The sequence below is a fragment of the Asterias rubens genome, chromosome 1 (genome assembly GCF_902459465.1).
Source record: "Asterias rubens chromosome 1, eAstRub1.3, whole genome shotgun sequence".
In the NCBI taxonomy this organism is placed as follows: Eukaryota; Metazoa; Echinodermata; class Asteroidea; order Forcipulatida; family Asteriidae; genus Asterias; species Asterias rubens.
This window is the reverse complement of record NC_047062.1, coordinates 17,337,527-17,552,680: the sequence shown is the minus strand read 5'-3', so window position 1 is coordinate 17,552,680 and position 215,154 is coordinate 17,337,527. Positions and strand designations below refer to the sequence as shown.

The 215,154-nt window shown below is 37.9% G+C and overlaps 8 protein-coding genes and 2 long non-coding RNA genes across 19 annotated transcripts; 3 read left to right on the top strand and 7 right to left on the bottom strand.

Annotated features, from left to right (window-relative positions):
* Positions 1-5,976: 5,976 nt before the first annotated feature.
* On the bottom strand, positions 5,977-13,824 carry LOC117289941. 3 transcript variants are annotated; one of them, XR_004519004.1, is made up of 4 exons: positions 11,935-13,824; positions 10,676-11,457; positions 10,192-10,275; positions 5,977-9,686 (listed from the first exon to the last, which is right to left on the bottom strand). It is a non-coding gene; the product is annotated as an uncharacterized LOC117289941 (long non-coding RNA). The 3 variants fall into 3 exon arrangements; XR_004519005.1 differs by lacking the exon at positions 11,935-13,824 and having other exon boundaries at positions 10,676-10,784; positions 11,374-11,526; XR_004519003.1 differs by lacking the exon at positions 11,935-13,824 and having other exon boundaries at positions 10,676-11,526.
* A 9-nt stretch (positions 13,825-13,833) lies between these two features.
* On the bottom strand, positions 13,834-17,187 carry LOC117289952. The gene is made up of 3 exons (XR_004519006.1): positions 16,663-17,187; positions 15,282-15,376; positions 13,834-14,189 (listed from the first exon to the last, which is right to left on the bottom strand). It is a non-coding gene; the product is annotated as an uncharacterized LOC117289952 (long non-coding RNA).
* A 2,240-nt stretch (positions 17,188-19,427) lies between these two features.
* On the top strand, positions 19,428-28,599 carry LOC117289932 (kanadaptin-like). Its single transcript, XM_033771136.1, has 12 exons — positions 19,428-20,445; positions 20,855-21,023; positions 21,790-21,915; positions 22,157-22,226; positions 22,668-22,810; positions 23,360-23,520; positions 23,795-23,864; positions 24,382-24,568; positions 25,048-25,141; positions 25,503-25,700; positions 26,670-27,138; positions 27,740-28,599. The coding sequence occupies exons 1-12, from the start codon at positions 19,432-19,434 to the stop codon at positions 27,787-27,789; spliced, it is 2,751 nt and encodes a 916-aa protein (XP_033627027.1). The 5' UTR covers positions 19,428-19,431; the 3' UTR covers positions 27,790-28,599.
* A 1,522-nt stretch (positions 28,600-30,121) lies between these two features.
* Positions 30,122-88,009, bottom strand: LOC117298970 (serine/threonine-protein phosphatase 2A 56 kDa regulatory subunit epsilon isoform-like). 2 transcript variants are annotated; one of them, XM_033782405.1, is made up of 13 exons: positions 87,435-88,009; positions 64,788-64,984; positions 58,836-58,937; positions 53,960-54,052; positions 51,280-51,410; positions 50,427-50,486; positions 48,491-48,599; positions 42,790-42,843; positions 41,899-41,949; positions 38,433-38,552; positions 37,604-37,731; positions 36,201-36,302; positions 30,122-35,819 (listed from the first exon to the last, which is right to left on the bottom strand). In XM_033782405.1, exons 1-13 carry the CDS (start codon positions 87,574-87,576, stop codon positions 35,723-35,725), a joined length of 1,386 nt encoding a protein of 461 aa, XP_033638296.1. In that variant the 5' UTR covers positions 87,577-88,009; the 3' UTR covers positions 30,122-35,722. The 2 variants fall into 2 exon arrangements, with proteins under 2 accessions (XP_033638296.1, XP_033638362.1); XM_033782471.1 differs by lacking the exon at positions 87,435-88,009 and adding an exon at positions 73,813-74,279 and having other exon boundaries at positions 35,723-35,819.
* A 6,433-nt stretch (positions 88,010-94,442) lies between these two features.
* Positions 94,443-99,868, bottom strand: LOC117300144 (mitochondrial import receptor subunit TOM20 homolog). Its single transcript, XM_033783868.1, has 5 exons — positions 99,639-99,868; positions 98,146-98,210; positions 97,274-97,355; positions 96,070-96,212; positions 94,443-95,562 (listed from the first exon to the last, which is right to left on the bottom strand). Exons 1-5 carry the CDS (start codon positions 99,760-99,762, stop codon positions 95,476-95,478), a joined length of 501 nt encoding a protein of 166 aa, XP_033639759.1. The 5' UTR covers positions 99,763-99,868; the 3' UTR covers positions 94,443-95,475.
* Positions 99,869-99,920: 52 nt separating this feature from the next.
* On the top strand, positions 99,921-118,397 carry LOC117300133. Of its 2 annotated transcripts, none has more exons than XM_033783857.1 (19): positions 99,921-100,131; positions 100,902-101,150; positions 101,808-101,996; positions 102,795-102,991; positions 103,638-103,752; positions 104,958-105,134; positions 105,873-106,076; positions 106,633-106,743; positions 107,191-107,388; positions 107,873-108,022; positions 108,878-109,083; positions 109,335-109,458; positions 110,284-110,487; positions 111,099-111,299; positions 112,063-112,179; positions 112,844-112,991; positions 113,811-114,070; positions 115,907-116,043; positions 116,394-118,397. In XM_033783857.1, the coding sequence occupies exons 2-19, from the start codon at positions 100,982-100,984 to the stop codon at positions 116,673-116,675; spliced, it is 3,189 nt and encodes a 1,062-aa protein (XP_033639748.1). In that variant the 5' UTR covers positions 99,921-100,131; positions 100,902-100,981; the 3' UTR covers positions 116,676-118,397. The 2 variants fall into 2 exon arrangements, with proteins under 2 accessions (XP_033639748.1, XP_033639739.1); XM_033783848.1 differs by having other exon boundaries at positions 100,899-101,150.
* A 716-nt stretch (positions 118,398-119,113) lies between these two features.
* LOC117300120 (reticulon-1-A-like) lies at positions 119,114-151,701 on the bottom strand. Of its 2 annotated transcripts, XM_033783827.1 has the most exons (8): positions 151,097-151,701; positions 147,071-147,106; positions 129,904-130,111; positions 128,228-128,366; positions 127,085-127,154; positions 126,192-126,238; positions 124,536-124,594; positions 119,114-123,794 (listed from the first exon to the last, which is right to left on the bottom strand). In XM_033783827.1, exons 1-8 carry the CDS (start codon positions 151,521-151,523, stop codon positions 123,752-123,754), a joined length of 1,029 nt encoding a protein of 342 aa, XP_033639718.1. In that variant the 5' UTR covers positions 151,524-151,701; the 3' UTR covers positions 119,114-123,751. The 2 variants fall into 2 exon arrangements, with proteins under 2 accessions (XP_033639718.1, XP_033639727.1); XM_033783836.1 differs by lacking the exon at positions 147,071-147,106.
* A 2,505-nt stretch (positions 151,702-154,206) lies between these two features.
* LOC117300114 (serine palmitoyltransferase 2-like) lies at positions 154,207-181,967 on the bottom strand. The gene is made up of 12 exons (XM_033783814.1): positions 181,321-181,967; positions 175,673-175,843; positions 171,765-171,919; positions 168,546-168,691; positions 165,825-165,949; positions 164,152-164,245; positions 161,644-161,749; positions 160,534-160,753; positions 159,648-159,774; positions 159,066-159,201; positions 158,300-158,429; positions 154,207-157,328 (listed from the first exon to the last, which is right to left on the bottom strand). The coding sequence occupies exons 1-12, from the start codon at positions 181,576-181,578 to the stop codon at positions 157,212-157,214; spliced, it is 1,785 nt and encodes a 594-aa protein (XP_033639705.1). The 5' UTR covers positions 181,579-181,967; the 3' UTR covers positions 154,207-157,211.
* A 117-nt stretch (positions 181,968-182,084) lies between these two features.
* LOC117290217 (HHIP-like protein 2) lies at positions 182,085-194,420 on the top strand. Of its 3 annotated transcripts, none has more exons than XM_033771479.1 (9): positions 182,085-182,180; positions 183,034-184,121; positions 184,737-185,068; positions 185,925-186,054; positions 186,935-187,077; positions 187,712-187,793; positions 188,183-188,271; positions 190,871-190,957; positions 191,408-194,420. In XM_033771479.1, the coding sequence occupies exons 2-9, from the start codon at positions 183,046-183,048 to the stop codon at positions 191,731-191,733; spliced, it is 2,265 nt and encodes a 754-aa protein (XP_033627370.1). In that variant the 5' UTR covers positions 182,085-182,180; positions 183,034-183,045; the 3' UTR covers positions 191,734-194,420. The 3 variants fall into 3 exon arrangements, with proteins under 3 accessions (XP_033627370.1, XP_033627388.1, XP_033627379.1); XM_033771497.1 differs by having other exon boundaries at positions 190,743-190,957; positions 191,408-191,565; XM_033771488.1 differs by having other exon boundaries at positions 190,674-190,957; positions 191,408-191,565.
* Positions 194,421-195,005: 585 nt separating this feature from the next.
* Positions 195,006-211,100, bottom strand: LOC117299418 (amine oxidase [flavin-containing] B-like). 3 transcript variants are annotated; one of them, XM_033782965.1, is made up of 17 exons: positions 211,064-211,100; positions 210,220-210,318; positions 209,042-209,136; positions 208,325-208,462; positions 206,769-206,870; positions 206,080-206,275; positions 205,265-205,302; positions 204,827-204,890; positions 202,994-203,169; positions 202,259-202,334; positions 201,856-201,943; positions 201,327-201,380; positions 200,296-200,353; positions 199,631-199,728; positions 198,472-198,583; positions 196,980-197,042; positions 195,006-196,143 (listed from the first exon to the last, which is right to left on the bottom strand). In XM_033782965.1, the coding sequence occupies exons 2-17, from the start codon at positions 210,263-210,265 to the stop codon at positions 195,979-195,981; spliced, it is 1,569 nt and encodes a 522-aa protein (XP_033638856.1). In that variant the 5' UTR covers positions 210,266-210,318; positions 211,064-211,100; the 3' UTR covers positions 195,006-195,978. The 3 variants fall into 3 exon arrangements, with proteins under 3 accessions (XP_033638856.1, XP_033638849.1, XP_033638863.1); XM_033782958.1 differs by having other exon boundaries at positions 211,060-211,097; XM_033782972.1 differs by lacking the exon at positions 211,064-211,100 and adding an exon at positions 210,800-210,820.
* Positions 211,101-215,154: the final 4,054 nt, after the last annotated feature.

The following is a 215,154-nucleotide window of genomic DNA, read 5'->3' as shown; positions in this document are numbered from 1 at the left end:
TGTGAATTTATAAATTGATTCCAGATTGTTAAATAACTTTTCAAGACAGGGTCATAGATTGGTAAATACTCAAAACAATGATGATAGTAACAACTTACATTGTTAGAAACACTGCAGCTTTGAATTGTATAAACTATTTTAAAGGCAGTGGACACTATTGGTAATTACTCAAAATAGTTATTAGCATAAAACCTTACTTGGTGACGAGTAATGGGGAGAGGTTGATAGTATAAAACATTGTGAGAAACGGCTCCCTCTGAAGTAACGTAGTTTTCGAGAAAGAAGTAATTTTCCACCAATTTGATTTTGAGCCCTCAAAATTAAATTTTGAGGTCTCGAAATCGAGCATCTTTAAAAAGCACACAACCTCGTGTGACAAGAGTGGGTTTTTTTTCTCACCATTATCTCGCAACTTTGCCGACCATTTGAGCTCAAATTTTCACAGGTGTTATTTCATGCATATGTTGAGATACACCAAGTGAGAAGACTGGTCTTTGACAATTACCAATCATGTCCAGTGTCTTTAAGAAAGGATTCTCTTCAAAGTAATATGGATGGATGATTTGTCACCCCAAAACATTAAAATTGTGTTGGTGGCCATTAGTGATTGCTGTAACCAGAGATGCAGCTGGTATCCGCTGTCACCTCGCTGAGTATGATAGACACTTGTGAAAATACTGTCTTGTGACAGTTTTTCCTGTTTTCTCTGAAAGTAGACTCTGTATTCAGGCGACGCTTTCACTCATGACTTGTTTAGTATCTTTCTTAATAATTATGCCTATAAATCAGCATAATGTTGACGAAAACCAATCTATGACCCTACCTTTAAAGTAATGTTTACATCGTGAGCGACTGTTATTTTCAGACAATCACTTCAGTTTGAATATTGTAAATTTGTGTACTTGGTACATGTATCAGTCAAACCAAAAATGAAACCTTAAATTAAGTGTATTAATTTTAATTTTAATTTTAATTAAGCAGTAGTGATTCTCTCCTTTGAAAAAAAAAAAGCATGACTAAAATTGTACACAAAATTAAGTTTGAATTCTACCCAATAATAAATTTCGAGCTAAATGTTCTTATCACCTGTTTTGGGAGGAGCTTTTTATACACGTAAATAAAAGTATTATAGGTTCCTTCAGGTGCCCAATTTCATAAGGCTGTTAAGCAGAAAATACTGCTTAGCAAATTTCTTTGTTAAGCAAACAATTAGTGGGGCACCAATTGTAACAATGCAAACTTTATGGAGTTTTTGGCTGGTAACCAGTTTCTGTTAACCAATATTTGTCTGTGCTTAGCAAGTTTTTATGAAATTAGGCCCATACGGTAATACTAAAAAAAAACGGTCCAAAATGGGAGTACATGTAGCCAAGTACACCTAACCCTATAAATCTGAGTTTTTTACTTAAGGTTGGTTCCGTTTCTAATTTTGTCTTAAACTAATTTCAAGTAAATGTTTGGAACTTGCATTATACCAATGAATTTATTAACAATTATTTGAAAATGGCAAATGATTCTTTTGTAACTATACATTAAAATATTGATAATATTTAAGTTAATTCCCAAAGCATGTTTCAGTTTAGTTTTCATACATTCCTGATTTATGTTTACCCTTTTTTATTTTTTGGCAATTTAATGGCGTTTTAATTTGTAAAATGCAACCTTTTTTCAAAATTATGTTGATACAAAGCTTTGAAGTTTAAATAATGTTTTTGTTTATCTGTCTTCCTCAAATGTTTGAAAATAAAACATGAGTAATCCTGCATTGTATATATTTGTGTAGATTGAAACCAATTGATGTACATTGGTGTTCTGTGAAGGATTTCAAAGCTATGGGCCCAATATCATAGAGCTGCTTTTGCTTATCAAAAGTTGCTAAACACACCAAAATCTGCTTACCAGAATTAGGTTACCAGCTGAGATACCATTTCACATGTTAAAGGAAATGGGTATCCTGGTTAGATTTGCATAGCAGAAAAATGTTAAGCTGTATTTTTCTGCTTTAAAAGCAGTTCTTTGAAATTGGGCCCAGCGTCTTAGTTGTCATCTTAAAGAAATAATTTATGTGCAGCTGGTAGCTTTCATAGGGGTGTTACACTCCTCAAGCAAAACAACAACAGACAGGGACTGTAAACAAACAAAATAAGCCTAGAAAACTCCTTATTTAAATTTACCTGTTGATCCCAAACTAGTGATCAGCCATACATAGATGGTTAGTTTGAACATGTAACATTCCCTGTGTTAATTAGCCCGGGTTCATACTTCCCTGCAAATGCGAATTCATAGCTAATTTGATGTGAATTTGTCGTCACAATTATCCTTTTGCAGCAATATTTGCAAGTGAGTTGCACAGAGCTGAACTGCTGCGAAATTTGTTGTGAATTTTGTGATGTCAACAGTCGCTTCGCATTCGCATTCGCAGGAAGTATGAACCGGGCTTTAATGTTCAGACCTGCATTTTACAAAACTTTCATCTCCGTTGTGTGTGGTTGGGTCTTACGTTTTTGTTGGTGTGCAGGTTTTGTTTTCTGTTTTTTTTTATGAGGGGGGGGGGGGTGACACTTTAGTTAATTTCTACAGCTATAGTATCAGTACCCAATTCAGACTCTAGTTCAGACAGGTTTGAAATTTCAGCCCCAGTTTTAAGTTTATTTTAATTAAAAAGGGGTAGTGTTGTAATCTCATGTATAACCGAGCTGGCTTGCAAAAACATGTGAGCTTTGAGAAACTAAGTTTCATAATTTTTACAGCATATCACCCGAGATCAAAAGTTCACGAAACATCAGCCAATTGCACTGAACACCTTAGTCATGTTGGACGGTATAGAATGTCACCAATCAACTAATTTTCCTCTTGAATGAGCAGCCATTACTAGTGTCGTTTAAAGATGCATTTACCTTGCGATAATTTTCTGGAAAATAGAGTGTCCATTGTTATCGCTTAGCATTTTCTTTAAAGATGACGTACTGAGCACCAACAACTACAGGAGATGTTTTTGTACAAACAGTGTCACTTTTAAGAAAATTGTGTTCAAAGCTGCTCTGTGTCAAAGGTTAAAGAGTAGTACCAGACTAGACATTTCAGTTAAAATGAAACAGTTATGTGCGTTAGCTTGGCTTATTGCAAAAAAAACATATCAAGTGTAATTTGATGACAAAACTAGCAAACAACAATCCAAAGGTGTACAGAGAAAGACCGAATACTAACCCAGAGTTCACCATTTTCCTACAAGTTATTTTCAGTGGGGTTTTTACCATAATTTTGATAAAGGTCTCTTTGAGGCGAGTCACCAAGAATAATTGAATCCTTTGAGAAACATTCTGCAGGTATCGACACTGCTTTTGAGGGGAAAACACTCAAAAATTATATTAACAATGGTTTATTGATTTAAAGGCAGTGGACAGTAATTGCCTTCACAGTTGGTGTATCTCAACATATGCATAAAATAACTAACCTGTGAAAATTTGAGCTCAATCGGTATTCAAAGTTGCGAGATAATAATGAAAGAAGAAAACACCCTAGTCACACGAAGTCGTGTGCGTTTAGATGGTTGATTTCGAGACATCAAGTTCTCAACTTGAGGTCTCGAAATCAAATTTGTGGAAAATTACTTCTATCTCGAAAACTACTCCACTTCAGAGGGAGCCGTTTCTCACAATGTGTTTTACCATCAACCTCTCCCCATTACTCTTTACCAAGTGAGGTTTAATGCTAATAATTATTTTGAGTAATTACCAATAGTGTCCACTGCCTTTAAAGAATCTTTAAACGGTACAAGAGGGGTATCGATGGCTAAGAAATAAGAGCACATTAAGCTTTGGTTCAATGCTTTCCTGGGTTGCCTGCAACAGATATCTTTGCTGGTCGACAAGCAACTCTTGCCCTATAGTAACCAAATTATTTGAAAGTTTTGTTCGCAGTGGTTATCAACTCATATGTTATAGAGCAGTGTTTCATCGTTGTTTAGACCACAATGTAGCTTTCAAAGTTTTGACTACATTGAACAATTTTTGTCAGCCCAACACAAGTTTGAGCCTATTTTGGGGGTAAAAAACAGTTGTTTGTAGGCCTACTGCATCTGAACCTGCCAGTCGAAACATCAAGTATTTACATCAGTTGAATAATCAGTAACTTATTATCGCATTTTGTGGAATCTGTGTTACCCATGAAACATGATTGAGAAACCTAATGTGTATTCTAATCGAGTACAGAAAGCAATCCGTATAAATGAGTCAGAGTCCGCACGACTCAGAGAAAAACTAAACATTCTTGAGGCACAACGCAGACTCCAGGTCCTGCGCACCGAGAACCGACAGCGAATGCTTCGCTGGATGCTCCACTCTGTCCGCCAATCTACCGGTACGATGTTCCCCGATGAACCCGACCCCCGAAACCACGCAGGAACGTCATTATTCTTGTATGGAGCACCTGTCGACAGGAGAAAGAGGACCTACCAGAGAGAAAACTCCCGGCAAAGTTTACTGAGCGGCCACCAAGCTTCATGTCCCTGCCGTAAAATGTCGCAGGACACAAGTTCCAGGGGGTCATGTTCATGTCGTTGCCAGCCCTTGAGGCTCCCAGATCTTCCCCGAACCCAGCCAGGATTCAGTCTGTACTTCTCCGAGATGTCAGTTGCAAGTTCCTCACCGACTCCTTCTGAGAACTAGAAAAGGACATCACTTGACTTATAACAGACCTAGATGGCAGATCATCTTGAGTTCACACGAATCTGGGCAATAACTTGCCCTGTCTCAAATGACCACAGCTTCAACGCGAACCTACTGTAAAAGATTAGCTAAAAATGTTACAGTCTGTCAGTTTTACTAAAAAGTAGCTGTAAGTCCGGTAGATAAAAAAAGAAAGGTAGTGTTAGCACTTATAAGGCAGTGGACACTAGTGGTTATTACTCAAAATAATGATTAGCATAAAATGTTACTTTGTAAAGAGTAATGGGGAGCTGTTGATACCATAAAACATTGTGAGAAAGTTCCCTCTGAAGTAGCGTAGTTTCGAGAAAGAAGTCATTTTCCACAAACTTGATTTCGAGACCTCAGAATTAGGTTCAATTGTTCTCAAATTTGCACAAGTTTGTTATTTTATGCGCGAGTTGAGATACACCAATTGAGAAGACTGGTCTGTGACAATTACCGATAGTGTCCAGTGTCTGTAAAGACTAACTTATTACATAAAAAATGCATGAGCTTTCGTAGCAACAACTACATCTGATACGAAATTCATGCAGTTTTTATTTTTTAGGCTTTAAGTGCAACCACTCCCTTCCTAGTTTGAAACTTTATCACAAGGTTATCAATTAATACCAGTTTTGTAAACTAATGTTTTTTGATAAACAAATCGCTATAGATTTTACTAGCCATTTTCAGTGAAAAAAAAACACACACCAAAAAACAACTCATGAATTTAACCAGTGCAAAATCAGCATGCAATATGGCAAAGTAGGCGCATTTACAGATTTTTGGCTATTGTTAGATCGCTGTAATTTATTCACAGATTTGTGTGAATTGTACAGCAAACTTTGTCAAAGATCATCAACCATTTTTTAGCTATTTTAAAATTTAAAGAGAGATCAAGTCTATTATAGATCAAAAAGATTGCTGCAAATGCTTGCCCCCAAAACGAACATGAACACTACTGCCTGCTGCGAAAAAGCTGCTGCAAATTTGAATGTCTTTCAAGTGAACTGTTGTTGTTGAATTATCTTGTTTAAATATAACTCAAAAGAACATGACTGAGGACCTTTTAATTGTGTGCAAAAACAACAACATTGTGTTCTGTGAATTGGCAACCTATTTGTTGACAGGGAAACTTACAAATAATTAGCAACTGTTTTGTTGAGGGGGGAGGGTGATCTACAACATTTTTTTCCCTCTAGTCTAATCAGCCACTAAATAGGAACTTCATTTTCAGTAGGTTTTTTTTATTGAAACATATTTTATTGTTTTGCATATTTGCCAATCGTCAAAGTTGGTCTTCAAGCAAAAACAAACAAAAACACTTCTTCTGAAGATTATCACTATCAGTATGATATCTTATTAATATTCTAAATAACAAAGAATGGGCTACTGGGCCCAATTTCATGGCTCTGCTTACCGCACTTTGGTCACCGTTCTCTGCTCATGTGCAAGCACTGAATTTATGTGATAGCTATGTAAGCGTAGAATGCCTAGTAACATGGAGTTTGCACACCACTAACCCATGAAGTATGCTTGACGCTAGCACAGAGTTCCCTGCTTCTGCAAGTGCTGAATTTCAGAGCCATGAAATTGAGCCCTGGCTAAGGGCAAATTAGTCCTATTGAGCCCAGTGAAACCAAATTGAGGTTCACTAAACTAAGTACGTTTTGGTCTAATCACTTTTTAAGTGTACAAAGCGCACTTCACAAAGGTAGCTATGTGTTCCTCATTCTTTTTGCATGTAATTTAAGTCAGCTTTATTTTAATATTTTTAAAACAAAATAACATGTATTTGATACACAAGTTGCACAATTTAGGCTATTATAGGCCGCTTCAACAAGGAGCAAGTTCGAGTGTGCACCATGGTTGAATAAACAATGACTATTTCGACTCAAACCCAGGATGGTCGACCACTGGTCATCGGTGATAGCTTGTCAATGCTTACATGTGTAAAGTGCAGCAGAACCACTGACACTATAGCGAAAACGTGGAGGGCAACGGAGTGTTGAAAACCATGGTACCGATAGTTGACGGCTTCCAAACAAGTCTTTTAAGTGAGTGCGTCACTGCGCCTGTATGTTGTGCAGTATTCAACTAAACGTGCACACTTGAACTTGCTCATAGCACAAACAAAATACTACACCCATTTCAGACAGGCGCACAAGAGTCGCACCAAACCAACTAGATTAGGAGCCACTCTTGGTCGACCCAAATACATTTTGGTTTCAGACAAGCGAACTTAACACAACATTAACATTGGCTTGGCTCATGAAAAGATTGACGTCTGATACCAAGGCGTTCCAGAGTTGTTCCGAATGACTGCAACGGTCGATCTTTCGACTTCTAGTGTGCCAGCCGCTCCTAACTTTTTGGCACGTCTCCCTTTTCATGTACTTAAGTCCGAATTTGGTTTAGCGCAACTCTTGAGCACCTGTCTGAAACGGGTGTTACTTATTAGAATAAGGTTACCAGCTTAATACCAAGTTACATCTACCATCTTTGACTATCCAATTTTCTATTTAATTTTGCTAAGTAGAATATTGTTAAGTAAAATGGTTCCCTAGCTAAAAATAAGGTTAATAAACGTTACAACTTTTTACAAGTCAAAACTACATTCTGTAGTACACATTTTATTGTTATCACAAATCTAAACCTTGACCATAATTACGGACATAGCTTGAAATGTTTTTATAATTAGGTAGCCATTTTGTTTTGTCTTTTACACCAATGTAAGACTGTCTGAATCAAGCGACTTCGGCTAAGGCTGTTATTGGTTGTTTAGGAATGAACGTCTTTAATCATTCCCACGACAGCCACTGCTGAAGTCGTCAATTCGGACAAACTAACAGAGACTATGTAATTTTACCCAAAATTAGAGCCCTGCATTTAAAATATATCATTTGCATCTAGTCAGTGTGAATTATGTGAAACAAGGTGTTGCATGCCTGCAGAACACATGTCTGACAACATTTAAGAATGTTCGCTACATTCAAAGGAAACCTAGACTTGACTGTAAACAGACAATAGTTAAAATTTTATTTTAAAAATGCAGTAACATTTCTTCAAATAAACAGTAAACATTACAGTAAACATTCACTTAAAAATTGTTTACAATTATCTATTTAAATTCAAGTTGTTTTTTGAGCATGCCAATAGACAAAATGCATGTTTTATAAAATGGCCGTTTAATTTTTTTTTTCTAATCAATGCGCAGATTAAATAGTGGTCAGTGCCGAGGGTGAGGTGTTAGTAATGAAATGTTAAGAGTGAAATTTTTATGGTTTTAGTGCAAGGGTTAGGTTAAAGTGTTAAGTTTTAGTTAAGTGTTAGGGTGATAAGGACTGGGCTTGGTTTCACAAAACACTAAGATTCATCTTAAGATGTGTTATCAATAAATAATAATTACCGTAGTAAATTGTATTGTAAAATGTGACATCACACTTTGCTTAATAGCAATTAACATTTACATGATCAATCTTAGCTCTTTGTGAAACCTATCCCTGGTGTTGTGATAGTGGGCATGGTTTGTGCTCGCATTGCAACAGAGTCCTATACTCATGCTTTTTGCTAAAACATGCCTTCCGTCTATTTTGCACTCAAATATTCACATCTTTGAACTATTTTTATCAAACTATGTGTAGAGCTTGCGTCACAAGTTAATATGAAGGGCCTTCAACAATTCAGATTGATTTACTCTTACAAAAAGAAGTTTATTACACCAAACTATTAAGTTGTGAACAATAACATTATTTTGGCAACAGATTGTCCCATTTACTACCTTCATCAATTTATCAAAATGACTAAACCTGAGCTTTTCTTGCCATCTTTTCAAACTTGCTTGAGAACAATTTGGCGACTTTGTCCGAATGCCAGCAATTATTAGTAATTGTTTACATTTTCTTTCTTTTTAAGTCAAAAGTTGTAAAGTAAAAAAACTCTTCATAATTTGGTATTTTAGGTAACCCAATATGGTTGTTTGCTTCTCTAAACAAAATCTGTTACCAACTTCAGATTTGTAAAGCTACTTCTGACACAATCAAAATCCAAAGGGTATTGTACTTTAATTTAGTTAATTGAATTTTCCATGTAACCAACAATGCTTGGCATGAGGCAAGGCGTGCCAATTTTATAAAAATAGTACTGAGCTACGCTGTTCAAGATGGTATTGGAGTTTGATAGCTTCAAGAATTTTTCTTAGTTTAAAACAAGAAACTAATTACTGGCAAGTATCTTAATTACTGGCTAAGGATTTGGCTTGATCATCTCGTAACATGCATTAAAGCATTTGACCCATAGCAACCGGTGCAGCCATAGCCAAAGTCGCAAAGTTCAGATGCCCTAAGATAGTCCACTCCTTGAGTGTCTTGATGGATTAAGGCGTAGTCTGGGTGCTTCAGTTCAAAATGTGAAGAATCATCTGGCTAGACTTGACCCAGTCTTCAGCGAGTTGCGAGTTGGCGAGTCCAAAAAAGTGTTACCGTTCGTTACAAAATGTTGCATCAACATCCCTGTGTAACGCGAATGGTTGAACTTCTGGCGAAAAGTTATGTAGCTCAAGTTTTGTCAGTCCGTCAGTTGGTGGCACACGGTCCAAAAAGCACAAATTCGGCCCAATGTCACTGCAACAGTAGAACTTTCCAGACCAATAGTTGAACTTGTAATTAGGGAGAGTCATTTAGCCAAACATAGTTCTTCAGCTTGTGACACACGGTCCAAAAAGTGTTAGTTGGCGTCCAAAATCCATAACAGTTGAACTTGTGATGCAGTGGAGAGTCAGCAAGGCTATAGTCTTGACAAAGTCTTTCAGCTGTGGCACATGGTCCAAAGAGAGTTGGTTATAAACCTCAACATTCCTATGTCAGTTGAATGGTTGGGCTTGTAGCTTAGATTCTTCTAGCATGGCACAATCCGTCTTCAGCTGGTTGCACACAGTCCAAAAAGTGTTGATCAACCTCAGGATTGAATGTATGTCATCTCCAAGGATATCGTCTCAATCTGTGGTACAAAATGATATTCAAAGATTAATTTAAAAAAAATCTTGATGTACAAATCACTTGTTCGGAGAAATAGTAAAGTCTGAAATGATTCTGCAAGAAAGTTCTCCTCCAGCTCAACTCGCATCAACACAAAACATGTAGCAACATTCCAGGTTTTATTTTTATTTTTGTTTTGTTTTTAAGACCTTTTCTGAAGAAAAAAATTGACCTCTAACTTTGAAGAATTTTTTTCGCCAGTTGGTTTTATTGTTTTTATTTCAAACTAAAGGATGGGAATGGATGTATTCTTTCAATTTGACGGTTCAAAACCTTCAAAGGTGCAAACTCTGAAACAATAACTCCTTTTTGCTCACTAAACTCCAACAATTTGTTTTGGAATTGTTTACACAATTTTTATTAAAGTTTAGTGTCTAGGTTGTGACCGCTAAATGATGATGATCTTTAAATTGTCCAAAATCTCTGGATGTATTTCAAATAAACAGTTTTCTTAAAACTAAACTTACCTGTTGAAAACATCCTTGAATCTTGATGATGGCAAGCCATTCTTCTTTTGGAGACTTCATCTGTCAATGGCATCCGTCTTTAGCCTAAATGAGAACAAAATATAAATATTGTTTTAAATAAAAGCATAATTCATACTCTGGGGTTTGCAAAAATAGCATAATCAAAGAGTTGACCCATGTTTGCCTTTTTCTTGACGACTGTAAATGTATATTTTGAGTGGGGGATTTTGTGCCGGTTTCACTATTTTTGGGGTGAATCTCCCATGTACTAATACTATGGTGCAGGTTGCGTCTCCATAACGTTTCACCATAACGATTCAACTGCACTGTATCACTATTGTCAGAAAGTGATGATTCCGCTCGGTCAAAATGTTTTAAGAAAAATTGTGATTGAACTATGTTTTAAAGCTCAGTAGTGTAGTGGTAGAGGACATCTGCTCTGAATGAAGAAAACTGGGATAGATTTATAAACTGTTCCCTTTACCTTTTATAGAAGAGAAGAGCCGCTCGTTCACCAAAAACATTGTAGATTTTCTGAAGCAACTTCAGGTTTCAGACGACTACATAAGTAGATATGGAGTTGACAACCCTCGCTGTATCATGCAAGTAAAGAAAATAACAATGATTTACTTCAATAGCGAGGTTCACGGTGTGTAAATCTCTTTCGAGTACTTTTGGTTCTGAAACCCGTGGTTGACATATCAACTGGTTTAAGAGTTGTCAACAACCGTTTTTTTTTTCCCAGAACCAAAAATTTACACATTGTGCTACCGCAAAGTAATTCCTGCTTATGGGCTTGCATCCATGCAAGCTTTCAAAACTTGCTCTTAACTTGTTAAACATCGATGGTTGTCTGGTCGTTCACGCTTGCTGTTGTAGAACCTCAAATTGTACCAGGTATTTGACTGCTGGTTACAAACTGTACTACTTGTACTACAAGTGTTTTGGAGATGCACGTTTCGAGTTTCTTTCTATTGATAAACTGATGTTCGGATTTGTTCATAGTCCTCCACATTTCTCAATTGAGTTGATGTTCCATTTAGTAGGTAGTTTCTTCACAAGCAAGTTGACATACTCATAACTCGGAGGTCGTTGGTTCAAGTTCTGCTCTAGTCAATTTTTTCTTTGTTCAAACCAACTATTTTCAAACTTCCAAACCTTATTCATAACTTGATACATTACCAAATCTTTCGCACACAGTCTAGCCTGCTGGTACGCACCACCTCAGCTCACTTACATCCACTTACAGGAACAACAGGGTGCACACTGTGAAAAAAAGAAAAAAAAAAAGGTGAAACACAGGCCCAGATTCATAGAGCTGCTAAGCACGTTGCTAAACATGAAATTTCTTCCTTGATAAAAACAGGATTACCAACCAAATTTGCATGTGATTTTCAAGATAAGCAAACAACAGCTGAATATCATCAAACAATATGCAACAAACAGAAATTTGGTTGGTAATGCTATTTTTATCAAGGAAAAGATTTTATGCTTAGCAAAATTTTGTGCTCAGCAGCTCTATGAGATTGTGTCTTGTTGATAGAAAAGTTAGTCACAGCTGGAAAAAGGACAGTTCTGGTGGGAAAGATTGTTTTCTTTCACACTACCCTCCTACTTTTCCTAATACTTGACCTATAATACTTCACCTGATGCTTGACCTGGGGGTCGATTTCACAAAGAGTTAGGACTAGTCAAGATGAGACTAGTCTTCACTCTTTGTGAAATCCACCCCCGATACTTAACCTTTTCTGCAAACGCCTGACCTCATTGACCCCACTGACCTCAGGTCACGAGTCAAGACATCAAGGGAATGTTCCGTGTCTCATGCAAAGTCTGTGGAAAAAGAAGAAAAAAATGGAGCCTAAGTAAGGATGCCAAGGTGATGGATACAGAGAAAACGTTGGTTAATGCTGCGGAGAAAAACGTTGGTTAAGGAGAAAACGTTGGTTAAGGAGAAAACGTTGGTTAAGGAGAAAACGGTGGTTAAGGAGAAAACGGTGGTTAAGGCTGCGGGGGAAAACGAGTGTTAGTTTTCTTTTCCCCACCCTAATACTTCTACCTGATACTTATAACCTGGGTGAAGTACTTGTATCAAGCTGAAAATATATTAGTCAAAACAACACTAATTAGTCATATGAGACATAATTTTGACTAACTTGCATCATATGAGCTAAGTAGTGTTGTTTTGACACCAGGCACACCTTACCAGTGGCCAGACTTATCTCTAGCTAGGCCTACACTATATAACTCTAGGCCTTTACTATCTTACCACCATACAAACCTAGGCATCACTGACATCTTTCCCTCAAGGTTGAGCAGCTCCGTTTCCCCTGGCTCCTTTGTACTCTTCCGCCATCTTTATTCTTTTTCTTCTACTGCATTCTTCATTTGACTTCTTTTTTTTTCGCAGCGCTTGCTGATAAATGCTTATGGGAATTTATTTGAATGGACCCTATTATTTTTACTCTAAGAAAATTACATTTCGGTTTGTTACAAGCTCCCCTATTTATTTTTATTTTAACTGTGATCTCAGGTAAATGAGATACTGTTATAGCTATGTTGTTTATTTATTGTTTTCTTATTTAACACTTTTCTAAGACTAACATGTTCCTTACACTCATTCAGAAGTGATGTCATGCTGATATTAGGAATAATTAAATATCTATTTAGTTGGTCTAAATCATCTATTTAATACTACTCCTTAATCAAACATTAATCATCAAATGAATGGTGATTGGACTGGAATATATTTTTTGACAGCATGATTGCTTCTAAAACAATTTGTTTCTTTAAAAACTAGTCTTGTTCATGGAAGAACTTAGGAAAAAGGTTTATGAATTATGACTTAGATGGATTTTGTACTCTTAGATCTAAAAGTTATGACAATTATAAGTAAACATGACAACTGATGACTTGAAGTATCAACCCAACAGAAATTACCAGTAAGACTAGTCTACTAACTAACAAGCATCACTGGCTTCGACCAATATGCAAATCAAGAAATGCCATTAGGACAGTGTGAAGTCACCTTGAAAGCTGCATAAGTAAGGACAACATCAACAAGATTGCAGATTGGGGCAAGGGGCATTACAAGGGGTTGGACCCTGCAAGAGAACGGGTTAGATCTTCCTTTACCGTTTGAAGTCTTCGTCTTGTCTTGATCTTGATCTTGAATGTCAACCCGCGTAATCCGACCTCCACTACTGGGCTCTAATCAAGTTTTTCTTTTTCTTTTTTAGAAAGGGCAATATTTATTCGCTTTTTGTAATAAATGTATTTAGTACATACTTGGTTTGGGGTAACACCTGCTGTTCTTAAGAGAACTGTCTATACATTCTACTACCGCGGAGCAGACTTTCGGATATTCAGGAGACTTCTTAGTTCTGAAAAGAACTGTCCTGCTTTTCAACTACTATGGAAAGTAGAAAATCAGCTGGGACTACTATTTTAGCTAATAGAGGATTGTTATTAACTTCACTACCGCGGAGTGAGTTATTAATTGGTCTCAATGTTTTGACTAGTGGACTCTAGTCATCATCGAGAGACTGAAGTAGAATTTCAGATTTTCGGGAGACTTCTTAGTTCTAAAAAGAACTGTCCTGCTTTTTAACTACTACGGAAGGTAGAAAATCGGCTGGGACTACTACTTTAGCTTATAGAGGATCGTTATTAACTTCACTACCCCGGAGTGAGTTCTTAATTGGTCTCAATGTTTAAAGTGGGAAGTGGACTTTCGGATTTTCGTGAGATTTCCTATATAGTTCTGAAAAGAACTGTCCTGCTTTTTAACTACCACGGAGGGTAGAAAATTGGCTGGGACTACTACTTTAGCTTATAGAAGGTCATTATTAACTTCAAGTGGAGGTCGGATATACAGCCGAGTTCTCTTTACCTTGGTCCTTTGGTGAACCTCCGTTGTACGTCCACAAACCACATATCCATAGACAATATACGTCCACAACACATATCCATAGACAACTTCCATCTGGTCACAGCCACTAAAGGGACAGGGGGAAACAATGAAAAGGTAAATAATCACAGTAATAATTTATTGGTTTGATATTGCGCTCTCTCCAGGACCAGCCTGTTCGAGGGCCGTAACAGTAAAAATGGCAAAAGATTTAGAAAATTACATACATTAAGTGAACAGTTTTTAAAAAAAGGACACCAGTAAAAATATAAGCAAAATATCTTTTAAAATTTTACAGGCAAAAAAGATGCATGAACACCATAAATAATGAAGGCAGTAAAAACAATGTAACTTTGGTACAAGAAAGCATTTTAAAAGTTTACACACAAATATAAACTATAACATTAAAAACCAACAGATACAAAACTCACTACACATTACCAAAGGCTTTCTTAAAAGAAAAGTTTTAAGTTGTGTTTTAGAAAGACTTTGGTGAATGCAGTTTACGAATGTTTGCTGGCAAGTTGTTCCATAGATTCGGTGCTGCTGAATAAAAAGCACAATTTCCTAAAGTAGTAAACATTTTGCCCTTTGGATATTCTGATGACACCTTTGACATCCGACAGTAATTATTTCATTTAAATAAGAACGATCAAGGTCATGTAAACATTTAAAAACCATTAGTAAAATCTTGAATTCAACCCTAAACTTTACAGGAAGCCAGTGTAAGCTGGTCAGAATGGGAGTTATGTGACTCCACCTGCAATGCTCAAAATAACGTCATTCTCAGGAAAGAATATGTCATGTTCCGGAAATCTTTATTCCCCTCGAAATGCTAATTCTTTCATTCACTCAAATTCTTATGACTTCAACACTAGTCGTGACTAAATTGCAATTACCAAGATACATTGCCTATAATATGGTAATTGTGGTGCTGAAAGGATTGAAAGATTGTGTACTGATGTCCGATTGTAGTAGTAGTAGTGGCAGCACAATTAATTGAGTAGTTAAATAACAGTATAGTCAGTTTAGTCCCAACTTTTATGCTAGTTGCTTATCCCTCCAAAAAATATTTTGTTCTCTTGAAACATAAATAAAACACTATTTTGTTGAAGCAAAATAGTATTTAGAGGGAATTAATTGTTTTAAGTGACAAAATAACTTGATTTTTGTGTTTTACCTGGAGGCTCTGTTCTTTAGAGGTGACGCTTCGCTGAACTAGAGATCACTTCTGGTTCTCGGCTGTCTCATGTTGTTCCATCTTGTCAGTGCTTCCTGTTGAGAAAACAGCCATAAAACCCTTCAATGTTACAGTCCAAAGGAGTAATTTAGCAGACATTTTAAAGCTTAGGACTAGTTATTTATGCTTGTTACCTAGCAACCTCTAGTAATAAGAAAGCCGTACACTCATCAAGCATTGTCAGCCTAAATTCTGTAAGTTACTCAAGATGGATATTTTTTCCATTTCTCAGTTAACTGTATTGAAAAGTATGTTGACATAATTGTGGCTGTGAAAAGTTTCCGTCATCAGCCAATAGGCTCTACAACAGAAGAGTTTTTCAAAGTCATTCATAAACAGACACGATAAAACTAAAGGGGAGGGGACCAAATCAAAAGTCTTGTGGAACACCACAAGATAATTATATACACCAACTATATTGGGAGCACAAATTACGAGTTGTCAATTTTCAAGAAAACATTTATACGGCCTCAATATTTTTAATTTCAATAATTGCAGTGTTCTTGTAATTCTCTACAAATTGTCTCTATAAAAGGTTCAACTTATTACCAACTTGATCCCAATATATTAGTATTTTGTTCAATGTTGTTGCAAAAATTAAGAAGTTCATCATTACTTCACAAGGCGGTGTCATAATTTTATTGGTTTTATGCTAGCACTAAACTTTCTAAACGTGTGAAATATAAGGGGCTAAACTATGGAGTTCGGATGAATCTCCCAGTCCATCTCTCTTTAAACGTATAGGGAAATGGGGGAAACTGGTGTTTAACATTAACAAAATAACTGAACTAGTCTCGTGGGGTATTGCTATCATCACCCAGCAGGTCATGTGGTTCTACACTAAAGGCCATCCGAGCTACACCTTAAAACGCTACAAAAATGCATCTTTTACTTGGGTATAACATGACTGAATAAAACAAAATCCAAAGAACGTTTCCTCTACATACCCGACAAACTTTGTTTTCTGCAGGGGCTGCATCCATATCAAATGTATTTACTGGTTAAATATTACCAAGTGTATCAGTTATTTCATTTTCACCCCTTCGTGTGAAGAAAATAAATCGAAGTTAACTAAGCACATAACAAGGTACCTCAACAAGAACCTTGTTCGGCTGTCGAGTTTTTTACTGCACTTTTGTCTCTTTCACTTATGTTTTGACTGAAAAGAAATATTTTTCTTCTAAATCTATCCTGTAATAATTAGTCCTCTAAATACTAGACAAGCTTTGTTTTCTAGTTTAACCATTTGCAAATATTTCAGTTATTTCGTTTTTCTCCCACCTTGTGAAGAAAATAAAGCGAAAAAGAATAAAACACTTACCGCGACAAAAACCTTGTTCTGCTTTCAAGTCGTGGAGTTTTTCACTGCAGTCAGTGGCGGTTTCAAACGCCCACTCCAGCGACTCACAAGGTGAACACCGATGTTCAAATTTGCTTTTAAAAGTCTATAGTCGGTTCAGAGAACTTCGTGAAAGTCATAATAAAGGGTTCAACAACTCTTCAATATACTGCAGTTTTCGTAACTTTTTTGCCAGTATGCCAGTAACGAAATTGTCTGGTCATGCCGACAGAGTGCGTTAATCTCCGGTCATTTTTTGAAGACTGCACTCCAAAGAAAGATGAAGAATGTACAAGTTTCACATCTTCTTGCACTTCAAATAGTGGCCCAAAAAGGCCTCAGAAATAGAGAATATCAGTGCAACAGTTATTGTCGCAATAGTTCTGAATGCACATGATTTTCCATGGTAAAATTTGTGATTAAGTTATTGGTAAAAAGTTCATCAGAAAAGGCGCCGTCAAGATCCCACGTTGAGCCGAGAGGTCCCACGCTGCCACATCCGTCCCGTCCGCGACTCGAGCTGCTTGTATCGTCTGCACATGCGGTTTTGGGCCACGAGGGCTTCGGAAAAAGCCCAAACTCTTTTGCATATAATTAACCCGAAGACATTGCACAGAAACCCCGCCCACCCAGTCGAATGAATGAACTGTGAAATGACTTGTGGAGTAACGGTCTCATTGACTCACTTTTGTCGGCCTATAGCTTAGCCTCATTTATTTCTACCAGGGCGGAAAGTTTGTAAAAAATTACAAATAATAATTTCATAATTATAATAGGGCTGCTATTTTAGGGGGCTATGAATACCAAAGAGCTAACCCGTGTGTGCCTTTTTGTGAATGGAATTCGGGTGATCACCCCTAAGCTGATTCGTAGTTGTTTAGGATTTACACAAAAAAAATATTTTTAACAAAATAACCCCACAAAATGTTTAAATCCCGATCCAATGTTAAGACTCAGTTGTGGTCGAAATGTGAGGCCTTAGTTTATTGTAGGCCTATTTTCCCACATAATATGCAATTTTGGTGGGTATCAGTGCTGGGAAAGCAGTTTACATTAGTAAATAATTATATTCCCCTCCCCTTACCTAAAATATTTCCCCCTTATACAGTGGAATAATTAAATGGACCTGTGCGGGCGGGCGGGGCCTGCAGGCAGCTTGCCGGGGTAGCTTTATGCAAATTAGTACCCTGGGAATTCCAAAACGTCAATCTGCCAGACCACCTGGCCGAAGTTGGCTGGATTGGGCGTGATTGGTCACACATGTTGTTTTCGTTCGAAAATGGACCAATAGAAGACCCCTTTTTGTTCTGGCTTGTGAGAAGACGGAAAGTAATCCCCGCATTGTTGCAACTCGGTCAGGAGCAACATCTTTCACCCATCCACATCACCTGTTCGGCTCATTGTATAGGCTTAGTTTAGATAACAATTGTCTGAGATGACCGTTAGCTGTTCTTGGTCAATTTCAACAATTTAACCAATTAATTAATTTTCGCCAAAACAATGGTTCCTCTTTATTATAGCTAGTAGGCTACTGGTGCATTTAAGTTTGTTTTCGTGCACATTCATGAACATGAACATATCAATCAGATTTGTTTCGTCACAGGCATTGTTGTAGGGCTTGCATTATAATACATGTTGATGACTGGGCCCTATATACATCACGGTGCAGCCATCTTGAATTTCTACTATTACCAAACCGAGGCTGGTATAACAAAATAGTCTGGTTCCTCATTGCAAAATGATTCTTTATTGTTATTCGATACGAGGAACTTGACCAAGATGGAGGCATCTCCTTGTGGCGGCCAAGACTCTACGCAATTCTTATGCTTTGTAAATAAACAACAGCCAAATAAAAGTCAAAGTGATGTATTGCATGGAATTTTTGCCACACCAGTATTATGTGTAAACAAAATAATAAGCAAGCTATTTTCCGGTGCTTATAAGGTAAAATAAACTTTGGCCCAGCTCTTGCTGCTGGCTTTTACGAAGTTGAATGAGCCACAGCGTTTTCACTTTTTGCGAAATAAAACAGTATCTTATTTACTCAATAGCCTGATAGGGAAATATTTCCCCGTGACCCCGGCAAAAAAAGGGGTGGGGGTTATAGCACTCAAAGGTTTTAATAGATGGAAATTTGCATCGGGATAAATAATAATTTGGTTTTACCCAGTACACACCAAATATTTACTCAGTACTCGGTTGGCATTTGCACCGCCTCAATGCCACCTTGAGCACAACTTCTTAGGTAATGTTTATTGCTTAGCATAATTAATGAACGGGGCCCAATTTCATAAAAAGCACACAAACATTGCTCAGTAAGCACTTATAAGCATGTTACAAGCCAAAAACATTAAGTTCGCAATGTTAATGTTGTGGCTGGTGCTTCACTCATTTTTTTGCTTAGCAAGAGAAAGGTATATTTTTTTAATGAAATGGGCCCCATGTGCCCATGAAGTTTATCTTAGCATGTAGGAAGAAATTTCTTCCTCCATGATCTTAGCGTGCCCATGACATCTTAGGACGAAACTGTTTAGCGTAGAACAATTTTTGCTTAGCAAAAATAGGGTTGACAGACAAAATACAAACAGCTATCATTGCTGCGACTGGTCCCCCAGTCATTTCTTGCCTAACAAAGAAACTTGCTAAGCATAAAGTTTTCTTATTATAATTTGTACCCGATTCTAATCTCAGTCTGCAAACCTTACAATCTGTATAGCGCCCTCTGTCATGTCTGTGAAAAACAAAAACAAAATGGCAGCCACCATGGAGGACGACAACAAAACGTCGGCAGCATCAGAAGAAAGTAACTCATCTGCGAGTGCGATTGACCAAATACATCCCGATGATGGCACCTCAGTAATGAGTAACATTAGAAAGGAAACTAGTGATCCTGACACAACCATGGAAACAGAAACCTCATTGGGTGAGAGTCAGACAAATACTGTTGAAGTTGGAGGAGAATCTCATCAAAAAAGTAAAACTCAGATTCAAGAATTTTCAGTTTCTTCATCATCGGTTTCTGATCGCATCAATGAAGGTGGGGAAGGGATTGCTTTTGAAAAACCCATTACGTTCAAACTCCCCCAACTCTTATCAAAGTCCACCTTGCTAGGCAGTGGTAGTGTTAAAAATAAGGATAAAAGTCAAGCAAAATCAAGTAATAAAAAGGAAGAACTGGAATTCAGGACTCCTGACTCCAAAGGGGACTCGGCCGAATTACAACCAAGCGGCAAACAGTTTGCGTTCCCCAAACCCAAATTTTCAACAAGGCCACAACTTCCAAAGAGAGATGCTCCAGCGTCAAATACAAGTGATGGCTCAGCAGAGCCCACTCCTTCACCGATTGTGCACGAAAAGAAACGACAGGAAAAGTCCCCTGCGGAAAAACTTGCAAAAGTACCGCCCCTCCCTTACAAAGAACCTGACTGGAGTGGCACGCCGAGGGAGGACTACCACCTGGAGGTGCTCAAAGGTGGCAGCATCCTATCCAAGATTGAGCTAACTGCCAAGCCATTCCATGTCTTTGGACGGTTGGAGACGTGTGATATTCCGTTGGAGCACCCGTCCTTGTCTCGTTTTCATCTGGTGTTGCAGTATCGCGGAACAGGAGACAGCGATCGTGATCCTGGGTTCTATCTGTATGACCTTGGTAGCACTCATGGGTCATGGGTCAACAAGCAGAAGATGCAGGGAAGGGTTTATTATCGGATACGCGTCGGCCACATGTTCAAGCTGGGCGGGAGCTCACGCATGTACATCCTGCAGGTAGTTCAAAATACTTATCTTACAAAGATTAAAATTAAGAAAATGGCAAGCTGTGGCAAACTGCTTATCAACCAAAGGGACATCGGTATAAATAAATAAAATAGTTAATGGCCTGACGTTTCAACCCTAGCACTGACTGACTTTGCTAGGGTCAAAACATCAGACAGAGCATTTAAGTATTTTTTGAAAAATTTATAATTATTCTTGTTGTTATTAAGTTGTTGAAAATACTGGCAAAATAAACATAAATGAAGAATTTTAATCATTGCATGGTGGAGATGCAACACATGGATACCTCTGTTTGAGTTGTGGTAGTTCTAACAAAAACACCTGTTATGTGCATGTCACAACAATCTATAATTGTTGACTTTGTAAACTTGAAGATGATTTCAATCCATATCCCCATCAGGGCCCTCCAGAAGACCAAGAAGCAGAGTCTGAACTGAGTGTGAAGGAACTGAGAGAGTTAAGACAACATCAACTGGCAGAGCTTGAAGAACGAAAGAGAAAGAAACGGGAGGAAGAGGAGATGGAGATTGTGGAAGAGGAGAAGGATGCAGGCATCAGCTGGGGAATGGGTTGGTACACACAGCTTTTTGGGGGAAATCCACAAGACCGCACGACTTGTAGCTCAGAATCTTTACTGGACCGGGTATTTTATTTACAAGACAAGAATCAAAATTAAAAGAGACTAGAATCAAAATGAGAACACTGTTTCATTTGAACAAAACTCTAAAAGCAGATTTTTCTGCAGGATTTAAAGATATTTTTCTGACTCAAACTCAACATTTGAACATCATAAGCCTTTTTGAGATATGGCTGACACAATGCTACGTATACACCCAAACCAAACAGTACACTCCTACCACATCCGCCATACCTCAAAAAGGCTTATTCTTCTGAGGCCAAAAAATCCTGAGACTACAAAACTTAACCTGTCTTGAGCTAACTGGCCCTACATTGAAATGTCACAGTTGAGCCCTGTAATGTGGTGGATGCACCCACACAGTACAAAGTCAACCCTCCAAATGTCAACAGGGTTTTAAATGGTATGCCAGCATGCAATATGGTATCATTATGTGGTGAATGCATCTGCGCAATACACAGTCGACCCTCCTACTGTATGACCATTCAATATCACCCACTATGGTTTTGATTGATAGATTAACTTAGCCAGCCTGCAGTATGATATTATAGTGAATCCATCAACGCGGTCTGAGTATACTGATGTACATCATTTGTTCTGTGCAACGTTGTGCTGCCAAACACAATTGCACTGTTACCAAGATCAGGAAGGTTAATCAATGTTTTAATATCTGACGTTGATCATCTTATTTATTCTAGAGGAAGATGCCGAGGATGCAGATGCAATGGGAGACAACCCATTTGCCATCATGACACAAGAAGAGAAAGAAGCCAGCTACATCAAGGATCCCAAGAAAGCACTCAGGGGTTACTTTGAGAGAGAAGGTAAAAACGGTTTAAGGAAAGAGTTCTGAGAATTTTGATATGATTGAAATTCCTGTTGCGTGTAAATTCTCATAACATTTCTTTTCTGTATAGACCCCTTGCACAATGCACCTACATTCACCCATCCTGTCCTCCATTTTGGGAGTTAAAATGTACACAAAGGAATTGAATAATGAATAATGTGACTGTCAGACTGTTTTTACAACATAAAATGAAAGTTGCAACTTTGTTTTGACCTCAGGTTATGATCTTGAGTATAATGTTGAAGAAAAGGAGAGTGGCTTCAATAAGCAGTTTGTCTGCAAAGTTGAGTAAGTTACTTAAGGCATTGTCAAATAAGTTTGACCAATTCAAAACCCTTCAGAAAATTAGTTAGTAATCTGAAAAAATAAATGACATATTGTGTGGCCACTTAGTTTGAAATAAAAGATCTTACCGTATTGTCAACACATGTTACTTTACTGTTTTCAACAAAATACTGTTAAAAATTCCTGAATAAAAATAACTTTATTTTACTGTTTTTTAATTATTCAGGCTGTTTAATGTCATATTTAGTTTTTGGAATTTTCCCTCTAAAATCAGTTCTTTTAATTTCCTGTTAGCAAAACATGTTGTAAAAATACTTAATTGTGCACAAAATATTTTTCCTGTCTAGAATCATGACTACAATCCAGCAGACATATTGACGCCCTAATGTTTTCTTATCATTCAACTTCAAACTCGTGACAATTTGTTGGTTTCCAATGTCTCAGGTTACCCATTGATGATTCAAGTGGGAGACCCATCTTCGCTGAGGCAGCCGTATCCGGCAAGAAGAAGGAATCAGTACTCGCCTGTGCATTGGAGGCTTGCCGCATCCTTGATGCGCATGGTGTACTCAGACAAGCAACACATGGTAACAAGAATTGTTATTGGTCATGGATTGTTTCAGATAGACGCTATCTTTACAGGAAACTTTGGTTTTAACTTTGAGGTCCGTCAAGTGTTCTTACATTCCTACCCAGAATAAGATAATTGCAGACTTTTCTTTAGTCCTTTTTCTGTGTCTGCCTGGTGAACAAAAAAAAGTAGCTTTCATTTTTCATTAGATATATAAAGAAAAACAAAAAAGTAAACCACAAGGGAAACTGACTGAGTAAATTTTTAATGATTTTGGGTTGAACAAGAAAATTTACTGGAGTGGGATTTAAACTGCGATTAATGTGCTCAACCAACTGAGTATATGTCGTCTCCCTATTTTGTCAATCTTGTTGTTCAAGGTGCCAATCAAAAGTCATTGACCCTGTACTAACTATGTGTCCAGGGTTTCACATGGGATCACCTTAAGGGGATGCAACATTTTAGTTTTTTCAAATATCAAGCAACAAACCAACAAAACTATCTAACATAAAACATTAATAATAACATTCTAACATTGTCGTCAAATCTCCCTGGATATTAACAGAGAGTAAGAAGAGAAAAGCCAAGGACTGGAAGGGAGATGATTATTACGACAGCGATGACGATACTTTCTTAGATCGGACTGGGGTCATCGAGAAGAAACGACTGGTCCGTATGAAGAAGGCTGGCATGATTAAAGAAGAAGCGCAGACTTATGACTCACTGGTAAGATATACTGATAAGCCATTTAGAATGTTTTAGAAACCAGGGTTTTTTTTCCAGCTGACTTTCTCGTTTTCAGAGCTTAGAAATGTCAAACTTCTAGAGTATCTGAATTCAGATATTTGAAAAATCTGCCTGGTTTAAATTTAAAAACACAAAGTCTTGCTTTCCTTGGCATTTTCCTCCTTTTTTTAGGACAAACTGCAGTTGTTTTAAGTTGTTTTTTTTATCTGTAGTTGTAACCAAACTGTTCCTCTTCCTTTTCTCTCTTCCTCAGAAATCTCAGCTGAGCGATGTCGAAGCTGAGATCAAGAAGACGGAAAATGAAATTGCCGTAACAGACAAGAGTAAGTGTCCAACTCAGAAATATTCCATCTTCAAAAATCTACAATGCTTCTAAAAGATGTATAAACTCCTTGTAAACAGCAATTCAAAATCCTAAAAACATAGATGTGTCAGGTCTTTTGAATAAAAACGAAAAAATTAAGACCTTTAAAGTGTTCTGCAGCCGATTTCACGAAACGCTAGGATCAATCCTATCTCGAGTTAGGACGAGTAACCCGTCCTAACTTAGGATGGGTTCAATGCGTCCTACGTATTTGAATACGGAACTTTACTCGTCCTAAGTCCTAAGATCAATCTTAAGTTCGAAATAATTTGATGAAATCGACGGCTGGACTTAATTTTCGTTAGCAAAAAAATTAGTGGGGCACCAGTTACAAATATGTAAACTTAATGGAATTGTGGCTGGTAACCATGTTTTTCTGAAGCAATTTTTATGCTTACAGACTTTATGAAATTGGGCTCTCGTCATCAAATAATACTATTCAGTAAAATTAGTGTCTGTTACTTTTCTCTTTTCAGAAAGCCCATCTGTCGTTGAAGATGACTCCCTTGATGCCTTCATGGCGGGTATCAAGAGCGGGAAGACAATGGACAAGACGTGGAGAGCTAAACTGAAGTTGCAGCTTATTGAACTGAGGAAGGAACAATCCAGACTGGTCCGATTGGTCAACATTGCAAAACCTACCTCCATGCCGGCACTGAAAAAGTGATTTAACAAATTTCTGAGGTTTCTAACAAAGAACACAACAGAAGTATGGCGACCTCTGATTTATATAGCAAATTTTGAACTTTTATGAAACTTAAAAAAACAACAACTCATGAGGACCTTAAGGCCGTTAAGCAGTTAGTATTGATTTCACAAAATTGCTTTTGCATATTTTGGACCTCCTGGTAAATGGAGTTTATTGATCAAGAGTGGTCTCCAAAGTAATTGTTTGCAGAAAGACACAAAATTTACTTTTGGATTTTGATTTGTTTTACAAACTTTGACTCATATTTAAATTAATGACCTTTTGATTATTACGAGAATGAAATTGCCCTTTTTTGACCTTATAGCACTTAGCCGACGAAGTGTTGCCTCTCTTATTTGCTTTTTATTTACCCAAACATGAACTTTATACATGAATATTTGAAACTTTACAACAAGGATTTATAAGTTTGAAATATTTTTGTTGTTATCTACAGGCCATCCAGCCAGATGAGTTATGCAGCCCTCAGTAAGAAGCTGCCTATGTTTGGATCCATGAAAGGCCGCGCTGGATTAAAGAACAAGACTTCAGTAAGTAGAAATAGTTGGCTAGGGTTTGATCCCTAGTGCTCCAATAATGTAGTCAGACGGGTCAGTACATTAAGGGTGGACACAGTTTTCAAGGTATTATATTGGATTGGTAAGGATAACAAACATCATTGTTTGAGAGCTTACTTATTATGAAGTTCATATTAGAAACCCTGTTTCTGTGAAATTTTTCCCCTCTGAATTGACGTAATGTTCGGGAAAACTGTTTCTGAAGACCTAAAAAATGGCTCTGCGATAGATTTACAGACAATTAGTTGCTTTGAGTATAAAGATTCACCTTAATACAAAAGAGCAATTTATCAACACTATTGTACACAAATTTAATAGTTCTACTGTTTTACAGATGCCATCAGCCAAAGCTGCACCCCAACCTTCCCATTCTTTTCCCCCATCCCTGAGTCAGAGTAACATTGAAGAAGAAGAAGATGAACAAGATGATGATGGCCTAGTCTCTCCTCCAGCCGCCAAACACTCAGCCAGTGAATCAACCGCACAGAACATGAATGAGACAAGCAGAGAAGTGTCTGCTCCTGAAGGCAAGGTGAGTTTACAAGACTACCAGATCCCTGGGACTGTGGAACTCCCTGATGTCATTTGGTTTAAATATTCTCAGGCCTCACTTTTAGTAAAATACTATATAAAACTAAAAACTTCCTCTCTGTGGCATCACACAGGATCTTTACCGAATTGCTTTGATTGAGGGAAGAGGGTGGTTCATCTGTAGAATATTATTCCTGCTTGATTTTTTTTTATTTTGTTTTTTTACCCATACACCGATGTGTGTTAGCTCTGTATACTCAGTACTTTCCCGAGTCTTGTGAACAAATATCACAGGCATGTTACTCGGGTGGGATTCAAACCCACGACCCTTGCAATTCTAGAGCAGTGTCTTACCAACTAGACTACCGAGGTTGCCCGGCAGCTAGAGGCAGTTCAAATCCTATGTTGACATAATAGATGTTAAATTTGCATCGGGGATAAAGAATATTAATTTTGGTTTTTTACGCATACACCGATGTGTGTTAGCACTGTATACTCGATCTGATTTCTGATTTTTGTTAATCAGGAAAATTATGATTGAATAGCCTGAAAATTATATGAAGGTCTGCACCTTGTGTATCGGTACATATAGGTCAGCCTTTTCTACTTTATAAAAAGTTCCTACCGTTTTTCAATGGCCAAGTATCATGCCTGAATATTGTTTAAGAAAATTGTCTACTTCAATTCAACCAGCTCTATGAAATGTTTGCCCTGGGCATCAAGGGTTATGAAAGCCAAAGACCATCTTGAAACTTGCAACACTGATTTAGTCCTTGGTGAGCAATTGCTACTACTATTGCAATGCCCCTAAACACCTTCCTGTAGATGGTATACTGTTTGAAACGTCGAGACAAAACCAGCTCTTTCCAGAACCAACACTCACTTAAACAAGAATTATTACATGGTTGTACCTGCAAGTTTACTATTATTTTATAGTTTATTCTTAACCTTCCTGTATGTCACATTGCAGTCTGATCAAGCACAACACAGGATAAATCCACCCCCAGCTCGAAAACTGGGTCCCTTCATACCAATCAAGATCCGTAAGCTGAATGGCCAGGACCAGGAGGAAAGCATAAATGCAGGAGAACCGACCGCATCATCCGTGACTGAAGAACCGGAGCAGTCAAAGAGGACAGACGAAGAATACAGAGAGAAAGATGTGAGGAGTACTGCGGAAACGGATGAGGGGTCGAGGAAGATGCAACCCTCTGGTAGAATCCCTCGGGGTACAAGTGACGAAGACGATGGAAGGAGTTCTTCAGAGACAATAAAGACAGGGAGAGCCAAGGAGCAACCGAGGAAGATGCCTCTTCCGAAAATCAGCGAAGATGAAGAAGGGATGGGTTCTTTAAATAAAGTTAGAACACTTGGGACAGAGAGGGAGATGGAGGAGAAGGAAGACAAAGAAGATGTGGCTGAATGGTTGCCTCCTGTTGGTAAGCATTGTATGGGTGGGATGTGAACCCTCTTCAGTTTACTCGCACAAAATGCAAAGAGCTGTCCATTGATACAAAACACTGTGGAATTGTATTTTTAAAAAACTGAGGGATATTGTGTTGATGCACCGAAAAGTAACTATAAGTGTGTGTCATCAAGTGACTTTACTTTAATTTTGTGTGAGAATAGACTCTAGAAGGCAGGATAAAGACAAACTCTGGTCTGACAAACCCAATGGTTTCATTGGATAGACATAAACATAAGACCCATAACTACAAACTCTAGGGCATTTTGGCGGTTGTAACCAATTACTGTTTTATTCAAACTTGCCATTGGTTGATCACTGGCCATTGACCAAAACACGTTTTTATGGCTTGCAAGGTCAAAGGTACATCTGGCAGGTAACCAGCAGGTTCTCAATGACAGTATATGTTATTCACAAGCCTTAAAGTGTGATGTCAGATGTTTGGGCTAGGTTTGGAATTGCCTTCAGATATACCGCCCTCTAATCTATTGCATCACCCAATCTCAAAGATCTATGAATTTTTTCCCAATAATTTGACCATTTTTGTTTTTTTTGTGTGTAAAATCTTGTTATAGGTCAAACTGGTGATGGAAAGACACATCTGAATGCAAAGTTTGGTTACTGAGAATGAACTGTGAAAAGTGGTCCGACACCAGGCACACATAGTGCCTTTAAGGATTGAACTACCAGTAGGGCACCAAACTTAGGACTGAACTACCAGTAGGGCACCAGACTTAGGACTGAACTACCAGTGGGGCACCAGACTTAGGACTGAACTACCAGTAGGGCACCAGACTTAGGACTGAACTACCAGTAGGGCACCAGACTTAGGACTGAACTACCAGTAGGGCACCAGACTTAGGACTGAACTACCAGTAGGGCACCAGACTTAGGACTGAACTACCAGTAGGGCACCAGATTAATGCTGTTTCTGAATAAAGTGCTCTGGCTATGGCTATGACTGTTGGCTGCAGCAACAACACCCTGGAAGAATACGACTTATCAGAGTTCACACCACAGCTACTGCAGAAGCCAAGGACTGAACTACCAGTGTTTCACCAGACTAAGGACTGAATTACCAGTAAATGACCGAATCTCACAGTATTTGTTGTGAAACTGGATCAAGGGAAAGGTTGTTGAACTAGAACCCTGACTACATTTATCTTGTAATAAATGAGCAGCACTAGATGAATAACTAACTGAGGGATCAAGCAAATTCTGCTGTGTTTAGTTTTTTACTTGAATCAGATGAGGATTGTCTTATGTAAGAGTACATTGATTCTGAGGACGTCTTGAGTGATGGATCACTTGGTTTCATGACCTTAAGGCCTGAACTCAAACCCTTCTAAGATTTACCTGCTACTCCGTATTTGTGTTTAATTCATGTGTGATTCGTTTTTGTCAAGCACAATAAACTATCATGAAAATAGAAACACACCCAAATATCCCTTGTACATTTATTTTTGACATTTATATTTCACCTAAATGATTTACATATTGAGTAGAAATAACCAGATGACAGTGTGATGTAATAATAATAAGAACAGTGGCTTCTTATGTAGCACACATATCCGTCACTCAGTGACGCCCAAGGCACTTAAAGGCAGTGGACACTATTGGTAATTACTCAAGATAATTTTTAGCATGAAACCTTACATGGGAATGAGTAATGGAGAGAGGTTGATAGTATAAAACATTGTGAGAAACGGCTCCCTCTGAAAAACGTAGTTTTCCGAGAAAGAAGTAATTTTCCACGAATTTGATTTTGAGACCTCAGATTTAGAATTTGAGGTCTCGAAATCAAGTATCTGAAAGCACTTTGTGACAAGGGTGTTTTTGTCTTTCATTATTATCTCGCAACTTTGACGACCAATTAAGCTCAAATTTTCACAGGTTTGTTATTTCATGCATATGTTGAGATCCACCAAGTGAGAGGACTGGTCTTTGACAATTACCAATAGTGTCCAGTGTCTTTAAACATTCAGTAATTTTCTGCAAAGTATGTGGGACTACTTTTGAATTATGAGACCTACTTCTTTTACATACTGTACATGTACATGAAGCACCATGTAATGGCTTTACAAGGTGTTGTGGCGCAATATGCTGCCAATCAAACCTTGAACAGGGAACCCATGCTCTTTTTGATAAGTGCACTGGCTTCTTTAACGTGCATTTCACCAACGGCTTTCATCCCATCCGAAGATAAACTTTCATTATTTTCAAGCTAGTTTACCCTACCAATGCGCACATAGCAGACTCTAGAGGCCGCAGTGTCTGTCCTTGTTTCATTGAGCCAAGAAATGTTTTGTTGAGGTCCCGCCCGACTCTGCAATTAACCAGGTTTCATGGCAAGGTTCAGCTTACAACTTTGACAAAAACAAAGTTGTTGTTGCTTTGAACAAAGAAATTGCAAGCCCAGTGGTCCAGAAAATAGAAAACGTTTTTGTGAAATGTAAATTCAAGCCGCACAGGAGTTGGACATTTCCAGTTTTGTTTACAGGTAATGCATGCCCCTTCGCATGTAAATTATTCGTCTGCCTTGATCAGGCATGCATTATGGCATCAAGGGATTCTTGCAGCGATGTTGAGGCCCAGTTTCAACGGCACTCGTTCACCACATTTCGTTTAAACTTTTGTTAAAATTGAATTTGGGTTTAATTCCCAAAGCAGAGAAAAGAATGAAAACAACTGCAGGCATACAAGGGACATAAGAAAGTATATTCCAATTGCATGACACAAGTCTTGGTGCAAGACGTTATTCAACATCGGTGGAATAGTTGCGATGTGTGTAGTGTTCAGTGCATGTACGTAGGGCCTATGGTTTTCAAACTCAACCAAGACTAGATATATGAGGCCCCCGAGTTTCACCCGTCCATTCTAGAAATAGAGATTATTTACACCTCAAATAGAACACAGCCAAAAAGTACACAACACAAACACAAAATTTTCAAATAGAATTCTTCAACTCGTGGGGATGGAGAGTTAACATCTCCAATTTAATTATTTTATTTTATTTGTTTTTGTATTTAATTCCATAATAACAAGAGGTATTGTACAGAACAGAATATTGACCTTTAAAAAATAAAAATGACCAAAAAAGTAATGAAAATAAAAAAAAAGACAAGCATGCAGCGGAGGACCGTGTGACTAATGTCAAAAGGTTAACCCACGTACACAGCAAGCTCTTATAGAAAGGATGCTACAATATTGTCATCTTAAATCCACACGGAACAATTCCACCCTCATTGTTTGTTTCCCTTGAACAAAAAAGAGACTTATACTTGAATATGTACTAAAATATATTCACATTAAGATTCCTTGATACGAAGGTTTGGTAGTGTATAAAAATCCACTGTTTTTTAAAGCCCGCAGTCTGTGTGGAGTTAAGATGTGATATGACTAAGCCATGACTTTTTTTTTTTTTTATAGGGTGAATGGATGAAGCAATTAGACAGGTCTGCTACGGACAACTCAAAAATCTAACACACTTAACTTACATAATTTATCATTTCTTTTTATATCAACATTATCATTATCAATTTTACAAGTGTTATTTCTTTTTAAGGAGCCAGCCTGTTTAACCAGTTGACAATGACACAATGATAACAATGCAATGATTTCAAAATGGATGAATGCATTTTTTAGGTTTTTTTTTATTTTATTTTATTTTATCGTCTTTCGTTCCAACTAAGAAATATGTGCAACCATTTCAGCTTTTTTTTTTCTCAATAAATTTTTTATCCAATTTTTTTTTCTTCTTCTTCTTCTTACTTAATGCACAAACATTTACACATTTACAGATCTTGTTAAAGAAAACCGTGCTACAATGGCCAATTATTTCAACAACAAAATATACCGATTTTTTAAAAAGCAAAAAAAAAAAAAAAATCAAAATATGATCACAGATGTGCCATGGTATATAAACTTCAACTCCTCTTGTAAATATTTGTTGGTATAAAACATGTATTAAGCCTATGTAGATCTACAGTTCATCTCAATAAAACTATTAGCCGACTGGGGCCCCATACTGTTTATATACTCGGCATTTGTAGTATTTACAAGGATTACATTGCTCTACCTGCAATTGTGAATCTGGTATAAATATTGAGCATGTTGTTGGCATTTATTATACAGAAGACCACTACAAGCCAAAAAAAAAAAAAAAATAAAAAATACAAACCAATAAAACAAAATCAAATAAAGAACACCAAAAGAATTGCAAAGAGCTGAGCTTTGTCAAGGCTTTGTGAAAAAGTGACCACAAGACTGAAATCTTTATGGTCCAAAAACGGAGAGAATGGTTTTCCAGAGACATCCAGCACTTAGGATGCAAAGTATCATTCAAATAATGCTGCAAGCTTCGAATAGTCTTCAGAAGGCCATAATGAAGTCAACTCTATTTGTGAAAAGTCATAGTTTGAACGAGGTCTACCATCCTTATAGTAGGATTAAGTTCCGTAGCCTAGAACTGCCTCGTTTCCTTGATGAGTATTCAACCCAGTGACATTAATGAAAGAAAAAAAAGAAAAGAGCAAATAACACACATACAGTTGGATTATTGTCTCGTTCCCATCATAATGTCAAAGTTAACCTTAATCCATTCCTGGTAAAATGATCTAAAACCTGGAGCTATTTACTGGATGCAATCAAAATGAAATTCCAACAACATGACCACAAATCAACAAGCACTGCTAAAATTTTCTTTTATCAAATTCAATTGCTTATAAGTGGTAGTGCCAATTCATCATCGACAATTCTGTCTGCTCCTAAGGTTTTTACTGTTCCAAACTAGTTTATTTTTGCTTACACTCTTCTACTCTTGAGGGTGGGGGAAAGGGGGGGGGGCTGCAGTGCAGAATATTGTTCACTGGGTATGACATTTACAACGATACAAACTCGGACCCATACCCATTTTCCTAAATTTTATAATCAAGGATTTCTCTGTAACCAGTCAAAACATCATGTGAGGTATAACACTTTGACTGGTTCCCTGCTTTGTAGTTCAACAAACTGAGACTTTCAGTACCTAGAAACAAAACTGTTTAGGAAAGGATACTTGGGTGAACGTTCCAGCTTACATACTTGTAACACAATTAGTTCATCCATTCTTGTGCACAGCTGAACTGTTCTGTATCAAGTATTCAAAAACAAGATCTTAAGGGTCTGGCTGGGAATCTAAACTACAGCTTCAGGATGAGTAAGGCGTACTGCTTGAACCCATATCTGCCCGACTGGTCACAGTACAAACACACAGTCCCTGCCCAAGCCCACCTAGTGCTCATTGCTGCAAAGCAATAAACATTAATTCTTTACTGCCTTACAAATAAACATATCCCCCAACAAACTGTATACCATTGGAAAGTACAAACTCTTTCTCTTTAGAATGTTATATATTTTGTCATGTTTTCCCATCATTAGTTAATGCAAGCGAAAGACACTAACCTATTGCACATCTATAGGTTTCTGTTATAGGCAGGCGTTTACAGTGTTTGTGTGTTTGTAGTTTGGCAGATATGGGTGAAGTATATTACCCTGAATGCTTTCATCCCAAATTTGACATACAACGGATCAACTGAAGCAAGATGTGACCATCAATAGACCCCTTGCGTATGACGTCACAAGACCCAAAACAGTACCATCACTGAGGTCAATGAAGACCAAACATTGGCCAAAAGTTATGCACAACGCGTGCAAGATTCCATTGTTCAACCACAGTGAAGGCAGCCAATGCACAAGAGGTCAACATGTGACCATTCACAACATTCTCAAACACCTAGCTGGCAGATAATTCTGCTAAGCAGGTTTGGAACCAGCTGGATGCTATAACATTTTGTTTACTCCTACCAACATCTCGACCAGCCTTTACAACGGAACTTTACACTGTGCATACGAAGTACCAACCTCATTCATTTCTTTCTCAATCCTTTCATATTCATTCTCACAGCCAGGCATATCCTCTCCAAAGTAGATCAAACACACTGATTGCATGGGGACGTGGGACGGGACACCAAACTTAAATAACAACAAAAAAAGGTCAATTGTGTACAACTCTTTTCAAAACAACAAATAACCCCAACTACACGTACACTTTGCAGTAATCAAACTTATTTGATTAACGTTTCCACATTACAAAACAAAACTGTGTACCTATAATCTGAATTTGTCTTTGTTGTTATTATTTTTTTAACATTATATAAACATGTACACAACAGTTTCATTATATTGCTCCCAAACACTTTTTCATAATTTACATCAATTAAAAACATTCAGAAACCTTGGCTGTACTGTCTAAAATGTTGTAGTATTCCCCTCAAATATTGTTGCTTAACTTAACGCGGCTGCTCGTTTTCTTATCTTGGGTATTCATTTAAAAATGAATACATTCGGTTAGATGCTGACATTCTACAGTCAATGTTTACGTACCAGTGTAGTCAAAAATGTGCATGGAGAATCGCTCACAGGAAAACAAACAAAATGTGCTAACTGTTTAAATTGCTACAGGACAACATTACTGATAGGCATTGTCACTATGACTGAGCTGAACTTGTATGAAGCTTTGATTATTCCTTAATCTCTGTTAAAAAATAAATGACAAAATTACCAAATCAGCAGGTCATCATAAAAGTTCATGGAATTTTGAGAAATGTGAAGTTTGATCACGAAAATGCTGCAGTTGATCTGGCCATGGCTTTGGCTGTATTTGTAGATGCTTTGTTAAATACATGCTATTGTCAACAGGTTTAAACTGGCTGGAACCGGTTCAAGCTGGCTTGAACTGGTTCAAGTCGCTCTATTTTATCTGGTTTCAACTGGTTTTAAGGCTTGATTTGACAATAGAAATCAGCCTCAACTTGCCAGTATTGACTGGTTTGGACTGGTATTAACCGTCAGTGTCAATTGGTGAACAATGGTCAGTTCTGGTAGTGACCATGTCCGGAGACCAATGATAGTGTCTTAAATGGTGGTACCAGGTGCCAGACTTATAAAGCTCATTAAGTATTGATAAGGCCGACACTCAATCTTGCTGTCATATAAAGCACCAGTCTATTAATTTCACCATCATGCAGAGAGGTTTTATAACCAACACAGATTTGGTTAAAAAAGTTAATTAAATGTCCACTTAAAAACTAAAAAATATTTACGAACCAGGCTAGCCATCCCTATAGCAGAATGCAATATCCCACAGGGACTCAAACTTCTTCAATTTTGTTTTAAAACTTCTGCTGCAAACTGGAAGAATTTATTTTCTGTATAACATTGAAACATTCATGAGAGTGGGTTATTCAATACAATCTATACATTAATATAAACATTCGTTTAAAACCGTTGGATACGACACACGCCATTTCTTGTTTACCCCCTTTGGATGAAGAGCAATGTCGCCAGCCACAGCGCTGGCGATCAAAGTCACTTAATCACCGACTTGTTACAATTTAGGAATCAGTTGCTTTAAAAACCTCCCTCAGTATGACATTGTGCTGGGCCCAATTTTTATGGAGCTGCTTCTAAAGCCGAAAAATATTGCTGAACGATTTTCTGCTTAGCAAAAATGAGCAGGAGGCCAGTCACTAATTGTACATGTAACTTGGTTGTTTAGCTGGTAAGCGTAATTTTTATTGTGCTAAGCTACTTTTTGTGCTTAAGCACCTAGATGAAATTGGGCCCGCATACAATAGGCTCATACCATCTGGAAAAACCCACTCTGTGCAACACTCACAATGTCTATCAAATCGGTTGCATGAGAGTTTGTGCAACTCGGCCATAATTATCCCATTTTGAAAATTACCCATTCACTGACCACACTCTCTCACACTCACCTGACACCCAAACGCATACTCACAAACTCAGGTTGACCTTTCACACTCATGCATACATATACAAACATTAACATTTCTATTGCCTCATTCACAATTTAAAAATCATATGCAGTATAAGTTCCCCCTGGCTTACAAATCAAAGCCAGACCCCCACCCCCCCTGCATATCCACTTATTCTGGCCACATTATTTCAAACACATCTAGTATCTCAACAGACATAACTATAAAAACGGATGAAAATCAGTAAGAGAGAAAAAGAAGAGGGGGGGGGGAACTATGGTCTTCTGTTTTTGTTTTTTTATGATGTTTATAATAAAAATCAACAATACATTTGTAGTATCTAATGAATACAAGAACCATGGAGGAAGAAAAGCTGAGGAACTAACTTCTGTCACCGTAAGGTTGCGACACGAACCTCACTAACAGCCCGGCCCCTCAACTCCACAGTAAGACAGAAGAGATTTGTTTTGTTGTCTTTTCCTCTTTTACACTTCGAGGGAATTGCTTCTCCTCAGAAACCTCGTTCCACAAAATGCGAAAAGCTGTGGATATGTTTGTGTCAAATTTATTTTCTATTCCTGGTTTAGATGCAAGCATCACACACAAAACACTTTGGCAGTCAACTGCTAACTATGACATGATTTTTTAAACTTTCTTTGCCTCAGAGGCAAGCCGAAGCCCTAGCTGAGCCGAGCCGAACCAAGCAGGGGAGAGGCTGACCGCTGGAATTGGGGACCGCCGTTACTTGGCCTTACTGTTCTTGTTAGCAGCATTGTTCATCTCTAGTTTACTCAGGCGCTTCCATAGTTCATCTCGTTCCTTCTCCTTTTTCTTCTCTCTGTAAAAAAAAAAAAAAAAAATTGATTCTTTACAACAGAGGAAATCGTAAATTACAAAACACCAGTGGCGTCAAAACAAAACCGAAACAAAATCTAACACAAGTCACGAATTTGGTTTTTAAATATATTTAAAAAAAAAATCAAAAATTCAGATTTATAATTTGATTCTATAAAACAGAGGAAATTGAAGGGGAAAAAACCCCAAAACACCAGTAACCTCAAAACCAAACCCAACACAAATCACAAAATTGGTTTTTAATATATCAAATTGCAATTAAAAAATCTAGATTTTAGGTTTCCAATCTCTTAAATCCAATTTGGTTCTTTGAAACAGAGGCAAACGTTAAAAAGAAAAAAACTCAGTTGCTCTCAATGCTTACTTTTGTCTCTCTACCTTGTAACCAGATGTTAGGTCGTCGAACAATTGGCTATTCATTTCCATAAATGTCTTCAGTACATTATAAACCAGTGCAACTATAGTCCTGTAAAACAAACATATTACAAGAAAAGTTAAGATAAAGAGAGAACAATTGATAGCTTTCAACTTTACCTGGGCCCTTTACTACTACTTTTATTATAATAAATTTTAATCCTCAGTGGTAAAACTCATCAGGTGGCCTGGAAAATTCATCTTTGAGAGGGCAAGGCCATTTTCATTTTGCAAAGGGCACTTCTACTGGAAAAACTTTAACTCTATGGGGGAACACTTTTGGTCGAAACATACATATAATTGAGGTTTCTTTATAAGACCAGATTACATGACATAAAAAAAATGAAGAGTCATAAAATATCCTGTGCTCTTAAATGTATTAAATTCCTTCAAGTTTGAATGACCTAATCCTCAAAAATGAACATGAAACATGCAACATGAAAATTGAAGGATTAAGGGGGGGTTTCTCAAGTTACTCTTATGTAAATGGATAAGTGAATAAAACAGATCGAATCAAAGATAACATGACATCAGCCATCCCATGAAAAGATTAGAAACCCCCTGCATCATTTCAAAGCTAGGTTCAGTTTCAGTATAAATGATTGTGTTACTTCCGGTTACGCATCTATTTATTTCAGTCTTATACATAATTCACAATAGACTGTGCAAGTCTTGCGTGTATTCAAAATTCCTGGACCAAGTTGGTCCCAACCATATTTAGTTTTTATGTCTGCACGATTCTGTTTATGGCTATAAAATTTCTATCAAATTGTTGGTTAAGTGAAATATAGCCATGATCATTACAGAGTTTTGCCCAACTGAGGATCATGCTATCAGTAGACCCGTGTAAGGGTCGCCAAAATTGGGCCATGATAGGCAAATGGGTTTCTAAAAAATAAATATCCTTGTCGGTAACTAGTGTACGTCTATTCCCCCCCCCCCCCAAGGGACTTCGAGTGACCAGAAGAGGGACTATTTCCCGAGGCCAGTCAATATGTGTATAATAGTTAAAATATAAATGTGGTAGAAAGCTTCCCTTGAAATATTACTTGCTGGGGTGCTGTAGTTTTTCAGAAAATGAGTAAAACAATTTCATGAAACTTATTTGCGTTTCAGTGAGACGAACATTGTTTAAGCATTCGGTACAAGGAATCCCTGCGACTCCCCTCAAAACATTGCTCTGTGATTTTCACTTTTTTTCTCCTCTCAAAAACTTGACGACTAATGACACGGACACCTCTACAGGTAAATTATATTACATACATCTTCATTCACAGTGAGTAAGGATTCATGTCAGGGCCGAAAAATAATTGAGCAACAAAAGGTATGAAAACCCTTCCAAGAGTTACTTACTGATTCCAATGTTCCTTTGATATCCTATAGAGACTAGGGAACATGACGGGCATTACAGTTAATGAATTCTCCTCTATCAGACTCAATATATATTCATTATTCCAGAAGTATAGCGCCCTCTCTGCTACCTGAAAAGACACAAATACAGAAAAAAAGAAGAAGAAACGATTAGTTTAGTAAAGCAGTGCTACCACTGAGAGACCCAGCTTAATTTGAAATCAAAACTACATACAATCTGATCTAAATGCATTACAGGGACAAGTGGTTTTGTAAACTGGACAAAAGTTCTGGGCCCAATTTCATAGTTTTGCTAATGGCCGAATTCTGCGCTTGCGATAACCATACTTTACTTATAGGGCAAGCAACGAATTTCTGCGCTAGCTGTGTAAGCAAAGAATGCCTAGTAAAGTAAGAACGGAATTCCCTGCATCCGTAAACTCTGACTTATTGCTTAATACAGTAAGCAGAATCAAGAAATTGGACCATGGTGCTGTCAAAGTTGATCTGACGTGGAAGTTGCATGCCTGATTGGTTTTTTCTTCATCTAGTTTATTGGAAAACCTAGTTCTGTAGCCTGCAGGCTGAATTACAATACAGCATCCTTGGTTCTGCAGCCTGAGCTGCAATACAGTATCCTAGTTCTGTAGCCTGCAGGCTGAACTGCAGAACAGAAACATAGTTCTGCAGCCTACAGGATGGAATACATACAGCCTGCAACACAGACTCATGCACACATACACATGTGAGTGTTCTTTATGATAATTACACCACTAGCAACCAAACAGGGACTCACAGGCCAGGCTAACAAACTTGGATGTTGTTTACTCACCTGAAAGTGTGGACTTGCTACACACCTAGCCAGCTGTTTAAACAAAACCTCCTGAATCTTGACAAACTGTGAAGGCTCTATCACATCTAAGACTTCCTCGATCTCACCCAGGAACATGACCTAGGTCAAAGGATAGAGGTGAATGGTTAGACCCAATGTCAATAAACATACCCTGGCAGAACATTCATGTTTTGTCAGTAGTGCAAATGTTATAGACAGGTGGGACAAAAACAAATTTTAAAAACAAGAATGAATAAAATACATGTAATTTTAAAACATTTTTAAACAATAACATACAGGATGAATTTTAATTTACAAATGTTTAATTAATAATCTATTTAAATTTTTGCTTCTTCACGTCTGGCCTTGGGTCCTGCTAAACCTTGAGTACATGTAAACCCTATGCATATATTCTGAGCTGTGTAATTAAGTTTTTGATTAAAATCAACATCAAACTTCCTTTACAATTACAAACAAAAAGAGTAAGTACTATTTAATACAACATAAAATAGCCCCATTCCTTGCGTCAATGACTTAACAAAAAAAAAAAACTTTTCCCACTTAAAGTGTGAAACTTGAAAAGAGAGGAAAAACATACTACTAGGTCTGAAACCAAAGCTAATTGGATACAAAGTCTACACAATCTCCCCTAGTGCTCGGCCAAATTGTTTTTAATAACAGTCCAGCATTTGGGGGGGGGGGGGGGGGTATGAACAGACTACTCTACGTGGGCAGCATAGAGACATTGTGCAATCCATACATGAGATGGATGGAGAGAGAGGACAGATTGGCAGCTACCTCAAGGTATATGACTGCGTTTCAGATCTGAGAAAGGAACGAGCTTTGGATTGTGTGGGTGCAGATGGGAAGACGATGCCACTCTGCTCGATTCTATTTCAGGCCTTAAGGGGATTTTTGGTTCTTCCCCTCGTTCTTTTCCGATAGACTAAGCTTGTATTCTTGGATTAACTGCAGTTGTCTAATCCACCTTTAACAGTATCTTAAGGTGTCTGTGCTTTATTAGCACAGGATGTCTGGGCTTCATTAACACAGTGCGACCGCCATCTTTGCGTGGGTCCCTGTCATCACTTGCAAATCATGAATACAAATGTTCATAAACAACAAGGGGGACAGACTTCTTTTCATTCAAGGCTTTGTCAATTTGAAATTGAACACCACGTAATAAGTTTATTTTTTTTAAATTTTTATTAAAGGATTTGGGTACCTTTTCAAAATGTCCATAGATTTACATTAAACTTACAGGGTTTGAAGATAATGCTAGTGGAAAGCTTCCCTTCAAATATTACTTACTGAGGTGCTGTAGTTTTTGAGAAATGAGTAAAACAATGTCATGAAAATACATTTGTAAATGCTTAAAATAATTTTCATGACATTGTTTTACTAATTTCCCAAAAACTACAGCACCTCAGCACGTAATATTTTCAGGGAAGCTTTCTACTATCATTATCTTCAAACTGTGTAAGTTTAGTGTAAATCTGTGGACATTGTGTTTTTTGTCCTACAAAAGTTACAAACACACTTTAACAGGAACAAGTCATAAGGTGTCTAGAATATGCAAGAAAAACTGTGTACATGTATGAATGAGAGCATACAATTCTATAATAGAATCCAACTCTGAAGTCATTTAGTACTGCATCCTGTGTGTGGAAAGCATTATTATGCATGCGCTCACTGCAACACGTTTCAAGAATTGACCATTGATGTTTATCAACACAATGTTCCCTGGGGTTAACTTTCAGTTCAGTTTAGTTCATAAAAACATAATATTACAGGGAGACGGCCAACATGGGGCTCGATAGACAGCTTTCACCATGCCTGTTTGTCTGTTTCACTTAAGTAATCTTTTTAATATTGTATTTAACATAATGTACATATATTTTTTATGTAATTTTATTGTAAACCAAATTGTTGAGCACCGGCACGTTAATCCGGAAAGTGGTTGGTTCAAATCCCGCCATAGATATTTTCTTGTAGCTCAACCCCAAATCAATATAACATTCCATCTTTTTAAAAAGTTGCCTTTGCACAACCCTTCACAAAAAAAGAAGAAAAAAATACTAAAACCTGATCGTGGTTGTATACTTCGCTATTTTACCGGAGGATAAATCATAATCCCACGCGCACTCCAGGAGTACGAGCAAATATTCGCACATCTGCTTGCCATATATGCAACTCAGGCCTTGGCCTCCCTGCATATGTGTCACGCAGAAGGACTATTTATTTGTAGACTCTACTTGTGCTTGTGGGATAACTAATAATAATATCTGAAACTGTAGATCTCTACTTAATCAGATTCAATCAGCAGGGACGTGTGGACCAAACTCAGCCGTACCTGAACCATCAACTTTAAAGGCAAAGGTTTTTGGAACCTTGCAATTAGCATGAACTATAAATAATAGTAAACTTGCAGGGTACAACCATGTAATAGTTGGAGTGTTGGCTCTGGAAAGAACCGGTTCGGTCTCGACATTTCAGTCTACTCTGCTCGCCTTCAGGCAGGAAAAAAAAAGGAGAATAAAAAGAAGAAGACGAGCAGAGTATACTGTTCAAAATGATGAATTTCAACATTTTATTTTAATCTATTTAGTTTAAGTTTAGTTGTTTTTGTTCTCTGCATTTGAGTTAATCTTTACTTCCAGATATTTTTATTTGATTTCCACTTTCAATTTGTCAGGGATTGTGTTTACTGTAAAATTTGAAAGTTTTTTCTTATGACTTTTTCAGTTATTCTGTGCATTTTCAACGCTTGTGGTTTTTTTTATGCAATACAAGGTCCCTTGAAAAACAACCTCAGTTGAATGGGCAATCATGTGTAAACATGATTATATAAAATAAATAAAACAAATACATTTTCCTCTCAAAATGAGGTCCATGGATGAAATCGAGTTGAAGAGAAAATGTCATTTAACAAAACATTACTAGGAACTTCTGTACAAATCTTTGGTTTTATTTCTGAAATTGTCAAAATTTTGACTCAAAAAAATGGCCAACCATGTTTCTTTGTGATGTATTAGGAAAACCGTGCAATTTTAATCCATGTTTGTGTGGATCATTATATTCTACTTTTAAATTATCTATCCAACCATTTGCATTTCATTAAAAAAAACGGTTTCAAATGCTTTTCAAAGACCAACCCGACCGATCAAAGGCAACGTGTTCCTTTAAAGAAAAAAACCAAAAACAATGTGCAATTGCTCAAGGAAAATGAAGTAACTATAAATACTAAAGAGTAAACTTGCGAGCACAACCATGTATAAGTATGATATCTCTTTTGAGGGAGTGTTGGGTCTAAAAAGAGCCGGTGTGGTCTCACACAGAATCTTTGAAAGTTAAATATATGAAATGTCCCCTTGAAATCTAGATTGCGCTTTGACTAAATGCATTTTGTTCTTTGTAAACAATCTTGTACTGTGCCCTTTAAAAGAAGGCTTACTGGTCAACTTACCTCTTTCTGACTACAGGTTTTTGGCCAATACTTCAATAAACCTCTAACGACCTGGTGGGAGACACACAATTTTGTAATTAACTTACATTGTTACAAATCATTACTAGAATCCTTTCTTACATTGCAAATTGAAAAATATAATTATTATTTGTTTATTAGAACCCAATTGTTCAGTTAGTTATGGTTGCATGATACATATTTAATTCCAGATTCAGACATTACCTTAAAATATGTATATGCACAATATGAACACTAAGAAAGCTTAAAACTTATCTCAATCAACATTTTCAAAATATTTGTTTACTATTTGTTATAATAACGGTTGTTTTATCTGATTTAATTTTGAAAAAGCATACATTCAACACTTGTTTTCAAGAATCCCATAGGTTTTTTTCTCTCTTCAGATCTTTGTTTGAAAATATTTTTTTTCTTCAAACAAACCACGTACCTTACTTGTGCCGTTACTGAAATAAAATTTCATTTACACTATTCCGAGGTCTAAATTTGGCGCCAAGCTTGCCAAAGCCTCATCACTACATTTGAAAGCACCTGAGACACGGCTTTGCAAAAGGTTAATTGCACAGGGCCAAAGAAATGCATTAGCAGGCTGCTCATGTGACAGAGTTTTATCAATCCAAAACGACAAGTCCAAATCTCTACCTGTAAAAATTAATCCCAGAGATATTCGGTTTCATTAAATTTTCGTGTTGGCTCTCTCCCCCCCCCCCCCCCCCCCACTAAGGTTTCAAACATGTAAGCCAGCGACGCATAGAGAGGATTGCACATAGGTAGGTTGTGCAAGAATCCATTAAAATTCCTGATGTAGATAGACTTGAATCATGAAAGTCATCTTGTGTCGGAGCTCTACTTTGCATTGTGCAGTGTACATACCTGATCAGTAAGCGTTGCATCTTTCTCTAGGAACTGCACTACACAATATGCCAGCTGAAACACAAAGAGAAATGGGCTATTACTAAAGATACATCCAGATACACCATGATACACAGTCAGTGTTGTAGCTACACCAATTTTAGTGGTGGGCTCTAAATCCACTTTAGCCCAACCAAGGGAGAGCGGTTCAACAAAATTATTCATGTTTAGACATGTTAGATATGGGGCCATCATTGCCGAAGTGCAACTGGGGGAAATCTGTGCTGGGCAGCACAGTGTAGGGCAAAATCTTGTAGTTCTCGGGGAAAGCCCGCCAGCGTCGCCCACCTAGGCTACAACACAGAACATTTGAATGACTGATTGCGTATCTGCCTGGGTCAGATTTCAATGCAATACAACATTTTAAAACGTGCCTCGACCCAACTTTGTGAACATGTTGCCAGATTTACCAACTGATCTTGAACAGATTTAGTAACTCAACCCCTGCTTAAATGGAAGACACGACATTCTGGTTGATTAACAGTGCAAATAACCGACCACTAAACAAGGATTGTCACATCTCCAGCCATTTCAATTCAAGCTCTTGTGTATATAAGGTGTACTAAGGCCATGTCTGAATTAGCGGCTACAGCTATGGCTAGATTTCCACGTCATTATGCGTTGAGGTATACACATCCTTAGCAACACCCTTAGCAACAGCCGTAGCCATAGCTGTAACCACCAATTCGGAAATGGCCTTAGGTTTGGTGAATTCCTAAGTATTGATTTTGTTATTTTACACCTTACAGTATACAGTAATTCAAATGGGGGAAAAAAAAATTCATTGTGTGCCTTCCTGTTTATTTGCACCTGATTTGTTTTCTTTATAAATAATAGTCTTCTGACTCGCCCACATAAATAGGTCACTTTGCTGACAGGGCTGGCTTGCTACTGCGACGCCATATTTACAAAATATATTCATGATCAATTCCAGAAGACAGGGACAGGGTCTGCCCAAGGAATGACAAATATGTGTTCTTTCTATTAACATTTCACTCATGATTAATTAAATTTATGTAATGCATGTGATGTCGCTGAAGGAACATAACCATGCCAGCAAGTGACCTATTTATGTGGGCGTCCCTCACGACTATTATTTTCAAAAAAAATAAATCATGTAAAAAATATACATGAAAGCACAAAATTATATTTTCCAACTGAGTTACTCTATAAACTGTACATACAAACCATTTAAGGTAAAAAGAAAATCAATACTTAGTAATTCCCCAACCTTGGAGCATTGTCACATCCCTGCATTTGAATTGATCAAAAACCTGACATAACCTTCGGTAGTTTTACTTACCTACTCACAAAGGCTATAGAATAAAATAACTTCAACCACTTCGTAGTTGATGGATGACATTTATTTCGCGAACTACAGAAACTATTACCCTGTATTATCTGAATGGATGGCAGCAAAGGAATGCTTTATGCTTACTTTAATTAATTACCAAGAAACAACTTGGTTAAAGGGAAGGTACACGTTTGGTAATTACTCAAAACAAATATTAACTTAAAAACTGACTTGGTAACAAGCATTGGAGAGCTGTTGGTAGTACAAAACATTGTGGGAAACGACTCCCTCTGAAGTAACATAGTTTTTGAGAAAGAGGTAACTTCTAACTAAAATAATAAAAGACTTCTAGCTAGAAGTCTCTTATTCCTATCTGAAAGCACACAAATTCGTCCAACAAGGGTGTTTTTTTCTGTCATCATTTTCTCACAACTTCGACGACCGATTGAGCCCAAATTTTCACAGGCTTGTTATTTTATGCTTATGATGGGATACACCAAGTGAGAACACTGGTCTTTGACAATTACCAAACATGTACAATGCCTTCAACAAGTGTAAATACATGTATGACATGTATGCTAGTGAACGAAGGCTGTAAGAGTAGATATCATATTTAACAATTCAATCATTGTCTAGACCATTGCTTTCACGCTTCTCGGGTTACTAGAAACCCTTCCTCTATGCAAGAACAAAAAACTCCCACATACATTAGCTCCCAGCCTTTATAATGTACATACAGTAGCATATCTTGAATAAGGCGTAGGGGTTACATGAGGTAAAAGATCCTAGAGATATAATGCATGGATGATACTGGGAAGGTGAAATGCTCAATGTGTATCTGATTTCAACATCTTAAGCACTGGTTCTTGACATGACCTGGGAGCAATTTCACAGAGCTGCCTATAAGCAGGAAATATAAGCTTCCCTTCAAATATTACTTTACTGAGGTGCTGTAGTTTTTGAGAAATGAGTAAAACAAGTCACGAAATAATTTACGTCTCAGTGAGACAAAAATTATTTTAGCATGTCAAAACATATTAACCAGTTATGGTATTATACCATAACATAGCACAACTGGTTAGTAAGTTTTTACATGCTAAAACCGATACGAAAATTATTTTTGTGACATTGTTTTACTCATTTCTCAAAAACTACAGCACCTCAGCAAGTAACATTTTAAGGGAAGCTTTCTACAATCATCATCTTCAAGTTATAAGTTTAATGTAAATCTGTGGACATTGTGTCTTGTGTTAGAAAGTAGTACTTATACCCTTCAACAAGCTCTTTAAAATTGGGCCAAGATTTCATGGCAATGCTTACTGCAGAATTCTACACTTACAGACTAGCAGATCGCACTTTTAAAGGGCCTTGATAAGTGTGGAATTATGTGGAGAGCAGTGCCGAAAAATACCTACATCAATGTTCCAGTGAACCAACCATATAATAAATGTCTATCTGAAAAACATCAGCTCTTTAACTAAAGTATAAGGATTTCCTAGAAATTTGGCATTCAAACCGACCAAACAGTTATCCATTTGCAAGGATGAAGGACTTTGCATACATAAATGATGTATACGCTACGTTATCCCATTCAATCAAAATGATAATCTAGATTAAATATTATGATAACCATAATCAGAGCGGTAATTATGCTGATAGAAAATCCCTCCTTAGAAGCAGTTAAGTACCCAAGTCGGCCTGGACAGCATGCATAAGGATTGACGGTGTGGTACAACACGCACTAACACACTATGCATACAGATGTTCATATACATTGCAGTCAAGCCCCTCAGGGCACGGCTAAAGAAAATGCTAAATAAATTATGAATTCCCATCAATCAAGACGTCTTCAAGTTCTATGGGCTCCACGGCGAGCCCTTGTGAGACAAGAAATTGGTGGGGGGTTTTTCTTTCACTGAGAAGGCTAATACCCTGTTTAAGTGAGGATTACTTATGAAATGTGTGCATAAGGGGCCGTTCAGAATAATCAATGTTTAAAAATTTCTCCTCTTTTTCCCCAATATTGTGGGAGGTATGGTCAAAAGCAATAACTGAAAATCAAATTGATCGATTACAATATAAAAAAATTTTTTTTTTTTTTTTTTCCCCATACACCGATGTGTGTTAGCACTGATACTCAGTACTTTCCCGAGTCCTGTGAAAAAAAATATCACAGGCATGTTACTATATTATAAAATTATCTATTATAAAATATAAAACAAAATATTTTTGAAGGAGAAATAAATACCCACTGGCCCCTTCCTGTTCATTTGTCATGTCAGTGCTATCCACTGTAATCAGTCCACCTTGTTTCCACCCTAATCGGTCCACCTTGTTTACATCCTAGGCCTGATGGGGATAATATAGCAAAATAAAAATTGCCTCTTCTGTTTCAACTACAAAGTTGCATGCTGGAAGACAGGAACAGCCACTGACGACAGGCATGATATTTGGTCCTTGAAGAAAAGTAGGAAAATCAAATCAAGTTCAAGGCCTGACCTACATTACACAAGGTGTAGGCTCTAATAGACTATTCAGGCCTTATAAATAACGATTTTTCAGAGGGCAAAAAAAATTCGGAAAACAGAATAAAGTAGGAAGAATATCATGCCTGCATTGAAAACTCCTGAGATGGAGAGCGCTCTTGAATGAAAATAACTGCTTCATTTGAGCTATTACTTAGTTCACCAGTGTATAAGGGGATATTTAAACAAATTTTTTGTTTTGGAAATTTGAAAATATCTGCTTTAATCGAAGCATTACTTAGTTCATAAGAGTAGAAAGGGATATTTACAACAAAACATCTTTTTGGGTGGGTGGTCAGAAACAAAATCAAAACAAGATCAAAATTTGTAACTATTAATTTCTCTGAACGGCCCCTAATATAAGACCCTACTGATGAATACAGTAAGCAGTTGAGGATTGAAACACATGACATTATGAGACACACTCCAAACTGAAACACTCCGCGGCACAATCTCAATTTAATTTACTTTCCACAGTTATATTCCACCCGCAGTGCTCTCTGCCCCCGATACTTTATTCCAGTCTCTTTATTCGTCGACAACGTGACGGGGGTCGTTATTTAATCAAAATGTTTCATAAGAGAATAGCATTTGATATAAATGCACACCAGGCAGGGACTAATGCATATTTATTGTTAATTGTATTAAGTGGATGGATGCTACTCTATCTGTATTTGAATTCTTATTTTAAATTTTTTATTTAAAAATTATTTTTTATTTATGTGATTTTTCATGAAAAAGATATATTATGGACTGAAACAAACACACATGTAAATGATAACATATGAAAGGAAATTATCAAAATCCCACATAATTTTAATTTGAGTAAATTTGAGTAAATAATTACAAGTTGGCCAGTCATAAAGTAAAGCGTTTGAATACTAATGGTCTCAATGCTCAATTTATGATGCAATATGTTACGATTTACAACAAAACGAGACGCTGAAAACCACACATCTTATCCCCAGGATTGCTGACAAGATGAAGTGAATGTTGATAGTGTGACAATCCCCCAGAACACCATATGATCGCAGAGATTGTGTGACCATGTGTGCATTCTATTAATTGTTTTCTTGGACAACAAACTTGGATAGATTGGACACAACTGACGTTACACATCAGAAAACTGTGGGTGAGCATAACATACGAAGTGTGGACCTAAGAACAAAAGAGGTCCACATAAAAGCCAGGGTTTTGAAATACTATGTGGACTTACACATGTCCACACAGAGTTTTCACTGTTGTTGGAGAATAGCCTTTTCTCCAGGAGTGTATAGAATAAAGCGATGTCCCAAAAATGACTGAAACACAGAGCTGTTTGTGCGAGCGTGCTGTTGATATTGTATATCATCGTGCAATCTTCACTTGGGGGTAAAAAGTTAATGAAAACAATACTAATATACCCGTTGACACAAAGGACTTTAACAAACGGGATCTTCTGGGTGGTTGGACAGAATGGGGACAATCTTGAATCCATTTTGATGTTGTGTTTTATCGCTACATAAATGTAAGAAGTGTGGACCCAAGAACAAAACAGATCCACATAATATAGAGACTTGAAACACTTTGTGGACTTCTACCCACATTCACACATTATTTTTTTTTTTTACAGTATTGAAGAACATGATTTTCTTAAGTGTACAGAACAAAGGAGTGACTGCAACACAGAGCTGTTTGTTGGTGGTATGGGGGTTAACCCTCCCCAACCCATCAACGCCTTACCCTACTCTCAACCTCCTACTTGACTCAAACTCTTACAGCTCCTCATAACCCCCTAGTCGCTCATAACCCCCTAGTCGCCCACAACCCCCTGGTCGCCCCCTACCTAGTAGTGTTTTCTCACCTGTGCATGATAAAGACTGAGGCATTTGACCTTGTGCAGAGGGATGAGCACCTTGATCAGGAAACTCTTGTGCTCGTTTTTCAGCGGTAGTGCAAATCCATTGATTATACTGTCAGGGTCAAGAACAAACCATAATATTATTACCTCACATGTGTGGGATGAGATCTCTACACTAAAGAAAACAAGAAAAAAAAAAAATCTCATGCAATTTTGAAACCCTAGTTCTGCAATCAGCTGTGTATACACCCACTGCTGGACATAACGCTAGAATGCCACCTTGCAATGGGCTGTGATTGATAAGAATGGCGCACTGCACCGTGAGTATGCCTCAAAAAAGCGCGGTCCAACCAAGGACCAATTTCATAGAGCTGCTTAACGGCAAATTTTGTGCCTACTAAACGTTTTTCATTTCATAGTGCTGCTTACCGTAAGCACACAAAAAGGCATGCTATACTTCCGGTGCTTACTGCATTTTGCTTTACGTTAAGCAGCAACATGAAATCTGTGACGTCGAAATTTGTATCGCATTTGCATTCCGGGAAGTATGAACCGGGCTTAATGTGTCTGAACGACGGCAAAAACAACAGCTGATCAAGTTCCTTGAAAATCCCCCACAGCCTGCGTTGCGCGTTTCCTATTTCATGACCTTCTTGATGTCACATGCTTAATTAGTTGGATTGATATCCGGTGGGGTAGGAGGGTGATAGGAATGCAAACAGACAGAGGAAGAGAGAGAGAAGGGGGGGGGGAAATAGTACATGTACATTCCCAAGCTGATGCTTGTGTCACCCCTGCATGTTAGTGGATCAGACACCATGGACTCCCCTGATATTAAGACCCACTCTCAACTCCCTTAGGGGGGGGGGGTCTCCTCTACCCCACTTCACTTTTTTTTCATTTCACTTCATTTCATTTATTCTGTGAAGCCAAGGACTCTCAGAACGCAACCTTAATCACTGTACTAATCAAGAAACCCAAATGGAGAGAATTCAAGGAAGTTTAAGGTTTAGATGTGGGAGGAAACCCCGATGAATTATCAAAGGAAAAACCCACGCAATCAGGTAGGGACTGAAAGCCCCTTCCCCGTAGCGCCTTGGCGTGATTTGAACCGGGTCCTAGAGATGAAAGGCAAGGAAAGATACCACTAAACCAAACAGTCCAACACCATACTTCTTCTTTAAGATATAAACTTCATTTAAAGCGTTGCAATTTTTGAGAGAGGAACATCAGCTGATTGCGGCCTTATGTCCCACTGGGGACGAAGACAAAATATATGATGCAAATAGAGGTCTCAAATTAATCATGGCACCAACATCTTTTGTTAAGATGCCCTTTAAAAAGTCCTTCACAAATGTACATTTTCCTGCTTTTTTAAGAACATGAGTATTTCTTGAGTGGGGGAAGTTCTCACAGGGACTTACATGTTCTATAAAAAGAAGAGCAGTTACAGCAGTGTACCAATTATGGCATCTCGGGCCACAGCCTTCACAAATAGACACCGAGCATCAATCGTTTCTGGGTGAATGTTTTAGGTTGAACAATTATCCAAACCATATTACTTCAAGGGGAATCCTTTCTCAATCAACAGCTGCAGTGTTTCTCACCATTTAAGTTTTTGTGGTCGTTTACTTTTTGAGAAGTTTAAAGCCCGGTTCATACTTCCTGCGAACGCGAATGCGGTACAGATTTTAAGTTCACAAATTATCAACATATAATTCGCAAGAGTTGAGCTGTGTTCATTTGCGAAACATTTGCTGCGAAAACAGCCATGTGATGCATTCGCTGGAAGTATGAACCCTGATTAACACTGCCATTAATAAATAAGGTTTTCTGATAAAAATCAGACACAGTTTCCAAAGTAATATATTTTTTTTGATCGTTTGTTTTGTTAGCTGGATTATCAGTACCAAGCTCACAAAAAATGTCCACATCTTACCTGCCCAGGATTTCTAGTAATTCTCCTACTCCGTTAAAGTGTTCCGTTTCATAAATAAACCTACAACAAGTCAAAAAGGATAAAGAAAAACACAAAATTGAAGTACCATATAAAACATTTCAAAGAATGTGGGTTAATGAAATGTGCAATCGATCAAACCGTACCTGTATGTGTTGAAAATATTAAAATTCCTCAGCAATGCCCAGGTGACATTTGAAGAGTCTGGGACAAGGAACTCTACTTCCAAGACAAGTGTGATGAAATAAAGTGACATGAACAAAATCTCAAAACTTGAATTGGAATTCTTAAGGGATATTTAACCTTTTAGAGACCCTGCTCGTCTGTATAGTTTTCACTATGAACCCCCAGACAGTGCTGCTCTAAGTAGATTTTGTAATCGGTGAAAATGTCTTGACAATTTTGGTTTCATTTCAGAGATGGCAGATCTAGTGTTGAACATGAGCAACATGGAAACTATGACCTTTACTGTGACCTCTTCTTGACGATGGAGTACGGATAAATATACACTGCGGTAGCAACAGGGTTAATGAATATTCATGACCGGATTACTTTGTCCATCTGACAATGACGTAAGAATATAGGCCAGCTGACTAAAGCCTTAACAGTTGAAACCTACGATTCTTTTCAAAACCACCCCAACACAATTAGAGATTATAATTCCATAGTGTTACTGCAAACCTTACTAGATCACAATTCCACCATGCAAAGTTTAAAATCCGACTTAAGTCTGATCGTAAGATTTGTTTAGTTGGGTTACCATTCAAAGTCACCATTAACAATAACTTAATATTCATAAAAGGATGGAAAATATTCATCTCTAATTATGACGTACCTGAGGAAGATATGGTTGATCTGTTTACGTATGAAGGCGCGTAGGCCCAGGAACTTGCCATAAATGCGGTGAAGCACTGTCTTCAAGAAGTCTCGCTCGCGGGGATCTTCACTGTCAAACAGCTCCAGCAGCTGATGAAGAAGACGGAAGAGAAAGACATAATTATGACAGAATGTGTTGAATAGACAGCTTCTAGGGAAGAGAGGCCGTGCACAGACTGAATGAACATTTAATACTATAGACATTATTCATACAAGTCTGGTTATGGGGGGGAAGTCTCAACAGTCGTCAAATACAAACAGGCTTCATGGAAGCACTGATAAATGCTCATTATTAAAATATTAAATTACTTGTTTGCCCAAACTTGTTCATTTGAAATTCCGAATCACTCAAGTACTTGTGCTTTGTAGGTCTGATGGAGAAAAATAGTATCATGTAAAATCAAATATTGTTTGCGATTTGACTGTTACCATAAAATACTTTGATTTAACATTTTGAATATATTTCAGTGTATTTATTTTTATTAAGTAGGCTTCTAAACTAAATTTAAAAAAAAAAAGATATGTGTTAAAAATTTGCATACAGTTGCCATTAATTATTAGGCCTACACTTTTTTTTTTTTAAGCAAACCCTGTTTCTGCTTCACTGAAACTCTATTTTTATTGAGCTTGTCGACAGTTTACCTGTTTAGTAAAACATACCCCTGAACATATTAATACAGCATTGAGAACATAATATTTTAGAACAGCCATATCTCATTGAAACAAAAACCAGTGAATCTGTAATTTCATTGACTTGATCCCCCTGTGATCCGAGGCAAACCGATACACACACACGCTCGTACAAAATTAGCTTTTGATTATGTGAGTAAAATCAAGAGCCAACACTGCCCAGGGTGAGCTGCAGACATTGATTTGGTTTTTTCTACAGCCGCTGCGTATTCAAGACAGGGGATGTTTCAGGGGTTCGGGAATCTAGTCGCTTCCTGCACGGGAAACCTGCCCGGCAGCGCAAGGATACCAAGATGTAATTTGTGGGGGACTCGGGGTGCTGGAGTGATTAACGGCATAATTAAATGAAATGTTAGTGTATCTTGCGCTCATTTGAACGTGCCCCGGCCAGTAACCGACGGCTTTGAGTTGAGAATTTTCTTCTTTCTTTTTTCCCCCGCTACACTAAGTCAACTTGCAACTTATTTAGTGGGGTGATTTCTTTTTAAACGGACATTGTGAAGGCAGCAGTGCAACAACGCATACTTTACTTTGGAAATAAATACATGTAAGTCTTCCTGTGCCAACGCATTGCTGAGGTTTTAGATTACAGCTTTCACTTAAATATCCTGCTTTATTTCACTGAAGCCCAACGCTGACACATTATACATCCATACACTCAGCGGAATTCCTAAATCAAATGAAAAAACGCTCGCCACCAGAATCTGGAATAACCCACTATAACCTTCTGGGACTAACGAAAACCCCTGGAAATGCTGGGAAACTGAATTAATTACAAGTGGCCACCACCCGTGTCCAAGGAAACACTGTATCGTTGGACGGATGCTTTTTCTCCTCTCACACTGTGTGAAGGAGGAAATGCAAGCAAGCCACATAGACAGCATTGGAATATTATATAGTCCGGGTGTAGGTAAAGTGTACCAGCTAAAGTTGCCATCAATCACTATTGTCATATCAGATGGTAACCGAAGTACAGTTCCCTTGCGACTTTTAATCAACTGGGCATACCGCAACGCATAATTACACAGACAAATATCCATGATGCGAGTCGCCCTTTAATGCCCAAATCCAAACCTGGCATTAATATAAATAAAATAAATATAAAAAAAGCAATAAGTCACACACAATGCAAACCCAGTAAGGGGCCAATGATGTTATAAAATGACTGAATTACAAATAGAGAGAGTAGAAATTCAATCTTTGAGTTGAGAAAAGACGAACGGATCAACAAATCTGAGGTTTCTCACAGAGGCAGAATTTATTTTAATGAGACCTGAGAATCTTGAAATCTTTCCACCTGAAAAAAACCCCAACCACACGTATACTTTATGTACAACTTTAAAGTGCCCTGTTTGACAGTGAAAAATTTTTTCAAATGTGTTTATGAGAACAGACACTAGTCATGAAACGAATCTCATTTTACCCCCTTTTTTCCTCCCACTAAATTCTAAGGACCAATCCAACTTAATAAAGTTAAAGAGACAAAACGGTTTTTCTATGTCTTTGTGAAGAAAACCTTGCGCTGCCAGTGTGCCAGCAATAGCGGCGCTACCAGCAGCACTCGCGCCTACAGGCTAAAAAAGGGTCAGTCTATAATCATTCAAGAGGCTGGAAAGGGGAAAAACCAATTATTTAAATAGCGTAAAAAGAACCAAATAAATAAAGTCACACAGAAAATGAGGGACCTACATGTATGGCTATGACTACAGCTGATGGCAGCAACAAAAGCATGGACAGTAACAAAAGCATAGACAACAACACTTTGGGGCATTCTAGCCAATCCAACATGCCCCAACACGTTTTTTTTTTTAATGTTTCGAAAATGTTGTGTATCAATACATGCGGGCTAGTGAAAAAACCTGCGGGCGATCAAGAGTTTTGGTTGACTCGCCCGGCGGGCGATTGAAAAAAAAAGTTAAGGGAAACCCCTGACAGTACACACAACATACCTGCATAACAAACTTTTGGTCGATGTATTTCTTGGCTATGCTGGGCTGGAACTCCGGTGATTCCAGAAACCGCAAGAAAAATTCGTAGACAATCTGAGGAGAAGATAATGTACAATGACAGTTAATTATTTTTTCTGCACTAATAAGGAGACTGTCTGAATATTTTGCAACCAAAAAGGAAGTACAAAATAACTTATGTAATCCTACAGGCCTGATGCTTCGTTCTTGAAAGGGCAAGAGCATCAAGCTATTTTTCTCCTTTGTAAAAGGCACCTTTATGAGAAGATCGTTAATTGCTGTTGGAATGTTTCATTGGCACCAAGACAATGACCAGGGGGCAAGGAGGCAATTGCCCCAGTGAAGCATCAGGCTTGATGAAACGCCCTCTACCTGGCCAGTGTATCTAACACCACTTAAGAAAAGTTGTCAATTCATAACGACAACTCAGTGCTCACTGATGTGATAGATGACACTATTCAGTTTAATTGCAGCAGGGAGAGAGAGCTGCAATAAAAGGGTTTTACACGTTAGCATGAGATGCACTTTACTGCACATCACCTTCAGGCCACCTTCTAGGGGTAAAATGTTTTTTAGCAGCAGACACTTATGCTTAAGTTAAAATATTAAGCAGAGTTAGTGAACAGTGTGTACATTCTTGGGCAGTCATCCTAGTGTAATTCAGGTGTTAAACATTTTTCTTGACATTGAAACTTTGTGGTGCTTTTAATGCGAAAAAAACAACGTTTGTAGCATTTTAGCAAAACATTTGCATAGACACTCTTCAAAGGTGGGTCGGCCATTAGTAAAGTATGACCCAACCTTTAATACACAAGTACCTACTGCTACAGGTATTATCAGATTTGTTTCGTTTGGCCAAAGTTTCACATTTTACAATGGTAGAGTACACATGTATCAAAACAGAAAGTAATCTGGGGTTCTGTTAAGAACGTGTGATGTCATATGTCACACAAGATCACACCGTATGCACAAGATAAACACTTCACCCCTATGATCATACATGTATGCAGGACTTGAACGACTGTACTTCGGTCTTTGAAAAACATGTGCATGCATACATTATGTACATGTACATTCAAAGACACTTGGTACATGGTGCTGATATTAAACCACAACTGCCATCTTTAAAATGTCTTTTTTTTTTTAACCCATGTACAAATGACTACATAAATAACAGGTATAAGAGCGGCAAAGGTTCACAGGGAAAACACAAACAATTTGTCTCCCTTCCTTTTCCTGGAAAAGTATTGTTTCTTGAGTAGGTGTTGGCATTCCAAATCCCTCCAAAAGGTTGCCTGAACTTAATTACATCCCATCATGATGTTTTTTTTATGGCCATCTAAAACAGACCCACACCCACTCTAGATTTGTTTCCCCCTGACTGCCTTAAGGAGGATCATCAAGCCCAGTATTCAGGTAGTCATATATAGACTATTTCAGGCTCCTTTCTCTCTCCCCGAATCCCAACCACCTCCATACAAAAAGTTCATTCCCATTCTAATGAAAGTCCTCCTCAACGGAAGCTTCTAATTCAACCGGGATGACGTCTGGTCACGCACCGTGCGCTGACGGACGAGCCCAGAAAGAGAAAAAGTGCTCAGACTGTACACGGCAGCCCCCTCCACATGATGAAATGTAGAAGTCTATGACGACTTAAGATGGCACCCGGGGGCTATATATATACACACATACAGCAGGCTCTTACTCTGAGAAACCTGTCCTATTAACTCGCCCCCCAACACTAATAATTTGGCTTCGAGTCTTAACATGTAACTTTACTTGAACAGCTAATTTTAGGCATTTACGTGCCTCTACACCGTTATGTGTACATAAATCATTGACACAGAGTGGAAAATTTATTAAAATGTTGGCTTTTTGTTATAATTCAGTTAGGGGGTAGCGTATACGTGCATGGCTAGTGGGTCTTATCCCCGGGAAGGTATAGTGTGTTGAGATTAGATGGCCACTTTATTATATCATTCGTGCTGTAAAGGGCTTCTAAAACAAGTATTGAAATGCAATATTGTAAGCACTATTTGCAACCAATTGTGATACTGATAACTGTTGACTAGAAAAACACATTATTTGTTATTTTTATTTTTCAAGCTTGAAATTTCAACTGAAGCAATTAATAACAATTAATGGCGTGTTGAGACGTAGCGTAAAAATTTCCAATATTTGATATTTGAGAAGTAATGTCAGAATGGCTGCGAAACAATTAATAAAAATGTTTAAAAAACTCCATCATGCAAGCTACATGTAAAAGCAATCAGGAGTTTTCAATACAAGCCCTCATGACAAATTCTACAATCTAAAATAAAGATAAATTTCACGTGGATATTAAATTTCTGCTGTGAAATTAAAGGAGCACCTTCAGTTTCACTGCAGCAATCCTAGATTGTTCTTTAATCAATCTACAGCTTCCGTGACTTTGTCCTCAACTCTACCACCATGACCTAGGGGCATGGGAAGCTGAGGCCCCATCATTCATAATAAGGATGATCTGACTTCAGTTTCTGAAAATCTACGTTAATTCTAGAAAATTACCCTGTCATGGAAAACAGGAACTAAGGTTGTACATTTTGTACACCTTCAAATATTTTTTTTAATGCATGTCACATAGATCTGCATTAGAAATTGCAAAATATTTTACACTTCCTCACCAAAAAAACCTTGGTTTTCCCCAATTCCATATTTAAACATTCAAAATCTCTGAAATATCCTGAACTGAAAGTGAAGATGCACGCCGCTGACAGAAAAGCCTGCAATAAGGATTATCTTTCAGCCTCGGAGACTATACACGCACCGCACATGAACCTCCAATCTCGGACGCATAATAAATGAAGCCATATCCATCTGTCAGTTGATATTACGCCCATTCGCCAGGATCTCCCTTGTCCTACATTCGTTCAGTTCGCTTAGCACGACCTCAAGCGCGTGGCACTGGTGTTAGTCTACTAGGATGTACATGTTTTAATGATACTCATGTAAGTTAAGACTAAAATGACAACACATGGACTTGACATTTGGGCCAGAATAAACCGCCTGTCATCCCCAGACATTGAACAGAACCACATTGGGGGAACTCAAGTATTTCAGAGATGAACCCTGCTGTTAAAGGCTCTGTTTGTGTACGATCATTCGAAGCTACCTTTACAATGTTGTATACACAGAAAACTGACTTGGTATTGAACCCTACCCCCTCCCCCCCTTTTAATGTTGTGAAAAAAAATCAATAAATCTTGTTTTTGACCCCTACATCGATGTGTATTAAACTCTGTATACTCGGTACTCTAACAGAATCTGCAAGCAAATCTCTTCTCTGCGATTCAAACAACTTTTAGTTTTAAATTGCTTTATATATGAATAGTAAATAAACAAATAAATGTTCTTCAAGTACTGGTTTATAATCAGTGTCTCAGAAAGAAGAGTACGATGATGGAGGTCACAGGTTTAATGTCCCTCTGAGCTCTGTTTATTTCTTTGTTTTATTTAGTCAGAGTCTTCTCTTAGCACAGTAGGCCAAAACATACGCAGTCTGTAAAAAGTGAATGAACATGTTTTTGCTAATTGTTCCCTGTTTACTCATCCATTGCAATTAATCTGTAATATTTTAGTCTCACATAAAATTGTCATTTACAAAATAAATGGCTAATTATTAATAGTAACTCTTTCAAAAAACTGAATCATTAACAGTCACTTGAACATCTATGGAATTTGGACGGCCACATAAAGATCTCTGCCATTTCATTCATCACTGTATCCTCAACTACTCTACTAGTGGCTCTTCAGATTTCCTGTAAGATTTACAAACTGTTACATATTATTAATGAGACCCAACCAAAGGATCTACTGCCAACTTATCTCATGAATTATGAGAGATAATGGAGTAGGAGTGATTAGGGCAGGGGCCATCATTTAGAGCTGCAGACAGTGTACATGTAGTAGTGTGGTTACAGGGAGATGGGAACCATTCATAGGAGATTAGAAATCAAGGATACCACAAAGGATTTAGGAATTAACCCCAAGGATTAACTCTTCATGAGGATGTAAGTAATAGGCTCAGAATTCCTTGGAGATGCCCTGCCACAAGATTTGTTCCTGAGGTGCTCCGGCTTCAGCCGAATTCCCTCTATTAACAACTGTTTTAGTTGTTTATTTATAAGTTTAAGAATCCAGGAATAATTTCCTGCGACAGTTTCCTGAAAATTAACATTAAACTTGCATGGAAACTGTCACTCTCACTTAAAGGCACTGGACATTGTAATCACTTTAAAATATTTATTAGCGTAAAAACTTAATTGGTAACGAGCAACAAAGAGTTGCTGACAGTATAAAACATTGTGAGAAACGACTCCCTCTGAAGTAACGTTGGTTTTTGCGGTAAAAAAGGTAATTTCTCACTAAAATATTTGAATCTGAGAAAGACTTCAGGACTGAACCCATTCTCAAGCAACTGAAAGCGCACAAGTTTGAGCACCAAGGGTGTTTTTCCTTTCATTATTTTCTTGCAACTTCGGTGACCAACTCAGCCCAAATTTTTTGTTATTTTATACATATGTTGGGATACACCAATTGGGTGAGAATACTGGTCTTTGACAATTACCAATAGGTGTCCAGTGCCCATAAAGCGTGTCCAGCTGTCGGTTTCACCAAACTCTTCCTTACTTAGGATTAATCTTAGGACGAGTTAAGTTCCGTAACCATAGACATTATAGATGCATTGATCTCATCCCAAGTTAAGACGAGTTACTCGTCCTACCTCGAGATAGGATTAATCCTAGCGTTTCATGAAATCAGCTGCTATGCCTTTAAAGACGACTTCAAGTATAATGTAGTCTGGGTTTGGTTTTTTTACCTGCAAGTGTGGCCATGATGCTTCTAATGTAGGGTCGTCTTCCTCAGGATCGAAATCTGGATTTTCACTAGGTGGCAGTGTGCGGAAGATATTACATATTATCTGTAACGAGAGAGGGAGAGAAAATGACAGATTATGAATTGAGTGTGGGATTTCAAGCTTGCGATTAGCATTTAATTTTGGCAGGTAAGCCGTGAGCGGGGGAACCGGTACATGTCGACGGAGTACGAGGGAGGATCATAAAGTGACACCTGGTTGAGTCAGGTTTCTTAGCGATGGGGATGAAGCGAGGGAAAAGGCAGTTGCTTTGGAAATTGTATACATCAGTCATTCGGCGTAGGGGGGGGGGGGGACAATGGACATCATTGTGAATAAACACGTAGTTCCTTACTTCAGAGGATACAATGACAAGTCCAATAAAGTCAAAACCAAGAACATGCATTCCTGTTTCATTCATTACTCAATGGTCCGTGAAAACAGTTAACAGTATTTGTTGGAGTTTCTTTTTCTCTCTCCAAAAGACTGTCTTATTCTACATGTAATTGACTGTCTTACACTAGCTGGCAGTGGCCTTATCCTTAATACAATTTCGTTCCCGCACACCTGTAGTACATGTACAGCGTGTATTTAAAATTAGAAGATTTAGAAATGTCTGCAATTGCATTTTAAAGCGAGTTTAAACTGCATTGACATCGCATTTAATTAAATGCCACACTTCATTATCTACAAGTTGTGCACAATATTCTTAAAAACACTTAGCACTCTACATCCATTTAATCCATCGCCGTATCTCTGGGCAATTGACGAGAGTAATTTGTGTTAATACTTGTATCGGTCCTTCACGTCGCACCATTAATGTATGATTTATTTTTTCATTAAACAAAGTAAACAGATTGATCCAAAGTAAAACACCAGTTGCCAAGCACCGTACAATGGCCTAAACGACATAGAATGAGCAACTGACACATGTATAGGAATGTCACTAAATGGCGGTTTAGATTGAAACCTTGAATAATTAACTAACTAGCCCTGCGGGGCGATTAACACTCAATATGGTGTAATTAAATTATTTTGTAATGACTATAATACTACTCTCTATCTGTCACCATTTAAGTAGATCTCTATACCTGAGACATAAAGTTTAAAAAACGATGATGCATAAAGCCCGGTTCATACTTCCTGCTAATGCGCAGCAAATTTTTATGTCAAATGTTTTGCAGGAGCTGAACACAGCTCAACTCCCAGGTCAAAATTCCAGTTGAACCTAGTTAACTGGGGTCAACTGGTTCAACTGGATAGTGATCAAACTCGTCCATTTTCCATATTAACCAACTGGTTTGGACTAGGTTTAACTGTGTTCAACTAGGTGGAAATTATAAACCAGTTGGTTTCTGTCCATTTTCCATATTAAACCAACTGGTTTTAACTGTGTTTAACTAGTTTATCAACTGGTTTCAACTAGTTCCAGTTAAACCCAGTTTAACTAGGTTCAACTGGAATTTTGACCTGGGCTGTTGTGAATTATTCATTTCAAATTTATGACATCAAAATTCTTTATCGCATTCGCAGAAGGTATGAAGCGGGCTTAATGAGATGCTTCAGAGGCTAATAATAATAAACCCACGTCTGTTTATCGAGGAGAAGTTTTGCAAGGTACATGTATGCATACATATGTACTTAATAATTAAGTCTTATAAAGTACACAAATCCACCCAAAGAAAGAGAGGGGGAAAAAGGGAAAGGACCGACATAAAATTCAGCTAAGAGGAACTAATCTTTTGGCATGAGGTTGTGTTTTGAAAGACCTTTTACATTGAGTGAATATTATTTGAGGTTTTAATATGAAGAGGATATATACAACATGTAGCTGATACCAGAGATGTGTTGCTGTAACGGAATCTTGTTGTCACCCCAGGTGTGTTGAGATTTTACTTTTTGTAGAAGCTATTTATTTCCAGATCGAAGGTTTGCAAGATGGTTTATGTTGAGCATGTCCAGGATGTACGTTGGTGCTTGCCTATTGAATGCTTTGATACACTGTGCAGTACATGTACGCACACTGCACTGTACAGTACATGTACGCACACTACACTGTACAGTACATACACGCACACTACACTGTACAGTACATACAACGTACATGTGTACATACATGTACCATAAACTACAGTTGGAAACAGAACATTCCAAAAATACTTGTCAAACAGGGAAAGATGTTACACTTACATGGAACAATTTTTTCGCTTTCTCCCCTGGGTACATGAGGATGGCAACCCTTATATTTATAGTCACCTATCTCCGTTTGACCTTGATCATAATACAACTGTCACCTTCATGTACAGGCAGACTTGGGTCATCTAAGGCACAGCTGTGTCAACGGCTACAGATTACATCTTGGGATATTTTGCAATTAACTCCTCCAAGGCCTCTTCATTTTTTTTTTTACTTGTTCATTACCGCCGAAGGAAAATCACCTGAACCGCTTTCGGATTTAGGATATGCTCGTTTTGGCAATTGTTTATTTTTGCATTATGAAACCATAGCGACGCGGAAAGTTTCTCACTGGATTGGCTTTTTTTTTTCTTTCTTTTCTTTCTTCCGAATCTTGAACGGCACCTTGAGTCTTTTTCCGGGAACTCTCGGCTCTAAACTGGCTGCCGGGCATTAATTACTTTTTGATTTGCTGCTTAAAATAGCCATGGTTACCAAATACAAGCAGGCATGTTGTTTTCACACGTAATTCAAGTGATGTACATAATGTACACAGTGATTTCTTGTGCTGATTAAATTAGAAACGTTTTTCAGATTTCCTAATAAACCTTTAGAACGAGTGATTTGAATTAACTTTCTTAATTAATTACTTTTTGGTTGTATAACTTAACACACTATTTATTACAAGGAACTGAATTCCTTACATCTGTGTTGCTTAACAATACTTTACTCAACGCAAATGAGCAGGATACCAGTCATCTGGTAAATGAGACATGGTATTTTAGCTGGTAACTTTATTCTGGTAAACCTATATCTGTTGTGTTTAGCCACTATTTGTGCTTTAAAGACATCTCTATGAAATTAGGCCCTTATGGCTGATTTACTTCTTTTACGACAATTTCAAGACTCTAAGTAATTATAAAAACATGAAAAACTACTGAGGAGAAATCACAATGCCCAAGAGGAATATTTCTGATTAATGGCATTAGGGCATCCATCTTTGATTCTTAGCCTCTATAGCCTAGACCCAAGGATTCCTGATTGTTTATGACTGACAGGGCAGAGCTGAAAATGAAAGCAGACGAGTCTCCGCAGACAGGGACATGTCCACCAATTCCATTCATTCCACCAGCTTCATTTCGATACCTGGCTTGTCTGAAATTCATTCCTACTGTGCGCCTTTCATCCTATCGACTGTTCTATATTTTCCCTTGCAGTGAAATATTCTACTCAGACGTCATTGTCGTGCTGCATTTAAATGTACATAGATCATTTTGGGAATGATAGGCTGGTGATGATTGTTAGCTTTCTTCAGCTTGGTCGCTGCACACGTGTAGCTGATGATATTTTTTTTATGCATCACTGCATGTGCAGTGTGCTCGGACGATCAACTGCACTGGCTCCTTGATGGCACAGGTTTAAAGGAATTGTACAAGATGGTGTTTTGGGGAAGACATAAAGATTCATTCAATTCATCTTAGATTAGAGAAATGAATCACAAAATATTTAATTTGTTTTTGTTAAACTCTTATATTTTTGCAATTTGTTTCTACATGTGACGGATGATAATATGCTGCTGTACTGACTGTACTTTATAGTTAATTATGGATTAAATCTGTTATTACCTTTCACATAATAAATCAAAGTGTTCGGACACCATCTTTCAGCAATGATTGTGTTTGCATTCAATGAGTTCTTAGAAAGTCACGTCACTGTAAAAGTGAATAAAGACAAATCTATGAGAGTGGAATTTGAACCTGCGACCTCCAGGTTTATGTGCCAGTGCTCCATCAACTGAGCTATCTTGCCCTTTGATCGTGGTCTTCCTATTTTGTCTTGTTCGGGTTAGGCCTGTGCGAATAATTTGAATATCCGGTTAATGGCGAATAGTTTTTCCTAACCATAACCACGAATACTGTTTTTGACCTAACCAGCAGAATACCGGTCACAGATTGTACCTAATAAATGGCTTTTTGGTGGGTAACCATATCTTGTTTGTTAGCATTATTTTGTTGTACTTAGCTACTTTTGTTAAGCAGCTCTAAGAAATTTGGCCCGATGTGATCTGTGATATTAACCAAGAACTGATTTACGTAAATGTAAATCATTCACACATTTATAAGGAGCCTTCATGGAACTAAATTAATTGTTCTTTGACACAAAACTCTCCCACACCCACGTATGGCCAAAGGTGTAAACATCTGCAATCAGGGACTACCTATTGTCCTTGTTTCATTTGTACTTTAACTTTCTGGCAACAGCTCCACTTGCTTCTGTACACCTTTCCAACCGGTTTGAGTGTAAACCTACCCACGCACACGCGCAATTTGGCTGTAAAAATGTAGCTGAATAATGTAAGCTGTGCACACAAATCATGACCTTGAACATAGTAAGTAAACACATAGCAAGGGTCCCCTCCCTCCATTCCAACCTTTACCGTGACAACCAAAAATCAAACACCACTCTACCCGAACATTCAAAACGGTTGACAAGTTCGTCCATTAAAAAAAAAAAAAAAAAAACTTGACTGTAATATGACCTGAACAGTTTTTATTGTCTGGTGCAGGCATGATACTTTGAACATCACCTGGGCATTTTATATGATAATGATGAAGATCATGGGTCAGACTAATCTCGTTTTATCGCATTTCATATCGTTAATTTTGAAAAACAGATTCTGATTTATAGGGGCAATTCATTTCAAGGCACAGATTGTCTGTGATTTGTTGCACAAAACGAAACTAAAGTGCAGATTATAACAGTTGATGATGAACATACTGTAGTGTACAGTTGTAAGCATTTAAATTGTGCTAACCAAGTTCAATGTACATCTACATGTACATGAACCAATGTACATACCTACATTCCATATTGCGTAAGCCTAGGCCTGCATGCTTTGTTTCTGAAAGGGCAAGGGCACCAAGGCATTTTCTCTTTGGTAAAGGGCATCCTGTGAGGAAATTGTAAATTTCTACTGGAGCATTTCAAGGGCACCAAGGCAATGACCAGGGGGCACGGTGGCAATCGCCTTTGTTGCCTTCCTGAAGTTTTAGGTCTGCTGAGGCCTCGAACTAACTGGTGCACTGTGCTTTTGCTGTGGTGCCCTTTGGAGAGTTCCAATGGAAGACTTTTGGACAGTCCTTTTTAACAATCCTCACCATCGCCAGTAGTGCGCATGTCGAGACCTACATTGGTCGTGTACAATATAGAGCATGTGTGCGCACGCTCAGAGCTGCAAAAAAGGACCGTTAGATGTCTGCCGCCAGCGTCTCAAAAGTCTCCCATTGCTGTGCTTCTTCAAGAACGAAATTCAAGGCCTGTTAAACAATGTGTACATCAGTGCTGCCTTTTTGGGAACACCTTCCTACAATTGACTGCATTTTTGACCGAATGAGGGCACTTTCAACAGTGAAACTTTCTTACAGGGAGAGTATACCTTTGGTCATTACTCCAAAAATGACTGACCATAAAAACTTACTTGGTAAGAATACTTGGTAAGAAGCACTGCAGCTGGTGGTGTGCATAACATTTTGAGAACCAGTTCCCTTCAATGGAAGGTGGTTTTAGAAACAGGGATTAAAGACAATTAATTCTGAGAAAAGTTAGAACTGCATGAAACGTTTTGCCAATATCTCAAAAACACTACCACCTCTTAAAATGAAATTTTCATAGGTTAGCTTTATTGCATCTCGGTTTATGGTTAAAACAATAACATGTAAACGCCTCTTTAAAAACACTTACCATGTGGATGACTTCTGGATAAATTTCCTCTGATAGCACACCCCTCTCTGTCGTTATATAGTCCACCAGCTCATTTAGACTAGCCCTCTTGATCTCCTTGCCCTTCAGGTCGGACACTGCATCCATGAAGTCAAACACGCAGCTACACTGGCCTAGCTTCTTCACCACTAGGTCGTGCTTCTCCGTCTGGGGTGTGTCTGCGAAAGGGAGCAAAGGGAAGGTGGTTAGCATCTCGTACGGCAGGAGCATGTGGCTCAGCGGTTTTATCACCATCGGATCAAGGAGGCTATCCACGATCAGGGACATTTTGGCCCTCAGACGACAACAGGCAATTGAGTATAAATCAACAATTACTTTTAAGACGTTAGAACTAATTGTAAGTCACAGGCTTCAGAATAATTTCACCTTAGGAGTACAAAGTACAGAGTCTATGTGATGCATACTGAGTGGCTGTTATCATATTCAAAACTTAAGCAGTTATGGCTGCCTTTGATATGAGTTAGAAAAAAAAAACACACACACAAAAACTGGCCTAGTTGAGGATATGTCCGATATTAACCAGGCAAACTGCCAAGGCTGATTATGAGAGCTAAGAATGGCATGGGACTGAGGGTTTCAGACACACACTCTGTATGCTCCTAAAGGATATGACATGAGGCTACTTAATCCATGCCCAAAATAGAGCAGCCATATTTAGGTCTTGATAAACAGGGAAAAAAAGTTTCCTATGGATCGCTAATCAGAGTTGGCTGTGCCTGTATGCTGAAAGGTTAAGTCTTTATATTCAGACGGGATTAGAAAGCTAATTAAAGATGCCAAGTCACACATAAATGTAGATAATGTATGTATTTTTAATCTCGGTCTTACGGATTTAAATCAAAGTAGGGCCTATAAGATTGTACATACAGAACAGTCAGGATCATTAGAAAATAAATTATAAAGATCTGACGTACAGCTTGAAGACCTCCTAGAGACAATAATCCTTTGGTTTCCTTCGCACAGTGTATAATACTAGAACAGAGACAGAAAGCTTAAAAACCTCTGTAATCCCAAATCCTTCTACATCCAGTTACCAAAGTGAAGGATTCAGGACTCGGACCAGCAGGTCCAATCGACAAGTGTTTATCACATCACAGGGTCAGGCAGTCCAATATTAAGCCCCTTTTCACAAGACGGACACAAACCAAAACAATCCTGGCGAAATATTCTCAATGTTTGTGAAATATTACAAAATGAGCTTTATGTGAACGGACAGTAATTTTTCAAATTATACATGTATGTACTACATTCATGAAAAAAAAAAATATTCTCGAAAATTGTGAAATTTTGTAAATATTAATATTTTCATCGCTTGGAATGTTGGTCAGTTCATTACCCGATATTGTGTGAAAACTTGCGAAAGCTCTAAAGCCCCAGATAAGATGTAAACAATCCCTGCTCGTAAAATTAATCTGTCGCAAGAAATCTAGGTTTTGGGGGGGGATCATGTGGAAAGGGCTTCATCCAAGTCCATAACAATTTGGTGTGGAGTGACATATGTTGGAGAAGAGGATGTATGGGTCTTTCCATAAAGTAGGGGGCCAAAGCAGGACATGGTGTTATTTCTCAAAATGTAATGTACTTTCTATATTCTTTGCATGTTTATATGGTGGGGATAGCTCATACGTTTAATGTATAAACTTCAATTTCTCGAATCAGATGTTTTGTTTTCATATACGATCCAAAAGTATCCATCACACTGTAACGGAGACACCGGTGTCTCAGTTACTGTGTGAAGTGTGAAATTTGTGACTTGTTTTGCCATAAATTAGTAGGTTTTCATCGAAAATTTAAATTTCAAAGGGTAATATGTAAACATCATTGGTATATATTGTAATTCAGCTATTAAGACGCTAACCAGACTGCATCTAGAGTCTCTAGCAGGGTTTTTAGTACATGAAAATCTAGTACATTGTGTACACAGTAATGTACACACAATGTGAAGTTCTCGTGATCCAAGTGCGTGTTGAACAATATTTATTACAATAGTACATTTATACTTATATGTTTGTAGAGCAATGATTCTTATGTTGAAATAATGTACATTACATGGGTAAACACATTCTGTTTACACACGGTCCACAGTCGTGTGAGCCTGTAATACGTGTACTTAATTGTTCAAAATAAGTCAAACACTATTAACATGTATTTAGCATGATTAAAAATGTACTATGCACATGTTCAATTGTGTGATGTACATACGTGTACAATAGACATGATGGCCATTGTAATGCTTCAAACTATAGCAGAAAAGTGGAAACAACACATGCAAATAAAAAACTTACTTTTAATTCAATCTTATGATTGAGGGCTTTGTGAAGACCCCCTTCTGGTGACAAGAAAAATGATCCTTGATGGTTGACTGTATCCCCCCCATCAAGACATGTGTACTTGTAGAATGCAGTTTGTGTCACGTGCCATGTTCATGTAAACTACATCATGACGCATACGTGGATCATACATGAACTGGTGCCCGACGATTGCTATTGTTCACACCTTCAAACAGTTGGTATGCCCTGTTGCGGGATACTGTATGAATACCATCATGAACAGATTTGTTTTCTCTATTATTCCAATCGTACACATATGCAGTCATGACTAGAATACTAAACTTGGACCACACAATTACCTATTTTTTAGACAAGTGTGAAAACCATGGACACTGCAGATGACAATGCCAACCTCTATTTTGTCAACAAATACAATTAAATGATTTTGTGAGAATGATAGTGTAAACACTTTTGTGTGAACACTTGGAGGCAACTCAATTGAGAAGTTATTGAAACAAGTCTCAGGCAAAAAAAATTTTAAAAATTTATAAAGGGTCTACAATGTAGTACTGTTTGTAGGAAAAAAAAACAATGTCCACAGATTTACACTCAACTTACACAGTTTGAAGATAATGATAGTAGAAAGCTTCGCTTCAAATATTATGTGCTGAGGTGCTGTAGTTTTTGAGAAATTAGTAAAACAATGTCATGAATTATTTTAGCATGTAAAAACGTATTTTCATAACACTCTTGTACTCATTTCTCAAAAGCTACAGCACCTCAGCAACTAATATTTTAAGGTACGCTCCCTACTACCATTATCTTCAAACGGTGTAAGTTTAATGTTCATCTCTCTGTGGACATTGTGTATTGTGTTTAAAAATATACCCAAATCCTTTACGAACAAACTTAAAAAGGACCTACATATTAGTGCTTAAGGGTCTGGTCATGACCAAGCAATTGGGATTCCATATTGGAAGATGGGAGAATATTAAATCAGAAGAGCCCAACAACACGGATCAATAACACAAAAAGGTCACTTTTCAACGGGGGCAACCTGAAATATTATGGCAACAAAAAAAGTGCCATCATCTGGGGGGGCTCTTAGCTGACTTCTAATCTGAGTCAAGAGTCCTCTAGTGAGCTACCCTATTAACAACCAGTAGCATCCCTAAACAGGTCTTAACACCCGAGTGGAGATGCACGTGTTCTTTACAAATTGAAACCCTATAGTTACCAGCACTTTTTTATGTAGGTTGTACATGTACCGTGCGCAATGAAGACACGCAGGGGCCACAGTCCCACCGAGGAATGTCTCACGCAGTGATTCAGGGTTTTTAAGAGTTTGTTGTGTAGCTCTAGCAAAAGGTGCACATTTTCACTCAGCCTTAGTTCTGCAATTTGAATATAATTGTGTACGAACTCTGCATTTTTCATTGCTTTACCGACTGTACTTGAATTCAAATTTAACCACAACTATGGACAATTTTGTAGCCATGAAGCGACTGGAGCCGGAGACCGCTTGCTTGTGTGGTCTCCTATACAAGTAATTTTGCGGTTTCGCGGCTCTGAAGCTGTTCAAGCCCCGAAGGCCTTGACAAAAGGCTAATTTATTTGCAAATTTAAGTACACACAGACATGTGTAGACACAAAAGGTATAAATTACAATGTATATTTTCAAGTTCTAACATAAAATTGTGTGGTGTTTTTTGTTTTTTTTTAAATTCAAGCTGCATCCATGTTGGTGTTCCTTAGAAAACAAAAACAAGTGATTCCCAATCAATGCATCAACATAAGGTAGAGTATAAAGTAACAATTCAGTCACTTCCAAACAAATGAGCAATCAATAAAAATAACTCAAGGCTGTATATAATATCGTCTGCATCTTTGGTAAGCCTTCCTTACAATGCATACAACTAGCAAGTTATAATGCACACAAAGGGAACATTATTGACCCTAAATGACTCCCTATTCAATGTTCGTTTTGGCGGTATGGATTCGTCCACTGCTTTATGAATAAGAAAAGTGAGTGGCAGGTTTACAGTGTCTACTAGTAAAAGGTCCTTCACTCCCTAAAAGAAAAAAAAGGGTAAAACAAAGGTTACTTCCTCTAGTTACATTCCAGTAGAAGCACTTACATGTACCAATGATTGGACATGTACCATAAAAAGTGTATACAAAATAATACATGTATACCCTGTTTCAAGCCAAATACATTGTAGGCCCCTAAAAGCTCCTCACAAAATATTTTGTTTGTCCCATTTTATTTTGCCCCTAATTTCCTTACACCATCCCAACTCCTTAGGACTATGCTGCACCGGCAGCCAAATGTGTACACATGTTGCTAATAGTTCACTTCAACAATTTCTACCTTTTCAAGTTCCTATTAAGATACTCCTGGGGTCGATTTCACAAAGAGTTAGGACTAGTCCTAACTTAGGACTAGTCCTAAGAGATATCAAAAATGTACAGCTAGTCCTAAGTTAGGACGGATAACTTGTCCTAACTCAAGATAAGACTAGTCTCAACTCTTTGTGAAATCCACCCCTGGGTGATCAGACCCAAGTACAATATAAATGTACATTATCTACCTAACTCATTAAGTTAGTTAGTTTCAATAAGTGAGGGTTTCTTTTTCACCAGAGCTGGTTTCTCGGGAGGAAACATCTAACACTACAATGTTCGTAAAATCCAGTTCAAACTGAACAACGTTTACGTGTTAAGCAAAGGCAAAATGGTAAAATTCAAAGGTCATCCCCCATGTTAAGTTAATCAAGCGGGGCAGCGTGTAAATGAAGTAAACTTTCACTTAATTAAATCCAAGCAGCATATCTAACAGTGTACATACACGATTTATTAGTGACATTCCAGAGGGTGTTACTATGTACACCACACCTCTAAAAAATAAAGGTGCAATATTACTTGTAGCTTGTTGAAGAAATCCAACTCTGCAGTATTTTTTCCAACTGTGTGATTGGTTTAGAACCCAGTGCAGTTTAATCATGCGTTACATGCACTCGCCAGTAAAACTACATGGCCATGTATTGCTACGGTGAAACTAAATATATGTACAGGTATGTCCATTGTTTACAAATTGTAGGCAGGCACCATGCTTAGATACTAGATACGAGCATGTGTGTGCGTGTATATTTTACCATACAGCTCTGTGGTTCTACTTGGTTGATATCTATTTTCTTCCTCCATGGTTGATCCATGCAGGAAGAGTGTAGTGGCTAGATACACATCTATACTTAAAACTTAAATTCATCAAGAAGGATATGAAAATTATCCCCATTATGGTCAATTACATCCATCCCCCCATAGGATTCAATAACCAGCACTCAAAAGTGTCCTCCGAAACGTCTTCAAATTTGAGTGCTCTTTGAGTACAGGGGAGAAATCCAGAGGAGAAAGTCTCTGTGCACAATGTACATTAATCGTAAATAATGTCCAACAATGGAACATCTTCTGGGGCTGTCTGTATTCTATTATAAATCGTCGTGTTGATGACAAGTCTTCATGACAATCCAGTGACGTAAATGTAGCACCGTATCCTTGGATTCAGATGCTGTTAATTTGATAACGGTTACTAACTGAAACTGCATTGTACAGGCCTTGAACAGCGTTCTTGCTGAAGGGCCACAGCAATTTTCCTACTGGTAATGGGCACTTTGCAGAGGGGCACCACAGCAGAAGCACTGGGCACCAGGGCAAATGCTGTGGGTACCATGGGTTAATTTGAGGCCTGATCAGACATACTGTACAAACTCATCACATACTATTTCACGTTTTAAAAACATGGCATGTATGTACTTTATACATGTATACAGTCATAACATACCCTTGAGTGAATACTCAAGAAATGAAAAATAAGTTGAAATATTGTCCTTTTTGTTTATATGTTCCTTTGAATATTTTATCAAATAAGGTATTTTAGTCATGGGATACTGTTTTGCAGCATTCCAAAGCATCTGCGTTTTTTTTCTAATGAAATTAGACAGTCTTGTTTCTATTACAGTAACGTATCAATATTATTGTATGTATTATGTAAAATTATAAGCATAACATACATTGTTTGTACAACTATGTAACTTGTTTTAGTTGTAATCTTTACGAGCACTATGCTGCATAATAAACATGTTTTATGTGCAGCTCAGACCACAATGTAACCCATGCAGTTTCATCATTGTTAGTAGAATCTAAAAAAAGCTTTTTACACCGGGTAGTAGTTAACATACCAATCCATTGCAACCCCAAAAATTTCAACGACATACAAGAAAAGAAAAGAAGAGAAAAAAACAAAGTACCACAAGGATGCCAGAATAACTGATTCAATTATGCAAATGATGAAAAAATCATCCGAGGGTCTTAGGAGTGTTAAAGGCACTGGACACCTTTGGTAATTATCAAGGACAAGTATTCTAACTTGGTGTATCCCAACATTTGCATAAAATAACAAACATGTGAAAGTTGGTCATCGAATTTGCAAGAAAAAAATGAAAGAAAAAACACCCTTGTTGCATTACTTTGTGTGATTTCAGATGCATAATAAAAGGCTTTTTGCCTAGAGTCTTTATAATTTGAGTGAGAAATAACCTCTTTCTCAGAAAACTACAAGGGAGCCGTTTCTCACAATGTTTTATACTATCAACAGCTATCCGCTGCTCTTTACAAAGTAGGTTTTTATGCTAACAATTATTTTGAGTAATTACCAATAGTGTCCAGTGCCTTTAAAGGACACCATGGTGATCAACATCCAGAAAGCCTTTATCTCATTCTGCAAGAATCCCAGTCTGTGTGTACATTGTGCAATTTAACGACAACGGTTCCCCAGCCAGGGTTCCGACACGTATGTACATCGCCTGTGATGAATGCAAAGCAATTATGAAATTATGCGGCCCAGCGATGTCAACCTATCGTTGAACCCTTACGAGCCACTCAGGCATAAACTATTCAGCGCCAACATCTTAACCTTAAATGTAAGACATACATGTACTTGACAGCTATGTATGCATCATCATGTACAATTTTAATGAACACAATAATACAGCTTAGCTGTATTTTTTTTCTCTTCTTTTCATATTCATGCAAAGCTGCCCTGATTATTAACAGCAAAGGGATTTTGATTAAATATATAATACACTGTTGCTTTTGAAACTTGGGAAAATTACTTCTTTGTAAAAGGTCCTTTAAATCCAAACTACATTGTACATAAAATATTCAGCTCAACTTAATGTTATTTTCGTTTACATTTATAAGCATGCATTCATCACAAATACGAATACTAATCAAAGGCTTTTATAAAGCGCCGTTAACCCCAAACAGAGTCCCGAGGTCCTTTACAGAGATAACAAATACCAAGACAGGACCAAAGTTAAACCTAAGAAAAGCCCAAGAAAGGCAGTCCCACAAGGGGGGCCACACGCCCGAAAACAAAATAAGAACCAAAAAATAATAATAACATGTGAAAAAAACTACATCCAGTGTGCTGACCAGTAAGTCTTGGCCCGTTACAAAACAGAACAATAAAAGAGACACTGAAATGACGGGCCTACGACCCCGGAGTAAAATGCTCGCAATCGGAAGCAAGAAATATAACCAAACAGTAGTACATGTAGCTTATCGCCCGAGCATAAATAAAGTATTAGGGTATTTCATGAACAATTTTGTTTGTTATTTTTGGTTCAGGCAAGTTCGCCCTAAACTAAAAAATATTTTAAATGAAAATATCTCGGGGGGAATTGAAGGTAGGAACTGATATTTATCTTAGAACACTGTTGTGGGATGGAGGGAAACTTGCACCAGGCAAGTACATGTAGTTCAGAAAATGTTGGGGAAAAAAACAATGTATGTATCCTTCTTGAATACCCCAAGTCCAAAATTCTACATTAAACTATGTTTCTTTTGAAAGAATATTGTAAAAATGTTGCAATCCTACATATAATTAATATAAACATGTGTACAATTCATAAGTATTATGTATAATGGTATGTAAACTCAACTGAACGTCAATTCCTACCTCGTGAATCCGAAGTAAAATACCTCATGAATCCCAATCACATTGATCTCTAAGGTACGTATTATACAGGATTGCTAAAGGTAATAAAAACGCTCATCAAAGAAATACTTCATGTCACCGCATGTACTGGGATGGTGACAATTTAGAATACTCCTTCAGTCTTTTGTGCATTGATGCCCTGTACCCTACAAACCAGGGACCAGTTTTACAGAGCTGCTCCAAGCACAAAAATAGCTGAAGCACAACTAAACTAGGAGTACCGGAATATTACAAACTATTCAGTTTAAATCCTGCTAAAGCGACTCTATGAAATTGGGTCTTGTGCGTAACTTTGGAAAACCGAATCTTCAATTTTCTTAGTCACTTTACCATGTTTACTTATTATAAAGTAAATTTACAATTTCAATTGTAAATCTACACACACGTACCAGAGTAATTAAAAATGTATAAATTATTTCATACGTATGTCACATAACATCAGTATGCATAACCCAAAATCCATCACATAGAGCACATCCTTTCTGCACGACACATTCACAGTGATGCAGTTGAAATACTGTCCAATCAAATGAAGCATTCCTAATGTTCCTTCGTCACAGACAGTACATATTTGTAGCTCTTAAAATCAGATCCCAGTGACAGCACATTAATTTTAATACACACTTCCAGCAAAATACTGGGAGTGAAAAATACCTACCTTTTGTCCACATGCATGACAGACGCATTACCACTCTAGTAATAATCCCAGCCTCAGTTCACAGGCAGACTCTCACCGCATCTCAGCAATTTCTCTTCAAACAAATGCCATTTACTCCACACTTGATCAAAAAAATCTAACCCTTCAAAGGTATTTCTGATCAACCATAGAAGAGAGAGAGAGAGAGAGTAGATGATAAAAAATACCAGCTTGGACTGTGGACCCTCTTACATGAATGCTGCAAATGAGCAAATGAAGAAGTACATGTATGGACTCAACACAGCAGTGAATGCTGCGGATGGTTTGCATGTATACATTTAGATTCGGACTGGGCTGGATTCAAGCCAGTATTCAATGACTGTATGGAGTAGAGAAGTCAGATGCTGGAAGAAATAAGATATTCACTACCAGTACAAGGTCACCAGTACACATATGTGCATTGGAATTGGGGCCGGGGTATAACGCAGATGATGCTGATAAACATCATCATACATGAACAAGGCATTGACGTCATAGCAGTCCTCAACCACCAGGCTGTGTTGGTTGGAAAGTGATTAAGTGCGCAGATGCAGGTCTCTTATTTTCCCCCCTCTCTCTCTCTCTCTCTCTCTCTTCCTATCTCTCACCATCCACATACACCTAGAGACAAATCCTATTGATTAGTGGCTCATCTAAGCTTTTTTATTTCAATACCACGGCCACAGTTTTCTTCGTATCCACGGGGGGAAACTGTATGTATGCAATCTCTCTGTGCGAGGAGTTCACCATTGACAACATATCAATACTCTGCCACCCTACTGCCGGGCCGTGCAAAGCGTTATGGCAAGCGAAATGGCGGCAGTGGTCTTGTGTACATTGCACTTATCATCCTGTTCAATCGGCTACCCTGGTAATTACTGTAGATGGCAAGAAGGAAGCAATTTTTAAAGAGTACTTTCAGGGAGACTACTCTTTAGATCTAAATACACATTACACTGTGGATAATACAGATCATGCAATGGTATTCTACAATCCCTCGAAATTTTTACAGGGTTCAATTTCATAAAGCTGCTTAGTACAAAAAAAATTGCTAAGCGCAACCGACATACATACATACATACAAGGCATTTGTAAAGCGCCACTACATGTATGTCAAGAACGCAGCGCATACATGTAACATAACTACAAGGTTACCAGTCAAAATTTCCTTGTCACTCGTACAAACTGTGCTGGTTCCCAGCTTATTTTTGCTCAAAGGAGACATTTGATAGGCGATATTTTCTGCTTTTAAGCAGCTCTATGAAACTGACCGCAAAGTTTCATAAAAGGAGAAAGTATTTTTAACCATTCTAAATAAGTATGTTTGCCTCATCATGACAGGACAACGTCTCTACGTACTTGAAATATTCACATGATATAGATTTATAACCGTCGGCAGGGAATGTACTGTTAATCCACTGAGCCTGCATCCATTTAGACGACAGTAAGTTTACCAGAAAGGACAGTCTAGTTTTACCAGAAATGAGAAAGAACATCACGAGTGGGGTTTTCCAAAAGCTGAAACATATACATGTAATGCAAGTCCTCAATACTTAAAATTGTGTGCAACACACACACTTGAGAAATCACTTCCTCTTTGGTAAAGCATGTAAAATATTGGGCACTTTTACAGTACATTGTGCATCTACATTACACACAACTTGCAACGCCTGTCAAATCTTACTGTACATGTACACACTTTTTACAGGTCATCAAACATGTCTTTTCCTGAAAATCCTTACAGTCCAAATTCCTTCTACACAGTATCATCAAATTGTCAAAGTGAAGGATTCCGAAGGACTGAGGCCAGAAGGCTCATTCACATTACCACTACAGACTAGCTAGGCCCTTTTGCTTACAGTTACACAAAGCTCAAGTCCTCCTATCCTCCAGAAGTAGAGAGTTAGAAGTTCAGAGGCTGGATCCTTATAAATCTTTCTGTGACAGGCTTCATCATCTTCTACTACATGTATGTATTTCTTTTCCAATTCCTTCTAAACTCTCTCACAACAGTCAGGCCCGATACTTGCCTCCATGCCCCCGGTCATTGCCTTGGTGCTCTTGAAATGCTCCAGTAGAAATAGTGTGCCCTTTACCAAATGCCATAGTGCCCTTGCCCCTTTAACAAAGCATACAGGCCTGCAACAGAAAACCCATTATAGCCCAAATCCTTCTAGATCCTCCTTTACAGCAATGCCCTGATAGGCTAATAATTCCTTCAGTTCGGAAATATGATTATTAAAGCAGTTCGGCTAGTTCACATTAATCATTGCTTAATCACAGGGTCATGCATTCTAATCTCATCTAACACTGGACAATTGGGCCCAACATTGTACTCTAGCCAAACTGGCTAGTCTGTACTGCAAGGGTTTGATAGCATTTTTACTTGGCTACATTTACATTGTATTGTTAATTTCTTTAATAAAATTGTGTCAGCAAAAATGCCAACAGAAATGACATGAAACAGAAAATTTAGTTTTGTTTTTAGAAATGAGGATAGTCCTTTAATTGTTTGCATTTAACATTGGAAAATTTCATATCCGGACATGACCTTTACTTTGACCTCTTTATGTAAATGGAAGTAGGTCAAACCTTGCAGCCATTTGTGGCCGCTATGGGCATTTTAGTACAAGCCGCTTGTGGCCGCTGTGGACTCTAAAGGGTTCAACTTTGGCCCTACATGTACATGTGCTTCTCAGGCTTTACATACTTAACATATCATTTTAGTAATCAAGTTGGTTGATGATGTATACATGAACGTGTACAATGTAAACATGGTGAACATTGCACACAGCTGGTTACAGTTTATGATTGCATACCAACTGATTTCAACTGTTTCCCAGCAACAAATTAATATTCAAAGCTTTGGATACTGTACACAGCCCAAACAACTCAATCCGAGTCATTGTGTACAACACAAGTAGGATGTGGGAGCCTTTAAGTTTTGCAAAATGTCTTATAGATGCACAAGATGAAGGAAAACACATAACTAAGATACAAGCTTTCATTGATTTGGAGAAGGTGGGTTTCATTATGCCACTGCTTAATCTGCGAATGACGCCGCGCACATGAGGCAGAAAAACCTGTTATTACCCACATTATTCTTACCGCCCTGTGTGTTTCCTCTTATATAGCCAGGGGTTCAACTACTGAAAGACAGGAGCTTACAACATTGGTTGGCTTGTACAATGTATCTGACGTCCTTCGCATGATCATGTATTCCTGCTAAACATAGACTACAGGCAAACCGAAGTTGTAAACAAGATCATTCGATTCAGCTCTAGATACATGTAGTTTGGCCTCAACTACAAATTCCTTACAAATGACACTCCAAATCAGCAGAAAGAACAATCCCTCTGGTTTTTTCTTATTATACATCATTAGCAGGCAGAAAAATAATGGCAAACTATTTTATGCTCGTTAAAATCAGCAGTGAGTCACACACAGAATAAATGATGGTTGAACCGGTGCACTTTGCTTCGTGCAATTCTTGTACTTGGTTGTTTTGCGCCTCTATGAAATTGGGCCCATGTCAGAGTTCCATGTTGTGGGGGAGGGGGGGTGGGGGGGGGGCAGAGAAACCCACAAGACCACAGGGCTTGCTGCTCAAAATGTTTACTGGACCACAATTGTTTTCACAAGACCCGGAATCAAAATTTGTTATACACAAATTAGACTTGTCCAGTCTATGGTCTAAATGGCCTCATGCATGTTGTCAAGTGTAAAACTTGAGCCATTCTAATGTGTGCTACATGTACAATGTACGAGCCATTGTACACGTACACACATGCAAACTATACAGCACAGTGTTTATAATATTGCAACTTCATGTTTGTACGATTCAGAAGTGTTCCACGGAATGTGTCTATGTATCTTGTCAATATCTGTATGGAGGGTGACCTTATCCCATCCAGGTCAAACGTATACATGTACGTAGCATCCCTCATCCGGATCTGGTTCTGGCTGTTATGAGGGTTGCCCAGCATGAATCTACTGATATTACTTAGCCTCCTCAGATGCAGACCTTTGAAAGATAATTACAATTCCTTTACACACTTCACTCAAACGGAATATATGATATTGATACAATGTACGCATGTATCCAAACTAAATTTACTGCACATTATGCCTATTCATTAATATCCCTGCGCTCACAGCTTGGGAAATCATGCAAGATTAGAACATGTACTGTACAACAATGTAGACAGTGATACAATGCAACACAAACTGGAAACACTTGCCAGTTTGTTTTCCTGCGGTATTATAAGTGCAAAAATAAGTTAATGGCCCGACGTTTTGACCCTAGCGGAGTCTCAAAGGTTAAACGTCTATACAACACACACAAACTTTACTAATGTTAAAACAGTAAGCAGTCAAGTGGAGAGGAGGAAGACTATGCTAGGGTTGAAATGTCAGGCCATGAAACTTTTTGTATTTTTGTTCTTTAAATTTGTCACATTAATTCCAGTCCTGAGATTTCCATTAACTGCACAATGAATAAAACAACCAGAAAAACACAACAAACAGAAATAACAATTTGGTTCTTTATGAATTATGTGACCGATTCATGCAGCACCTTTATAAAGGGTTTACAAGGTGCTACGGTGCATTCAGCAGCCACTGCTACAAACCAGGGCAAACCCAAACTCTTCTTAGCAATAAATGAACTGGGTTCTTTACGTTATGCATCACACAACACACAGGACCGATGGCTTTATGTCCTATCCAAAGTACGAAGCAATTGTTGTAGTATTTTGTCAATTGTACATAATCTTTTAAATTATTTTCTGTAAACACTTCCCTTTAAAATGTTTTTATAGTGTATATTCTTGTTGTGTATCTTTTAAACTCAATTGTTGTAGTATTTTGTCAATTGTACATAATCTTTTAAATTATTTTCTGTAAACACTTCCCTTTTAAATGTTTTTATAGTGTATATGCTTGTTGTGTATCTTTTAAACTCAATTCAGCCCTCGGGCTGCGACGTTTGAATTTTTAATAAACCAATATAATTATAATAATAATAATAATAATGGTCAAATGTCCTGCTCAAGAAATATATGGTCAGAGCCTTACAGAATGACATGGCCTCTGTGGCCTGCATGTAATTCCAGGCCTGACACAGGACACAAGCATTACAATTTATTCATTTAAGTGTAAAGATGGACGATACCAGTTGCCTGCAGTTATCTTGACGTGCGCATTTATAACATAAACGCTTGATCATGTACACGGTATGTATCTTGCAGGACAAAGGTACATACATCAGTGAGCGATTTCCCTTGCATACATTAGCAGAACAAACTGCTAAGTATGTACACAAAATGTTTCAACTGCTACCCAAAAATCAGGATTTGCAAATTTCTTGCTACACTGTAGATGCAAAACTGCCCAATCCTTGCAGTGACTGAACTGCCTAAATCCTGCCTCTTGCGGTCACAGCTGATTTCATAGCATTCGTTATTATATTTTGTACAGTGCAATGGTTATAGAACCCCTAAATGCCACAGGCACTAACGCTAGCAGGTACTGGCGAAGGTGATTTCAATGGCAGACAATGATTGAACACACACTCTCTCAGTACACTGCAAGAAGAATCCAATGCCTGAACTTAATTCATCAAATCACGAGTAAACCGAAATACATACATGTAGTCCACATTAATTCTGTGGATTAAAAGGTGACCATGAACTGTAATTCAGTTCATATGTAAAGCAAATCTACGTTGATACTGGGCCAAAAATTTCAAAAAGCTGTTAAGCAGAAAATACTTCTTGAAAAATGTCTTTGCTAATCAAAAATTGAGTGGGGCACCAGCCATAACAATGCAAACTTAATGTAACTTTGGCTGGTACCCTGTTCCTGCTAAGCAATACTAGTCTGTGCGTAGCAAATTTTTGTGCTTACAGGCTTTATGAAATTGGGCCCTGGTGTGTACATTATGAACGCTGACAATCAGCAAGGAAGATAACTGAAGAGTAACTAATTCAATTTTATTTGTGACCAGAGGTTGCAACATGCAGCCTTCCCCCTCCCCTTTGTTAACAGCTGTTTTTTAAATTATTTCATTTATGCTCCATGACATTAATGAATTGATGTTTGACGATATTAAAAGCAAAATCAGAAATTTTTGGTTTTAAAGGAATAAAACAGTGCTTAAAAATTACATTTTTTATTTTTTGTTCCCCTAAAAGATTTATTTCATGGTTTAAATCTATCAATTTCAATCAAACATAGAAGTAACACAGAAATTATCACTGTGCTTTTCAAAAAATATTGTGATTAAAACCAGTAATTCATCTAAAATTTGTATTTTTTAAGAAAACCTGTGAATGTTAACATTCATGTTCAAGCATAGTGTGTCGATGGATGATACTGCTTTACTGGAACAGCATGCACCTGCCTTTACAAATTTATAGGCATTGCAATTAAAGCAGACAAGTCCTTCGAGACCATCAAAATAAAGGTATCACTGCTGCAGTTATCTTTTGTACAATGAAAAGCACAGTACAGTATTTAATATCGTTTTCACTGAAATCTTGATAACCAAATAGTAATACTGCTTTTATTTGACTGAAAAGGGCGGGAAAACACTCTCTTACAGTAACACTTTCCTGTCTTTAGTGTCGGCAAGTGTACACAATTGTCTGCATTTCTGTTAAGACTGTCAGTGTACAGTGAATGAATGGCGATATGATAAATTGTAATTGTAATGTTTACTTAATAAGGGACTACTCTGGCTGGTCATTCTACAGCGGCAAACATGTAGACGGCAGTATACGGCGCGGTATTTAGTGTACTCCATTATCCCTCTATAATGAAGGAAAGTTTCAATGAGGTTAAAATAAATATTGTCTCACTGAGTGGCAATGTGTAATATGAATCACACGCATGCATTCATATCATGTAAGCTCTGTGGTGCATTTATTAACACCATTAAAGGGACAGTGCATCACTGGCAGGCCTGATACTTCACGGAGGCAACGGAGGCGATTGCCTTCGTTGCCCCTTGTCATTGCCTTGGTGCCCTTGGAATGTTGCAGTATAATGCCTTGGTGCCCTTGCCCTTTCAAAAACGAAGCATACAGCCCTGCACTGGTACAGAAATGACATGATGATTCAACCAAATTTTACCATTTAAAAGTTAACCTATGTGTACACTTCACTATACAAGTAAAAGTGGTGCAAATGAGAAATTATGTTAATTTATTATGTCAAATGTTATAGTCTTTCCAACTATTCAGCCTATCACTTACAGTACAATATACTTACATGTACATGTAAACCAAATTTATGTGGTGTAAAGCAAGTATCAAATTAAATTATTCATTATTGTCAGTATTATTTGGCAAAAATTATTATTTTAAAAACAAGAAAACAACATGGGCAGTCAAAATAAATTAAAACTGTAATTGTCAATTGTCATGCAAATTACTCTTCGAAAGTACCCTTATGTGGCCACAATTAGTCAATGACCACAAATAGTAATGATGCATAAAGACTGCTTGATTATGGACTCGTATTCGCAGGTTTGGTTGCACTTGAAAGCAAATTCTTGAAAACTGTGACGTTGCAATAAATGTATTCAACCTAAAGGATTCTCTTCCCCTGCTTTAATAACTAATACCTTTGGCATTTTTACTAACGAACCCTCTTGAATTCCTGTTCCAACAGCGTACAGTAACTCCGATATGAAACTCGGACTGATTCGGCATGCAGGTCTGCCTTGCATGCAAAGCATCATTGATTCAGTTCGATGCGGGCTTTATACCGAGTTCAACTGAAAACATGCTGCTGGAGCTTAACTGATTTAGGATGGTACCCAGGTTAATGCCTCAATGTTCCACACAAGTCATTTTACAAGGGTTTACATTTAAATTTGTAACTTTTAAAATCAGTACACTTGCACATTATGCATGTTGCCGGCATATTTGGCCCTTGGGGGAAACAAAAATTATGTGTAGTACAAGTACTGACATGATGCATGTCAGGGCTTTTCATTTTTTTCAGGCAATAGCAAATTTACTATGTATGTACATAGTAGCTTCTAATAGGACCAAAAACCCTCTAAAATCAGACTAAATAGGAAGAATGTCAATGCCTGTAGATGTAGGTTTAACCTTACAGTGGAAGGAATCGAAAGGATACGTGTTTTTATTAGTATGTCTGACCATTAGATGCACATGTATGAATCTGGTACTTTATGTACATGTATGTGAAATAAGCTTTGACTTAAAATAATAAATATCCATGTTATAATGCATGTATCTGAACCTAAATCATCTAACAAGTGATGAGTTGCCTGACTTTGTGCTCAAGTTTTTCAAGAAGACCACAATTACACATGTGGGCAATTCCACGGTAACGAAAGGACGCCAATGGTGTCCTTCCGTTGCCGACCGTATTAATATTCATATTTTATAAACTAAAAGTTTTTCAGCCAAAAAGAGGAGGCCATTTTGAAGGCAGTCATTGATAAAAGAAACTGTGACAATTGCTTGATGTAACTAATTAAACTGTTAATGATATCCATTATTTAAATGTTGTTTAATGAGTCAAAACGTCCTTCCGTTACCGTGGAATTGCCCATGTACAAAAAAAGGTTGATTGCTTTTTGCACATATTATGGTACATCAAAGTTCATAACTTTGAATTCCCTCATAATGTATGCAAAGTTCCCTTTGTTTAAAGGGAAGGTACACGTTTGGTAATTACTCAAAACACATATTAACTTAAAAACTGACTTGGTAACTAGCATTGGAGAGCTGTTGATATAATGATAGTATAAAACATTGTGGGAAACGTCTCCCTCTGAAATAACATAGTTTTTGAGAAAGAGGTAATTTCTCACTAAAATATTAAAGACTTCTAGCTAGAAGTCTTTTATTCCTATCTGAAGCACACAGATTCGTCCAACAAGGGTGTTTTTTTCTTTCATCATTTTCCCCCAACTCTGATGACCAATTGAGCTCAATTTTTTAGAGGTTTGTTATTTTATGCATGGTGAGATAAATACCAAGTGAGAACACTGGTCTTTGACACTTACCAATAGTGTACCTTCCCTTTAAACAAACAAATAGGGGGGGGGAGAGGAAATGTCCCAGCATTTCAGCTTATGTGGTTGCACACCTGATTTCCTAAATACATGTATACCCAAAGAAGTATGGCACAAACAAGTGTACAATGCAAAATTAAGAGGTTCATTGCTGTACTAGATTCATAGTTTTACACAGCAAGTTTGTGTTTTATAACTGTAGCATGGGAATAAGACCCAATCAAGCATGATCACATGTAGGACATGATGAACCCGAACAGACATGCTCAACAGTGCATGAAGACCACGGACTACACTTTACATTACAATGCAAATTTATGGTTTTTTTACTGTTTACTGTGCCCTGATTATGACAACAATGGGGAATACCCTTCAAACTTCCTGATGTTACAAAATTTTTCATTCTGCTCACAGTGCATACATTGTACACAAATGTACCACATGTTGTTCCCCCCAAAAAATGTACATTCTGCCACAGTGCATACACTGGACATTGTGCAGAAATGTATTACATGTAATGTACTGAAAAAAATACATTCAACTGCATGGCAATAGACAAGTATGTGTTGATTGTAAAACATTTAACAGCCTGGGAAATGTATGTCAAAGTCCAAGAGAAAGATTGTTCACTTGTTCCTTGATGTAGATTGGATATTTTCTGGTTCAATGGATCATAACTTCAATTCAAACTTATTAGTGCACAGCCTACATGACTTTCATTAACTTTATAAAGCAATTGAATGCATAGCTGTACTTTATGATACATTATGTACCATGAACAAAATGTGTACTTTTACATTTATGTTGAAGAGTATGTGACATAAACAAGAGGAACTGAGAACTATGTGGTCTTGGAAACCTCATTAAAACCTTGTTTAAGTCAAAACATGTTTGGACTACCTACAAACCAACAATCTGAATCATTTCAGCAACAGATCATTGACAGATGAAAAGTACTATCAGTATCAAGATGCTGTGAAAACTGTGGCTTATAAGCGTACAAGAAAATGCGAACAGTTTTGTTCAAAAGCTTGTCACGTACATACATCACCTCTGGAAAGGTCAAACCCTCTATGCAAAGTACATATAAGACTTTGTACGTTGTGCACTGCACTTCACAATTTTCAGCAACGTACTATGTATGTTCACAGAATTTACTCTGTTTTATATCAAAGTTTCAGTTGAATGAGAGTCAATAGGGAAATAAACTACATTTGCTAGATTCATTCATTCAAGGGTTGAGTAAAATAACTATTTTAAAGCAACTTTCCTTTAACCACCTTTAACCTGAACCACCATCAGGTGTTCTGTTTTGTACCCTAAAGTACATGCAGCTAAATGCAGCAAAATGCAACAGATGACTCTGTTGCATACTGTGAAGTTAACTGGATTTTTTTTACCAGTCTTGGCAATTGGGCTTAATTTACACTATCGATACTGTAGCAAAAAGTGTAGGCTGGTTAAAGGTTTATCTTTTTATTGGTCAATCCTGAGATTGACGTAAACAGAGTGGACTCTTGAAATTACAAAGACTACTGGTACCATAACAAACAATATCGATAGTTTGATAAGTTGTGTACACTTTACCCTATTGATCCAAATGCACAAAATACATGTAGATTATGCACAAAAATTGCAGCATACAGGTGTGCACTCTTTAGTTCTGATACACAAACATGTACTGTACCCTTTGGAACAAAGTACACAACAATTGGCGCTGAAAGATTTCACAAAGGATGCCACACCCATTATGTAGGTTAAGATTTTAGTACATTTTAAAAATATGGTTCCCTTTTATCAGTTTGAGGAAACATTGATTCAGAAAACAGAAGTTCAATGTATTACACATTAAAAGAGTGTCTGTGAGGGGCAGGCACATGTACTGCTCAAGCACACTTGCTGCTGTCTATCTCAGTAGCTGTCTGCTGGGCTCAGACTGTCTGACTATGTCAAGGTGCGGCAACAGTTCTGAAGCAGATTTCGTTCTTATAAAGCTGGTACTTTTGTACCACACATCATGTATGCCTGTTACACTAGACTATTCTCCCCTGCTACATGTATGTACTTGGTGCTTCGTGTACACACGTAAACAATGAGAATTAATTCATTCATGAAGAATTTACCGTATATGGAAGCCGGAGTTACAATGTACGCATCCCCTCCCCTCCCTCATTAAGCAAGCAAAGAGGCAGGTGATTTCACTCATAGGGGCCCCATCACTGCGTGTACTCGTACTTCATGAACCACAATGAAGCTCAGACCAAAGACTCAATTCTATACTCAAATAACTCAACTGAGGCATCTTGACCTAATCTTACAGATCTAAATGTTGATAGTATCCCCTTTGAATGTCAACTAATATAATTACAGGTGCAATGAGATGGACAAACCAATTGTTTGTTGTGAAGAACTCAATGTACCAAGGTGTATTGATAGTGTGGTTGCATGCAATCTTGAGGTCAAACAAATCTGTTTGTTGGTATATTTTACTACGGCAGTAATCACAAGTATCAGCGATATTGCCGTGGTGCAAACACAATAACCCGCCCCACCCCAAATGTTGCACTTGGCATCAAGTTATTAGCTGGAGAACATAATAACAACATGACAGGCCTGGATTTTCAACTTTGAGAGGGCAAGGTCATTCTCATCTTGCAACAGGGTCACGTATTTTTGAAAATCTCAAAGCATATGGGAAACTTTTGAAGGGGCACCAAGGCCCAGGGGCAACTGAACCCATCGCCTCCATGGCCTTTGTGTAATTCCAGGCCTGATGATCCCTTTAGCCCTTTTCACACGGCCAAAATGTAGCCAGGGTTCTATTGCTACAAAATTTTCGAGCGTGGATTTTGTGACTGATTTTGTGAGCTTTCACACTGCAAAGTTAAAAAACTAACAACCCTTGTGTGACACTGAGAGTGATATGACAAGTTGTTAATCCTGATCACCTTAAATGGACAAGATAGCACCCACAATAGCATGCGCTGTATGGGTATTTTCACCTAGAACGTCGTTCAATAAACAAGGGTTCCTTTCACACGATGATGTATTGTAGCCCACGTCCTTGGTCAAAACTTCCGCTAGTGTAAGATTTACTCGTAGGTTCGGACCTCTAACAAAATATAGCAATGTTGGACAAGATTTGGCAAGGGACCCTGGACACTCCAAAAATTATTGTCCTTTCACACTAGGTGCATTTTGTAAAATCCACAGTAACACTTCATGATAGACATGGTTTGTTTCTACCTCCATGGTTTGATAGAATTTGACTGAAATGGCACAAATGCCCGGTCAAAGAGCAAACAAGGCAAATGCAACAATTAGCTCTTCTGATGTTACTCCCTAATCCGTACCCATCCTTAACTTTGTCTGTGGAGAAAGAGGAAAAAAGTTTGCTGACTCCACTCTATCACAGACATGTCTACATGATGTAGGACCTGTGAAGTACAGTGGTAAACAACAATTTACATGGCTAATGAATGAAGTCATTCTTGTCCTGCAGAATTAAAAGAACAGTCAATTAAGTTTAATGATGCATATATGACCTGGGTTGTTTACCTAGTAAAGGATTACAAAAAGCATGAAGGCCGAAAAAAAAGTATCACCCCATATGCGAGTAATAGAGTTCAGACAAATTGTCTGTTTGACAACTCAACAGTCTCACTCAGTAGACGGACGCATCAGACAACTCAACGACTTGTATGGTCAACTGTAAGACAAGTTGCAAGTAAACTCTAAAACCTTTACTTCAGCTGAGCACCAAAGTTGTGTAGGAAAACACATACCATCAGGTTGGGCTTTCGTCTGTGGTGTTACTAACTGTTAAGGGCCAGTCACGCTGCAGCGATAACAAAAATGGTAACGATCAGGACGCAAAGAGAGTGCATTCTATTGGTTAACTTGCTCTGCGCAGAACACATGCACGTTTATTCCACCAATCGAGAGCTGCATTGTTAACGTTCTCGTTTTCGTTCTCGTTATCGAGGCCAATGTGACCGGGCCTTTAGTCAGTGATCTTGATAGTGAACACCAACATCCAATTATAAATTCAACAGATGTGATAATCGAAAGCCTCGGTTCCTCCAGATAGGAGGAAGGATCAAGAGTAAGGAGGTTCGAGGTTTACGATTATCGCAACTAGGCCTACACCAAGTCTAACATTAACATTTACAGATAACATAATCATATCTAATTCTAATGACTTCACAGATTTTTCAATTTTAAGTGGCCCAATTTCTTTGCTCTTCTTACCATTAGCAAAGAATTGGAGCTTGCAGAAGCAGGGAATTCCCCGCTTACATTTCATCAAGCGCATTTTGCAGGTTAGCAGGGATTTTTTTGAAGTGTGCGTGTATGCGCCACATACATTCATGTGTACGTAACTAGGGAATATTTGCAGTTATCTGAAAATCGGCGGTAAGCAGAGCCATGAAATTTGGCACAAATCAAGTTCGCATTTAATTGTATAATTAATTTAAATTGTAGCTGAATCCTCAATGCACTGAACAATAAAAACAATAAATGATTGTTTATACTTGGCCTGTCTTACCCTTTATTAAAGCCAGAGGCTGGAGTTCTACGCTGTTCTTTGACCGATATTTCGATGATCCTTGTGATTTTTTCTGTTTCCCCTTTCGCATTGACTTTTTTGTGAAGGGGTCGATTTTGTCCACTGCTGGCCCAGCTGACATTGTTTTTACTACGACTGGTGTTGGGTTAGCTGTTTGCTAATGTTGAAACCATTGGTTAATTTATTTCCAATCTCCTTGCCTTGGTAATCCGTCAAAACAACCCAGCCCACATTCGAATACATGAAAAGGCATACATGTACATGTGCAATGTGGTAAATGCAATGGTGGCTGCAATAAATCCTTTAGAACCCGATTTCAAGGGCCAACAAACACAACAAATAGCAACGTTACTCAGTTTCATCCGTGTCAAAAATCCTCAACATCACATCCAGCTGATAGCAGAAATATTCCAGTTTCTAAAATCTCCAGAGTTGCAAGTACTTTTTGAAAGGGGCATAAGGAATGCTATTTTTAACGTAAATACTTGGAATCGGTTCTTATTCCTGCATATTTTTACATGGAGCTGATAGAGTTTGTGTTGCTATCTGTTCGCCGTGAGGTCAGACCATGTGACGCGTATAGCCTTGTGTGATTGGCTTACATAAAAGAAGTTCCCGGATGATAGCGGTATTCATGACGTAGCCGGTACAGAGGTCAAATGCGACCAACAAAAAAATATACCGTACACAAAAACGGATCTCTACATACATTGCATGATGTGCTGTTGTACTCCGCCTATCGGTCGGTGCCGCCTCTACTAGACAGGCACCGGGATCACAATTAAAACACAGCTAATTGCCAGGTTTCATCCTCGATGTAAAGAATATGCATGTACCTAGCATAGGTTTTTTTTATTGGGGAGGGTCGCAAGTATCATAGCTTTATGGGATGGGGATTATCCCGGCTCACAGCTGGTGACTTTTCTTGTGGATGCAAAGTTTGAAGACGTTTTGCGCTATTAAAAGTGAATTTACTGTCAGTCTTTTAAATTGGCAAATTATAATGAATAATTGCCTTAAGAGAGCTATTATTGCTTGTTAATTTGTTTTTATATTTAATTGACAATAATGATTGCCAAAGTCGGAATTTTAAACGGGAGTATTGGTACCTTTAATACTGGATGTTTCTAAAGGCGATGTCATGCATAAGTTAAATTTTTCCCCTGCCTCTAACAAGAAGTCTGCAATCCGTGGACATTATTATATCTCAAGCCATAACAAGTGACATACCCCCCCCCCCCCCCCACCTTCATTGCAAAATCATGTTATTATTTACGTGGGCACAATTAAAAGGATGTAACGAACTTAGGCTGCTATACAAGAGTGCGTGATTTTAACACACAGCATCCACAAAAACGAACTGATAAGTTAATTAACCACATTGGCACGATGTCATTCGATGTGTATGCACTGATAAAACCATTTTTGATCACGCGTCAGTGCCCCATACCTGAAAAAAAAGTGAACGTCTTTCTGCACCCTCAAAATAGGCCCCTCTCCAAAAACATCCCACAAGCCCTCGGCGCGCTTAGTGGTGTTTTTTATGCAACTGAGGGTAAAACAAATGAGAGATAGGCTCAGGATTTTTTTAATTTTATTTATAATGTAACATTTATGATTTTGTATTTTTAAAGGCACTTACTGCATAATGTTGAGACACACCAAGTGAGAAGACTAGTCTTTATTACCAAAGGTGTCCAGTGCCTATAATAACAAAAAGTATACATTTCGAAATGAGGAATGATGACATCTGGCCGGGACTGGGGGGGGGGGCGTGCCCCGTGACCCCTATATAGTTATACAACATCATCACTGGGTGTCCAATCATCTGGGAAACTGTAGAATGAAGAACACAAAATATCAGTAAATAAATGTATGCTGTTCCAGTCGACATTAACAATTAGTGTCGGTTGTCAAGCAGTAACGAAATTATTTGGCCTAGGTTTTGTGAAATGGTGGAAGAGGGACGGGTCCGAGATGTGGGTGGTGCAGGTACGGTGGGTGTGGTGTGGAAGCCGGGGGTTTGAGGCGGGCGAGGTGCAAGGGTGCGTATGGTATTTTGAGAACAGGAAATCTTCTGATCGAAAGATTGGGGCAATTAATTAATTTGTTTGGTTCTAGTTTGACAAAGTGAAATCAATTTAACTGCAAACAAATCTACTTATCAAGACTTGTTTTCTCGATAGAATATTCCGCAGTGCACGTTAGGAACCCCTCTGCTTATCACAAGAAAAAGAAAAGAAGAAAAAATTGTGGCAATAATTATGTAGTGTGCAAAACAAGCGACACATAATGAATGTTAAGACGATCCCATTATTTCTCATGCCAATAATTAAGAGGAAAGGGACTGTGATGTTGTTTTGGGCGCAAAAAATTATTGACATTTCTATCTTAATATTGGATCGTATTATGGAGTTATCGTCTTGTTATAAAAGGTGTAGGCCAAAGGCAGTTTTTTCGAAATGGAGTCTGATCGAGTGAGTTTATTTTGGGGATAAAGCCCACAGCTCAAATTCAAACGGCCCACCTTCCACAAAAAAAAATATATATATATTTCGTTTGCTTTCAAACGACTGAGAGACTTTTTCAAAGTATTTTTGATTCTCTCTCTAGCATTTAGCAATGGTTTTGGGACTTGCACCAATTGGTGCAAAAGGCGCATGTCCCATGTGTTCGGTGTTAGGGTTTCACCGCGCCATTCGGGACATACCCGCACACCTTGACTAAAGGGGATGATTTCATTTTGTTTCCTGGTGAACGAGGTTAGCTCAAAATCGTGATTCTGGTTCTTACTATAGGGCGCCCTCTTTTGAATGATCCCGCCAGAGAAAGTTGTGCATGTTTAGGCAAAATAAAAGGTGGCTTCAGTTTAATAATTTCCGATTCATTGCCTTCATGGTTTTTGTTAATCAGTGTCAGTATAAAAGACCTTTGGGCAGCAATATTATGTACTCTTCAAAGTAAAGGGTATATAATTGGTGTAAAGATGGTATTTCTGACAAAGTTTGTGCCATTAATCCAGTTATCAGTTTTTCTTGGCAGAATATGTTGGTCAATGTTTGTAATAAAAAAAGTACGTTTCATAAACAAGATGTTTAGATGTATGGATTATGTCATGTGCATGTTTCCGTGACCATAATTATACTTTAAATAAAATATTTTGGAAAAAACAAGCTTTTCTCTTACTTTAATCAACACAAAACCACTAACCATCACAACACAAAGAGAACAATTTTAGCACAAAACTATCCGTAAAAAAAAAAAAACCTTTATTGATTACAGAGATTTCCTTCCATTCTCTATGCTGAGATGAATGAAATTACCACATTCTGAAAAGTCAGTCAAGCCAATAAATGAGTAAGGAGTTTGAACTTAGTAGGAATTTGTTAATGGTATCTAAAGCAAAACACTATTTGGTGGCAAACTCCACTTCAAACAAAAACTGGGGCTATGAAACTTGACCATCTTATTGTTTCATTGGACTTCCAAATAAATTTAACCTATAGTTATTCCATGGTTATTCTTTCTCAAAAACAATGAACACTTGGCAAAAGACAGTTCAAGAAGGATAGCTTCAACTAAATTTATCAAGTTCTTCTTTCATTTCTTTTATTATTTTACAACCATTTGAGGTACACATTGGGCTCATAAAAAACGTTTTCACAATTTATTTTCAAGACAAGAGAGAGATTTTAATTTCGTATTTATATCTCGGTTCAATAGACCCCCTGCCAGACCATAAACAGCGCCCTCACTGAGGACAGTAAAGATCTAATCATGGCTGAGAATCGTACAAGACGTGTCGGCTTTTCTGTTGTTTGACCTCAGCAGTCAATACAAGGGGTCTATTTAACCCTAAAATAAACAGAAAATTACAAAATAATTTATGCAAGAAAAGCAAAGAGAATCAAAACCAACAGCCCTTTTGAGATATGACGCAAACTAAGGGAGTGTACTCTGGATTGGGTGTCTATGTCTACAGACCAATTTGCCCAAACCACAACATGACATACTGCCCTGGTTCTACCATAACATCTCAAAATGGCTTAAAGCATGAGAAGCCATTATTTAGGTTAGGATATAAATCTTTAACAATCTGCCAATATTTTACAACAATATACATTCCACCTAAGAAAGGATGCAATAGTTAATTAAGTTGCTGTAAATCCTAAATTAGAACAATGTAAGTCAAATGTCATCTTTGTAAAGTATGTTAAAGTGTTTGTATCATTCAATACCCAATCAATATACAATAATTTCTAAAAAGCATTTATAAGCACCTCTTCGGAAAACAGTGTTCTCTGGCCAAATGCCAGTTAAAACACCTGTGGACCAGTCAGACTTATGCCAACTAGTCCGACTGGCTAGCTGATTGCATGCCACTGCTACATATGTTAACCACTAATTGTTCATATTGCTTCAACTACACAGTGCCATGCTTAACACAAATTAGAAGGAAATTCCAAATATGGACCAGTCCCCAAAAAAGCTGGCAGACCAGTGAAATGACAAGCTACCTGGGCCCAATTTCATGGCTCTGCTTACCGTAAGCACAGAATCGGCGCTTACGGAAGCAGGGAATTCTGTGCTTACAGCAAGCGTATTTCACGGGTTAGCGGCAAATTTTGGCTTCTGCGCGTGCGTACTTCACGTTACTAGGCATTCTACGCTTACAAGGCTAGCGCAGAAATTCGGCGCTTGCACGGAAGAGGGGAATCGCGATCGTAAGCGCAGAATTCGGCGGTAAGCAGAGCCATGAAATTGGGCCCTGGTCCAGCTGGCTGAAAAAGTTAAGGACAAACCCTTGATAGCCCTACAGTTTTGGAAATCTTATCAAGCAAGTTTGCAGGCTACTTTTGAAAACCCAAAAGCAGATGATGTAAAAACCTCTTAAATGTCCAGGGTGGGAGGCTGGTGAGGCCAGTGATAGAGAGGTTCGAAAGAGTCTAATGTATTGGCAAAACAGTAAAAGCTGATTGTAAATGACCTTTAAATCTGTGAGTGAAAAGAGGGCTACATTTCACACAGAGCCAAGTAACGAATCTTAACTGATTAGCAAAGTGTAATGTCATAATACAAATCACTATGGCAATAATTACCACTCATCTTAAAACGAATCTTAGTGCTTTGAGAAAAACTTAGTTAATTTTAAAATAGTAAACAGTCCACAATCTTTAATATTGTATTTTGTTCCAGTTACTCAAAAGACATTTCTAATTACCTATATTACTAATAAATTTGTGCACAACATTTTTTTCATAATTTGGTCCAACCAAAAGATAGAGTAAAATAAACATGCAGTCATTTACTTGTTCTTGGTGTCTTGCACTGTACTGGGTTTGACAGGAGCACAACACACCATTAATACCCATGTACTTACAAGAGTGGGATTAAGTTATATTGCAAGCACTTTGTTTTACGATCTCTAGTTTGAATTTTGTCTGTAAACACAATAAGGTACTCTAATGCAGTGTCATAAATATTTCAAGTCAAAATAAATTTCCCTCTGAACGTTAATTTAGTTTTAGTTCTATAGACATGACTACAGAGATCAAAGGAAGGTTGCTCAATGCGCATTGCACAGCCACGCATTTCCCATTGTTTTGTCATCTTAACACCTCTAGGATGGCAGTGTGAAGTCACCAATGCATAAGTTCTATTGATCCAGCAAGATCTTTCATACCCTCAGAGATGCCCCTTCCCAAAATGAAAAAAAGACAGAACCCCCCCCCCCCAAAAAAAAAAAAAAAAAAAAAAAAAAATCAGTGTAATACTCTTCTTAAAAGGCTTAAAATACTTCTACTATTAGTTTAAGCCCAACAGAATAATCGACCTGGGCAAAATTTCCTAGAGCTAGCTGCTCAAGCACAAAAAGTAGCTCAGCACAAAATAAGTATGCTTACCACAATGAGCATACCAGCAAAAGTACCATTTCACATGTACAATTTATGACTGGTGTCCTGCTCCTTTTCGCTTAGCATAACATTGTACAAGGCAAATGATCCCTACACTCAGCTGCTAAAACCAATTCTGCTCAAACTCCAGGCAGTCTGAAGAGTACCAAGATCTCTGAAGTATTTACAAGTAATTTAAAAAAATTGCTTTTTGTTCTGACAACCGACACTCAACAACTGGACACTCAACAACTGGGTAAGCTGATATCACAACAGCCAACCCTGGAAGACATGGGTACCGACTAAAGCTTGGTTCATACTTCCTGCGATAGACCGATCCACTAAGCTCCGCCCAATTGCGTATTGACCAATCACAACGCAACGAAGGTCCGACAAATAAGGTCCGACATGCGCGCGCGTATCTTGGCGCGCACGGCAGAGTTGTGCAGAAAGGCTTTGGAGAGCCCCACGTGTTCTTGCTCACACGTGTGTCGTGGGCGGAGCCTACTGGATCGGTGTATTGAGAATGCGAAGCGAATTTTGACTTCACAGGGCTGTTTCCGCAGCGAATATTTTGCTGTTGCAAATTATTTGTTGCAAATTGAGATGTCAAAATTTGCATTCGCAGTAAGTATGAACTGGGCTTTATACAAAACACAGGGCAAAAAATTGCAATACAAAATGTCTCAAAGGTTTCATATGACATGGTATACAGCATGCAGGCAGAAAAAGAGTACGGATGAAACAAACACAATCAATCTTCAGAAGTAGTCAGAGTTCTGAATTTGTATAATGTATGCTTTTAAATCATTGAATCTATTAGCCAGACTGGATGAAAACAGTCATATTTTTTTCATTAACAGTTTTGCTTTCTTTTACATTTTTCTGTATCAAGATTTTGCTCAGTGATAAACCATAAGGGAAACTGACTTGGAAATTTTTAAAATTATATTTGGGTGAACAAAGAAAAACTTGACTTACGCTGGATTTGAACCTGAATAATATGCCAAGCTCTACCAACTGAACTGTCTTCTCAAATGTTGGCGGTCTCCCTATTAAAAAGATTGGTAGAGTGCTGGCATTTTAATCCGGAGGTCACAGGTTCAAATCCTGCTGTTGTAAATGTTTCTTTGTTCAACCCAAATTTAATATTAAAAAAAGAAATAACATAACATGGCAAATAGAAATTAAGATGTAAAATATATGCAATTAACAAGTCCTACTTAATCTTTGGTTCTGCACTCTTGTTTAATCACCCTGTATACTTTACAAAATGATCCTTTGAACGCGGAAACAAAAATGAAAGAGCTCAATATTCAGTAACTCTATAAATGGTCCTTGTTATCCGATGTAAAAACAGGAAAACTACAATGGATGGATACTTTGCTGGAACACAACGCATTCTCCCAAGATTAAAACCCAACCTTGTTCTAGGTTGTCATAAGTGTCATGAAATACAACGCTATTTTGTCAACCAAATGTTTACCTATTTTTCTTTACAATCAAATCACATGGAACAGTTAAGGAATTATATAAAATTATATACATACATGTACATCTCTTATAGTGTGGTGTGCTGTAGTGAAGCACAAATAAAATGAAACTTCTTGAAGATAAGATTTACTTCTGAGCTTTCTTATGTCACCCAATGCTTGAAGGTTAAGAATTTCTTAGTTATTTCTTTCAACATAAGAGTGGGTCATGCTTTGTATGGCATTAAACAAAGGTTTGAACTCTCCTATTTCATTTAACCACTTTACGTCGATGGCGTGTTAACTGCAATTTCTATAGACAAACTTACGCCAGATGTTTTTAAACACCCGGAACAACTCCAGATTGTCCTAAACTTTTGGCTTGCATGTGGACAGCTGACGTTTATATCCACCGAATCATGATGAGTACCAACTAAATTTTCTCACACGACAATGTCAGAGATTCATTGTGGCAACCATATTTTAAAAGGAAAATAAAATACTCCAGAAGCGAAAAACAAAAATTCTGAAAAATTATATCATTTCGCACGTGGTCACAGAAACTTTTTTCAGACTACCGTTGTGAAGTGGTCAAACAAGACATAGGTAGTGACTGGATGAAGAAGATCAGACTACATTTGATCCAGCTGTATTTTACTCTAGATCGTCCTCAACCTCGACAATCGCGGCTGGTGCTGGTGGTGTTGGGGCTCCATCTGTTGTTATCATCGCTGATAATTTCTGGAATCGAAACAAGGGTAAATAAATAAGAAACCTACTTATTAGGAATGGTGCGATCAGTTTTTATCCTCAAAAAATTTCTACAGTCTGAAGAAATTGATTTGAAAGCAGGAGAACAACAACATGCTATGCTTCCGCATATAATGACAGAAAAAAACTTCTAAAGAATATTATGTAACACTTATCATTTTAAAGTTTCTATTCCAATATTCGTTTTCATAAACAAACATTTGTTATTATAAACTTCAACATTTTGATCATAGCCTTTCTATAAGGCTGAAAAATTGTTTAAACAAGATCTAAATGTTACAAACTGCTTATCAGGCGAAATTAAGCCCAAAATGAGTGGTGTCTGAGTTGCAATAATGTTAACTTTATGGAATTTTGGCTGGCAACCAGCTTAATGTTAAGCAAGATATTTCTGTGCTTAGCAATTTATTATGCTTACAGGCTTTATAAAATTGGGCCCACGTTAAGAAGGCTGACATTTGCTTTATTTACTCTTACCTGGCTGACGGATGGTAGTTTGTGTACCAACATATCAAACACATTTGGAGGAAGTGTTTGCTGAAGGACTTGAAGCAAGTGTTCCGGCTGGCCACAGATTGCAACAGCATAGCACAGACAATCTGTTCCCGCAGTCAAATCACCTGAGACGTACAACAAATCAAATGACAAATTCTCAGAAATAGAGATGATGTTGGCATTGAGCTCAAAGGGGCCAAGGGTTAATCCATTCAAACCCCAAGATAAGGACTTTAGACTTCTCCAAAATTCGTGAACGAAAGCTCTGCGACCACAAGTCTAGCCCACATACTGCACATTAAAATCTAGTTGTTGCAAGCAGTTTTGGAACTAGGGTGGGATTGTCAAACCAGAACTCCCTGCATTAATGTTATCAAGAACATTTCATGATTCATTAAAAAAACGAGCAACACAGCTTACTAAACTTTCCAATCAGTGGAATCTGTGGATAATTATACTTGCCCAATAATGCAAAGCTGTAACAACTGAGTAAACCAAAACCAATCAAAGCCTGCTATTAGATATTGTGGATCTGGATAAATATTCTCAACGCTTTAATTAAACGAGAACAGAAAATGAAAAAATTTTCGTTTAAGATTTTGGAGGAAAAGCCCTGAGAATTATTCCAAGGTAAACCCAAGCAGTCAAGTAGGGACTGAAGACCCAATCAACATAGTGCCTTTGGTGGATTTCTTGCCAAACTGAGGGAAAGTCCATGCAGTATTAACATGTGCAAAACATAGTTAAAGTCTCTGGATACTATTGGTAATTATTCAAAATAAATGTTAGCATGAAAACTGCCTTGCTGATGAGCAATAGGGAGCTAATGGTTTAAAACAATGTGAGGAATGGCTCCCTATGAAGCAACATAGTTTTTGAGAAAGAGGTAATTTCTCACTCAAATATTAAAAGGCTTCGGGCCTGAAGTCTTTTCATATTGTTTAAGGTATCTGAAAGCTCACAAAATTGTGCAACAAGAGTTTTTTTTTCTTTATATATTTTCTTGCAACTTCGATGATCAATTGAGTCCAAATTTTCACAGGTTTGTTATTTTATGCATATGTTGAGATACACCAAGTGAGAACACTGGTGTTGACAATTATCCAAGGTTTCCAGTGCCTTTAATGGCCTGACATTTTCGACACTAGTAGAGTTTTTCTTGAAGGCTTAATAGAAAAACACTCACCCTGAGACAACAGCTCTTCTCCTGCCTGGACTTGTGCGAGGAAAAACTTCTGTACACTTTCAGGGTCTTTCAGATTTGGCAACTGGGAAGAAACAAAATTTCATCCTTCAACTTCTGACTGTTTTTTTTTTATTTATAACTGACTAACTTACTTATGTTGAGCTACTTGCTTGGGTATGGGCAAGACTTCTCCACTTCTTTCTGTTTTGTTTCTTAGCGTAACTGTGGTAATGAACCAGGATTAACTCAACTGTAAATGTATGACAATGGCTCACTTATAAATGTTCATTAGATAAGCATTGGGGATGCAAATTTAACATCTATTAAATCGTTACGACACATGCTGCTAAAATATAGGATTCAAACTGCCTCTAGCTGCCAGGCAATCTTGGTGGTCCAGTTGGTAAGACACAGCTCTTGAATTGCATACATGTAGGTCGTGGGTTTGAATCCCACCCAAGTATTATACCTGTGATTTTTGTTCACAGAACTCGGGAAAGTAATGAGGATACAGTGCTAGCACACATTGGTTGGTTTACTTATGGTTTACTTAGGACAATACAGGGCGCAAATGAGCTGCCCTTTTCCAGCATGAAATGCAGCCACTGCACAACCTAAATACGGAAGCTTGTGTGAGGCTCTGATCCCATTATCAGTTGTTACTGACCATGAGGAGGTTCAAACTTCTTCCATGATCCTTACTCTATGCATGAAGTAGCAAATCACTTTGGTGAAATAACTTATCAACACTGAATTGTGTGAAATCGACAATTTGTACTGAATTTAAAAATTCACAAATAAGGGACTTTTTCACAAATGGTTACAGTCATAGCAGTTTAAAGAAAACCACTGTAAAGTTGTGTTTAACTCACCTGAAGTGTGGCAGAGGAATCACTGACGGTTGTGTTTTTATTTTCTTTGTTCTTCTTTTCCCTCCCTGCAAATGAACAAACAAGAATAGTTTGGATTGGAGGGTATTCAGGTTTGACAACTAGGGTTTTCTGACTAGCCAAGTTGTACTTGGATAAAGAATAAACAATTGCCTTGAATGTTAACACCAAACTGTAAATTGTGAGTAGCTGTGTGCCCTATCTAAATGTGGCACATGGCACAAAGAAGTATATCAAGTATCACCTCAAGGAAAGGGAGGACTTGGAGAAGTTGAATACAGATCAAAACAGTTTGCATATTGACCTACAGACCTGAGACTCTTTTATTTGGGCTATTTATTTTATTTTATTTTTATTTTAATTCTTCGAACAAAAAAAAAGCAAAACAATAAAACAATAAAACAAGCACAGGCCATCCAGGGAAGGGCAATAGTAAAAAAAACTGTCATCAAAAAAGATGTGCCCTCCCAGACCTAGCTCATAAAAAGTACACATTTATATACTATACATTAAACACTTAAAAATTGCAGTCAAAATTTAAACAAAAGATGGCAAGTAAAAAGCAATAAAAGATGGCAAGTAAAAAGCAATAAAATTAAGCCCCAAAATGTTGGAGAACGCAAGCTCTTCTTGCCCTCACACTTTTAATACAGTATTTTTTTGTTAAGCACTGGTATTTTGCTGGAAGTTTCTTGTTTTCCAGTGTTTTCCTGTATTTTCCGGAATATTTAGGAATAATAACCCATGTCAAAATACGCTTTCCACTTTAGTTTTCCTGAAAGGTTGACACTGAAAGAATGTATAGCCTAGAGAGGAACCGGTCTCAGGGTTACGGTATGGTTGTCTTTACAGTTTACAACGCAACTCGCAGTAAGTTTTAAATCTGTTTTTTAATTTTAGTTCCTTTGTTGTTTGTGGGCTTTCACGAGTGAGCCAGAGTTTCGGCCGGACTATGAAAAATGTCTGTTTTAAAGTTCTTTTTTAAATGTCCAACTATTTTACCTTCAAATTACTCATGCGATTTGAATACTTGAAATGTAAATTAAACTAAGCTAAGCCCAACCCCATTCAACAACAACATACACAATCTTGAACATTCTTTTCTCATGGAGATGTAGACCCAGTCACATTGTTGTGTGTAATTTGTAAATATAGCCACCCAAGCCAAAGACTTAATTATTTAAAATTTTGTGGACAAGTTCATAGAATCCGAGGATTCAATATCAACCTGCACCATAGCTTGGCACAAAACAAAAGCGGGGCTCTCATCCATTCCAAACTTATTTCACTGTAGGTCGCTCAGTACTAGTACAACACTGTAGATTGAGTTAAGTCAATTCGAAACAAACAAGAATTTAAATATACAAAAAATCCCCCCAACTTGTGCAATGTAAATTATGAGGCGACATCTTCTTCTAATATCAATAGGGGCGATTTGGTAGAGGAAGCCGAAAAGTCATGAAAAAGTAACTCACTCTGTTTCAATTTCTGCCGGAAAAGTGGATCACTCCTCCTCTTTCTGTCGAAATAAATACAGTAACCCAGAACGAGGGTCCCAGCAATCCCTGCTGCTATCCCAACAGCTGTCTTTGAGACCATTATGGTGCTGTAATTTGGAACGAAATTACAGCATGTAAAATATCAGGCTTAAATCACAAAATCCCCCGTGCACGACCCAACTAACTCCGAACATGACATATGACCTTTGAACTCAAATGCATGACGACTTCTCGTATCGCCGGTTCCCAACCTCCCAATAAGTTGAACGTGCAGTATGTGGATACCAGTGAATGAAAGGTCAATCAATCAGTGTGGCCAGCAACATGCATAGCAACATTCCAAACCGTCTGCTAGCGCTTACTTCTTGTCTAAAAAGGGCCGAGGTTCTGCTCCTGATTCTGCAGTGAAAGCAGCAAGTTCAGATTACCGAACATGCTCTTATCTCATGGGTATATACTATGATATGATGTAAGTTACTGTAACTGAAAATTCTAATCATAAACAACTCTTTTGAGCGTACAAAAAAAGTCAAAAGATATTTATAAATATAATTTATTATAATTATATCAATTATCATTATTTTTTAATGGAAATATGAATCAGAATTGCAATTAAATATTGCTAATTTATTACAATTTCAAGACTCATTATAAGTAATAGTATCAATCAGTTAATTGAATTATAATGTTACGTGTTTCCTCCTTCGGTGTTTACCAAATTCTTTATTTAAAGCAGAATGTGTTTTTTACTTGTTGTTTTAACTTTGACTTGAGTGAGCAGGGCAGGCTGTTTATTATTTGTCATGTTGCCCAATTCACTAAGTCTACTCTTCCTCTTGAGTCTTGGGGGTTTAGTCTTACCAGTTGGTCTTACTCACGAATTCTTATTTTTTGAAAGTCTTACTCTTCCTGAGTTATTTTTTTTCAATATAAAATCATTTAACACACTGACTTTGACTCCTATCCTAGGCTATAAAAAGAGGCCATGGTGGGTGGAGCTTAATTAAGCTTGGTTACATGGGCAAATAATTATCATGGTATCATTTGTTATAAATTAATGACACTAAATTGTAAGCTAATTTTATCAAATTAGCGAGAAACAAATGAAGGGTCAATTAAAATTTGCACAGATGTGTCATGTTATGTTAATATAAATATTATTTGTTAAATCCCACCAAGACAATGGAAGAAATAATGGCATAATGTTAATTATTGTTTGTGGTGTTTACTTTTCAGAAGAACACGTCAGAAGTTGTTTTGAGATTTGATCCAGTGAAAAAAAAGAGGGCTAAGCCTAGCCCTAGCTGTCAGGTGTTTAAATGGCTCTAAAAATCAGCTCATCAAAAGTTGTACAATTCAGCAATGAGAATAGAATCCTAAAAGTACCGGATCTTGCAAAGGAGGGCAATCATGTCGTGTTTGCTCAATGTGACGCCCAGCCTCTATCACCTCAAAACCCTTACTTCAGAGTGAAAGTAGTTCAGCAAGGTAGGAATGAATTATGGAAAGTCACATATCACATTAATCATAATGTAATTATTGTTAGTTTCGTCCTGTAGGTGTTGAATGTCAGGTTTGAGAGGGCAAGGCAATTTTCATTTTGCAGTAGGACACCGACATTGAGAATCTCAAAGTCTATTTGAAACTTTTAAAGGAGCACCAAAGACAAGACCAGGGCAACAGAGGCCATGTCCTCATGTTTGTTTTATATGTTTTTTTAAGCAGGTTTTTATTAGCATTAATAAATCTGGTGTTTCTGTTCAGCAGAGTGGGGGTTCGAGTCCTGGTCATGGTACTTGTGTCCTTTAGCAAGACACTGAACCGTTAATGCTGCGTCCGTTGGATGGGCTCTAAAGCTGTTGGTCCCGTGTGTTGTATAATGCATGTAAAAGAGCTCAGTGCACTTATCCTGGTGTTCCTGGTTTGATTGGCTGCATATTCCGCCACAGCACCTTGCAAACCATTACTTGGTGCTATGTAAAGGAATTGGTCTCATTCTCAAAACGTAGCCCCAAAAAACATGGCAGGAAAATACTGAATGTTGAAGCGCCTTGCGCGTCACTGAGTGACATATATGCATGCTTTATAAGAAGCCACTATTATTATTTTTTGTATTATTATGACCTGATTTGTTTTTGCCTTTAGCCAAAGACGCTGTCGTAGCCATTGGCCTCAGCAACTTTACTACTGATTTGGATGCAGAGGACATTGAAAATGATGAAACTGATTTCTCATCAAGGAGATCTGATGCTGTGGCCTACTTTAGCGATGACGGGAGCGTCTCAAGCCCTGCTAGTAAAGGATCAAAAGAGTTTTTACCAACCTTTGGCCAAGGTAACCATCCCAACAAATTTTCTTGTCATTATCTCAGATTTATTCTGCACAGAGATGATAAATGCCTGTGCAATCAGAATATTCATCACATGTGACTCTTAAAACTTGTTTCTTAGGATCAAGTAGACCTCAATGTCATAAAGTTGTTAAGAAGACATTACTGCTAAGCAGAACTAAGCATGCAAAAAACTATTTAAAAAAAAAGTGGTTTTGTATACAGTGTGTCAGTTTGTGGCATCGATGACGATGACCTTTGGTGAAGTATGACCTTTTGAGTGGTGGTAGAGATCTCCAGAAATGAGTCCCCATCCCCCCTCCCCACAATCTCTTAGTCCTTGACTTCATCAATGTTATCCCCCATCAATGATCAAACGCCAACTCTTTGAGGAACTCACACAAACATAGTATGACTTTGGACTGGGGTGTCTTGGCCGTGTGGATAAAGAGCACCAAACCCAAGCTCTGGTGTTTCTGTTTAGTTAAGTGTGAGTTGGAGTCCCGGTCATGACACTTGTGTCCCTAAGCAAGACACTAAACTTTAATTGCTTCTCTCCACCATGGAGTAAATGGAAACCTGTGAGGGCAGAGATGGTTCTTGTGATTGATTTGTTGCACAAGCTGTATACTCCCCAGGGAGCTGAGATGGTTTAAGGAATGAGATAAATGGCCCAGTGACCAGGGGTAATAATGTTGGCTTTAAGACTTCCGGGTGTGTAAAGCGCTATATAAAAACCAATTATTATTATTATTTTTATTGTAACGTTTCACTGATGTGCATTGTTTTGACCTCTTTAACAGGTGACGTCGTAGGTCTATGCATAGACTACTTTACCCCAACCAAATCCCTGGTGTGTATCTATAAGAATGACAAGTTGGTTCAGCGGCGTTGGTTATCACTGAAACCTGAGTTTCTATTCCCTACCATCAATGTGTGGTGGGGGACGGTAGAACTACATGTAGACTGGCTGAGCTCCTCACCGCCAAGTTGTTCACAGGTTCTTAAATTTTGAATATCTTAACCCTAATACATGTTAGTATTACCCATAAATCTATTCCGAGATGTTATTTTTGTCCTTATTTTTTTTTTCTTCTTGCAGTTTTCTTGAATACACTTCTATTTGATTATTCAAGGCTTATCTTGTTCATTTGTCATGCAACTCAAAGGCTTGACATTTGTTTCTTCTCCAGATGTACGTACATGTACAAAAGGAATAAAGACAATTAGTTTCAACATTCATTAATAATTTCTCAAGATTATTTGCACATGGGAGATTGCATATATATAAAGTGATAAAACATTTAATTGCACATAAAAAACATACATAGATAACTCACGGGTATATTCAAGTTGAAATTATTTAAAGTGTAAGTTTAATGGGTCTGTAAATGAATCTGAAAATTAATGTCAATAAAAATTTAAAAATTAAAAGCAGCTTTTGGCTGGTACAATGCATTTTGAGAAACATTTCACTATGAAGTACTGTGCCTATAGAAAAATATGTTAGTTTGTATTCCCCAGAATTTGAATATTAGATTTTGTATAATTCCTATTTGGGATTGTTGTTCATATTCACTTGTCACTTTTCATTTTATTTATTCCTATTTATTCAGATTGTTTTTGTGATTTTGTTTTCCCTGCAGGATAATGTGTCGGACTGGAACATGCCAGATACAGTAACCACAGATGACAACCTGGTCAGCCTACGGACATCATCAGAGATAGCTGCTATCCAAGCACCGTATCCCTTCCATACAAGTAAATGCAATTATTACAGCCTTGATCAAGTGACACACCATTGCATTAGGCACTGGTCTAGTTGGTAGGACACTGCTCTAGAATTGCAAAGGTCATGGGTTCAAATCCCACCCGAGTATTATATGCCTGTGATTTTGTTCACAGAACTCGGGAAAGTACTGAGTATACATTGCTAACACACATTGGTGTATTGGTACCCCCCCCCCCCAAAAAAAATATATATATAAAAAAATAATAAAAAAATAGAATAAGCACTGGACACTGTTGGTTATTACTCAAAATGTAATTACTGATAGCATAAAAACTTACTTGGTAACGAGCAATGGAGAGCTGTTGATAGTATAAAACATTGTGAGAAACAACCCCCCCTTCTGAAGTAACATAGTTTTTGAGAAAGAGAAAATTTCTCACTCAAATATTAAAAGACTTCAGGCTTGAAGAGGCATCTGAAAGCATATAAATTTGTAAAAAAGGGTGTTTTTTCCTGTCATTATTCTCCTGCAACTTCGATGACCAACTGTGTCCAAATTTTACACCGGATTTGTTATTTTATGCAAATGTTGGGATACACAAAGTGAGAATACTGATCTTTGACAATTATCAAAGGAGTCCAGTGCCTTTACCTTTAACGTGGCTGATTCTGAACCTTGTCAGTAATTTCTCAGTACTGAGTATACAGTGCTAACACTCATCGGTGTATATGGGTAAAACCAAAATTAATATTCTTTGTCCTCGATGCAAATTTAACATCTATTAAATCGTTGCAATACCCGCTGCTAAAACATAGGTTTCGAATTGCAAAAGTCATGGGTTCGAATCCCGCCCGAGTATTATATGCCTGTGATTTTTTTCACATAACTCGGGAGAAAGTACTGAGTATTCACATCAGTGTGTCTGGGTCATAGAGTTATATATAAGAACTAGAGGGCGCATGAGTGCTCAATGCTTCGTGCACAAACGCCACGGGACCGCAGGATGACAAGCGCGTCCTTCTGCACGCGCGTTGAATATGAAATACACGTTTTAGTTTTTTTTATTGAACGCTCACACGATGCTGTTTGTTCAACTTAGAAAATGGCCGCCTGCGCGCATGCCGGAGCGCGTATATAGGCCAGTGCGCCCTCTAGTTCTTATATATAACTCTATGGTATGGGTGAAATAAAATGAACATAATTTCTATTTTGGTGTTTTATTTGTTGGCACAGGTGCAGAGCAGTACTTGGAAATGACTATTGTTGCGATGGAGGAGGATACTGTAATTGGACCTGTCATTGGAGTGACATCAGCTCTCCTTGATGACGGTAAACTCCCTGGTACTATGATGGAAGCTATTGGCTACAGTGCAGCAGATGGAACTATTTACTATGAACACCCTATCAATGGTACAGCAACTTCTAGTTTATCAATTTATATTTTCATTATTTGCTCTCAGTTTAAAGGGAAGGTACACGTTAGGTAATTACTCAAAACAAATATTAACTTAAAAACTGACCCTGTAACGAGCATTAGAGAGCTGTTGATGGTATAAAACATTGAAGTAGCATAGATTTTGAGAAAAAGGTAATTTCTCACTAAAATAATGCAAGACTTCTAGCTAGAAGTCTTTTATTCCTATCTGAAAGCACTCAAATTCGTCCAACAAGGGTGTTTTTTCTGTCATCATTTTCTCGCAACTCTGATGACCAAATGAGCTCACATTTTCACAGGCTTGTTATTTTATGCTTATGTTGGGATACACCAACTGCGAAGACTGGTCTTTGACAATTACCAAGCGTGTACCTTCCCTTTAATCTATGTGAATGTATAGATCATGTGGAACAAAATTATTGTTGATTTCTGGCATCTACTTTTGGTCGGCTGAAACAAGCTGATAAAATGGCTCCTTATATTAAAAGCTTTTAAAACAAATTTTTCAGAACATTGAAATATTTGAGTTAGAAATTACCCCTTTCTCAAAAACTGCATTGATTCGGAGGGAGTAGTTTCTCACACTGTGTTATACTATCAACTGCTATACGTTGCTCATAACCAAGTAATTTTTTATACTAATATACGTTTTTAGTAATTATCAAACGTCTCCAGTGTCTTTAACTCCCTTTTCTTGGTAACTCCAAATCCAGCAACTCCATTGGGAGACAACTGCAAATGTGGTACTGGTGATGTCATGGGATGTGGACTTGTATTCAGTAACCCCAACGAAGCAGACAAGAGAAAGTCAGTGAAGGTCATCATCTACTTCACTAAGAACGGAAAGGTGGTCCACCATCACGCCATATCCCAACCCATGGGTGGTTTCTATCCAACTATTGGTCTAGCATTCCAAGGTAAGATGCAACGGTCAGGGATGAGATTCTTCTACCTTTTGGTAGATTTCTGTCTTTTCCGACTTCGGAAAAAAAAGGTCTTTTGTTTTCAATTCAGACTTTTAAAAGTTATCGACTTTGGCAAAATTAACTTTTAAAGCGGCAGACGAGTCATACTTTCTTTACTAGTCCGCCGGGCGAATAAAAAAAAATTGTTCCTTGTCACAATAAATGAGGGTTACGGTGGTAAAATCCCAAAGAGAGATTGTTTTAAAAATGGTTTGGCAAGTCTTGATATGTGCTAAATTTAACGGGCAACTTTTTCTGTAGTTGTTTTTTCAAACCAATCACCTGGATAATTGTTGGTGGAATGACTTGGACTTCTTTGCTTCCACCTGGTGACTCCTTTTTACCCTTTCAGCAAAGATGTTTATTTCACCAATTCAAATATAAAAAGGAAAAATTGAGAACAAACTCGCATATTTTTCAGTGGCGTTTTCAAAGTATCACTAGTGGCTTCATGAGATTCCTTTTACCCATTTTTGTAACCCACTTTTGTGTGTGTTCTTGTTGCCAGGTTGTATCGTGAAGATGAACACACAATGTTCAGCACCTCCCCTGCCTGATGTAGAAGACTGGCGAGTGCAATCAAAGAAATTTCAAGGCTTTGGGCTTGGCTTTAGCAGTGGTAAATGAAACTTACATCAGAGAGTTGTGAAACTCAAAGTGTTTCATTTTTATTTTGTTTGATTAAAAGTGTCAAGAAATATCAGTTTGACAAGCTTAAAGGGACACTTTGCCTTTGATCGGGCGAGTTGGTCTATGAAAATCTCGTTTGTAACCAGTTATAATATGCATAATGGTTAGGAAGATGTTTTAAAAGTAGAATATAATGATTCACACAATAATGCCTCGTGGTTTTCCTTAAATTACTTTACAAACTAACACGGTCGGCCATTTTGACTCTTCAAGTTGGCATGCAGTGTTAGCTCATGCCGTAATAGGCAATGTGTGTCCCTTTCATGTCTAGAATAATCTACCTGACATACATGTAAAGGACCAGAGCATTATTTTCACAAGGGGTAGAATTATAACATCATAACCATGTAGTTTGTCTGTTTTTTTTCTCCCCCAGCGGAAATCAACCGATCCACCGGTCCAACTTTTAAGGACGGAACAACGTCTGGTGATTTTCGCTTCAGTGAGTTACTGGAAGTACCATCGGGCGATGTGATCAGGCCAACAAAGTCAGGTTCGTCTAAGCAGCTTCTGCAGCTGTTGAAAATGATGACTCCAGAACAGCGTTACTTCACCATCACAGTCACTGAAGATGGTGAGATATTAGCAAGGTTAAGCTGCAAGTTACGCAAGGAAATATATGAACGTGAACGTCCACAAATTGTGTTGTGTCTGGGTGACGTCGCCACTTTGGGCTTATTTCATGCTCACGTACCTCTCCGGAACATGGTCGTTCCATTTTGCAGTCACTTGGACACCCCATTTCTTACACAGATCCCTATGCCAACTTGTCGTGTCTTCTAATAATTATTATTATTTTTTCATCTTATCACAGCATGCAAAAGAAAGATCATATTTTCATTTGTGCCGGTAACTCATCGAGTCGGGCTACATCCCATAGCCTTAGATCTCGAGGATCTTTCTCAGAATCCTCACTATTCCTAAAAGCGCCGCCTTCTGCAGAAGATGTTTCCCCAGTGTTTTCGGAATGGATTATTATTATTGTTATTATTAAAATTATTGTTATTATTATTATTATTATTATTATTATTATTATTATTATTATTATTATCTCTTAGATCCAAAGGGTAAGGTTTCTATTGGTATAACTCGTGACAAGCAGAGTGTCGGCGAACTTCCCGGTGATCTAGTCGACACTGTTGGCTTCTCTTCATCAGGAAAAATCTCAAACGGCGAGGAAAAACACAGTACGGAAAAATACGTCAAAGGTAACACTGTCAAGAAACTTGTTGTAGTGCTTCGCACTTTTTAATCTTTTCTGTTAAAAGATGTCTTTTTGATGTGGATTATGGTCGTCAGTTTTGGCAGATCTTTACAGGCACACGACACTATTGGTAATATTACTAAAAATATTTGTTAGCAAATTGTTTTACTTGATAACGAGAAATGGAGAGCTGAATAAGTCAAAAGTCAAAGGGGTATAGTGCCTTTTAGAACTGTTTAGAGACCATCGCGGTCGGGAATGACTATACTAAGATGCCCATAACAGCTGCAAACACTGCTGCGAAATTTGACCTACTTCCAATCACCAAAAAGGTCAAAGATGATACTAAAGATAATCAGAGTAAACTGTTTGAAATGTCAAGATGTCGAGACCACACCGACCGGCTCGTTTCAGAGCCGACACTTCCACAAAAGATACACAGTCGAACCCGCAAATTTACTATATTTTTTTTATAGTTACTTCTTATGTCCTGAATTGTCATATTCCAGTGTTTTAAACGTTAACATAGTATCTTATGTTTCTTAAACCAAACAACATTTCTGTTTCATCTAATTTTTTTCTGAAACTTTTTCAAGAAATGGTGATTGTACAGAAATGAATGGTCCGTAAAGGGAATTCCTCACAACTTAAAAGTTGTGAGGAATTCCAAATACTTATTCTGAATTTGCATAGGAAACGAAGTCATAATAAATTACAACAAGATATATTATAAGTACTATTTTGGAATGTTTTAAAGTAGTCAGTGGTGATGTTTGTGTTTTTTACAAAAAACCGTACTCCATTCAGTTTCTTTTAGTTAAATTTATTCGTTTATTGACCCTGTTTAAATTTTTTCTAGGAGATGAAGTTGGCTGCTTTGTGGAATATTTTGACCGTAACTTGAAGATAGTACATTTTATCAAGAATGGTCAACTGGTTGGTGTGGCTCCAATGACCGGTGGGAGTGCGGACATGTTTCCCAGTCTTGGGTTCTCCGGTGAGCAGTGTGCAGTCAGAGTCAACTGGCCGAGCCCTAGCCTTACTCTTTCAAGCACGTTCTCCCAGGTAAGATGACACAACAGCATGCTGCCCACCATTTTTGGTCATGTTCCCTGTGTCCCATAACAGTAGCAAACGTTGATGCACTGTTACAACAAGGAACCAGACTATTTTTTGCCTTCCAGCCTCGGTTTGGTTTACATTGAGTTGAATGGGAAACAAATTAAGATGGTCGCATCATTATAAAGGTAATAACAATAATTGGCCCCTAATGTTGATTTTACATTATATTTCTACTGTTAATTTCCTCTCATCAGAATGATCTTTCCAACTGGATAAAATGTTCTGGGTTGATTCTACGAGGGTCCTCGCTGACTGTGCAGAAGAAGAAGAGGAATCAACACGCAATGAGCTTCAAGTCACCTCAACCACTCACTAAAGGTCAGCAAGATTATTTGTTTATCTTATGAAATAAGTAATAATCATTTTATTTTATTGTTTTTTTTCAATTCAAGAATACATTTATTTCCATACTATCATAAAAGAATAATGACAGCTACATGTATTACGGAGTAAAGCAAAACATATCATGAATAGCAGTAAACATAAATAAATAAATTGAGTAGTGGGCCGTTTTGGTAATCATGAGCTTGTAAAAACAGCCAAACTGATAAGAAAACAGATAAAGACAAGACAATCAAACAGACAGACAAACAGACAAAAGGACAGATGAATGTAAGACATGACACAAGGAGGTAACCAATAATGATAACATCTCCTGAGGATGACTAAAGCATGCTTGTCGAAACTTTGAGACCAATTAAAGAACTGACTCCGCGGTAGTGCAGTTTATAAAGATCTTATAAGCTAAAGTAGTAGTCCTAACCGATTTTCTACTTTCTGCCCGGTTCGTAGTTAAAAAGCACTTCATGTAATACACCATATACATGCACATAAACCGTCAAACCTGTAGGAGTTTGAGATCGATTGGCAATCTGGGTCAGAAGAAAATAGTGAAAAACTGATTACACATTTTGCATTGCAATGATGCAAATTTTGTGTGTGAGTAAAATGCTTATCGATAAACTCCAAATGGGAAATAAGCTTTATTTATTTCTCATCAAATATGACATTTCAGACAGAAATATTTCAAGGGATGTTTTCTACTATCACCATCATTAGACTGTAAGTTTGTTGTAAATCTGTGGTTTAAAAAAAAAAATTGCTTATTTTTATTTTTATTTTCCATACTTCTTTTTTTTTTAGCCTGGGATTACTTTCAAGTGGCTGTCAATTCCACGATGCTGTCTACCTTAAATCAGCACATAAGCAAGGCTCCTGTAATCGGGCTGACTAATGTCTTAGGGAACAAACCATTCAAGGAATTATCAAATGGAGACAAGGCGAGAGATATCCGTTACTATTGCAATACAAATTGCATAGGTTACAAGGATGCCCTCTCTAATGAAAGTAAGTGGTGTCAATAATGCTTCATTTATAAATAAATTCATTCATTTTGGGAGTGTTAAAGTGTTGAACCATTCATAAGTAGGGCATATCAACATGAGGTCCCTATGCGTGGTCAGTATTTTTTTCTACAAAAGAACTGTCCTGCTTGTTAATGACTGCCTTGGGGGAGGTAGGAAATAGACCGATCCATTAAGCTCCGCCCCATTGCGTACTGACCAATCACAATGCAACGAAGGTCTGACAAATAAGGTCTGACATGCGTGTGCGTATGCTTGGCGCGCGCGGCAGAGTTGTGCAGAAAGGCATTGGAGAGGCTCACGTGTTCTTGCTCATACGTGCGTCGTGGGCAGAGCCTAATGGATCGGTCTATTGGCAGAGACTATTAGCTTTGCTTAGTGAATCAAGGGCAAACAAGTTCTCTAAGAACTGATCTATACAGCAAAGTAGCACATCGTGTGTTAACACTAACTGAGTACAAGAGCTTGATAGATAAATAAAAAAAAAGATTTAAAAAAGGACTTGTTGGCTCTTGTGCAATGCACTCGAACTTTTCTTTTTGAAACTTTGAAATTAGACTTGACCTATTCTCAATTATTTCCCCTCCCAATTAGAGTCCAAGCTGCAAATATTAATAGAGAGTGGCGATCGACTAGGATTCGGTATAGTCTACCCACCCAAGAAGAACCAACCAGATGATCGAGCTTCTCAAGTGGTGGTCGTGTATTGTACAATCGGTGACACTCTCCTCTACCACAGGGCCATGGAACAACCCGCCGGTGGCTTCTATCCAATCATCTCCCTCTATAAATTTGGTACGTTTCCTGCCGAGTTCCCCCCTTTTAAAGCCACTTATTGTCAAGATTTATTTTAATTTCCAGAATGGCATTCTTTTTTTTATATTATAGAATATCCTTGTTACAATGAAACAATGACTTTACTAAGTAAAGACAACAAACAAGTATTATGCGTGTGCGCTTTTTTTCACAGGACTTGGGGGGGAAAGGTAATACTAATGTAGTTCTTACAAAGCGCTCTGTCATACCCGATGGGCATCTGAAAGCGCTCAGTATTTTTGTATGTAAGGTATGCAGAGCTACGCTTTGAAGTATGAGGTGTATTCCTTTACATAGCACCATGTAATGGTTTATAAGATGCTGTGGGACAATATGCTGCCAAAACAAACCAGGAACACTCGGACAAGTCCCCTTCCTTTTGTGTGGATTAAGTGCACTGCAGTGCACTGGGTTCTTTTACGTCCTTTACACAACACACAGACCTATGGCTTTATGTCCCATCAGAAGGACGCATCCGAAGGACGCAGCAATAATGGTTAAGTGTCTTGCCTAAGGAGGTAATTGTCACAACCGGGACTCGCACCCACACCCTGCTGATCAGAAATAGCAGAGCTTGAGTTGTGTGATCTTATCCGCACGGCAAATACCAAGTATACAGTGCTTAAATACACATTAGTGCAAAGGCAAAATAGCAAATAGTACAATTGTCTTCTGGTTAAAAATAAAACATCTGTGCTCACTCCATACCAACTAAATGTAACTGGGTAATGTTTTATTGCAGGAAGTGAAGTACAAATCGACACAAACCCCCAGCCCTTTCCCTTGGGTGATGTTTCAAGCTGGATGGCCGAAGCAGAACAGTTGAGGAAAGATATCATCCAAGCCAAGAAAGACGAAGGTCAGAGTCTCAGCACTTATTGGTTTATTTCTTACTTATCCTTGGGAAGTTTTTTTTTTAAGGAAGCTTTTTTTTCAAAGGTGCCTAGCAATAACAATTAACTTTGGAGGGGTTGGCATGGGTAATGGAATTTACATCAGAAGGTTCTGTAACTATTTTGTGTTTAACAAATATTTTACTTCATTAAAATGTCAAGAAATTGTACCGGCTAGATTTCTGCATTAACGTCCGTTGATTTGAAGTAAAGTACGTCCTTAGCACAACCCTTAAAAAAAGTCATAGCCATAGCTGTAGCTGTCAATGCGCAATATTTTTTACCCCAAGAGGGCGCTGTCAAACCGGGGTATATTCATTTATACCCGAAACGGTTATTAAAGACTGGAACCAATTACCACAACAGACATCAAATACATCATGGACAATAAGACCTTTTAAGGAGCTGTAATGATCCACCTCTAAAGCAACCTAAAACTACAGTGCAACAAAAGTGACAGAACGCCGAATAAAACTGTGTAGGGCGAATGGCGTATACTCCCAAAGTGATAAAAATACTATTGAGAGTGCCCTCACATGTTAACAAGTATGGCGCATTCAGATACAGCTTTAGATTTGTTGTCTCTCACTGAGTAACGGTGGAGTTTTTGTTTTATTTTACTGAATGTAGCTGGCTACCACAGAATGAGCACTGAAGAAAGACAAGAGAACCCAGCCTCACCTGCAGAGGAAAGGCCACAGAATCACCTAAATAAATACAAGATTCTTATATACTATGACTCGGCACGCTACAATGGTGCGACTCACATACAAGCACAGTAAGTATTGGTCATGTGATTAGGGTGTCATGTACTTGGCCAAAGTCTCCAAAGACTTGATTTACTATGATATAATCATTATTGTAAGTACAGAACAATAGATCGTTGGACAGAGCAAAAAGGAGTGACCTAGAAAGACCCACTCAAAGCAAAAGGGCTTGTACGGCCTAGAAAGACCCAGTCGGTTCAGCAGAAAGGACATTATTTCTCCATTGAGCGCGTAGGTCGTACAGTTCCTATCTGCTTTAAGCCGACTTTTGTGTTTTAAAATTACACTCATAAATCATGCTATGATTTTTATAAAAACTTATGGTAGGATTGAAGCAACTGTAATGGTTGTTGTTGTCTTTTAAACAAAATAAAATGAAACACAAAAGATTTTGATTTCAAGAACTTGAAATGCTTCGCCATTAAAGCCATTGGATACTTTCGGTAAACAGTATTGTCCAAAGGCCATACTACGTGTATCACAACGTATATATAAAATAACAAACCTGTGAAAATTTAGGCTCAATCGGTCATCGGAGTCGGGAGAAAATAATGGGAAAACCCATACCTTGTTTCTGCACGTTTCGCCGTGTCATGACATGTGTTTAAAATAAATCCGTAATTCTCATTATCGAGAAATGATAATTGTTTTAATGTTTTCTCAAAAAGTAAAGCATTTCATGGAATAAATTTCGAGAGAAGTCTTTCAACATTACCTTCTGTAAACCCTGTAAGTTATTTGTAAATCTGTGCATTTTTGTTGTTGTTCTGTTCGAAAGTGTATAATGGCTTTAAATTGACACACATTTTTTTTGTTTCTGACCAAATCAGGCTGGAAGAGAAGGGATTCGTTGCAATTCTCCCTCCCATCTCCACATTGGAAAAGGAAATCATGGCCTCCATCAAGACGTGTGACTCCTTAGTCTGCTGTATGGGACCAGAGATTAGCAACAGCCAACTTGCTGGTAAAGTCTTGGATCTGGCCAAGGAATCCGGAAAACCCATCCTGCCCTGTATCCTGACCAGTGTCAACTGGCCACCAGAGGGGGCTGCGCAGGAGCATTTTCACATGCTCACGATGGACAAAATAGGTATGTTGAGTTGAGCAGTACATCACATGGTGGAGTATCTTGGATTAATGATAGTCCCTGATACAGCTGGAGTTCAGTCAAAGTCAAAGTTGTGGATGTGTCATGGCCTAGTGGTTAAGAGCACCGAATTCAAACTGTGGCATTTCTGATCAGCAGAGTGTGGGTTCGAATCCCCAGCCATGACACTTGTGTCCTTGAGCAAGACACTTAACCATTGCTTCGTCCTTCGGATGAGGTGTAAAGCTGTTGGTCCCATGTGTTGTGTAACGCATGTAAAAGAACCCAGTGCACTTATCGAAAAAGAGAAGGGGTTCGCCCCGGTGTTCCTGGCTGTGGCTGCTGAATGCGCCGTAGCACCTTGTAAACCCTTGTAAGGTGCTAAATAATTGGGTCTCAGAACTCATCACTGCAATTTACCTATCCTTCTGAAAGTTTGTATATACTTAGTGCTTGAGTACCTTGTTTGGTAGATACGTGCGCTATATAAGACTTTATTATTATTATAATTATTCAAATTTGTGTCAAGTCTGGCTTAATGCCTCTGTGCTGAATTCACACAAGGTTGCTGTCTGGTTCACGGTGTGCCATTTTGGGAGAGAAATTGCATGTGAAGATATGGAGCAAGCATGAAATGATATAGACTGCAGTTTAGACAAAGGACGGGTAACAAAGAGGCATGCAATACGACCTTAAGTTACTTCTTTTAGCAAGTTGCCTACCACGCAGAAACATAGACTAACTCGCAAAATGTATCATGTATTGACATCAAGTGAATTTGAAAAAAAATATGTTTATTTTAATATTTTGAAAATGTTTTTGAGAGATCGCCTAACATAAATACCATGGACAGCCACTTCAAGGGGACGGCTACACCTAGCTGATTTGGGCTATTGATCCAAATCAACTGCCACCAAGGGCACTTTGTCACTTACTCTATGGGCTGAACCAGGGCTAACCCCCTTCATAGTCCGTAAGGACCTAGGCATGGGTATCATCCCTTCATAGTCCGTAAGGACGTAAGCATGGGTATCATCCCTTCATAGTCCGTAAGGACGTAGGCATGGGTAACATCCCTTCATAGTCCGTAAGGACGTAGGCATGGGTATCATCCCTTCATAGTCCGTAAGGACATAGGCATGGGTATCATCCCTTCATAGTCCGTAAGGACGTAGGCATGGGTATCATCCCTTCATAGTTCGTAAGGATGTAGGCATGGGTATCATCCCTTCATAGTCCGTAAGGACGTAGGCATGGGTATCATCCCTTCATAGTCCGTAAGGACGTAGGCATGGGTAACATCCCTTTATAGTCCGTAAGGACGTAGGCATGGGTATCATCCCTTCATAGTCCATAAGGACGTAGGCATGGGTATCATCCCTTCATAGTCCGTAAGGACGTAGGCATGGGTATCATCCTAAATGGGGTAAACATCAGTTTGAAGTATGACAATGATTGTATACCGTGGGACACAATATAAATATGCAAATGAGGTATCTGCTGTTTACCAAATGCTGTGTGTACTGGTCTATAATTATAACAACTGGAACTATACATACAAAGAATCAAGTCAACTAAATAATGCAAGGGCAATTAAATTTTTGTAATCTACTCGTCGAAAAAGCACCCCAAAAATCTAACACTTGTTGTTAAGAAAGACACTGCTCTAGAATTGCAAGGGTCGTGGGTTCGATTTTCCACCCGAGTAAAATGCCTGTGATGTTTTTTTCACAGGATTCGGGAAAGTACTGAGTATACAGTGCTAACACACATCGGTGTATGGGTAAAAACCCTAATTAATATAATATTGTTGTTTGATTTCCCTAAATGCGTGTGTAGAGATGACACAAGATTTTGATTGGGGTGTGGACCAGATCGCTGAGAAGACTCTGGATCTAAAGGGCAAAGGTTACAATGGAAAGGTTATCAAGGTCGAGATAGGTGAAGGTGCCAAGAAGCTGTATACAGATGCTCAGGTGAGTTTCAGTCGGTTGATGTCATTTAAAGGGTCTTTGATTTGAAATCATCTTTCTAAGAACGCCAAGACAATCTCATTCAATCGCCATTTTCAAAACTTGTGAAAATATTACAAAAATTAAAACGATAAATGAAAGAAAAAATAGTTCAGACAACTGTCCTAGAGGGGCAGGATAGGGGGTGGGGGAAGGAGCAGAGGTGGTGTAGATCGATAAAAACTGAGCACCATCACCAAGTTTAAACAGATACTGTCAAAAACTTACAAGACTTGCATACAACTGATTGTAACCGCCACACCTTGGCAAAAGTTGTCAAACACTCAACTAGAAATTGACACATTTCTCTGCAGAAAGGAAACCAGACGACCAACAAGGAGAGTGATCCAAATGCTCTCAAGAAAGCAGTCATAGACGCCGATAATAGGAAAGCAACCTCCTTTGGGAATACTCCATCTTCCAATAGCCCTCCTCCAGTGTTGGTTTCAGACAGGCCCCACAGTGTCACCCCACGAGGAAAGACGGACAGGGTAACTTCTGGGCGACCAAGGTCTCAATCTGCTTCGGGCGGGCCACAGGGAGGGGCTGGTCAAGCATCCGGACTACAGAAATCCAAAATGTGTTTGATTTTGTGAGGTGTGGCTTTCCTTTCTTAGAAAGAATTTTTTATGAGTGAAGAAAGTATTGTAATCTGGAGGAGTAGGTGTAAATTGAAATCCTCTGGCCTGAAAGAAATATATATTTTTGAAGAGACTGGTCATTGTGTCACTTCATTATTTCTGGAGAATTAATTGTAGAGGTGCGTATTGACCCCATTCACCTTGGGCCCAATTTCATAAAGCTGTTTTAAAGCAGAAAATACTGCTTGACAAATTTCTTTGCTTAGCAAAAATTGAGTCGGGCACCAGCAACAACGATGCAAACTCAATGTAATCTGGACTGGTAACATGATTCTGTTAAGTGATACTATTCTGTGCTTAGCAAGTTTTTACGCTTACAGACTTTATAAGATTGGGCCCAAATCTTGGTTCAATAGACCTTTATTAGGTGCCATCATGTTAGTCATGCTCCCCGTATCCAATAACAGTAATGAATGTTAGTATTCATAACACCAACAAGGAACCAGTCTGTTTGGCCTTGGTTTGGCTTTATTGGAATAGAGAAAAATCAAGATGGACACACCATGATAAAAGGTGTATACTGTGTAGTCTATACAGTGTAGTTTGTTTAAATTCTGAATAAATCTGTGATCATGAATGAATTTAAATCTATAATCATGAAAACAAATTTTGTAAATATTATCAACACTGTTTGTTTAAATGCAGTGTTTAATAAGTATGTGTTTTCTGTACTTAAATCTGAAGTATGGGTGTTTGAAATTAAACTTTGTTACATTAAATTGCCAAAGTCTATTTCATTCCATGCACTCTGGACCAGCAAGTATTGGGTTTCTTTATTTTGATCCTCAATTTGTAGATCAAGTTGGCAACATCCTTTTCTAAAATGGCATAATTTTTAATAGATCTTATGCATTGACGTCATGCAGCTGCCCCCCTGCGGCGCACAGGATTGGCGCGCGATTCGCTGCTTATAAGTGCCAATTCTTTGCTTGCGGTAGGCCGAGCCATGACATTGGACCCTTATCTAGTTGTGCGATTATGCACAAGTTGTGGTCCTTTCCTCATGATATTCATCTACAGATCCGTCAATAAAACTTTCTGGTTTTCTGTGAGGCCTTGTCTGAATTGCCGGCTACGGCAACACCTATGGCTAGATCACTGCATCATCGAGCATTAAACTATAGGACTTCCTTAGCAACACCTTTGACAATAGTTGTAGCCATAGCTTTAGCCGCCAATTTGGATATGGCCCAAGTTTGAATGAAGCATAATTTAGGTAGCCTTGATGTTAACCAAAGTGTAGCTTTGTAAACTCAAAGTAGCCTTTTTCTCAATCAAGACTGAAAAAAATGTTTGATGAAAAAAAAAAAAAATTGAGTACTTTTGACTGCTGAGGAACTCCAATGTATAAGAAATTTGAACATTTATTTATTTTACTTGCGCCTCAGGTCTTTTGATAAAATTTAAGTTTTAAAAGAATTTAAAATACTTGCCCATTCATTTTTGGCAGTTCTCCATGTTGTATCGTATAATGTTGAACACATTGAGTAAATCCTCAAGAGAATAATAAAAATAAAAAACAGTTTATTTATGTTACGAGTACGAATTACACATCTTTCAGCTGATAGACATAAATATTCTAGATATTATTTTCTATGTTCTGTGAGGCTCAACGCAGTAGAATGTAATAAATTTGATCTGTACAAATGTCAATGAATGAATAAAAAGTCCGTTTTATTTCCGTTTAACGGTGTACTTTACTGACCATCAGCAATCTGCAAAAACAGGGGATTGCAGGCCTGTTGAAATACATGTAGTTATGAACTCCGACCCAGTTACTGTTTGTACATGCTGGCTGTCACATTAAAAAGGGCGCAGTCATTATTAAATAGTTTTGGTTTAAACAAAAGAAAAGTTTACTTGAGCGGGACTTAAACCAAAGACCTCTGGATTAACATACCGGTGCCCTACCAACTGAGCTATCCAGCCTTATTTTAGATAAGTCAATTGTGTTGGGTGTCGGGGGCCGAGTGGATAAGAGCATCCGACTCGAGTTCTGGTGGTTAAGTCATCGGTCAAGACACTTGTGTCCTTGAGCAAGCCACTTGACCATTAGCTTCTCTCCACCCAGGGGTAAAATGGGTACCTGTGAGGGCAGAGATGGTTTATGTGAATGATTAGCTTTGAGTGTGGTAACTCGGCACTGGCTGTATTCTCCCCAGGGAGCTGAAATGGTTTAAGGAATGAACTATAGTGCCCAGTGACCTTGAGTCATAACATCAGAAGCGCTTTGATACGCTCTTCGGGCTGTGATAAAATGCTATGTGAAAAGTGATCATTATATTAGTATCTTTATTCAGGTGTGCCAGTCAGAGGCCATACAACCATTTGCCGCCATGCAACACAACCAAGTTAATGAAACAACTAACTAACCAGATAAATACACAACAATATTTTAGGCTGAACAGTCACTTTTTATTTCGATTTGTAATCAATACAGTATATCACACTGCAGGGGACATTGCCAAATGCAAAGCAACTTATTTTTATCATCATCATTGTTGCCAACAAACACGCCATATTTTTAATTCATTAAAAAAAAAAAAAACCTACACAAGAAGTCGTAAACCAGTGCTATCATTTATCATTCTATCAAAAGCTTACAGACCTTCAAACAATCTTGGTAAATTATAAAATAACTCTGATATAATCGTCAACGAAAAAACTTACAGTCTCTTTGATTTTTATAATCTTTATTTTAAATAATAGTACAATCTTATCTTCACTTATTTCTGTGGTTTTACTTCATACTAAACAGCGCATGAATACGTACTAATCTCAAATCTCAAAATAGTAAATAGTTTACGTCGTCCACGGATGGGAGAGTGGCTTATTACGACATAATCTACAGTTCACCTTTCTAAAGCTTAAACCGAAATGAAAGAACGGGAAATATACTACAGTAGCGGTAATGGGAGACAATTGGGGACTCTAGGTGGCAGCAGACTTGCCAGATAAATATATTGTTCTTGGAACTGTGAGCAATGGAAATTTACCTTGTCTGCTGCCATCTAGTGTTCCAAAGTCTCCCATTGTGTAAAAGGCATTCGCATATACAGCTACTAATGGCATGCTCTTCTATTTGCTTAAATTGTTTTTTTTTCTCCTTTTTTTAGTATTCCAAAAATGTGTGCGCAACTGGTGACTGGTATCATGCTCATTTCTGCTTAGCAGACAATTGTTAAGTAACACTTTGTGCTTTAGCAGCTCTATGAAATTAAGCCCCGAGGTCTATAGCTAGCATTCCAGTCAATTGTCCCTACTAGCAACCCTTTGGTTTGCAGGAATGTTTGGATCCCTTTAAAAGTTTGCCTCTCTGAAAGGCAACAGAAAGATAGGCAACAGAAAGATAGCCATGTAGAATGTAGCTCATCAGTATCACACTAATGTGTTGATCTCTAACTGTGATAAATGTTAACCTAAGAAGACACATCCATACTTCCAACTTCCATTTTTTAGGGATATATTGACCGTTACAAAGTGCGCATGTGTTTTACACTTCACATACATTTCCACTTTTAACATTCCTCCTGGACGTCCCAGTTGGCTAAACTTTGCGTTCAAGCGAACAACTTGTGAATACCCCCATTTGTAATCCTTATTTACAAGTTCTTTTAGTTTCGTCGTTTTGTAAACTACTTATCTCCTGGAGAAGAGTACTAGCAAGAAAACAGGCAGAAAGAAAAGTTTTTGTATAAAAGACAACCGTTAGTCAAATAAATTTAAAAAAAAATCCATCTATAGCACAACCACAATTTCCAGATATAACCCATGAAGTTAAAGGCTGAATCCAAAAATATGGGCGAAAGCACACTAACATTTCCATCAATAATTTGCACTTTAATAAAGTTTTTTTTGTACAAGAACCAAATGGCACAATAATCAAGCCTTAATGACTCATCGGGAAAAAGAAAAACTAAGAACAATCTTGAATGTTTGATTAACAGCAAAACTTAAAAATTAAACTGCATTAAATGGCAGGCAAGATCTACTTAAATGTGTTGATACAAAATACAGGGTTGGACAAAGAGAGTAATGACATAGTTTCACCAATCTTGTACGACTAACGTCTCTAGAAATCTTTCAAGGGCATTAGTGGATCCAGGGAGGGGGTATGGTGAAGATGATGCCCCTTCAGAACCTTGGATCTACCCTCTAGACCAAAAGCAAACATTACAAAAAAATCTCCCTCAATTTAGATGCATTTGTCTTACAACTAAGCAAAGACACAATATCGACCACCCTGGCATCCCTTTATACTTCACAACAATGTCACACATCTAGAGGACAAGACTAAACAGTTTTTTTTTTTTTACATCTTAAAGTTACTTTTTTTACTTTTTTTTTTACTGCACATAGATTAGAAACAGCCAGCCTAGCTGCCTGCGAGTAAATAGCAATGTTACATGCAAAATATGAACATTCAGCAAAATTGAAAGAATTTGTACAAATTTATGAAGTCAACCTACTAAGAGAATACACTACAAGCTTAGTCAACTAGTGGTCATCTCTTGCACTATTTATCTGGGCTACCATTCTACAAAGTCTCTGCAAAAAAAGAAGAAAGAAACCCCTTTTTTGTTAATTTAAAGAAAAAAAGGAATGCCCGTTGTAAAAAACCAGAGGGTTCACTCTGAAGAGGTATTGTCATCTAGACTACAGATTCCTAAGTTGATATCTATTTAATATAATCAAATCCAAATCTGATGTATATTCATTTAATACAATGAAGGACAGTTGAAATGAAGGTGTACATTACATTCACACAACACTGGCTGTACATTATATGTAGTTGTTTTTAGTTAATCATCTTTATGTTTAAGATTCAAATGAACACCATTTACAGTGACAAGGTACAAAATACAGGCAACTATACTCACTTTACCTTACTTTTTTTTTCTTTCAAAATTTAGGTATTTTGTTTCAGTGATAATTAAATTCGTAAGAAAACAAACTGCGTAACCAGCTTACATAAACACTGCACCGTTTTTGCCGTCGTACTGCAATCAGAATAACTAACTTTTAACAATGGACATTCTAAGCGGCGACCATCTTGAAAAGCTGTGTTGAGCTTTCGTTCGTTATTTTTCTGCCGGAATGCACACAACTTTACATGCCAGCACTGGAGCAGCAGTACCATAACCCGGTAATAATTGAGTCTGGTGCCGTCAACTCAATGCTTTATTAATGCCATAATCATGATTACCCCTTCTGGGAATACAACAAAGATGGCCGCCACACAGACTCCACTTCTTAATGAGCAACATCCCTTCATCATACCACTGGACTTACTATATCATTACGATATCATTAGTCAAATAATACATCAGTGACACTGATTGTTTTTCCCTTGCATAAACTAAGAACCAGATTTAGCACAAGCCTACTTTTTAATTTTTTTTTAATACTCATTTCTGTTTTTTTTCTTTACATACATTTAAATTTCAAATTTCAAAGTTAACTGCACGCACACTCAGTGTCTTAAAGCATTATTAATATTCACAGATTGTCAATACAAGTCCTGACATGAATTGATATGTAACAACTTCTGAATAATATTATTATCATACGTTGAGACAGCTGTCACAAAGCCTAGAGATAAACCGGGATGAAAAAGAGATGGAATACATCGAGAGAATTTTTTATGAACCATCCCTAAAATGTGCATACAAAGTCGTCGCTATAGACACGTATGGCAGTATTAATTAACATGGAACAAGATCGAAGTCAGATGGAGTTTTAATTCTGACAAACGTTCTTCTTTGTCGTGTAATCCTTTTAGGACCTCACAAGTAACTGATATTGAAGAGCAAATAAAAAAAGAGAAAAAAAGAAACCAATACCTAGATACATGTAAACATGATTTGCTTCGAAGTAACTGTTGTTTGCAGGTTTCCACTGAAAGTTTGATTCAAATGATTTCTTCTCTTAGATTGAATGGCTGCAGGAACCATTGGGATAAAGGCAGGGTATTGTAAAAAGGTTACTGGAGATAGACAAAATCCGTTGTCAGCAGTAACAGACATGCACCGCTGACATTCTGAAGTGGCTTATTACAAGGAGGTCACAGAGATCACTTTGTTGCCCTAGTCTTGGCCTCTGTGCCTCTTCAAAAGTGTCCTTTAGACTTTCTACTTGGCGTTCCCCTCTCAAAGATGAAATTCCAGCTCATCAAATATATTTTAAAGTGTTCATGTTTCTTAGTTAATTTTCCAGCGTAGTCATTTGTTCCTCTTTTGTTCATTGTGCATAATCATTGTTACTTGTTCATGTCTGTACATGTACATGCATAAAGCTGCACATCTTGCAGATTACTTGCACAGACACACATGTTAAGACCGAAGTGATTCGATTAAGAATAATCTAACCATAATTTATCCGACCAAACATCAGCAATATCAGTTATTTGTGAGCGGAGCGCGCTCTATGCAATCTTTATTGTAGTCCAATCCTCTATATACACAAAAACAGAGCATATATAAATTCTGCTTATTACTCATTATTATAACATTTATCAGTGAATTCAATTTAATTTTTTTCAGTATTTGCACTTTTTGAGTAATGGCGGCATCACATTCACAATGCAAATGCAATCCCCCCTCCCACTTTGTTAAAAACATTCATTCTATAGGTAGCTTAATTATTTCCAGTGAATTATATTTGCCATAGCAGCGTGATTTCAGACCGACTATATTTGCCCGTTCTCAATGCTAAGCTAGTCTTTAGCAAGAAAGATTTAATGCTGCAAGAGTTGTTACATTTTTCTTATCCATACTGGCTTCTGTATTGAACAACGATATCTTTGTCAAAATCAACAGTATACTCAAATGCCTTTCGATTTATTTAGGAGCTGACAATTTTGCTTGGGACCCTGACTTAGAACAGTGAGTAGTGAGTGTAGGGCCTAGAGGTGTACATGCAGCAACAGTCCCCCATTGTTACATCGCTGTACATGAACATTGATGAAGAGTCAAGCCTTGGGGTACCTTCCCCCTCCCCTCCCCAACTCCCCTTCTCTGAAAAAGATTTCTCTACTCCTCTTTCTTCTTCAGCCATGGGATCTTGGTCTTGATGCTGTGTTGGAAAAGAGGAGAAAGAAAAATATATATTCTGGTAACTGTAACTCCAAAGACAGATATGACAAAGAAAAGAAAGAGAAAAAAAGGGCAACATTAGAGAGAAGAATGCATTGCACCCAAAACTTTGTACAACTTTGTTTTTAAGTTGCATCCCCTGAAGGTGGTCCCTTGGCTGCCACTTGCCAGATTGTCAACTTGGGTGTGATCCCTGGCCATATACGGCAGTTAATAGTTGTATATATTTATCTGGAGGTTGTCGGTTCAAATCCCGCTCTTGTAAATTAATTTTCTTTGGTTTGTATGGCTTCATGGTGTTGATGATTGATAGTATAATTTGTTTATTTACAGGTGTCAAGCTTGTGAACATTTCTGTTTGAACACTCAGGGGACATGAATGGGTAGTTTGAAAAGAAATTCGGACAACTTTAGAAAGTGCAAACAAAATTAGCGACTTGATATTTCTACCCTAGCAGAGTCTTTCTCAGAGGCTGTGAGTCTTTCTTAAACATGTAAACCTGTTTATGTTTGTTGTGTTGTCATTTAGCCTTCAAGAAAATCCTCTGCAAGGGTCGAAACGTCAGGCCTATAACCACTTTTGGTATTTGTACCATCGGCCATTTTGGTTGGTAAGCAAGTTCCATTTTCTTAACTTTAAAATGCGCTTAATTCTTCAGCATGGCAGATCTTCCATGTTGCTGTAACAAATAGGATGTTAGTGAGAATGTTTTATACTTACGTAGTAAGGACTGTGTTGATCTGGGTTTGTGCCTTACCGACAACATCATCTATCTGCACCTAAACAGGACACAAGACAATAACATTTGAAAATGTCAGAACAATCGCAATTTTACATTTTAATATTTGTTTCTATGGTGAATGTCTTGTACTACAGTTGGCTATGACAATAATTTGATACGATAATAATTTGATAAATGAATAATTTTGCATGATAATAAGTGTTAATATTAAAATGTTGAAATTTAAAATATCAAAGCCTGCTATTCAGAACAAAATACATATTACTAAGAAAGTATAAAGGTCTGCAACCAAGCAATACATATATAATGCACATGTGATTTTAAAACAATTACAAAATACATATTTTTCAAAAGCACATTAGCATGCAATCATAGGAAATAAATAATTACATGAGATGATAATTTAGTGTCACTGAGTGACGGAAATGAATGCCATACAAGAACAAAAGCCATTATTTTTATTGTATATAAATCTTGTCACAACAGAATACGTGTTACATCTATAAAACTGTGTTCAATTCTTCCCTCAAATTTTAGGTGCTCAAATTAAGTGGCCTTGTGTACTCCCCTTGCTATTGTGTATGTGATCTGGGAATCTGGGAATACTTCCTAGGATTTTCAAGGGGGTGGGGGTAATTGTACACAAGAGGGAATAATATTAGAGTAAAGCAACATTCAGGAAGGAGTACCTCTGACACATCCTATAGGTCATGGTATATCACTTTTACATTGGGCCTTAAATTATGCAAGAGTAGCCTTTTTGAGATATAGTGAACAGGTTATTTTAGGTATGAGTACACTAGTATGAGTACACTGTTCAGTCAGGGTGAATCTATCTATGTACACCCAAACCGAGCAGTTCACTTCTACATGTACGTATGTATAGTGTCCAACATAACCAAACAAGGATAATTATCTCAAAGTTAATAATGTACGTCTGCTCTATGTTTCCAACCACCCTATTTCCCCAAACCCCCTGATGATATACACGCTAGGGTTAGGGTGAGGGTTAGGGACACAGGGGTGTCGGAACATAGGGATGTAACACCCTATACATGTATATCCTTATCAAGCTGGCTTTTATTATATCCCCTGTACAATATGCTTCAATACAAATGAATACCGATATGCAACAAGGGTGCCAGACTAGTTTCCTTGTCTTGCTTTGCCTTGATTACATTGATTTTAATGGAAAAAAGAACATCAATAATGATGAATAGCAGACAGTTTAACTGTACTACAACCCTCCACTAGGCAGACTACATCGTGTAGCTACAATATCATCCACTTTGTATAGTCACTCTGTCAGACATTATACATGTACCAGACATGGTATTAGAGCATCCATGTACATGTACATGCAAGTACTCATGGTGTAGGCTTCCTACTTTAGTTCAAAAGTAGGGAGAATATCATGCCTGTTATGCAGTGAGACAGTTTATATAAATATCCACAGTCAATGCACAGTAAAGCCATTTGGAACCCCGGAAACAATTCACCAATAGAGTTGGATATATACAAAAAGTCTATCTTAGAGCAAATACCAGTAGTTATTGACAATTTCCAACAGGGATTAATTGTGCATATAACACTATAACACTATAACACTATAACTCAAAGGTCAATGGTCTTACCTGATATTTTTCATACACAATGGGCAGTACGAACAGGTCAATCCAGCCTGAATATACAAAAAAACGAGTCATACAACCATTTCAATAAATATCAAATCTTAAACCAGTTTGTGTAACCTTTTTTTGCTAGCTGCAGGCATGATGTTTGGTCCTTGGGGAAAAGTAGGAACATTTCATGGAATACAAGGGCTGACCTACAAACATGTACATGGTGTAGGCTTTAATAGACTTTTCAGGCTATTTAATCAAACAAATTCTGATTTTTCCAAAGGCAAACAAAATTGTAAACCAGACTTAAAGGCAGTGGACACTATTGGTAATTGTCAAAGACTAGCTTCACAGTTGGTGTATCTCAACATATGCATAAAATAACAAACCTGTGATAATTTGAGCACAATCGGCCGTCAAGTTTGCGAGATAATAATGAAAGAAAAAACACCCTTGTCACACGAAGTTGTGTGCTTTCTGATGCTTGATTTCGAGACCTCAAATTCTAAACTTGAGGTCTCGAAATTAAATTTGTGGAAAAGTACTTCTTTCTTGAAAACTACGTCACTTCAGAGGGAGCTGTTTGTCACAATGTTTTATACCATCAACCTCTCCCCATTACTCGTAACCAAGAAAGGTTTTATGATGATAATTATTTTGAGTAATTACCAATAGTGTCCACTGCCTTTAAGTAGGAAGACTATCATGCCTGTAACTGAAAGTTCACCACGCTTAGCACATTTACGGGCTTTGGCCTGAAACCTCCTTTCCTAAATTTAATTATGTGGAAAGATCGGGTATCATTTTTCTCTGTCGTCTGATTCGACACAGCTGGTGATAGAAACATGTACATGTACTTGACATTAATTGGGTCATTGCGAGTAATATGATGACATGAAGCTTACCGAGCATGACTAGGGTGAGTCCGTTGAACCAGGCTCCTACGTAGGTCAACAGCCACAGGATGACGGCAAACTGTAAAGACAGAAATATAAAGGGATGGATTTATCATCAGAGATCACATCTTCAGGAAACTAGGCTAGTTTAAAAATTTACGCCATTTAGCCACTGGCTACAAGTTAAGTTTTAATAAACCATCATTAATAATAATAAAACAATTTAAATGAATCAAATAACAATAAAAAGCATTTATAAAGCACATAATATGGGAGTCTCGGGGCAATTTACAATCGGAAAGGGCTGGGGAGAAAGAAATCCACAGGAAAAAAGTAAAGAAAACAAAGTCAAGCAAAGTAGATACAATAAGTGAAACAAATGTTTTACAAATTGATAACAGAAAATTGCAAAACTAAATAAAAATTAATAGTCACAAGGGTATATTAAAAAAAATTAATAAAAATTAAATACAAATATATCAAATATATTTTTTTAACAGATACAATAGTTAAAAGATGAACAGTATTTTGAGGGCTGAGGTTACCAGCAAATTCACTCTAGGCAAAACATTGTCAGCATCTGGCCCAAAAAGTCATAAAATAAGCAATATTGAAATTAAAAAATTATGTTTGAAAAAAATGTGGGTACATAAAAAAAAAATAGCAGGAAAGGAGGGGAGAGGTTACTAGCACACATTGCCCTAAAAAAAAGCTGTGGTCAACAATAGTCCTTCTGCATATTTGGCCCAAGATAGATTTAGGTTGACACTAGCAGTGATTGATCCATCTGTGATGAAAGACACAGGCCAAGTTTGCACAAGGACTATCATTGACCGTAGTTTGAGTAACATTGCCCAAACTCTGTCTAGTCGACTATTGGTTGGACTGAGCTAGTCAACTATTTGGAACCAACCTACCACACCGGGCATGGTTGCATCGCTGGTTACCAACAGCTGTTTTCATAGCACAGCGCAGAATGGACCAGTTATAACAAAATGATAACGTGCCTTAAGTCGAAAGTTGTATTGATGACATGACTACAGTCGTACACAATACAACTTCTGTGTGCATGCCCTACGTACACCACTAAACATTGATCCTTACGGAACTTGACCAAAGCTGTACTATTATTTCTACCACTATTTAACATACCTTGATGGAGTCCACAAAGTCCTCGACCAGCAGGAGGTGTCTGAGGCAGCCACTGTGGGCATTGATCTTCTCAATCACCTTGTCAGTGTACTTCTCTACTTGTTCCTTGGACAATGTGATGTCACAATCCAGGTGGGCCCTGCAACAGAAACACACACACAAAAATATAAATCTTTAATTAGCGAACGGTTACAGTTGTAGAAACCACTCCAGAGAGTTAGACCACTAGTAAGAATGTAAGTAACTGAGGCCATGGCCTTGGCCTTTGGTTGCCCATGTCCTAGCCTTGGTGCCCCTTCGCTCGGCCCCAGCGGCCAGTCTATCCAGGACCGCTGGGATGGGCTAAACACTTGAACAGATTCTTGTTCAGGAAGTGCGTCATGCGTACAGTGCATAGAAATATGGCGCATTGTTGAGTGCGATGCATCATGGGACTGCGTATTATTAAAACGATGAGTGTGCATGATACGTTTGCCCATCCCAGCGCCTTTGGTTAAAGCAAGGCGCTGGGGACGAGCGAATGGTGCCCCTTCAAAAGTTTCCCATCAACTTAAAGTTTTTTTAATGGACGTGCCCTCTCCAAATGATAAATGACCTTGCACTCTAAAAGATGAAATTCCAGGCCTGTGACACTAAGAAAGCATTGTTACGTTTTAACTAATTATAGACCACAAGACCCAAATAGCGCCCTCACTAAGGTTAATGAAGACCTATCATTGGTCGAGAGTTGTGCATGGTGGTACACGCAGACATGTTTCAAATGTTTGACCTCAGCGATGGTGGCCAATGCAAGGAGTCTTTTACCAACCTCGTTCCTAGGGGTGATCGATCTTGTGGCGCCATTTTTTTCTAGCATGCCTTGCTCGATCATAACCCCTGGAATTGGCAATTTAAAATGTGCTATATTCTAGCACTTTCAAATGAGCTTATCTTTCAATCTTTTCTCCGCATGCACGCATGTCTTTCGTCTTAGAGAATGTTTTTGTTTTTGTGTTTGTGTCATAAAAAAGGCGGGCGTGATCAACATGCAAATATCTTAAAACTACATGCGCACACACTTGACATCTAATGCATAACCAATTTCATGAGTCAATCAGTGTTGTTTCTCAGTACACATTCCTCCCAGGGGTTAGTGGCGAGAGGTATCGATACAGCACGCTGCCCATGGTAGCGAGGCTGGTCTTTTACATCTTCAAGAAATGGATGGTCCATATTCACCTATCTTTATGGTCACAAATCAGCTGAGCACAGGGTTACCAGCCAGAAATGGTGATGTAAAGACCCCCTTTCAACGGGAACTTGAACTGGCCACCTCCGGATTAATCTACCAAGTCAGTTTCCCTTGTGGTGTATGACTTGAACATTGTAACTTACACAAGAAAAGAGTTGTATTTGTGTGAACATGTATACAAAATAGTTTTAGCAATGTGTGAAATTTATGCGGTCTCCCACACGCATGTCGTGCAGGGGCTACTTTTGTTGATGCAATGTGTTTTTTTACACAATTTACATCCGCCTCGAAATAACCCACAGCACCCAAAGTAATTGTCGATGTGCCATGTGCTTCTGCTGTGAAGCCATTTGCCCGTGCGAAATACTGTGCCCCTTCAAGAACAAAACTCAGGGCTGGAATAATATAATGTCTCAACTGTGACGAGCATAAACCTTCCACTTACTTGAATGGGTTTCCTTCTCCAGTCTTCTGTACAGCCTGCATGACAGTCTTGTAGATGCGGAAACTGATGGTAACCGTCATGACGGCCAGGAGAAGATACGCCACCACGCTGATGAAGGAGCAGAGGCTGAGGGCAAGCAGCACCAGAAAGACGCTGCCGAATACAACCCCGGACTTCTTGGGATCTCTCCAGTAAACCAGCTCAACCACTGTAAAAAAACAAGCACAGTCGCAGGGTAACAAATAGATTTTTTATGCATTCTGTCCACCTCTCATAATTTGTTTAAAGGATACATTTGGAAAGAAATTGTTTTGATGTGCCTAAGCTAGACTTGACATGTTTGTACTCTGGGCATTTGGAAAAACATTAACTTCATGTTACTTCACAACCACACCAAGCTATATGAAAAACAGACCCCTTGCATTGGACGCCTTAGCTCAGGTCAGACGATGGAAATGTGCATGTGTGTACACACCACACACAACTCTCAGCCAATGACGGTCTTCATTGACCTCAGTGAGGGCGCTGTGTTGCGCTTGTGACATCATATGCAAGGGGTGTATGTGATACATGAAGTGTCATTATCTATGTGCAACAAGGTTTATTCTATTCCTACCACAAGTGCACCTCTATGTACATTATCTACATACATGTACATGTAGTAGCTGTTGAATGCTGGAAAGAACACGCCATACTGTACATGTATGATGTATTCACAGATGTAAAGCATATGTATTGAATTGAGTATAAACAACGCTGAGAATGTTGTGCTTGTACACATTGACATACATTTGATTGCATCCGATATTTCTTTAACGTTATGCATCAAGGGAATGCGAGAATTCTTTTGAAAGAAATCTTGACCAATCCTGTATAAAATCAGGCTCGCCCTGACAAGATGTACATGTTACTTCGTAAGTAACTTAATGTAATTCGATTTCTGACTCTTGTGCTAACAAACAATTATGCTCAAACAATCTGGGCTCAACTTACTTTCCCATTTTTATATTTTGATTAATTTTCAAATTGTGAATTCTGAAAGACATTTATTACATGCCTCGAGAATTGAACTGGCCCTTCACATTGTCAACATCTTGACAGAATGTGAAGCAGGAGTGGCTGGAGGAGCACTCTAGATATTGTTTTATATTATTAGTCTTATTGTCTCTGAATAAGCTAGCCCCAAGATACAGCTTTACGCTGCTGTTACATTCATGTAGGCTACCTTTTTATATGCGTTGCAGATTTGCATAAAATAAGACTGCCGGATTTAGAGGTGGTTTTTGTCTGGCATTCCTAGTCCCACCAATTTCACAAACAGCTCTGGATTGTTCTTCAAATATTATGTACAACACTTATTTGCTAAGCAAAGTGTGATCATTCTTGACACCTCATTTTGAGATGAATCTTAGTGTTTTGTGAAATCGAGCCCTGGGCCCAATTCCATAGAGCTGCTTAAGCACACAATAGTAGCTAAGCACGTAACTAAATTATGCTTACCAGAATATGGTCACTAATAGCTAAAATTACAGCTCTGAGAAATTGGGCCCTGCACGTCACCGTTGGGTACAATTTACAAAGTGGACACGGTGCACTTTATAACAAAAAAACACTGGAAGCAAAACCTACAGCTTGTGTGCAATTTGATATCATGACAAAATAAGCAAACGATCAATTATAACAAGCATACGTACAAATAAATATTAATATTATGTCAGTCCAACAATTGTCACAAAAATTAGTATTTTACAAAACATAGAAAGCCAAGAAATATTTCATACTGGAAAAAAAAAGAAAAAAAAACTACCCACAAATATTAACACATGGAGAGAACGAGGTGTTAAAACGGTTAAAGAAAAAAAGTTTTAAGTTGTGTTCATAGATAATAATGGAAAAAAAGAAAAAAAAACTACCCACAAATATTAACACATGGAGAGAACGAGGTGTTAAAACGGTTAAAGAAAAAAAGTTTTAAGTTGTGTTCATAGATAATAATGGATGTATGCGGTTTCGTTCATTGGCCAGTCCTGTGCCAATGCTCTTCAGGAATAATTTAACACAATAATTTTTGCATGGCCCAATATTGAGGTCTACAATACCTTGTCTAATAAAATATAGAAACATTTAAAACTTGAGGTACCTCAAATAATTATTCAAAACAATTCATTTACATAAATCATGGAGGAAGAAATTTCTCCATGCACAAATAAACATGTATAACCAAACACTAAAGGTATTGTACAGGATTGTATTTACAATCCTGTTTATTTAAATAAACAAATATTTTTGTTTAATTTTAGTCTGAAGAAAGCTCACTAATTCTGAAGTTCGTATCCTGTATTTTTTCTGAAAATATTTCCCTCTGAAATGAAGCAATATTTAAGAAAACATTATCTGAAAACCTTTAAAAACTCACAAAACAGATTAAGTCCAAAAGTTTACAGGTTTGGTATGGCTGATCACTTAACATGAACATTGTCTGCGACTGTTTTGTCAACTAAACCAACCTTCAGGTATCAAAGCATGTGTGTTTACATGATTAAAATTGTGCATGGTTTTTCTCCGGATTCGCACTGAAAAGAGATTAGGTCCAAACAGTTTCACGTTTCGTGACTGTTTCGTTAACTCTACCAACCAGTACTTTTAGGTATCAAAAGAACCAGTACTTTTAGGTATCAAAAGGTTGTACACACATGTTTAAAGGCAGTGGACACTATTGGTAATTGTCAAAGACTAGCCTTCACAGTTGGTGTATCTCAACATATGCATAAAATAACAAACCTGTGAAAAATTTAGCTCAATCGGTCATCGAACTTGCAAGTTAATAATGAACGAGAAAAACACCCATGTCACATGAAGTTGTGTGCGTTTAGATGTTTGATTTTGAGACCTCAAGTTCTAAATCTGAGGTCTCGAAATCAAATTCGTGGAAAATTACTTCGTTCTCTAAAGCTATGGCACTTCAGAGTGAGCCGTTTCTCACAATGTTTCATACCATCAACCTCTCCCCATTACTCATCACCAAGAAAGGTTTTATGCTAATAATTATTTTGAGTAATTACCAATAGTGTCCACTGCCTTTAAACTCAAGGTAATTGGCATAACATTGTGAGGAAACCCTACATGTTTTGACAACAGATGTGATGTATACGTGCTGAAAAGCATGACAGCAAAATTTGTGTCAAATGGGACAAGAACAAAGACCTTGTATGTAAAAGCACAAAAGGAAAACATGCAAGAAATGAGGTTGTAATGATTGTGTGTTAAAGGGAAGGTATACTTTTGATAATTAATGGCAATGAACAATTTTGGTTAGAAGCCTAGAGCAGTTTTCGATAGTATAAAGCATTTGAAGACATTTAACTTAAAATAGATATCAGTGTTTATGACCCAAAGTTTGTAACCTGTGAAGCGTTTCTGTCAGTCACGTTTCGCAGATTATGTATTCCTCTTGCAGATTATTTCAGTGTGGACATAAACCCATTCGTATTTTTGGCGATGTCTAAAAAAAAGCCACCACTTTTTGAAATGAAATGTTGGTTTTATTTAAAACATCAACATAGCATCAAACCAATCAAACAGTTCTTAAAAACCAAGGGAATGCTTCGCCTTTAATCATCAAACCACAGGCTTGTAACCAGCCAGGTTTCATGGGATTCTCACACTATATGACCATGAGGTAGAATTCACCTACATGTACTACCACAGGAGACAGAAGCTGGTTAATGATTACACTTGCAGAAATCCTCGTTATTGTTTGGATTATTCCAGGCCAGACAGACAGACACATAAACTATTTAACAGATGATCAATTATTGATATAAATGTTTAGACACCAATCATTGTTCAAACACCAGAGGATCATCTTGGGGGCCTTGGTAAAACTGCTGGTAGAATCAGCTTCCTTTGTCCTGTGAAAATTATATTTTGAACCACTTTACTTTACTCGACAGGAATTAAGAAATTTGTCCGCAGAATTAATTTTTTTGAAGTTCCAGTTTTGTGTGAGAATATCGTTGTCACACTGAAACCATAACTTAAAACCAAGTAAAGACAATCAAGTTTCTCATAAAAATTAAAATGCACCAGGATTTCTTTTTCGCTTTGGAGGAAATGTTGTTTGTGTTCAGCGTGAATCGCCAAACCTTGGGCTGCAAGGCACAGCTGATAAATGGGCAGTGAATGGATTGGGCTTCTAATCAACAATATCTGGCAATATGTAACAGAAAAAGAACAACCTCCAACCAAAAAACCTTCAGACAAACCCCCCAAGGAAAAATCCTTGTGACTGATTAGCACTATTTTTTCTTCCACCCAAATCAATACACCTTTTGAGGGGTAGTTGTGGAACTAGTCTTTTGTCATGTTTGCATAACAGCCTCATGTCAATGGGTTTTGTGGGAGTGCAAAAACAGTAAAAATACCGTATAGCTCAGTATATAGTAGTCAGCTCATGAATTTCCAGCCTCATCATCAATGACTGGCCAAATGCATGAAACAAAGACACAAACCCAAGGCATGGACAAAATGCATGGACCAAATGCATGGACAAAATGCATGGACCAAATGCATGGACAAAATGCATGGACCAAAGGCAGGACCAAAGGTAGAACCAAATAAAAGGCATCCAAAGTCGGACCAAAGGCATGAAACAAATGCATGATCCAAAGGCATGAACTAAAGGCACAAACCAAAGGCATGAACAAAATGCATAGACCAAAGGCATGAACCAAAGGCATGAACCAAAGGCATGAACCAAAGGCATGAACCAAAGGCATGAACAAAGTGCACAAACCGAAGGCATGAACCGAAGGCATGAACCGAAGGCATGAACCAAAGGCACGAACCGAAGGCACGAACCGAAGGCACGAACCGAAGGCACGAACCGAAGGCACGAACCGAAGGCACGAACCGAAGGCACGAACCAAAGGCACGAACCAAAGGCACGAATCAAAGGCACGAACCAAAGGCACGAACCAAAGGCACGAACCAAAGGCACGAACCAAAGGCACGAACCAAAGGCACGAACCAAAGGCACGAACCAAAGGCACGAACCAAAGGCACAAACCAAAGGCATGAACCGAAGGCATGAACCAAAGACACGAACCAAAGGCGTTTAAACATGTTCCTTTTCAATATGTAAGTCCTACCATACATGATAGAACAGAAGACACAAACAACAGAGTTTTTTTTAATGAGGTATTTTTAAACAACAATTAAAGCACTGGTCCTTGCTCTCTGATTAAAGCGAGTCAACAGTCTATATGGAACCCACTCAACGCCCGGCCATGAATTAATAAGTGATGTGTGGTAATAGCAAGCGAGTGTCGAAGCTACACTGTAAATCAACTTGATTATTACGGCGTAGGGGCACAATTCATGAAACACTTGACCGAAATGAGTTCAGCCGCGGGTCTCTCCAGGTATCTCGACACTGCAATTTAATGGACCACAGACTGACAGAGAAGAGGCTGGCAGCACAAACAACAACAGCAGGATGTGTCTCATCATAGATCATTGCTCACAATCACACACACTGATAAACACTTGTAAATAGTGGATACCGGAGCTCTTCTAAATAGTCCTTAATTACTTCCACAGATAGAGCTTTGTGGAGTCCAGTCAAAACATGTGCACTGAAGAAACAATAAACAGTGCTGTGCTTTCTTAACCCAAGGAACACATTCGTAAATGATGTACTCCATGAGCTGACTGACAAACCATGGACAATTATCGTTATGAGGAAGCGAACATGAGCTTACAAAACAACAATCCCACATACAGCGATTCAATTTTTTGCTGTTGAACATGAAGGCTTGCATGGTCAATGTGGGTACCAAGTCAGTAAGAAAAGACGGATTGCACAATGTGTCACATATCCCATTGGCGCCAGCGCCATCTTTGAGAAATTGTTTCTCAGTTTTAATAAATCATTTCCGCCAAGGAAAAAAAAAAATAAAATCTATGATGATTTAAAAAATGTAATTGTTCATTCCATCTCTTTGTGGTACATGGATACCTAATGGTGATTTCAAAAATTTCAGAGAGGATTGTGGGAAATTTATGACTATTGCAATCCACCTATCTCTGCATATTGTTTACAAAAGGGCCATTCCAGGAAAGATATAACACATGAAGTGTTTTGCTAACCTGCAGCCAATTTCACGAAACTTTCTGCAACTGCGTAAGTCCACTTGCACAACATTTATGGCGCATTACGCCATAAAAATTGCGCAGGTGGACTTACGCAGTTGCAGAAAGTTTCGTGAAATCATCTGCTGGAATTACACAGAGCCCATCTCGATGAAGATTGCGAGTTAAAAAACATTCAGTGAGGATCGTGGGAAACTTGTGAAGTGATGTTATTGCAGTTTACCTACAGTATCTCTGCATATGGAGATAGTTGTTTACAAAAGAGTAGCTTTTTTTGGTAGGCAAGATACAACACTATTCAAATGGAATTTGGGTTCACATTTTTTCAACATTGGACCCTAAAAGTCTGTTTACAAAAGAAATTTATTTGTTGGCTGACTTTCACATCTTACAAGACAGCATTTTTTTTCCGCCGAAAAGTTACTCAAGCATTGAGTAAATAGAGAAGAAAACATTTGCATGCTGTTCACAATCACAAACTACAAAATCGAAAATCTATTCCGAATCTTGACTTATGAACCTTGAATGTAGAAACTGTGCCGTCTCAAGATGTAGCATGTGTTTAACCAACCATGTTTGGTCACTAACGCAATACCACTCTTGTGAGAAATGGCTTTGCGAGGACTGTGCCATGAATAATTAAATTCGCAACAAAAGCTATGTATGTCAAGGTTCTCTTCTACAGGATTTACTTATGAAAATACAGTGTCAAGGATTAAGGAACGTGGTGCACATGGAACGAATTGGACACTTCTGATGATGAACTACATGTAAATGTATCCAAACTTTTTTCAGCCCTTAAAATTTACTAGGAGACTTGTGCATTTATGAACACACAGAGTAAATCAAAATGTTATAACAACAGAGACACAATTTAATCAACAATTAGTACATCAAGGTGAAGCGAAATTACATAAAAGAATGTTACAATTTGCAGCTAGGGGTGTGTTTGGTGATTTTGACCAGAAAAAAGTTGTTGACGTAGAATTCCCTGAACACAGCGATTTCCGAGAGCTACATTATTAAAACCAGAAATGGTTACTGACTTCGTGAGTTATCTCTTGAACATTTTTTTTTTTTAATTGGACAGTTTTTATTTTATGTTCAAGAAATGGAAATTAGTAATTAATTAATTGGTGTGCTTATTTAAAAAAAAAAATCACCCCATTTTTTAAAAAGAGTTCCTTTAAAAATATTTGCTAGATGATGTAAAATCTTCCATATTGAAACCAAGCCATCTTGGTCGGCAAAACTGCAATCAAAGCAGCTTAACCGTACATCCTTTACCAACGACCGAGGCTCAAACCCGGCTCTAGTGGGGTCGCCACTGGTGGGAATCACACAATAAAAAAAACGCACCCCTAGCTGTTCTTATCTACTACAGTTTAGTATTGTTTAATAATTTACAGCACATTGTGTTATAGCGCAAACTAGTAAACTACATCATGCAGCATTGTTATGGCACCAGAAACATTTACCATCAGCACATCCTGATAAGATGATGAGATTGGTTTGAGATGCGGGAGGATGGAAGGAGGCAGGAAAGAGGAGGAGAAATCAGGGAGAAATAAATACATGTAAGTGTTAAATGAATGAGGAAAAATTAAAATCACGTAATGTTCACCCACAGAAAAAAAACAATGCACCAAAAAAACAAATTCCAGCCTTGAAAATTAAACTTAAGGTACTGCACAAAATAACACTCAACTTTCAAACCCATCTAAAAATTAGAAGTATTTATGAATGGCGGGTGAGGCCTACATGTTTAAGACTAAGTGTTTTCATAGTAACCTTTATTAAGGCTTGTAAAAGCATCCTACATGTACACCAGGGTGTTAATATTCTTATCACATAAAAAAATGTACCTGGCTTTGAAAAAAAAAAAATATATATATTTATAAAAAAAATCACATTAAACATTCATTACAAGAACATGGATATTACACAACAAACAAAGATCAAAACTGAAATTATCAAAAAGAATTTGTAAAAGAACACAGTGAACATCTATGGCTTGTATGGTCGTTGCTGGTAAAGCCTCTTTAAATGCATATTTAGGGTGGGATTCAACCCTATGGAATTGCCATGCATGACTAATAGCATGCCTTTATGATGCAGTCCGCTGGAATTTGACTGATGGAAGTAATTTTGAAAAGTGGCCACAGATAAGAAAGGCTGGTAGATGTTACTACAGTTTGTCGGACATGTCCATTTCTTAGTAAATGGCTCTATGGCCACTGATTATTCCATGATTATTCCAAGGAGCAACCTTGGAGTCTACTCTAATATTGCACATAGTCTGATGAGACATAATGCAGGGGAATTGTTACCATGGCAACCGGAAAACCAAACCTGCAATGTCTTTTCGCAATAGGCTGAAAATGCAACAGCCATTATGTCTCCCTCCCCCCCCCCCCCGAACCAAGATGTTTGTCAACGACTCATGATTGCTAGCTTTTGGAAACGATCACATTGAGGGTCTGTCATCATCTACGCGTAGTACATGACTTACATGATCTACATGTAAACAACATCCTAGTACATTTTGTAACTACCAAGTTTCCTCAAAACACCCAGTATTTATTTATATAGGACTGTACATTTTAGAGCTGAATCAGAATGCATTTCTTGCAGGTGTGAAAAAAAAATTGCATATACCTTATTCAAACAATGAAAACAACACAATGTCTACTTTACTTTTTGGATACAATACACTGTGATGGGTATAATATTGACCAGTATATTTTGCCATTGATCCATAACCTTGAGCAGTTTGTTACGTGTACACAGGACCTGAAAAAATACATTCCTACCAACGAGCAAGCTTTAGAATTTCGCAATGCCCATGTACACAAAATTTAGCCTCCCCGCCATTGCATTCAGCGCACTCTGAAAACCGTGATCATTCTAGCTGAATATAATGACCAGAAGAATTCTAAAGACAAACAAAATTTCAGGTCGACATAAATCCCGCCTAATTAAGGATTTTTTGTTCTCTCCCATCATCATCCCAGTAGTGTTCATTGTGTGCATAGGACCCAATCAATATCTGTGTGTAATTGCCATGCAGTGTGTCTACTCATACTGTGGTCTACTTAATCATTTAGAGAGTGGCAATGGCATCCACTGTGGTTAAACCCAAAGTACCAGTATGCTCATTATGATTCGGCCAACCTCTTTACTATAATGCTGCTTGCATACGCAGCAAGCAATTGCCGTGCGAGATCGCTGTAGTAATGGTCACTTGGGTACATACAACCTCTGCACAACAACGCAAGAAGCAAGCAATTGTTGTACGAGCTAGCTGTATAGTAATATAAACTTATGTAGAGCAAATCTCGTTACCTCCTCTTCTACGTGGCATAATTTTACATGATAAGTAAGTCAGTCCCTGTAATGCACTGAGAGCCTCTGAGTGTTCAGCAGCCGCTGGTCCCCATTGCAGAGACCCAGGGTATCAATATCAAAGGCCCCTTTTGAATGGGTACCATTGAAGTAATTCAATGTCAGGACACAAAAAACGTTCTAACGTTACTTGCCTCTCTGTGCACCCTTTGCAATATTTGATAAGAGGCGATTTGGCTTTTTCCTTGAAACGTCCTCACCCCTATTGAAAAAGATCCAGTTGATTTATTCAAAGAATGAAATTTGAGGTGTGTGCAGGATTGTGTAAATTTGGGTCAACATCTTACTTCATTGCAATCTTAGTCTATGCAATAAAGTGTTTTGTTGGAACTAGAACGCCTATAAGTTATAACCTACAATATGTAAACAATATTAATTTTTGGTTTTACCCATCTATTAAATATGTAAACAGTTTGTTTAATTTTCAACCTGTTTTTTTTTCCCCTTCAAAAATTGCTGGACAAAACTGTTAGCCCTTGTAAAAAAATCAGAAGGTAGCTTTATTTAAAAGCAAACAAGCATGAGACGGACCATTTATTATATTGAGTGGCCTTCGATGTTCGTTTCCCTCCCATGACCTACATCGTCGTCACCACATTGATATTATCATTGATCATACCAACATTGACAATAGGTTTACAAAATATGCCGCAAATTTAGTCTCAGCTAACAGTAGTGACAGATTTTCCCCAAGTGGGTGTGGCAATTAGTGGTTCGTCGCAGAGACATTGTCATTTGAGTAACACGTAAGCTTGCCTCAGACTAGAGCTTGCGGACTGTCTCCCATCCCATTATTCAGGAAGTCACAATGACTCATTGTTAACAGCTCATTGTTTTATCTTTTTTTTACTCACTCTGGATGTTTCCTTATTGATTTAGACGGCTCACTCCATTAACCCAGTGACTAATGAATCCTCTATGTGTACATATGTACATGGTATACATACATGTACACGTTATATGCAATTTGTACAATAAATTTGTACATTAAATTTGTTTGTTTGTATGCTTTGCCAGATATTGACAGATGTTTGACTGAATTCTTACATAAATCATGGAATAATCTCTAACAGAAGCAGTGGTCGCTCTGAAGCGAACCGGTGGGTTTGCTTTCAATATTTGGACTACGCATACACTGATAGAGAGAGTGAACTCTTTACACGTTGATGTAAGACTTATTTAAAGGCAGTGGACACTATTGGTAATTACTCAAAATAACTAGCATAAAACCTTACTTGGTAACGAGTAATGGGGAGAGGTTGATAGTATAAAACATTGTGAGAAACGGCTCCCTCTGAAGTGACGTAGTATTCGAGAAAGAAGTAATTTTCCACGAATTTGATTTCGAGACCTCAAGTTTAGAATTTAGGTCTCAAAATCAAGCATCTGAAAGCACACAACTTCGTGTGACAAGGGTGTTTTTTTTTTTTTTTCCTCGCAACTTTGACGACCAATTGAGCTCAAATTTTCACAGGTATGTTATTTTATGCATAATTATGTTTAGATACACCAAGTGACAAGACTGGTCTTTGACATTTACCAAGTGTCCAATGTCTTTAATGTTGTTTACAGTACAATGTACATCTGAACCAAACAAACAGAACCCTTCATCCCAAATAACCTTCAAAGCTAACTTTGTAAGTAAAATATGTACCACCAGACTTTATCTTCTACATTCCAAACACTGTTTCTCCCATCTATCATGGACATTCCCCCAAAAGCAAGCCACAATTTATGCTTAAATACACAGCTTAACAAGTTTCATTCATGTTTTTAAATTCTCCAACTAAGGATGTTGATTTAACTACAAGTATTTCAATATGCCAAGTGTGGTACGATTTAATTCGCAAACACTAGTGCAAGAAGAATGCATCCCAGAGTGCATAGGAGCTATGTAAATGACCTACATCGAACTGGTCTATTGTGATCAATAAAACATGGATTAAAAAGAATCCCTGTATTGTTTTACTAAGAGACAATGAAAACATTAATTAATCAATGAGAACATTCAGCAGTGTGAATGTCTCATAAGACTGCTTTTGCAAGGACAAATCTTGCCCGGCAAAACAATAGCCTTGTTTAACCAGCCATATTGCCATGAAAATTAACCGACTAGTCTCCTTCAGCTAGTTTAAATTCAACGAGCACAAGAACTGTCTGCTTAACAGCTCATCCAGAATTGGGCTTCAGTGTTCGGATAAGGAAATCCACTGAATTTCATTCATCTCGACCTCTCATGGCTCGCTGAGACGACTACTTAAATAAAAGCTCGTTTTCCCCCTTATACTGAATTCCCAGAAGAAATTGACTGAGGCCATGACAAGGGCTGGCCCCTTGTGTACTCTACAGCCTTGCATCCTTACAGTTTCATCATAGTGTGTGCAATCAGGGAAAAAACGTGGGTTGTTTTGTGCACGGGAAGGTCTTTAAAAATGCAAGCTACATACATGTAAGCATTGCCCTGTATTCTAGCCTACAGTCATAAAAAAAAAACCTACTGAGATTTTTGGTATATATTGCAGGAGTAAAAATATTGTAAAGTCTCTTTTCATGCAGAAAAGAAAAAATTGTATATTTGAACTATGTGACAGATGAAAGCCTGGTTCGTACAGGTAATTCAAAGATATTGAAAAAGTAGGGACACCACCAATATAGGGCTAGATAGTTGGTAGAGTGCCAGTACGTTAATTGGGAGGTCGTTGGTTCGAATCCCATTCTAGTCAGTTCTTTGCGAAACATTTGCTGTGTAAACAGCCCTGTGACGTAAAAATTTGCTTCGCATTTGCAGGCAAATTTAATAAGGTATATGAAGAAAGAATTAGGTAAATCTCGTTGTACTAGATAACAAAGAAACAAAAAAACAAATACTTTTCATTGTCAAGAGACATCCATGAATTTTAATCAGATTGGCACTACATTTAGTTCCGGAATCAGCCCCAGCATTTATGGGCTACATTTTTCCGGAATGACCATTTTTTTTCGCCAGCGGCATTTTGTGCATCTCGCAGCTGGAGAGTATCACTTATAGAACTAACCCCAAATGACAAGCGGAATTCTTGACCAGTAATTTGAAGTTCTTCTCCGGGCAAAGAAGTATGACAATCGATATTCATCAATATCGCTAGTTCAAAATAGAAATTGTGAAGAATTCCGTGTTTAGGAGAGCAAGACATGGAATTTCACTTATTTCAATACAAACAGAATTTAAAATTTATCACTTGTGGTTTGTCACTTGATATTTATTTTTTAAATCAACAACAGCATAGTCAGATTGTAGGCCTTTGACAAAACACTCAATGATTGTTAAACAAATCTATTTCTTCCCAAATAAAGATATTGACAAAATAGGAAGACCTCCAAATCTCCAACAAGGGCTATAGCTCAGTTAAAAGAGCACCGCAGGTCAATGTGGAGGTCACAGGTTCAGGTCTCTCTCTAGTCAACTTTGTCTTTGTTCAACCCCCCAAATCCATTTCCCAAGAATTACAGATGGCAACCGAGCGCCTTTGTAATGTACTTGTACAGTACATGGTATGGTTTAAAAGTATGTCACATTTGCACTAAGAGTAGCAAGTTTGTTTTTCATTTTTTTGTCATTAATTATCCCGATGGGTGTGGGATACATGATGCAAAAAATGATGCAATTTACAATAAAAAATATATAATAAAGCTTACACTGCTGGCACCAAGGAGTCGGTAAGTCTACCGATCATTTTACCCGACGACAACTAACTGGACCATTGCTATTTTTTCTCAACTCTGTGTAAACCTTTCTGTGTGAACGCCCGAGGGATGCGCTCAATAACTGCCGTGTGATATTTATTGAAATAAAAAACAACAAGCCTGGTTATATTTGTTGATGTTAGTGGGTTTGGTAGTGATCATTGGGAAGATGATTCAATTATGTACTCCTGGTGATGGTGTACGGGGTCCAGGCTGGTATGTCGGTATTTTGGTCACAGCTTTTTTCTGAGTCTTGTAGTCGTGATTGGGAAAAGATTGTTGTGTGTGTACGGTAATTATATCATCTATGAAAACAAATAAGATGTCCGTTGAAATGAGATTCCATGAGTCCATAGACGCAATGAAACATTTGTTAAAATTATTCAATTTCTATCGAAAGGTTTTACTTGCTGTAAGTATGGTATCGGTAGTGAACATCCTGTGAAATTAGTTCGACTAAAGTCACACCCCCGTTGATTAAAAATCAATAAAACAATTTGAATCTGAGAAAAAGTCATGCAATTTCTGAGGGTTGGTGTCCGTTTACGAATGCTGTGGCCAGAGATGTTTTCAGTACCTAGAATGACACGAAAGCCTTTGTCCCTGCATGGTCTTGCCCTTGGTGCCCCTTCAAAAGTTTCCCACAGACTACACTGAAAATGGCCTTGCCCTCTCAACATTGGAAATCAACGGTTAACAAAATAACAGTGTGTGCCGTGTCTGCTGTACCACCAACACTATACCACTTCATGTGACATGCACATGTATTACCCATGGACAACACATCATGTAATGTGGCAGTGAGTGATAATCACATCTAATCTTTGTCATGTTTACTGTACTTATATCACCCAGCTCACACCAACCTAATTATGCATCTCTTGATATGATTTTGATATGAGCTAATGTTTTCTGAAATAACTAGACTGAATTGAGCGGATGGTGCAGCACTAGACTCAACTTCCTTGAGAGAAACCCTCACAGTATCCTGCACAGGGTACAAGATACATGACTTAAAATTGTGATAAACCCTTTAGAGCCCATAGCAGCCACAAGCGCCTTTTACCAAAAATGGCCCCTAAGGTTCAACCTACATGTACTTCCATTCACAGAAAGAGGTCAAAGTACAGGTCATGTCCTCGTATGAACTTTTCCCAATGTACACCTGTACATGTAGTATGTTTAAACAAAGTATGTATCTCAATATCTTAAAACACAAAACTTAATTTTCTGTTCCATGTTGTTTCTGTTGACATTTTTACTGACAAAATTTGATTTTAAGAAATGAAAAGTACCAGCAATTTCTGAGTGTTTTTTGATGATAATACAGTTACAGAAATTATTATGAATGTCTAGTAATAAGTTAATTTAAACACACCTAGATCGTGCCAAGTGTGTCATGATACGTGTGTCCTTTTAAAGCAAGACACAACCATTTTTACTTCACCTTTCAGATGGGACCCAAGAAGGGTGTTGGCACAGTGTTTCTGGCAGTGGCTACCAAGTGCACCACAGCACCTTGTAAACCCTTTCAAGAAATTAAGGTGCTATGATAAATGTTCTCATAATTCATTCAAAACTTTGAAACCTGTCTTCAAATGCGCTTAGCCAAGACTCAAATGTTATTATTATCTCGGAAGTGAAAGCTACCCAGCGGATGCCTCAACACAGTAAGACGGTTGCAATGTACAATGACTCATGAAATGAATTAAATATGTGAAAAGGAGCTCAACTGCCATAAGATGGTGCATACTTGTTATCTCAATTGGGTACAAACAGCCATGAGTCAGTCGCGGTTAAGACCATAGAGCTACACCATAAAGCAAGACCTGATAGACCCTGCCGCTGACTTGTCATGAGTCCGTTGCTGACATAGTGCTTACTACGCAATTTTTTACACATGTACATGTATCTGTATCATGAGGGTCATACTACAGCTGTGAAGGTTTAAACCAATTTGTGAAGCCATGGTGAAACACAACGAGGTAAAAAGTGAACAATTCTGTCCTTGAAAATAATGTCCAACCTACATAATGTAAATGTATATAAAATGTATTATACACACCAAGTTTATGGACTAGATGTAATGTACTAGCCTACATGAATGTTGCAAAGACTGCCAATTGCAATACAATACAAGTAGCCAATATAAAATGTCAAACAGTATCTAGTTTGCGAACATGTCTTTGTGTGCGTGGAAGGACGCAACCAAAAGTTACCAGAGAAAGGGCGTAAGCAATATACATGTATGCACACAGTTGTGTTTCAAGACAACTATGTAAGAAGATTTGATCAGTTTCTGTGATTCATTAGTCATCATATAAAGGTTAACTTCTGCATATAGGAATAGGAAAGTATGTCTTTGGGGAAATTCCAGCAACCAAAAATGTAACTTAGTAATTAATGCAACTATTTTGTTTCTGGAGCCATTTTTTTTCCTTACGACCTTTTGTTTTGAAAAAGAGTAATTGTGTGCTCGGAAGAAAGGCGTAGAGACTAAGCTTGGGCGATATCACGATATTATCGAATATCGCGATATTAATTTGGAAACGATTTCGAGATCGGATGGATTTGGTTTTAATCGAAATATCGATCGCGATAATCGCGATAATCGCGATATATCGCGATATCGATTAAATATCGCGATGTATTTGCTAGCTGAGACATCTTGCACCCCATAGGTTTGGAGTAAAACCAGAAGAATAGGTCATTAGAACACCTCTCCTATGCTATGACTGTCTCTTCTACAACTTTCACGTGGAGTTTGAAGACTGATGATGTCAAATTTAATTAATCGCGATTATATCGAATATCGCGATATATTGGCGGCAATATATCGTGAATAAAATAAATCGATATCGCCCAAGCTTAGTAGAGACTTAAGCCCTTCTTCTGGGTAGGGTACAAAAGGAAGTACAAGTACATGTAATTGACAGATTATTTAGTACACCCTTGGCCATTCAAATGTACATACCACCACCACCATCATGTTATTTGAAAATATTTCTGGTTAGAGCTCAGTCACTCAATAGTGAACTAACCCAGGACTACTACACGTAATATTAGCACATTCACATTAATTAGTATAAAATGCTATCTTGTTGTCAGAGATTAACAAATTTTGTTGAGCGAACAGAATCAGCTCCAAGTAGAAATTTTACAGTTCCTTGTTTGAAAATAGAAACTCACTGTCAATTAAAAATTTGTTGAAAGATGATCTGGTTCAGGATGTCAAACATTTTCTGACTTGTCGCAAATTGAAATGAGCTGGATGTTGACAGCAATTGCAACTAGCAGGGTATTCAATTGTTTTGTGTACACCTGGCTTATTATTGATCTGCCCCAATGGACACGTCAACGCATATTCCAATTCAGTCAACGATTTCCCTTGTATAGCAGAGCAAAATGCTCCGCAAAATGTCTCAGTTGCTACGCACAAACCACCATTTGCTACTCAATATTTGTATTCAGTGTGCAAAACTTTCCAGTCTAAATATTTTGCTGCATAAATATGCAAAATTGCCGGACTAAATCGTCCCCTGCAATTTGTACATTTAATATCAATGTTCGTGTACACACCACAGTACCCAGTTTCCATAAACACGATCACAAACAAAATTGTACACCAAAAAAACTCATAAACCACTTAAAAAGTAAATTATACAGTTTGACAATAATACACAAACATTAAGTGCAAATCATTACATCTGTGAAGCTACTGTAAAAAAAAGATCAAGTCAATGACCTATGTTAAAACAAGATGAAAAATATGAAATAAAAAATGACAAAGGTTAATATAGCAAGCCACAAATGAGAGGTGAAAATGAGAACACGCACACGTGATTACAAAACAAAAAGATTATTCCCATGTGGAAAGGGACTATACCTCTGGGGTCGATCTTGGAAGGATCAATCAAGGCACCTGTGAAAAGGAAAGGAACAGCATGCACAATGCAAAAAATCTCATTAGTTCATTCGCCCGGTCAATGATGGATGAAGAATTAGCCTTTTTTGTACAATTAGGCCATGCCCGAATAAAATGTGTCTCTGGCAGGGCTGTGGCTACGGCTATCTATAACTGCCTATTATTTTTAACATAACAGCAGCCATTTGCCACAAGGGCAAGCCAAAGTCACTCATCTCGGACACAGTCTGACTTGGTGGTTGGTAGCACAAAGTTACCCACCCACACATTTGACGTTTCACTAAAGTTCTAATTTGTCGAGCACTACAGTTTTATTTGCTGACATTAATTCTGCAGTCCAGAGCAACTCAGTGTACTACAGGATGGCAAAGCGCTTTCAAAACAATCCTTTTGACAATCACAAGTTATGCAAAACAGAATCGTAAAAACGGTTCATACTTCCTGCGAATGGGAAACGAATTTCGACGTCACAAACAAACAATTTGCAATGTTGTTGAACTGTGTGACGTAAAAATTAGCCTCGCATTCGCGGAAAGTATGAACCGCGCTTAACTGTTCAATCAGCAAGTACCCACATAAATCAGATTAAATGTGTTCCAAGATTCTTCACAGTAGACCCCCTACCTTTTATCCCAAATCTACGCTGCACAATTCTAGACATGCACTGCGTTCGGATGATGTCATGTTTCCTGAACTCATGAGTAGTGAACTGGAGGTGGAAAACTCGTCGCGAGTTCATGACTTGGTCAAAGAACACGGCCCAGGCATTAAATGAGCAACATGCAAGATGACAAACGATATCGGCAGCTTGCAAAAGGCAGCACTACACCAAGGACATCACTCCTAAGGAGATCACTACTGCGTGGACTGAAGAATCTTGCCATAGGCTCCATGCAGATTTTAAGGATCATTTCCTTTTGGGTTAGAACTCTGGAAAGGTCAAATGTGATGAGAGGGAATGCAATGAGATAAATAGCGAAAGACATCACATGCAAGTTTTTTTTTTTTTCAGCAAAGGCTGTCTTTGAGTATTTAGAAAAGAGTTTTGCTAGCGTGAAATCTGCCACCAAGGTGAAGAGATTTAAACTGTGAAAAAGTATTGAATTTTCTAGGTAATATTTTGCAACTATAAAAAAATGACCCTAGATTTACAGGACCCATACAGGCCTGGAATTACACAGAGGGCATGGCCACAGTTGCCCCTAGTGTCTATGCCTTGGTGCCCTTTTAGAAGATTCCCAGACTGTGTCAGGATTTTCCTGTGAAAGTGCCCTCTGCAAAATGAAACTGGCCTTGCCCTCACAGATGAAATTCCAGGCCTGCATTGGTGTAGATTCATGCTATCAGCGTTACTGTTCTATTAAATAAATTGGTTGATTTAAATAAATACTGCTTCATCCCTATGTGTGTACATTGTACAGTGTACATAAAAAGAAAAATGCTCTAGAGTCAATTGCAAATCTCACTACAATCTTTTTTTTATCCACTAATCGTAAAAAAAAAACTTTTAAAAACTTTCCAACTGCAAATACTATAGGCCTATCTATCGCCAACTTCAAAGCAGTTATTTGCAAAGTGATTTTGTGGCTAACTACACGATCAATATTCAAACTGCACACTATTTGGCGAAAGCTTTGTAATCTGATAATGGCATGACAGGTCATTTTCAAACGCAGATGTGTTCCTTTTTGATTTTAAAACACTATTTTTATATTATTAAATTACAATTGGCAATAAAAATGCCCTTTCTTTATTAATTATACTGCAATATTTGACAAAGCAATAAACAGCCAACAGCTTATCACTCACTGGGCTTAGTTTTATTTGTTAAAAATATTTTGAAGCCGAGCCTCCAGCCAGAATGTAATGTTTTCTCAGAATTTTTAAACCATTGCACAACTTATCTTTTTAAGAACCACATGTACAGTGGAAAAATGCATGCAAACAAATTGCATAATATTTGTGTGATACTTTGTAGCTGAACTTCCTGCCATTTGAATTTTCAATGTACACACATACTTTGATTGATTGTCTTCAAAGACACGTGTAGATCACATTCTATAAATCTTGCTGATAAATTAAGTGTACAACTAAACACAAAGTTATGTAAAATGTCGACCAATGAATCAAGTTTAGACCAATTATAGTGCATTCCACTGGTATCTGTTTGTGTTAGAGAGGACCAAAATAAATTAAGTGGCATATTTATTATAGGATTGACTATGCTGGTTCAAACAGTTTGTTTAATTAAAGGAACGTTACAATATTGGTAAGAAACAAAAATCATGAAGATCACAGATTTACATAAAACTTACACGGTCAAATGATTATGATACATGTACATGTAGTAGAAAACATCCCTTGAATTATATCTGTCTGAAATTTCATATTTGATGAGAATTTTTTTGTTTTGGCGTCAATGTAAAGCAAAATTTGTTATTGGTTTTTCACTATTCTCTCGTGACCCAGATGGCCGATCGATCTCAAACTTCTACAGGTTTGTCAGTTTATGGTGAATTACATAAAAGTGCTTACCTTACACAGCCAGCAACTTTTTTGCAAGCAAAACCAATTCTGTAATGTTCCTTTAACAACAGATGTTTTTGTAGGTTTTTAAAGGTTCTTATCCAGAGGAAATATAAAAGATTCACATCACATTGCAGTAAATATCGCACTCAACTGAATAGTTGTGTATTTCGTGTACAGACTGCTAAAGAACAGGATCAATCGATCCTTATTTGTTCTGTGTTTTTCTTTTCTGATTAGATATGGTGCTACATGTATGTTACATTTCCAGATCCGGAAAGACTGCCACTTTATTATTCAGTTTGTGAACTAAAATAGTATCTTAGATACACTCAAATTTAATTGGGTTTTTTTGGTAACAAAATGAGTGAAAAAATGGCAGTCGGATATGGAAATTCTTTACAGTAATTTATTTAGTTGAACAAATTTTAATAATCATAACTTTTTTAGCCTGGGCTTGATTTCACAAAGCAATAATAGCCACCGTAAGACAAATTTTCAGTATCACCATAATGATTTACATTGTGACATCACACTAAGCAACTACGACTGATTTGCAGTTGCAATTAATTTTAGCTCTTTGTGAATTTAACCCCTGGACGACATCACAACTCTAAAAATACTCTATTTTTTCTTCATATTAGGCCGTCTTGTGGTATTCTTAAAAACTAAAAGACATCCTGTTTATTTTGTTCTCCATTTAGAGACATGGGGTGTATTGGTTTCTTTGATTTCAAATTTCTAGTTGGAAGAACCATAGCACTTGCTATAATTTGCTACAGTTATCATATTGTCGGGGCGAGGTAGGATCACAATTATCGCAATCTGTATAATTTGTTTTTAACCACGCTACTTTTTAACTCATTCATTTAAAATACCAATATAAGTTATTTCTTGGTCTGGGATGGAGTCATTTCACCTCAGATCAATGTAAAAAAACTAAGCCTTGTTCACCAAATCCCAGATTTAAGATTGGATAATGATTTTGAATTTTGATCACTAATTTTAGGCCAACCAATCAAGGCCCAATTTCATAGAGCTGCTAGGCACACAAATTGGCTTAGCATGAAATTTCTTCCTTGTTAAAAACACAATTACCAACCAAATGTCCACATGATTTTCAGGAAAAGCAAACAACAGCTGAATATCAACAGTAAAAGTAAGCAAAATGCAACCAATGGAAATTTTGTTGGTAATTGTGTTTGTATCAAGGAAGTTATTTCATGCTAAGCAAATGTTTGTGCTTATGAGCTCTATGAAATTGGGCCCCTATCACCAAGACCATCCATGTATATCTTTTGATTAATTAACTGAAAAAGTGGCTGTCACTTGTCAACATGGTCAATGTCTCTGTCACTGCATTTGCCATTTGATTTGTTTTATTTTACAGAATTGTCTCTGCACTTGTGATATTTGCACACTGATTAATTTATTGCAATGTTAGCAATGTTAAATACCTACCCAATGCTGGTGAGCTAGGTGGAGTGGGAGTTGGTTCATGTTGTTTTGAAGGTGTTGGCTCCGACTCCGCTACAGGATCGGGCGTGAATTGGGCAGCTTCCTGCGCCGCAGGCTCGGCCTCCTTCTCCCACGGATCGGAGAGAGGAGGTGACAGCTCGGGTTCCGCCTCGGCCGTGGTCGAATCTGGACTTGCCTCTGGAATAGGATTGCCAAAACCTTCATCGAAGCCTGTGTGTGATGGTTCTTTGGCCGGACTGTCCCCAAAGGAAAGGAGTTCCCCCGTGGGGACCTGGGATGGGTCGGCTGAGTACAGATCTTCTTCAGGATTCTCCCCACCAATTTTCTCGGAATCGTTGTCCAACCTTTCGAAGTCATTGTCGTACGAATCGTGGGAAGGTTCCGCACTAAACTGATTAAAATCAGCCATTTTAAAGTTTTATATGCCACGTGAAATAAAATCCGACCCGGAGTGTGTATAAAATGTCTCGAATCAGTCTGTTCTAGCAACGATCCACGTACAGAAAGGGAGAGAAGCTGCAATATTCTCCGCGAAAACCCTGTCGCAAAACACAAAATGGCCGATGATTGAGGATTTCGCAAACCTGAAAATAATGACGTAATGCAGTCAGTCTACGCTGCAATATGCGCGCGCCCGCTTTGTGCATGCATAATTCTGCTTACAAGGCTAGGCGGGGTCGTAGGTTGCCGCTGCCGCCCTTGGGCCGGCTGTAGCAGTTGATTATGCATGCAATACAAGACTCTCAAAATGGTTACAATCAATTCAATAAGCAGGCTCAGACAAAATAGAAGCAATATTTTTTTTTTAATTTATGCTTTAGTTTCATGTTTCTATTCAGTCTGACCATTGATAAAACAGCCTTTTCTGCCACATTAGTTAATAGAAAATAAGGGAAGAGATTAGTCCAATTTGGAAAAGCAAGGAAAACACATACACCACTCAAGCCAAGCACCACCCCCCCCAAAAAAAAAAAACACCCCAAAACTAAATCACCTCTGAAAACCAGTCAAACAATTGAACAAACAAAATACCCAGATGCACTGCTTCTCTCCGTGCTCAATGTTCTCACCAAGTAAGTTTTTATGGTCATTCTTTTTGCAAGTATTTTACCAATCTTTACCCAAATTATTAGAATTTGAGGCAATTCAAAAGACTGTCTTTATTTTCAAACAAACAAGTTACCACCCTTTAAGATAATATATAATACTAAAACCAAAAGATTGGGGCAATATTTATTGTAACGCTGTTCAGATTTGGAGGGTTTTCATAATTTCATATCAAATAATACAGACAACACCAAGGAAATGTTCATGAAAGAAGTTTATTGAGTTTCATTGTTAAATTTAAATAATTTGACAATTTGTTCATAAATAACAATCGTGACATTGAAAACATTAAACAATAATACTAATTTACAGGGCCTAATGTTATTATGCTGCTAATATGAAAATTCTATGGTTTCAGCCCATATAAATCCTGTGGTTAACAGGTCGTTGTAAGCAAACAATTCAGTGGTAAGCAGCATTTAGGCCTATTTTAATCAGTAAAGCAAGTAAACTCAGAAACTTGCTAAGCATAGAAAACAAATAAACAGGTAACCAGCAGAAATTTGTCTTGAAGTGCCCAACTCATTTTGTTGTTGCTTAGCAGTACTTTTCTGCGAAACGGCTTTGTGAGATTGGGTCCTGACCAGTAAGCACAAAATAAACAAAGTTAAAATACTTTTACCTTCATTTAACAAAACTTGAATACCTTTACTCTACATTTTCCCTGCTGTCAATGAAAATATCCTTAAGACACCTGCAGCAGATTTCACAAAACTTTACGCAACTGCGTAAGTCCACTTGCGCAATGTTTTTGGCGTAAGTTGTGCCGTAAATGTTGTGCAAGTGGACTTACGCAGTTGCGTAAAGTTTTGTGAAATCGACTGCTGTTTTGTTAGTTAAGAATAAGCAAAATCTTACCAATTTCCAAAACACTTTTATTATTTTGTTATAGATTTATTATTAGTTACTGCAAGAACCCATTGGTTCACATTTCTTTTCAAGCAATTCCAAAGTTCAGTCCAAACATATTTTGAGTAAATCCAAGATTATTCTAATGTTGTTTTTTTTCATAACAGTTATAGTCAGTAGAAATCGGGAGTTACTTTGACATACTAGATTTATATACAAGGACAATACTTTTACAAAATCTGCATTTCCACGAACTAAAACACAAGGATCTCTTTTTGAAATTGTAGGGGAATATCGAAGGGGGAAAAAAATGATTGATCACTAAAAGTCAAAAAGAATAAAATCTAAGACTCAGTGAGCAAACCTTTACGAATTGAACTAATGCTTTCAATAACTCATGTCACCTGAATAACACCCATCTAACGCATAAGTACCTCCCTTACAATATTAGACACATTTATGACAAAAGAACAAAATGAGAAGTATACTTATTTCAACCATAACAAAACACAAGTTAAATGTCACTTTCTGAAGCAATAAATTAAAACAATGAAATTCAATAACACTTTGTATTTGTGAGACACTACAGACAAGTTTCTGATTATCTCACATTATGCTACGATTAAGGACACATTAGTGCTTAAGGTACCATTTATCTCACATTATGCTACGATTAAGGACACATTAGTGCTTAAGGTACCATTTATCTCACATTATGCTACGATAAAGGACACATTAGTGCTTAAGGTACCATTTATCTCACATTATGCTACGATTAAGGACACATTAGTGCTTAAGGTACCATTGTTTTAAGACTTCCTCAGGCAGCATTTGTGGGCGTTCGCCAGCAATGGTTTCATTACCCATAATGCTTGATGTTGATTACCATTACCAAACGCCATAACCAATCACCTATGGGCCATCTTTTTGACCGCGTGAGGGCGCTCTCAATCACTTCCGGGGTTATATTCATTCATACCCGAAACAGTTAGTAAAGATTGGAACACATTACCACCACAGACATCTAATCCATCACAGACAATTAGACTTTTAAAGGAGCCGTTATAATCCACCTCCAAAGCAAATTGAAACTACGGCGCAACAAAAGTGAAAGAACGCCTATTGATTTGTGCAGGGCGAATTGCGTATACCCCCGGAAGTGATAGAAATACTATTTATAGCGCCCTCGCGCTGTCAAAAATAAGGCGCATTGACAGATTATATAATATCAACATTTGGTTTATCGTCAGTCTGCAAACATCACAACCTATATCTGAGCTCCAGTTGGTGTTGCCAGCTACTACAATGGAGGTACCCACACGCTAATACAAATACACTAATTACATAAGTACAATATAACAATTTGGATTCTTAAAAAATACAATTTATTAGACATGCACCACCCAAGTGTATAGCAAATGTGTGTAAAATATCATTTAAGTACTGAATAGCTCTAATGGGAGACTTTTAGACGGTCCTTTTTCACAGTATTGCGCCTGCTCAGACCTACGCAATCAATAATGAGCATGCACGTGCACGCTCAGAGCCGCAAAAAAAGGACTTTTATGTCTGCTTCCGCCAGCGTCTCAAAAGTCTCCTATTACCATAAAGCATGTAATCATTTTCCTGGAAAATTTGCACAAAGGGTGGTGCATCTCTAAAAGAACACTGATATTCATTGTGTCTTATGCAGTGACCTGAGAAAGAGGTCACAACAATTGGCTATTGTAATTGGCCGACTGTATCGTGAGACATCATTTGCAATCACCGTCCCACTCACAGATTCCAAAAATGCTCTCGTCAATTAAACAATAGGGCATTGTCCCGAGGGAACAATGAATCTCTGTTTTACACTGTTTACAACCAGCCTCTGTCAATTCAATGTATTCAATTAATCTAATAAGATAAAAGTATTTGACTCATTTACAGGCGAGCGAGGAAGTACAAAATGACAAAACATATAAATATAATAAAAAATGAATGAATCAAAGAACTACTCATGGAAAACAAGATAACTTTTTTAACTTACAATGGATATAACATAGATAATAAATACAAATAGCAATGAAACAAACTTTCACAATTAATAACATAGAGAAAATATTTTAAGTTAATGTTATGTTACTGCCCGCTATACACACCAAACACCTTGTGACTTAATAAACTTTTTCAAACAGTCTTCTCACGCCACAGGTACTAATCGCATCTTCAGAGTTCGCTCCTCAAAGCGAACAGCAAATTTGAGTCGGAACTCGTCATAAGATGGATTCTAGATGAATTCTGGATATTTACACTAAGGATCTAGATGTACAGAAATACCACTCTGTCGGTATGTCCACACCATTCTAAAGGGCAGACTTAAACCTGGTTCATATTTCCTGCGAATGCGAAGCCAATTTTGACGTCTTATGGCTGTGTTCGCAGCAAATGTTTCGCAGGAGTTGAACACAGCTCAAATGTTGCAAATTATTTGTTTGAGGTTTGTGACATAAAAATATATATCGCATTTGCAATCACAGGAAGTATGAACCAGGTTTTACAAAGAGAAGATGAAATTTTCATCCCACTGTAGTGACCATTAACAGTTTTAGATCTTGCTTTAGATCCAAAACACTGATAAAATTTAAATATGAACAATACAATTATCAGTATGGAATTGGTCTTGTTAAAGAAGATGCAGAATACTCTCTGACTATCCTCTGACTAAAAACAGCAACAACTGGCCTTTATCAAATGTTGCAATATTATTGGTACAATAACACACTTTTTTTTTAATGAACACTAACTAACAATTGATAGTTCATTAATCAGCGCTTTTGTTCATTATAGTGCACTGTATTGACTACTTATTATAAATTGCAAATAAAATTTTAAAGTCCAGCGGTACCATTGCAAAGATTTTAATCATTTGCAAATTACACCCGATGGATCATCGTAAAATTCAATTGAATTGAATATTAAATTATTGAATTGAATTGATAATACTGTTTACTGGTAGCAAAAAGCAACATAATTCAACAAAGATATTTGTTAACACAGCGACCATTTTGTCTTTGAAAAAGCACTTGCAACTTCACTGAAAAGTTAGCCAGTAAAAGAACACCTTTCATATCTTGAGAACGAAGAATTAGCTGTTGCAACAACTTACCAACCAAATGGACAGATGGTATAAAAAGTCCATAAATAATTCATGCTTGGTTGAGCACTGCTCATTGAAGAATAAGTAGCCGAGATCTTGGACAGAATTTTGTGATCTTCAAAAGACTAGCCTCTCACAGATTTGAAGGCTAATTCCTGTGCAACCTAATTGTCACACCCTTTACAAAAGTGAGCAGTTTTCACCCAAGCATGAATTATTTACAGAATTGTTGGTGTCATATGAAAGTCGAGTCCATAAGCTATCCATACATCTAAAACTTTTCCCCAAGAATCATGTACTTTTCATTCGGCAGCCATTTCAAGTGTATAGTTTTTTTTGAGACACTCTTTTCTGTGCTTTTACACAAATTGGTGTATGGGTATAACATCATAATATAGATTGCCTTCTGACAAAATAACGTTAAACGTTCGATAAGTTATCAGTACAGTAATAATTGCAAATATAATCTGTTTTTAAAAACTCAATCTATGTTACACCATCAGGTTTTTGGAAGAGTATCAATTTGTTTTCATCCTCTAATATTCAATAAACACTTGATTCAGCCATCTTGTAAATTTTCCAGCAAAATAGGAGGCCACGTTTTCTATAAAAAACACCCCGGAAAATTATCCACTTTTCATAATATGGGCTTATTTTAATTGCGGCAATTAAATTAAGCAATAGTTATTTTGGGTTTTCAAATAACACTTCCTTAACTTTGATAATATTTCAGACAAGAGATTATCCTTGGAAGGATTGTTACTGCTATGAACTTTTATTTATCAAGTGATAAACAATAGGGAAAAGTGACTGAGCAAAATTTAACTATTGTTGGATTGAACAAAGTAAAACTAACAAAAGATGGATATGAACTTGACACCTCATTGCATTGACTTTCTTTCTTAACTGAAACATTTTAAGTCCGTCACGAATAAATTGAAGACGTCCAGACGTTTGGATATTATCTACACTCTTTTGATTAAAACCTTTTCCTCCAGGGATCTAGGAAAACTCCTCTTCAAATGGTGGTTGGTCGTCCCATTCTCGTGGTGGGGGTTTTGGAAGCTTGGATATCTTGCAGTTCAACATGTCGCCAACCTCATCGATAATATCAAGAGCCTGTTAAAAAGAATTAGGATTGTTTTCTTAAAAAGAAATTCATAACAATACGTCTGGCACAAGTACAAAAACCTGACTTTATTGGTTGCCATATTCAGTAGGCTTTAGGCATTCCGGAACTCATCTTTATATATTTACATTATTATGTTGAACAATCTCAAACATTGGGTGCATTTTTAAAGAGAGTCTACGTCTCCTAGACACATGTATACCGTTGACATTTTTATTTGTGGAATATTATCCCTAAAATGCCCGAGGCAAGGATGTGATAGGATGTTTAAAAGAAACCTGTACTGTGAGCTGAAAGCATGAAAGCTTGAGAGAGCACAAAAGCTTGTGAGCTCGAAGCCTGCTTAAATACATTAATCTTTGGTTTACTCTTGTTATCTCGGGTGTTCTATATGGTTTCATCTTCATGTTTTATGAATTTCATCAAAATGAAGAACAACAAAAAAGGGGTTTGTAAAAAATATAGATTTCTGTATAAAAACAGGGAAATCACATCCCTGCTGAGGAAAAAGCCAGATCACATTATCTGATCTGAAAATGTCTCCATTGCTTTTTAAAGGGACATTACAGAGTTGGTTTTGCTATCAAAAAAGTTGCTGGTGGTGGAAGCACTTTATGTAATCCACCATGTACATAAAGTGACAAACCTGTAACTGTTTGAGATCGATTGACCATCTTGGTCATGAGAGAAAAGTGAAAAACCGATTACAAATTTCGCATTGCATGGTTCCAAAACAAAAATGAATAAAACGCTCACTGAGCGATAAACTCCAAACGCGAAGTTAGATTTTTTATTTCTCATCAAAAATGAAATTTCAGACAGAAATATTTCAAGGGATGTTTTCTACTATCATCATCATTAGACCATGTAAGTTTGATGTAAATCTGTGATCTTCGCGATTTTGTTTTCTTACCAATTCTGTAATGTTCCTTTAACTTATGCAAGGGAACACACAACTTACCTCGTCCAGCATTTCTTTGGTATGAGCAGCCGACAGACAGATTCTTGCTCTGCTCTCCACCAATGGGGTAGCGGGAAACACGCACACAACGATACCGAGACCACGCTTGCGACACTCACGGCTGAATGCACTGTGGAGACAACAATAATAATCCATGCCATAATATTAGTGTTTTACACATAACCGATGAGTGTTTTGCACTGTATACTCAGTGCTTCCAATAGTCCTGTGAAAAAAGCTTAAAACTCGGGTGGGATTTGAATCCATGTCTTTTGCCATTTTAGAGCAAATGTCTTACTAACTAGATTCTGAGCCTGCTCAGTAGATAGAGGCAACTTTAATAAAAGCTGATATTGCCACAATTTTAATAAGGGAATCAATGTGTGGTGAAGAGGTTTTCAACTAGTGGTTTAAACCCAACGAGGCCTGGTTCTTGGAAGTTTTACCGAGACTCGAAAGCGAAGGGAATTTTCTTGTGTCACAATCCGAAAACAGCGCGTACCTGATTGTTTGCGTCATGTAACTTGCTTCACATTTGCTTCCAAATCGAGTATGAACCAAGGAGCATGCTGGATGCAACACATTCCATCAACTAGGACAAAGATTCCTTCATTTTCGCTTGAGCCTTCCAAATTTTGATGGGACTTTTGGGGACTTGATTTGGCCAGGTTATTGAGAAGAGAAAGGATTTTTTGGGGGGGGTGTTACTATTTAAGTCTTAACTTTACAATGTGGGGTGGTTGGGGGAGGGAGAGGTGTTACTTACGGTACTTTAGAAGGTATAAAGATGAGGAGAGGAACAACTGGAGAGTCCTCGTTTCCATAGAAGATGAATCCCAACTCTCTCAAGCGGTAACGGAAATACCTGGTGTTCCACGCCAAACGACTTATACGGTTGACACCTAGTCAGACAGACATAAAATGAAATGGATCAGTTACTGATAGCTAAGTTTCTATCCTGAGTCTCGTTGGCGAATTGGCTCGGCACAAAACAAAGTTTGCAAACTCTAGTCTTAGCAATCAAGATATTTCAAGTGTTCATCAGTTTTATTTTCTGGTTGTGAAGCCAAGGAGTCTCAGAAAAGTTTTAGTTTAAGCAAAGGTGGAAAACCCAGAAAATGTATATCAGGGAAAACCCACGCAATCAAGCAGTGCCCTGGCGGGATTCAATTTCGGGGTCCTAGAGGTGGAAAGTGTGGAAAGAAAACATTACACCAACATGGCTACGTGTTACTGGTGGAAATTCTACTTAATCAAATTATTAATTCAATTCATTTCAAGTAAAAATTTAGATTTATCTCCCCAATGTGGCCTTCAAACTCCGTGGACAAAGGAAGTGTAATCTTACCCACAGTGGTGCCATCCTCTCCCATGATGGTCTTCATGCTAGCTATGACCTGTTTGACCACTGGGGGAGCCATTGGGCATCCGTAGGCAGCGCTGTGTGACTTGGTCCTCACACGAGCAATCAGCTCCTGCAAATAGGGAAAAAAAATACAATAGTCATCATCTGTCATCAACCACTGCTGCAAATTTAAAGCTTTCACGTGCTGAGCTCGCTACATACTTCATGTGTCACAACTCCATACGCCTTTCTTATATTATCGTATGAGGTACGTCACAATGCTAATCCAAAACGAGGCGATGGGCGCAGCCACTGCAAGTGATGGTGGACGTGCGCCCATAGCCTCATTTTGGGCAAGAATTATGACATCATGCATTATTTTTAAGAGAGGCGTATTACACAGGGAATGTTTTTAAGAGTTGAGCACATTTCAAATTGAGTGAGTTTTTCATTGCACATTTTGTGACGTCAAACTCTTGAAAAAAAAACAATTGTTTTCAGACCCACCACAGCTCATAGATTTGTAAAAGTACATGGTGTACTTAACCATGAAAAGGTCAAAGGCCTACATACAATTATCATTAAAGAAGAAATATAAATTTAAATAAGTAAAAACAGCTAAATCTTAGTGGAGTAAATTACATTATGCAAAATAATATTTACATTTCAAAAGAATACCAACTCAGTCAAACCTGGGAATCTTTTCACAAATTTAAACATTACTTTAAAAAAAATGGCCATAATTAGATTGAGTCGGGGAGTATAATGTAGTCTGATCCCTTCCTGGTATCAAGAGAAACAGTATCCATTACTGCTATTGAACACAAGAAACATGACAGAATAAGATGGAATGATTAAGGTCAAATTATCTTGCAGTTTGTCAACCAACCTTGCTGCCAGCCAGGTATCCTCCGCACGCGCCAAAACTCTTGGAGAATGTTCCCATCATCACATCCACATCATCGGCATTGACGCCAAAATATTCCACGATGCCCCGCCCTGTGCGCCCCATCGCCCCTATACTGTGTGCCTCGTCCAGGTACAAGTAGCACTTGTACTTCTTCTTCAGGGCAATGACTTCTGGAAGACGAACCATGGAACCCTCCATGCTAGAAGAAATTAAAGTTGTAATCAAATAATCAATTTGAGACTGAGTATAGAAATACAGCCTTTCCCCCCCCCTGCCAACTTAATTATGCAAAGTTGTAACAGCATCGTTTCTCACATTTAAAGGTGCGCTATCATCGAAGCAGGGCCAAATTTCCTAGAGCTGCTTAAAGGGTGTATGTACTTTTTGTAGGACCAAAAACACAATGTCCACAGATTTACACTAAACTTACACAGTTTGAAGATAATGATAGTAGAAAGCTTCCCTGAAAATTATTTTACGAGCTGATGTGCTGTAGTTTTTGGGTAATGAGTAAAACAATGTCATAAAAATAATTTTTCATGAGACGAAAATTATTTTTAGCATTTACAAACGTATTTTCATTACATTGTTTTACTCATTTCTCAAAAACTACAGCATCTCAGTAAGTAATATTTGAAAGGAAGCTTTCTACTATCATTATCTTCAAACCCTGTAAGTTTAATGTAAATCTATGGACATTTTGAAAAAGTACCCAAATCCTTTAAGCAGAAAAAATCGCTTGTACATTTTCTGCTTAGCAAAAATAAGCAGGATCCGATACCAGTCAGAGCTTGTTGGTTAAGCAGCTCTATCGAATTGGGCTCTGGCCTGTGGCTGTACATGGAATCATGGACTCTCATTCAGTTACTGCATACCTTTGCATGCAGAATGCACCTCCTAAAAATGCATGTCTACCTTTTCTATCATTTTGGGCCTTTGTGTACAAACTCCCCAAAATGGTGGACAAGATAGGTGCAAGTGAGTGCAATGCATGTTGAAAGAAAGGTTCAGTCTAGCAAAGTACCGAAATGATCCTTTGCCAATGACACCACAGCCATTTTAGGAGTGAATTGTCAACCTTTGACTCACCTGTAGATTCCCTCTACCAGGATAAGGATCTTCTTCCAGGGTCTGTGGGAGCGAGGTTGACCGTCCACGATGGCTTTCCTTATAACCGTCTCAAGACTCTCCATATCTAAACGCAAACAAAAACGGAAACAAAACAATGTATCTTAGTTATTTTAATTGAATTTTGTATATTTCTATGAAAAGTCACCCAACACAGGAGGGAAGGGGGGCTCTAAGGTGAAGGCTACAAGATAAAAAGGAGACAATGTCAAGAGAGAGAAGGTACTTGTTCACATTCACCTTAAACTGCAGATAGATTGCAAGATGATGTAAAACAAGGTACAGGTAGGGAGGTCCAAAGTGCAGCAGTACAGAGAAAAAAGCTGAAATACACAAGAACTGGAGATAGGCAGAGGCACAGAGGGAAGATTGGAAGGATGGTATGCTTCACAAACCCAATGATAGAATACATCGCCCTATGACAGCTCGCTAATTTTGGCATACGCAATCAACACTAATTTTTGGCATACACAATCAACACAAATTAAAAAAATATATATATATATATATATATAAATTCCCAAAAAATGTGTGAGATAATTGCAATTAACTGGTGGAAATCACCACAGGGAACACATGTATTACAAAAAGATGGAAAGATAAATCAATGCTTCCGATACAACATTTCATTGGAGCAACATTACTAAAAAAAAAAACTGCTAAATTTTTCGTTTTTTGTTTACCCTCCAGGATTCAATGAAAAAATGTTGCTTAAAATATTTCTGCTTCGCAAAACTTATAAAGCAGGACACCAGCCACAAACTGTGCACACAACATGTTATTTCATTTGATAACTACTGTCCAGTAAGCAAAATACTCTTGTGCTGAGAAAATGTATGCTCTTCAGCAGCCCCGTATGAACTTGGGCCCAGGAATTCAGTCCAATATCTGTATTCATCATTTGTAGCTAAAATCCATTGCTGTAGAGGACTAGCGCCCTCTACTGGCCAAGGCTAGATCATCCCATGTCTATCTGTTGTATTGAATTGTCAGTCCCTCAGTTTGCCCTTATGCAACAAATATTTTGTATAAGTATACCCTGCTCATTGCTGCGTGAACATGTCTGTAGCTCCTGAAGGTCACGTTAAAGTGTTCAGCCAGCCATTAAGCCTTTAGAGACTATTCATTACTGTATAATCATCGCAATACACCCACACATTGCTAATCTTGTTGATTTTTTTGCACTGCTGATTTCAGTTAAAATGTCATGAAAATTTTAATTTTGTATTTGAGATGTAGATTCTATGTTTACATGGGAAACACTGGAAAATGTCAATTCAGTCCCAAATCTTTTCTTTGACACCAATGTTGGCAAAAAAGTTGGTCAAATATTTTGGCCGTTTGCGGCTGCTCTGAGCATTTTGGTACAAGCCGTTTGCAGCCGCTATGGTCTCCATATGGTTAAAAAGTGAAGATTGAGAAATTAACCATGTCAAACATGCACATTGAATCAGCCCATGTACAGCCCAAGGTCTCTCTTGAATAACCCTACCCATCCAACAATCACAAACATGATTCCACTTCGTAATGTTTTGCTGTGGGCTGATTCTACGTTAACATGGGAAACATTGGACAATGTCAATTCAGTCCCAAACCTTTAATTTGACCCCAAAGTGTGAGAATGTTTTTTCCAAATATTGCGGCCGCTCTGCGCATTTGGTACAAACCGCTGTGGTCTCTAAATGGTTAAGTTAGGAAGATTGAGCAGTTAACCATGTCAACTACCCAATTGAATCAGCCCATACAGCCCAAGGTCTCTCTTGAATAACCCTACCCTTATAACACCCACTAACATGACTCCACTAAGTAATATTTTGCTGTGGGCTGATTACTGATACATCACTGAACCCTGTCCTTGCTTTGCATAAACACCAGGTACAGTAACTGTGGCTACAGGTATGCAGTAAAGATTTACCCATAGATTGTCCTTGCTCTATGATTAACCATACGCCCTGTACTGTGGCTGCTTCTTATAAAATAACCCCAAGGGGATTTTGGAAGATTATCATAAATACAGGTTGTTATTCATGATTCCAAGGTAGCTAATAGCTACCCACAACTTCATTACAATATTTATCTTCTTATTAGAATATTTGACAGACTGTTTGCTCTAACAATAGCAAAAGCAGTTCAGGGTTACATTGCACGGGTTACAAAAATACCTCGTTAAAAAACAATAACAATTTTACTATTAATATTTAATCAGTCAGTTTCCCTTGTGGTGGTTTATTACTTGGTGAATAAAAATCAACAAATTTGTTTCGTGTGAATTTCATCAGGGGCTAGTTCGGAGTGCTTTTTTGACAGCTATTTTATGTGACTTTTTCCCAAAATATTTAAATGAATTTGATTACAGTTATTTCTAAATTATTTCATAGGTTATGAAATTGTGACAGGTTGTTTAATTGTGACAGCTATTTTCTCAACAACAAACCATTCTCTAGATTCTGAACACTATGCTGTACCTACCATTGTGTTCAAAGACTCGGACCACTGCACCGGAAAGTCGAGTTCCCAGAACGATAGAGGCGTGGTTGAGCTTGTCACTGACCACAAGACAGCCCTGACAGGAAAAACAAAAGGACAACATCAGTTTTTAAAGACAAGAGAAGTGAAAATAAAACATGTAACACTGTACATAATCAAGATATCACTAACTGATTAATGAGGATCGTACCAATGTATTTACACACTACACACTACATTAATTCTAAGATAAATACTTTTTGATCACTATACAATGAAGACTTGAAAACATTTTTTTTTATTAAGCACTTTATCACAGTCTCAACATAATTTTTTTATGCATAAAATAACAAACCTGTGAAAATTTGACCTCAATCGGTCATCGAAGTTGCAAGATTATTATGAAAGAAAAATAACCCATGTCACACGAAGTTGTGTGCATTTTGAGATGGTTGATTTTGAGACCTCAAGTTCTAAATCTGAGGTCTCGATATCAAATTCGTGGAAAATTACTTCTTTCTCGGAAACTATGGCACTTCAGAGGGAGCCGTTTCTCACAATGTTTTATACCATCAACCTCTCCCCATTACTCGTCACCAAGAAAGGTTTTATGCCAATAAATATTTTGAGTAATTACCAATAGTGTCCACTACCTTTAAAGCACTCATCATTTTGTCCACAAAGTAGACAGAGCTTTGTACGAAATAATAAGACACATTTATGAGACCCCCCCCCCCTCGCAGATGACTCTGAGCACCAAAGGAATCATCAATTTGTTTAAAAAGCAGGCAGAGCTATGAAAGATATACAAGACCAACTTATAAGGTGACCCCCTACTCGCAGGTGAGCATCCTCCCCCTCCTCTCCACCACTTTGGAAGACAAACCCTAACCACCCATCGGGTCGCTCTACATACCCTGCCAAATACATCAGAATGCATCACAGTTGAAACCAAATGCAACAAAATGCAACAAGGGATTTTGTTGCATTGTGCATGCATGTTGTTTATGTTATTAGGACTTATCAAGTTGTTTGCCCTGCTATATAATAATAATATCGAAGTCTTTCAGAAAGATAGGTTATTGCAGTGATGGATTCTGAGACCCAATTATGTAGCACTCATAAGGGTTTACAATGCTACGGCGCATTAAGCAGCCACAACCAGGAACACCGGGGCGAACCCCTTCTCTTTTCAATAAGTGCACTGGGTTCTTTTACATGCGTTACACAACACATGGGACCGACGGCTTTAAGTCTTATCCGAAGGACGAAGCAATGGTTTAGTGTCTCAAGGACACAAGTGTCACGGCTGGGGATTTGAACCCACACTCAGAAACACCAGAGTTTGAATTTGGTGCTCTTAACCGCTCGGCCATGACACTTCCAACAGTATGCACATAGAGTGTTGTGGTGACTTGGCTTTATTGTACGGACCGTGAACTCTGCAAAATGCACCAAAGTTGACTGCCAATTACAACAATATGCAACACCAATATGAAGTCACTTGCCTGCTGAATTTAACAAATTCAGTCAAAGAATGACACCCGAGTTGACTGCCGAATGCAACAGATTACAGCATCTAATTCCATTTGGTGTGTATTGTTGCATTTAGAATGGTAAGGGTTTTAGTATACAAGGTACACCACTGATGAGAATATAAACAGTCTACTACTCACCTTCCCAACTAGAGAGGGAATGTTCAGGGCGTTGGTAGCAAACCCCATGGCAAACGTAACAGCATCCTCCTTACCAGTGAAACGGGTTACCAGGCGGTCCAGCTCAGAATGGATAGCCAGGTTTCCTGAAGGCAAAACAAAATAGTACACATTGATAAATGCTGAGACCGTAAAGGGAAGCAGACAGTCACTTAAATGTAAGCTTGGTGGACCTTTGATACTGCAAAAAAATTGCAAAGTATGCTCCATGAATTGACCCAATTCACCTGACGTCATCATCAGAATAATCTTGGATGCGCCATTTTGGTGGTCAATGTCACTGTGCTTTATTCAGTGAAGTGCTCATTTTAGGCAACTTGGCGCTTACAAGTAAACCTATTGCCCACCAAAATGGTGAGCATGGCTCAGTCGCCGCGTGTGACGTGCGTTCAAGGGGTCAATATCACAAACCATTTCATAGTTTCATAAGTCCTTCCATGTTTGTTTTCCTATACCACATCAATCATTTAAGCTGAAATTTATGAGTCTCTGGTGTCATAACATCGTAAAACATATTGAGTTACCCAATGGAAGATACTGTAAATTTCAATAATAAAGAACTACTCCAGAATAAAGTCTATTGAACTCAATTACTCCAAGCCAATAAAACTATAAAAAGCCAACATTAAGCCACGATTTCTGTATGAAAGCTGTATGAATGCTGTATGAATGCTGCATCAATAATGTACATATACTGTACATAGGGCCTCTCTAATGAAGAGATGTAAATGTTGATAAATTCTAGGTTACATATAAACTTGCAAAGACCCAACTGCACCTTTTGTAGACTTAACAAATCTTTGATTTTCCCTTTTTTTCCAGAAACAATTTTTACTATAATGTAAATCATTGAGAATTTATTTATCTGGGGGGGGGGGGGGGGGGGGGTAGCAATTCTATTTTAAGATTCATGAAATTTTGCAGAGTAACTAGAGAAAGAACACAGCCCTAGTTATCTATGACCCCAATCCCTGACACAGTTAAGACCTGGAACTTCATCTTTGAAAGGACAAGGTCATTTTCATTTTGCAAAGGGCTTTTCCATTGGAAAAACATAAAAAGGAAAATCTACAGGGATTTTTTGAAAGCACACCAAGGCCAAGGACCAGGGCAATAGACCTTTATCATGCTGTCACCATCTTGGTCAAGTTCCCTGTTTCCATAATGGTAATGTATGCTAACATTCATTGCGCAAACATGGCACCAGACTATTATTTCATCCAACCTCAGTTTGGTTACAATGAGTTGGAATGGAGTAAAATCAAGATGGCCACACCGTGATAAAGGTCTAAAGAGGGCATAGTCTGGGTGTAATACTGGGTTTGCATTTATAGTCAAAACTGTCCGCTACCACCTCGTCCAAAACAGTTGTGTACATAAATATTCAGGTTTTTTTCTTAAATTATAAATAATGGCTTTCAAAAATTTAACCTGGGGGTAGACGACGGGCATGAATATGCAAACCAACATTAACATCTGTTCAAACCAGACAGGTTGCATCATCTCCAACAGTTTGAATAGACAAACATGCACAAAGATCACACAGGAATTCCATGGTGTTTATAGACTGGCCGTACTGTTGTTCCTGCATGAACACTGCACTACAAATACGACAATACCACTGAACATCTGATCATGCACTACAGCCATGGTTCAGTGTGCAGTGTGTGTGAGTTATCAAGAACAACGAGTGTACTACTGGTATTGGCAGTGATCAGGTGATGATTGTGTGAGCCACTCAGAAGGCTAGAGTCATGCAAGGAAAGCATGCACTCAGCCAACTTAGGTACAAAAGCATTGAACAGCATGCTGGGTTTTTGTCCTGTGTGAGTGAATCTCTGACACTGACAGTTTAATGTGTACAACTCTATTTCTACCTCCATGGTTAATTAGGTATGACTGTCTGAAAAAAAAGAAAAAAAACACGCAACCAGCAATCTGAATATTTCTTATTTTCAAAGCAGTCGTTAAAACATTAACCACTCCTGATCCACCCCTGAACTTAGCATGGTATGAAGTACATAAATGTACTTTTATATTCAAATATGTATCACTGCCCCCCCCCCCTTTGCAATGCAGAGCTTCAATATTTTACAACAGACCAAAGGCTCTGGACCAGGGAATTTAGCTACAGGTCCACCAGCTCATGAATACAACAACAACACAGTTTATTTATTTTCATGCTGCCACAAATAAGAAAACCAAATAGAATTTGATTATATAACTTTTTGCATGTATGTAAGACATATTATTTTAACTGTCTTGTTTTGTAAAAAATTGTTCAAATGTTGACTTAGAGTCTAGTAAGTATCTTCCAATTCTGTTCAAGTCACAAAGTATTCGTACCATAAATAAATATATATAAATACGTGTTAAGCTCTTTCTCATTTAGATTCTGGGTCGATATAACAAAGATAGTCCCAACTTAGGACTAGTCCTAGGACTCTTTAAAAGTAAATCCACCCCTGGTCTTGTAAAAACATTTCTGGTCTGGTATTCATTTTGAGCTTTATAGAAGCCCTGCGGCCTTGTGGAATTTTACCCTAAACTCAAGCCCTGCCACGCACCCCAATGTACCCAAAATACACCCCAATATTTCTGTTAAAACATTCATGTAAGATATGTAGAAATGTATGTGAAATTGGATCAATTGCAATGATTCCTACTAGATCTAACCCATACCGAGTTCTCTTCTTGGACTGCATATCCCCGATCCGTATTCTTTAGTTCCCCTTTCCACCATCTGAGATCTGGCTCCAGTGTTTTCGGCAAATCCAAGATAGTTGTAGGATCCGAGGTTGATACTCCTTTTTGTTCTTCCGGTTAGACTGCAAGCGAAAAAATGACAACAAACAGGAATGAAACAACTGAAATCACTTAAAAAGAAGAAAAAAAAAACATGGGTTAGAGCCTCACACAAAATGCATAAAACCACTGCTGCAAACTAATTTAAAATGCATAGAAACTGTGTTTGCAGAGCAGAAATTGGTAGCTAAACTGTGCATGTTCATGTCACAAGGGATGGGGGAGGGGGTCGAGGTCATTGTTTACTTTTGCTTTTCAGACGTAGATATTGTCTTCTTTTGAATATTTCGCTAAGCACCACATGTTCGCTAGAAACAGCCATTCTGGTAAGAATAAATACGTAGGTTACCTGCCAAATTTGTATGTAAGTTTATATAATCTTGGGTTGAACAAAGAAAAATTGAATATAAAATGATTTGAACCAACGACCTCCAGAATAATGTGCTGACAGTTTAACAAATGAGCTACATGTACTCTAGACCTAATGTTGGTGGTCTCCATATTTTTGTCATTCATTACTCAGGTGAGGGGGGGGGGGACGGGAAGTAAGAAGGAATCAACCGGTAACTGCCATAACCAGGGATTATCACCCAAACATATTATTTAAGTTCACAATAAGTTTATAGTGTCAGTGGAGGATAGATTTGAGGTCAGTCACTCCACATCAGACCACATTCATCAATCAAAAATTCAAGTGGCTTTAGTCATTAACCGTGTATTGTGGCAGTATTCCACTGGGTATTTTCATCCTCCTTTCCGACCATTGCACGCCAGCAACACAATAATATATCGCATACTCGTTGGTCAATCAAAACGAAGGATTCTAGCTTGCTGGATAATATGTGTTTACAGGTACACAGTTTATGTGTACCTTAGAAAAATTCAGTGGTGTTAACATACAAAACCACGTGTACATTCAAAATAATTTACATTTTTGTTACAGACAACTCTAACTTTCTCCATTATAATGGAAGATCATGAATGCAATTACATGTAACATGTCAGGCTTTGTACAAAGTCTTAACTGATATTATCAGCAGCTTATCTGTTTGGAATTACACATCAGGCAGAGATCCATGTACACGCATTGTATTTCATGATACCTTGCAAAAGAAATTGATAAAGCGAACAATACTTAATCTGTTGATAATGTTCCAAGGCTCTCCGCCTGAATCGCTTATGTTTGTATTTGATAAGCGTGTCAATATTGGCAAAGAGACAAGATTGTCCTACATGGCCGAGTGGTTTAGAGCATCGAATTCAATTCATCGGAGTGTAAGTTCGAATCCCTGTCATGACACTTGTGTCCTTTTAAAAGCTTAATGTAACTGTAGTTGCTTCTCTTCAGCCAGGGGTATAAATGGATACCTGCAAGAGTAGAGGTTGATATTGTGTATGAAAAAGCCTTTGGAGTGCCCTGGCAACTCGGGCTGAAATACGCTCCCCAGGGAGTTAAAAGAAAGATTGCAGGAATGTAACTTGCCCAGTGACCAGGGCACTAAAGTGGATTGATACGGTTGCTGTAATTCGGCATGTTATGAATCTAGCTCCCAAGCAGCACATCATGTAAAATTACTTCACACTTTAAAGCGATGGAATCCTTTGGTAATTGTCAAAGACAAGTCTTCTCACTCATATCAGAGTCATAGAAAATGAAGAATCAAGTATTGACTCAAAACACAGTGAATAAGATAAACCCATTATGCTGTTCTATTTCAGTGACACTTTACACAGCGATATGAAGGCATGTTTTATCTGACCCGTAGGCCTAATATAAAAAAAAAAGTAATAAATAAATAAAAAATTGTACAGGTTACAAGGTTTGACCTAAATACTGTGTGGTCTTTTTCAGGCTATTTTAAAACACATTACCAATTTTCTGAGGGAAAAGGTTAAAAATCTATAATTATATTGGAAATCAATTTGGACAAGGGACGAACACCATGCCCGAGCACGAATACTCATGTCCATTCTACAAATATTCTTGGATTCCATATTAAAACTGCTCCCCCCCCCAAAGGCTTCCGTTTCCATCTTGTAGCTTGACAAAGGACTGCTGACTAACGAAGGAATGTTAACAAGATTAGGTGCTTCAAAACTGCACAATATCCACGCAGCGAGAAATATCAACAACAAAAAAGGATTCTAATTCAATCACAGTGCGTGTAGACCACTGTAGAGCGCAGATATTAACATGCATTAAATCTAAGATGACAGTGTGTGTGCATTCCGTGCAATCTCAAAGCATCTTATCATTTCATAGCTACAGTTCCTTTTATTGCATTTTAAGTTGTTTGATAATTTGATAGACTGCGGAACAGTGTGAAAGCAGGCATTAGATAACCTCAGTAAGAATGGCAAACTGGACTGATTTTATAATGCCTATTTTTCATCGCAACAAAGAGAACTTGGAATGGTGGCCTTACTTCTGAGTGTTTGTAATATAAACAAGTGTGTAGATCAAGATCTGTATAGATTGATACGAAAGCTTGGCCGCATCTAAAATAAAACGATTTCAGCTATGGCTGTCGGCTCAAGAGACAAGGTTAAAGAATAGGCCCTTTCAATGATCATCCAGTCATAGCCACTCTTGAAGCCATCAATTCATAAGCCGTATACATGCGGATTAAGATACAGTGTACCTCTAGTTTCTCTGACAGTAGTACTGAGGATACAATGTAATTTTCTCCATTTTATCTCAAAGCATGACAGGAAAAGGGTCTAAAAAATAACAACAATTTGTTTGTTTGTATGATCTTCCCAAGAAGGGAACTTTGGAAAGATCCTACAAGGGGAATAGAAACGCCAAGCTGGCAACATCCAATCTCTCAAACATTGGTAACGTCTATGATTGGTAACTTATAATGCACAATCAATAAATTGTGATTCAGTAAAAAGACAAAAATCCTTGTTCTAGCCTTTGTGAAATAAGTGATTAGCTTGGCCGAATTCAAACCCAATAGCTTGTGATTGCAAGTCCAGCATTCCAACCACTTTGACCGTGGTGAATTAGGACAGAACTTTCAAATTCACAACAATCTAAGTGGCTTTATAAAGCACTCAATTCCTGAATACTTTTTTTTATAGAATACTTACTTGAGAGTCCAATTGTAATCTGGGGTTGAGTACTCCATGATGTCAATATTGGCACCAGGCATACCGGCGATCGGTACATGGCCGCAGTCCCGGCCACGCATGTAGATGTTCCGCCCAAAGAAATTTACAAAATCTGAGAACAGAGGGACAAAGTTCTGTACGGATAGAAGAAGAAAGAAAAAGAAAGATTTAATATTTATAAAGGATTTTTAGCACTGTTTCTTGCATTTAGAAACCGCTACTGAGCAACTCAGTAGCAACTCATTCAAAAGAAATGATTTTTTTTAGAGAGGGAAATAAACACTGGTCACCTACATGTACAGAAGAACATGCTACCAACTTTATGGCTCTGCAAACCGTAATCAAAGAATCGCGCTTACGGAGCAATAAATTCCGCGATTACATCAGGGCCCAATTTCATGGCTCTGCTAACCGCCGAATTCTGCGCTTACGATAGCGATTCCCTGCTTACGTGCAAGCGCCGAATTTCTGCGCTAGCTTCGTAAGCCTAGAATGCCTAGTAACGTGGAGTACGCATGCGCAGAAGCCAAAATTCGCTGCTAACCCGTGAAATACGCTTGCCGTAAGCACAAAATTCCCTGCTTCCGTAAGCGCCGATTCTGTGCTTACGGTAAGCAGAGACATGAAATTGGGCCCTGGCCTTTTGCACAAGTAAGCAGGGAATTGTTACTCATGTGCACTTATAACAAGAGAGGCATTCTTCGCTTACACAGCGTGTGCGTACTTCACAAATTACTAGGCATTCTTTTCTTACACAGCTAGCACAGAAATTCGGTGCTGGGACAGTAAGCAGAAATTGGTGATCATAAGCGCAGAATTTGACAGTAAGCAGAGCCATTAAATTGGGCCCAGATTGCTTTCACCTTCACAGAAAGAGCTGGTGAAGCCCAAACTAGATCATGCTACACATGAGTGTGACCGTGGGACTAATGCTAAGACCACAAGACAACATTCTCAATGAGTGCCTCATTAGCAAACAGGACAGTGGCATCGTTAGTCTGGCCAGCTGTTGCCCAATTACGACACGATGATGGTTGGGCATGGACCTAGACATTTTGGATTTGTTGTCGCACACGAGAGAAGAGAATATCTTTCTTAAATACACAAAGCAGAGCTGAAAAAGTCACGCGTCAATTGTACTACTGTCTTCTTTTTGAATTATTAATTAGTCTTATTTTAATCCAATGCATCAAGGATTCCATTGAGTTGTAAAATTGCTTATTAAAATCAAACAAACATGTTCACGTTATTTTACTTTTTATTATTATCAAAGGTTAGGGCCTATCACCACAAAACAGTTATAACTAATTACAGGAGGGGCTATTAAATTATAAAATGTTTTTAAAAAAAGACACATTTTATTCTAGTGTTTGTTTTATTTGTTAAAAGTCTCCCACCAATTGTGATAAATTGCCGATTCCAGGAAGGGCTGAAAAATATAAAAATGTATATGTAGCATTAACATTACATGTAGCATTAAGCACCTGTTGTAGCCTATACTGCAATGTTATAGCAAATAAAAAAATGTAAGAATTTGCATTACTTTTATCATACGTAATAGTGGTTTATTTAGAACAGTGCAGAATATTGGTATTAGGCCATTTTGAGAGTCAATGAACATGTACCATTGCATTGCATGTAGTCAGTGTAGTGTGCGTTTTTTTGTAACAGCGTTTGCACCACAAAAAGCAAGGACCAGATACTACACCTTTACACTTTTTTTAGTGGGAAGGAAACAAGTTCGAAGGTAGCATATATTGCATGAATGCTTAGCTCCAAATTATTACGTCATACCATGGTGACAGATTGGGTTTTTTATTTGTCAAGAACCATGACATGTGTTCGTGGTGTGATACAAAGACGCATGCTAATCATGGCTAAGGATGCCCACTACGCATGACACACAGAGTTTTGAAAATGAAGTTTAAGTATCCGAAAATACATGCATTTTTTATTTGTTTTCAAGAGGCCGCGAGACCCTAAAATATTGAGTTTTAAAATTTATTTGTAGCGTTAGCCTTGGTTGCAATTGAGGACTTTTTTCAGCACAGTGAGTGAGTTTCTTCCTAGATTATCACAGAGCAAGGACATACAGTTACATACCTGTCCTTGGTTAAATTTCCTTACCTCCGAGGTCATACCATAGCTCCATGATGGTTTATACCATGGAGAAAGGAAATGTCCTCCATGGTTATAGCATGGAGTTGTACAACCATGTCATTAAAAAGTAACCCAAGGACACTGTTGCATAAGCACTGCAAAATTACTGCATAGAAATTTGAGAAAATGAACCCAAGTCCTGGAAACAAGGTTAAACCATGGAAGGATACATAGTGGTAAAATTACGGTCATTGCCTTAGTAACTTCATGCCTACAACAAAACTTAGCATGCCCACATATCAAAGGTAAGAGGGCTCAAAAACCAAAAAATCTAATTCAAGATTAAAAAATGGAAGGATGTAGCAAAATTTGACGAGTTCAAACTTGATGCTTTGTAGGTCTTTGAGGCATAGATTGAAAACTAGGTTGATTGCAGAATTTAATGATGAACCGTCCTTGCTCTATGGATGAACAAACAGGAATACATACCAGCGGCCCAGACAAAACCTTGCCGAATCGCATGACTTAACTAACCAATAATGCATTTAAATGCTTGTGATCTAATGGGTTTATAAAGATTCAATAGAATCTGACAGCATGTTGCAAAATGATATATTATTGCAGGGATATATAAAAAAGCTCAACTTGGGTGGGTCAGTCGGGGGTTTTCTTTCCTCACCTTATGCACCTTGCTTGAAATTTGAATCCCTTTTGGGGCACTTCAAGTTAGCACTATGTGGGGATTGGGTTTTCAATCTTACTGATTGCATAGGATTTCCCCATGTGTCTGGAGATCTCTATGGTTTTCCTCCCAGTGGGATCGGGGCCTTTGCATGCAATGGCCGAAACATTTATTTTTGTCAAAAGGGCGGTGCAGAGATAGGGGAACGAATGAAGGATGTAAATGAAGACGACATTCATAGCTGCATCGTGATAATGGCCAATTCAATCCAACTTTATCACTCACTTCGGGAATTCAACAAATACTCTGTAATTAATTAAACTATTCCGTCAGAAGGCTCAGCTCAGCCTGCAAAGAACTTCAGTATCGGATTCCTTCCACTTCGGAATTTAACAAGGGGCTGCTCATTCAGCAACAAAACGTAGTAGACGTGGCTTCTACCTAGATGTATTTCATCAGACGGTCCTATCACTCACATCACTTTGCAAAAATGTGGCATTTAACCTTTCACCGTACTGTTTTCTAAAATTAGCCCAATGATTCAGTCTGTACACATTGCTGTGTACAAACCAATGTCCAATGCATTCATAATTAGCAAAACAACATTTTAAAATTCTTTGTGGTAATGTTGCGAGTCTAAAGATTAACTTATCAGAAAGATCTGCTTCAATGTTCTTGTCAACAATGGGTATTTTTTCAGCCTGAATGTGAGAACTGTACCAGGGATGGGATTTGGCGAATGTGCAAATTTCTGAGAGTCGCTTCTTTTTTATTTCCCTTAAAATGCAATTGGTGGAGAGATTGCAGCACTTTCGCCAGCCCCTGTGCATATCAAATAATTTCTGCAGTTTACATTCTTCGGGTTTACATGGTAGATTAGTAGATTAATATGTACAGTAGTTATCAAATGAAAACAAAAATAGGAATAGTGACAAAATAGGGAGACCACCAACATAGGGCTAGATGGCCGACATTAAACATGTAGCTACATGTAGGTTGGTAGAGCGCCAGCACATTAATCAGGACGACTTTGGTTCAAATCCACTCCAGTGTAAAATGCCATGGTGCCCTTGCCCTTTCAAAAATGAAGCAAAAAACAAATTACCTTGAGTTTAGGGGATTCTTTTGCGCCGGGTGATTTCAGGATTCCTATCCTCCATAAATGTTCCTTGATGTAACCCACAATAATCAGGACCATGAAACCAAAGTAGGTGATCACAGCAACGTGGAGGGGTGTCTCTTCAAATGTTTCATGGAACTTGCCACGACCCTGGGCCTGCAGAAAATAAAAAACAAGGGGTGAGAATTAATGTTTCCTCTGCATTCAAGCATTGTTATTTTGATTTAAGCATCTTTATTTCCAAGTAAAATAGGTAATCTTCAAAGTATGCTGAACTTGTATTTGATGTTGTTGCACATTGGCAACACTGAATACCTGCATACTAACCTCCCCCCTCCAACCCCCCTCCCCAACCCCAGAAAAACGGCCCTATCGAAATGGAGGCCGGAAAAAAAAAAAGAGCTGATGAATGACACACATTTGGATAAACTTAAGTTGAGATTGTCAGATGTAACAGTTTCTTCAGATAAAGTGAACCCAGCCCCTTTAAGAGGATGATAAATCTTTATTCAAGTACATGAGAGTAAGGAAACTAGCGAAAAACTAACCCCTTAAAATTCTAATACTGTGCAAATAAGTAGGATTTGAAACTTTGTATGGTGGAAATAAGATATAGAGGAGTTTGCGGTAACACCATGTAACAACTATCTCTAAATGAGTTGGGGTGGTTCTGAAAAGAACGGTTGGTTTAACTCGACGTTTCGATCAGTATGCTCTGATCGTCTTCTGGAGAATGCTGGACAGTGCAAATAGTAAGCCCCTACATGTACACATGTAGGCGTACATGTAATGATACCGTAGATTAGTGCCACAGGATGTTTTACTCTCCCCGTTGGACTTTAGGAAGACAGGATACTATAGAACGGGAGAAGCTTATGTTCACCTGCTGTGCAACAACTGAAATCTAGATTTTCAGTTCGAAAGCAATGCAGGGCTATGCTCTGTATTAGTTTGCATACCAAAACAGCAGGGTTTTCCCCATGTACAAGCTAGCATCTGGGCGATACACATAAATTGCGGCCAGTATTCAAAACAAATGTTGTGAGTGCGCCCGTTAGGTCTTGGTTTGTGATTGGGGAAATATTACAATTAATTGTGCTTGATTTAAACAGTTCACCCACTTAAATATTCGTTTAACCCATGGAGCAATAACTCCTCATACTCTATAACGACATTAAAATCTAATGAAACTGATGTGAAGACATGATAGTGTACAATACCTCATGATGCCCTGACTATTTGTGTCCAAATAAATTAAGCTTACATAACTTTTCAAGATTTGGCTAAACCACTTGTGTAAGGACTCTCTAGACCAAACTGTCTTAACAATTGGAGCTCTACGACATGACCCTGGACTGCCAGTGTTATGACATAAACACATGTTTACAGCACTGTACATTGTACATGTGCTGTGTATGTTCATTATGCAGCTTTAGGCCATTGTAACCATAGAGCTTGCTTCACATTTAAAGTAAAGTACTAAGACCAAATTGTTGTAGTCATTGCTTTTGTCATGTCATGAACATGAAGGTTTTTTCAATAGGAATACCTGGAATTACATGGAATCCCTGGAGGCGATTTTTTACATTCCAGTACTGATACACGTAAGGTTACCAAACATTATTGTTTAATTTTAGTCTGAAAGCTTAGCCCTACTGGTTCATACTTGAACCACTTTATCTGTGAAATATTTCCCTCTGAAATGAAGTCATATTTGAGAAAACTAAAATAAAAATGTGTGGGACAAGCTGAAAAACCTGTTACCTGGGGTCGATTTCACAAAGAGTTAGGACTAGTCCTTAGTCCTAACTTAGGACTAGTCCTAGGAGATATACAAAATGTGTGGCTAGTCCTAAGTTGAGACGAGTTACTCGTCTTAACTCGAGATTAAGACTAGTCTTACATGTAACTCTTTGTGAAATCCACCCCAGGTCCCTGACACACCCAACATTCTATCAATAGCCAAATGTACTGCACCATGCATGGACATCATGGACACCTGGATGCACTATTGAATACATGTTCTGAGCATACATTGTAGCATGCATCCCATAGCTTACACAACCATTTCCCAACCTCATTGTGCATAATGTGTCAACTGTCACCAAACTGGCAATTGGATTTCAATATAACCGTGCATTTAACCATGGACTCCTACCTCCATGATTCCTGGAAAATAAACAATAATGTCCCAGTCAGGCATCTCAAGTGGGCTTGGATAATTTATTTGTTAATTGGATTTGTTTGTTTGCTGTCAACTGTGTAGTGTTAACTGATTACATGTAGGTGTTTTAAAGCCTGTAGAAGCAAAACCTGGTACAATGGCCTGGGTACTGCTGAGTGCCCCTTGTTAACTTGAATATGGCTAAGAATTGTGGGCATACCAACTCACCAAAACTACAATTGAATTCATTAAACCTCCACATGCAAAGTTTTGAATCCTAAACATAATAATTGTGCACCATATGTGGGCCTACAATAATGTAAATTAGCTTTTATAGTTCTGATTAGAATTAATTTTATTTTATCATGCAATTCACTTCACAGGACTTGAAATGATTTGTTTTTTTGGTATGCTACTATTTTTTACTAAAATTATTAGAATTGTGCCTTTCTGCTGACAAATAAAACAAGGAAATTCGAGAAACAAAACAAATTCTGCAACACATTTTACTAACACCCAACACGCACAAATAGGCCTTATAATAATAATAATGCATTTATTATGCGCCATCTATCCATTTTGAATCATTTCGGTTTGATTGAACATCAAATTAATATCAGTGAAGGGAAGGCGGGTCGATGATTTTTTAACATGCATAACTTTTATTTTGGATTTTACCAAAACACTAGGGAATTTTCAAATATTTATTAATAATAAGGTTGCTATAAAAATGGTTGACAGCTTTTGGTAACGGCTTATATCGTGAATTACATGTATCCAGTTTATTCCACTACAGTTTGACAGTTAAACAACGCACAGCACATGTAGGATTGGAGCAGTATTCGCACAAGGCAATTTGCACAGTAGTCTAGTCTAAGATACATTACGTAGTGGTCACTTGCTTCATGAAACGGCTGTTGATGTTTTGTTACATCACAGTACACACCCATTTTATAAGTTGTCACAGCCTATTGTGAACCCTTACTTGTGTGTGCATAATGAATGACTGATGAATAATTAAACATGTCAGTTACAAAACATCACCTGACCCATTCAATGTACTGCCTACTACGTATTTGGAATGGGCGTTTTGCATATATTGTAAGCTTTGTAAATCCCACATAATTCAGCTATGTGCTGCCAGTTAGATTTTGTCAACTAAATTAAATAAATATATACACACGTACATGTAGTGCCAGTTTTTAGCTCTTTTGAAAACCAAGACAAGCCAATTTTATAAAAGAAGAACTCAACCAGTTTTAAACCTGGCATAATAAGTAACTTCTGTGCACAAAACTAAATATACATGTATTCTACTACACACAAAACTCCTCACATAATGTTCACTGGCACTGTTTTTGTTTTAGTACACAACACCCCCCCCCTTACCCCTCCCTCTCTTGTTTGCAGTGACCTTGGTCCAAAGTAAAGAATGTTTTTAAAACAACATGAGTATTTAGGTCGCCCGTTCCCAGAATTAATAATACCTTATAACAACAAGACTGTCACAGACAATCAGCTGTTTGTTTTTAGTGAACATCCTTGCTTTGGATTATTAGTCACCCACCATGAACTGATGGCCTGATTTTGGTAGTCGGGGTCACAGAGAGTTAAGGGGATGTTGTTAAAAACATGAAGAGATGTAACTTCATATAGTAGAAACATGTTTTTAAATATTTCAAGGCAGGAATGACTAAGTATTACACCTTTTTATGGCCTATTTGACAGGAACACAATCAATCTATAAAATTCAATAGTTTTGTTAAATTGTATCGATCCAAGCAGGATGTCTTTATTTACAAGGAAATGGAAGTTTATGCTAATGTGCAGTGTAGGATTTGCCATCTTGAATTGACAAAAGAATGGTATTCCTGGTCTCAAAATCTGTTAGTGTGAACGAAGAAAAGTTGACTCAGAAAGCAGGATTTGAACCTGTGACCTCCGGATTATCATGCGATGCTCTACCAACTGAACTGTGTTGCCATTGCCCTAGATCTTTGTTTTTGAGTGCCAATCAGGTTTTTATTAATTGCAAATCAGGCTTTTCTGAAACTTTTTATGGAAATGGTATAATTGTTGTGTTAGACTTGATTGACTGATGTTCTATCCAGCTAACTAAGTACACAGTACAGATTACATGGCCAGCTTTTTCCCTTAAAAGTGGTCCACTGGCCAACTGCCATTTAAAATAGCTGAGGACCAGTCAGAAATTGCTCCAAGTGGTCCAGCTGGCTAGTTATGGTTTAAAAAGCATCCATCAAGTATGTTAGTGACAAGCTGGGGAACTAGTGACATAACAAGCTAAGCTACTAGTCCTGATGGCTTCAGTCACAGAGCAAGTAGAGAAAGAGGACAAACTCTGATGGCGTTGTTGGACATGATCACATCACTTTACTAGAGCGGATTAATTAAAAATAAGTGACCTCAGCATCTAAAAATTTCACCATTTAAATATGGGCCAAAAACAATCTGCATTTAAACAACAATTGAGCTGTAAAGCCATCAATTATGGAACAATTTCCTCAAACATTTGATGTTAACTCAAATTTTGTCACACTCTCAGTCTCATTGTTAATTATTGACATTCTGTAAAACACAACACTACCAAGGACTGGGTAGTTGGTTTTATCAGGACTATCAACACAGCTCAACTCAACACAAAAGTAAAGGTTATTTTAAGATAGACCCAGAACTGGGGCACAGTACTTCTTTGACCGTACTAGTCCAAGTACGATTGTAGGTATGTCCATTTATTTTAAAGAGTACCGTGCTCCAGTTTATGGGTCTACCTTTTGTGTTGACTGTGTGTGGGCTGTGGTGCTATCAATGTATAATACACAATAAACGTCGTTAGTTATGATGAAATTATTACTCATTTGCAGATTATATCACCACAGCACCGGAAAGCTCACTGTCAAGGACGAGATAATTGGATAATTTACTTAATTTTAATAATTAAGACTTTTAGCTAAAGAACAGTTTTTTTAAACAATGAAAAACTGGAATTCATTAAATTTATACTTAAAAAAGTTATTTCAGAGAGGGCTTGGACTTATTATCAATAATTACAATGCCGACATTAATAATAATAATTAGTATTATAAATAGTAATAAAAAAGAGTTGGGGGATAAACGAAGATAATTTAACAAAATATAAAGAACGGGGAAAGGAAAACCAGGCACAGCACAGCTCCCTGTGCTAAGAAAAAGATTCTACCTTCACAACCAGAGCAGTAAACATAGCCAACAGTTAAAAAAAAAAAAACCTGTATACAAATTTCCCATTCATTAATTTGTTTATGTTTATTCTTTTCATTGTTACTCCATGGAGTTATTCCTCCATGGTTACTCAACCCTCAGGTCCAAATCATTACTACAGTCAAATGAATACTACTCCCATCTCCCATATACACAATTGTTTCACGTCTTTATAATGTATAATTATAGGCTAACTGACTGACAAACTTACCTGCTCAGTAGCATCTTTGGATTCTTGGTGAGGTTTATTTGTAACCGCGGATAAGGACGGGCTATGTCCATTGGCACAACCGCCATTCTTCACTGCATCTCCTCCGGCAGAAGCAGCGTGATGAACGCCATTCAACAAGACGCCGTTTGCCGTCCCGTTCTTCGGTGAGGTTTTGTCCATGATCCCATTCGCCGTCTTCAATCCGACGTGTCCATTCTCCCCGGATGAGGGTTTTGCCAATGTTGTATTGACCAACATTATTTTGTTTATGCGATGAGACTAAATAAAGAGATACTGGTTAATCTTTCACTCAACTCCCGATGGTGTGAAAGGGACGACTACTGTCGGAGTCGAGGTCCCGAGCTATCCCCGACGGATGGGCGGGCTGTGGGTGTTCGATCCCCACAACTAAGAAGTGGGAGTTTACGACAACCCCACCACAAGAGTCCACACAAATACAGCCAAAATTTGTTCCTACTTGCACCAGGAACACTTCATTTCTCGAATCTAAGAAGTTCCATCCACACGGTTAATTGTTACTGCAAATGTAGAGCAATGGGGTACGGTATGAGCAATTTTGCAGGCGTTCTCTCTTTGGTCGGGCGAGGATATATATCGGATGATTGATAGACTCGACTACTTTTGCTTTTGCGACGCGTCGCATGGGATTGGATACCGGATCAAGGCGCACGGGAACAGCATGCAAGAGGGCGCTACATAGGGAAATATCCGGGGGAGAAGAAGGAGGTCAACTCTCGCAGTCAGTCAATCATCGGGCAAAGTTCAAATTAATTGATCAGGTGATGATGAGATGTGTTAAAAAACAAACAACGGTTGAGCGAATGGTGTAAGTTGTGCGGGTACGTATTCCCTCTCTGTGTATTTGCATGGTAATATGTTCTTTTATTAACTGAGATCCTATTTTATTTAGTGTTGCCTTTTAAATAAGTGGTCAAACTTTAACACTTCTGAATGAAAAACAATGACGTAACAAATTGTTTCATACTGACCGAAAGTCTGAACTTTTGTAGTTGGAAAGAAAATCCATGGTTGGTGTTCTGTTGTTTTTTGTACAATCATTCATGGGGATTGTAGGAAATGGAGGAGGAAGTGATAACTTCTGTCCTGGTTCATATAATTAAGGGACGACATTTACTGTAAATACTTGTGTATGAACCAAAATAATATATCAAATCAATGGACATGATATTGATGGATTGTCAATTGATTGTCATTGATAATGAAAGAGCCTAGACTATAGAGAGCAGAGGTCCCTTGATAGTGCAGCCAACTTTGGAAAATTCATGGGAATAGTGTGGTGGTGTCTGTTTCATTTATTACGTTTATCGCAATTACCGCCTGACTGTCAGGCGGTATATGCGATAAACCTTATCACTACAGCCACAGACGCAGTTGGTTCCCACCATGCGTTCCCACTGTCAATGTTCTTGAGGAATTTACCATTACAGCTTTTGACGGTTTCAAAACAAGTAATGCTGTAGGGCCTACTCAGTACTACTCAGCTAAAACTCTCACAGGTGACGTTTTTGTATCTTTTATGACAATTTTGCCTTAAACTATCCAGACACAAACCAAACTATGACCCTACCTGCCCTTTAATTATAGAATTCAAAGCACCAGTCGTATGCTACATCTACAAAAATTAAATTATATGAAATGAATGATTAAACTTGTATACCCTCTTTTTTCCAGATCGTAATCATCATGGCAGTGGTGAAGACAAGCTCAACAAAGCTTTTACTCTCCTTTATCACCATTGTCTGCTTAGCGGTACTTGTTGATGCCCATCCACAATGCCTTGATTTTTTCCCGCCATTCAACTTCAAAGCAGACGACAAACCACAATTCTGCACGTTGTATAATACCTTTGGTTGCTGTACTGTGAGCATGGATTCCGAAATTGAGAAGGAATTCAACAGGATCGCCAGTGAGTATAATTCCATGTCCGGTGCCTCACCGAATTGCTTGGAGTTCCTGAAGGATATTCTTTGTCAGCCCTGTTCTCCGTACGCAGCTCATCTTTATGATGCAGAGGGTAGCCAAGAGAGAACGAGACAATATCCTGGACTGTGTCTTGAATACTGCACAGAGTTCCACCAATCTTGCTCGGACATCATTCCCCTCATCATCAATGACCCGATCCTCCTTCAGGCCGCACAAAACTCAACCGCTGATTTTTGCGCAAAGATGGCCATACCAGATGTTGATTACTGCTTCCCTGACGTTTTGAACAATGAAGATCTGATAGAGTGGGCTGATGACGCCGAGTCTGGTTCTGGTCTCAGTCAGTGCTTGTGTCTGGAGGAGTTTGCGAATGGTCTGCGTAATCCACTTCTCGCGATTCACGCCAACGACAGCACGCATAGACTCTTCATAGCAGAGCAGATTGGAGTCATCAGCGTGTTTCTTGAGAACCGCACAAGGCTAGAAGAACCATTCCTCGATATCCGCGAGACTGTCTTGACCTCCGATAGGCGCGGTGATGAAAGGGGATTGCTCGGTGCGGCCTTCCATCCGAACTCTGCCGAGAACGACAAGTTTTACGTCTTCTACAGCACTGGGGACAACAGCGACCAGAAAGTTCGCATCAGCGAGTTTACCATCCTGCCTGATGACAGAAACAAGGTCAATGCCTCGTCAGAAAAGGTCATCCTAGAGGTCGATGAACCCTATGCAAATCACAACGGAGGTCAATTGCTGTTCGGTCTCGATGGTTACTTGTATGTAACGATCGGAGATGGAGGAGCTGCTGGTGATCCTCAGGACAATGGTCTGGATAAGTAAGTATGCGATAATCGCAGCATAATAAAGCTGTCGAACACAACCTGACAACCATTTGGCAGCACGTTTTATACAAATTTTGCTTTGGAGAAACACATCCCTTTCTAAAGCATCAAGTGCAGTTTATTTAGATAACCAGGGTTCGATTTCACAGAGAGTTAGGACAAGTCCTAACTTAGGACTATTCCTAAGAGTTATTACAAACTGAAGGCTAGTCCTAAGTCAGGACCAGTAACTCATTTTAACTCGATATAAGGCTAGTCTTTTTGAAATCTTTTTGAAATCCACCCCTGACAGAAGCGGCAGTGTGTGACTTAAAGCCAATTAGTGTTTTTTACTAACTGCCTTTTTCACCATTGCAACCCCCGTCGTCTACATATCATTTTGTTTCTTGGTCGCCATTAATTTTTGCCAAACAGAAACAAATTTTAAGCACAATATTTTTGGGGAAAATGTTTTTCAGAAACATTCCTCTGTGGAAGTTCTTGAATGTAGCGTTTCAAAATCTATTCAATTCAATTCAATTCGCATTTATTTCCACAAACATATTCCCCCATTTCTCCTTTGTTAACATATTTCTCTGCACTTTTCTCGCTTGTTTCTCCGTCATACAGGAGCACCCTCCTTGGTAAGATCCTTCGCATTGATGTTAACCACGAGACTGATGGCATGCCGTACAGCATCCCACCAGACAACCCATTCATCAACGCCAACGGAGCCGCCCGTCCGGAGATCTACGCATATGGGGTGCGTAACATGTGGAGGTGTGCGGAGGATAGGGGAGATAGGGAGACAGGGTACGGCAAGGGGCGTATCTTTTGCGGTGATGTTGGCCAGAATGCGTTTGAGGAGATTGATATTATCGTGAATGGAGGGAACTATGGCTGGCGTGCTAAGGAGGGATTTTCCTGCTACAGTGATAGTCAGTGTACAGATGAATGGCTTGGTGAGTCAGTTAAATGGATTGAGCTTTTCTTATAGCTTACCCCGACCTGCTGAAATCTTCCAAACTCATTTCCCCCTTGTTTTGATCAAGCTTCAATCCCGGCCATATCTCGTTGGGCCCTGCCCCCGTGCCCCTGCCCCCGTACCCCCGTTCAATGTTGGCTCTTTCAATGTTGCTTCTCATTGTGGTGTCTGCACTCTTATCAACATTGACCGGAGGGACGGGGAAAAGAATGATTATTATCACGCCCTGGGGAACGGGGAATGTTTATTGTCACGTTGCGAATTGGTGGCCCAAGCATTGCGACCTGGATTGTATGTTAGTTCAGTAACTACACAGTCAAACGAACAATGAGGCTAGGCGCATCATTCTTATTCTGACCTAATGCTTCACAGAGGTAGCAGAGGGAAATCGCTCCTTGCCCGTGGTTGATGCCTTGGTGCCCCTTGCAATGTTCAAGTACAAGTTTTGATTTTCCATTTTAGAGATGCTGTTTACTAAAGGAGAACTGCCTTGCCCTTGTAAGCACCAAATATAATGCCTCTTATACTGGATAATGATTTTCCATGGCTGTGATACAATTTCCTAGCAGTGCAAAGGTCGAGGGTTCACATCCCACCCAAGTGATTTGCCTGTGGGTAAAAACCAAGTTCTTTACAGTTTCCATTCATAGTCTCCATGGATTTCAGTGAATAGAAAACACTGAAAATGTTAATAAAAGGTAAAGGTGTTTTCAAAAGCAATGTATTTCTTAGTTTACAAAGAAAGTGACTGTGGCATTCGAAGTGCTGACGTGCAGAAACTTTTTATTTAAAAAGAAAATTAAATTTTTTGACATTTGTTTCGATATCCTCAGAGAATGAAGTTCTTCCAATTCACGCATATCCACACACTGTTGGCAAGTCGGTCACTGGGGGCTTTGTGTACAGAGGTTGCCAGTCACCCAATCTCAATGGCAGATACATATACGGTGACTTTGTCAATGGGTAAGTGTCGTGATGTATTCGGATTGAGCGTCAGTCTAACCATGAAATTACTGGACGATTTTGGAAGATCTTTGAAACTAGAATTTTCTAAGGGGCCATTCAGAATAGTCACTGTTAAAAACAGCATTTTTTGGTGGAAATTCTTTTGACCCACCCTACCACCGCAAATATTGATTTTTAAAATATTTAATATCTTTTTAATAATAATAATAATAAGACGAAGATGTGTCATCTCATTGACATAGCTGTGCCAGGTGATATAAGGGTAGCTTCAAAAGAGATGGAAAAGATCGAGAAGTACCAGGACCTGGCCAGGGAACTTCGTAAGATTTGGCAGGTAAAGGTAAAAGTAGTCCCCGTGGTGGTTGGAGCACTTGGCACCATTCCCAAAGCACTGGGGAAACATCTAGATGAAATAGGGACAATTGTGAGGGTAGATCTGTTACAGAAGGCAGCGCTTTTGGGAACAGCGAGGATCCTGAGAAAGACCCTTGAGATTTAAGGCTACGGGACGTAGCCCGGCTCGAGGAGTTACCGGCACAAAGGAAAATGAGATCTTTCTTTTGCATGCTGTGTTAAAATGAAATAATAATAATAATAAATAAGACTTGTAAAGCGACTTTCCAGAGATACAATGCGCTGTTTAAGAATGCTACGAAAAAGTCAGTTTGTGGGCGAGAAGAGAACAGATGTGTTTTTTATTTACACTTGAAAGTCTGGAGTGAAAGTCTGGAAAGTCTATTTAACCTTGTACTGTGAACAGTGATTCCAAGGAGGAACATCATTTATTCACCACTATTTCAAATTGTGTCCAAAGTGGACTTTTGAAATCTTTCAAAGTCACAAAATCTGTTGTTCTTAATGTTTGTTTTGATTACAGGCGTCTTTTTCAGCTGACTGAAAACAATGAGACGACTGCATGGGATAATCAAGAGATCTGCATGGCTGATTCATCAACCTGCTTGGGTAGCCTTGTTAATAGTTACCCCAAAAATATCCTATCGTTTGGTGAAGACGAGGCGGGTAAGCTGCGGATATATTTATAAATCCAGACTTGTAGATTGGGTTGTTATTGAATTCTGTGGTTGTGATAAATACGGTAATGAAAAAATAACATATTTGTGGTATTTTTGTTGGATGTTAAAGACCTACTTGAACGATAAAGGGCAACTGCTGATATTCATTTAAAATGTTTTCAATCAAAAAGGAAAATGAGTTCACATGAGATGAAGCAGGTTTGTGTGAAAAACTATCATTTTGAAAACCCTTATCTGGGGCTTTTCAGAAAGATTTGCGAAAGCCCTGTTTTGTCATCACTCAAATTATGTCATATGTCGAAGCTCCATTTTGTATAGCCGCTTTGTAGCAGTATGGAGGTATAACAAAGCAACATCCCATACATGACTTTAAAATACAAATCTGTCATTAGTTTGACGCACTCTGTCATCGACAGAAGTGTTTCTAGTTTTTCCAAAACCTTGAGGTTGTGACCTAATTTTTGATGATCAATAATTATATAAAATTTAGAAGTGTACAAATATCATTACAGTTAAATGATAAACAAGTACTTTATAATCAAGTTTGAAAAGCATTCCCATTCAAATATATTCATTCAAGTTGCTGTTCAAAATAATAGATCCTTTTTGGTCATTGGTAGGTGAGGTTTACATCTTGGCGACTAACTACGCTTCCACAGAACATGACGGAGGGAAAGTTTACAAACTGGTAGATCCAGGAAGGTTAGTAAAAAAGAAATCAGTGATCAGTGTTTTTTGTACGGTAAATTTTATTATAAAAAAAGATAGTAATAATAAAATCTCAAACCCAAACACCCTACTAAATTTGAGCATGGAAATCCTCCTCTTTGTGGACAATACCAATGGAGACATTGCTGAAACATTAAAGTCCAAAGAATGTGAACAAAGAAAAGGTCAACAAACATGATTACATCTGGGTGAAACAACGTTTGGCAGACGTGGGGGGGGGGGGGGGTTGCGAACAAGGGGTGAATGTAGACAAAATGTGTTTCTCTTTCACATCAAACACCTCCCATCAATAAGTTAGTTTTGTTTTATAAAATGAATATTTGTTGTATAAAATTTGCTCTGTTGTAATCACTTTGTTTTAGGAGAGGAAACCCAGCTGAGTGTGTTACTGAAGACAGGAGGGAGTTTGAGGTTACCAGTCCAATGATCCCATTCATTCCAAGTACACCAAGTAAGTCAAACTCATTGCCTGGAATTACACACAGGCCACGGAGGTCATAGCCTCCATTGCCCCTGGTGCTGGCCTTGGTGCCCCTTCAAAAGTTTCCCATTGACTGTAAGATTTTCCAATGGAAGTGCCCTTTGCAATGGCCTTGCCCTTTCAACATGTTCAAAGATGAAATTCCTGGCCTAACTCATTGCCTGAGAGAAGTCATGTTTGTAGCTTCATTGAGGTCAAAGCCTCTTGCATTTCTCTGGTGAATTGGCCTTCAGGCCTGTATGTATGCTTCGTTTTTGAAAGGGCAAGGGCACCAAGGCGTTTTCTCCTTAAAGTAAAGGGCACTCTACGAGGAAATTGTAAATTTCAAAGGTACCAAGGCATTGACCAGGGGGTAGGAAGCAATCACCTTCGTTGCCTCTGTGAAGTATCAGGCCTAGGTCTTGGTATGAGCTTCATAATCAGAGAGCTTTCAGAATGAAACTAATCATGGGTGGTCAGGTTGGGATAGTGCTATCTTTCCTCGCCTTCCACCTCCAGGACCCCAGTTCCAATCATGCCGGCTGGGGCACTACATGTGGATTGGGTTTTCAGTCTGTGTGGGTTTTCCCTGGAATATTTCTCTGGGGTATTTCCTCCTACCTCTAAAACTGAAGCTTGCTTCCTTGCTTAAATATGAACTCTCTCTCATCTATTTTTTGTTTGTTTTGCATTTCATAATTCAGTTTGAAAATGTACAAATTTTCAAAATAGCTCCACATAAAAGTTTCCATGAAATTCCCAAGTACATACACGTACAGGATTACTATTCTGTAAGCAGTAAAACATTGAATGTAATATTAAAGGGATTGGTTGGTAAGGATAAAAAACATCATAGTTTAATCTAAGTCTGAAAGCTCACTGATAATGATGTTCAGACTAGAAAAAAAAATTCTGCGAAATATTTCCTCCTGAACTAAAGTCATATTTGAAAAAGCTGGTTTCGGTTGTTACAACTTAAATTAACGACAAAGTGTTTACATGCAGTAAATTGTGCATGGTTTTTCACTGTTATCTCCTGACTTGCACAACCGCTTCATCCCAAATTTTCACAGTTTTTTTTTTCATGTATATGGCTGATCACACAAAACCTGCGACTATTTTGTCAGCTCATTCATTCCTGTATAATATCTTTAATAGCAGTATGTGTTTAATGCTAATCTTATGAATGCATGTAAGAAATAAAGCAAGTTCCACAGACAAGCTGATTTATACTAAGCTTGCTTTCGTTACCTTTCCAAGCATGTATTGCCTGTGCAGCAGTTTGTGTGCAGCAGTTTGTGTGTCAAAAGACTTTAATTTTTTTTTTCTTTTGTTTTTCGAGTACTGCATTCTTTCACACGTGAAGATTCCAAGATTTACCTTTGAAAAACAAAACTTTAAAAAAAACATTGATGAGTGAGATTTTCAAACAATATCAACGACTGAAGTTGATCTAATTTGCATGGCATTGGAAGAGCGATAACTGTCGGTAATCACTGATTTCTGTATAAGTTTGGTTGGCGTCAAGATGGTTTTATTTCACGCAATTTTTGTCATTTGCATTCAATTTCCTGCTTTCTTTGGGTTTTCTAACCAATCAATCTGGGGCTGGATATTCAGCAAAACTTTTCCCGTGCTTTAGAATGAGAGTGCTCTCACAAATGTTTCTGAAGCTGTAGTAAAGTTGGTTGAATTTAAGAGAATTCAAAGTGCATTGATAGAGATATATTTTTTATATTGGTTCAAATCCTGCTCTAGTCAATTTTTCTTTGTTCAACCCCAATTCATTTGCAATTTACCCAGTCAGATTCCCTTGTGGTTTAGTATTTGTTCAACCCCAATTCATTTGCAATTTACCCAGTCAGATTCCCTTGTGGTTTAGTATTTGCAATTTACCCAGTCAGATTCCCTTGTGGTTTAGTATTTGCAATTTACCCAGTCAGATTCCCCTGTGGTTTAGTATTTGCAATTTACCCAGTCAGATTCCCTTGTGGTTTAGTATTTGCAATTTACCCAGTCAGATTCCCCTGTGGTTTAGTATTTGCAATTTACCCAGTCAGATTCCCTTGTGGTTTAGTATTGGGTATTTATATCTTGTTCATATTTCGGGGGTAAATATATCAATTTTACAGAACTCATCATCTTTAGAACTGGTTGACAGTTTTTTTTTAATGGTTTGGATAAAACAAAGTAACTCACTTCCCCGGAATTTAAAATCCGTTTCTGGGACACAAACTATGAAAACTCAGCGAGTCATTTGACTGAAGCCCAGTTCCCACTTCTTGCGAATGCGCAGCAAATATTCGCATGAACCGGGCTTTATTTTGGAAAGCAGGTAAATCAATTATTTGAGAAATTTGAATCGTTCAAAACATTGTGTATGACAAACACAGCTCCAGAGCATGTAACAGTCACACTAACGGTAACAGCTAGCACTGGTAATGTAGGCGACGTCGTTACAGATGTTTCAGGCAAAGCAACCCATGTGTGCATCCCAAACCATGCTGCTTTAACCTTTGTTGTCTGCGTTGCCATGGTACTGACCCACATTGTCTCATCATCATCAATGATGTCATCGTCCGCTCTGCAGAAGATCAGCGAGCCAGGCCGAGGGTCTGCACTACCGGGGAAGACCAGGGACTCGTCAACAATCAAACTGTCTGCTCGGCAGACGTCGGTGAGTGACCATGGTTAATATATACACCAAAAGAAAATATCAAGGTTAAAGGCACTGGACACCTTTGGTAATTGTCAAAGACCAGTATTCACTTGTGAAAATTTTTACTCAAGGAAAAACACCCTTGTTGCACCAATTTGTGTGCTTTCAGATGTGCCTAAAAAAATATTGAAATACTTCAGGCCTGAAGCCTTTTATTTGAGCAAGAAATTACCTCTTATTCAAAAACTAAGTTACTTCAGCGGGAGCTGTTTCTCACAATGTTTTATACTATCAACAGCTCTCTGTTGCTCGCTATTTGAAATGTCGACCTTTGAATTTTTAAAGTGACAATTCTGGGTTATTTTTGGGTTGGGTTTTACCTGTTCTTGAATACCTATTCTCTACATTTAGACATGAATGATAACTTCTTCCATTTTCCTTCACCCCTCGCCCCGTCCCACCCCTCAGTTCTTGCAGGTCAGGTTGTCTCCACCAAGCTGTTCAGCCGGAACCGTCGCGTCACTTTAAAAGTCCTAAGTCTGGATTACCGTGCGAAACACGTCCCTAAGGTCCGCAAAGAGCTCTCTGTTACCATTACCTGCAAGGCCCACCGCTGTGACTGCCCAAACCTTAAGGATGGGAAGTTGTATTTATTGAGCGCAACTTACCAGAAGACATGGAATCGTTTCATTCTGAACACCAACACCTTCTGGAGGGACTGGCATTGGTATCTCTCCTTCCAGGTCAAAACTTTTAGCAGAAAATGTCAGAATGTTTCAAAGCAGCAATTCTAAAAAAGGACGTCTCTGCAAGTATGTTTCATTTTAATTTTTAGATAACAAATCCTGCCGATATAATCAGCAGAAATTGTCAGAATATTTGTAGGTAGCGTCTCTAATAAGGACATCTCTGTTAGTATGATTTAGTTTAATTTGGGGGGAAAACACATCCTGCCGATAAAATCACCCACCGAGTTTTTGCCTTAAACCCTAGCAGTGCCCTGTTTGTTTGTTTGTTTGTGTAGGTGATCTTCCTGCCAAGGTAACTCAGCAAACTCACACTAGGGGATATAAACACCAAGATGGCAACAGCCAATCTCTCTCGTACAAACATTGGTTTAACATCTATGGTTTTGAATTGCATAATGATCAAGAAATTGTGATTCAGTAACTAGATGACCACACTTATTCTAGGGTTAGTTTGGTAGGATTTGAACCCACAACCTTGTGATTGAAAGCCCTGAAGTTATGGTTATGGTTATGGTTGATAGTTGTGTACCCAAATCAAATATTTCTGCCAGTTAGGGTATGAAAATTGGCCCAATGCAATCGCGTCCAACACTGCTAGGGTTTCTTAATAACTTTTAAATAAAACAAAATAATATTTGTATATAAATGAACAATAATGAAGTACTTTTTATAGCGTTACTTGATCAGCTTTATGATTAAATATCTGCAGATGATTGTTTTTCTAATAATGTAAACAAATTGAAATACCTATTTTTATTATACAAATGGATATATTATAGTTGTTATAATATGTATTTTTTCAATAAATAAAGCAAATCAGACAGTAGGAAGTTTGTATAAATATGAATAATGACTTAATACATCTCTATTTTCAGGTGTTATATATTAACTACAAGGTATTCTCATAGGCATTCAGGTACATAGAGTTTCTTATATTGTATGATGGGGGTAGATTTCATCTTGAGTTAAGACTAGTCCTATCTCGAGTTAGGACGAGTTACTCGTCATAACTTAGGTCTAGCCGTGCGTTTTGTATATCTTCTAGGACTAGTCCTAAGTTAGGACTAGTCCCAACTCTATGTGAAATCGACCCCAGAGCTGCCAACTTCCTGATTCTTGCAGAAAGTTCCCTGAAAATAAATCATTTTCTTTTTGACTGCTGAAAATGTTTCTTTTTAGACTATGTTAGTCTCATGTGTATTAGAACCAGGTTGTTTCTTTTATGCATTAAACCAATGTATGTGGGACTGTAGTGGTTCCAAAAAAGTTTTAATACGCGCACGACTTGCATTGGCCCAATTTCATAGAGCTGCTTAAGCAGACAATATTGCTTATTGCTTGCTTAGCATAAATGAGCAGCCAGTCACAAACTGCACATGAGACATGGTATCGTGGCTGGTAGCCTTATTCTAGTAAGCATAATTTTGCTGTGCTTGGCTACTTATTTGTGCTTAGCAGCTCTATGAAATTAGGCCCTGGTCTAATATGTTCAATTTTGATTCTAAATAGCTCCCTGATGGTAGTACAAAATTTCCCTAATTGCAAAATGCAAATGTTGGCAGCTCTAAAGAAATCCTTTTTTATTCTTGATGGTAAAGGCTCGTCATCAGGGTATCACATTGGCTTGTTTTCATAACATTGTATTGTAGTATGTGCAGGCATTTCACTAATTCCAGCTCAGACCACAACATGTGGTTGTGTTTAATATTGCATGATTCACTTTGGGGTTTTTTTCATCATAAAAGGCATTGTTTATTAACAGAAATGTGATTTGCATCGGGGATAAATAATATTGATTTTGGTTTTTACCCATTTTCCCATACATATGTAATCCATGGAGTTGCTGACACTTTTAGGACTGCGGTCTACCTTTGACATCGGTCATTGGATTTTTGCGTTCACATAATTCCCTCTGAGCACTAACGCTCGCAGAGACATTTGTGACATGTTTACGCAAGCAGAACCTAGCCCTGGTTAACACATTGACAACAAAAATTACACTTAATTATGTTTTAATGTCTGGTATGACGGGTTAATATAAATAGCAGTATCAATGTTTTCAACTTTCGTTTCTTTTAAAGGATTTTGAAAAAGAAATGTTCAGTCAAATATGCACGCCAACATGCAACATATTTTCACTTAATCATTTATCATTTTATAACAATAATACCAGTGGCTTCTTATATAGTGCTTAGTTTTTAAAACCCATCACTCAGTGAATCTCTTGGTGCTCCAATATTCAGTGTTTTTTTTCTGTAAGGTATATGGAGTAATGAGACATCTTTTCCTTCACGTAGAATAATGGTTTACAAGGTGCTGTGGTGCAATATGCAGCCAATCAAAGCAGGAACACTTGGGCAAACCCCTTCTCTTTAACAAAAAACCCTATTAATTATTACCCAGGCAAGATTTATAGTTTTATATAAAATAAATTCTAAAGTTGTTAAAATATTTTGATTTAGTTTTGTACTGATTTATTTTGAAATAAAACAAAATTTTAAAACATAATGTGGTCTGTATGCTTTCTTTATATAGAATTGTTCTTGTTTTGATTGTGCTTTGTTGGTCGGTCAAAAGTACAAGATTAAATTGTGCAAAGTGAGAAAACAATAATCGCTAAATATAAAGCAGCTAATGTTTCTCTCAAACTGAAGCTAGTTTCCGATTCAACCTGGGTGTGATCCCTGGTTACACGATAGTTACAGGTTGAATGACTGTTCACTGGCACCCCCCCCCCCCCCCCAACAACGATATTGACAAAATAGGGAGACCACCCACATAGGGCTAGATAGCTCAATTTTTTTGCTGCGCCTTCAACACCCAGCAGGGTGGATAAGTGTGCATTATGAGTCTTATTATTATTATTATTAATAATATTATTATTAATAATTAATTTGGAGGTCACAGGTTCAAGTCCCACTTCAGTGAATTTTTCTTCGATCAACTCCAAATTATTTAAACATTTACCCATTCAGTCTCCCGTGTGATTTATTAGTTGATACTCATTAAGATTAAAGGCAGTGGACACTATTGGTAATTACTCAAAATAATTTTTAGCATAAAAACTTACTTGGTAACAAGCAATGGAGAGCTGTTGATAGTATAAAACATTGTGAGAAACAACTCCCTCTGAAATAAAAGTTTTTGAGAAAGAAGTTATTTTCCATGAATTTGGTTTCGAGACCTCAGAATTATATTTTGAGGTCCCGAAATCAAGCATCTGAAAGCACACAACTTCGTGTGACAAGGGTGTTTTTTCTTTCATTAGTATCTCGCAACTTCGACGACCAATTGAGTTCAAATTTTCACAGGTTTAATTTTGTACGCATATGTTGAGATACACCAAGTGAGAAGACTAGTCTTTGACAATTACCAATAGTGTCCAGTATCTCCACATCTTCCAAGAGGTTGGAAGATTAAAAGCATGCCTGAATAGATCAACGAACAACTGGTCAACAAGAGTTAAAAAGACCAGCTGAATAGCCGATTGATGGAAACTCTATATTTTGTCATGGGATTTTGAGCTGGCTAGAAAGGGTTATGACACATATGCAGGGCAAGTGTCATTTTGTAACAAACAAAATATTCTAAAAAACAAACACCCATTCATATGCAAAATACAAACAGACAGTCACACATTGGTCCTGATTATTCAAGTTTTCAAATGACTTATTAATAACAATTCACAAATTGAACCAGCAGAAAGTGGACTCACACAGTTCAGGCAGAACAAATCTCTTTTCCTCCTACTCGACCCCCTTGGTAACATTCTCCAGCGAGTTGGAGCAAGTTCGATCAACGACCATTTGTCAACCACTAGTCAATGTTCCATGGTTACCTACGCATGAAATACATCCTGGGTACCAAGCAAAATCGCCCAATCGTGGCCAATAGTCAACTTTAGTGCCTTGATTGAACTTGCTCTGGACCAACCATTCAAAACCATTCAACCGCACAGGTTATGTAGGGTTACACAACTATACACAAAACTATACTGTGTAGAAATGTTAGCACATATCACATTGCGTGTTGGCATAGTGTATCTATCATTTCAAAACCACATGTTAACAAATGGTCACACAGTAGGAGGGTTAAAGTGACATGAACAATTTCAGCGCCATAAGCGCTTGCATTTCATTTATTATACTAATTATCATAAATATAAAAATGTAAGAATTACATGTCCAGTCATTAATAGCATTCTTTACAGATATTGAATTATATTCCAGCACCAAAGATAAAATCTACATCAGCCATGATTTATAGGGGAAAAAAGTAGAAACAAAAATCTTATTTGGAGAACAACTGCGATACTCTATCTTTGTGTAGGTAAAGTAGAGCAGCCACTGTCCCGATGGTCACGGAACCTCCCACTAGTTTGAGGAAAGTTGAGACTGATGGAACTGTACGTAGGAAGAGACTGTTGGCATAGGGATTGTTGGTCACTCCATCATTCTACGGAGGATAGAAAGAAACAATCGATTAGATTGGAGTTATACACTGCCCTTTCATGAAAAACAGCCCTACCCAAACATTTTGGTTTTTTATATGAGATCATTTCTCTGTAAATTGAGGGCGTTTTTTCCATTTAAAAGTTTCAAAGTAAGAGTGGTGGCTCTGAGAAGAGCCAGTTGTTAAAGTTAAGATCAGTATACAATGTACTCGTATCGTCTTCTGTTGTTATTAGATTTAGGTATAAAGGGCTTTGGGGGAATATGTTTCAATATCCTAGCGTCTTTAAAGGTCAATTCATAAATACCTCAGACAATTTCGCTATTCCTATTGGTGGAGAGCGTGTCACGTGGGGGTGTATAAACCTTTGATAATAACCAGTGTTTATAACTAGCTGGCTTCCGTGTGTCGGGCTCGCAAGATTATCACGCGGATTGCAATTCATAGCTATAGTAACAGCACGAATTCTAAGCGCGCGCGCGTATCTAAGCGCGCGCGCATCAAGCAGATTCTTCACAAAGTTTTTGTAAAAAAATATTTCAAACCTCAAATTTTCAATTGTTAAAGTGTCTATAATTGTATTTTTTAAACGTTTTTTAACAATAAGGCATTTATGAATTGGAATAAAAGAGTAGTGTCTCGTTATTAAACGTTCGTTTAAAACCTTGCAGGGTCGTTGCCATGCGATAAAGGCACACGGCCGCTGACCCTGCCGGCTTTAAACAGCCGTTGAAGAACTCGTCACAACCCTTTTATTCCCTTATTTAAACAGTCAATAATCGTGTGAATGTTATACAATCAAATGAAGTTGAGCTCAATTTGGGTGTAGTTATACTTACCTCTGGGTCAGGTTCGGGCTCCCATATTTCATTCTCATTCAACATTCCCTTTGCACATAGCACCTATAATCATCAACAAAATAAAGCCTCACATTTACACTAAAGTCTTTGAGAAAATTTGAAAATACAGAACCTCATTTTCTTATCGTTTTCCCCTCTCGTAAATAATGGAAAATTAAGATTATTGTATTGAATTTTCCCATATGCTTTTTCCTGAACAGGCAACATTTTCTGTAAAGGTAAAGTCAGAACTGTCATTGCCTATCAACTTGATTATACTGAACAAAGCAACGAATGCTTTGTTTTGAAAATAGGATTACCCTAGGGTGGTAGAAATGAAATCATAATTTCCTTAACTGTAATTGCTTTTTTTGATTTCACATTCTGTCCAATGGGAAAACTAACACTTTGACTGACTTGAACACTTGTAAATTAAGCAACTAGAATACAATGACATAAACAGCAGTAATACAAATACTGTAAACAAATATATCTATAATGCACAAACATTCATAATCTAATGCTGAAATAACATTTGCTGGGGGAAAAGACAACAACAATTTCATCAGAAAGAATAACTTCAGAAGATTAAATGTATAACCAAAAAAAAACAATTCTGCAACTGAACCAGTAAAACCTGTAGAAAGGGACTGAAGAAAAATCAAAACCAGTGACATTATGCAGAAGGATGCATGCAGTGGACGACTTTCAGGACACTTGGTGGCGGCAGATTTACAATAGGAATTCAAGGAAAACATACTTATAAAAAGTAAAATAAAACAGAATAATAATCACATTACACAATGAATACAGAGGGGTAAAATGTAACACATGCTGAGCAGACTTCAAACAATCTCAAAAGACTAATAGAATGTGCAAAGACAGATTAAATTCATTTTTAAAATTAATACATGAACTTAAGGCCAGCCTATGCTTCAACACATAAGGACAAGGCGATCAAGAGCCCTAGCCATAGCCACCAATTCACACAATCTTTTTAGGCAATATTTTCAGTCCAGGGTCTAATTTGATAGAGGTGCTCAAGCACAAAAAGCACTTAAGCATGCATCAAAATGATGCTTAACAGAACAATGTTTCCAGTCAACTGTCATGTCACATGTACAGTTCACATGTACAACTTGTGACTGGTATCCTGCTCATTGGTAGAAAGTTGTCGAGCAGTATTTTCTGCTTAAGCAGCTCTATGAAATTAGGCCCAGGAGCTATAATTCCTGGTTGAAGCACAATGTTCAAACGCGGTCTAATTTCATCAAACCTGTAAGCACAAAAGTTTGCCAAGCACAACAAAATCTTGCTTAGCAAAAATAGGTCACCAGCAAGAATGCCATACAGTAGCCATTGCTGCCACTGGTGCGGCACTTTTTTCGTGCTTAGCAAAGAGATTAGCAAAGCAGTATTTTCTTTATGAAATTGAAAGCCCTGTTGATGAAGCACAATGTTCAACCAGATGCTGTTCCATGATCTGACTTACCTCTCTGGCTGCCCTTTCTCCAGCCTGGACAGCACCATCCATGTAACCACTCCATCTAGTTGCTGTCTCGGTACCGGCAAAGTAAACCTTACCAACCGGAGTTCGGATTACTCTGAAAATGAGAGAAGAGAAAACACATCAGCTGAATGATTGATTGATTGCTGACATTGCAGTAAATTAGATAGATTGTGGATTTATGGACGCATGTAGTTCTTATAGGAACTGTGCCAGTCTTTAAAGGCAGTGGACACTATTGGTAATTACTCAAAATAATTATTATCATAAAACCTTTCTTGATTACGAGTATTGGGGAGAGGTTGATAGTATAAAACATAGTGAGAAACAGCTCCCTCTGAAGTGACGTAGTTTTCGAGAAAGAAGTAATTTCCCACGAATTTGATTTCGAGACCTCAGATTTAGAATTTGAGGTCTCGAAATCAAGCATCTGAAAGCACACAACTTTGTGTGACCATGGTGCGACAAGGGTGTTTTTTTCTTTCATTAGTATCTCGCAACTTCGACGACCGATTGAGCTCAAATTTTCACAGGTTTGTCATTTTATGCATATGTTAAGATACTGCAACTGTGAAGATTAGTCTTTGACAATTACCAATAGTGTCCAGTGTCTTTAATAGGATTTTAAAATTGCATTAGGGATAAAGAGTATTACTTGGTTTTACCCTTACACTAATGTCATGTGTATACTCATTGCTGTATACTTTCCCGGGTTTCTGTGAACAAAATCACAGGTATATTACTCAGGTGGGATTCGAACTCAATCTAGAGCAAGCCAAGTACTGAGTATCATTGCTTACACACATTAGAGTAAGAGTATAACCAAATAATGTACCAATATTCTTACCATAACTCCATTTCACAAAGCACTAAGTTTTATTTTAAGATGAGTTGTTAAAATAAATAGTTTTTACGGATAACACAGTACGCAATAAGTACACATGGTATTACATGCATGGATTGCACTTGACATCATTGACCACCATCTTTGATGTAAAACAGTAGAAAATTGCACTTGTGAAATGCATGGGGCCTTTTGCTTGGTGTTTGTTTTCACTTTTACGCATTGAGTACTTTGCATTACGCACAGGGCATTATAGGAACGTGGATTTCCAGCCTCAGTTGTTGAAGCGCACACACCTACCTCCCCATTGTTGTCAAGACACCAGGGGCAGTGGCTCCCATATAACAGCCACCAGAATACTGCTCTGCCATCCAGTTCTGTTCCACTGTAGCTACAGGCTATCAGACAAATCACAAATCCACAGAAACAATTCAGTCAGTAGAGAATGAACTAGAACATTTCCATTCATAACAAACAAATTACATACACCAAAAATAAAAATACAAAATTAACATCTAAAAATATAATCAAAACAAAGTTACCATCAAGAGAATATTCCCCTCACAAAAAAAGTGAATGTCATATCATCAGGTCAGCGCAAAAATAGTGTATCTCCCTAATTTTGAAATTGTCAAAACGTTGTGTCTTGTTAAAAATAGCCTGGATGTACGCTCGAAACCAGTACGCGCCATGACACAAACCTTTTGAATGAAGCATTTCCATAGATAAAGCTTTTCGCACTGACTCAACAATATGATCATCCTCCCAATTATGTTGTGACTTTCATGAGATTTGTTTTGGTAATGAGAGTGTCCAAATCATAATGTTTGAGCAGCAAAGACCAACCATTAGACAACTTTTTTTCAGCAAAAATTACACACCTTAACCATCCTAAAAGATTGAAAAAACATCCATTCCAAACATGAAGAGGTTATTGTTGTTTTTTAATCCATGATGACACTCACATTAAGCGCTTGATTCGATTTGAAGACTTTGGAGTATACCTCAGCTACCATACTTGCTCTGTAATAAATAATCAAATCCCACAGTACTAGTTCAATTATCTGCTATATTCATGTTATTTTTGAATCACAGAACTTGAAAAAGTATCAATACACATACACAAACAAAAACAATATATCTGCTATGGAACAGAATAACCATGTGAATTGGAATCTTAGTCAACCTTCAGACCTGGGGTGGATTTCACAAAGATAGTCCTAACTTAGGACTAGTCCTAGGCAATGCTAAGAGATAGGACCAGTCCCAAGTTAGGATGAGTTACTTGTCCTAACTTAGTTCATAGAGCTGCTTAAGCACAAAATTTTGCTTAAGCAAAAACATGCTTGCTTAGTAAAATCAGATTACAGGCCACGACTCCACTAAATTGTTATGCTAAGTAAACAACAGCTAAATACCAGTCACAAGCAATGTATATGGCATGAAATTTTTGCCAGTAACGTGTGAAAATAAGCGAGCTATTTTTGTGTTTAAGCAATTTTTTTGCTTAAAGCCATTGGACCCTTTCAGTTCAGAAAAAAAAAAAAAAGTTCACAGATTTACAAATAACTTACAGGGTTTACAGAAGGCAATGGTGAAAGACTTCTCTTGAAATATTATTCCATGAAATGCTGTACTTTTTGAGAAAACAGCAAAACAATATAAATTCTCGTTAACGAGAATTACAGAGTTATTTTAAACACGTGTCATGACACGGCGAACCGCGCGGAAACAAGGGTGGGTTTTTCCGTTGTTTTCTCCTGACTCCGATGACCGATTGAGCCTAAATTTTCACAGGTTTGTTATTTGATATAGAAGTTGTGGTACACAAAGTGTGGGCCTTGGACAACACTGTTTACCGAAAGGGTCCAATGGCTTTAAGCAGCTCTATGAAATTGGTCCCTGATACTTCATAGAGGCAGGGGAGACAATAAGCCTTGTAGCCCCATGTATTGGATTGAGACTAGGTGTGACTTGAGGAGTGAACATTGGTTACCTTTTCTCTGGGGTTTCCATGCAGTACTTCCTGGCATTATCAGCATTCAAGAATCTGAAACCAACAAATAACCAGTGTTGAAATACATCAACCTTGTGAGCATACTTAATTTCACCGAAGGACTGTCAAGTACAAATCTAATATATAAAGCCCGGTACACAGCTCATCTGTTGCAAATTTGTGATGTCAAAATTGTTATCACATTCGCATTCGCAGAAATTATGAACCAGGCTTCAGGGCAAAATGCAGTGGTATTTAAAGTAAAATTGAACCCTGAATAATAATAGTAAGAAGAAGAACACTTACTATGCCCCGGTATCCTTCAAGTCTTGATGCTCATGGCGCGGTACAAAACACCATTCCAAAACAACTTACATGTGTATCCCTCATACATGTTTCAGACAAAAAGAATATCTTAAGCTAAGCAAACTACCAGCACAAGGAGAACTTCCATTCAGTTTACCATACATTATTCAAAATCTAACTCACAAACGGTTTATTTGTGTTTGCGAGAAATAGAAGATCTTACCCTACAAGAGCTGGATAGGAACCGTCTGGCTTGGTGTCATCATGAGCTTCAGCCAGTAGCTCTGTACCACACAGATCACCACAGAAATCTAATAACAAGAACACATGCACACTAAGGGATTGAGAAAAGATGCCCTTCCCTAAATCTATAAATTGGTGTTGAATTTTTCTAGGGTGAGTGAGGAAAGATCCTAGTTAAATTAAGATTTGTCTGAACATTTGAGGAAATACTGAAGATTTTGTTCAGAACACTGTCTGACAGTTACAATGTAAAATCTTACCGGAATTTGATTTTTAAATTTAGACAAACCAATGCAACTATTTTGAACAGAAATGACCAGTTTATTGGGTGAAAAAAAAACCGTTCACGAAAGCAACTCAAACAGAGTGGATTAGTGACTCACCCAGCTCTCTCCAGAATGGTGTCTTGTAATACAACAGCACTTTGATACAAGATCCCATCGGAATCCGCTGGATGAACTAAATAAGCACAAGATGAAAAACACAAATTATAATCTAAAAACACCTTTTTTGCACAGTCTTTGCAAAATACACTCGTATTAAAAAAAAAAAAAAACTGTTTGATGTTACCATAATGGTACAGCTGCATAAGCATTTTTGAGATATGGCGGACACTATAAGGTTTGGCTAAATTTGTGTGTATACACCCAAACCAAACAGTACACTCCTATCATGTCCCCAATACCTAAAAAAGGCTTATTGGACTAGTCCAGAACAAAAAATAGGGGTGGCACTATTTCATTCATACATTGAATCTGCATAATATTTTTGACAGTGTGAGGGTGTGTGTGAAGCAAATGTCATGATGCAAAACAAATTAAAAGAACAATGTTTTCTTTGTTGTTCTAATTGTTGATTTAGTCATTGATACAAGGGAATAACATACAGGCAGTCAAAATGAGACGAAACTGACATTGTGATGCAAGGAAATTCACCATTGAAAGTGCCCTCGTGTGTCAAAAATATGGTAAATTTATCGAACTCAAAAGAAGGCAAGAAGAAGAACCCTACACCCTTTTTTCTGCTTAAATGACATAAAGGCTTTTTCACTCAGATGCTGGCTCAATAAAAAAAAACTTTGGAATAAAAAGTAATTTTTGCTCCAACGTCCGACGTACCTGGTTCCTTAGCGAGGGTAATGGAGGTGAGAATGTGATTCGACCAATCAGAGCTTGGGGTACAGCGCTAATAACATGCGCACAGTTGTAGCTGTCACCATCAAGCGTTGCTACCGTAATGCTTCCATCCTCATGTTGAGTTACTTTGGAAACAGGCTTGTTGAGCAACACATGATCTGACGAAAATACAACGAGAAGTTTGTTATTCACTAAATGTCTCCATAGGCGAACTTGATTATTCCCAAGCCCTTGATCGGATAACACCCTCCTAAAGATGCATCCTACAAGATGCCTCAAAATGTCCCATATGATTTGCACAAGCATTTTCTTTGTATCTATGGTCAATCAGCGCTGCAGATTGCCACTGTAGAAATTGACAGAGGTTTGAGAAACTTATCTCTACCAACAGTGCCCTTAATTCCATTGCAATTGAGCAGGGCTGGTGGCTTCTCCAGTTTACCACTCTCATTGAAAACACTTTGGGCAATGGCTCAACTCTCTATATCAGCTTTAAGGAATCTGCCATTGTTATCAAATAGTGAGGTATGGAGTGGTTTTCTCAAGAAATGCGGTAATAGTGGGAGGGTTAACGGTTTTACAAGCAGCAAGCAGTTTGCCACAAAAAGACCTGGTGTTATCTCGCTCAATCAGTCATGAGATTCTTGGTACCAGGGCTGGGATTATCCAATAGTCACAGTAGGCACTGCTTCTCGAGATAGGATTAATCCTAGCGTGCCATGGCCGAGCGGTTAAGAGCACCGGATTCAAGCTCTGGTGTTTGATCAGCAGAGTGTGGGTTTGAATCTCGGTCGTAACACTTTGCTACGCAAAATTGGGGAGGTAGGGCTTTCTGCTCTACCGGCCAGGCGTCGGACTGATGATACCCAAGCCTACACCCGTATGGACTGTAAAAGGGGTAACCCTGTTGAACCCAAGGAGTAGGTGGCAACGGCTTCTGGACCAAAAATAATTGTAGCCAACACCTTGAAGTGGCCTTCAGGCCTTGTGTGTCTGGCGACTTGCATAAAAAAAGAAAAAAGAAAAAAAAAAACAGCATTTTGTGAAATCCGCTGTAGGGCCCACATTACACATACTCGGGCACAGTTTGATACAAAGCTTCTTCTTTACTGAAGAAGCTGTTGGTATTTTTGGACAAAAGTGCCACTGAAAAGGTCATTCACGCATTTGTCACTTCTCGTCTTGACAACGGCAATGCTCTTCTCTACAGTCTTCCTAACAACCAGATTTCCAGACTTCAACGGCTCCAAAATACTGCTGCCCGCATTGTGACACTGTCTAGAAAATCGTGTTCTATCACCCCCATTCTGAAACAACTACACTGGCTCCCTATCTCTCAACGAATCATCTTCAAGCTGATGCTCATTGTCCACAAAGCTCTTAATGGCAAGGCTCCCCACTATATTTCTGAACTGCTTCAAGTTTACACTCCATCAAGGAATCTTCGATCAAGTTCTATGCTTCTCCTCATTGAACCCAAGTCTCGACACTCATGGGGTGACAGGTCTTTTTCTTCAGCCGCGCCACGCATCTGGAACTCTCTACCACTTAATCTTCGATCTTGTCTTTGTACTGCAAAATTCAAGTCTCTTCTCAAAACTTATCTTATGTCACAGGTTTTCAATGACTAATTTTGTTGTGTCTGTTTTTCTTTGTGTTGTGTTTTGTTTTTGTTTTGTTTTTGGTTTTACTGCGCCTTGAACACCCAGCAGGGTGGATATGTGCGCATTACAAGTCTTATTATTATTATTATTATTAAACGTCACAACTCTCGTTGAGAAAAGATTAATACAAAAGAAGGTTGCATCCACTTACCTGTACCCAGAATGTCTGCAATACGCTCTGTGACCTGCATCGATCCACCAACAATCTTACTCTCCTAATTATCAAACAAAATTAATTGAGTAAAAGTTAATACATCAGCATACTGTTACGTGCCTATGTTACACACTAGTAGAAAAATGGCTTCATGTACACTTCATCATTTTTTAAACTAGTAGTGTTCAGATACTCTTGATTGTTATTATTTTTATAATTATTGTTGTTATTTAAAAAGAAGGTATACATTTGGTAATCACTCTTAACATTAATGGCAGTTAAAAACTTTTTGTTTGAAGGCTACAGGCACTTTCGATAGTATATAGCATGTTGAGAAACTTTTAATGCAACACCTTTTTTTTTGGTAGCCCTAAATGACATAAGTTTGTGTTTTATGCCAATTTATCTTGCATTTACACTAATGTGGAAACTTACCTGTGCTCCATCACTTGTTGCCATATGGGTGTAGGCATCTAAGTTAAAAGTTGTGAAAAATATATATGAATTATCAAATCAAATGATTGTCAAACGCATTTCCTTCTGTTCGTTACCCCTGACCCCTCTACTAAACTTGACCCCCCAAAATCCCATTTTCAAAGGCATTGGATTTATACATGTTCCATTTTGCCAATGGTATGTGAAGAACTGTTTATTCATGTACCTTTTTAGATGCCTGGTGTAATTTTGCCATATACTTGTGTCTTATGGTACTGAGTTGCAGGATCCCACAGCAGACACAAGGGACGGGCGATCTAGGGCGCTGGACTCAAGTTCTGTAATTTACAGAAAGTGGGTTTTGAATCCTGGCCTGGTCAGTCATGACCAGTCTTGAGCAAGGCACTTTATCATAATTGCTTCTCTCCATCCAGAAGTACACATGGGTACCAGTGCTTGTTGGGGAGTAACCTGGTATGGACTGGCATTCTGTCCAGGGGGAATAGAAATATTCTAAGTAGTTTAATGCCAAGAAAACTGGATATAAACACAGGCCTGCTGAGCCATATTGGGTTAGGACAGACTTAACTTCGGACACAGAGGGCGATAGATCTCAGCTTCTTCAGTTCTGATTCTATATTATCTCCATCTATCTGAGACTATGCCCGAGCCCAAGTCGGCGACTTCAGTGGTACCTACAGCTAGATCAGCGCATCTGCCAGTGTTGAACAACAGGCAAACTAGCCGTAGCTGTAGCAGAAGTCGCCGTTTCGGACACAGCCTAAGACTGTTTTTGATCTGAGTTTGAGACTTACTTCCACCACTCCTGTTGTACCAAAGGAAGAACAGAAAGGACATGTCTCTGGGCTCATTGGCAAATGTCATCCTAATCATGGCCTCAGCGCTGGCTTTAGTAAACCTCGTCCAGCATGTCTTGTTAATGAACTCCTGAGTGGTGATGGAGTCCCATTCTGTGGCTCTAGGGCAGTCCCATGGTGCTGACAAGGGGACCTGGGCAGTGACAGAGGGACAGGGGAATATATGACGGATTTAAAGACACTGGACACTATTGGTAATTGTCAAAGACAAGTCTCCTCGCTTGGTGTATCTCAACCTATGCACAAATAACAAACCTGTGAAATAATGAACACCCTTGTCACACAAAGTTTGCTTTTAGATGCTTGATTTCGGGACCTCAAAATCTAATCCTGAGGTCTCAAAATCAAGTTTGTGGAAAATAACTTCTTTCTCGTAAACTACGTTACTTTAGAGGGAGCCGTTTCTCACAATTTATACAGCATTTCATTGATTTATTTATCAACAGCTCTCCATTGCTTGTTAACAAGAAATTTTATGCCAACAATTATTTTGAGTAATTACCAATAGTGTCTAGTTCCTTTAAGATGGTAAAATACTGATGATGGAAGCCCAATCAGACTTCTTCTTCTTCCTCCTTGAAATTGCTGCTTCATAAATGAAAACTACTCCACTGAAAAAAACCTACCTGTCTACAATAATTATCCACAGTCCTCCAGAAATGATTAAAATCCATCAGAGCAAACGGGTTGTAGATTCGAGGAAAATCTCTGTACGCCAACACCTTACCCTGAGGAAGATTTAAATAAAAATGAGAAAGTAAAATTAGCTGTCGCAAACTGCTTACAAACCAAAAGGATCTATGGTATAAATGCAAACAAAGTTAATGGCCTGATGTTCCCCCCCCCCAAGCAGAGTCTTTTTCAAAGGCTAAAAGAGAAAGACTCTGCTAATGGTCGAAATGTCAGTAACTATTTTTTGCAGAATAAAATATAGTCGGTATTTCATCACAATCTAATGAAGTTTGAGATAACACCATGTACATGAAATATCTCTCCATATGAAATGTGTGAGGTTCTGGAAAAAAAACCTGGTGGTGTGACAACTCAACGCATTGACCAGTATGTTCTGGTTGTCCATCATTTTCAGTGAGAAGGCTTGACTCTTATGCTTGTAGATTGTATTAGTACTGTGTAGATTGCTCTATGAAGCTGAAACTGGTTCCTAAAGCAACTGAGTGGTTAAGAGCACCAGACTCAAGCTCTGGTGTTCCTGATCAAAAGAGTGTGTGTTCGGTCCCAGTCATGGCACTTGTGTTCTTGAGCAAGATTACCACTAGTGCTTTGTTCTTCGGATGGGACATTAAGCCATATTTGCCTTTTTGACATAATGGCGGACACAATGCTACAACACTATAAGGTTTGGGTAAATTTGTGCGTATTGACCACTAGAAATAGAACGTGTGTTATTCTGTGAAGTGTGCATTTTAGGCGACGCGGCGTTTACACGTAAACCTAATGACCACAAACATGGTGAGCGTGTGACGCACGTATCAAGATCGCCATACCTCAAAAAGGCTTATAGGTCCAGTGTACTAGTATTGGTAGTGCACATAAGAGAACTTAGAACACTAATCATGGAAGAGTTGGGATTTACCCACGCTGACGCTTCTGGTTTACATAGCAAGCACCCTTGTTTTAAAGTGTCCTCCAGTTTGTGACCTACGGTGATTAAGTTCACTTATACAGAATCCTTGGTTTCATTACTAGAAATATACAAAATCAATAATAATACAGTGCTTAAATCACACATTAGTGTATAATTATAATAATAATAATAATTATAATTAATAATAATAATAATAATAATAATAATAAGACTTGTAATGCGCACATATCCACCCTGCTGGGTGTTCAAGGCGCAGTAAAACCAAAAACAAAACAAAAACAAAACAAAAACAAAACATAACACAAAGAAAAACAGACACAACAAAATTAGTCATTGAAAACCTGTGACATAAGATAAGTTTTGAGAAGAGACTTGAATTTTGCAGTACAAAGACAAGATCGAAGATTAAGTGGTAGAGAGTTCCAGATGCGTGGCGCGGCTGAAGAAAAAGACCTGTCACCCCATGAGTGTCGAGACTTGGGTTCAATGAGGAGAAGCATAGAACTTGATCGAAGATTCCTTGATGGAGTGTAAACTTGAAGCAGTTCAGAAATATAAACCAAATAGTATCTGTACCTTGTCCATGAAAACAGCTCTTTCATTGTCGTTGACTTGATGGAGGTTCAACCCTAGCTCATTAGCGAGCTTAGATATGCGCTTCTGGGAGGGGCCTATATAAGATCCTCCCATATCTGCATATTGAAATGAGGGATCCTGCATAATTACAAAAAGAGATATGTTATTGTAGCTTTAAACAATATGCGAGGACTCTGGTATTATTTAAGTATGTGCCCTGCTGGCCCTGCCACTGGGGCGTTTTAGTCCTTTCACTTGTAAAAAATTGTACATAGTTTTATTTATTTTATTTACCATTGGTTTTGAATAGAATTGAACCAAAAAAAAAAGAAAAAAAAATAGTTATCTCATTTTTTTGTCTTGCTTTGTGTACTATAATGTTTGTCTTTATTTATATCATTGTGTACCCCAGATGTGGGGCAACAGATCTACGGATCATCGTATGTATTTTCTTTTATTGTCCCTTGCCCATCTCGGGGTATAATGTATTTTGTTTTGTACTGTTATGGCAAATAAAATAACAATAATCCAATATGTTTGTGTCTCATTTTCTAAATCTTGTGAATCTTTCAGTATTTGAGCAGCTTTATGATGTATATAATAATAATGAAACAGCATTTATAAAGCGCACTCTGGATCACAGATCCCTGGATGCACTCTACAATTTTAAAAAGATTATATTTATCAGGTATTGACCTTCATCGATCAGTGTCTTACCCTCTTTGTGTAGGTGCGTCCCCCAACTCGATCCCTGGCCTCAAGAACAAGTACATTCTGTCCCTGGGCATTCAGAAGCTTGGCGGCTGACAAACCTATCAAATGTACATGGCAACATTTCTCATATAGGACTCATCATGCATAAAGAACCCAACTAGGGAACAATTCTACCGAGAGGACTAATGGCAACTCTTTTCACTGTAGGGCTAAAATACTCTGGCAATCTAGTTTTTGCAAACAAAACAGTTGCTGGCAGTGTAAGCACTTTATGTAATCCACATACATAAACTGACAAACCTGTAGAAGTTTACATTTTACATTGCATCGACGCCAAAACAAAAATGAATAAAACGCTCACTGAGCGATAAACTCCAAACGCGAACTTAGATTATTTATTTCTCATAAAATATGAAATTTCAGACAGAAATATTTCAAGGAATGTTTCTACTAACATCATCATTAGACCGTGTAAGTTTTATGTAAATCTGTGACCTTCACGATTTTTGTTTCTTAGCAATTCTGTAACATTCCTTTAACTTGTACTCTGCTTTTTCTGATTACATACAGGGATGGGGATTGGACAGAGAAAGGAAGGGGAACATTACCTTGGAACAATTGAGAGGCAAAGCTGACATAAAATAGGGACAACACAAGAAAAGATGGGAAAGGAGGAAGGAAATGAGAAAACACTACATATGGGAACAGGGGAAAGGCAGAGGGGAAAGACGAATTGGGAAGAGGAGTGGAGAGGCAGTCATCAAAAGACCCATACCTCAAAAACAGTAAACCCTAAAAACAACCAAAAACTAAAACTCTATCATTAACAAAAAATTTCACTTTCTTTCGTTCTCATTTTGCGTGACAAGAGGACAAGCAGTTAGCTTTCTAGGTGTATATTCATCAAGCATCAAGCAAGTGTTCTGAGCAGGATGGATCAAGCCCCCCCCCCCCCCCCCACCCTCTATCTGGTTATGCCACTGGCCACTGCACTTCATTTTGTTAAAAAAACCTCTTCAACTTTCACCCTTTTTCTTAGTTGCGATAACAAAACCCTCGTCCCGACGGCTTTGCCTTTGGGAGGAGGGTTACGTTATTGCAACTACCTTTTTCTAAACACTGGCTAAGCACCTTCGCTTGACCCACTGATTTCAGAATTAAACATCATAGTCAAGACTTACCACTGACTCCTGCACCCAAGACGATGACATCATATTGAGGGGCCATTCCTAACGACTAATCAAACACAGATTGAAAGCTCATCTGACAGCTTGAAATACCTGATGCAAATAAAGAAAGAAAACCATGGATTTTTTTTTTTTATTCAGGTAGAAAGCAAAATATTTACAAACAATAATTTATACTTTAAAAACTTAATATATTTTTAAGAAAAACGATAATTTAATGTGGCTAAATAAAAAAAATTAAAAAAATTAAACATAACATTATTAATTAATTAACATTAATATCACATGCCTGTGATATTTTTTTTCACAGGACTCGGGAAAGTACTGAGTATACAGTGCTAACACACATCGGTGTATGGGTAAAAACCAAAATTAAAATTAATATAACATTATTAATAATATTAATCCTCCAGTGTTTTGTGTTAGCACCGCCGACAGGTCACCCTCTCCTCTACACCCCCCCCCCCCTTCCTGTCTACCACAAAAGCTGTCTAGTGTGGAGTCTACTCTCTCTCTCTATTTTACTCTCAACTCGATAAATTAAAAGGCAAAGGTCTTTATTGTTCTATCTAACCAGAAGTTACACAACGTCAACTGGTTGCCGAATTTGGTTGATGAGCATTACATCATCATACATGCAGAAGAGTGCAGTGCAGTGGCAGTGCATTAACAACTATCATAGTTGTGGATGTGGGTGTGTGTGCTTTGCTTTTTAGACCATAATTAGATGTTACTAATATGCTTAAGGCCCTATTCAGCATTTGATAAAGACATGTCAAAATATGATTTCCACAAGATAAACCCTTGTGTTTGTTAAAATCTTCACAATCTCACCTACTTCCAACACCGGTATCGTGCTAGTTGCATGCGCCACCAATTGGCAGAAGATGACCAATGGGACTTTACAAGTCTGCTTTACGTGGGCGGCCGGGCAAGATGATATTCAATGGGAAAAACTTCAACCTACTAGCTTAACTATAAAATGAATTGAGTAAGCCAATAATAATAAGACCCGGTTCCGACTACTTGTTGAATTTATCAAAATTCTACCTCCATGGTTTAAATGGCATATTGGTCGCCGCACATAATTCGGGCATGGTTGGCAAATTCAAAGCAGTCTGCTCAAACTTTAGACCTATCAGCATATCCCAACAGTTTTAACAATAATTGACGCCCTTTTGTTTTATAAGGTATGACATAAATTATAACAAATTGCTGTGGGTATTCTTAATTTCAAGAATTGCTTTATTTAAAAGAAAAAAAAGAGCTAATGTTTCACCGCCTGAAGCCTTTCTCAAAGTATCTGAAAGCAAACTAATATGCAACAAACATCATGGTCTTAATGAAACAGTACAAATGCATGGGTTCGAATCCGGTGTTTTCTTCTTTCCGTTATTTTATGGGATTTGAACCCATGCATTTGCTGTCTTACTTTTGAAATGTAAAAGAAAAAAATACCACATTGTTTAAAAAAGTAACACCCTCTTATAGATTTTCATGGCAGGCAAGAATAACAAGTTTCGAAAAGTGCCACTTTCTTCATAATTTAGTCTGTTTATAAACAAAAAGTAGTTACACTGTTTGGCCTGCAGTAAATCCAGGATTTGTGGCTCAATGTGATGTCACAGGTAACATGATGATACACATGATGACCTTGTTGCGAGTGATCTTGTGGCAAATCCTATCCCCCACTTCCGTGTTGTTTCAAAATTTTGAAACCAGGAATGCACGGTTCTCGGCAGTGAAGCCCATTGTTTGAATGTCTGAAACACAGGTCAGCCTAAAATGGAACTTTTTTGTTTCCGCCTTCACTCAAAACTGGGACAGTAGGCCTCGTTCAACTCAGCTAAAACGTTCATTTCATTTCATTTTCAATTTATTCGCCAGCAAGCATTAAAAATCACATTTAGAAAATTGCAAATTAAAAGATCTACAAGAACAAGCGCTGCAATAGTTTGAACAAGAATACAAAACTTCTCTATATACGGTTTAACAATAAAAAGAGAGTGACACTGACATTATAGTAAACAAGGTTGGTTTCGCCGTTTTCACCCCGGCCAATTTAACATTATAGTTGTAGGCTGTTACCCTTAAACATAAAACCTTTTATACTTTTAGAAAACTTTGCTTGCTGTGTTTGTTTTCGAGAATGAGCTTTCTTATGTCAAACGAAGACCATATATGCAAAATAGCCACAGCACGTCAGGTCCCTTCGATGATTGAGCGTAATGGAATTTAGCGTAAAGAAAGAGTAAAGAAAGTTTCGAGAATGATATTTTTCGCTCTCTCCTATATATATCGCATAATGTCCTTTAAAAAGTATGATGGGTAGAATAACAAGCGAACCAAAGCTTTACATTTATGTTTTTATATGCGATGTCCCTATAATAATATCATTCTCATAAAATACTCTGATGACTGTTGTTGCAAATCTTTGTGCTTGAATTTGAAAAGCACATTCCCCTCTATTTACTAACCGGTATTTCCCCCATCTGCCCCACTTTATGTCCGACGTCCTTGTTCAATGGTTGTATTATTATCAACAATAGCCTTTCTTTCATTCAAGCTTCTTTGCACGCAGATGCATGCAATTATGTCCTCTATTCATTACTATCCGGAGGACATTATTGCATGTGCAATAATGTCCGCCGGACGGTTTTGCATATGCAATCGTGTCCGCCCGGACGCTGCTGCATAATGCAATTATGTCCGCCCCCGTGCAAAACCGTCCTTGCAGAATATTAAACGCCCTTGGTCGACGGAACACGTTTGCCATTTTTTTTACAAGCTAAGTGCATGTCATGAATGACATGGGAAATGTTCGGCTGTTGGGTATTCCTGCAATCATAAAACACGTGAATATTCATGCTGCATATTATACGCAGGTTCAGTGCATGCCCGCTCGCTTACGCGCGCACATACATGTACAGTCATGTATTATGTCCACCGGACTGTTTTTGCATAGACCCGGACACAATTGCATATGCAAAAGTGTCCGGAGCGGACAGTATTGCATGGCAGACACAATTGCATCTGACAGCGGCATTCAACACTGCTCGGTCTCTCTGCCACATCTTTGTGGTAAACAGTGTAAACTAAAGGAGGAATTGATTCAGCAAACTTGATCAGAACTAAAGATAGCCTACGGAGTTAAATATGTATCAAATCGTTTTAAAGAAAATCCGTGATTTGAACACAATGATTCATCCAAAACTTGCCAAAGAAAAATAAAACAACATTGACAGTTTGTTGTAAACTTACCGATACAGACTCATTCTTTGAGTTGACTATGTTTTGGCGAGGCCAAGCTAGTTTAGAACCATGTCGTAACGTCAGCATTTCGACCACGCCTTGTTTCTACGAGCTATTATTCTTTTGACGGTTTAGGGTGGTGTTTATTGAAATGGGTTAATTAATGAGTCCGTTAATTAAACATAAGAAAACTGAAATACTATGACTAATATAAACTTGATATAAGTATGGCAATAAAAATTGTGATATTTTAATTGGATACGATCGGGAAAAAAATTTGAAATTGAAAAGTTAGGCATCGACCGAACACCATACTTCATCAGTCCACTTGTTTCACAACTACCGCGAACTTAGTTCCGTGACCTTTGTGTGCCAACGTGATCGCTCAATCCATAAGCTTTTTACAGGAACATGTTCCAAAATTTCTAAAATTAAAAAGGTATTTTTTTCAATGAAAACGAATCATTTTATTTAATTGTGTTCACTGTTATTTCGTTAGTTTGCAGACTTTCTCATAAACTAGTGTGTTACTCTGTTTGTTTCCAAATGGTAAAAATAAAAACGAAAATACTTTATAAAAAAATTATGATGTAGACTGCTACAACGAACAATAATGTCGAACCAAGTCATAACAACAATGAGTTGCAATCCTTGCAAATTAAAACATAATTTTAAAATTAACATAAATTAACGTAAAAAGTAAAATAATTACACACCAAAAAATGTCCAGGATGTTGTTGGATGACAAATCGACTTGGGTTTACCGTTTAGGTCACAATAAGTTAAAAAACATGGATCCGTTTTGAGTAAGCTTACCTTGGGGCGATTCTTTTTCCGGCCATTTTCCGTGACAACGCAGATTTGCAAGCGAAAACATGACAATTAATTTTCGTTAAAGCCATTGGACGCTTAAACCAACACTTAAAAGTTCACAGATTTACTACTTACAGGGTTTACAGAAGGTAATAGTGAAAGACTTCCCTTGAAATATTATTCTATGAAATGCTTTACTTTTTGAGAAAACATTAGAACAGTTATCAATTCTCGATTATGAGAATAACGGATTTATTCTAAACACATGTCACACGGCGAAACGTGCGGAAACATGGGTTTTCCCGTTATTTTCTCCCGACTCCGACGGACCGATTGAGCCTAAATTTTTACGGGTTTGTTATTTTATATAAAAGTTGTGATACACGAAGTGTGGGCCCGTTTGGACAATACTGTTGACCGATGTTGTGCGATTGCTTTATAAACAACGAGATAGTTCTGACTCGTCAAAAATGGCGTCAAAAGGTCTCTTTATATGCTGCCGTCCTGCATCAACCACGCAACTTCAACCCAAGTTCATCACATCAGAATTACAGACGAACCTTCGCGAGAGTTTCAGTCTGATCTGAATTCTATAAATGCGTTTGACTATTGGAGGTCGAACGGTCTCGATTTCTGACCCAGGATTTAGGCTGGTGTCAGTCTTCCAAGAACTAAAAAATAAATTGTACCTGGCCTAATTTCATAGAACTGTTAAGCACAAAAAGCTTAGCACAGAAATCTTGCTTAGCAATAGCAGAGACAAGTTACCAGACAAAAATAGTATACAGGCTATTTTATTTGAGACTGGTTCCCTGCAAAATGCGTATCAGAAAAAATTTGCTAAGCACAGATGTGCTTTACAGA

Bases quoted from the DNA above. Each gene is read 5' to 3' on its own strand.
- LOC117289932 (XM_033771136.1), top strand. From the start codon at position 19,432: ATGGCAGCCACCATGGAGGACGACAACAAAACGTCGGCAGCATCAGAA. The intron at 22,227-22,667 runs GTAAGTTACTTA...CCAATGTCTCAG, and splicing joins CAGTTTGTCTGCAAAGTTGA to GTTACCCATTGATGATTCAA. The intron at 23,865-24,381 runs GTAAGTGTCCAA...TTCTCTTTTCAG, and splicing joins AATTGCCGTAACAGACAAGA to AAAGCCCATCTGTCGTTGAA.
- LOC117298970 (XM_033782405.1), bottom strand. From the start codon at position 87,576: ATGTCAGCTGGGCCAGCAGTGGACAAAATCGACCCCTTCACAAAAAAG. The intron at 38,553-41,898 runs GTAAGTTGACCA...CCTTTGACCTAG, and splicing joins AAACCTGTAGTCAGAAAGAG to GTCATGTTCCTGGGTGAGAT. The intron at 35,820-36,200 runs GTAAGCATTGAG...TTTTTTTTACAG, and splicing joins TACAAGGTAGAGAGACAAAA to AGAGAAGAAAAAGGAGAAGG.
- LOC117300144 (XM_033783868.1), bottom strand. From the start codon at position 99,762: ATGGTCTCAAAGACAGCTGTTGGGATAGCAGCAGGGATTGCTGGGACC. The intron at 98,211-99,638 runs GTGAGTTACTTT...GTTCATTTGCAG, and splicing joins CCGGCAGAAATTGAAACAGA to GGAGGGAAAAGAAGAACAAA. The intron at 95,563-96,069 runs GTAAGAGTAAAT...TTTCGATTCCAG, and splicing joins AACTACCATCCGTCAGCCAG to AAATTATCAGCGATGATAAC.
- LOC117300133 (XM_033783857.1), top strand. From the start codon at position 100,982: ATGGCTCTAAAAATCAGCTCATCAAAAGTTGTACAATTCAGCAATGAG. The intron at 106,077-106,632 runs GTAAGATGCAAC...TCTTGTTGCCAG, and splicing joins TATTGGTCTAGCATTCCAAG to GTTGTATCGTGAAGATGAAC. The intron at 112,180-112,843 runs GTCAGAGTCTCA...TACTGAATGTAG, and splicing joins CCAAGCCAAGAAAGACGAAG to CTGGCTACCACAGAATGAGC.
- LOC117300120 (XM_033783827.1), bottom strand. From the start codon at position 151,523: ATGGCTGATTTTAATCAGTTTAGTGCGGAACCTTCCCACGATTCGTAC. The intron at 124,595-126,191 runs GTAAGACCATTG...TGTCCTGTTTAG, and splicing joins TTGTGTATGAAAAATATCAG to GTGCAGATAGATGATGTTGT. The intron at 123,795-124,535 runs GTAAGTATAAAA...TTTCCAACACAG, and splicing joins ATCAACACAGTCCTTACTAC to CATCAAGACCAAGATCCCAT.
- LOC117300114 (XM_033783814.1), bottom strand. From the start codon at position 181,578: ATGTTGGTCAATACAACATTGGCAAAACCCTCATCCGGGGAGAATGGA. The intron at 158,430-159,065 runs GTAAGTAACACC...TTGTCTCCACAG, and splicing joins TTTATACCTTCTAAAGTACC to TGCATTCAGCCGTGAGTGTC. The intron at 157,329-158,299 runs GTAAGTTGTGTG...TCTTTTTAACAG, and splicing joins CCAAAGAAATGCTGGACGAG to GCTCTTGATATTATCGATGA.
- LOC117290217 (XM_033771479.1), top strand. From the start codon at position 183,046: ATGGCAGTGGTGAAGACAAGCTCAACAAAGCTTTTACTCTCCTTTATC. The intron at 184,122-184,736 runs GTAAGTATGCGA...TCCGTCATACAG, and splicing joins CAGGACAATGGTCTGGATAA to GAGCACCCTCCTTGGTAAGA. The intron at 188,272-190,870 runs GTAAGTCAAACT...TCCGCTCTGCAG, and splicing joins ATTCATTCCAAGTACACCAA to AAGATCAGCGAGCCAGGCCG.
- LOC117299418 (XM_033782965.1), bottom strand. From the start codon at position 210,265: ATGGCCCCTCAATATGATGTCATCGTCTTGGGTGCAGGAGTCAGTG. The intron at 203,170-204,826 runs GTAAGTGGATGC...TATTTTCGTCAG, and splicing joins TGCAGACATTCTGGGTACAG to ATCATGTGTTGCTCAACAAG. The intron at 202,335-202,993 runs GTACGTCGGACG...GTGCTTATTTAG, and splicing joins TACCCTCGCTAAGGAACCAG to TTCATCCAGCGGATTCCGAT.